The sequence below is a fragment of the Sorex araneus genome, chromosome X (assembly GCF_027595985.1).
Source record: "Sorex araneus isolate mSorAra2 chromosome X, mSorAra2.pri, whole genome shotgun sequence".
In the NCBI taxonomy this organism is placed as follows: Eukaryota; Metazoa; Chordata; class Mammalia; order Eulipotyphla; family Soricidae; genus Sorex; species Sorex araneus.
The window spans coordinates 42,064,886-42,272,236 of NC_073313.1; the positions used below are offsets into that span (position 1 = coordinate 42,064,886).

Consider the following 207,351-nt stretch of genomic DNA (forward strand, 5'->3'; position numbering starts at 1 on the left):
ACCTCAACTCACCGTTTCAGCCTTCCCCTAAAGTGGAATTCTCAACCAATAGGAAAGTTTCCTGGTCTACATTTGTAAGGTGACCTGCATGGTAGACTCTCCACCATACACACACCTGTATCCCCCTGAGGGAGAGTCTTTTCCTCAAATAATTAAGCTTCTATTTTCTGCAATCATTTTAGCTCCTTTCTGCCTCATAGCTACTCCCAGCCCTATGTTCTGTGGAGGGTCCCTCTTGGTGGTGCTCAGTGGATCATTTGGTGCTAGGGATTGAATCCAGGGCCTCCCATACGCAAAGTGCTGTGGAATGTACTACTTGGAGCACAGCTGTAGGCAGGTACAATGGACTCTCAGAACATCTTGTTTCTTTGGACAAGGGGGAGCCCCACCTACCTTGGAGAAACTGAATGTGGAAAACAAGGTGCAGAATCTCACAACCATGCTACAAAATGATTAGAAAACCACCTGCAAGCCAGATACAGCTGCCCTCCCGTTCAAGGTTGGACGATGCCATCAGCTCCCAGCCTCGGCCTGCTTACGCTCTTCCCTCTCGCCCACTGCCTTCTCCCGGTGGACCCAGTGAGTCTTCAGCTCAAGTTTCCTCAATCGTAGGATCCCCGTTGTTCCCCAGAATATTCCAGGAGGGCAGCAGATGAAAATCCTGTCAGGACTAAGGTGGCAACTAATGGGGAGCCCAGGAAATAAACCAAGTTGGAAGGGGTCACAGTCAGAAAAAGGTTGAGAAACTGTTCTAGACTTTGGCCAATTCTTTTACTGAGAGAGATTGTCCAGACTCTCTACCCACTGCCCAAAATCTGTGTTCCAGCCCTTTGAATCATCTCCCTGTCTAGAATTTTTTTGTTTTATTTTGGGGACACCCTCCCAGTCATACTCAGGGGTTACTCCTGGCTCTGCATTCAGGAATTACTCCTGATGATGCTCATGGGTGTTCATATGGAATGCCAGGGATTAAACCTGGGTCAGCTCCATGCAAGGCAAGTGCCCTACCCATGTACTACCTCTCCAGTCCGTGTTATGTATATATATTTTTCTTTTTGGGTCACACCTGATGATGCTCAGGGGTTTTGCACTCAGGAATCACTCCTGGCGGTGCTCAGGGGACCATATGGGATGCTGGGAATTGAACCCGGGTCGGCCGCGTGCAAGGCAAACGCCCTACCCTCTGTGCTATCGCTCCAGCCCCTTGTGTTATATTTTAAACAACAGCACAACTTTCCATTTTACCCTGAGCAATTTTAGTTCTGATTACATGTCAGACCAAAGTCTGATCAGTAGGCGACCCTTGGCAATACTGGGGGACTATCTGCAAGTGCCAAGCCAGAATTGACCCAGGATCAGCCTCATGCAGGGTCAAACTAACCCCTATGCTCTTTCCCCTGGCCCCCTGAATAAGCTTATAAACAAGAGCCAGCAAGCTTTTAACAAGCAACTTCTCTTGCCTTGTAAACAAATTAAAATTCCAACTAAGGCGGGCACCATGCTGTATAAGATAAAGATAAATACTCTCGGGGCTCAGCATTGCGCAGACAGAACTTATTTTGTACTGAATAGGGACCTGGGAGAAGAGCTGTGTGGCATTTAAAACCCTGAATAAATCTGCAGGAAGGGAAATCACCGATTCATTCATTTAGAGAAAAACCAAATTATGTTGAACGATGTCTAGAATATACATTAGAGAGGCGGGTGGGCTGTTATGCCAACAAAAGCCAAAACCAAAGCCCTCTGCTTACTTAACGCCACCCCATGAACATGGCATCTTAACAGTCTGCTTGGCTGTGAATGTAAATTTGGGCCCTCCAAAAGAAATTACAGACATAATACAAAATCTGACCCGGTTCTGAGGAACACAGACTATAAAACATTGCAATGAAAGCAAGAACCCACTTCAAAATCTCTATTGTCTCAGAAGATGGGATTTAAAAGAGTTCTTTCCTATTCTGCGGCCAGCGGGTAAATTAGAATACCACTCTTCCTGCCATGGTTTTGAATAGATGATACTGCTTCTGGGCAAAGGTCTCAGTTTTGCTTTCGGGTTGGTGAGTGAAAGGTGAGTGTAATGCAGTTACGGAAGCAAATTTCACCCACAAACAGCCTGCAGACATCAGAGCTTTCCACCCTGCACTCGATGCTCTGAATTATTAATTAGGACATTAAATATATTGTTCCACGCGTGAGGTTATATTTAACACCATCCACTGATGATCTGTGATTTGCACCTTCCTAGGTTTGAAGATTCAGTTTGTACCCACCGGATTTCTCATGTTTGCTCTGGAAATCATACCCATATCAAGAAGCAGAGTTATTTTCTTTTATTTTTATATTTGAGGTGTCACACCTGGCTGTGCTCAGGGCTTACTCCTGACTCTGTGCTCTGAGATCACTCCTCACATGGCTTAGGGGACCCTATGTGGTGCCAGGAATCGAATTTGGGTCAGCCATGTGCAAGGCAAGTGCCCTACCCACTGTGCTATCACTCCAGTCCGGAGTCGGAGTTATTTTCAAGGAGGCCCGGGGAGGTGAAAAGTCAACAGAGGTCTGGGCGGGATCCCCAAATAAGAACTCAGGAATGAGAAGTCATGAATGAACATTATTAAATGTCATCAAATATTGTGAACAACTTTATAAAAATAAAACACAAATAAAAAAAATGTATTGTTGTGGGAACCACACCCAGAGGTGCTTGCGGCAGGTGCAGGGCAAAGTCTGCAGTGCCTAGAATGAAACCCAGGGCCTTGCACACACCAGCCTTGCACACTAGCGCTTGGAAACATGTTCTATGTTGTTTGAAACTGGGGCTGGAGAGCTAATACAGTGGGTAAGGTGCTTGCTTTGCATGCGCCCGACCCAGAGTTCGATAACCTGCATCCCATTCTTTCTTTTGTTTGGGGGCCACACCTGGCTGTGCTCAGGGCTTAGTCCTGGCTCTGAGCTCAGAGTTCACTTCTGGCAGGCTGAGGGGCCACGTGAGGTGCTGGAGATCAAACTCAGGTCCGTCGTATTCAAGGCAATTGCCCTAGCTACTGCACTATCACTTGGCCCCAGAGTCAGGCATTTCATGAGACTTTCTGGATGGTACCATTTATCTCACGCCCTTCTCCAATTGCTTCTAGGTTACAATAATAGGTCTCAGACCCAGCTCAGCTGATTTTTTTAATAAGTTAACCCATATTCTGTCTTAATTTCAGTTTTGGTTTTGCGGCCTTACCCGGCGGTGCTCAGGACTCTGGGCTCAGGAATCACTCTTGGCAGGACTTGGGGGACCATACAGGGTGCCAGGGATTGAACCTAGGTCAGCTGTGTGGAAGACACATACTCTATCTGCTGTACTATGGCTCCGGCCCCGTCACTCATATTTTATTTTGTTCATTTATTTCATTGGGGGGACTCACTTGGCAGTGCTTGGTGCTTGCTACTAGTGCTCAGGGGTCCATGTGATGCCAGGGCTAGGTTTTTACACATACTCCAGCAACTTTCAGGCCCCTAAATCCTAGAAGGAATTCTTTGGTGGAGGGGTGTGGCTGGGCCACACTTGGCAGCACTCAGGGCTTACTCCTGACTGTGCTCAGGGCTCACTCCTGATGGTGTTCCAGGGACCATATGTGGTGCCAGAGATCAAACTACTATTTGTCAATATTGTTTTTCCCAAAGGATGGACCAGTTGACATTCCCACCAGCAGTGGACGAGGGTCCTTCCTTCCCCACATCTACATCAACAGTGGTTGTCTTGGGTTTTTGTGATGTTTGACATTCTCACTAGTGTGAGATGGTATCTCACTATATACATATATGTATATATATATATATATATTGGTTTTCATTGTTGTCATTGTTTTGGCTCTGCACTCAGGAGTGCCTGATGGGCTCAGAGGACCATAGGAGATGCTGGGGATTGAGCCTGGGTCTGCTGTGTGCAAGGCAAGCACCCTATCCACTGTACTATTGCTCCAGCCATCTCACTGTTGTTAGGATTTGCATTTTCCTGAAGATGAATGATGCAGAGCATTTTGTTCCTATGTCTTTGGCTATCTGCATGTCTTCTGGTGTATGTCTTTGGCTATCTGCATGTCTTCTGGTGTATGTCTTTGGCTATCTGCATGTCTTCTGGTGTTTTTTAGGTTTTTGAGTCACACCCACCGGTGCTCAGGACTTACTCCTGGCTCTGCACTCAGGGATCACTCCTGGAGGTGCTCAGGGAACTAGATGAGATGACAGAGATCAAACCCAGGTTGACTGCATGCAAGGCAAGCGTCTTACCCACCGGACTATCACTCCAGCCCCTGTATGCCTTCTTTGAGCAAGTTTCTGTTCATTTTTCTCCTCGTATTTTGTGAGGCAAGCCACACGCAGTGGTGCTCAGGGGTTACTCCTAGCTCTACACTCAGGAATCACTCCTGACAGGGCTTGGGGGACCATATAGAATGGCGGGGGTTGGAACCCAGGTTGGTGGCATGCAAGGCAAGCACCCGACCCCCTGAATTATTTCTCCAGCCCCTCTTCCCCCCATTTTTTGGATGGGGGTTGGGTGGTTTTTTTTTGAAAAAAGTTCATATAGAGTTTTTATAGAATCTTTTATATATCTCAGATATCAACCCTTTATCTGATGAGTGGTGGACAAATAATTCTCTCCTAGTCTGCGGGGTGTCTTTTTATTCTGGTCATCATTTCCTTTGTGGTACAGAAGTCTCATTCCTCTTTAATAAAACGTCTCGACTTTGCTATTTGTCTTCTCCTGAAACTCATTTCTTTGAGACAGAAAAATGAACCTAGAAAATCTGGGAGGCGCTTGGGACTGATTTTCTTTTTTTCTGTTGTCAAAGCTTTTTGCAACATCACCCCTTCTCCCCCGCCCCCCCCCCCCCCGCCCGCCCGCTCCGGCCTGAAAATATAGGACTCTCTGGGGCTAGGATAAGCTGGAACAGACCGGTCTGAGGCTTGTGGTTGAAGGGTGCAACCACTTCTCCCTGGGACAAGCTGTCCGGGTTCAGTCTTGCTCTGATGGGGCCAAAGCAGAAATCCAGGAGCTCTTGCACTAATGAGGCCGGGAGGCCCCTGGCCGAACGGGACCGGCCCCTGGAGACTGCACAATAGAGCCTCGTCCACCTTGCGCTTCATGATCATACTAAACACACCCCCAAGCTGTGCCTCTGCCATTTTCTGGGCATGCCATGTATGTGCCTTGTATGTTTCTGGCTTGCATCTGCTCTCTGTTTTCCTCATGAATATGCACGAATTTCCTGGAAAACGACTAGAATACGTATCAGCTCTTATGTCACTCTAGCTCTGTGGGAGTCAAATCAGACGCCCTCAGCCCCTGTCTCTGTCTTTTTATTGTTGTTTTTGCAAGAGGCCACACTCGGCGATGCTCTACGGTTACTCCTGGCTCTGCACTCGGGAATTATTCCTGGCGGTGCCCAGGAGACCACACGGGATGCCGGGGATCGAACCCGGGTGAGCCTCATACAAAGCAAGCGCCCTGTTCACTGTCCTATCGCTCCTGTCTTTGAAACTGTTCTCCAGCCCCAGCTGCTGGGCATCCTTCCCAGATGAAGTGCTTTTCATGCCAGTGACATCCCTCTCTTCCTGGCTTTTTCCAGGACACCACCATGAAGAGCATAACTTCACCTCATCCTGAGAACCCTGGCACCCAGAAGGTTCCAGAGAGAAGGATTCGCTTTCACTCTGTGTTCATCAGCTGGGAGCCGTGAGGGCGCTGCGGCAGCTTGGGAAGGTGGATGAACTTCGCCATCCTGACCTCCCCTTGCTGCCGGCTGTTCCCGCAGTGTCTTTGTAGCCCAGGTCTGGGAGAGGAAACTCTCTCTTGGGGGCTACTTCTCCTGCTCTCGGGCTCCCTTCACGCTCACTAACTGCTCCTTGAACCGGGGGCAGACTTTCCCTTGACCAAGCATGCAAGTGATGTGATGAGCCAGGGAGCACAGAAGTGATAGAGTGGGGGGGGGGCAGTGAGGCTGGAGCGATAGCACAGCGGGTAGGGCATTTGCCTTGCACACGGCTGATCCAGGTTCGATTCCCAGCATCCCATATGGTCCCCTGAGCACTGCCAGGAGTGATTTCTGAGTGCATGAGCCAGGAGGAACCCCTGTGCATCACCAGGTATGACCCAAAAAGAAAAAAAAAAAAAAGAAGTGTTAGAGTGGGAGTGGAGCACCAGAAAATCTAGTTCATGAAAGGGTTAATCTAATGGGTCATTTTCATGTCACCCACCCCAAAGGGTACCCAATGAACAATAGATAAAGGAATGCTGGGCATGGGAAATAACAGTGAATAAAGGGAAGTCCCTGGCCAGGAGGGGAAGAAGAGAAGAAGAATGGACAAAGAAAGGACAAGAGGGAAGGAGGGGGAGAGAAGTGGAGGAGGGGAGGAGAGGAGAGAGGAAGAGGAAAGGAGGGGATGGAGATGGTTGCTCAGGCCTAACCAAACCCAAGCCAATTCAGAATCTCCAAAGGGCCAGAAAGATAGTACAGTGGGTAGGGCACTGTAGACCCCATAGGATCCCCTGAGTTCGCCAGGTGTGATCCTGAGTACGGAATGTCTCAGATGTGGCAGAGGTGCTGTGTGAAGTCAGTGGCAGCACCAAGCCAACCCTCTGAGGTCTCAGCAATCTTTTTGGATTGGGGAGTGGGACACACCCCATCATACTCAGGGTTTACCCTGGCTCTCTGCATAAAGATCACTCTGGCGTGGGGCTGGAGCCATAGTACAGCAGGTAGGCATTTGCCTTTCACGCGGCCGACATGGGTTCTATTCCCAGCATCCCATATGATCCCCTGAACACCACCAGGAGTGATTTCTGAGTGCAGAGCCAAGAGTCAGCCTTGAGCATTGCCGGGTGTGACCCAAAAAGCCAAAAAAAATCACTCTGGCAGGGCTCTGGGAACCCTGTGCAGTGATTGATTGACATTCTAGCCAGGCTCAGCTTGTGGCAAGGCAAGGGCTAAGGAATCTTACTGACAGCCAAGAATAGTCAGTGGAAGACACCCACACCCACAGGCTGCGGTGTGGACGGATCCTGGTGTGTCATTCTCCCAAGGGTGGAGGCTGGGGTAGCTCAAGACTAGAGCTTTTCATTCATAAGTCATCACATTCATAAAGAAGGGGAAGTAGCTACCAGTGGAGATGAGCAAAGCACCGGTTGCTTTCCTGAGGCTAGTAATGGATCCTTAATGAACAATTTACCTCGTGGCTCTGCACTCTTTCCCCTGACGGTCAGCAGGAGGTCACAAGGACGGATGTTGGGCCTGCGGTCTCACAAGGCTGGAGGTGGGGGCAGGGGGGGCTTGAAGGCATTGATGGAAGCTTTAAATAGCTGTAGGGCAGGGTGGGGCAGAAGAAAGGAAGGAAGGAAGAAGGAAGGAAGGAAGGAAGGAAGGAAGGAAGGAAGGAAGGAAGGAAGGAAGGAAGGAAGGAAGGAAGGAAGGAAGGAAGGAAGGGAGGAAGGGAGGGAGGGAGGGAGGGAGGGAGGGAGGGAGGGAGGGAGGGAGGGAGGGAGGAAAGAGGTTATAGCTGTAGAGGGACAAAGGGACAAAAGATGATCAGGTAGGTTCTTGGGTACAGCTGGGAGCCAGCCCCAGGGCTAGTGGTGTTGCCATGAAGCAATGAGTAACCCACTGTAGAAACTTGAGTGGGCAGAAAGCCTTCAGGGTTTCAGGATTAGACTTTGGTCTTTCCCAGGGAAATCTTGAGATGAAAGAGAATCTGGGTCTGGTTAAGAGAAAGAATGATTTATTTGTGGAGTATGGAATAACATAACATGAGGCTGACACCCAAGGACAGTAGATACAAGGGCCAGGAGGATTGCCCCATAGCTGGAAGCCTGCTTCATGAGCGGAGGGGAGAAGGCAGATGGAATAGAGAAGGGATCACTAAGAAAGTGATGGCTGGAGGAACCAGTTGGGATGGGAGTGTGTGCTGTAAGTAGATAATGGACCAAACTGATGACCTCTCAGTGTCTGTGTTGCAAGACATAATGCCCAAAAGTAGAGAGAGAGTATGGGGAATGTTGTCTGCCATGGAGGCAGGGGGAGGGTTTGGAAAGGGGGGTTATACCCGGGATATTGGTGGTGGGGAATGTGCACTGGTGGAGGGATGGGTGTTTGATCATTGTGTGATTTTAACCCAAACATGAAAGCTTGTAACTATCTCACAGTGATTCAATAAAAAAAAAATTTAAGAGAGAGAAAGAATGATGGGGCTGGGGAGAAGATTCAAAGGCTTGAGTGCAGACTTTGCCTGCTAGACACCTGGATTCCATCCCTGGCACTGCATGGTTCCCCAAGTAGTACCAGGAGTGACCCATGAGCACAAAGCCAGGAGCAGCTCCACCCGACATAAAAGAAGAAAGGGAAGGAAGGGAAATGGAGAGAAGGAGGGAGGAAGCGGGGAAAGATGAGGGAAGGAGGAAAGGACAGGAAGGGCGTTGAGGCAGGAAACAGCAGGCTAAGGGCTGCTCAGGTGATCGGCATCCGAACAGCTTCTGTTGACAACACTGATTTGGTCTTGAAAGCAGTTGTTGCCAAGGCATGGTCTCGCCTTTGTGATTATCTGGAAGCTGGACTGGCTGTGATCATCTCACTGGCAGAAGATTCCCTCCATTTCATTATTTCTGCAGAAATAGAAGCCATCATTTATGAATTTCCTCATTTGTTCATTTCTGTATCCAACGTTGAATGTTTACACTGTGCTCTGTGAACATACACAGGTCCCTGCTACCCTGGAGCTGAACCATATGAAAAGAAGCTTTTCTCCCAATCCCCCTTCAAATAAGACATAAATCCTCAGCTTATTTCCCCAAGGTTCAGCCCCTGCTATGGGCCCAGTGTTCCCAGAGCACATTGTAAACATGCAACCTTGGATTCATGTGTGAGTGAAAACTGAAGCCGAAAAATGTCTTTTAATCATGTTGAAATAAGTTCATTCATTATTAAAGATGGTTAGGAGTAAATGATGGACAGTAAAATGCAAAAACATTAAGTGAAGCACATACTGTGTTTTCATCTGTGCATCTCACCCACAGAGCACCCCATCCAGATCAAGATTCCGAACCTTTCCAGCACCCCGGAAAGTTCCCCTATGCTTCCCCCAAGTCTACCTTCCCAGCCTCAGACACAATAAAAATCCTGACTTCTATCATCATAGATTAAGAGGACGCAATGCTCTTGATTAGGTTTCTCAGGGGGTTGCTAGAGTTCTAAAGTCACTGGATCTGGTATCTAGTCACTCAAAGAAGGAAAGGGCCCAGTAAAACTTGGGAGACAAGCTTGCCCTATGTCTTGATCAGGAAAACAACATATTTCAAGCAGAACAAATTCTGTAGCAAAAGTTAAGGTATTTTAAAATCATTGCAAGAACCAGCAAGGCCAAAGTCACAGGACGGCCCGAGAAATAGTACAGGGGTTATGGTTCTTGTTTGCATGCAGCTGAGCTGGGTTTGATCCCCAACATCACATATCATGCCCTGAGTGAGCGTAGCCAGAAGTGATCCCTGAAAGTGGAGCTCCTGAGCACTGCCAGGTGTGGTCCCCAAACAAACAAGCAAACAAAAGTCACAGGAATGTCCCTGGGTTATTGGTTTCAAAATTATGGCCACAGCAAGGGAAGCCCCCCAAAGGAAAGAACCTTGAGATAAGCTCAATAGATCTGAAATCTGAATGTGCTAAAGAAGGGGCTGGGAGGGAAGGAACTTTGGGACAATGATGGAGGGACCCTGGTATTCTGGTGGGCACAGTATAGCAACACTACACACATACACACACATATTTTATTGGAACATTAGTGGAGGGTCTTGGGCACTTTGATGGCAATGAAGGTGTTACAGATGAAATAAGGAGCGAAAAGCCAATCAAAGTGAAAGTGAGAGAGGAGTTCATTTACATATTTGATCCTATTGGTTGATCCTGCAAACCTTCCTCTGGAAAGGCCTTCAAAACCTGATTGGTGTGTAACCAATTAGCAAGCAGAAACAATTTAAGGAGCGGGAATATCAGGTCACTGTACAGTAGGTGTGCCTGTTACCATGGTTGGTTTCCAGTTGGTCTCCCACATACATATACAATATGATTAAAATTGGTGCACAAAGGAATCACACAGCAAAAACAGCTGATGGGCAGGAATCTGAAATTATTCCGTGTATAGAAGACAAAAAGGAAGTGTGCTGGTCTGGGTTGCTGTCTCAGATGCTTGCTGGTACTACTGCTACTAAAGATTACATCAAAGTCAGTCAGCAGAGCTGTACCTCTGCAAAAAAAAAGAGGTGTAACACTGAAGACATCTGGTGGGCAGCATACTAATCTTACAAGCAATCCACAAGAACCCTAAGGTTAGTCCACTGTAACAATGGTGCAGTACGTCAGAGCTGGAGAGATATTACAGTGGGTAGTGCACTTGCTTTTGCATGCGGCTGACCCGGGTTCAATCCCTGGCACTGCATATAATCCCCTGACACACCCAGCACTGTTTCCTGTGCACAAAACCAGGAGTAAGTCCTGAGTGTTGCTGAATGGGTTCCCCCGAAAAAAACTTTGTATGTTAAAAAAAAACATAAATGTTAACACTATGAAGCCATGTTACTTGAAAGAAAGAAAGAAAGAAAGAAAGAAAGAAAGAAAGAAAGAAAGAAAGAAAGAAAGAAAGAAAGAAAGAAAGGAAGGAAGGAAGGAAGGAAGGAAGGAAGGAAGGAAGGAAGGAAGGAAGGAAGGAAGGAAGGAAGGAAGGAAGAGAATTTTTTTTTTAAATTTATTTATTTTTAATTAGAGAATCACCGTGAGGGTACAGTTACAGATTTATACACTTTTGTGCTTATATTTCCCTCATACAAAGTTCGGGAACCCATCCCTTCACCAGTGCCCATTCTCCACCACCCGTAAACCCAGTGTCCCTCCCACCCTCCCCAATCCCATCTCCCCCCCACCCCACCCTGCCACTGTGGCAAGGCATTCCCTTCTGTTTTCTCTCTCTAATTAGCTGTTGTGGTTTGCAATAAAGGTGTTGAGTGGCCGCTGTGCTCAGTCTCTAGCCCTCATTCAGCCCGCAACTCTCTTCCCCCACATGGCCTTCGACTACAATGTAGTTGGTGATCGCTTCTCTGAGTTGACCTTTCCCCGGAACGTGAGGCCAGCCTCGAAGCCATGGAGTCAACCTCCTGGTACTTATTTCTACAGTTCTTGGGTGTTAGTCTCCCACTCTGTTATTCTATATACCATAGATGAGTGCAATCTTTCTATGTCTGTCTCTCTCTTTCTGACTCATTTCATTCAGCATGAAACTTTTCATGCCCATCCACTTAACTACAAAATTCTTGACCTCCTTTTTTCTAACAGCTGCATAGTATTCCATTGTATAGATGTACCAAATTTTCCTCAACCAGTCATCCGTTCTGGGGCATTCGGGTTTTTTCCAGATTCTGGCTATTGTAAACAGTGCTGCGATGAACATACATGTGCAGATGTTGTTTCGATTGTACTTTTTTGCCTCTCTGGGATATATTCCCAGCAGTGGTATTGCTGGGTCAAATGGGAATTCAATATCTAATTTTTTGAGAGTCGTCCAAATTGTTTTCCAGAAGGGCTGAACCAGTCGGCATTCCCACCAGCAGTGAAGAAGGGTCCCTTTCTCCCCACATCCTCTCCAACAGCGGTTGCTTTTGTTCTTTTGGACGTGTGCTAGTCTCTGTGGTGTGAGGTGGTATCTCATGGTTGTTTTGATCTGCATCTCTCTGATGATTAGTGATGTAAAGCACTTTTTCATGTGCCTTTTGGCCATTCGTATTTCTTCCTTGGTAAAGTTTCTGTTCATTTCTTTGCCCCATTTTTTGATGGGGTTGGATGTTTTCTTCTTGTAGAGCTCAACCAGTGCTTTATATACCATTGATATCAACCCCTTATCTGATGGGTATTGTGTAAATATCCTTTCCCATTCTGTGGATAGTCTTTGTATTCTGGTCACTGTATCTCTTGCGGTGCAGAAGCTTTTTAGTTTAATGTAGTCCCATTTGTTGATCTCTGTTTTTACTAGATTGCTTAGTTCCGTGTCACCTTTGAAGATACCTTTATCTTCAATATCGTGGAGGGTTTCGCCGACCTTGTCTTCAATGTACCTTATGGTTTGTGGTCTAATGTTGAGGTCTTTAATCCATTTTGATCTGACTTTTGTGCATGGTGTCAGGTCAAGGTCTAAACCCATTTTTTTGCATGTGGTTGTCCAGTTGTGCCAGCACCATTTGTTAAAGAGGCTTTCCTTGCTCCACTTCACATCTCTTGCTCCAGAAGGAAGAGAATTTTAAATCATGCCATCATAGCTGCAGCCCAGAGACTAGGAAACTGCTCCATGCCCCAACTGTCTCACCAGCAAGCTGGACACTGCATTCTGTGAGAAGTCTGGCCCCCTCAAACATGCACAGGTGTTGATCATGTTGGTCATGACTCTAGGAACAGGAAATCAACTTCTGTCTTTCTTCTACTTTCCAAACTATCACTCATATGTGTCTGATGGTGAAATCCTAATTGTATCCAGAAAACCCTAGTTGCAAGGAGAGTGATCTCTGAAGCCCTGAGATACAGAAAGAGCCACAGAAGGACGTGGTAATGAATGGTGAGTTTCTGGCACATCTTCTAAGTGTGCATGACATGACTTAGCTAAGAGACTAATCACCTCCAACATATAGAATAGCTTCTGATGCATCGGATTTTACTTCTCTTAGATCAAAATATTATTATTACTATTATCATTACTATTATTATTATTTTGTTTTAGGGGCCATACCTGGCAATGTTCAGCCATTACTCTTGGCTCTGCACTCAGGAATCACTCCTGGCAGTGCTTGGGGGACAAAATGGGATGCTGGTAATCGAACCCCAGATCGGCTGTATGTGAAGCAAGAGCCCTACCTACTATACTATCTCTCCAGCCCCAGATGAAAAGTATTCTATTCTCAAGAAACAGAGGGATTTGTCAGCAGGCAAATGGACACACACGAGCCTGCCAGAGGGGCTAAAGAGATTGGAAGGAGTCATGGTGTTTGTTTTGCACTGCAGCCAACCCAGGTTTGATCCCAAGCACTGCATGGTCCTCCAAGTACTGGCAGGAAGCATGTTCCCTGGGCACCATTAAGAGTGATCCTCAAGAACAGAGGCAGGAGGATCTCTAAGCACCACCAGGTGTTGCCCAACCCTCCCAAAATGGAGCCTGAGAGTAGGGGTCCCCAAGCAGTATCCAGTGGAGAACATGCTCACCATAGTATAGGTCTTTGTCACTGTTGTTTTCTGTTTTGGTTTTTGGCCACACCTGGCAGTGCACAGAGGATTGTCCTGGCACTGCTCAGGGGATCAGTGCTAGGAATTGAACTGGGGTCAGTAGCCAGCAAAGCAAGTGGCTTAACCCTTGAGCTGTGTCCCTGGCCCTAGTCTGTGTTCTTTTGGCCACAAGCCCCAATATGTGATCAATGAACCAATGCAAAAGAAGAGGTTGCCAAGAAGAATTCGGGCGTTTCGGTAAGCCACGCAGGCCGGAGAATGCTCTGGACCCCAGACTGGGCCAGCAACACCGGGGAGCCAGACGGAGGAGTACAGCCGGTACGCCTTCTCCAGATGGAGCCCCAGCGACACTGAACAGCTACTAACACGGCTCTGGGATGCGGGACTGGGACATCTCCAAATCGCGACACGGCCGCGCGACCTTTTCTGAAAAATAGAAACATACAATCTATTGATGCCATCCAGCATGTCTGACTGTTGGAGGAAAACCTCCAAATAATCATTGTGAGATTCCTGTTGAAAAATTGAATGTAATCAAAGTAAGGAAAGAGTAAAGTGAAAAATGTCTGCCACACAGGCAGAGGGGGAGTGGGAGGGGGGGTATGCAGGGGTTTGGTGGTGGATCAAATATGAAACCTTTGTAACTGTATTTCACAGTGATTCAATAAAAAATAATTTAAAAAAAAAGAAGAAGAGGTTGCCCTCACATCCATTAAGAGAGTTGCTATTGGGGCTGGAGTGATAGCACAGCAAGTAGGGCGTTTGTCTTGCACGTGACCGACCCAGGTTCGATTCCCAGCATCCCATATGGTCCCCTGAGCACGGCCAGGAGTAATTCCTGAGTGCAGAGCCAGGAGCAACCTCTGAGCATCGCTGGGTGTGACCCAAAAAGCAAAAAAAAAAAAAAAACGAGAGAGAGAGAGAGAGAGAGAGAGAGAGAGAGAGAGAGAGAGAGAGAGAGAGAGAGAGTTGCTATCAAGCCAGGGAGATAGCTTCAGAGCCAGAATACAGGTTTAGCATGTAGAAGCAAAAAATTTAATCCCAGGGGCTGGAGAGATAGCACAGCGGGTAGGGCATTTGCCTTGCACGCGGCCGACCCGGGTTCAAATCCCAGCATCCCATATGGTCCCCTGAGCACGGCCAGGAGTGATTCCTGAGTGCAGAGCCAGGAGTAACCCCTGTGCATCACCAGGTGTGACCCAAAAAAGCAAAAAAAAAAAAAAAAAATTTAATCCCAGATTAGCATGGTCCCACATGCACTGTCAGGAGTGACCCCCACGCATCAATCTGGGAGTAACCCTAAGCACCATTGGATGTGCCCCCCCAAAAAACAAACAAACAAAAACAGCATAAACAAAAGATGGCTATTATCAAACTCCCTGAAAACAGCAAGTGTTGATGAAGAGATAGGAAATTTAGAGACTAGCGAAACAGTACAGTGGGCAGGGCATTTTTGATCCTTGGCATCCCATAAGGTTCCCTGAGCACCACCAGGAGTGATTCCTGAATACAGAGCCAGGAGCAACCTCTGAGCATCGCTGGGTGTGGTCCAAAAATAAAAATATATATAAAAAGTCAGTTATCTTGATACAAAAATGTATTCATCATTTAATAAAAAGAAGAAAAGAAAAATGTAACTTTTTTGCTCTGTTACTAAGAATATAGTTGCTATGAAAATCAGTATAGGACAGGGGAGAAGGTGCTTGCCTTGCATGTGGCCAACTCCAGTTCCATCCCTGACACAGCATATGGTCCCCGGAGCACTGCCAGGAGTGATACCTAAGCAGAGTCAGGAGGAAGCACTGGGCACTGCCAGGAGTGACCCCTCTGAAGAAAAGAAACTGGTAGTTCTTCAGAAAACTAAAACCAGAAATACCATGTGATCTAGCAATTCTACCTCAGGGTGTACAGTCCAAAGAACAGATTTGAAGGCAGATTTAAAGAGATACTTACACAGGCATGTTCATAGCAACATTACTCACACCAACATTCACAAGAGCCCAATGTCCACCAACAGATGAACAAAATCAAGAAAATTCTTTCACAAACTAGATTATTTCATTAGTAACTATTATTTGACTTAGAGGCCACACCCAGTGCCAGTTGGGAGTCACTCTTGCTGCTGCTTGGGGGACCATGCAGTGCTGGGGATCAAACCCGGGTTTCCCACATGCAACATGCACTCCAGACCTTTGAGCTATCTCGCCGATTCTAGGTTTCCATTCATAATTATGAAATAACAAATTTTCATTCCAATCAAAGGGTGCCCTCCTCTACCACTGTCTTTATGTCATCTCTAATCAGTCCCTTCACCCCCCCCCGCCCCCACAAACACCTTCCCACACTGCCTGCTAATCTCATTTTTGTGATTCAAGGCCAAGGTTTGTCATTGTTGGATACTGACTATTCTCTTGTTTTGTTTCTCTATATGCCACAGGTAAGTGACATCAGCCAGTGTTTGTTCTTCTCCCTCTGTCTAATTTTGCTTGACATAATGACCTCCAGTTCCATCCAAGTTGCAGTAGTGTGCATGATATCATCTATTCTTCCAGCTGCGTAGTGTTCCATTCCATACTATTCTTTCTGGGCTGGAGCTATAGCCCAGCAGGTAGTATGTTTGCCTTGCATGCAGCCAACCCGGGTTCGATTCCTCCGCCCCTCTCGGAGAGCCTGGCAAGCTACCAAGAATATCTCGCCTGCATGGCAAAGCCTGGCAAGCTACCCGTGGCGTATTCGATATGCCAAAAACAGTAACATCTCACAATGGAGACGTTACTGGTGCCCGATCGAGCAAATCAATGAGGAACGAGATGACAGTGATACAGTGATACTATTCTTCCTACTGCATAATATTCCATTGCATACTATTCTTCCAGCTGCATAGCATTCCATTCCAGCTGCCTAAGAATTCCATCTATTCTTACAGCTGCATTGTGTTCCAGAAGTTGTGGTTCTTCAAGAGCACAACTTCTTTTTTTTTTTTTTTAATTTTTTAAATTTTATTGAATCACCATGAGATACTTACAAGCTTTCATGTTTGGGTTACAATCTTACAATGATCAAACACCCATCCCTCCACCAGTGCACATTCCCCACCACCAATATCCCGGGTATACTCCCCCTTTCCCACCCTCCCCCTGCCTCTGTGGCAGACAATATTCCCCATACTCTCTCTCTACTTTTGGGAATTATGGCTTGCAACACAGACACTGAGAGGTCATCATGCTTGGTCCATTATCTACTTTCGGCATGCATCTCCCATCCCAACTGGTTCCTCCAGCCATCATTTTCTTAGTGATCCCTTCTCTATTCCATCTGCCTTCTCCCCTCTGCTCATGAAGCAGTCTTCCAGCTATGGGTCAATCCCCCTGGCCCATATCTACTGTCCTTGGGTGTCAGCCTAATGTGATGCTACACTCCACAAATGAGTGCAGTCCCTCTATATCTGTCCCTCGCTTTCTGACTCATTTCACTTAGCATGATACTCTCCATGTTTATCCATTTATAAGCAAATTTCATTACTTCATCTCTCCTAACAGCTGCATAGTATTCCATTGTGTAGATGTACCAAAGTTTCTTTAATCACTCATCTGTTTTAGGGCACTCGGGTTGTTTCCATATTTTGGCTATTGTGAACAGTGCTGCAATAAATATATAAGTACAGATGTCATTTCTACTGTGCTCTTTTGCATCTTTGGGACATATTCCCAGAAGTGGTATTGTGGGGTCTTATGGAAGCTCAATTTCTAGTTTTTGAAGAATTGTCCATATTGTTTTCCAGAAAGGCTGGACCAGTCGGCATTCCCACCAACAGTGAATGAGCGTCCCTTTTTCCCCACATCCATGCCAGCACTGGTTGCTTTTGTTCTTTTGAATGTGTGCCAGTCTCTGTGGTGTGAGATGATATCTCATTGTTGTTTTGATTTGCATCTCCCTGATGACTAGTGATGTGGAGCATTTTTTCATGTGCCTTTTGGCCATTTGTATTTCTTTTTTGAGGAAACTTCTGTTCATTTCTTCTCCCCATTTTTTGATGGGGTTGGAGGTTTTCTTCTTATACAATTCTACAAGTGTCTTGTATATCCTGGATATTAATCCCTTATCAGATGGGTATTGGGTAAGAGCACAACTTCTTGATATAAGGATAACTCTTTTTTCTATCTTTTGGAGTGGGGTACACCTGGCAGGGCTCAGAGCTTACTCCTGGCTTAGAAATCTGTTATCACTCCTGGCAGGGCCCAGGGACCTCTGGGGTTCTGGGGATCAAACCCAGGTCAGACACATACAAGGTAAGTGCCCTACCTGCTGTACTATTACTCCAGCCCCAGGAGGATGATTCTTATAGGAATTCTGCTGACTGAAATAAGTCAGTCACCAAAAGACAGTGTTTCTTGGGGCCAGAGCAATAGCACAGCTGATAGGGCATTTGCCTTGCACGTGGCCGACCCGGGTTCGATTCCCAGCATCCCATATGGTCCCCTGAGCACTGCCAGGAGTAATTCCTGAGTGCAGAGCCAGGAGTGACCCCTGTGCATCACTGGGTGTGACCCAAAAAGCAAAAACAAAAACAAACCAAAAAACCAAACAGTGTTTCTTGCCCAGCAAGATATATCTAAAGGAGTCAGATTTATGGAGTCAGAAAGTATAATGGTGGCTGGAGGGACAGGGGCAGAAGAGATGTTGCCTTATAGTCTGAAAGTGGTTGTATTTCAGCTCAGAGGCAGATGGTGGTGAAGGCTACTCAACACTGTGAATACACTTAATACTACGGAACTGTACACATAAAATGGTAAAATTCTTTCCTGATTTTTGGGCCACACTCGGCGGTGTTTCAGGCTAATTGCTTAGGAATCACTCCTGATGGGGCTTAGGTGACCATATGCAGTGCCGGGGATTGAACCCGGGCCAGCCATTTCAAGGCAAGTGCCCTATCTACTATATCATCTCTCCAGACCCTACAATGTTTATTTTTTATTTTGGGGTCACACCGGCAGTGCTCAGGGGGTTACTCCTGGTTCTGCACTAAGGAATCACTCCTGGCAGTCTCGGGGACCAAATGGGATGCCAGAGATCGAATCTGGATCCGGAGACTACAAAACAAACACCTTACCTGCTGTACTATCTGGCCCCTCTAAAATAAATTTTTTAAAGAGGAAGTTGCCTTTTGAGAATTTGTGGGTATCACACATTCCTAAGTTTGGGAATGTATTTGAGCCTCTGGGAGCTAAGATCTCAGAATTTCCAAGCTGTGAGGCATTGTGGACAAATCTGCTCTTTTCTGTCTCCTTGGCTCTGGATGTTTGTTTTTCTTTCTGTCGTCCACTTTGTTGTTACTGTTTGATTTTTATTAGGCCACATTTGGCTGTGCTCAGGACTTAATCCGGGATCATTTTTGCTAGGGCTTGGGGGACCGTTCTGTTTCCCAGTGTCTCTGGCCTTCTGATGACATGGCCCAGAAGAACTCAGTAACTTACAGGAGGTCAACTATTAAAAAAGAATCCTTATCATCCCTTGGCCCTATCCACAGAATTCTAGGACAGAGGAACAGATGGGTCGAGGCTAGGCTGTGTAACTGTGCTTCCGTTGGAACTCAGAGAGTGCAAACCGAAGTGGCAGTCAGAAAGTGTTCTGTGGAGGAACATTCTCACGGATGGAGAGCTATGGTCTGGACAACCACTTCCCAAAGACAGCTTCTTAAAGTGTCCTGTCAGTCTGACACAAATGCCCATTCCTCGATCCTATGGAGATGGGCTGCAACACAGCCCGACACATTATGTATTTGCTGTGAATATATACTCGCCAAGTTGATCTTGAGTCGAGAGTTCCTTGTCACTTGCACTGCTGGAGAGAATAAACCAACCAGGTTGACATAAATATGCAGATAAGACTACCGTGTACTTATCTAGCGCATCATAACTGAAACAGATTCTGGAGGCCCGAGAGATAGTACAGAGGGGAAGGTGCTTGCCTTGCACGCAGTCAAGCTGAGTTCAATCCCCAGCATCCCATCGGGTCCCCTGAGCACTGCCAGGAGTAATTTCTAGATGCAGAGCCAGGAGTAACCCCTGAGCACTACCAGATATGATCCAAAAAGCCAAAATAATAAATAAATAAATAAACAGGATTCTATTTGCAACATAAAGCTCTTTGGCACTGATTCTCTGGGGTCAGTGTCGCAGAGTCCAATTCACTGGGGTCCTGGGCTGGAGGGGTGAGGGCTGAATTCTGTCCTGGAGTGAATTGCCACAGTGCAGAGCGTCACTCCATTCAGTCTGGAGAAGGCAGTGAACATGCCAACCACAACTCTGGTCTTACTTTGGAAACATTCACACCCACTGGAGACATGTTTGGTAAACATCAAATTCTCCCAACATAAACTGAAATCACAGGCAAATAATTTCAACCAAGTCAAAGGAAGCTATGCCTTTTAAAATTCAAAAATGCAAACTTAGAGAAAGCCAGCAAGGGAACCACAAATGGCCCAAAGCATCAGAACTGAAGATTTTTGTCTACAGATTTGAGCTTACCTGGGGCTGTTAGATTAGAGTTATATAAACATTATATAAACATTTTAGGTTTAACATTGGTTTGTCATTTCTCCTCGACCTTTCTCCTCCACTGCAAGGAGCTTAGGTTTACTGAGTAATAACCATCACAATGCCCCCAAAGCACTCCCATTACCTCGGTATTCATCTTTAACTTCTCCTTTGTGTTCCGCTTCCCCTATCTGTTAATCACTCACTTCCCCTAACCAGAGCCTGTGACTTGTAAAGTCAAATTCTTCAGACATCTCTGGATTTTGTATTTGTAAGTGAAATATATAGATGGATCCATGAAAGAGTCATGAAAGACTATTTATAAGGACTGGAGCGATAGCAGAGCATGCAGCCGATCCGGGTTCTATTCCTCCGTCCCTCTCGGAAAGCCTGGCAAGCTACCGAGAGTATCCTGCCCACAAGGCAGAGCCTGGCAAGCTACCCGTGGCATATTTGATATGCCAAAAACAGTAACAAGTCTCACAATGAAGACGTTACTGGTGCCCGCTCGAGCAAATCGATGACCAACGGGATGACAGTGCTACAGTGCAGTGCTAAGTGAAATACTGCTTTTCTCTTTTCCTTATGTCCTTTGCATCGTTTACTTTAGAGCAATGTCTTTTTTTGTATAGAAATAAAAAGACAGTTAATGCTATGCTTTTATAACTTGGGAATTGACCCCAAATATTTACTTTTGGGCATGTCATATTTATTCAACTTAAGCCCCAGTTGCCCTTAGTTTCTAGTACTCCAGAAGCAGGGTCCGATGAAGGGACTGGATAGACTCAGGGCAAGCAGTAAGCTACCCTGTCATCAAAACAGGACAGGCTAAGTGCCATAAAACTTATAATAAGCTAAGAACATGGTCGTGGACGAATTCTGTCCTGACCCAAAGAGAAGTGACTGGACAAGGACCCTGCTAGGGTTAGGAATGTCTAATCCAGCCTGAGGACTGTAGTCTGAGATCTATAGCCAGATGTTCCCAGGAGAGCCTCCCTCTAAGCTTTTACTGTGTCCATACAAAATGACTAGAAAGATTATTAAAAAGTAATTTAAGGTGACTGTTTAAATGGCTATGGACTAAGGAAAGGAGAAACACGGTCTTAGATGAAATTCCACCCTTGAGCAGATGTCCAAGCAGGATGAGATCTTGGTCTTAGAAGAGCTTCTTCGGAAGGAAGGGCTGTCATATATTGATGATGCTACCTCACCTATGTGTGATTGCTACTCCCAACCCTTGGAGATTGTTCTCTATGACTAGGCTGTGGGAGTGGGCTGGAAGAGGAGGAATATGGGCAGTGAGACTGAAAGGAGGCAGAGGAAGAATCAACGGCAAGTGATCACCAACCAGCCTGACCCCAATTTTCTCCTTATTTGTCCATTGCCATTGGCCATCCGGGGTGGGAAAGTGGCTTGGCCACCAAACACATGTGGAGAGAGAGAGAGGACACCTTTACTTTGTGATTACACAGGGGGTGAAGGTGGAAGGTGGATGGGAAGGGTCCTTGGGACTTTGGTGGAGGGAAGCCTGTACCTTGGTGCTAGGTGTGGTGTTGGAACAATATGTGCATGAAAAGTATCATTAACTGCATTGTAAAATCACTGGGCCTCAATAAAAATGGGAAAGATAAAAGAAGCATACTAGATTTGTAAAACCTTTTACTGTCAAATGCAGCACACAGGTGAACAGGCCACATCAGCTGTCTGCATATAGATGATTATGATGATTATGAAATGAACTCTAGTAGAACTGAAGAGATTGTACAGCCCCACAGTTTTTCTTCTTTAAAAAAGTTTTTATTCTACTAAAGAGCCATGATTTACAAAGCTATTGATAGTTGAGTTTTAGACATATAATGTTCTAGCACCAATCCCACTACCAGCGTCAATTTCCCTCCACCAGAGTCCCCAAAGATCCCCCACACCACACCACACCACACCACCCCCAACCACTGCCTGCCACCTTGACAAGCACTTTTCATGGCTTTATTTTATTTTTATAAAGTTGTTCACAATAATTTATTATATTAAATAGGGGCTGGAGCAATAATACAGCGGGTAGGGTGTTTGCCTTGCACATGGCTGACTCGGGTTCAATTCCCAGCATCCCATATGGTCCTCTAAGCACCGCCAGGGGTGATTCCTAAGTGCAGAGCCAGGAGTAACCCCTGTGCATCACCAGGTGTGACCCAAAAAGCAAAAAAAAAAATTATTATATTCAATATTCCAACACCAATTCCACCACCATTATACCTTCCCACCACCATTATTTTGAATTTTCCCAACCATCACTCAAGCCTGCCCCAATAGCAGGCCCTAATTTATTTTGTATTGCTTGCTAGGAATAACCTGCTAAAAATGATGCAAAAAAGTTTCCTCAGAAGAAAGTGTGTGAAGATTATTGTATCTCACCCTGGAGCCATTAAGCCCTTGGATAAGAGATTACTAACATGTTGTTACAGGTTGAGTGTGCTAATACATATATATTTTTTTAATTGAGATTGGTTGCCTTCTACTTTATACACCATCCAATGTTGGTGTGCTATTCCTGGTACATCAGTGGTATAAAGTATGAGTTGTCAAATTCTTAGGAATTCTAAGATTTTAAATAAGGTGATATAGCTGGGGTTAAATTTTTAACTGGGTGATGACTTTGGGGTCTGGAGACATCTCTGCAGCTTGTTGATCTCTTCTGAAATTTATTTGTGAGTCTCTGGACCACGGCTGTTAATGAGCTTATATGGCACCAGAGGCAGTTTAGTGAGCATGACTGCCAGGCTCCCAGACAAGAACAGAGAGATGGGGGTAGGTTGCCCATTCCTGATTCCCTGAGATCCTAGAGATTTTGGTCACAAAACCCGCATACCTGTGTTTTTCACCAGATTCACTCATGGATGAGGCTCATCCAAGCCTATGGAGGTCAGTCATGAGCATGGCAGTGATTAGGTTTTGGAGGTTTTCGGCCGCCAGGGCTCTCTCTGTTTGGGCGGATGGTGGGCTCACCTGCCACCCTCCGGGGACAGGCACATTTTAAAATTTGGTGGTTATCATGTTTTTAGTGCTGTTGACACTGTGGTTTGGATATATGGCTATACCACTATATATTACCAATGTATAAGCCCATGACTTCTGCTCCCCTGTTACTTCCCTTTCTCATCTTCTTCCTTCCTCCTCAATTTCTTTCCTTCTCTGTCCTTCTAGTCCCTGTTCTTTGGGATTAACAATCTTTCCAAGAGAAGAAATTCCTCATTTTAATGAAGTAGGAGCTGCATGCTCAGGGGAATGGCACGATCTTAGCTACCAAGATGGGTGGGGACCAGGCATCTGATATCATTCAACATTGAGTTCTGGAATAATGGGGGGGGGCAGAATTAAGTAAGGAATGGAAATATGCGGTGCCCTGGATTCATTCCCCAGGGCCTCACACATGCAGAACCAGTGCTCTGTCACTAGCCTGTATGCCTGGTCCCGAGTAGCAACTAAATTGTGTCTCCTTTCAAATCTCTCTAAATCTCTACCTTTGAAAAGCAGGCGCCAGGCATCTGACATTGTGGGTTCTTCCTCCTCCTGGTGAGGCATGGCAGGACTTTCAACTCTTTGGCTTGAGAAGACAGACATGGTAGTGGGGGGGTGGGGGAGGGAGGAGGGCTTCTCTTAGGCTAACAGATGAATCATTTGCTCAACTATTATCCTGCCACAAACTTGCCCCCTCCATGCTTCAGTGGAAAAGTTCCCCCACTCAGCCCTGCTTGTTTACAGTGAATCAGAAGGATGACTTTCCTTCCTAAAGCAGAAGTTCCTATGCTCAAGAATGTGACCTTGAATCTATCTGCCCTTCCCAGGTTTCCTCGAGCATTTATTTTGCTGAATTCCAAGGCAAGACACAACAGCCAAGGCCCTTTGAGACCCCAGATGAAAAGGGCCTTTTGATTTAAAAAATATAAGAGATAAACTATTTACCCTGCCCTCCAAAAGGGATGCTATTTTTTTTTTCAGGACAGAATATGAAAAGATTGTGAGATTCTGAGATTTACTTGGGGAGAAGAAGAGGAAGGGAGGAAATTATTTTACATTCCAATCTATTTGAATGCATTCAGATGAAAAGAAATAAGAATGTCCTAGAACTCTTTCAAGAACAGAAACATTCAGTCCAATTCCCTTCCTTCATGGTGGATGAAATTGCAGGAGCTCTGTTCCACTTTAGCTGACTATATACAAAGTAAACCGAAAATAAAGTTTACTTTGTATTTTTGTTTGGTTTTGTTTTGTTGCTTTCGAGGTCAGTGCTCAGGGGTTACTCCTGACTCTGCACTCAGAAATTACTCCTGGTGGTGCACAGGGGACCTTATGGGATGCTGGGTATTGAACCCAGGTCGGCTGCGTGCAAGGCAAATGCCCTCCCCGCTGTACTATCACTCCAGCCCCACTAAAGTTTATTTTGACAATCTCTTTTTTAAAAAAAAAATTTTTTTAATTAGTGAATCACCATGAGGTACAGTTACAGACTTATAAACTTCCATGCTTGCATTTCAGTCATACAATGGCCGAGTATCCATCCCTCCACCAGTGCCCATTTTCCACCACCAATGGTCCCAGCATCCCTCCCATCATCCCCACCCCACCCCCCCTTCCCCCACCCCGCCTCTGTGGCAGGGCATTCCCTTTTGCTCTCTCTCTCTCTCTCTCCTTTTGGGTGTTGTGGGTTTTTGACAAGCTCTTTTAGGGCTGGTGGTCTGGACCCTATTCTTGGATTGACAACAAGATGGACAATTAATGACATTTTAGTTGACATGAAAAGAAAATTGGAGCTGGAGAGGTGACACAGGAGTTAAGGCCTTGCGTGCAGCTGAGCCCAGTTCAATCCCTGGTACTGAATATTGTTCCTGAGCACCAACAATAGCAATTCCTGAGCACAGATAGTACAGCTCAGTGTGGCCCAACACCCACTCACCCCCTCACAAATATAAATCATGGAAGAAATGTCTTCATTGTGTTTAAAATTGAATTTGGGAGGGGGGCCAAAGAGAGTACATTTCCAGGTTTGACCCAAACAACAACAACAACAAAAATATTTAAGGCTAGAGACATAGTTCAATGGGCTCATCACATGCTTTGCATGGCAGAGGACTGGATTTTTTTAAAAATTATTTTATTTTATTGAATCACCGTGTGGAAAATTACAATGCTTTCAGGTTTAAGTCTCAGTTATACAATGCTGAAACAACCATCCCACAACCATCCCTTCACCAATGCCCGTAGTCCACCACCAAAAAAAAAAAAAAAACCACGAAAAACCCAGTATACCTCCCATCCCGCTTCCACCCCCACCCCGCCTCCCCGAACTGATAAATTTCACTTTACTTTCTCTTTACTTTGCTTACATTCAATACTTCAACAAAAATCTCACTATTATTGTTAGGAGTGCCCCACTAGAGTCAGACTTGTTGTGAAGAGATATGAGGTCTTCATATCTCAAACCGCTATTGCGGCCGCGCGATTTTGGATTTCTGTAATTTAGCAACTAAGTCCAGGGAAATTTCTTCCAGATATTGGACCATTGCAAGCTTGAAACTCTCATCTGTGGTCCTCATAATATGGCGGTCGCCACGCCCTTCACCCTCGGGCAAGGAAAAGGACAAGAAATACCTTTCCCCTCCTGGGCAGGCATGGGGCCTCGACTTAGTTCTCAGTCTGGAGACATTCTGCAAGGAGCTGCCCATGCCAAAAGTAGTTTAGCTGGCCTCTGGAGTCATGCTCATGCAGCTGTGGAGAGGCCGCACACGTGAGGCCCCCAGGATCACATCTCGGCGGCGAGCAGGGCCAGTGCCGCCCACTTTCCCGAGAGCACAGCAGAGGACTGGATTTGATCCCCAGTACCACATGGTCCCCTGAGCACCACTCGGAGCACTGAGCCTGCAGTATCTGCTGAACACTGCTTAGTGTGGCCTCCAAATAAAAACATATATAAATCAAATTAAAATGCAAATTTCTTTTTCTTTTTGGGTCACACCTGGCGATGCACAGGGGTTATTCCTGGCTCTGCACTCAGGAATTACTCCTGGTGGTGCTCAGGGGACCCTATGGGATGCTGGGAATCAAACCCGGGTTGGCCGAGTGCAAGGCAAATGCCCTACCCGCTGTGCTATCGCTCCAGCCCCCCAAAATGCAATTTTTTAATTATTACAATTCTTGTCATCTATTTTCTTCAGGTCAGTCATCTTAAAGCTGCTTTAGACATTTTTTTTATAATCTCTAATTTTACATTACTGGTGGAAAATAATAGTCTCTCCTCTTTAAAGCCACATTTATGCAAATTCTCCTCTGGAAGAGTGCAAAGTTGAGTGTCAATAATTTCCTGTCACTGTCACTGTCGTCCCGTCTCTCATTGATTTGCTCAAGCAGGCACCAGCAATGTCTCCCTTGTGAGACTTGTTACTGTTTTTGGCATATCGAATACGCCACGGAGAGCTTGCCAGGCTCTGCCATGTGAGCGAGATACACTCGGTAGCTTGCTGGGCTCTCTGAGAGGGACAGAGGAATCGAAGCCGGGTTGGCTGCATGCAAGGCAAACGCCCTACCCACTGTGCTATCGCTCCAGCCCCCTTAAAACAATAATTTCCTACAAGTGAGAAAAACCAAGATTTCATTACCCAATCTGAGAGTGGATATGGTAAAACTTAAAGGTTCTAGGATGTTGCAATTTGAGTATTTGTTGCAATGTGAGTATTCTCCTCGCTACATTTGCTCCCGGGAGGACCACTGGGAGTGAACCCTGTGCATGAAGCCGGGAATAGGCCCTAGTGAATGCCAGGTATGGCCCCCAAACCACACAAACAGTTGTGAAAGGGCCATGGATGCAGTTCAGTGATTTGGGAGTGTTCTGACTTTGGTTTTTAGTTGGCCAAATTTCACTTGGCTAGGTCAGCTCCCTGCTCCCTGAGGTCACTCCTTTCACCCCCTCTCCTGTGCCTTCTCCAGCATTATTTTCAGTTGCTCTTAAGAAGAAAATAGGCCAGAGCAATATAGTACAACAGGTAAGGCATTTGCCTTGCACACGGCTGGCTTAGGTTTGATCCCTGGCATCCCATTTGGTCCCCTGAGCTGCACCAGGAGTGATCCCCTGCACAGAGCCAGGAATAAGCCCTGAGCATCACTGGATGTGGCCTCCCCCCCAAAAAAGAAGAAAATGGAGACTGGGAACTGAGAAGGCTGGAATGATAGCACAGCCATCTTGTATGCGGCTGACCTGGGTTTGATTCCTCCACCCCTCTCAGAGAGCCCGGCAAGCTATCGAGAGTATCCCACCTGCATGGCAGAGCCTGGCAAGCTACCCATGGGGTATTCGATATGCCAAAAACAGTAACAAAGACGTTACTGGTGCCCGCTCGAGCAAATCGATGAACAACGGGATGACAGTGCTACAGTGCTATATGCAATTTCCATTTTATTTTTTTCCCAGAGGACAAGTTAGTCTTCAGTCCTTAAGGATTTTGCTCTTTGGGGTGAGGTGGGGGGCTGCAGTATTTGCTTACTCCTGGCATTCCTGGTTCTGTGCTTAGAGATCACTCCTTGCAGTCCTGTGGGAAGGGGTGAACCGTATATGGTGCCGGGGATGGAACCTGGGTCAGCTGTGTACAAGGCAAGCACTGTACCCACTGTGCTACCTCTCCAGCCTATGAAGCAGCTGCCCCATATCTGGAAGGGTCCGAGTTGGGTTCTTCGGGGTTTCACGAGCACTGTTCTACTCCCTTACTGTGAATGACACCAGAAGCTATAAATTTCAGTGCAATAAATCCTCCAAACTGGAAACAGCCCTGAAGACTCTCACCCCAACTCTTTTTTTTCCAGTGAAGGAGGTTAATAGCCTTGTCCTTAGATACACAGTGGGGCACCATTGGTGCAGTAAATAAAAAGGTGTCTGTGGCTGTACCCCTTTTTGGCAGAACTATATTGCTTCCTTTTTCGGTTATGTTGGAAGCAAGGACCACAGAGTTTATTTGTTTAATCAATACTAAAGTCCTAGAGGGCATTTACCTTGCACATGGCCAATCTGGGCCAATCCCCGGCATCCCATATGGTCTCTCGAGCCCGCCAGGAGTGATTCCTGAGCACAGAGCCAGGAGTAACCCTAGCATCACTGGGTGTGACCCAAAACCCTTTTAAAAAAAGTAATAGGTATCTATCTTTTCATTCTATCAATGAAACCTGTGTTTCTCAGTCTTTTTCCAACTGCACCCCCATTAAAACTTGTCCTATCGATATCTCCTTAACCTCAGGCTGTTTATGCAATTTTCACCTATAGCCCCTTTAGAATATCCTGAGAAATGCTGAATTGTACCACATCTCTTATAGGCTAGATCCCAGTATGGTTGTCATAGTATACAATGTATCGATGCAGCGCAGTATGACATTGTATCCAGGGCTAATACCTTACTCTTCTTCCTGGGGCGATGTGTCAGTTAATGATTTTATAGAGAAGGGGGAAAAAGCCTTTCTCTGCCCACCTGATAGAGAAAGAAGCTGGTGTTTCTCTAAGTAAAAGAGTTGTGTTGGGGGCTGGAGCAATAGCACAGTGGGTAGGGCGTTTGCCTTGCACGTAGCTGACCCGGGTTCGAATCCCAGCATCCCATATGGTCCCCTGAGCACTGCCAGGAGTGATTCCTGAGCATCGCCGGGTGTGACCCAAAAAGAAAAAAAAAGAAAAAAAAGAGTTGTGTTATCTGGGAATGTCTCTAAACAACAGAGTACTCGCCTTGCATGTATGAGCTGCCAGGTTTTATCCCTGGCACCACACACAAAAAGCAACGCCCCACAGTTGATGTTTGGTCCTTGTAAATTAGACTGATAAAACATTCACATGAAGGGGCCACAGTGATAGTATAGCAGGTAGGACACTTGCCTTGCATGCAGTGGACCTAGGGTCGATCCGCAGCACCACATATGGTGCCCTGAGCCTGCCAGGAGTGATCCCTGAGTGCAGGGCAGGAGTAAATCCCCACCAAGCACCACTGGGTGTGGCTCCCAAACCAAAGCAAACAAAAACATTCACATGAGAGTTCAGAGAGATAGGACAGGGGTTAAGGCAGTTGTGCCTTGCATGCAGCTGACCCTGGTTTCTCCTCTCTACATCTGCTCCCAGGAGGACCACTGGGAGTGAGCCCTGTGTATGGAGCTGGGAATAGGCCCTAATGAATGCCAGGTATGGCCCCCCAAACACACAAACAGTTGTGGGAGGGCCAAGGGCGTGGTTCAGTGATAAAGTGCTTGCATTACATACAAGATACCTGGGTCCGAACCCAGATATCAAACACAATCAAGAAAAATGGTGAAAAGCCAGGTTATTAACAAGTGCATCACACACATGTGAAACCACCCCAAAATGAGTAACTCGGGCCAAAGAGGAAGTACAGCCGATAAGGCGCTTGCCTTACACATGGCTGACCAGGGTTCGATGCAAAACACCCCCTACGGTCCTCTGAGAACCACCAGGAGTGATTCCTGCGTGCAGAACCAGGAGTAACCCCTGAACACCACCAGGTGTGACAGAAAAACAACAAAACGAGTAACTCAAAGTGGTGAGTTACTGGGTCTTATATATAATTTTAACCAAAGAATTATTAAAATTAGAGAAAATGAGAAGACAAAGGAAAGGGACTTAGTTTCTAGGGGAAGCAAGTTGTTAGAAGGGTCATAGATCATATATTCACGTACATAAATCCTGTACACAGAAAAACTAACCAAGTGTAAGGACTACTTAATAAGGTTTGCCATGCATCTTCCTCTGAGGTTGGATGAACTGAATTTGTAGCGTATCTGTTTTATGTAACATTCCATATGCTCAACAAACATGTCCCTGACTGGAAAATTTTAGTTTCACGGGTCTCCCGTGCACTTCCTTCCCCCATCTCTTCTTGGGCGAAACGGTTGATGTTCCGCTTTGACAAGGCTTTCTCCCTGCCACACCGTACAATTTGTACCCCCTACTCTCTGCACCTCTTATCCTTGCAGATTGAAACCCGAGGTCAGGAGTTGGGGGATCCTTGTCTGACCATAGATGCTACACGGAGTCACTTCTGGTCTAGTCTCAAACCGTCGCGGAAACTCTTCACTGCGGCAAGGAGGACTCTTGACATGTCTAGCCCTCACGTGATCCTAAGAGACTGGATAAAGGAAGTCATTGAGTAATATTCTCGCCGAGGAGCGGCAGGGTGGCCAGATTTCGTAAACCAAACTACTGAGCACCCATCATATTTGAATTTCAGCTAGACAACGAATAGGTTTTTCCAGTTTGTATAAATCCGTCCCAGGAAAAATTGACGGCAGGCTGATCGCTAAAAATGAGCAGTAGCGGCAACTGCTCTGAAATTCAAATTTCACACCTTGGGTTTTGTCTGACGCTTAACTTAGGAGGGCAAAGACTGTCGGGGCGCCGGGCTTCTTCCTAGCCAGTGCTCAACGTCCATGCAATTGTTAGAGCGAAACCCACACCAGCCTGGCAGTTCCCAGAGCTGCAGCCTGAGCGGGGCAGAGCCCCACGACGGGAAAAAAAAAATAGACACCCCGGTGGCAGGCCGTCGCTCGAGAACGTCCCAGGGGTCCTCACACTGGATGCAACCCCACGCCGCGGACCCGCGGGACCCGGCGATCAGCTCTGTCATTCCCCGGATCCTCACCGCTCGCCCTACCCTCCATCTCGTGACCGGTCGTCACGGGCCGGGGGGCGGAACTGCCCGGCGCCTCGATTGCTGCTCACGATTGGTAGCATCACCCATCCATCAAGTCAGGCTTCGCCTATCGGTGGACGCAACCGAATTACGTCCGTCTCGTAGAACACGGCGTCGCCGGCGATTGGTGGAGAAGGCGGCAGCTTCCCGGAGGAGGCAACGACGGGGCGGGCTCCTGGAGTCTGGAAGAGCCGGAGCGCGTCACCCCCTCGCGCTGCGGTGGTCGCTCGCGTCCCGCCGGCCTGTTTCGGGTTGCCCCGCGCCGCTGCCGCCGCCGTGGAACCATGATCGGGCTCGTTGTGCTCCTGTCCTTGTTGGTGGCGGGTGAGGACCCGGGGGGCGGGCGGGCGGCGCGTGCTCCGGGAGGGACTGAGGCTCGGGGGTCGGGGGCGGCCACGGGTGGGGGACAGCGGGGCCGGTGCCGCAGTGCGGGCAGTCGGCGGCGCCCTCGCCCCAGCTCCCTCCCTCCCTCCCTCCCTCCCGACCTTTCCTCTGGACCCGTCCGCGGCGGCGCGGCCTCACGGGTCGCCCGGGCCGGGTTGCGTGGGGGGCACCTGAGCCGGCCTCCACCTTCCGCCTCTTCGTGGAAGGTGCGGCCGCCAGTCGTGCCACCTGCCCCCGGGCCTCCCTGCCTCTTCCGGCTCGGGAGGCGCTTTGGAGAATGGGGATCGCATTTCGGAATTGATTGATGGCTGATGATGAGCCCTCCTGGGCTGACCACAGCGGCGGCGGCGGCGTCTCTGTGCAGTTCCTGGTGTCATCCTTCTCAGCGGTTGTCATTCGTCATTTGTGAAAATCGCCGTCCCTCCCTCGAACATGTTACACGAGACAAAAGTTGTATGGTTCATTTTCAAGGCAAATTCCAAGTACCTCCGGATACTTTTTTTTTTTTTTTGGTCCCAGTTCTCAATTTTAAAGGATTTGGAAACTAAGGTGTGAGTCATGTTCTTTGGGTCACGTGGCCCATAAATGGGAGCTCTCCGAAGGGAAGCGGGGTTCCCTAGCATTCAGGAATACAGGTCAAGCTAATGTTTCACCTGTTCCTGCGGGAGCATGTAATGTGTGTCATTTTGTATCAGTCCTTTTCGCGTGATAGAGCTCAGGGCCTGAATGTCGCTCGGCGGTAGAACCCTTGCCTGGTGTGGGGCCCTGGGTTCCATCACCCAGCACCGCAGCAAAAACTTACCCCCCCCAAAAAACAACAACAACAAAATGCCCCCGGGGAATGCTCAGTGGGCTGGAATGTGTGCTTGGTATGCGAGAGGATGGTGTTCAATCTCTGGTGCCCCTGGCCCTGAAACACCACTTGGGGCCATCTGGAAGCACCTTTGGGTCTGTCCCCACCTCCCAGAATTCAGAATGATCACTGTCATCCCGTTGCTCATCGATTTGTTCGAGCGGGCACCAGTAACGTCTCTCATTGAGAGACTTATTGTTACTGTTTTTGGCATATCCAATACGCACGGGTAGCTTGCCAGGCTCTGCCATGAGGGGCGGAGGAATCGAACACCAGTTGGCCTCGTGAAAGGCGAAAGCCCAACTGCTGTACTATCGCTCCAGCCCTCAGAATGATCAAGCTTAAGTAAATCACTCAGTACCACATAGGTAGTAAAGCTGGAACTGATCCAGACCATCTGGCTGCAGAACCCAGGGCCTGTCTGGGTCTACAGGTACTGGCAGGGGAATCTATTATGCTCAGGTCGTGGAGATGCTATTTCTGAAGTGATGGGGCGGACTTCGGGGTACACCTAGGGGCTGTTCCTGGCTCAGCGCTTGCGGATCACTCCCGAGGTGTTCAGAGGGTCATGTGATGCTAGCAGTGGCACCCAGGCCTCCTATATGCAAAGCCTGATCCCAAACCATTGAGCCATCTCCCCGACCCTCCTTTCCTCCTAGCTTTGAAAAGATTATTCTGATTTAGAAAGTGACTTGGGGGCGGGGGGGGGGGGAAGCTTTTTCTTTTCCTTTTTATTTATTTCCTTTTTTTTTTTTTTTTTGCTTTTTGGGTCACACCCAGCGATGTTCAGGGGTTACTCCTGGCTTTGCACTCAAGAATTACTCCTGGTGGTGCTTGGGGGACCATATGGGATGCCGCGCATCGAACCCGGGTCAGTTGAGTGCAAGGCAAACACCTTACCCTCTGTGCTGTCGCTCCGGCCCCCTTATTTCCATTTTTGACATTGGAAAACTTGATCCTGTGATTTAACTGTGAGAGAAGAAAGAGCCCTTAAAAGTTTTTACTGTTAGGATTGATACTTGGATACCATGTAGCTTCGGGTTTGGGGATTTGTGTTTTGGTGGGGGAGGGCACCCCCTTCCATGCTCGGGGGCTACTCCTTCCTGGCTCTGCACTCGGGAATGACTCCTGGCGGTGCTCAGGGGACCATATATGGGATGCTGGGGATTGAACCCAGGTTGGCCATGTGCAGGGCAAGCACCCTGCCCACTGTACTATCGCTCTGGCCCCAGGGGGGTTGCTTTTGGTCTGAGGCAGAATAATTGCTTCTCTACAGGGTTTGAGCGTGCTTCCCAAGAATCTGATCCTGTCAGTTTCCACATTGCCTGATCTTGTCAGGTGAAGTTAAGTTACTGTTTTCTGCAATGATTAGATGTGGCTTCATGGAAAACATCTTTGAGAACTCTGACTTCGGGCCAGCGGTAGACTCCTTACCTGTGTGGGCTCCTGGGGTCCACACCTGGCAATCCGTCTAGGAGTTGTCCCCACTGATGCTTCAGGGGACTGTGCTTCCTGATAGGAGCACCCCTACCCTGGCCGGAGAGACCATGGTTTTGTGTCTTGCATGGACTCTAACAGCCCCCAGTCCCCTTAATCAGCCCTTGGTACCACACGTGGGCCTCTAAGCACCGTCAGGGTTCATGGCTGAGCACAGAGACAGGGTTAGCCCCTGAGCCCTGCTGGCATGCCCAGAAACCAAAAAGGAAAGGAAAGAAAAAGAATAAGAGCACCCCAGTGATTTTGATGCTGAAGTGAAAGAGCCTGTGGAGAGGGAGAAATGGGTAAGGCACTCCGCATTGCACTCCATTCAGTGAGTGTGTATGCATCAGGCGCTATTCTCAGGCTGGGGGTAGTATAGGGATAAGACCAACTGAAACCCCCGCACTTGTGAAATGTGTAGTCTACCAGGAACCACTTGGGTGCCTGTGACCACACTTGTACACCCCAGAATAGTGGGTTAGTAGAAGTGATCGTCATAGCTGAGTGAAAGAAGATCCCCGCCAGCTCCCCGAGTAGAGGGAGAAATGATAAGGGCAGATGAATTTGTGGTGGAAAGGCCACAGGTAGTTGGAGGAAATCCTTTGCTTTCTCTCAAAATTGGACATGAGATGATCTAGTGAGACGGAGTGATAGAGTAAGAAGATGAAAGCCCTTGGGAGGTTCATTTCAGTTCAGCACAAAGAAAGACTTTGCAAAGGGCTAGACTATTGGGACCATGGGAACGGTTGCTGGCAAATGCACCCACCTTGATGTCGGAGTGGCGATCTTCGTTTTCACTGTCATGTTCAGTTAGAGGATGGGGATTTGGTCCGGTACCCCCAAGGGGTCTGGGCTGGTGCCCTATCTCAGAATAGGAATCCTTGACCCAGGTTTTCCAGAATTCCAGGCTCATGGGAGGGCAGTGGGTACCAGCAGGGCAGCAGAGTCTCACCTGCAGGATTGAGGCCAAGTCTAGCTTTGCTGGGTTGTGAGTCAGGCCACATCTCAAATCTGGCCTCCTCTCTCGGCCCACACGTGGCCCTTTAAACGTATAAGGGTGCTGGGAACATACAGGTCTCTTGCCGCTCCAGTTTCTCAGAGATTGCATTAACTTCTGCTTTAGTGAACCAAGGTACCTATCAGTTCGGGACTACTCTTCTGTGAAGTTTCTTGGTCCGCCTTGGGCGAGAATAGTTTGGAAATTCCTTGCTCTGGCAGCTGCACCGAATTGAACCTCATAACTCTCCGGGTTGTCTCCGCACCATCCTGGGGCCTTTTATTTACTATCAATACTGCAGCACCAAAACAGTTGCTGTTGCTTCCAACTTTATTCCCCTACCCTGCACCCTAGGTCAAGCGTCTAATAACAGTGAGGCTTTATTAAAGGCTTATTTCATGGCCAGCTTTGGTTTGGACTGGGCGTTAATATTTTCATAGGTGGGGCTGGAGCATTAGCACAGCGGGTAGGGCATTTGCCTTGCATCGGCCAACCCGGGTTCGATTCTCAGCATCCCATATGGTCCCCTGAGCATTGCCGGGAGTAATTCCTGAGTGCAGAGCCAGGAGTAACCCCTGTGCATCGCCGGATGTGACCCAAAAAGAAAAAAAATTTTAATAGGAGGCCCAAAATTTACATTGGCTCCTTGTCTTCCTTTGTGTAAACTAGACTTAATTGGGTTAATACATACTGGAATAAGAGGCCAAATAGTTCATCCTTTGACTGGGGTGAGGGGCACAGAAAAATGGTCCTTTTCTTTTCCATTTCTTAATTCCAACCCTCAACACCCCTAGGCTAGGTTGTCTTTATTATTACTGTGACTTAAAAGACTTAAGATCTTTTGGGGCTAGAGCAAAGGTGGGGTACTTGCCTTGCACACAGCAAGTTAGATCCCCAGCATCCCATATGGTCCCCTGAGCATTGACAGAAATGATTCCTGAACACCACCGGGTGCAGCACCAAAACAAGGGCTTTGTGGCATATCTGAGCATTAGAAATCAGTGGTTTATTTTAAGAATTTTTTTAAAAAGTCAAAACCCTGGCACAGAAACCTGAAACCTCTCACTTCTATCATTGACCCCCATTTCCAAAATGCAGACTCGATATTCTGAGAATTTCCTCCTCCAACTTGAGCAGGCTAGTGTACCTTAGGCTACAGCTTAACTTTCCTTAGATCTCACAGGCAAATGGTAGGCAGGAAGGGGGCACAGGTTACCAATCAGAAGACCAAATGTTCTAAACTTGAGACTGGAGAAACAGTCTAGGAAATGGTTTTTCCAATGCACGTATCAAGAGGGTGATTCATTCATTTGTTCTTTGCTTTTCTTTTGGGGGGGAGGGGTTGTTTTTGTTGTTGTTTTTTGCTTTTAGGGTCCAGCCCCAAGCAAGGTTGTTTTTAACAAATGAAACTTGATTAGAAGTGAGGGGCTGGAGCGATAGCACAGCGGGTAGGGCGTTTGCCTTGCACGAGGCTGACCCGGGTTTGATTCCCAGCATCCCATATGGTCTTCTGAGCACTGCCAGGAGTAACTCCTGAGTGCAGAGCCAGGAGTAATCCCTGCATTGATGGGTGTGACCCCCAAAAGAAAATAATAATAATAATAATAAAGATGTGAAAGATGGAGTCAGAGTGATATTACAGTGGTTGCCTTGCACTCAGCCGACCAGGGTTTGGTCCCTGGTACCCCATATGGTCCCTAAGTACAGCCAGGAGTGGTCCCTGATACTGGTAATGGGATTGGTGTTGGAAAATCATATACTTGGAACTTGATATACAGTTATACAGTATGAACAGTATATCAATATACAAGGAATAACTTTGTGAATCTCGGCACTTTGTAAATCAAAGTACTTCAGTTTTAAAAATCTTAACAAGAGAAAGATGTGAAAGGAGAGAAAGAGGAGAAATGTGTTCAAGAAAACACAGGCTTCCCCAGAGTGGAAAGCAAGCAAAGGAACACAGAGACATAGAGTCGAGCAAGAGTTGAGCATGTTCAAGGGAGAAGATGGGCTTGAAGAGCAAACCTTGCTTTGCTTTGGGGGGCGGGGGACCCACATCCCAAGGGACTCGGGGGCTGCTCCCAGCTCTGTGCTGGGGAGGGGGAGGGGGATTACCACATGCAGTCCCATGGATGAAATGGGGTCAGCCACATACAAGGCAAGGGCCTCGCCCACTCCTATCTCTCCAGCTGATTCATTCACTCTGTAAAGTGTTCCGACATGCAATTTCCAATATGTGGAGCAACTCTGGGGACACCAGCCAGCAGCGTGTCTGAGAATTCACCCCGATTTCGACACCGGGAACCCAGAGAGCAGCAAATTCCATTGGTCAAGAATTCAGTTCTTCCAGATCCTCCTCCCTGCCCCGCCCCCACACCAGTCACAAGTTGTCGCTGATGCTTCTGACTAACGAGCTAGAGACACTGGAGGGTCCCAGGACCCCCTCCTTCCTTGAGGTCAGTGAATTTCCTAGAGCCACAGAACTCAGGCAACACTGAGTGCGCTTAGATCACTGGATTATCATAAGAGGCTGTGACTCAGGAAGAGCCACCAGATGGCAGAGACACACAGGGCAGAGTGTAAGGAAAGGGCTTGATGGTTCTTTAGTTTGTGGTTGTTTTTGCTTTTGTGTCACACCCAGCAATGCTCAGGGGTTACTCCTGGCTTCGCACTCAGGAATCACTCCTGGTGGTGCTCAGAGGACCATCTGGGATGCCGGGGATTGAACCCAGGTCAGCCGCGTGCAAGGCAAGTGCCTTGCCCACTGTACTATTGCTCCAGCCCCGGGGCTTGGTGGTTCTTGACTCCCTCCAGGCCCACCGTGTTCCCTGCACTGGCATGGTCACCAACCCTGAAGCTCTCCAAATCCTTTTTTTTTAAATTTTATTTTTAATTTTTTTGCTTTTTGTGTCACACCTGGTGATGCACAGGGGTTACTCCTGGCTCTGCACTCAGGAATTACTCCTGGCGGTGCTCAGGGGACCATATGGGATGCTGGGAATCGAACCCCGGGTCGGCCGCATGCAAGGCAAACGCCCTACCCGCTGTGCTATTGCTCCAGTTCTTCCAAATCCTTTTTGAGTGGGGCTTTATGAAAGCTTCATTACATTTATATGATGATTCACTGGCAACTGGCTTTGATTCAAGCTACAGCCTTCCTCCATACCCCACAAAAATCAGGGGGAGCACTTAAGACTTCCAAGCTTCCTACAGCCTCCCCCTTCCACTCCCCCCCCCGGGTTTTGGGCCATACCCAGCAAGCTCAAAGGTTTTTCCTGGCGGTGCTGGGGATCAAACCCACGTTGGCTGCATGCAAGGCAAGCATCCTGTCCACTGTGCTGTCACTCCAGCTCAAACCTTCCAACCTTTGATTGGGGTTTGATTCCCCAGCAGCCAGCCCCCACATTTAGATGCAGCCCCAAAATTCACTGCAGGGGCAGGGGGAAAAGGCTGGCTGAGAAGGCAAATGCTTTACCCACTGTACTAGCCCTCCGGCCCTGAAAGCTATTTGTTTTTTAATTTTTGTCAGAGTCTCCTTTATTATGGGTGTCAGCAGCCCATTTCACCCTGGTTGCTCTGAAACAGAGGACAAGAGACAAATACTGTAACGGAAGATGCTTGCCTTCTTCTGGGGCCAGAGAGTCAGTACTGGACATTCGGTACTTGCCTTACAGCCAACTCGCCCCCTGTACCTAATTGTTCTCAGAGCACCAAGCTGGGAGTAGCCCAGAGCACCAAGCTGGGAGTAGCCCCCAAGCATTTCCAACACCCCCCAATGTTCTAATTGCATTACAAACTTTAAGCATTTTGGGAAACATGCTTAATGTATTTGAGAAATAGGGCTGGAGCAATAGCACAGTGGGTAGGGCGTTTGCCTTGCATGCAGCCGGCCTGGGTTCGAATCCCAACATCCCATATGGTCCCCTGAGCACCGCCAGGAGTAACCCCTGTGCATCGCCGGGTGTGACCCAAAAACAAAACAAACAAAATATATATGTGTATGTATGTGAGAAATAGATTTCTTGAGTCATTTGAAAGATCATATATCTTTTTTGTTTGTTTGACTCAGTCCAGGCTCTGTACTCAGGGATCACTCCTGATGGGCTCAGGGGACCATATGGGGTGTCAGGAAATGAACCCAGGTTATTTGGTTTTTGTTTTATTTTTTGGCTTTTGGGTCACACCTGTGCAAGGCAAGCATCTTAGCCACTGCACTCTGGCCACACAAAGCCCCTGTTTAAAGAAACTTTTTTCCAGTGGTGGAGAGGGGAGGGGTTTGAGGCCACACCTGACAGTGTTTGCAGAATTCTCCCAACTCTGGTGCTCCAAGGTTGCTTCCGGCCAAGCTTAGGGGACCATGTGTGGTGCTGGGGATCAAACTGGTGCTGGTGGATATAAGGCAAGAAAGAGCCTTAACCCTGTACTCTCTCTCTAGCTAAGGGCCGTTGTAGGAAGGCCCTATATCCGTGCTTTCCCACACTGCACTGAGGATTGGTCTGCAGGCATCCCGAATTTGGAAATGATTGAAAATAGATCTAGATCATTCAAAAAAAGGATTTGTTACTGTTTAGGATTTAGCATTTTGTCCTGTGAGTTGCATGACAGCACTATAGCACTGTCATCCCGTTGGTCAGCGATTTGCTCGAGCGGGCACCAGTAACATCTCCATTGTGAGGCTTGTTACTGTTTTTGGCATATGGAGTACGCCACGGGTAGCTTGCCAGGCTCTGCCGTGTCCTGTGAGTTAGTATGCTAATTCAGTGAAGAGTGGAGAAAAATGTGTTTCATCTTCTATGGAGGTGCCAAAGACTTAGGACATTGACCATGGATTTTTTTAATCTGTTCTCTTTACAGGTGTTTGGGGGAACGAATTTAGTATATTACGATCACCAGGATCTGTTGTTTTCCGAGATGGAAATTGGCCTATCCCAGGAGACCGGATTCCAGATGTGGCTGCATTGTCCATGGGCTTCTCTGTGAAAGAAGTATGTATACTTAAAAAAAAATTTGCAGGGGCTGGAGCAATAGCATAGGGGGTAGGGCGTTTTGCCTTGCACCCGGCCAACCCGGGTTCGATTCCCAGCATCCTATATGGTCCCCTGAGCACTGCCAGGAGTAGTTCCTAAGTGCAAAGCCAGGAGTAACCCCTGTGCATCGCCGGGTATGACCCCAAAAGCAAAAAAAAAAAAATAGATCTGCTTTTTTTTTTTTTTTTTTTTTTTTCTTTTTGGGTCACACCTGGCGATGCACAGGGGTTACTCCTGGTTCTACACTCAGGAATTACTCCTGGCGGTGCTCAGGGGACCATATGGGATGCTGGGATTCGAACCCGGGTCGGCCGCGTGCAAGGCAAACGCCCTACCCGCTGTGCTATCGCTCCAGCCCAGATCTGCTTTTTTTTTTCTTTTTGGGTTTTTGCCTTTTTGCGTCATACCCAGCAATGCTCAGGAGTTACTCCTGACTCTGCACTGGGATGCCAGGGATCGAACCCAGGTTGGTCGTGTGCAAGGCAAATGCCCTGCCCACTGTACTATCACTCCGGCCCTGAAAGCTCTTTATAATTTAATTCTTGCCAAATTCTGCTTTATTAAAATAAGAATATTTTTAATGTGTTTCAAATCATAAAATTCTGGCAATTACATATTTGCCTTATTTGTGTAAGAAAAATCTAACAACCATGGAAACCATTCTTTTAAACCATTCTTTATTAAGTCATTAGTTTAGTTACAGACATTCAATATTCCAACACCAATTGCACCACCATTGTGCCTTCCCACCATCATTATTTCTAATTTTCTCAACCACTATTGAGCCTGTCCCCATGTCAGGCCTTCAATAATTTATTTTACATTCTTGTTGTAAATAATTTGCTAAAAGGATGATCAAAAAATGTTTCCTTAGAAGAAAGTAGTGAAGATTGTCGTATCTCACTATGGAGCCCGCAAACCATTGTATAAGAGATTACTAACATGTTACAGGTTAAACCTTGTTGATCGAGATTGGTTGCCTTCTACATTACATCCCATCCAATCTGCTGTGCTACTCCTGGTTTATCAGTATTACAGAGTTTGAGGGATCTTTTTTTTTTCCTTTTTGGGTCACACCCAGTGATGCTCAGGGGTCACTCCTGGCCTACACTCAAGAGTTACTCCTGGCAGTGCTGGGGGACCGTATGGGATGCCGGGGATTGTACCTGGGTCGGCCGCTTGCAAGGCAAACGCTCTACCCGCTGTACTATTGCTCCGGCCCCCAGAGTTTGAGATGTCACGTGGCCAAGTGTTGCAGTAAGGTTTGGTTAGACAGTCTGAAGCATTAAGATATGCACGCAAAAGAAATCCTTTTTGGAGGATCACATAACTGTCTCTGAAGTTGTGCTGTGCCATGCCGGAGAGCAGCCTGTTCAGCCCCCTTTTATTAACTAGCTTGATGTTTTAACCAGTGATACTCAGCCCCATAGGCAGAATATGCAAATTAACTTAGTTAAGGGAAACAGTATCAAAGTCAGTTACATAACTGGAAGTATAGTCAGTTAAAGTAACAGTAACAGAAAAACAATGTTTACATCCAGGCCTAGCTAGGCCTGAGATTATGGGATGTTGTACACCAACACCAAGATCACAGATGCATGCTCCAGGTTGTCCAAAATTTCTAACAAGTTGAAACAGCTGGAATTAAATTCTAAAGAAAAAAATCTTAACTGACTGGTGGCTTTGGGGCATGTGCATTACTGCCGGGATTCTGGAAGTACAGGGAAATGACTGTGGGGGGGGTAGCCCATCTCCCAACCCCATGAAAGCTGGAGATTCAGTCACAAAACCCTTATACCTGAGTGCTTCAACAAATTAATTTCTGGATGAGGCTCGTACAAGCAGTGAGGCTCGTGTAAGCAATGGGGTCTGGCTGGGAGCATGGTGGCAATTGTGGAATGTGGAAGTTTTTGGCTGCCAGGGCTCTGTTTGGGCAGGTGCTGGGGCTCACCTACCCCCCTCTCAGTAGCCTCGGGACAACTCAGCCTTGGGTAGGATCCGGGAAAAATTCTGCCACTTGTAGATCTCCTCAGAGATTTATTTCTGAGTCTCTGGATCATGGCTTGTGAGAGAGTTTATGTGGTACTAGAGGTGATTCATGGGCGTGGTTGTCGAGTTTCCAAAGTCCAGGGAGATGCCTGAAAGGTCTTTTTAATCAATTTTTGCTAACAGCTCAAGAAAGCAAATGTAGGTCTATTTGGCACACATTTTAGAAGTCAAACTAGTTGGGGACATTTTCGCTAAGTGCTTTAATATTTAACCTTGGCTTATGGAAACAAAATTGTTATTTAAGCTTGGCTTATGAAATGAAATGTTGCAAAGTATTAGTCGTGTAATTATTTACTCACATAGTAAAGTCTTCATAGAGAAGAGAATGTATCTGTCATCCTGATAGGATGTATAATTTTGGTGGGTTTTGTTTTCCCAGGACTTGTGATAAAGATATATGTCTAAGTTCAGGCTGCTGTTCCAAGCACCATAGTCTGAGTGGCTAATAGATAAGCAACAAAAGTTTATTTTTCCTGATTCTGGGGCATTGGGAATCTGGAGTCACAGTGTCTTCATGATTGGGTTCCACTGAGGACCCTCTCCTAGGCCACAGACTGCTGACTTCTTGTAATCTCACCAGATTACAAGATAAGTGCTTGTGACCAGGTACTCTCTGGCCCCTTCTTTTCTTTTTTCTTTTAATTTTTTTTTCTTTTTGGGTGACACCTGGCAATACACAGGGGTTACTCCTGGCTCATGCATTCAGGAATTACTCCTGAGGTGCTCAGGGGACCATATGGGATGCTGGGAATCGAACCCGGGTTGGCCGCATGCAAGGCAACCGCCCTACCCCCTGTGCTATCATATGCTATCACATATGCCTCTCTTTTCTTTTTTTAAATTAAATCCCTGTGAGATACAGTTACAGAGTTGTTCATGATTGGGTTTCAGTCATACAATGTTCCATGTTCCAACACCCATCCCTTTGCCAGTGTATATTTCCCACCACCAATGTTCCCAGTTTCCCCTTCCACCACTACCCGCAGTCTGCCTCTATGGCAGGCTCGCTCTCTCTCTCATTCTCTCTCTCTTATTCTCCTCCTCCCTCCTTCCCTCCCCCCCATTTTGGGCATTGTGGTTTGAGATACTGAGATACAGGTACTGAAAGGTTATCATGTTTGTCCCTTTACCTCCTTTCATCACTCAATTATTTTCCAGAGTGATCATTTCCAACTATCATTGTCGTAAGTGGTCCCTTCTCTGTCCTAACTGCCCTTCCCCTATCACCACTTGTAGCAAACTTCCAGTGGACTAGTCCTCCTGGCCCTTGTTTCTACTGTCCCTAAGTAATCGTCTCATACTATGTTTTTTACATCCCACAAATGAGTGCAATCATTCTATGTCTGTCCCTCTCCCTCTGACTCATTTTACTCAGCATGATGCTCTCCATGTTCATTTATAAGCAGATTTCATGACTTCATTTTTTTCCTAGCAGCTGTGTAGTATCCCATTGTGCAGATATACCATAGTTTCTTTATCCACTCACCTGTTCTTGTGGCCCCTTATTTTCATAAGCAGCCAAACCCCATTCCTGCGGGCTCGACTCACGCAGCCTAATCACCTCGTCATCCCAGCACATTGCGGTTTGGAGCATCAGAAATTTGGCGTGGGGTTGGGGTGACACAAATGCTGCATCCATCGCAGTTTATTATTATTATTATTATTTTAAATTTTATTAAAGCACCGTGATTTACAAAGCTATTGATAGTTGAGTTTTAGACATACAGTGGTCCAGCATCCATCCCACCACCAGTGTCAACTTCCTTCTACCAGTGTCCTTAGGTTCCCTCTCATCCCCGCAGCCTGCCACCTTGAGGGGACATTTTTCAGTCTGACTCTTGAGTTTGGATCTTACGATCTCACTGTTGTTGACTCCAGTTTCAGTGTTGTTGACTCCATAGTTTGGCTGTGTCCATGCTAAACTGTCCGCTTGTGGCCTGGGTTTTGGGGATGGGCATGGTCCGGAAGCTGTGAGATAGTCTGACTTTGGGTTCCTAGAGGGAAACTGAGCGCTGTAACTGATTGCTTAACCTGGCTGCAGCATGGGACCAGGCACCCGTCCCAGTCTCTGTGAGGACAGGTGAGGTTTGCTCTGTTCACTTATCCCCACCCCTCCCAACTCTATAAGCTAGGCACTCTTTTTATTGTTGTTTGTTTAGTTTGGGTTTGGGGCCACACCTGGTGATGCGCAGGGGTTACTCCTGGCTCTGTGCTCAGGAATTACTCCTGGTGGGCTCAGGGTATCATGTGGAATGGCGGGGATCAAACCCATGTCAGCAGTGTGCAAGACCAGCACCCTACCCGCTGTGCTATCTCTCCAGCCCCTTGCCACCTTTGGCAGGGTCTCTAAGTGTCACTTAAAGACACTTGCCCCTTAAATCACCCCCTAAGTTGTCCCCCAAAACCCAAAAGAAACCTCGTGGGGAGCTGACTCTGCAGGCCAGCAGGGGTGCCGGTCTCGATCTCCTTGCGTGAACATTTCATTAGGGACAACATTTGTGCCTTGTGGTCTTAAATTTGACAGCAAATGGCTGTTGAAATAACCTTTAATAGCCATGATCAGTAAAGTAATAGTTGTTGCTTCCAGCAGGAATTTTGTTTTATTCATAGCATCTTGGTGGTCACTGTGACAGAGAAGCAGTGCTGTGTTGTTCAGGACGGAAGAGGATCCAACGGAAGGAAATGTCTCATTTCTTCTTGGAAGAAACTAGTTTGTAATCTGCAATAGGAACCGGCCCTGTTTGGATTACTGGCCGACTTTCCCCACACACAGCGTTTTTTGGTTTTTTAATATATTTTTTTTCTTTTTGAGTCACACCCAGTGATGCTCAGGAGTTACTCCTGGCAGTACTTGGGGGGACCATATGGGATGCCAGGGACCAAACCCAGGTCAGCTGCATGCAAGGCAAACGCCCTACCCACTGTACTATCACTCCGGCCCCATCAGATTTTTAATGTAATTTTTTAAAAAATCATCTTACAAAGTTATTCATTATTAAGTTTCAGTCATACATTGTTCCAACACCCACCCCTTCACCAATGTCCATTTCTCTCCACCAAAGTTCCCAGTTTCCCTCCCGCCCATCCCCACCCCCCAGCCTGCTACTGTGGCACTTCCCCTCCCCCTCTCTCTCCCCCAGTATCCTAGTGTTCCCTTCCCTAACTCATCTCCCTCACCTGTGCCCCAGTGGCAAGCTTCCTACAAAAGACCGGTTCTCTTTTCCAACGAAGTGTTTTTGGGTGAAACTTGCTCTTAAATTTGGCCGTTTCCAGTCTGTGGGAGTTTAAAGAAAACAAGGAAGGGGGCTGGAGTGATAGCACAGATGGGAGGACATTTGTCTTGCACGCAGCCGACCCGGGTTCCGTCCCCCGTATTCCCATAGAGTCCTTCGAGTACCACCAGGAGTGATTCCTGAGTGCAGAGTCAGAAGTAACCCCTGGGTATCACCATGAATGGCCAAAACAAGACAAAGAAAAAGAGAAAGGAAACAGCCTCCCGGGTCAGATGACAGCTGCTGACGTAGCTAAGACGCCCACCCTCCCCATGATGTCCGTGTCCCTGTGGCAGCCCGGAGCCTGTGGGCTCCATGAACTAGATGGTACAGATGGTGTGGCCTGGGGAGACCGTTCTGCTTCCCAGGTGCATGACTGCTCCATTCTGTGCTTTTCCCATGTCTAGGACCTTTCTTGGCCCGGACTGGCAGTGGGGAACCTCTTCCATCGTCCCCGGGCCACTGTGATGGTGATGGTGAAGGGAGTGGACAGACTCGCTCTACCCCCCAGCAGCGTCATTTCCTATCCGCTGGAGAATGTGAGTATTTAACAAGTGAAAGGCAAGTAGTCAACAGTTTTGCCTTGTTGGCCACTGCTAGGAATTGTGTTCTAAACATACTTATTCTTTTTTTTTTCTTTTTGGGTCACACCTGGTGATGCACACGGATTACTCCTGGCTGTGCACTCAGGAACCACCCCTGGCAGTGCTCAGGGGACCATATGGGATGTGGGGATTCGAACCCGGGTCGGCGGCATGCAAGGCAAACGCCCTACCAGCTGTGCTATCATCCAGCCCCATGGACACTTATTCTTTTTTAAAAAATGCACTTATTGATGAGTGAGACCATTTCTATTTTGTGAAAAAGAAAAAATAAGGAGTGATAGTATACAGCTGATGGGGCATTTGCTTGGCATGCGGCTGACCCAGGTTCAATCCCCAGCACCGCATATGGTGCCCCAGGCCCTGCCAGGAGTAATCCCTAAGTGCAGAGCCAGGAGTAAGCCTTGAGCACTCCACTGGGTATGGCCCCAAAACAACTAACAAACAACAGCAACAAAAGTGACATGTTGGGGTGACGGAACTAGTACATCAGGCAAAGCCCTGACCTTGTACGCTGCCAACCTGCGTTCCATCCCCAGCACCCCATAGGGTCCCCTGAGCACCTCCAGGAGTGATCCCTGAGTGCAGAGCCCTGCGCACCGCCAGGTATGGCACAGACACAGACACAGACACAAATGACATGGTGGTCGGGCTCAAAAAAAAGTCCCAAATTGAGGGTATCTCCTGATGGCATTTATTGGGGGGGGGGTGCGGCATAACTGGGGGTGCTCAGGGCTCACTCCTGGCTCTGCACTCAGAGATGACTCCTCAAGGGGCTGCAGGGCCCCTATGGGGTGCTGGTCATTCAACCAGGGTTGGCTGTGTGCAAGGCAGGCGCCCCGCCCAGTGTACTTTCGCTCCGGCCCATCCTGATGACATTTTCTTGGACATCCTTGAATCACCTTTCTAGAGTTGACCTCATTGTTGGGGCTGGCGGGGGTCGCATTTTGCTTGCTTCTTCATTCCTTGGCCTGTCAGGCAGTTGCTCACGGAACTGTCAGGCGCGCCCCTTCTTCCCGCACGGAACGTTACCAAAACATTCTTACATGTACCACTCAACCTGCCTCACTTGGGAGACAGAGTGAGGACTGGAAACCCCCAGAGTCCCAGTGGGGAGCAGCAGGGGTTCAGAAATCTTGTCTTGTTTGCTTGTTTTGGAGCCACTCCTGGCTCTGCCCTCAGGGATCACTCCTGGCAGGGCTCTGGGGGACCCTATGGGGTGCCAGGGATCAAATCTAGGTTGACTGCATGCAAGACCCTACTTGCTGTACTTTCACTGTTGTCTTGTTCTTGGAAAAAAAGGACCGGTGAGGTTTTCGGGGGGCCATGCAGTGCTGGAGATCAAGCCTGGCGCCCCAGCATGCAAAACATGCACAGTAGTTCTTTGATCATCTCCCCAACTCCTGTTGCTGATTTCTGTAACCCATGAGTAAATTAGAAATGTCTGATGTGGCGGTTCTTTTCAAAGAAACTTTCCAAAGCAGCGGCAGGGCCAAGGGATGTACAGAGACAGAGTGGGCCTTGCATGCGTGAGGTGCCAGCACTGCCCCCCGATTTCCCCCTCGAAAAAGAAAAAAACGCAACAGCCAGAGAATAACTAGAAAAAGAATGCCAGTTGCTACGATCCTGGCACAGGGAGACTACTGGAGGGTATGATGACTGGAGGGGTAGGACTTTCAGCCTTTCTAGTAAAGATTATTCTCAAGTACCTCATGATAGGCTTTTGGAAGCACTACTTCTGTGCTTACAAAGGAGGCCATGGTGGGGAGTGGGGGAAATCTCAACAAATAATGGGTATCATATAAACCGTGCTCTCTGACCACAATGCTGTTAAGTTAGAAAATAACAAAATGAGCCCTTAAAAATGTATTTGGAGATGTGAAAAACAGTCAAGGATAATGCATGAGTCATCCGGTCTAAAGCACACTGAGCACTCAGTCAGTAGGCCAATGCCAAATGAACACTTACAGAGGAAAATTGAAAGCCTTTGTGGACACAGAAAAAAAAAATCTCCAAAGCTCTCAGGGAGAGAAAACACCACACTGCAGCACGAGAACGAGCCGGGGGGGATGGGAGGGGAGCGGCCTCTCCTCTCTGCCACAAGATCAAGGACGGACTGGCAGTAATTGCATGCTAGATGGCTCAGGCGGGGGAAGATTGTTTACATGGCCGTAATCGAGAAATGATATTGATCCAGTGAAAATGACGGTTGAGCTATTGGGGTGGAGAGAAGTCATGCGGTGGGGAGGGGGTGGCAGGGGCTGCGGGTGGTGGGTGATGGGGGAACGCTAAATTCTCATCTGCTCTACCTCAATAGATGATGCTTCAAGTAAACGAGCTAAGGGGTTCAAGCACCTCCCTACCTACCTTGCAACGAGGCTTGCCCTGCTTTGATTCCTGTGTGGTTCCCTGAGCACCGAGGCAGGAGTCAGCCCTGAACACTGCTGGGTGTGACCCACAACCCCCAAGAAGGGAAAAGAAAAGCCAGGGATGGGGTAGCAGGGGCATGTCACTTACAGAGGGTGGCATAAAGGAACCTATACGGGGCTGGAGCCATAGCACAGCAGGTAGGGCGTTTGCCTTGCATGCGGCCGACCCGGGTTCGATTCCCAGCATCCCATATGGTCCCCTGAGCACCACCAGGGGTGATTCCTGAGTGCAGAGCCAGGAGTAACCCCTGTGCATTGCCAGGTGTGAACCCAAAAAATTAAAAAAAAAAAAAGAACCTATACATTGGACAGGGTCAGACAAAAACGGGAAATTCAGAGACGGGGCAAGCTGATTTTTTTTGTTCCGTCTTTTAGAATTCTTTTTATGGAAACTGTGTATGTAGGACTCTTATTTTGTTTTGAAATCTGGGCCACACCTGGCTGTGCTCAGGTATTGTTCCTGGCAGGAGGCGGGTTGGGGGCCAGGGGCCCTACTGCAGCCGTACTGTCTCTCCAGCTCTGCACTTGGGGATCACTCCTGGTGGGCTCGGGGGACCCTCTGGGGTGCTGGGGATCAAACCTGGGTCGGCCACATGCAAAGCAACCACCTTGCCCCGTCTACTATCACTCCAGGCCCCCAACCCTCTTCTTTTCAAAGTCAAAGGCTGGGGGTGTGGCACAGTAGCGGGTCACATGCCTTGCACGTAGAAAGCTTGGGATTGAGCCTTGGTACTGAAAAAAAAATACACAAAGTGAGGAGAAAAATCATAGTGGAAGTCGTGAAATTACCTGAAACTGAGTATCCATGAATGTGCCACTTTAGAAAGATTGAGATGTAGCTGAAGTGGTCAGAAGAGGACAATTTATTACTCTTCAATGTGGATATAATTTATTACCTTTAAACGCACATGTTCATGCAATTTGCAGATTTACGTTCTGCTTTCTTTAGCACATTAATTTCCAGAGTGGATGGAAGGAAGGGAACAATAAAAATCAACAGGCAGATTTAAAAAGGTTTTGTCTTTACAAGGAGTATTTATTACATAATTTTCAGAAACTCACTGTGGGAGGTCTCTTTAAAATATGGAAAAAATCAAAATGTTGGGACAGGGACACAAGTCAAGAGGCTGGAGCATGTCCTTTGCATGCAGGAGGCCCGGGTTCAATCACTGCCACCACATGGTCCCCTGGGGACCACCAGAAGTGACCCACAACCCCAGTACCACCCCAGGAGAAAACCGCTGAGCACTGCCACATATGGCCCCCAAACAAAAGCACCAAACAAAAATTGCAAAGTAGGGGCCAGAGAGATAGTACAGTGTTTAAAGGGCTTGCCTTGCATGTGGCTAACCCGGGTTCAATCCCCAGCACCAGGTAGGGTCCCTTGAGCCCTAGCATGGATGATCCCGTAGCACAGAGCCAGGAGTAAGCCCTGAGCATGGCCCCCAGAGCAGCAGCCGTGCAAAGCAAAATGTTGAGCAGCAGAAGTGACCATTCAAAGGGCTAGCGCCGGGAATAGGGCGCTCTCCACATCTCAAGAGTCATTGATTTTCTTTAGTTGGGCATGTGGACGCCCGAATTCCATCCCCGCACTCCAAAGCAGCACACTGGGAACAGTTCCTGAGCAGCTCTCCAAAGCCGCCCTCCAAATTTCAAGAGGTCGTTGATTTTCTTTAGCACATAATTGCTAACATATCCAAAGCCTCTTGGCTGCCTTTTACCTGACCAGCAGCTGTGAGAGGAGTGGGGGCTAGTGCTGGACTCGGCGCAGCAGCTCCCAGATGGCTGACCCCAGCAAGAACACCGCCGGTGGTGGCCCCAGCCCCCTCCTCCTCCCCCTCCGAAGAGTAATTGCAGGTCCTGCAGGTGCAGCGATGCCATTTTTCTCCAGGACCAATGTGCTTAGCCTTATAATTCAGCGGCAGGAAACGGTCCTGGGATCTTGGGTTGCTGTTATTTGTTTGGGTTTTTATTTTTGTTTTGGGGGCCACATCCGGCGGTGCTCAGGGGTTACTCCTGGCTCTGCGCTCCGGAATCACTCCTGGTGGTGCTCAGAGGAAAGACCACATGGGAGGCTGGGGCTTGAACCCAGTTCGGCCGCATGCAAGGCTGTAATACCCGCCGTACTGTCGCTCTGCTCCGGTCACTGGATCTTACGCAACCGCACTCAGCTCTCCAGCCCTTCAGTCTGGAGCTTCCCTCGAACCCAGTAGCTTTTGCAGTCTGATTGTTGAGGAGTGCTCCTCCTCATCTCCAGCTCTCTAGCCACGGGGCCATCGCTGAGGGCGGCGAGGTGGGAGCGTTCCTGTGACGTGTTCTTCTATTCATTCCATCCAAAGCCTGAGGAATTGAACTGTCCCACTGTAGAAGGTGGCGGCCACTTGGCGCTGGGCCAATTCACGTTGCTGGTAACGGAGGCATTTTTTGACGATTTGAACACATGTTCCCTGGCTTCACTTACTCAGGACCTCATTTGAAGAGAATTTGGGGATGAAAGGGTTCACACACCTATGGAGTAAGAGCGAAAAATTAAATAAATAAAACGGATTTCATTTCCCAGATCATGAAACTGAGCAACTGAATTTTGATGCTCGAATTTCATCCGGCTTTACATATCATTTCTGCCCGTGCCACATTCGCAAGTCGTTTGCTCCAAACAGGAACCTTTTACGATGAGCTAGAAAGGGGGATTACTCGTGAAAGACAAATCCTTAAATTGCCACTGAAGCAAAGCCATTACTGCTGCCACGTGTGATTTACTACAGCGCTTGATGGCTGTGGGCAGATCTAGATGGAGGGGCCAGAGCGACAGTACAGTGGGCAAGGTGCTGGCCTTGCACACAGCTGACCGGGGTCCAATCCCTGGCCTCCCGTTATGGTCCCCTCCAAACGCTGCCAAAAGTGATTCCTGAGTGCAGAGCCAGGTGTAACCCCTGAGCATTGTCAGGTGTGGTCCAAAATCCAGATCGAGATGGAAATATTTTTTGAAGGGAAAAAGCATAATTTCTTTTATAAAAAAGAATGTAGGGCAAGAATAGATCTAGAGGGCTGGAAGACATGTAGGTGTGGAGGGACAGGTGGGGTGGGGGTGGGAATAATACCTTCAAAGTTCTTTGAAATTTTTTTTATAGTTTGGAATTTTTGTTCCTGGACCAGCTCAGAGATCACTCCTAGCAGGGCTCAGGGGACCCAGTGGGGTGCCAGGAATCAAATCCTGGTCAGCCATGTGCAAGACAAGTGCCTTCCCTGCTGTGCTAGCTCTCGGGGCCCCAGTTTCAGAATTCTTGTGACATGCCCCATGCCTTGTGAAAGAGTCTTCAATTGACCTGAAGACAAATACTAAATCTTATTCAACTTTTTTTTTTCACATTTTGACATGAAAAATGAGGTTCGTTCTCTTTCAGTTAAATTCTGTTCAAATCCCTGTGACCTTGGGAACACACCTTAATAGACTGTAGAATACTTTATTGCCACCTGCTTCATTAGTATTGAACCAAAATGTTTTGCCGCTTAAGTATATGAATGGAATGGCCACCAGGAAAATAATAGTTTATACTGGCTCCTGTCCTTCTCGGTTCATGTTAGCCAGTAGCCAGTTCTTTCTCATGCAGGCCCACTGGGAGATGGAAACTCATTGGCCCACTGGGTGGGCTATTCAGTCTTCTGTGACCTCCAAAGGGCTCTTTGTCTTTGGGTATGGTTTGGGTCCTTTGAAAATGCCGGTATTTTGGGGGGGAAGAAAGGGAGTCCTTTTGTGAGTACCATCTGAATGACATTTTTTTCTTATTTTGCTTCAGATGATTAAAGTCTGGCTTTTGCATTTCAGGCAGTTCCTTTCAGTCTTGACAGCGTTGCAAATGCCATTCACTCCTTATTTTCTGAAGATACACCAGTGGTCTTGCAGTTGGCACCCAGCGAGGAAGTAAGTGATACCATTTTGCAGGGTTGGGGGGGGGGTTTGTTGTTGTTAAGATCCTTTCAACAGTGCGCTTTTGTGTAATGAAAATGTAAAGCTTATGTCATGGAAAATAGCTGTCAGACTTCTGTACATTGGGATTAGTCTGTAGGAATGTCACTTAACATTTGGAATTCTTCTTGCAGAGAGTGTATATGGTGGGGAAGGCGAACTCAGTCTTTGAAGACCTCTCTGTGACGTTGCGACAGCTCCATAGTCGCCTGTTTCAAGAAAACTCTGTTCTCAATTCCCTCCCCGTCAACTCTCTGAGTAGGAACAATGAAGTAAGGAGGACTGTTGTTGAATGACTGAACAAGTGTCCTGGGCAGTTTCCCACTTCTTGGGCTTCTCATTTACAGGCAAACTCCGAGCTGAAATGTTTTGCATGCTTCCTGCTGTCACAGGTTCTTCCTCGGTGTAATTTCCATGCGACTCGCCCAGATAAACGGACTCCTTTGTGAGTTCAGCTATCATAAATAGTGTGGTCGAGAACAAGGGTCGCCACCAATTAATCCTGACAAGGCAGAAGTCTCGGTATCCGCTGGGTGGGTGGTGGAGCTGTGTCGAAGTGGCAACGTGGGAGCCATTATTCACTGCCAGTTCCGATGTGTTGCCTCGTTTTTCTAATTCATTCCTGACAGTGCAGTGGAGGGAGCGCCCTTCCCTTTGCCTCCCGTCTGTCAGCCTGTGTCAGCCTCACCACCCGCTCCTGCACCCGCTTAACCACATGGCGTGCCATCGCTGTCACACAGCACCCCCTTGACCGACGCTAGATGACCAGTTGCACACTGGTTTTGAGTCTGATGTGGGGAGCAAGGTAGGGAAAGAGCCAGCTGGGCACCGCAGTGGACCAGAACATATGGAAGGCCGGGCATTGAACCCCGTCAGCCGCATAAAGACAACTGCCCTACTTGGCATACTATTGCTCACACTCCCCCCCCCCCTCACCTTTTATTTTCTTGGCCGACCCGGGTTCAGTCCCCAGCTCTGCCAGGGGTGACTCCTGAGCACAGAGTCAGGAAGAGCCCCTGGGCACCACCTACTGGGACGCCTAAAAGCTAATGAATAGATGAAGTGTACAGTTCAGGAGAGAGTGGCCAGGGCTTGAGGCGCATGCCTGGCAGGCAGCTGTTGTAGTGGCTCGGTATCGTGGGGAGCAAGGGAGGTGGACTTGAGGGAAGTGTTCCTTCCTCTCTGCTCGACACGCCTCGGCCCCCAGCACTGATGGAAAGGCCCAGACCAGGTTAGTCCTAACCTCGATTCGATCAGGTCAGTTGTAACAGGTAGTGTGGGTTTGTTGCCTTTCTCTCACAAAAAAAAGAAAAAGAATTTTATAGGGCCGGTGCAATAGCACAGTGGGTAAGGTGCTGGCCTTGCACACAGCCAACCTGGGTTTGATCCCCAGCATCCTGTATGATCCCCTGAGCACCTCCAGGCCCCCCCAAAAAAAATTTGAAAAGAATTTCAAGAGGAGAAATAGTGAAGCAAGGGGGCCAGAGCAATAGTACAGTAGGGAGGGCGTTAGCTTTGCACGCGGCTGGCCTGGCTTCAATCCCCAGCATCCCATAAGGTTCCCTGTGCACCACCAGGAGTAGCCCCTGAACATTGCCAGGTATGACCCCCCTGCCAAAAAAAAAGCAAAAAAAAATAGTGAAACAAGGTAGTTGTGTGTTTGTTTTAATTGAAACTTAGCTGTGAGAGGAAAGAAAGGAGGGGAAGAGTGGATGTGGGCAGCAGGCAGTGGAGATACGTGTTCAAGGGGGAACATGGGCCTGAAGAGTGAGCATCCAGCCCCCGTGTTCCAGCCTTGTCTGAAGTCCAGGTGTTGCACCAGGGAGAGGGCGCTCGAAGGGCCAAGTGGGCAGTCCAGGGTATATCCCTGCCTGTGCATGGTCCCTAAAACACCAACAAGTGTGACCCCTAAACTGAAAAAGAAAAGAAATGCCACTGTTGAGTGGTCATCACCATGCTGAGAAATGACGATGACCTGTCCGATGAAACGTCATTAAGAAAGAATGTGGTTTTTTTGGTGTATTTTCTTTTTTTTTTTTTGGTTTCTGGGCCACATCCAACGGTGCTCAGGGCTTACTCCTGGCTCTGCGCTCAAGATTATTTTTTGGCAGGGCTCAAGGGACCATTTTACACACATTTGCAATGAAAGCGAACCTACCAGATGGAGGGTGGGTGTTGTGGCATCCATTCACTTGGGTGCGTACTTTTTGTAAGGGCCTGCGCATGCCCTGATAAACGGCAGAAAGCTGTGTCCCCGACTAGTGACGTGCGTGTCTCTGCGCCTCTCTCCAGGTGGATCTGCTCTTTCTCTCGGAACTGCAAGTGCTGCATGATATTTCCAGCTTGGTAAGTAGGCTGTGCTATTTTGGCTCCAGGGAGATTATTGCAAGAAGATCCTTGAATGATAGTGAAGCCAATTGAAATGGTGGCTAAGTCTGTCCTCAATTGGTGGTCCTGTGAAAGTGGAAAATGGATGAAGATTGGCCTGGGGGCCAGGGCACACTGAATGCACTCCTAGCTGTGAATTTCTTTTTTGGGTGGTGATGGGAGCACGGCCACACTCGGCGGTGCTCAGGGCCTGCTCTGAGGTCTGCACTCGGGGATCACTCCTGCCCATATTGTTTTAAACTGAGGCCTTCTTAAAAGATATTTTTAGCACATACTCACAGAGTCTTATAACTACTTCCCCAAAGTGAGATTTGTCTAGAGATTTGTGGCATCAGGAATTCCAATTTAAACCAGGCCACCATTTTTTAGACTATCCACTGTGGCTCCTGGTTCTGCTCAACTTGGCTTGGCGTTCGTGGTCCAGCTGCCACGGGCTCTGTCTGACATGGCTCCCTCCCCCCGCTGCTTTCCTTTGTTTCTTCCCTGAAGTTGTCTCGGCACAAGCATCTAGCCAAGGATCATTCTCCTGACTTATATTCGCTGGAGCTGGCGGGCCTGGATGAAATTAGGAAGCACTATGGAGAAGAGTCTCCGCAATTCCAAGATGCCTCGAAGATCCTTGCGGATGTTCTGCAAAAAGTAAGAGACTGGCGGGATCTGAGAAGTTTGAGGAGGGCTGTTTCGCTGCCAGCCTCTCGGTGGAGGCGCGTGTGTATGACACAGTGCTGGCGATGGCAGGGTCTTGGCCCTCTGTGGGGGATTGCTGCTCTCGGTCACCTCCGAAGTACTGACCTAATTAATGCTGGAAGGGCCTTCTAGGGACTGAGCGGTCTCCATCGGAATACCGCCAGCACCCAGCTTCTCCCTTCGAATCCTGGCAAAGTAGACAGGACACGGAAGTGACCGGATTGCCCCGTTTTAAGGGTGCAGTTCTGCGTGATGGAGTTTGCTCACATTGGGCCGCAGCTGCCTTTCATGGTCTCCAGCTGTGACCCTGCCCATTCACCGCTGACCGAACCCAAAGAGAACACTTGGCCCACCACCGGGTGTCGAGTGGATCTGCAGTAAATGTTCTTAAGTTCCTTTCCCTGAACTCGCCCTCCTGCATCTCTTCAGTGAGGCTCCAGGGTTAAATCTTAGCAGATGTTCGGGCTTACCCAGAGACCACCTAGGAAGATTGCATTTTCCCTTTGCTACCTTGCACCCCCCCCAACACACTCGGTCTCTTACATTCATTCAGAACAGTTGAAAATTAATGCAGTTGTAGATTAATACTGGTGACTGCATTACCAGTCACCAACCCTTAAGATTTGCCTCTTTGAAGACTAATGAGCTAAGAGATAAATAGAAGCTTTTGGAGCAGCACAAAAGCTTCTCAGTAATATTTTTCAGGCTTAGGGTCCGAGGATGCGACACTGGACCCTGCGTTGCCCAGGGCCTCTGGGGCTCCCCTCGGTGATTCTTGGAGCAACCACAATGGTGGTGGAGATTGAACTTGGTTCTTGCGCTTGCAAGGCACGCGCCTGAGCCCTGGGCCCGGCTTTCACACTCCTTTTGATATGCGAGTCTGCAATTCATAGTAACTCTGAAAACTTCAGTTTGCAGATGACATGTACAACCTGTATGGTGGCAACGCAGTGGTTGAATTGGTGACTGTCAGAGCCTTTGACACGTCCTCTGTGAGGAAGGCGAGGACTATTCTTCAGCTGAAGGATGAGGTAAGTGCCTCCTTTCAGACCTTGCTTTGCAGTCGAAGAATTAAGTGAATGAACTTGTCCAAAGCGAAGTTCTACAAAGAACAGTGACACATGGTGCTGTTGCGAAAGGTGACAGGAAGGCGCTGGTCAGGACGGCTGGAGACAGCCCGGGCCTCTTATTTGCGGAGGGGCAGGGGGCTGGGGAGACTCAGTTCTTTGGGGTTGCATGCAGGCCATTCAGGCACCTGAGTCAAGGATACAAGTCAGTCTGTCAAAGCAGTGAGGATAATTCAGCTGTTGGTGTTCCGGGGGGGCATCAGGAGGTACTGTGATGAAGCGAGGTTGAGTGGTTGCTTCCATGGCTTGGAGCCTGCCTTTCTGGGAGGTGCATTCTTAATGTGTCACAGCCAGGGCCTTCATTACTGGGATATGGGGTCCTGGGGCAGTAGTACAAAAGGTAAGATGCTTGCCTTAACATAATGCCCAAAAGGAAGGAGGGGGGAAGAAGGGGGAGAGAGAGAGAGAAGAGAGAGAGAGAGAGAGAGAGAGAGAGAGAGAGAGAGAGAGAGAGAGAGAGAAGTGCCTGACATAGGGGCAGGAGTGTGGGGAGGGAAGCAGGTCATTGGTGATGGGAAATGTTTGTAACTATGTATCTCACAGATTAAAAATAAATAATAAAAAGATGTTTGCCTTGTGTGCAGCCAGCCCAGGTTTGATCCTGTAATCCCAGGTGGTCCCCCAAGCCTCAACAGGACTGATCCCTGAGTACAGCTGCAGTAACCCAAAAGCCAAAAAAGGGAAAAAGGAAAGAGGATTCTTTATAAAAGTATTGGTATCTCGATTTTAAAATAACGGTCATGTGAAATGAATACCCAGGTGGGCTTCATTAAGTGGCAGTGGCCCTTTTAGTGCATCAGCGCAATGTTTCTGTGGTCTGGAGACCACCACTGGAAAACCACCGCCTTGGACATTATAGCTGTTGGGCTTCATCTCTAGGGGCAGCCCGAGTCCCAGCCGGTCTAGAGTGAGAGAGTTGAGGGTCGTACCTGGTCAGGAAAGCCCCCGTCTGGCCAACTTGAGGTGTTTTCAGTCTGAGTTCCAGTGGAGGGGCTCTTGTTTCTGAAGCAGAGAGCATGCGCATCACATGGCTTCAGTAGGAGGAGCAGGGCTTTGCCTCTCTGGGCCATGAGTTAACTCACCTCGCTTCCAGCTCCTTACATCCTGCAGTGCTCAGGGGTTCCTCCTGGCTCTGCACTCAGGAATCACTCCTGGTGGTGCTGGGCGGACCGAATGGGATGCTGGGGATTGAACCCGGGTCGGCCGCGTGTCAAGGCAAACTCCCTACCCGCTGTGCTATCGCTCTGGCCCAGCTTCCCTTACCTTGAAGCACATGGTGAAGGACCTGTCCTTAAGGCAGCATGGCAAGCTAGAGATCCCGCGTCTTGTCCACCCAGCCATGAGGGCTGCAAAGCACAGGCTCTTCTGAAGGCAGGCTGTAGCTCTCAGAAGAGAAGGAGGGCAGTGGAGCCAGACATAGGCAGGCAGGGCACTTGCCATGCACGCAGCCGACCTGGGCTTAGTTCCCGGCATCCCATATGGTCCCCTGACCCCAGCAAAAGTAATTCCTTAGTGCAGAGCCAGGAGTAACCCCTGAGTATCACCCTACCCTCTGGAATATCACTCCAGCCCCCAACATAACATATTGTGAAGGCTGATAGCCCTTTCACGTCCTCACTCCGTCCCCGCCCACATCACACCTGCCAGCTTGCCAGGCAGTGGCTCTGGAGAGAAGTAAACCCATCTGGGAAAGGCGCCCCCATTCCCAGTGGGACAGGCCATGCTGGTGGAGCTGAATTGTGTAGTGGGGCATCCGGTGGCCTTTGCTAGCCAGCTCAGCTTCAGTGGAGAAACTGGGTTTCTGTCGGGGAATAGTTTCTCAGGCTCATGCATATTGTGGCAAGGAGCAGGTGATGTTCCAACTTCCGGTTTCCTTCACATCCTACATAGCAAGTGAACATTTCCTCACAGAACCTAAGTCTAAGGCTGAGTTGTCTTTTTTTATTTTGGGGGGTGGGCGGGGAGGCACACCCAGCTTTGCTCAGGGCTTACTCCTGGTAGGGTTTGGAGACCATGTGGGGTTCCAGGGATTGAACCAGGGTAAGCTGCATGCAAGGCAAGCACCCCACCAGCTATACTAGCTCTCCAGCCCCACAGAGGTTTTGTTAACCGTTAGTAGAAAGATGGAAGGGTCAAGGGCTGGGGCGATAGTGCAGCAGCCGACCCAGGTTCAATTCCCTGACCTTGTATGCCACCAACCCATATTCCATCCCCAGCACCCCATAGGGTCCTCTGAGCACCTCTAGAGTGATTCCTTAATGCAGAGCCAGGAGTAACCCCTGAGCATCGCTGTGTGTGGCCCAAGAGCAAAAAATTCAGAAGAGAAAGATGAGAGCACCAGGACCAGGTGTTCCAGGACTAGCCTTTGGCCTGTGCCCCTTCAGCTTCTGGTGCCTCTCCCAGGTGCCCCTGGCCAGTGTCTGCCCTCCGCACTCATACTGGGCTGGCCCGCTTCAGCTGCCACTTCCTTTGTAGGGCGAGGAAATGCTCTAAAATTAGGTTGCACTGGTGACTGCAACTTGAGAAATGTGCTGAGATGTGTAGTGGCCTACACTTTGAATGAGCGGAGAAAGAATGAGTTGGCCAGGAAGAACAAAACTAGCCCTAACTTCCTGCCTGAAACTGCCAATGGCATCTCATAGCTCAGATGCCTCAGATTCTGCACAGCCTCCCTCCCTGCTTCTCACTTCACCTTGTCGGGGTTTGGGAGTGGGGTTTTTTTTAGTGTTTTTGTTTGTTTGTTTGTTTTCTTTTTGGGTCTCACCCAGCGATGCTCAGGGGTTACTCCTGGCTCTGCACTCAGGAATTACTCCTGGCGGTGCTTGGGGGACCATATGGGATGCCGGGGATCGAACCCGGGTCGGCCGCATGCAAGGCAAACGCCCTACCCGCTGTGCTATCGCTCCGGCCCTGTTTTTGGGTTGTTTTTTGTTGTTGTTGTTGTTTTTTGCTTTTTGGGTCACACCCAGCGATGCTCAGGGGTTACTCCTGGCTTTGCACTCAGGAATTACTCCTGGCAGTGCTTGGGGGACCATATGGGATGCCGGGGATCGAACCCAGGTCGGCCGCGTGCAAGGCAGACGCCCTACCCGCTGTGCTATCGCTCCGGCCCCCTTTGTTTTTGTTTTTGCTTGTTTGTTTTTGCAGTGCTAGGGATCAAACCCAGGGCCTCACACATCTTCATCTCTTACTTTCATCTCTTACTTTCTTTTCCAGTGTCTAGCCAGAATGAGCTAAATTTCCCTAACGCTGCCTTTGCCAGGAGGAATTAAGTACCTCTTGGACGGCTTTTAGCTGTGTATATAATATGCAATTATATGATTCATTTAAAGAAGAAAATTGCCATTTCAGCGCCACATAACTGAAAGGATTGCTTGTTTCGCTCACATTTCCCCTAGCGTAAGCGCTCTCCTCCCCGCTAGAGGTAATTGCTACCCAGAACGTTATATTAGTTATTTGCCGACCTCTGTTGAGTTTGACTACTTGCTTCTCTTCAAACATTGTGGTTGCTTGTCTGAATTTCATATGAAGTCATACAAGATGTACTTTTGTGTTAGATAAATGAATCAGGGCTACAGAATTGGCATAATGTTCTATCTTCAAAAAGTTTTCACTCCTTTTTTTTTCATTCGCTGTAGAACGACGAAGCTCCTTACAACCTTGCATATAAGTATAACCTTGAGTATTCGGTGATTTTCAACATGGTCCTTTGGATATCAATCGGCCTGGCCTTGGCCGTGATTATCACCTCTTACAATATTTGGAACATGGATCCTGGATATGAGAGCATCATTTATAGGATGACAAACCAGAAGATTCGGATGGATTGAACTGTCCTCATACCAAGCTAAGAAAAGGGGTTTGGAATTTGCTATTTTGTTAAAAATTAATCTCTCGTGTAGTTTAAAGTAGTAACATACTTTAAATTTATATATAAAAAAGGAAGCAAATTTTGTTCTCTATTTTGTGTGTGCCTGTGCTGTTTTTTTAGAGTGGATTATAGTATTGATGTGAACTGGTTTATGTGATAATAGATTCCATAATATGCTTGAATCTTATGATAACCATTTCATTCCATTTAATATTTGAATGCACTGAAATAAATATAAGACATTTAGAATAGCTTGTGTTATTTATGTTGGGGAAATGCACTGAATATGTTGGAGAAACTTGTGAATGCTCACTTCCTTACACAAGCTAGGTGAAAATATTTCAGCAGTTACCTTCTCAAAACCATTTACATTTGTCATAATTTGATGTAAATATCTCTGAAAAAGAACGGGTTTTTAACTTGGAGTAGCCCCAAACTAGGAAAATTTATTGTTGCTTATATTGTCGCTTAGATTTGGAATTGCCAACTTGAATTTCTAAGTTATTTGGATTTCTTATCGACAGAGAAGAGAGCTGTTTGGTTTTTTTTACCTCTTCTGGATGTTTGATGATCCTCATGGTGTGGTATAGAGATGAAAAATACCACATCTGAAAAGGAACTGGCTTTGTGAAACTATACACAGATGCTTGTAATTATACATGCAAAAACAAGCATAGGGTACATATCGGGGCGTGACTCTAAAATCATTTTCTTTCAGCAGCTTTTCCTCTGTGTCAGTTATGCTGGTTTGTGGTACAACCTCGCTCTTTAGGATATTAAGTGGAAGTCAATGCTCCCTATTTTTCATGTGGAATTGGACCAATGTCTATCAGGAGTGACAAATAAAGTTAATAGTGATTCCAATTTGTGTCCTTTCCTATAGGCAGTTTCATTTCATCAGAATTACCTATTCACTGTGGATGCATTCATGGTTTTTCTTTAAAAAAAACCACATATTTGTTTCTTCTCACTGCCTCTGAGATTTGGTGTTACCCTAAGAAACACACTTCCACTACCTGTATTGTTACTGAGTGTATCTGATCTGTTTTCTGTTGGTCAGAAAGGCTTAAATTTCCCTAACATTGTAAAAGATGGGTAAGCAACTAATTGGTTGGACTATAAGGGACTATCTAACATAACAGCTCAAAGGTTATCATTTTTTAAGAAATATATCTATGCAGGCTGGAATGATAGCACAGTGGGTAAGGTGTTTGCCTTGCATGCGGTCGACCCGGGTTCATTTCCCAGCATCCCGTATGGTCCCCTGAGCACCGCCAGGGGTGATTCCTGAGTGCAGAGCCAGGAGTAACCCCTGTGCATTGCCAGGTGTGACCCAAAAAGAAAAAAGAAAAAAAAAAATATATATATATATGCACACATACCTATGAGAGGGCTAGAAAGATAGTACAGTGGGTAGGGCACTTTCCTTGCACACAGCCAACCAATCACAGGTTTGATCCCTGGCATCCCATATGGTACCCCACATACTGCCAGGAGTAATTCCTGAGTGCGGTGCTAGGAGTAACTCCTGAGCATTGCCAGGTGTAGCCACAAAACAAGAGAAAACAAAACCGAGAATTTCACTGTTTCATGATTATGTACCAAAATGATTATAGTATGAGCATTACATTGCCCTGACCCCTGGCAACCATCACTGTATCACTGTATCTGCTTGAGCAGGCACCAGTAACGTCTCTGTTGTGAGACTTGTTACTGTTTTGGGCATATTGAATATGCCATGGGTAGCTTGCCAGGCTCTGCCACGCAGGCAGGATATTTTCAGTAGCTTGCTGGGCTCTCCGGGAGGGACGGAGGAATTGAACCCGGGTCGACCATGTGCAAGGCAAACGCCCTACCCACTGTGTTATCGCTCCAGTCCGCTGGCAACCGTACTTGGTTTAATACTAGTTTCTGCCTCTTTCCTGGAAAGACCATCCAGTTGTTTCTAAGGAACTCTGGAGTTTGCAGGGTTGAGCACTTTTGCCAATGACAGTGTTAAATTGAATCCTCCATAGAAATGAAATCAATTGTGGGTTGTTGTTTTTTTTGTTTTGTTTTGTTTTGTTTTGTCTCAGTGAAGTCTAAGTAATCAGAAGCTGATAATCCACTCTGCCTCTGCAGGGAGGAACAGCTACGTTATTTTCCAATAACTTTCCTGATCTCCACTGCTCCCTCCTGCCAAGTTTATGGGGATAAGGGCTTATCAGCTTCCTTGTCCTAAAAACAGATTCCCTTGAAACCCAGCAGGCCATGAGTTTGGGAGCAAAATCTATAATACTGCAGAGGAGTTCAATCTGTTTTTCTTTTATATGTTTCTTATATAAACATTACCATAGCAGTTAGGTGGTTATGATTAAATACAAAATAAACTGATGCCTTTGTAATTTAAAACTGATGAGACTTTAACTTCTAGGGAAAAGGGAAAAAAAAGTTAATTACATGACAGCACTAATCCTTATAGGGTAAATGGCATCAGTCCCCTTCTAGCTGTGTTAGCCAGAAAGCAATTAATTAAAATAAATGTTCTGCCAAGATTATTATACCTGTTGCTGATGATTTGCTCTTAAATGAAGTCTAATTTGTTCAGGAACATAAATCACAATGTCGAGATTTGCGTGAGAAGCAAAAAAGCTAGCCTTGTGGCAGGCTAGTTTACTGACATTGAGGGATAGACCTCAGTCACTTTATATGTCATTGGTGGAATATTCAAGGTTTGTTAAATAGCCCAGATTCTACCCATGGTAGATCTTATGAAACAAGCTCACGATTTCTAGGAATAATGGAATATCAATTTATACTTCCTTTGGCTTTCTTATTTGATAGAAGAGATTGTTCTTTTTTTTTTCTTTTGTTTTTGGGCCACACCTGGCAATTCTTAAGGAATACTCCAGGGTTCATTTTTGGAAGCATTTGCAGGAGCACGCAGTGTTGGGGGTCAGACCCAGGACTCCCACATGCAGTTTGCGGGCAGCCCATTGAGCTGTCTCGGGACCTGGGAACGACATTTTGAAACTGTTTGCATTGGTGCCAAATAACATGGGTGCCACAGGGGAAATGTGGGTACTGGGGATCAGTGGCAGGCAGCACACACTCCAGGCATGTGCTCTATACCAAACCCAACTTGGGGGGAGGCCAGGGGGAGTGTTGGGCCACATCCCAGCTGTACTCAGGGCTGACTCTGCTCTCGGGTCACTCCTGGCTGGGTTTGGGGGACCATAAGGGGTGCCAAGCATCAAACCTGGAATGGCCGTGTGCCAGGCAGTACATTACTGACTCTGGCCCAGCCCTTACTTTTTTTTTGGGGGGGGGTCACACCCAGCAATATAAAGGGGTTACTCCTGGCTCATGCGCTCAGGAATTACTCCTGATGATGCTCGGGGGACCCTATGGAATGCTGGGAATTGAACCTGGGTCGGCCGCGTGCAAAGCAAAAGCCCTACCCGCTGTGCTATTGCTCCAGCCCCCATTATGGTAATCTTAAGACATCTCACTATTTTTTTTTTTTGGCTTTGGGGTCACATCCATTGGTGCTCAGGCCTTACTTGTGTTTCTGCACTCAGGAATCACTCCTGGCGGGGTTTGGGGGTGTGGGGCATTGGATGTCAGGGATTGAAGCCAGATTGGCCGTGTGCACAGCAAATACCCTACCCAGTGTAGTATCTCTATGGTCCCAATATGTCTCACTTTTGGTGATCTTAATTCCTGTTAGGAGCTGTCAGCTACGTTTCTCCTCTATGCAAGTTCCTACTTTTTCCTTTAGACACTTTAAGATTGTCCCATTTTGAGGGGGAGCTGTATGTGTTAGTTAACTGTGCCCTTGTGCCACCAGAAAATTATGGGAGTCCAGGAGGGCTGATCACTTGTTTCTGGGAGTAGATAAAATCCTTGTCTTCAGTTAAAAAAAAAAAAAAAAGACTGTCCTATTTTCCATCTCACTCTCACCCATTCATTTTAGTATCCATTGATGATTCTTGACTGAAATAGTTACTAATGTGGTGGTTGTCAAATGATGGTCTTTTATTTCCATCATTCATTTTTTTTCAGTAATTAGAATTCTATAAAGAAAAGCTCGCACTCCACTGTTATATCTGCATGAGCTCGTGGATATTTTCGTCTCGATGCGGTAATCCATTGCTCACAGTGATTTTCTTCCATGATCCCAGATTTGGCCTTTGGTGGTGGCTTTAGTTGGCTCCTGTGTCCTTGAGACACGTCCCCATCGTGTTTTGAACACTCACTGCCTTGCAAGACCACCTGCTGTTTATGGACTATAACATGTCAAGTGAAACACCAACAAGATGCGGGAGAAAGATCAGCCAGAGCAGGCTGGAGCAATGCAAGGAAAGGCGGTTCGTTGGTGGAAAGACCCCCAACAGAACAAAAGGAGGAAGGAATTCGGGGTAGATGTGTCAGCGGCTTCTAAAGATGAGGTTAGAGTTGGGGCCTTGTTGGCGGGCTGTGCTCCTTTACCTTCAGCTAGTGCCAAAGAACGAAGGAATCTTCCAGTCACTGCCCAGGGGACCAAGCGGGCTGTTGAAAGTGGTCCCTGGTCCGGTGCCACTCTGTGGGCTGTTCCCGGTGTATAACGGGAGACATACCCAAACTGAGATCACTGCGGACCTTTTTTTATAGCAGTTTGACATTCTGGGAGAGCCAGACACGTGCTCAGTCGGGCACATCTCGCCGAGCCCGTGTGGCTGCTGTCGAGCCTGGGGGGGTGAGTCAGTTGTCTTCGAGCAGGCTGCGTCCGTCTCAGGCGCGGCAGGAGATATTTTTAGTTTGACCAACTGTTACCCAAAAGTATACAAAACTCAGAATTTTTATGTAACTCAACTTTTACAGCATAAATGACTGGAACTGGGGCCGCAGAGATAGTACAAGCGGGTACGGCGTTTGCCTTGCATGTGGCTGACCTGGGTTCGATCCTCAGCATCGCACGTGGTCCTCCAGCGCTGCCACGAGAGATTCCTGAATGCACAGTCAGGTGTAACCCCTGAGCATCCCCAGGTATGATCCCAAATCAACGACAACCAATTATTATTTAATTCAGGAGATTTGGGAGTGTGCTGGAGAGCTGGCAGTGTGCAGGGGCTATTCCTGACTCTGGGCTCAGAGCTCACTGCTGGCGGGGCTCAGGGGACCATACAGCACCAGGAATCAAACCCTGGTGTCCTTCAGGCAAAGCTGGTGCCCATTGAGCTCTCTCCCAGACCCTAGTTCTAGACTTTCAAGACAGAAGCTCTTCAGGGCTTCCAAGTCAAGTTTCATGAATACCATTTGTCTGGCAGCTGACTTCACAAGGCTAATCCAAGCTGTTGCTGGAATGGAAGTTCAGTTTCAAGAAATCCAAAGGTAGGGGGCCGGGGTGATAGTACAGTGGTAGGACGCTTGCCTTGCATGTGGCCAACCTGGGTTTGATCCTCCACATCCCATAGGGTGCCCCAAGCACCGCTGGGAATAATTCCTGAGTTCAGAGCCAGGAATAATCCCAGAGCATCGCCAGGTGTGACCTAAAAACAAAAAGATGAAATCCAAAGGCCAGAGAAGCCAAGAATTTTCTATCTAGTCTGACTGCCCTTTAAGAAACACATACTAGAAAATTAGTTTTCATTGTAACATACTAAAAGACATTTAAAAAATTCAACTTCGGGGCTGGATTGATAGCACAGTGGGTAGGGTGTTTGCCTTGCACACAGCTGACCTGGGTTCAATTTCTAGCATCCCATACGGTCACCTGAGCACCGCCAGGAGTGATTCCTGAATGTAAAGCCAGGAGTAACCCCTGACCACCGCCAGGCGTGACTCAAAAAGAAAAAAAGAATTCAACTTCACAAATTAGAAGACTTTTTAAATAGGAAAATGTGTATGCGTCAGTGAACGAATATGCACACCAAGGAGATGGCTTAAGGAATTGGCTCGTGACTGTGGAGGCAGGCTGAGGAGTCAGGCAGAATTTATTTCTTCTTGGAAGAACAATAGCCACAGGGCTGAAGACTCACCACTACCACATCATCCTAATGACATCTGCAGTCCTGTGCTTTCCAAATCAGGTCATGTCCCGCTGCACTGGGGATCAAACATCAGTGGAACTTTTTGGTGGATAGAAGCTCCCATACCACAATGACATTAGCAAAATGTCACTTCTCCCTAATGAGCAAAGTAAAGGTGACCCCCGTCAAAAGAAAAGTGCATTTATGGAGCTAAATTAGTTGATTTTAAAGTGTATAGCTGGAAAATGAAATAAAGTCAGAAAAGGAAAAATTGCAAGAAAGAGCCCTAGCAGATAGGAAAACAGAAGACTCCCTTGGAGCCGGAGCAGTAGTACAGTGGGTACGGTGCTGGCCTTGCATGAGGCCAACCCAGCTTTTGTCCCTGACACCTTATGTGACCCCTTGCCAGGTGTGATCCCTGAATGCAGAGCCAGGAGTAAGCCCTGAGAACTGCTGGTGTGTCCCCCAAATAAAAAATAAATGGGGGCATTTGTCTTGCATGTGGCCAACCTGGGTTCAATCCCTGGCATTCATTATAGTCAAAAGGAATTCCTGAGTGCAGAGCCAGGAGTAACCCCTGAGCATAGCCAGGTGTAAGAAAAGGGTCAGAGACATAGAAGGACTGAGCTTAGGTAGGAGGCCCAGGTTTCATCCCTGACACCAAAAGGGGGGGTGGACGCTGGGGCGATAGTATAGCAAGTAGGGCATTTGCCAACCTGGGTTTGATCTCTGGGATCCTATATGGTCTGCTAAGCACCACCATGGTTAATTCCTGAGCTCAGCACTCTCGTCCTGTTCATCGATTTGCTCGAGCAGGCACCAGTAACGTCTCCATTGTGAGACTTGTTACTGTTTTTGGCATATCGAATGCACCACGGGTAGCTTGCCAGGCTCTGCTGTGCGGGCCAGATACTCTCGGTAGCTTGCCGGGCTCTCCGAGAGGGAAGGAGGAATCGAACCTGGGTCAGCCGCGTGCAAGGCAAACAAACACCCTACCCGCTGTGCTATCGCTCCGGTCCTGAACTCAGAGTCAGAAGTCATCCCTGAACACCACCGGATGTGGTCCCAAAAGGAAAACAAAAGTTATATCTATTTGCACTTCCATTATCTACAAGCATTATTCTAAATATATTACTAATGACAATACAGAGATACATCCATCATATCCATACAGGCACACACATTCACTTACATATCTATAAAAAGTGCTAAAACACTCGTGGGCACTTTTCAAATTGTTTGCAGAGCTTTGCATTGCGTCAGCCTGGGGCAGCTTGCCCATAGGATTCCAGGCCAGAGATGCTTGGACATGAGAGATTCGGCATCTGCAAACAAAAGCTGACCCCAGCGCTGGAGCACTGGGCTGGGGAGAGAGCTCGGGGATCAGGGCATGTGCTAGCCTTGGACACGTGAGAAACCAAGTTTGATCCCCAGCACCACATGGTCCTGGAGCCCGGCCGGGGATGACCCTGTAGCCCCCAACACCACCACCCTGCACCCTGCTGGTCTCCGGTGCCGGTGGGTAGAGGATGGGCAGCAAAGGGGGGAAAGGCGCCGGGGGTGGGAGCGAGGCGTTATGTAAGCTTAGAGCCAGGGAATGGTGCCACTGCTGCCAGGTGGCTTCGTAAAGGTGCCCCAGCAGCGTTCCGGTGTGGGTAGGCAGCGCTTCCTCCCTCATCCCCAAAGTAGCAACATGTTCTGAGAGCACCGTGCGCCTACGTTCAGCCAGTCCGCACACTGCGCTGCAAGTAGTACTTTGATTTTGGGGTCACACCCAGTGGTGCTCACGGTTTACTCCTGAGGGCTCGGGGGATCATACAGGATGCCGGGGATTGAATCCGGGTTGGCCACATGCAAGGCAAGCACCTTACCCACTAGACTATCCCCCTGGCCACACTGCAAGTAGTATCTTGGAGCCCAGTTTGCAGCCCATGACATCTGGCTTGGTTGACCAAGTCTCCGGCAGTGGCCCAGGCGCCCCTTCGACGAGGCTCCCCTCCCCTGCAATAAGAAAATGCAGCAGAGCACAGATAGAGAAGTGCTGGCAGGTTCTAGTGACTTCTTTCTGATCCCAGCCAGATTCCTGATGGTTGGGCTTCTCGACCCCAAACCACCCTCATGCCTGTCCCAGAGCCACCACCTCTGCCAGTCCCCCTCCTGTGAATCCTAACCCGCCACTCGACTAAACTCGGGCCTGGACAAGACAGCAACCCAAGGGCTGGAGTGATAGCACAGCAGGTAGGATGTTTGCCTTGCATGAGGCCGGCCCGGGTTCGATTCCCAGCATCCCATATGGGTCCCGAGCACCGCCAGGAGTAATTCCTGAGTGCGTGAACCAGGAGTAACCCCTGGGCAATGCCGGGTGTGACCCAAAAAGAAAAAAAAAAGACTGCAACACAAGGGATGCTTTTATTTGTGCTACATCAGCAATGCTGGGGGAAGCATGTGGTGCCAGGGAGCAGACCCAGGGCTCCTCCATGTGAAGTCTGTACTCGCTACTCTCGGCCCATTGAACTCTCTCAGGTCCCTGCAAGGGGCATTTGAATTAAGGTGTGCTCGTGTGTGCCTCTGTGGGGGGTGTGTGTGTGTGTGTGTGTGTGTGGTGTGGTGCCTGGGCCCTGGGCCCTCAGGTCTTTCCCGTTGTGGCATATCCTTTATCCTCTTTTATTTTGGAGGGTTCTTGGGGATTGAACCCAGGGCACTATGCATGTAAGGCGACTTGTCTCTAGCCAAGTTTGGTACCCTAGAGAAACTGAAGTACAATACACTTCAACTGACGTTTTTGCAGCTCCTGAAAGACAGTGGGAAACTAGATAGTCACGCGAGAAAATGAGTAAAATCACAGTGAAACCGAAACTAGCGTAAGGAGCCAGGGATGTGGCTCAAGCGGTCAAGGACGAGGGTGAGACCCTGAGTCCAGTCCCTGCCACTGCAAGGCTCCCAAGCACCACTAGATGTGACTGCTAGAAAAACAAAGAAAAGAGGGGCTTGAGGAGCTGGAGTGATAGTACAGCAGGTATAGCTTTTGCCTTGCACGCGGCCGACCTGGGTTCGATTCCCGGCATCCCATATGGGCCCCCCAAGCACCGTCAAGAGTAATTCCTGAGTGCAGAGCCAGGAGTAACCCTTGAGCATCGCTGGGTATGACCCCCCCCCCAAAAAAAAGAGAGGCTTGAGAGGGACTGGAGAGAGAACAGCAGAGAGGGTGCTTCCCTTGTACATGGCTGACCTGGGTTTGATCCTCGGCATCCCATGTGATTCCCCCAAGCAGTGCCAGGAGTGATACCTGAGTGTAGAGTGAGAAGTAAGTGCTAGAGTCCGGTGTCGAGAATATCCCCATCTCCGAACCCGCACAAAGAGTTCAGCCAGTAATGTAATACTCAAGTGAGTTTATTAAGCCAGCTAGCTGGGGTTAAGCTTCTAGGCACAGAGGCACAAGCAAGAAAGACCCCGAACGAGGGAAAAGCTGCAAATTTTATAGTCAGTGCTTACGTCATAGCCTGCACTTATGAATTTTAAGAAAAACATAAGTGAAAATGCAAGTTTTGTAATTCAGAAGAAAACATACTTTCAAATGGTACAAACAAGCAGTTACAGATAGGTGATCTGGACATGTTTTCAGAACATTCAGCTCCCCACCCGGCTTGTGTCTGGGTGGCTTCTATAGACAGTGAGTAGCGGTTATGAAACTATTTGCCAGGGCTGAGTTTCCAGTCCAGTTGTCCTTCCCTCACAGATGGCCGGGGGGGAGAAGCAGGGTTTTAAGAAAAACAAAAAGGTTTAAGTCAAACAAAACATGAAGCAGGAACCAGGCATGATGGAGTCGCTCCGTGTCCAACAGTAAGCCCCACGCATCGCTGGTTGTGCCATCCCCCCAAAAAGAGAGAGACTGGAAAGACAGTACAGGGGTTTAAGGTGCTTACCTTGCATGTGGCCCACCCTGGTTCAAATCCTGTCACCACAGGTGATTCCCCAAGTACCACCAAGAGTGCCCCCCCACCCCGCCAGCACAGAGCCAGGAGTAAGCCCTGAACACAGCTGGGTGTGGCCCAAAACAACAAAACAAAACAAAACAAAACAAAACAAAAAACCCAAAAGATGGGGCTGGAGCGATAGCACAGTGGATAGGGTGTTTGCCTTGCACGCGGCCAACTTGGGTTCGAGTCCTAGCATCCCATATGGTCTCCTAAGCACCGCCAGCAGTAATTCCTGAGTGCAGAGCCAGGAGTAACCCCTGTGCATTACCAGGTGTGACCCCAAAAGCTAAAAAAGAAAAAAAGGGAGAGAACCAGAGAGCTGGAACAGCAGGGAAGGCACAAGCCTTGCACACGGCCAACCTACATTGGATCTAGGTTGGCTCATGCCATCCCAGGGAGTGCCCTGAGCATCTAAGTGCAGAGCCAGGAGTAACCCCTGAGAATCTCCGGGTGTGGCCTAAAAAGAAAAAATCCCTCTAAAAAGGTGCCAGAACGGGCTGAGGCAGGCTTGACGTGCTGGAGACGGAAATTCAATCCCTGGGTCCTCAGACACAATCAGGTGCAATCCCTGAGCACCATCAGGTGTGGCCCAAACACCAACAAACAAGAGAAAGAAAAGAAAAAAACAGCCGAGGAACTCGAAAGATTCCAATCAGAGCCCCAGATGGCTTTAAAATTACTTTCGGTAGTTACTGAAAAGAGCTGAGCCATGTATCTGTCGTCTGTTTTATTCATCTCGCTTCTCTTGAGGCACTATGCTATTTATTCCCTTTGGTAGAAGTTATGAACAATATTCCAAGGACACCGGCAGAAGATGTGGCATAAAATCCCCCCATCCTGACTGTTCAGCCTGCATAGCCCCAAGTCAGGAACAGACGTGTTTTGTAAATGCTAGCCCACATTCTGGGACAACGTCAGTGACAGAGATTTCTGATTTTTTTTTTTATATTTTGGTTTTGTTTTCTTTGGGGGCTAAACGGTTTTATACTTAGGGTTTATTTTTGACTCTGCACTCAGGGGTCACTCAGGGGACCATACTGCGTGCTGAGGATCGAACCCGGCTTGGTTGCATATAAGACAAGCACCTTACCTGCTGATCGGCAGGTTACCTTATCGCTCGGCTTCTTGATTGTTTGTTTGAAACCATGAGATAGAAAATCCTTTGACAAATAAAATGTTGCCCTCATCAGAGTAATAGTAATACTTGATCTAGACAAGACTCACCCATGGATGCTAAGACTTGTAGGTAAAATAGGTGATGACACAGGATATTTTGAGTGTCTCAAACTTTCTCCCTACAAATGACCAAGGGGAGAGTTCTTGCTTCCCAGAGGAGAAACTGAGTGAACAGGCCCTTCATACTACAAATCAGCAGACATGCAGTAATCAGGAGGTTCCTACTGTGGTGTTTCATTTCTATGGGGTTCCTGCACAAAATGGCCTCCCGAAAGGCAGTCGTAGAGAAATAGCAAATGCGGGGCAGAGAGATGGAATGCCAAGTAGGGCTCTTGCCCTGCAAGTGGTGGGCTCCATACCAGGCACCCCCTATAGTCCCCCCAGCCCTGCCAGGAGTGATCCCTGAGTGCAGAGCCAGGAGTAAGCCCTGAGCACAGGCACAAAACCAAAACCAAACACAACCACCAAAAAAATAGCAAATGAATTCAAACTGAGGGACATTCTATTAAATAGCTGGTCTGTTCCCTTCTTTTGAAATCACATGAGCCATGGAAACTTGGGTCGAGCAATCAGACACAGAAAATCTGAGATTGAAACATAAAGGGGAGTTTATTTTTTGGGGGGGCACGCCTGGCAGAGCTCAGGGCTTCTCCTGGTTTTGTGCTCATGGACACAAGTGTCTTAAGCTCTGTACTATGTCTCCAGCGCACATTACTACTAAGGTATGGGTGAGATCTGGTTTATAGATAAAGCATGAGATCCTTTCACCTCCAATACTTTTTTTGGGGGGATGCACACCCAGTAGTGCTCAGGGCTTACTCCTGGTTATGTGCTGAAGGATCACTCCTGGCAGTACTCAGGGGACCCTATGGGATGTGCCAGGGATGAAACCCTAGAGGGCCATGTGTAAGACCCTATCGATTGGACTATCTCCCTGGCCCCTCAATTTCTATAGTTTGGTGACCACGTCATAGACATGGGATTTTCCAAAGATGGCCATGGTATTTCCCATCTCACATGCTTTCAAACTGTGGCTTTGACATACATCCCTGCCTTTCTTTTCAAACCTGCCCCATAGGCAGATGCTAGATAATTTGTTTTGTATTGCTTTTTTTTTTCTTTTTGGGGGTCACACCCAGCGATACTCAGCGGTTACTCCTGGCTCTGCACTCAGGAATTACTCCTGGCGGTGCTCGGGGGACCATATGGGATGCTGGGAATCGAACCTGGGTCGGCCGCGTGCAAGGCAAATGCCCTACCTGCTGTGCTATCGCTCCAGCCCCTGTATTGCTTTTTATGAATAATCTAAGAAGTCTGTAAGGGTCTCTCTCACAGTGATTCAACAAAAAGCAAAATAAAAAAATTTTCGTATGAGATATCGTGAAGCCACTTGCGTAGCCGCACACTTCTGGAATTCTAAAAATTAAAATAACGGGTCCAGAGGCATCTCCGCAGTGAGCTGCTCAGTTCTGAGATTCATTTGTGAGTCTCTGGATCATGGCCTTTAATGCCCTTAAATGGAAGCTGGAGGCAGTTTGTGGGCGTGACAGCCAGAACACACAAGGGCGGGGAGATGGGAAGGAGCAGCCTGTCCCCAGTCCCTTGAGGCCTGGAGTTTGCAGTCGCTGGTCCCGCATACCTGGGTTTTTCATTGGGTTCTGGAAGTTTACGGCCGCTGCACCCCTGCCTTTGACAAGTGGGTCTGTGTTCTCTCATTCCTGTGGGTGAATTTGTACCTGGCAAAAGAAATGTCTGGTGTCCTCAGGTGAGATGAGAAAGGCCAAAGAGGCCACTGTTACTTTTTCTGGTTATGCCACATGCCAACCAAAGCAGAGGCTTGAGGTCGGGAGCCCAGATTCTGGGCCCAGAGTGGCTGGAATCTTTGCTTGGGGTTTTGAAGTTGTTGGGTGACTTCTGTGAGGTGGGGAAGACAGAGAGACAGTCACTTTCTCCCCATCTGCCTCTGCCAGCCCGGGACCCAGGGTTTTGGGGTTCTTTTTTTTTTCTTTGCTTTTTGTGTCACACCCAGCGATGCACAGGGTGTACTCCTGGCTCTGCACTCGGGAATTACTCCTGGTGGTGCTCAGGGGACCATATGGGATGCTGGGAATCGAACCCGGGTCAGCCGTGTGCAAGGCAAACGCCCTACCCGCTGTGCTTTGGCTACAGCCCCTGAAACTCCTTTTTTTTTTTGGGGGGGAGGGGTCACACCAGCGATGCTCAGGGGTTACTCCTGGCTCTGCACTCAGGAATTACTCCTGGCAGTGCTTGGGGGACCATATGGGATGCCGGGGATCGAACCCGGGTCGGCCGCGTGCAAGGCAAACACCCTACCCGCTGTGCTATCGCTCCGGCCCCAAAACTCCTTTTCTTGACCTTTGTTTCTGCTGGATCTTCTCTCAGAGGGTGGGTCCAGCCTTCTCTGGTCTGGGCTAGCTGAGGGTCAATCAGATTAAAGGTAGGAATTGAGGGTTCTCGAGTAATTTCCTTCAGGCCCTTTCTGTAGGGAGGGGTTGAGTCTCCTCAGGGTAGGCTGCTTATCAGATCTGAGCAGGTCTTGCTTTCTGTATCCACAAGGTGGGTCAGATTTAGGTTTGGTGGCTTTATTACTTCCCATGGGCTGGATAGCACAGTGGGTAGGACATTTGCCTTGCACCCGGCCAACACAGGTTCGATTCCTCCCCCCTTCTAGGAGAGCCTGGCAAGCTACCGAGAATATCTTGCCCACACGGCTGAGCCTGGCAAGCTACCCGTGGCGTATTCGATATGCCAAAAACAGTAACAATAAGTCTCACAATGGAGACGTTACTGGTGTCTGCTCGAACAAATCAATGAGCAAGGGGATGACAGTGACAGTGATAGTGATTACTTCCCAGAAATGTCATTACCATGATGTGTGTGTGTGTGTGGGGGGGCTCCTTCCCTAATCTACCTGCCTACATCACAACTATCATTGCCATAGGGGTCCCATATTGGGCCACACAGCAGTGTTCAGGGATTACTCTTGGCTCTGTGCTCAAACTTAAGTCAACTGCATGCCAATCAATAGTCTAACCATCTCCTTTTCCCCTTAAGTTCTGAAATAAATCGTTGTCTAATATGAAGATTTCTACGAAAACATCGAGGGAGATTTGCCTCCACCACTATGATTCCCTGAGTAGAAAGGACCATTTTAGGCTGGCCTTTGAACATTTTCTTGGTTGCATTTCAGTGAGAGGTGACAAGACACAGCAGTGCTGAGCCAGTAGGCTTCTAAATGAACCTGGCAAAGAAATATTTCTTGGTGATTTCTTATCATTTCAGTGTAATTCAGCGGGTAAGATGATTAGAGAAAATATGGTGACACTCCCTCTCACACTGGCCAACTCAGAGCTCGTTCCTTGTATACCCACCCCAATACGAGAGCTGACCCTTTGTTGCCTAGGATACCAGTGTTTAAAGTCATTCTGGTGATGAATACTTTAATAAAAAAACGAACCTTTCAAATCATGAGGATAACAATCATTTCATAATCTTCCCAAACTCTCCAATGTAATCTTGCGGGCCTGGACCATTTCAGCTGTGCACAGCTCTGCGACTGCTTTATGAAGCCAATAACGTTTTCTGAATCATCAGAGCTCTTTTTTTTTTCCCAGAAGTTTTTTGTACTCACCCACTTTTCTTATTTCCCGGAATTTGTGCTTTATGGTGAGGGTAATGAGTGATGCTTCCTCCAAGAGCTTCTCCGGGCTTCCCAGAAAAGTGGAGGCTATCATCTAAGGAAGTACAGATATCTTTCTTTGCAACTCTACCGCTAAATCCAGTTTTATTCTTTCTTTTTGGGTTTGGGCCACACCTGGTAGTCGGCAGTTCCGTTTTGTTCTTTGTTACTTTGGGCTACAGCTCTGGGATTACTTCTGGCTCTGTGCTCAGGGATCCCTCCGGATAGGCTCAGGGGACCTTACGGGGTGCTGGGGAGCAAACCCTGTTCACCCGTGTGCAAGACAAGTGGCCGCCTTACCCACTGTACTAGCTCTCCAAGCCTCGGGGGAATTAACCCGAACTTTCTGCATACAAAGAATGAGCCTCAGCACCTCAGTCTTTTGAGCTATCTCCCAGGAAGGTCCATTTTCCTTCTCTAATTCTTTTAAACCACTGTCATCCTGTTGCTCAATGATTTGCTCGAGTAGGCACCAGGGACGGAGGAATTGAACCCGGGTCGGCCGCGTGCAAGGCAAACGCCCTACCTGCTGTGCTATCTCGATTTGGGTTCAATTCCTCCTTCCCTCTCGGAGCGCCCGGCAAGCTACCGAGAGTATCCTGCCCGCACAGCAGAGCCCAGCAAGCTACCCGTGGTTTATTCGATGTGCCAAAAACAGTAACAAGTCTCACAATGGAGACGTTACTGGTGCCCGCTCGAGCAAATCGATGAACAATGGGACGACAGTACTACAGTGCTACAATTCTTTCAAAACGGTGCGTCATATACTGTGTGAAGGTTTCCAAACCGGGTTCCACCCCTGAGCCCACCAGGAGTGACTCCTGATTGCAGAGCCCGAAGTAAATGTTATGTATGAAGACCAAACTGTAACAAGGGCTCACCAGCGCCCCCATACCTCTCTGGTGCAACTTGATTACTTGAAAACAAAAATTGGGGTGGTTTGGAAAATGGGGACAGGAATGAAGTCACTTTTAATTTTTTTTTTTGGTGAGGGAGCACACCCGGCAGTGCTCCTGGCTCTGCACTCAGGAATCATTCCTGGCACGCTGGAGGTGGGGGGGGGGCATGGGAGGATGGATGTGCGGGGTAGTATTCAGGTCTGCCGCATGCGATGCAAGTGCACTACCCACTTACCTATCCTCCGGCCCCCAGAAGGTCACTTTGGTGGTGGGATTAGTGTTTGAACACTAAAAGCCCTTAACAACTGTATTATGAACAACTTTGTAAACCCCGGTGTTTATTTTTTATTTATTTGCTTTCTGGGTCACACCTGGTGATGCACAGGGGTTACTCCTGGCTCTACACTCAGGAATTAACTCCTGGCAGTGCTCAGGGGACCATATGGGATGCTGAGGATCGAACCCGGGTCGGCTACGTGCAAGGCAAACGCCCTACCCACTGTGCTATTGCTCCAGCCCCCCAAGAGCTTTGAAGGCAGGCACTTTGCCTGCTGAGCTCTGTTCAACATTCTGCTTGGTTTTCTGTGTCTGCCTGGGTTGGGCCACACCCTGCAGTGCTCAGGGGCCATTTCAAGTTCTGTGCTCAGATGTGGTACTTGGATGACCCTTCGTAAATCTGCATACAAGGCAATCCCCAGTACTCTCTCTTTCCAACCCCACTTTCTTTCTTGTTTGTAGATCTGAGTTCACTTCCTACTGGCTTCATCACGGCGTTATCTCACGTTACCTCACTCCACGGGGGCATGGCCTGGTGACTCAGCAGCGGGGGCAGGACGGCCTTATTTGGGGGCACGGGGGCCTTCTACAGTGATGTTGAGGGGGGAGGTGACGGGTGTTCTTTCTTCTCTCACTTCCTTTGTTTGAAGTCCACACCCAGCAGTGCTTGGGGCTACTCCTAGTGTGGCGCTTGTCCCTGGTGGGGACCATAGGGTGTTGGGGATTGAACCCGGGATCCTGCATGCATGCCATGTGCTCCGTCCTTAGAGCCACCGCCCCGGCCCTTATGTTTGATTGAAAGTCCTTTCTCTCTTTCAATTTTGATGTGATTAAGTGTTGCCAGCTTAATGTTTTCTGAACACCAGCCTTCATTTATCAGAGGAGATACCAAATAAATCCGGTAAGATGACAGCTCATCTACCATCATCCGCACCTTACAAATCCTCATATTTCAGTCCCTGGCACATGGCTGACACTTGATAAATGCTGGTAGGGGTGATAAGGAAAAACTAACTAGATACAAGAGGTACAAAATGAAAATGTTCATTATTCAAACTTCCCAGAGGAGCCGGGTCTCACAGTGGTTAGGGAATCAAGATTTCATTTGATCCTAAGTTTCATAAGGTGGTATGTAGAAGCTATCCGATATCAAGTTGCTTAGTTGTGGGGAGGGTTTGGAGATGAGTGAGGATTTTTTTGTTTGTTTGATTTTTGTCTTGGGGCCACAGCTGGTGGTGCTCCAGGCTCAATCTTGGCTCTGCCCTAAGGGATCAGCTGTGGGGGGCGGAGGGGAGGGGGTGGCAGGGACCTTATGTGGTGCTGGGGATGAAACACAGGCCAGCCATGTGCACGGCAACCCCCCTACCCCTGTACTCTCTCAGCAACCCCACAAAGGAAAATTTTTTTTTTTTTTTTTTTGCTTTTTGGGTCACACCCAGCGATGCACAGGGGTTACTCCTGGCTCTGCACTCAGGAATTACTCCTGGCGGTGCTCAGGGGACCATATGGGATGCTGGGAATCGAACCCGGGTTGGCCTCGTGCAAGGCAAACGCCCTACCCGCTGTGCTATCGTTCCAGCCCCCACAAAGGAAAATTTTTTTTTACTTTTTCTTTTTGGGTCACACCCAGCGATGCTCAGGGATTACTTCTGGCTCTGCGCTCAGGAATTACTCCTGGCGGTGCTTGGGGACCACATGGGATGCCGGGGATTGAACCCAGGTCAGCCTCATGGAAGGCAAACGTCCTACCCACTGCACTATTGCTCAGGCCCCCACAAATGAAAATTCTTTAGCACTGGGGTCTTCTCAAGGAATTCCATGGAAAGAAGGGAGGCGTAGCAGGGCGGGGCGGGGGCGGGGGAGACAAATCAGGAGGCAGGAGTCAATGTCTTGCACATGCCCAGGCTTCAGCTGGATCCCTGGCACTGACACTTCTGGGGTCTGGGAGACCCTCCACGGTGCCTGGATCCCACTGGGGTCAGCAGCAGGCAAGGCCGGAGCCTTACAGACTGGCCTCTGGCGCTGCAAGCCACCTATTTCTTGCCTCGTTCCCCAATGGGAAGGATTTCCGTCTCAACTGACATAGCCACCCTAGGGCATGGCTGGGGAGTGTGCTTGAAACTTTCAGCGAGGGTGGGGGAGGCTGGTCCGCGCAGGGGGCAGGGACGTGGGACTGTGGGAGCTGAGGGCTGAGGCTGAGGACAGGAAAGGGGCTCCTTTCAGATGACGATGATAAGGACCCTGGTTGAGAGCAAGTTTGGTGGTTTTTTTTTTTTCTCTTTGGGTCACACCCGGCGATGCTCAGGGCTTATTTCTGGCTCTGCACTCCACTCAGGAATTACTCCTGGTGGTGCTCAGGGGTCCATATGGGATGCCAGGGATGGAACCCAGGTCGCTGTGTGCAAGGCAACTGCCCTACCCGCGGGCTGGAGGGATAGCACAGCGGGTAGGGCATTTGCCTTGCAGGTGGCCAACCCAGGTTCGATTCCTAGCATCCCATATGGTCCCCCAAGCACTTCCAGGAGTAATTCCTGAGTGCATGAGCCAGGAGTAACCGCTATGCAACGCTGGGTGTGACCCAAAAAGCAAAAAAGAAAACAAAAAAACCCCCAAACAACCCCAAAACCCAAAAACCAAATGCCCTATCCGCTGTACTATTGCTCTGGCCCCATGAGAGCAAGTTTGGGTACAAGTATCAAGTCACCCTGTGGCCATAGAGATCACACAGCACCAAGGTTATGATTATATTAGAAAAACAGACCCAAAGGATCTGAGGAAAGGGTCTAGGAACACTCAAGAAAAATTCCGCTATTTGGGTTCGGGGGCCAGAGCCGGTAGTGCCGGAGGGGGCGGGAATCGCTCGAGGTGGTGCAGGTGCCTGGGCAATGTCCGACTTCCAGCCCTTGGAGCTGTCGCCCAAATTCCTGTCTGCTCAGGTGAGGCACTCTGGTGAGTTCTTCATGGCGTGCAGAAGAGGAGGGCTGAGGCGGTGGGGTGCGGCGTCCTCAGATGCCAGGCCTGGCTGCTGCCAAAGGGCCCCCTGAAAGAAATGATTTCATGTTCTTTATCAGAGGAAAAACAGTCGAAGAACTGGAGGCCAAGACGTATTTGAACAAGTTTTTTTTTGGGGGGGGTCACACCCGGCGATGCACAGGGGTTACTCCTGGCTCTGCACTCAGGAATTAACCCCCTGGTGGTGCTCAGGGGACCCTATGGGATGCTGGGAATTGAACCCGGGTTGGCTGCGTGCAAGGCAAATGCCCTACCCGCTGTGCCATCGTTCCAGCCCCTGAACAAGTGTATCTTTGGGTACTTAACGAGCTGGCCGTGATGTTCCATCGAGAACTGGGTGGGGTGCTGCCTGAATCCTCAAATGGCCTTTGCCTTTCTTGGTAGGGGCCCCTCCTTACTGTGCTAGGGTCCAGTGGAACTGGGGGTGCGGTGGGCTGTGGCACGGGGGTTCAGACTCAAGGCCTGGCACATGCGCCAGAACACAGGGCCTGTGTTCTACCGTTTGAAATCTCTCACCAGGCCTAAAACACTTTTCTTTTTCTTACCCGGCGATTGCTCAGGGCTCACTCCTGGCAGTGCTCGGGGAACCACAGGGGAGGCTGGGGATTGAACCTGAGTTGATTGCACGCGAGGCAAATATCCTACCCACTGTACTGTCGCTCTGGCCTATTTTTTTGTCTTTTTGAAGCTTGGGGGCCACATATGGGGTTGCTCGTGGCAGTGCTCGGGGAGCAAACCAGGGCCGGACGCATGCCAGGCAAACATCCCACTCACATTCCCCGCCCTGGGGCTGTCTTTCTGGCCAAAATGATTTTGCTTGTGGTATCAAGTGGATTCACTCAGGATGAGGTCAGTGGCAGAGGGAGTCCGCTGATGGAGAGGCACGATGAGTAAAGTGCACGGAGCAGGGGCTACAGCGATAGCACAGTGGGTAGGGCGTTTGCCTTGCACGCGGCCGACCCGGGTTCGATTCCCAGCATCCCATATGGTCCCCTAGCACCAGCGCCAGGAGTGATTGCTGAGTCAAGAGACAGGAGTAACCCCTGAGCATCGCTGGGTGTGACCCAAAAAGAAAAAAAAAAGCACGGAGCTGCAGGGTGGGGGTGGGTGGGCAGGGGGCTTTGGTCTAACAGGAAGGTCGCAGGCACTTGGCTGAGCGCTGGGGCTCTAGGCCACAACTCACCGCAAACTTTCTCCTCACGCGGGACACCCTGAAAGGCCTCTGAGGCAGGCCCGCACAAGTCGACCAGCTTCTGCAGTTCTTCCTCAAGACCCCGGCTCAGATCCTCGTTGTTTCTCAGAAATTCTCTCAACCCTTCCAGGCGGTGTGAGATCTGGAAGACAGCACAGCGTGTAGAGCTGAGACCCTTTGTGAGCAAACGTGGGAATTCCCAGGAAAAAAGGAGTGGCCGACTGGCGCCTGCTCCTCTGTCCAGGCCAGGGGCCGTGTGGTTGCTTGTCCCCTCAGATGAACATTGTCATTGCAGAACAGCTCCTCACACTTCATATGACCGGGCGAGTGCTCTAACCTACATGTGTGTATCTGCCCAAACAGTAACCAAGGCACATGAAATGCATGTGTGGATTGACACACACATCACATGTCTCTAGGTCTTTCTTTCTTCCTCCCTCCCTCCCTCCCTTCCTGCCTCCCTCCCTCCCTCCCTTCCCTTTCTCTTTCTTTCTTTCTTTCTTTCTTTCTTTCTTTCTTTCTTTCTTTCTTTCTTTCTTTCTTTCTTTTCTTTTTCTTTCCTTTCTTTCTTTCTTTCTTTCTTTCTTTCTTTCTTTCTTTCTTTCTTTCTTTCTTTCTTTCTTTCTTTCTTTCTTCTCTCTCTTTTTTTTTTTGGTTTTTGGGCCACACCCGGTAGTGCTCAGGACTTACTCCTGGCTCGGTGCTCAGGGATCACCTATGGCAGTGTTTGGGGAACCATCTGAGGTGGAAGGGATTGAACCCAGGTTGGCCATGTGCAAGACAAGTGCCCTACCCATTGTACTATCGCTCCAGTCACTGTATTCACATTTATGCAAAGAATATGCATCCTTTTTTATTTTTATTTTTTGGCTTTTTGAGTCACACCCGGCCTTGCACAGGGGTTACTCCTGGCTCTGCACTCAGGAATTACTCCTGGAAGTGCTCGGGGAACCATATGGGATGCTGGGAATCGAACCCGGGTCAGCTGCATGCAAGGAAAATGCCCTCCCCGCTGTGCTATTGCTCCAGCCCCAGAATATGCATGCTCGAGGCTTATCCATTGGACAGAGAAGCATGGAAAGGACCATGTGTCTGCTGCACATGTGCTCCCCGGCTCACCCCCACCCTCTGGAACACAACCTACTAAAAGATCCCCATTGGCCGTTTTTTTCTCGACTGGAGTTTTGAAGTGTGTCCACACAACACCCTCCCAGCGCTGTCATTCAGTGACTGAAGCATCCCAGGGTCCTAACGGAATTTCTCTGGTTCTTGATTCTGGACACATGCAGCATTGAACCATCTCCCGTGAGTGCCCATCCTACCACTCACAGCATGTTGTTTTCTTTTGAGGAACCCTATGGGGTAGCACTGTAGCACTGTCATCCCGTTGTCCATCAACTTGCTCAAGCAGGCACCAGTAACGTCTCCATTGTGAGACTTGTTATTATTGTTTTTGGCATGTCGAATACGCCACAGATCCTGGGTGCTGAGGATTAAACCCAGGGTGACCACGTGCAAGGCAAATGCCCGACCCACCGTACTATGGCACCGGCCCCACACTGACAGCGCCTTAAGGCCAACTGCTATGTGGCGCTTCCGAGAAGCACCTCACTTAGAGGCACATCTTACAGCTGAAGGCATTGCCGATGCGGTCTCCATAATCTGGCATCTCCGATGCTCTGATGGTGGGGGGAGGACCCGCCCCAGCGATGACAGAGCATCTGAAGCGCTGCTGAACTTTCTGAGGAAGCCCGAGAGGCCCAGGGCAGGCGCGGCGGAAAGCCCACCTTCGTGCCACGCAACCCTTACCCTTAGATCCATAGCCGCGGTGCAGAAATGTTACGGTCCGCTGAACAGATAGCGGTGCCAAAATGAGGATTTATCAAGCCTCTCTAAAAGACTCCGGGGCCCAGAGGACAAGCCAATTAACCCCGATTTCCTTTCTATAAAGCAGAGGATAATGAGGGCGCACGATTTACCGTGGCAAGCTCTTCAGGCCTACAAGATGCACAGCGTGGCATGTGGGAGGCACAGGGTCGGGAGCGAGAACCCTTCAGGGCTCCTCCTGACACCCCAGTGCGACCTCAGTTGCTGCTGGCAGGGGGGGTTGTGTGCCTGTAGGGGGCGGGGGAAGTCCTGCCTTGCCTGTAACGGGGAGCCATGAGGGATGACTGCCAGGGTGTCCCCCTCAGCCTGGGCCTTGGGAATAGAGCCACAGATACATTTTCCTCTGGGGTACACAAACAGGCGAAGAACTGTGGCCCCCCACAAAGACACAGCTCCTGGTGCCTTGGGGCTGGGAGTGCCAGGCCCTGGCTGTCTCCTCTGCTTCCACCAGCTTCTAGAAAGCCACAGTGGCAAGCGAGCTGAGCTGGGTTCTCATCACATTTTTTTTCTTTTCGGGTCACACCGGGCGATGCACAGGGGTTACTCCTGGCTCTGCACTCAGGAATTACTCCTGGTGGTGCTGGGGGACCCTATGGGATGCTGGGAATTGAACCTGGGTCGGCCTCGTGCAAGGCAAACGCCCTCCCCGCTGTGCTATCGCTCCAGCCCCTCTCCTGACATTTTCTAATAAAGCAAGAGAAGCAGGGACAGTGCGCACCCCGAGCCTGCAGAACAGATTTCATGCCCAAGCTAAAGAGCTTCCCCACACTGCAGAAGTGCCCCAGTGGGGGCCAAACGAAACATGCTCTTCCTGGCTGCAATGACACCGCCGGCAAAACGACTCCTTGGAAAAGGTGGATCACAGGGGTGAAATGATTTGCCAAAGAGCTCTGGGTGACTTCGAATTTTTTCCTTTCCTCTATTACTTTTGATTTGGGGGCCACACCCAGTGATGCTCAGGGCTCCCTCCTGGCTCTGTGCTCAGGGGTCCCTCCTGGTGGTGCCGGGGAGGGTCCTTCTGCGGTGCACAGGAGAGCACTGGGGTCAGTGGGATGCAAGGCAAGTGCCTGATCCCCACTGCTATTTCTCCAGCCTGGGACTTAGAATTCTAAGCCAGTGAGGGCCACAGTGGTAGTACAGCAGATAGGGCGTTTGTGACCTTGCTTGTGACTGACCCGGGTTCGATCCCTGGCATCCCATATGGGTCCCTGAGCAATGCCAGGAGTAATAATTCCTGAATGTAGACCCAGGAGTAACCCCTGAGCATCACCGGGTGTAACCCAAAGAGAAAAAAAAATCTAAGCCAGCGAGTGCTGGAATGGGCTTCTGGTGCCCAGCTAGTTCCTTTGATCCCTGGCATGATGGAACACGGGGACTTGCTTCTCCTGGACTCCCTGTCAGGACTGGAGGCCACCACTGGGCCCCAGTGTCCTTGTAGAGGGAATTAGGGATGTGGCCCCTGAGGAAATCACTTCAGGGACTGGTCTGAACGGCTTATTAATCATTTGTATCAATGTCGTAAGAACCAGATTGCGCCAGGTTGTGAGAAGAGACATAAACTGGCTATGAGCCCTGTAACGGGGACCGGAGTGATACAGCACAGCAGGAAGGGCATTTGCCTTGCACAAAGCCAATGCAGGTTCGATTCCCAGCACCCCTGAGCACAGAGCCAGGGCCAGATGTCAGCCCTTAGCACCACCAGGTGTGGGACAAAACCAACAACTAACCAAACAACCAAAAACCAACATGGTATTGTCATAAAAATGTAGAACAGGGGCCGGAGCGATAGCACAGCGGGCAGGGCGTTTGCCTTGCATGCGGCTGACCTGGGTTCAATCCCTGGCATCCCATATGGTCTCCCCAGCACTGCCAGGAGTCATTCCTGAGTGCATGAGCCAGGAGTAACCCCTGAGCATCGCTGGGTGCGACCCAAAAAGCAAAAAAAAAGTAGAACAGCAGATAGGGCACTTGCCTGGCATGTAGTTCGACCCCAGCATTCCATTTGGTCCACCAACCCCCCATCCCGGAGTAACTCCTGACTGCAGAGCTAGGAATAACCCTTGAGCACCTCTGGGTGTGGCCCCCCAAACCCAGCCCAACCTCAAACCCTGTAACAGACTGTTCCAGCCTCAGACTGCCTTAATTGTAGGAACCATCAAGCCAAGAGCACATATATAAAAATCTTGTATGCTCCAAGCTTGACTCTTGAGACCAGCCAGGTCAAGTCCACCTGTGTCAGTAAACGGGGTGCCTCTTTCAGTCTTCTGAGTGCCAGCTGTTTCTTTTTTGCTTTTTGGCTCACACCTGGCGATGCTCAGGGGTTCCTCCTGGCTCTGCACTCAGGAATCACTCCTGGCGGTGCTCGGGGGACCATATGGGATGTCGGCCCAGGTCGGCCGCGTGCAAGGCAAATGCCCTCCCCGCTGAACTATCGCTCCAGTCCTCCATCTGTTTCTCGGTCAGAGTTCTCAACGTCATCAGCTACAAGCCGTGCCACTCCTTTAAGCTCGGCCTTCCCTGTTTCCTTCCAGCTCCACAGGCGCTTCCCTCGAGACTCCACTCAAGCAAAGCCGGGGCCCGCTCCCTCCCACACCCCTGGCTTGGCCCAGGGCTCACAGCCCCAAAGGCCTCATTCAAGCTCAGAGACACAGGCAGGGAGGTAAGCTCCACGGCCCTTGGTGTGGCACAGAAAAACCTTCTGAAATGTGGCTGCGGCCTGCCTTCACATCTGACCGTGCCTCCTGGCCCCGATGAATCCTTCAGCCTTGTCACTGCTGGGCTTTCTCCTGAGCGCCTGGCTTCTCTAGCCAACTGGCCCAACTCACTTGCTTCTATTAGTCCCACCAAAGCCTTTTCCATAACCCTCCCCAGCCCTCACCCTCCACCATACTCCTGGCCTACACAGAACGCCCAGAAGCCTCGGCACAGCATTTGTGAGCCCCCTGCCACTGTTGTGGTGCTTTGTGGCACAGACCAGATGCGCAAATATGTGTCAAATCCACATGTTTAAAGGCAACAGTGAGGCTGGAGGGAGGTAAGACACTGGCCTTGAACCTGCCCATCCCAGCACTTATATGGTCCCCTGAGCACAGCCAGAAACAGTTTCTGATCATCGCTGGGTGTGGCCCCAATACCATCTCGCATAAATATAGAATAAGTAACAGTAATCTGTGCCCAACATATATTCATTTCTTTTCTTCCCAGACATTCAGTTTTGTTGTTGTTGTGGGGCCATAGCTGATAGGGCTCAGGGCTGGCTTCTAGCTCTGTGCTCTGTGCTCAGGGGTTCACTCCTGGTGGACTCAGGGCACCATATTGGATGTCTGGGACTGAATCAAGTCAGACATGTGGAAGGCAAGCACCGTACTACCCACCGTACTATTGCTCTGGTCCCCTGAATCTCTTTCTTTGTCTTAGTTTTTGGGCCACATCTGTAGATGCTCAAAGGCTGCTCCTGGCTCTGCACTCAGGAATCACTCCTGCTGGAGACTGGCAACTGCCTTACGGCTGTTCTATCTCCCCAGCCCCACGCAACATTCTTTTTTTTTTTTTTTGCTTTTTGGGTCACACCCGGCGATGCACAGGGGTTACTCCTGGCTCGGCACTCAGGAATTACTTCTGGCCGTGCTCAGGGGACCATGTGGGATGCTGGGATTTGAACCCGGGTCGGCTGCGTGCAAGGCAAACGCCCTCCCCGCTGTGCTATTGCTCCAGCCCCAACATTCATTTTTTAATGCCCTTTCTCACAAGTTTGCTGTAAGTAGTTAAGAAACCAATAGCACTTGTCATGTACAAATTACTTAATAAATATTAATTCCTTCATTAGAAAATATTCATTTCTGGAGGTTATTTGACTTGTAGATCAGAAATGTAACCAGCAACCTGTTCAATCGTGTTCTGCTTCCTCTAGGCATGTCTCTGCTTACTGACAGAGGAGGCAGAATGCTCTGTGTGTGTGTGTGTGTGTGTGTGCGCGCGCGCGTGCGCGAGTGTCTGTCTCTGTGCATATCTGTTTTTACCTCTTCCGGCAACACCTCTTGTTCTTTGGCTTGAAGATAGAGCTCTTGGAGTTTTTCCTGCAGTAATTCCATTTCTATTTCGTTCACTTGGCTCGAACTCAGGCAAATTCCAGTTTCACTGGCACACCCATCTCGCTGATCCTCCCCCGGCACAAAAACAGCCCAGTCAGATGTCAACAACTGTTGAACAGCAAACAAGGATGAGAGCGGAATGAAAGGAAAAGATACTCTAAAGGATCACTAAAAAAAAGAGAAAACCTTATAATTCAATAGAAAATAAATTATCTAGCACCTGCCTGTGGCAGCCAGGCTTGAGTGGTGGTGGGAAAATCTGAAATAATGGTGGTGGGAAGGTATAATGATGGTGAGATTGGTGTTGAAATACTGAATGTAATCAATTAATGTGAACAACCTTATGAAAATTACTGTCACTGTCATCCTGTTGCCCACTGATTTGCTCAAGCGGGCACCAGTAACGTCTCCATTGTGAGAATTGTTGTTACTGTTTTTGGTATATCAAATAGGCCACGGGGAGCTTGCCAGGCTCCACCGTGCGGGTGGGATACTCTTGGTAGCTTGCCGGTGCCAGAGATTGGGAGCTGGAGCGATAGCACAGTGGGTAGGGCGTTTGCCTTGCACGAGGCCAACCCGGGTTTGATTCCCAGCATCCCAGCATGCCCATCCCATTACTACGCCAAGAGTAATTCCTGAGTGCATGAGCAAGGAATAACCTCTGAGCATCGCCAGGTGTGGCCCAAAAAGGAAAAAATAAATAAATAAAAATTAAAAAAATAAGGTGCCGGAGATTGATTCTGGGTCAGCCACATGTAAGACAAGCGCCTTACTGGCTATACTATTGCCCCGGCCCTCTCAGGGTTCATTTAAACACCATCCTGCGACCACAGAGAAGACAGGAAACCCAGTACAATTCCCGATTTCCAATTAACATTTTAATTCTTTTGGGTCACACCCAGCGATGCACAGGGGTTCTTCCTGGCTCATGCACTCAGGAATTACTCCTGACGGTGCTCAGGGGACCATCTGGGATGCTGGGAATTGAACCCGGGTCGGCCATGTGCAAGGCAAACACCCTCCCCACTGTGCTATTGCTGCAGCCCCTCCAATGAACTTTTAAATTTTTTTTAGTTTGGGGGCCATACCTGGCAGTGTCCAAAGGCTAATCCCAGCTCGGTGCTTGAGAGTGAGTCCTGGCACTGCTCAGGGGATCAGGTGGTATCGGGGATTAAGCCCGGGGCTCTGACCTGCAATGTGTGCACTCACTCCTTTGAGCCACCTCCCCAGCCCAATTCCTGATCAACAGCCTCCCCCTCCCTCCCATTCATATTCTAAAATTTGGTTTAAACCCTAGAAATGTTAAATTCTTTTTTTTTGGGGGGGGGGGTTGAGCCACGCCCAGGCTTATTCCTAGTTTTGCACTCAGGGATTACTCCTGCTGGGCTCAGAGGACCCTATGGGATTCTGGGGATTGAACGTGGGTTGGCTATGTACAAGTTACCCACTGCACTATTGCTGCAGCCCCAAGAAATGTCCAATTCTACATGAGTGGCTATACTGGTTCCCCCCCGGCCCCCCCCCACTCCTTGGTTCTTTAGGGGAGGTGTGTTAGCCAGTATTGGGAGGTACGTTAGCCAGTAGTGGGAGGTATGTTTTCCAACCTGTTCGATTCTGGAGTATACTGCCACAATCTCTGGGATATTTTTGAATTCATTAAGAAAATTTTGGATCTTCATCTGAAATTCTCGAAGCCACGCAGATGATACTTTCATTTCTGAAGAGTGCATAATCTCATTACGACACTTAATTACCTATAGAAAGATGAGATAAATAAGTGAAAGGCTCAAAAAAAAAAAGCACGATGGGCTAAAGTGTTATTTATTTATTTTGTCATTCCAAAGGCAAATTGCAGAAGGCCTTTGTTAATTATAAAATTCAAGTGTGGCTTGTTAAATTAGCAAGGTTTCAGGAAATACTCAATGCCTGCCAACTGAATAATAAATTAATGGGACAAGAAATATAAAAGAGAGAGATGCCTCCAGACCCCGCTCCAGGCTGAGTCTCACCTCGGGCACCCCAGAGGGGGGTGAGTGGGCCCACCACATGCCCAAACAGAGTCTCAGCAGCCAAAAACCTCCAGAACCCAGTCACCGCCGTGCTCACGGCCGATCCCACAGGCTCAGGACGAGCCTCATCCATGAGTGAATCTGGTGAAAGACTCAGGTATGTATGTAGATTTTGTGACCAAACTCTCCAGTTTCTAATGGAGTTTGGAATGGGCGACTTCCCCCCATTTTCTCATTCTTCCAGGAGCCTGGCAGTCATGGCCACGAACTGCCTCTGGTGCCATATAAGCTCAATAATGGCCATGATCCAGAGACTCACAAATAAAGCTCAGAAGAGATCAATAAGCTTCATCGATGCCTCTGGACCCCAAAGTCACCATCCAGTTAAAAGTTTAATTCCAGCTGTATTGCCCTATTTAAAATTTTAGAATTCCTGAAGCATGTGGCCATGACATCTCATATTCTATACCACTGATGTACCAGGAGTAGCACAGCACATTGGACTGCGTGTAAAGTAGAAGGCAACCAATCTGGATTAAAAGAAAATTGGCACACACAAGGCTTAACCTGTAACAACATGTTACTAATCTCTTATACAGGGGCTTAATGGCTCCAAGGTGAGATAAAACAATCTTCGCACACTTCTAAGGAAACTGTTTTGGATCATTTTTAGCAAACTATTCATAACAAGCAATACAAAATAAATTATTTAAGGCCTGTTATTGGGGCAGGCTTGGGTGGTAGTTGGGAAAATTCAAAATAATGGTGATGGGAAGGCATAATGGTGGTGGGATTGGTGTTGGAATATTGAATGCAATAAATTGTTGTGAACAACTTTATAAAAATAAAACAAAATTAAAAATAGGTTTTTTTTTAAAAAAAAGAAATATAAAAGAGGGTAGGCGAGATAGTGCAAAGGATTGGGGCACTTTTGCATGCAGGAGGTCCAGGTTCAATCTCTGGCACTGCTCTGAGCACCACTATGTGTGACCCCCAAACCCATATATCTCCGTATACATACATATATACACATTTATAGATACATAAGACTAGAATTAAGTTTTGCTTTATTTTTGGGTCACACCCAGCAGTGCTCAGGGCTCACTCCTGGCTGGCTCTGCACTCAGGCATTGCTCCTGGTGGTATTCAGGGGACCAAATGTGGGGCTGAGGACTGAACCTATGTTGACTGTATTCAAAGCAGGCACTGTACCCTCTGTACTATCTCTCCATCCACTGAGCCTAGAACTATTGTTAGCCCTCATGATCTTGCAACTTGGGTCAGATTTGGGGCTCAGGGGATACTCCCACTTGATGCTCACGGGATCATGTGGGGCTAGGGATGGAACCTGGGGCCCCTGCATGCAAAGTGCATGGTCCAGCCTATTGAGGCATCTTCCTGACCCCATACTGTGATGGTGTTTGCTTGACGTCATAAAGGATTCTCAGTCCTTTCAGCTTGGTAGCAAAATATAGGTGTGCCAGAGTGTTGTCTAGTGAAACTGAGAAAAATCTCAGCCTATCAACCAGTCTGCTGAGCACCGAGATTTCTTCTCATATTGTTCACCCTTCAGGGCCTAGACTGCCTTCAGGACTATGGAACTGGGTCTTGGAACTGCTTAGCCAATGAGACTCAGAAGGGCAAGTTTCATGCCGGTATATAAGGAAAAGAGAGATAAGTACGGGCTGGAGCGATAGCACAGCGGGTAGGGCATTTGCCTTGCTTGCGGGGTAATCGACCTGGGTTCGATTCCCAGCATCCCATATGGTCCCCCGAGCACCGCCAGGAAAAATTCCTGAGTGCATGAGCCAGGAATAACCCCTGTGAATCACCAGGTGTGACCCAAAAAGAAAAAAAAAAGAGAGAGATAAGTTCTGGGGTGTTTCCTTTTTGTGTTTTTTTTTTTTTTGGTGAAGGTTGGGGTGCACCTGCTGAGCTTGGGTGCTCTTCCTGACTCTGTGCTCAGACGTGACCCCTGGCAGAGCACAGGGGACTGTACATGGTGGCAAGGCATTGGACCAGGGGTATTGTGACACAGGGGTCACAATACCTTACCCCCTGTATTGTCTCTCCAGCCCCTGCGGTTCTCATAGGAGCCACACTAGCAGTGCTCAGCAGCCTGGGGCCATTCCTTGCAGAACTCAGCCAGTGAGGCCAGTAGTGCTTGGAGAAGTGGGGGGTGCACTAGGGTCACAACCAGGGGTGCTGGGTGGGTCTGTGGTGTCAGGGATTCAAGTCAATAGTTGACTGCTACGCATGCTAAGCCGGGTGACACCCACCTGAGGTAGTTATCTACCTAGTCTGCCTGGTCCCTTTTTTGGGCCACGCCTGGGAGTGCTCAGGGTCTACTCCTGGCTCTGCACTCAGGAATTACTCCTGGCAGGGTTTGGGGGACCATATGGGGTCTGGGGATCGAGCCCAGGTCAGCCGAATGCAAGGTAAGTGCCTTCACTGCTGTACTATTGCTCCAGCCACTCCATGTTCTTAAATTTTATACAATTTTTTTTCTCTAGGGCTGGAGAGGTAGTGCAGAGGTTATGGTTATTGATCCATCTACGTCCCGTCCTATTTCCCCATGTATCTGCCATGGCAGGGTTAACACGCCCTCTTGCAAGGCACATCCTCAGATGTGCTTTGCTTTTTTTTTTTTCCTTGCTTTCTGGGTCACACCCAGTGATGCACAGGGGTTACTCCTGGCTCATGTACTCAGGAATTACTCCTGGCAGTGCTCGGGGGACCCTATGGGATGGGGGAAATCGAACACGGGTCAGCCACGTGCAAGGCAAATGCCCTACCCACTGTGTTATCGCTCCAGCCCCTGTGCTTTGCTTTGAATGTGGGAAATCACCTTTGCTGCTGTTTATGGCAGAAGAGGGATGAGAAATTTGTAGGTCATCTAGCAGCAAGCAGCACATTTCGAGCAGTTGAGAAGCTGCCTTTGGGGGCAAACAAAATAGCCAGTCAGTGCCTGTGCTCATAAGTGGCTGCAGGATGTCCCAGGAGGTGCCTGGGAGGCGCCCCACCCCAAGTGGAACAGTCCCCCCCTCTTGCATACTCAGTCTGGGACAGAGACTGGTGCAGGCTGCTTCGCTCATGGTGAGGGGCGTATGGCTTTAGGTTAGGGTGCTCTTACCTCGGTGACTTTCTTTCGATCAACCACGAAGTGATCACAGGAGTTGATGAGACTTAAAAGAGCCACTGCGTCACACTCCTCGGGCCCTGTTTTGTCTGTCAGTCCTCGGGGCATGAAGGCCTGGCGGGGGAGGCAGGAGGGACACCTGAGTCTCCCCGGGGCCAGAAACTGGCAGGGCAAATGTTCTGGCCTATTTCCCCAACGAGGGCTGGGTCTTCAAGCCAGATGCTCAGGAATCCCAATGTGAGATGGGAAGTAGTGGTGAGAGCCAAGGACCCCATGTCTGTCCCACTGCAATTAGACACACACACACACACACACACACACACACACACACACACACACACGAGATGGAACTGGTTTTCTGTCCTCTCAAAAGGGTGCAGGAAGCACTTGGTTTTTTTCCTGCTTTTTTGGGGTCACACCTGGCTATGCACGGGGGTTACTCCTGGCTCTGCACTCAGGAATTACTCCTGGCGGTGCTCAGGGGACCCTATGGGATGCTGGGAATCGAACCCAGGTCAACCGCATGCAAGGCAAACGCCCTACCCGCTGTGCTATAGCTCCGGCCCCTCACTTGTTTTCTTTTTCTAAAGCTCTTTTTCTTCAGAGCTTTGATTGTTGAGAGGATTTTTAAATAATAGTAGCTCTAACAGGAATGCCCTTTGGGGGGGAGTGAGGAATGCAGGGGTTCTGGCTGTGCTCAGGTCTTAACCCTGACTTTGTGTGTTCAGGGATCACACCGGGTGGTGCTCACTGACCACAGGGGGTGCCAGAGATTGAACCCAGGTCAGCTGTGTACAACACAAGTGTCCTACCCAATGCAAAATGGCTCCAGCCCCACAAGAAAAATGAAAAACAATGTAACAATGTTTGTAATGGAATCACCATGAGACAGACCCTTACAAAGATATTCGTGATTGGGTTTCAGTCATACAGTGTCCCAACACCCATCCCTCCACCAGTGTCCCCAGGTTCCCTCCCCCCATCTCCCCCTGCAGACTCTGGAGACTGACTCTATGGCGGGCGCTTCTCTCTCTCTCTCTCTCTCTCTCTCTCTCTCTCTCTCTCTCTCTCTCTCTCTCTCTCTCTCTCTCTCTTTTCTCTTTTCTCTCTCTCTTCTCTCTCTCCTTTTGGGTACTGTGGTTTGCAATACAGATGCTGGAAGTTTATCACGTATGTCCCTTTATGTCATTTCAAGTGACTCAGGAGTGCTATGGCGCTTCGGAAGAGCTCGGAGGAGCATACAGGACTAAGAATGGGCTTTGCATGCTGAAGACCCTGGCTTGATCCCTGGCATGGCAGGGTCCCCTGAGCCCCACCAGGAGTGACCCTTGAATAACTCCAGGTGAGGGCTCCAATTTTCAAATCAACCAAGCCATCCTAGAGTCTCAGTGCTGGATTTGGACAGGACTGGGATCAAATCCCAGCTCTCTGCCACCTGTCAACAGACTTTGGGCAAGTTACTTATTCCCAGAGTCCTCATCAGTAAACGGGGGTTGTGTGTGTGTGTGTGTGTGTGTGTGTGTGTGTGTGTGTGTGTGTGTAGAACTCCTTGCCTCCCTTCCCTCGAGGGCCACATGTGCATCAGATGATTAATGCAGGCCAAGCCTGGGTGAGGTGCCGGATGTTAATGGGCTGTGCTGGTGGCAATTACTAAGTTGATGGTGCAAGGTGAGCAGCCAGCAATCACGGGCCCAATCCCAGGGCTGTGATACCATGATACACCAGACGTGTCCTGCTCTGGCTCCATCTCGCCCTTCTGTAGGATTTTAGGGGATGACTTGCCCAAAGCATGTGAGAGGAAGATTGGGGTATGCTTTTTTGTGTTTTCCCCTTGAAATATTTTCAAATTTACATCTGAATGCAACAACTTCCCTAACCTGAGAGGCTAATGACTACATTCCTGCCAAGAAAAGATGACATGAAAAATGACTTGCACTGGGCCGCGGAGATAGCTCTAACAGGCTGAAGCGGATCCTTGCACTTGGAAGCCCTGCTTGGGTCTCTGGCACTGCAGGGTCTTCAGAGCACTCCTGGGAGCCACTCCCCAGAGCCAGGAGCGGCTCCCAGCATGGCTGGACATGCAGCCCCTTCCCAAAGAAGAAAAACTCTTTGCCTTTGCACTCTAAATAAATAAGGGGCTGGAGATGTGGGCGAGTGCCTGTTTTGTCAGTGGGAAGCCCTGCCTTCGATCCCTAGCACTGCCCCCTCCAAAAGACTAACTGTAGCAACTTACAATGCTGCCCACTTGTATTGCTTATAAGGGCTGGAGCGATAGCACAGTGGGTAGGGCATTTGCCTTGCATGTGGCCGACCCGGGTTTGATTTCTCCATCCTCCATTCCTCTTGGGGAGCCTGGCAAGTTACTGAGAATATCCCGCCCACACAGCAGAGCCTGGCAAGCTCCCCGTGGCATGTTCGATATGCCAAAAACAGTAACAACAAGTCTCACAATGGAGATGTTACTGGTGCCTGCTCGAGCAAATCGATGAACAATGGGATAACAGTGCTACAGTGCTACAGGTGTTCCATGGAGAGCTGAGCTTATGTGTCTGATGTGGGGGGCTCACACATCTGCACCTCCCATAATCAAGAAGAATTCTGTGGGCTACAGAAATATAGTAAGGCACTTGCCTTGCATGTGGCTGACCCCGGCCCAAGTCCCGGCACCCTGGCATCGCCAAGAGTGACCTCAAGCAGAGTCAGGAGTAAGCCCTGACTAGGTATGGGCCCCATACCAAAAAATAAATAAAATTAAAGAGTTTTGTATGTACTCAAAGGTCCCTATTAAAAGATACACCGGGAGGACGGGCCGGGGGGAGGGGGCGGGGCCCAGGGAGAGCTCCCAGAAGGCCGCGCGCATGACCAGAGGGAGCACACGGCTCTTCTCAGGATCGAAGGCGTCTATGCCCGAGATAAAACCGAGTTCTACCTGGTCAAGAGGTGTGCTTACGTCTACACGGCGAAGAACAACACAGTGACCCCCTGGCGGCAAACTTAACAAAACCAGAGTGATCTGGGGAAAGGTGACCCGCGCCTGTGGAAACAGTGGCATGGTTCGAGCTAAGTTCCGAAGTAACCTTCTTGCTAAGGCAATTGGTCATATAATCCATGTGATGCTGTACCCCTCAAGGATATAAACTTACTGAAAAGTAAATAAAATCTAGATACTAAAAAAAAAAAAAGATACACTGGGAACATAAGAGAGTGGCATGCTGAGTGGAGTGGGTCAGAGGAAGAGGGACAGACATTGAATGATCACACTCATTTCGGGGATATTAAAAAAAATAGCATGAGAATAATACCCAAAGACAGAAGAAATGAGGGCCAGGAAGGCGGGTCTGTGGTAGTAAGCTTGGCACGAGTCAGCGGTGAGGGGGTGGAGGGCAGTTAGGACGGAGAAGGGACCACTATGACAATGAGAGTTGGAAATGACAAATGGACAAGAACTGAGTGCTAAAAGTGGGTAAAGGGATATGCATAACCTTTCAGTAACAGTACTGCAAACCATAGTGCCCAAAAGGAGAGGGGTGGGGGAAGGGAAGTGGGGAGGGCCAGTCTGGGAAGGGGTGGTATCGGGTGAGAAACTGGGGACTTTAGTGGTGGGAAAGTACTCTAGTGAGGGGACAGGTGTTGAAACATTGTATGACTAAACTCCTATCATGAACAAAGTTACAAAGTTTCTTTGTAACTGTGTGTCTCAGTGATTCAAAGTTTCAAAAAGAAAAAGATACACCACAAGGAAGTTGGAGAGAGTACAGTGGCCTACGGTGACCCTGATTTGACCCCCAGCATTGCTAGGTCCCCTGAGTTCCACAGGGGTGGTCCCAAGTGGCTCTCCCCCATTAAAATGAAAGATACAGTGTAGCTTTCCATCAGTGTCTGTTATCCAGCTGAGTGGCTAGTTTAGTTGTTACAAATGTTAAAAAGAAATTGATTAAATGTATCCCAGGCAAACTCATGTAAGGAAGGAAAGAAACTTGAGCTGCTGTAGGGAGAAAGCACCGAGCTCACAGGGGCTGCTCAAAATCAGGCAGTTTGTCTTATCTGTCACCAGGTATATCCTGTGTGTAGCAAATTTTTCTTTTTCCTTGTTTTTGGTGTTTTAGGCCATACCTGGTGGTGCTCAGGCCTTATCCGTAACTCTGCATTCAGGGATCACTCCTGGTGGGCTCAGGTGACTGATGGGATGCCAGGACTGATCCTGGCCTGGGTCTGCTGCGTGAAGGCCAAGCAAGCGCCCTACCCACTCTGTCTCCCCTGCCCCATCTGTGAGCATATTCTCCAGTGTCAGCCTGTTTCTTCCATGAGTGTTTTTTTTTTTTTTTTTGCATTTTTGGGTCACACCTGGTGATGCACAGTGCTTACTCCTGGCTCGTGCACTCAGAAATTACTCCTGGTGGTGCTCAGGGGACCATATGGGATGCTGGGAATCGAATCTGGGTCGGCCGCATGCAAGGCAAACGCCCTACCTACTGTGCTATCATTCCAGGCCCCCGTGTGAGTTTTGTTCAAACAATTCTTCCCTTCTATCAGTACCTGGAGCCACAGGGAGGCCCCGCCTGGCCATAGCACGCAGGGTCTTCTATGGGGCGGGGGTTAAGTCACGCCCAGACGTGCTCAAACTTCTGGCACAGTGTTCGGGGGGACCATGTGGTGCCAAGCATGTATCGAGGCGGGGGATCTCATGTGCTCCAGCCCTTGAAACTAACTCCCTGAACCCTAAAAGTAGGTTCTTTTCCATTTGGGGATGGGGCACACCCAGCAGTGCTCAGGGGCACAGTGTGCAGTGCTGGGGATCAAACAGGGGTCGGCTGCGTGCTAGGTTACCCACTGTGCTAGCTCGCTGGCCCTGAAAGCAGGTTCTGATGCTGCTGTGTTTGGTCTGGTAAATGCAGAGTGGTGAGGAACGGCCATTACAGCCTGTTACCCAGCTGTGCTGTCTCTGTACTGAGCACTGGGAGAGGAGATGGAAGGAACTGGGGCCAGATCACGTGGGCCTCCATGGCTCTGCAGAGGCCCTGACAGCTGGTTCGAAGGCCATCAGGAGGGGCTGGAGAGCTAGAACAGGGGTAAAGTGCTTGCTTGGCATGCAGCTGGCCCTGGCTTGATCCTTGGCACAACACAGGGTTCTCTGAGCCCCTCCAGGAGTGACCCTTGAGCCCAGAACCGGGAATAAAATCTGAGCACTACTAGGTGTGGCCTCAACACACACAAACACGCAATCAAACAAAGGCCATCCGGATGCCATCCAAGGGTTCTGGCAGGGAAAGGAAATGAACACATTTCCACTTGCAGGTCCTTCTGTGTCTATTGATCAGAGGAGGTCAGATGGAGGCATGCCGAGCTGGAGATCACACAGAAGATTTTTATTTTGCTTTTTTTTTTGGGAGGGGGTCACACCCGGCAATGCTCAGGGGTTACTCTCGGCTCTGCACTCACGAATTACTCCTGGCCGTGCTCAGGGGACCATAAGGGATGCTGGGAATTGAACCTCTATCAGCCATGTGCAAGGCAAATGCCCTACCCACTGTGCTATTACTCCAGCCTGAGATTTTTTTTTTGGGGGGGTTCACACCCAGTAATGTTCAGGGGTTACTCCTGGCTCTGCACTCAGGAATTATTCCTGGCGATGCTTGGGGGATCATACGGGATGCCGGGGATCAAACCTGGGTTGGCCGCTATGCAAGGCAAATGCCCTCCCTGCTGTGCTATTGCTCCAGCCCCGAGATCGCACAGGGGGGGAACCCGAGCTGCGCCATGGAGCTGGAGAATACAAGTGGGGGTGTTGGGGCGAGGGAGGCGGCAGGTGCAACTGGCAGTATCACGCAAAGGGACCTGTGAGAAAGGGTGACCGACAACTGGAATGCTGTAGGCAGCTGGTGAGAACATGGAGGAGGTGGGGGAGCAGAGGTCTGGAGTCGGCCTGCGAGCAGTTACAGCAGGCTCGGGGATGGGGTGAGGGGCCGAGTGTGCCGGGCTAGAGCTACCAATCTGGGAGCCATCAGCAGAAAGGCGGCCTCCGATGCTTTGGGCCGTGGGCCTGGTCAGTGCCACCAGAGGAGGGGAAAGAAGAGCCGTATGGGGGCCAGAGTGACAGCACAGTGGGGAGGGCATTTGCCTTGCACATGGCTAACCTGGGTTCAATCCCTGACATCCCATGGCCCTCCGAGTACCACCAGGAGTGATTCCTGAGTGCAGAGCCAGGAGTACCCCCGGGCATCACTGGGTGTGCCCTGCCTCTCCAGAAAAAAAAATTAAGAAAAAGAAGAGGAGGCCCATGGCAGGTCAAGGACAGAGGTGGTGGCTGAGAAGCCAGGGATGGGAGGAGGCCCAGGAGAGAATGTCATTACAGAAGCAGGGGACTTCAAAAGTGGCTGGTGGCACTGCAGGCAGGAGACGTCTTAAGACGCTGCTGGAGGGCTGCAGCAGAGGCGTCGCATTAAGAGGCCTGGTTCCACCCTTGGCACCGCATGGGCCCCTCCCCACACAGTCCAGGGAGCGACTTGACCCTCAAGCACCAGCTCAGGAGTGCCCCTGCACACTCAGGCCGTGTGCAGGCCAGTTCCATCTGACTTCAATCTCTGGCTCCTCGTGGCCCTTGGGCATTGCTGAGTGTACCCCTGGTGGTCTGTGAGCAGAACCCCTGAGTAATGCCAGGGTGAAATATAAATGATGAAGCATATTGTTTTTGGCAGCATGGTCCGACCTTAGGGGGCATTATACTACACAAAAGAAGTCAGAGAAAGACTAGCACTGACCAATCTTTTTTTTTTTTTTTTGGCTTTTTGGGTCACACCCGGTGATGCACAGGGGTTACTCCTGGGTTTGCACTAAGGAATTATTCCTGGCTATGCTCAGGGGACCATATGGGATGCTGGGAATCGAACCTGGGTCGGCCACGTGCAAGGCAAATGCCCTACCCGCTGTGCTAGCGTTCCACCCCCCACTGCCCAATCTTTTTGCCTGTCTGTTTTTGGGTCACAGTGACAGTGCTCAGGGCTTACTCCTGGCTCTAAGAGCTCAGGGGACCATATGGAGTGCCAGGGATTGAACTCGGGTCAGCCGCATACAAGGCGAGTGCCCTATCCCTACCTCTCTGGCCTGCACTGCTCTTATAAGTGGAATGTAAAGAACCAAACTCAGGGGGGAATTCTTTGGGGGGACGTGTAGAGAGATAGTACAGCAGGTCAGGCACTGGCCTTGCACATGGCTGAACTGACCCAAGTTCGATCCTTGGCACCACCACTGGTCCCCTGAGGCTGCCAGGAGTGATCCCTGAGAACAGAGCCAGAAGGAAGCCCTGAGCACCGCCAGGTGTGCCCTCCCCGTAACACAGAGCCAAATACCGAGAACAGACTGGGGGCTGGAAGCCGCTGGTAAGGGGTGTGCATGGGGTGGCTGAAAGGGGTGGAAAGGTATAAACTTCCAGTAAGCAATGTTCAGCACTCAGCTGGTGATTACAACCTCCTAATATATTGCTAGTGTATCAGAAGGTGGCTAAGAGTAATCTTTTAAGTGAAACAAAGTTTTAACAATAAAAAAAACAATGAAGCAAGATAGTTTTTATTGAAAGACATTTTACTTAGAAAGATGTGAGAGTAGAGAAAAAGAAGAGTAAATGTCCAAGAGAGAACATGGGCTCCTCAGAATGGGGAAAAACTGTAATTTTTCTGGGGGGCAAGGGTTGGGGTTTGAGTCCGGTGGTGTTTAGGGTTTACTCTCGTCTCTATGCTCACTGATCACTCTTGGAAGGTCAGGAGGCCGCATGTGGTGCTGGGGATTGAAGCCAGGGCAGCCCTGTGCAAGGAAGGTATCCTACCCACTGGATTAATACTCTGGTCCTCCAGAGTGATTTTTTGTTGTTGTTGTTTTTTTGGGTCACACCCGGTGATGCTCAGGGGGTTACTCCTGGCTTTGCACTCAGGAATTACTCCTGGCGGTGCTCGGGAGACCATATGGGATGCTGGGAATCGAACCTGGGTAGGCCGCGTGCAAGGCAAACGCCCTACCCACCCTGCTACGGCTCCAGCACCTGCAAAGAGTGATCTTAATAGTTCAGTTTCTCAGCTTATGGCCAGGGGGGAAAAAATCTCTAAGAGCTGAACACAAGCTTTGTATGCTAATTTGATGCCCCTGGGTTTGATTCCCAGTTCCACACTGGGGAGGGAGGGGCTCTGAGTACTGAATTGAGAGAGCCCCTGAGCCCCACCATCAGTGGCCCCCCCAAACAAAAGAGAATTAAATGTCAATTATGTCAAAACGATTCAGTGATTTTCAGTATAGTCACAGAGTTGTACAAATATCATCCCACTCAATTACAGAATATTCCCACAACCCCCACCCAAAGCTCTCCAAGTTCTAGCGAGCATGGCGCACACTCTCTCCTCTCTCTCTTCTCTCTCTGTCTCTCTATCTCTCTCTGTCTCTCTCTGTCTCTCTGTCTCTGTCTCTGTCTCTCTCTCTCTCTCTCTCTCTCTCTCTCTCTCTCTCTCTCTCTCTCTCTCTCAAAATAGAAAGGTTTATTGGAAAGTAGAAGGGAAAAAAAACCAAAAATCCCCAGCCAAGGAAGAACTTAGCATGGGACTAAATTGCCTCTCCTGCACCTACTTTCTGTCTTTGTAGATCTGCCTATTCTGGACATCTCATGCCCACGGAATAACAGATGACTGCTTTCTTGGCCTGAGCACGATGCTTTCAAGATTCGTCTACCGCTGGGGCGTATGTCAGGACCTCATTGCTGTTTTCTGGCTCAAACACAGTCCATGGTATGAAGCGCTCCTCTTTGGCTTAGCCGTAAATGGTTATTTGTCTTGTTCCCGCCCTCTGGCTATTGCGTCTAGAGCCTCTATGCCCATTCATTTGGGCACAGTATAGAGGAAGTCTGTTTTTACTTCAGTGCGTAAGAAACAGAGGCCTGGAACTGCAGGGTCGTGATGTTACTTTCATCTTTTTTCTTTAAAAAAATAATAATAAGGGGGCACTGGAGCTACAGCAGAACAGGCAAGGCACCTGCTGTGCATACAGTTAAACCGGGTTCGATCCCCAGCACTGCCTGGAGTGATCCCTGAGTGCAGAGCCAGAGACAAGCCCTGAGCATTGCCGGGTGTGCTCCACTCCGCTCCCCTGCCCCCCCAAAAGAGAACAGGACCAGGGAGAGAGGTCGCAGGGTTGGAGCACATGTCTTGCATGCCAGAGGCAAAGCTGGATGCCCACCACCCCATGGTCCCCTGAACAATGTGCCAAAAATAGACTCTGAGCACCAGGGGCAATCCCTGAGTCACAACTGGACGAAAATAAACCAATAGATGAAGGCCACAGAAAAGCTATTTGGTTGGTGATGGGATACACTGGGAGGAAGAATGGAGTTCCATCGTGGGGCAGGTGGGACCTGCCATTAAGAGGTGGGGACAGAGCGGAAAGAGACCTGTATGGCAGCAGAAAGAGGTGCACCTAGAGTAGGTTGGTAAAAAGATGAGGAAGCATGGGGTTTGTCTGGGGGGGGAGCATAGTTCCCGGAAGCAGGAGCAAAGCCAGCAGTTGGGAGGGAGGCGGAAGGGGTGTGGGCACAGGGTGACCCATTCGGTGAGCTTCTCCTGGAGCAGGGGTTCCCCTAGCGCCTCTGCCAGACTCAAAAGTGAGAGCAGTCAGCTCCCTCCGGGTCCCCTGAGTAGGAACAAAGTGTCAGGAGGCAAGTTCAGGGAAAAGAGAAAAAAAGGGAGGCCATGGTTGGAGGGAAGATCAACGTGGGGTGTGACGAGACTGGCAGGGGATGGCAGCGGAAAGTGGGAAGGGCTTCAAAATTGTGGGGGAGGGGCTGGAGCGATAGCACAGCGGGGAGGGCGTTTGCCTTGCACATGGCCAACCCAGGTTCGATTCCCAGCATCCCATAGGGTCCCCTGAGCACCGCCAGGAGAAATTCCTGAGTGCAGAGCCAGGAGTAACTCCTGTGCATTGCCGGGTGTGATGGAAAAAAAAAAAGTGTGTGGGACCAGCAATAAAGAATGCCATGGTGGATGGCGGCGGGGAGGTGGGGAAGATTTTGGTCTCCACTTGGAGGAAGGTGTTATTTAGGCCAGAAAGCGGTGCTCAGGGCTTCCTCCTTTTGGGGGACCATATGAGGTGTTGGGGGTGTCCATCACAAGGCAAGCACCCAACCACCACAATGCCCATATCCTCCAAGTGGGCAAGATGGGTAATGAGGGTCAACTGTGATGACAGACAGTAACTCGCCTTCGGTGATGACCACGACATACGGGGTGGTGCTTGGGGCTCCCTCCTTGCTCAGGGCTTGGCTCTGCATATAGGGGTCACTCTTGGTGGGGCTCAGGGGACCAGGGATCGAACCTGGGTCAGCTCCGTGCAAGGCAAGTGCTCTCGGCACAGTCATATGGCTCTGGCCCTCAGATCTCCAACTGTAACACCACACACCTGAAACTGACCTGACGCCAGCCACCGTCATACAAACGTATGAAAAACAAAAGGATGATGCGTCCATGTGGCTCACACTGTCGGTGCTTTGGAGTGGAGTTCGCGCACCCTCTCGTCCGACCCGGCACCCTGAGCTTCGCGACATTCTCAGGGCCAGCCAGGCCTTCACCAGCGGGGCTGGGTGCGGGGCAGGCGAAGGGTCCTGAGTGGCCCAGCCGCCGGCCCCCTGGCCTCCACGTGCTGAGGGGGCCCAGGCTTGCACATGCGACCGCCAGGTGCTCTGGGCTCCCGGGGAGTGCGTCGCCCCGGAGGGCCACCTCCTTCTCCCCTCGCAAGCGCAGGGGCTTACCTTGGCCACCTCCCAGGCGTCGACAGGCCAGCGGCCCGGCCGGCAGTTTCCCCAGTGGACGTCTCCATTTCTGTTGGTGTGGTGTTTCAAAATCTCCCGTTTCCACTCGGCGCACACCTGACACTGAGGCTGAAACTACGGGGGCGGGGGGCGGTGAGGAGGGGCCGGGCAGGGAGGGGCGAGCCCCAGGCCTGGCGGGGAGGGCCCGGGACCCGAAACGGGGGGAGGGGGGCGGGGCTCGGACGGGGACGGGGGCGGTGGCCGGGGCCCCGAGCCAGGGGGCTCACCTGGCGGGCGCGCGGGCTGCAGCGCGCGCCGCTGAGGCAGGTGGCGCGGGGTCCCAGGCCCGGGGCAGCGGCGAGCAGGCCCTGGTGGAAGGCGAGCACCTCGCGGCCGACGAAGCCCTGCAGGCAGCCGCGCAGCAGCAGCAGGCAGTGGCCCGCCTTCACCCAGTTCTTGTACTCGGCGCAGTTGAGGCGCGCCGCCAGCTCCGGCAGCACCATGACGCGCCCGCGCTCCGGCGCTCCGGAGGGGCGCGCGGCCGAGGGGCGGGTCGGGCGCCAGTGCGCAGGCGCGGAAGCCTGGGAAGCGCCGACGTCAGCGGCAGCGTCGGGGCCGTGGCCCCGCCCACGGACCGCCCCCAAGTACGGGCGGGGCCGGCTGAGCGCGCCCGCGGCGGCCGATTCCCGGCCGGGCGTTCCCGGTTTCCCACTCACACCCCCGCCCCGAGCTGGCAGTGCCTTCTCCGTTCGGCCCCGGACCAGCTCCTCGCTTCCGTGCTGCTGTTCTTTGTTTACTAGAGAGACGTGCGAAGGGCACGCGTCTTGGATTACGTTAGGTTGCTTGCGTGATACAGTTCGTGCAGAAGTTGAAACTGGGTCCCAAACGCAGATGGGCGGTAGCCAACCAGGCTGTTCCTGAAATGTGACTGCGGGCTTTCTTGGACCAGACCCCTTATGGGCGCCTGGCAGGTCGAGGTGACATATCCACCAAGGGTCAACCAGCACGGGCGGACAGGAATGGCCTCATCAGGCGTCCTGGAGGGCGGCCCGGCACAGTGCCAGGAAGGGCCTGCTGCTTGGTCCGGGGCCATGGAGCTTAAGAGGATTATTTAGCACTCTTGATTATGTGATAATTAGTGCTTTCCTGCAGAAGGTACTCTAAGTTCTAAATAAGTGTCATGTGGGTCAAGTCCGAATGACAACGGAAATCCGTTTCAGTTGCTTTCAGTGGGCACGGGGGCTTGGAGAGCATGCGAAGTGTGTAGTCAGGGCTCGAGGGAAGACAAAGCCGTCCGGACTTGTGAATCACAGCCAGGCTGCACTTAGGACTGCTAGATCTGACTCAAACTTCCCCCTATTCACTTTTGGTTCTTAATTCCATCTCAGCAAATTCATTTACTTGGGCCTCCGTTAACGCATCTATAAAAGGAGGTTATCAATTTTCCACCCCCATCGAGTTCTGAGGATTGAACACACGTTGAAATATTTCCAACAGTGCCCAGCAATAGTATAAACTCGCGGGAATATAAGCAATTATGTGATACTGCCTAACCGGGCCTGCCATCAGTCATACCTCTGTTATTTTCATAAATCACCTGTCATTTGGAAACAAATTTATAGAAAAATTGCAAGCAGATCACGTGCAGCACAAAGGCTGCACTTTTCTTTTTTCTTTGTCTGGTTTTTTAGGTCACACCTTACAATGCTCAGAGGTTATTCCCTACTCTGCACTCAGGAATTACTCCTGGCAGTGCTTGAGGGGACCATAAGGGATGCTGGAGACTGAAGCCCGGTCAGCCGCATGCAAGGCAAATGCCCTCCCCGCTGTACTATCACTCCTGCCCCTACTAATCTTTTCTGTCCCCAAGTTCCCTGAATGTAAGTCCCCCTCCTTTTGCCTTTTTTTACGGGTGGGGGTCACACTGGGTGATGCTCAGGAGTTACTCCTGGGGGTGCTGTGGTGGTGGGGAATGCTATAGGATGCTGAGGATCGAACTTGGGTCAACCGCATGCAAGGCAGATGCCTTCCCTGTTGTACTATTGCTCCGGCCCCTATAAGTTCTCTTTTTTAAAATATTGGTATACTGATTTTATATAAAAGGAATAGATAAACACTAAAGTAGAATGCGATGTGTATTTCTTTGAGGCAAAGTTATACAATGTACTAGTAACTTTTATGTTGAAAATTGGGTCCTTAGTTGGTTTTCATGTTTGCTGTCGGGGAGCAGGCCCAATGCCTCACACGTGCAAGAGATATGCTTTACTTGCTTGAGGCCCATCACCAGTTTCTGAGTACAAATTCTGATTGGCAGAATTGTTTCCTGAAGCAATGGAATGAATCTCGGTCCTATAAGAATGGCTAATGCATCTTTAGTACCCTACAGTTGAACATGTTACTACATGAAGGGCAACATCGTGGAGTTATTAGTGGGAAATTCAAAATCATATATATTTTAGTTTCTGCTTCTTTACTGAGTTTACCCAATAGTTAATTTTCAAGCATAAGGCTCAGCTATTTTTAAATAACTCGGTATATGCTGCTGACATTTTCACTTTCTTCCCTGATTCTGAACCTATTTCTATACATTCTAAATGGCATTTCGACAGATGGAAAAAAGAAGTTGGTACATCAGGACCAATTTCTTCTTTCAAGTTTAGGCTAATGCTAAACAAAACTATCCAAAACATCTTCATGAAAATTAGAGAGTTGGTAGTTCTCTGAAACACATATGAATTTTATTTGACTCAACTTACTAAAATCACATTGAAAATCCCTTAATGTTTAGACCCACCCTCCATTAGGGAAAATCACTATGGGCATTTCAGATATTTTGAACCTGGGTAACAAAAGAGGCAAAAGACATTGTTTGGGATGAAATCTAAGACTTGAATACTAGTGTTTTCAAGCTTTAATAAAATATATACCAATTCCAAGTATCAAACATGAAATTAAAATTCAAATCCATGGGTTTACTCTTCATAAGCACCAAAATTAAATTCTGTTCACGGAATCCTATGTAAGTTACTTTTGATTTGGACAATGCATTCAGAGATGAGTTGCAATTAGGAGGACAGTGTTCATTGAATGCATCGAATTTAAAAAATCATCTAACATTTCAAAACCACACATAAAGAAACCTGAAAAGTTTACTATTACTAAAGTTATTCGGGACAACATTATCCTGCAGATAAAAATACATTTCTTATATGTACATGTAGATTCCTACATGAAAGAAAGGATTCAGTTTCAAATAGAAAAGGACTGCCCCTTGAATTCAACGAGGTCTCAGACTGCCAAACTGATGTAATTACCAGGGCAAGGAGAACTGAAACTGGAAGAATACAAGTTAAAGTGAGGATACAAGTTCAGTCACCTGCTCCTGAATAGTGGTAGAATTGAGTGAGGAGTAAGCAGGAGACCAAGTAGAAGGAAGACTTAGAAGAAGGGCAAAGAATGCCTCAACTTTGACCAGAAAGGATCCGAGAACCAAGCAAAGCTGAGATCAGATGATACAGCTGCCGTGAGATGCTTGAAACTAAAATTTGATAGCTGACAGTTACAGAAACTCATTAAAATCATCTTAAAATGAAATTAGACAAGGCATCGAAAATTGCATCAAGAACCAATATTACATGACCAGATAGCTCAACATGGCATTGGCATTTTAAAAAACTTCCCCAGATAACAATCAAGTCACCAGAAGACCTCGGTTTCGGATCACAGTCTTTGAAGCTTACGCAAGTCCCTGACTGTCTAGGAGAGACAGCACAACGCTCCGCAGAGAAGCTCTGCCGAGCTGTGAGTACCAGAAACTCCTGGACAGGCCCTGGATCCTGGATTCTTCAAAGTGAGGGAACTGCACCAGGCTTCTTCCAAGCAAAAACACTTGATCGTTTTGTTGACCATGAATTAAATTGGGGTTGTCAAAAACAACCCCAACTTCGGCGGGGAAGGCGAAGGGTTGAAGTTAAGCAAGATAAAGGAAAATCACAGAAATTTCATGCAAGGGTAGAACATTCAAGTTCTTTGTTTTCTAATTAATACTGCATGTCAAAGTAGCATGTAAACCAAATTTGCCAAACAAAAAAAAGTTTTCTCATCCTCAACAGATGAGAATGACTGCAGCACTTGTGATCTTTGATCACCATGAACTACTCACACTAAAAGACTTAGAAATGTTCGAAGAAAATAAATTAACCTTGAAACAAAGAAGCAGATGTTTTGGTCAAACTTCAAACATGAATTATCAGAAATTAATTACTGGCCCCCAACAGGTTAAAGATAAAAGGAGGCCCTAAAGGGTCTCTATAGGAGCTGATATACACACAAGTGAGTGTCACTTTTATCCTAGTTTATTAAATATTGCTTCTTTGGGATGTGTTTATAACAACTCCCAGAACATTTTTCATGTAAGGTTTCAAAGCGATCATATTAAAATACAGCTTCAATATAAAGTTTATCACAGTTTTACAGTATTCAAAAATGACAGACCTGCCTTAAAAAAACAAAATAAAAACCAAAAAAAGGACTGTTACACCCAAAACATAAGAAAACAATTAAATAAACAAGTTTGGCATTTCCATAACTTTATAGTATAAAACAGAATATTAAACCTACTACTGGCAAGCGGACACTGGTGTATTTCCTAATTTGAAATGGAAATGTGCCGCCATTTCAACACGCTATACAAGTTCACTATACAAAAGATGATATTTTTGATGGAAGAAGTGCACCCTGAAATTTTTTGCCAGCTTAGATTATTTAATTCTTAAAAGTCAAAAAAAGTCCTTTTTCTTTTTAAAATTGAAGGCTGAATTCAATTTTTTTTTGTTTTGTTTTTTGTTTGTTTTTGTTGTTTTGTCACATTTGTCAACCTTCCTGGTTAAAAAAACAATATTGTCTATGGACGCCCACCAGGGGGCAGTGTAAGATTAGCCATTAAATCACGAACAGCTGCAAATATTGTGCATTCACCTGCAACAGAGAAAAATGGTCATTAGCTATTCGCAATACAGGAAAGATGATGTTAATATACCGGTGAGAGCAGGGGAAATTAAACCTAAAATTAGCAAGAACTCTAGAAATCAAATTGAAAGACTAAATTTTAATTGCACAGGTTATAGGGGATTAAAGTTTTGGGGTTAAATATCAGAGATTGTCTGTTTTGGATTTTGTTTTTCCCTTGTGAGGAAATTTGGGGACTGTCCCACTTTGGTTTGGGTTTTAAAAGATATGCCTAGAGTTTCTCTACAGAAACACTGAAGCATTGGATAAGCTTTTGAAGTTGGGCTTCAAAGGCCATAGACAACTTGCGCGGGAGTTTTTAATCTAGAGAAAAGGTCTAACAAATTTATATCTATGCATTAGTTAAGGCATCAGTGGTATCCTTATGTTGCCTTAAAGACTAGATGAAAAAGTCTATCGACAGCACTGTCCAACAGAACTTTCTGAAAAATAGTCTACATATGTGTGGCGACTACTGGGTTCTTGTAGTTAGTGTGACCAAAAAACCAATTTTCAGCTTTTATTTAATTTCAATGCCCTAAATTTCTATCACCGTAGGTGGCTAATGGCAGTTCTATTAGACAGTGCAGTACTATGACTTCCACTGACATCTTCTCTGAAATCTCAAGGCCAACTTCTTGAGTTCTGTATTAAAATCAATTCACATAAAAAGCTGTGATTTTCAGCTTAAAAGCATTTCACTGAGTGGTGGTGGGGGCGGGAAGGGCTAGTGATGGGTTTGGGTGAAGAAGGGGGGAGGCTGAAGGATGGCACAGACATCCTCCAAAAACAAGACTTATTTGGGGTCGCGGGGGCTGACTAATGAGTCACATCCTCTCAGCTTCCCCTTTGCTCAAAGAAACAAAACATCCTGCCTCTTCTTGCAAATGTCATAAATATTTCAGTATGAGAAACCAAAATGATCACCCCAAATCTGGATCCTGTCCCTAGAGCAAGGCCTAACACTGCGGTGGCTACAAGTGAGCTGAAGATCTGGACCGAGGAAATGCCTACTGGCAAAGGGCAGGACACGCACTGACCCCGTGCCGGGGGGTGGGGGGGGGGGGCGGCTGCAGCCTTCTTTCCGACCACTAAAAAATTCATTCACAGGAAGAAAATCAAACCCAAGGTTTAATCAGTCTAGATAGGTATAATAATAATAATAATAATAATAATAATATCCACTCCCCAAATACCTCAACAATCTCTTCAATGTAAGAAATTGTAGCTTTCTTGCCCCATTTTGAAAAAATCACATTTGCATCATACTGGGAGGTAGAAAAACCTCCATGAGTCCAATAGGACCAAAACATTCTTTCCTTTTTGTTTCAAAGTCCCAAGACACAATCATATCATGCTAGTCATCTGCGTGTGAAGGACTGGTGTGTGCCCTCCAAGTTCTATGGGAGAGCTACTTTGACAACTCTGATAATTTTCAGCTGATTCTTAAGCACCTATTTGTAGCTGGCAGAAGGGATAAGTCAAAGGATGGAAGGAGAAAACTGTTACGAAGCAGAAGAAAGTATTACAACAAAAGAAGCACACCCTTCTCTACTGCCCAGCGCACTGCTTCTACTCTACCCTGAGGGAGAACTTGAGGATGTTGACCGTATCCAGTCTGGGGGAGCCAATAGCTAAAAACAGAATTTCTTGGAATGCTGACACTTTGGTACCTCAGAATGTTTCAGAGAACAACTTTCCCTCATTTAAGAAGGTGATTCTACCAATGTGCTGGTTACAGAGAGGACTTCCTTCGTATTAGAAATAAGCAAAGTTGTTATTTAAATTCCATAGTCTTGATATTAGAAATGAACAAAGTGAAAGACAAGTTCTTGGCTGAGCTTTGTCTTACAACCAAAAATTTAGCACTGCCTGGAGTTATGTGTTAAGCGTAGCCTGCTTCACTATTGAAGGGACCTCATTGTCTGCCAGAAACAGTCTGGTTTCCTTGAATACATTCAGTTCGAGAGCTTCAAGAAGGTTCACTTGCACCCGCCTGACACTTACATAAGAAGCCCAAAAAGCAGTGATGCCATTGTATCAGCTTTTATTCTTCACAAAACATTTCGAAGATACAGAACTTTGAATGATATTATTCTGTTCATGATTGAACCACGAAATATGAGAAACCAACATGCATTTCCACTGGGTGAGACGTACAGAGTGGCAGGTTATCAACGGGGGGGTAGGAATTCACAGCCATGGGAAATTCTACAATCCTAACCTAGGCTTGGTGGCGATGTGTGCTATAAATACAAGCTTCTGGCATCAGCAACTGGGTCAGTCCAACAGTAAATCACTAACAAAAATAAAAGTCCAGGCAGCAGAGACGTGGACAAAAAATGAAGAGCCAGTGTGAGAAAGGAAGGAAAGTGACAGGCAAACATTAAGAGGGCGACAGCCAACCAGCGCTCTATTACTAAGAGTGGGGGAACAAAGTGGGGAAGGAGGGAGAAGAGGGAGAAACAGGGCAATCTCTCAAAAGAACTTTGAAAACACATATTCGATAGAACACTATCTACTGGTCAAGTACCTTGTCGCGGTGGGTTCATCTCTGCAAACCTCTTCAGAATGTTGCTGACCATCATGGGAGCAGCAACAGAAGAGTTCTGCTGTCTGGGAATGTCTGCCTGCTGGGTGGTACCTGAAGCCATGTCATAAATGATGGGAACTATAATACTAACAGGTTCTTGGGGAGGGACCGACGTTTTCTGAGTTAGCTGCAGCTGTAGACACACAAAGAGAAGAGAAACAGTAAGAACAGGAAAACATCGGTCTATGTTTATCAAAAGTGCTATTATTTACTCTCAGATTAAGATGCTGCAAGGGGAAAGGAAAGAAACATGACGAGAAATGTAATCAACAGGGGACCATCAGGATCCAGATACAATGCCACACGGTTCTGTTGGTCGATCCTTCTGTCTGGACACCTCTTCGCACTGCCACTGCTGTGCACTACGGTGATTCGAATGGCAGGCTCCCCAGCCCCGCACTTCGCCATGGGTGTGACACTCACCACTCCTGCCAAGGTTTCAGCGCCACCCCACCACCACGCGGCCCCCTCCACTCACACATTTCTGTCTCTAACGGGCCAGGGAGTGCCCGGAGTCGGATGTGACAAATCAGGAATGCGGGCCTCTAGAGTGGGGCACCAAGATATCATTGCTGCAGTTACCGAAGAGTTGCTCTGGTCTCCTCACGTGGCTGTTTTCTTCGGAAGCTTCTGGGCGTGTGACACCCACAGACACGCACATGCGCATGCACACAGGCACGCACACACATGCACAGCACTGGGTGGTACTTACAAAGAATAACATTTTGGATTTCAGCACCACAGCAGGCGTCCCAGGAGGTGCAATGGGCGGCGCACTGGGAGGGATTGTCAGGCAAAACTGAACATTCCATTTTAGTTGTGTTGCCTGGTCAGGGAACTATTGTGGGGGCAAAAAAACAAACAAAACAAAAAAAACACACAAAAACCCATGATGAAGTCATATCACCACTTGAAATGATACTCTAATTAGTACGGGGGTCTGAAAGATTAGGCAGCATTTTAGTACAGAGAACTGACATGCTGTATTTTTTCCCCAAAGGAAACGTGCAGGTGACGTGCCTAACTGGCAAAGTGCTGCTCATTGCGTGTGCCTCCCTCTTCAGTCATAAATTCCCGCAGCCAGTGGATGCTGCCCCTCAGTATCTCTGACGGCGAGTCTTCCCGCTGCTTTCATGGATGCTGCTGAGCTAAAGGCTTCACCACTTCTCCTGTGGCTTCCTGAGGGTCCCTTCCAGGGAACGTCTCTCCCAGTCAACCAGACAAAGCTGGCTGATAGCTGTTCAGTGACACATGTTGGCCCTCCTCTGCTCCTGCTCCCCCCACCCCACCCCACACTCTGGGCCCAACACCTGATCTGCAGAAGCCTTGGAACAGTGCCTAGCTACACCTCCCAGCCCCATTTCCAACTCCTCTAAAACTAACTAGGCAAACGGTGCCAATAACTCTAAGTTACAGCCACTGGTGCTTTTTTCAGCCACATATTTACTCCTTCAGAAGCTTGAATTGAGGTCCTTTTGACATAAATGCTCCCAGTGGTCCGCCACAGAGGAAGTCAAGTGTTGAGGCTATTAGCCAAGGAATACTGCTCTACCAATATTAGTAGGAAAACACCAGCTAAAGAAAGGAGTGGTGGATTTGGAATTACTTCAAAGAACATTAGAAACATGAAAGTGAAGGGACTATCGGGCCAGAGCGATAGTGCCGCAGGTAGGGTGCTTGCTTTGCACATGGCTGACCTTGGTTCAATCCCCAGCATTGTCAGGAGTGATCCCGGAGCACAGAGCCAGGAGTAATCCCTGAGCACAGCCGGGTGTGAATAAAATGTAAGGACTACTGGAAGAGCCAAAAAGTACAACCAGCTGCCAACTGCATCTCATCTAAATGAACTATAATATAAAGAAAGGCTTAAAATAATCTTCCCATGGAATGCCATTTTCTAAAATACATTCTTCAAGGAAAATGGAGGTGTCTGAAAAAATCGGATCCATACCTCAGAGCCAACACCATGATATATATGCATATTGATATTTATCTGTGGTGCTGGAAATCGAACCCAGGGTCAAAATATACATGCAAGGCAAGTGCTCCCTACCACTAAGCCACATGCATGGCCCTTCAGGATATATTTTAAATGGATTAATTAAGAAAATGAATTAATAACAGTATTAGAAGAAATCCTGGGCGGATTCATTTTCTAAGAATGGGGAAGTATATGGTATATGATCTGTGTATGCTTTTCTAAGAGCAAGCCACGGGTTAACTCCTGCTGTCGGAGGGTGGAGCAGATGGTTAGACGGGCCATTTCCCACTAAATTCAAAAGGTACAAGGGGACCGTAAAACTTATTCAAGACGAAGCGAATTTTAGCAAGAAATGGAAATGTATCCATCCAGGGGTAAAAATGAGTTGGCACTGCTCTCATCAACTCCAACCTCCTCCAGGAGACCTTTGCCCTAATTTTGTGGCTCTGCAACTTACCAGCTCTAGTTTCATAATATGCACACAGTCCCGGAGGATGTGTGTGGGAGCTCCTAGCAGCTTGGTGAAGGCTATTAACGTATTGGCTTTGAATGGGGGTCCTGCAACCTACAAGGATAAACAAAGTAAGTTATTCTTCACCTATGCTGGCTCTTCTGCTTCCCTGATTACATTAAAAGGAAGAACTTAGAAATACATACCCTTGTTTCAAAGAACTTCTCCAAAACTTGCAGCTCATCAGGTTTCCACTGCCCGGCATTCTCAGGGGTCACTTTGAGCTGAAGCGTTTGGTTGGTTTTGGGACTGAGGGCTACTCTGCATTTCAGTGCATCTGTCTTGAACATGATCACTCCGGGTTCATTGGAATTTATCAGCTGTAGCTGTAAAACAAGAAGGATGCATCAAATCAATAATGTGAGACAACCTGCAAGCCATGCAGAGAAGACAAAATTGTTTCCTAGAGAACAATTTTTGAAGGAAAACAACCAAGTTGGTAACTGTTCTAAGTCAAAGGAATCTTTGGCACTGAGCTAACAGCATGGCAGAAGAAAGGCAATAGGAAGTTTTATGTCTCTTGATGGAAGAACCTCACATTGCCTAGGAATAGTCTTGCAAAACAACAACAATCCTCAATCTGCATTCAATGCCAAGTCAGAATTAAATAATACTTTGCAAACATGGGTGAGGAGCCTGCAGATTCCCGAGGGATGCGACCAGACAATCCAGACAGTAGAAAACAAACGACTTGGTTTATCCAACAAATGGTGAAAGGACAAGTGGAGAGATAAGCAATTGTGCATAGGAGCCAAAAAACAGTTGTGGTGGGGAAGGCAGTGCCTTCCTAACCCCCCCCCCCCCCCCCGCACCACTGCATGCAGCCTTGTACGGCCTGGCCTGGGTGATGAACTGTCAGGCTGGCATCACCAGGCTGAGCAAAACAAAACAAAATAAGCCCAGGGGAACAGAGCGTTAGTTAGCACAGTGGGCAGGGTGCTGCCCCTGCACACAGTCTACCTGGGTTTCATCCCAAGCACCACAAATGGCCTGGAGATGCCAGGCATTATCCCTGAGCACAGCTGGATGTGGACCCCAAACCAAAGCACTCCTTCCCGCCCCCTACCCCCTAAATCAAATAGTAGCTGACCAGGGACTGTGCTCAGGGGCAGAACAAATGCTTTGCACGTATAAGGCCCCCAGGTTTAATCCCAGGCATCCCTTCCACTGCAGAGGAAAAATGCTCATTTGGGTTTTCACTGATTGCAAAAGCTGTGACAAAACCGGTAAATTTCACTCAGTATCTGATGATAAAGATAATGCAGCGACAAATGAAAAGCCTCAGATTTGCTGCCAAACAATCTAAGTGGCTACAAATGAAACAATAGCCGTATGAGTTCCTGATTGAAAGGAGGAGGGGGAGGAGAGTATTTTTTCTACTTCTGTGTATGTTTAAAATTTTCCACAGGAAGTGATTAAAAAAAAGGAGAGAGTGACACACACACACACACACACACACACACACACACACAGAGACAGAGAGAGGACAATTATAAACTGCTCCATCTGGACTGAAACCGTAGAGCAACCCAGGTACTGGCAAGCTCTCTGTGAAGGAACAGAGAATGGCATTTTAGGCTACCTGGTGGTGCCGCTGATGCCACTGGAATGAAGATGGGGTGGGGGGTGTGGACTGGGCCCCTCTGGCCCATTGTTTAATGGACTCTGCTCTAGCCAAATATGCACAGGAAAGGATGAAGCTGAAAGCCTACCCAGCATGTAAGTGGCAAAGGTGAGGCAAGATTATAGGTGTGATGGCTATCGCTCTAAATGCTAATTGAGTCTATTTATGCTAGATTCATTTCTTTTGAATCTGGACATAAAAGCTGCCCAAAGGGCTTGATGGAGCAAATATTTTAAATACTCCCTATTCTGACGACCTCATTAGCACACACATGTATCAACAACAACAATAATTATTGACAGCCATGGAACTGAAGAGCAAGACGCACTAAGGACTTGACAGAAAATACCTCCCTGCTCCCCCCACTGTGGATGGAGACAGGTGGTTATTAATTCTTATGAGCATCAAAATAAAGGTGAAGAAATTAGGCCAAGCTGTACTAGTGTTCTCAACAGCAAACTGGCTCCTCAGGATATCACCACAGGGTAGGTCACAGTTCTTTCTGGAAAGGTTTTAAATCAACTCAGTCGTCATGGCATTGAAAATCAGCTTTCATCCTTGCGGGAATAAATAATCTCTCAGTGGAGGCACCCGTTCCACGCCAGCCGGCCTGCTAGGGCACTGCAGACGGCCAACCGTTCCAGAGGCCACGACTCGCCGCCACGTCACAGACCGGGCCTAGGGGGAGACCCAGGCCCAGGCCCACACTAGCCACAGCACCACAAGGCAAGCGAAGCTGGAATATGTTCACAGAAGAGTGGAAAAGAAAAGGGTGGAGTCCCTTGTTTTCAATGCTAGACCAGGGGGGAAAGCAGCCTTTTAACAACCTGGTTAAAAAAAGAGAGGGAAATTTCACTACCGTCCAGATCCTGCTTTGTGGGGCCAAATGTAAGTGACCCCCGTTGACCATGGGCACTTACATATCTCCTAGGTAACACATACCGTTTCCTGCTGAATAATCCTTTGAAGGTGTCGCCTCATGATGACGGATCCCAGGAATCTCTCAAGTGGAGAACACAGGTAACTGCCAGCCAGGCCAGGCACGAGGCCTGGAGTTGGAGAGGGCAGCAGTAAAATGTTCAAGGCACTGTGAGTGAGGATGGTGGGAATGGAAGCTGCCCAGGAACGCTGAGGTAGTTTGCGAGGCGGAGGCATGTTGGTTGGCATTCCCTGGGAACCTTAGAGGGGAAGGAACGAACATGTGTCAATTCGCTCACATTTACATTCATTAGACACCTTTGACAGCCAAGGCAATCTGTGCTGTCTGAGGGACTCCTTGTGGGAGTCCTTTCAGCAAAACAAATGCTAGATGTAGGGGCTGGAGAAACAGCACAGCAGGTAAGCTGTGCACCTTTCCTGGAGCCCATCCCCGAGTGATCCCTGAGCACAGAGCCTGAAGTTAGCCCCGGACACCACCGGGAGTGGCCCCCAAATGCAAAGCAAACAAGAGAAAGAACAGCTGTTCTCCTCCCGGCAGCCAGGCCCCGTGCCACGTGACCCTGCAGTGATTCCTTCAAGGACTGAAGTCTAGGCTACAGCCTGGAATCTTGGCTGGCTGTGTGACCTGCAGCAATATTGCGGAAGGCAGTGGCAGTAGTGCGGTGGCACTGTAAGCCTAGACTTTCATGGTCTGGGAACCCTGTCCACTGACCCAGTAAGCAAGCGCCCCCCCCCCCCCCCCCATCATGTGTGAGACCACACGGATCCATGCCAGCTGGGGCAAACACAGAGCAGCCAGGCCCCAGGCAACACAGGAACAGATGACAGCAGCACAAGAGCCCGCCAGCCCTGGAAGGATCACCCACTGGGGGTTCATCTACACTGCTAAGATGCAGAAGGGTGAGATAATGCCTGATTATTGTTTCAAGGCACTAAGAGCCACAGAGTGAGGCTGGGAGACAGCTCCAGTGGCAAAGCACATGCCTGACACGCATGAAGCCTTGAGTCTGATCCCTGACTCCACACTGCTGAGCACTGCTGGAGGTGGCTGCATGCTTCCAACACCCTATAACATATACACACAGGGCTGGGGAGATAGCTCAGGGCCAGACTTGGATCCCCGCTCCACATGGTCCCCTCAAGAACTACTGAGTGCAGCGGGGGAAGGGTGATGCGTGCTGAAAGTAGACTAGAGACTTAACACGATGGCCACTCAACACCCCAATTGCAAACCACAACACCCAGTTGGAGAGAAAGAACAAAAGGGAATACCCTGCCACAGAGGCAGGGTGGGGTGGGGGGAGATGGGATTGGGGGGGTGGGAGGGATGCTGGGTTTATTGGTGGTGGAGAATGGGCACTGGTGAAGGGATGGGTTCTCGAACATTGTATGAGGGAAACACGAGCACAAAAATGTATAAATCTATAACTGTACCCTCACGGTGATTCACTAATTAAAAAATAAATTAATTAAAAAAAAAAGAACTACTGAGTGTAGGGCCAGAGCAATAGTACAGCGGGTAGGGCGTTTGCCTTGCACGCGGCTGACCCGGGTTCCATCCCCGGCATCCTATATGGTTCCCCAAGCACCGCCAGGAGTAATTCCTGAGTGCAGAGCCAGGAGTAACTCCTGATCATTGCTGGGTGGGACCCAAAAAGAAAAAAAAAAAAAAAAAGAACTACTGAGTGTACTGAGTGTAGCCCTGGTGGCCCCCACCACCGCTGGGCCTGAACAGTACTACATCTTCAGCTTCTAGCATCCAATCAGTATCTTTAGGCATGTTCTCTGGGTCCCTAACAGTGCACAGGAGGCTCTCCCCCCACACACACACAAGCACACGTTATATAATAAAGCTAACATGTTTGTACAACTTGTTTTCTTCTATTTGCATGACCTTGCTAGTTAACCGTTAACTTTATGTAACCTTTTTTTTGGGGGGGGGGGCAGGAGGAATGCCATGTTGGAGGGCCCTTGGGCGTTCACCAGGTACCAGGGGCCTTGCACATGCTTGGCATGTACTCTACCGCTCAGGCTACATCCCTGGCTCCTTACTTTTAGGTGTCTTTTATGTCAGAAGTCATAACAGAGACTGGCACTTAGAAGGCAATGCTTTTCCCAAATTTGGCCTGCCTTTGCAAATTAATGACTACTATCTGATTTACTAAATGGAGAAAAGTTTAAGTTATAAGTATCCCTGTTCAACAAGTATGCTGTCTATCAAATGTGAGGCTGGAAAGAAAAGGGTCATTTGTTATATAACAAATGATCCTAAAACTGTTGATAATACTCACTGGTTCCAGCTCTGGGGGAATGGGAAGCATCTGGAACTGGAGAGTGTAGTGAAGGATTGGCTGGTGACATTCCAGGCATGCGTGTTGCTGATGATGGGCCAGACACTTGAGGAGACCCTGGCCAGTTCCCTGCTCGTCCACTAGGTGACACCATTGTGTATGGAGAACTGGGGTCTAGGGTTCCTGTAAAGAATAAAACACATGGTTTTCAAAACCTGTGTTTTTGGAAACCAAAAAGTATTTGACAACATTTGCATCCTCCGAGGGATAAAATTTTATTTTTCTCTTATTAAGATCATGCACTGAAGCATGATGCTCCTTGCCATCACACATACAAATCTCTATTTTGTACAGTGTATATGGGCTTTTGTAAACATGCTACAAAAATCAAGAAAATGACTGAGAAAAGAGCAAATTTACCTTCAGACAGGCTCCAATGTTTGAAATCTATGAAATGTTTGAAAATAAGCAAAGTAATCTCAAGAGCAGAAATCACATTATTTTACAACTAATCCTGACAGACTTCTTTCATTCTACTGAGAGAAAGTTGAGAGGAGAGGAAGTTTTCCACTTTCTCTGTTTGGTGAAGGCTACAATGACTAAGAAATGAACCAAGAATTGGGTTTTGAAAGCGGCAACTTCCTGAGGAATTTGCTATTTCAATTTCCTCCTGCACATATATTTTGAAAAAGGATTCCGTTTTACTAATCCAAAAGTGCACATTACACAATCAGGTATAGGTTTTTTTTTCCCACTTCTCAAAATGACCAAGATCTTCTTCAAGTCATAGTACCCCATGGTGGTAATGATGAAGGAAAACACATTTTTTGAATGATGTCAGAGGAAATTGAATTGGCCTCTCAAGGTGAGCAGTTAGAAATGTGAAAGTTTTAAAACTCCTTATGCTTTTGAAACAATCATTTCACTTCAAGGAACTTACCTAAGGAACTAATCATGGACGTGATCAGAGATGACACCATTCATTGTGAGAAAAACGGAAACACTCTAAGCACACAGTAATTGGGGAGTGGTCAAACAATGGTCTGGCCCAAATACGGGAATGCTAAGTCATTTAGTAGAATGGCATAGTGTTATTGACAAAAAAAAATGTTTCTGCAAATATGAATAGGAAATCACAGATGCTGCACAGCTATAAAAATCATTCTTTTCTCTCCCAATTCAATGCTGCAAGGCAAGTGCTCTACAGCTGAGCTCCATCCCTGGCCCCAGGAGCTCTTTAGATTCGGATCTGGCATGAGCTTTATGAGACATCATGGGAGAGTGGGGGTGGGGGGAAGGAAGGCAAGGCACAAAACACCATGTGCAGTATGTGCTGTTTCCATATGCTGCCATGTGTGTGCAGAGGGGAAAGCACACTGACACGTATTTGCGGGTATATGTATCAAACACTTCTGCAAGAACATGAGAACTTAACAGCCTAGATGCCTCTGCCGAGTCATTAGGTGGGTGGTGGCATAAAGGACCCATTTCACTGGCTAACTCTTCTATTATTTAGCTACTGGAACCAACTCAAAATAGGACCTGTGAGTGAAAACGTGGAAAATTCAAGTCTCCAAACAATGAGAGGGCAATGTTATGGGAGGGTCCACATCTCTTTTGGAAGTGGGGAGAAGAGTTTGAACAGGAAAGCCAGTGGACAGGGCAGAGCACAGAAGCAATAGCGATGCAATCAGACAGGCCAGCAGGGGGCGCATGACAGGAAGAGCAAGGCAGAGTGGGGGGAAGCAAGCATCCAAAGCAGACAACCCCCTGACACTCTTGAGTGGGGTGGATGAGAAAAATGATTTTCTTTAGCTATTTCCCTTCTATCCAAGTGCTCATTTTGCACGGAGAAAATGTTTTGAGAAAAAGTATTTCCATATTTGGATGCTTTCACGAATTCCATGTGTGGACTCACCATGTGGACTAGCAAAACTGGCCCCTGGTCCTATTGAGAGTCCATGCGAGGATGGGGGAGGAGTTGGAACAAATGACGCTGGTGATGGGGCTCTCAAAGCCCCACTGGGGGAGCTGGCGGCATGCAGATTTCCTAATAAAGGAAAATAATTATAGATGACCCTCAGGACACATACTATGTCCTGAACCCCAAAGGACCCCAAGTTATGACTCTACAGACTAAAGAAACAAATTAGTAAAGCTCCCATAAATAGCACAAGGGAAAAACTGGAACAATTTTATTGCCAAAAAAGAGATCAATTCCATGGGACCCCAATTCTAGCTCTTATAGTAATCTGACTGGGGCGGGAGGGGGGGGTTGATTTAGTTTGGGTTTGGGCACACTGTGGTGCTCAGGGCTTACACCTGGCCAGCTCAAGGGAACATAGGTAAGTGCCAGGCATTGTATCCATGTAGTGGCACTGTACTATCTCTCTGGCCCCTGATTTGTTGGTTTTAGGGTCACACCGAATGGTGTTCAGGGGACCACAAGTGGTGCCATGGTTGAAACTGGGGACAGCTGTGTGCATCGGAAGCATTTTAATCCCACACCATCTCTCTGCCCAACGGTCTGCATTAAAAAAAAAATTACCCAGCGATTTTGCTCATTCAACTGCTAGACATAAAATGTTGAACTCATGCCAAGCGCTGGGGATGCAGCAGCTAACAAAAGAGACAAAAATTTCTGTTCTTGGAGAGCTTTTACTCTGGCACAATGAGAGAGACGAACAGTTATGTCAATGATCTGGAGAAAAAGAGGGCGAGGGAATGGGTTGGAAATTGTGGAGTGGTGGTGGAGAGTGTGGTTCTTTGTAAAACAGCAATTGAGAAGGCCTCCCTAAGAAGGGGCTGTGCAGCTGAAACATGGAGACTCTGAAGGCTAAAACATTAAGCTATTTCAGGCATACAGAAGATATTTCCAGGTTAATGCAGAGACCTTGACGCTGCAGCAGTAACAAGGTACAGCTGGGACTACATGAGCAAGGGGTTGGTTGGGGGAGTGGGTGATGGGGAGGGGGCTTGGGGGGGGGTTGCCAGATCACACAGGACTTAAAGGTCACTCGAAGGACTTAGGGCTTCCCTTGAATGACATTGCAGGGTTTCAAGTGGAGGACTCGGGACTTGTCTTCTGAAAAAGAAAGCACCCTAGCTGCTGTGTAATCAACTTCGACTTTACTATTGGGCAGGAGGCACAGACAGGACGGCCAGTTAGAGGCAGCAGCGATGATCCAGGTGAGAGATGGCAGTGACCTGGGCAAGGGTAAAGGCTGAGACGGTGGGAAGTGGTTCAATTCTGGATACGTTCTGAAGATGGAGCTGAAAATATCAGGTAACTGAATGAACATGGGTGCAAAAAAAGAATCTAGCATGATTTATTCTAACGTTTTGGCGCAAGTTGCAGGGAGGAAGGGCCATTTACTGCGAGGGGGTATTCATGTGGGAGAAGCAGCAGCCAGGAGGGGAGGTTCGGTTAGGGGAGTTCATACTTTCAGCCATGCGGAGATTCTGATATTGACTAGACAGCTACGTGGATATGCTGAATAGAGAGCTGGAAAATACAGGACTTGAGTTCAGAGAAGAGGCCTAGATGGGAGACATAAAAAACTGAAGACATGAGCTTAAAGCTGGTTATTTAGTCACAGGATATTAGTTTTATTTTAGGATTCTTGATGAGGAAGCTACGGCCACCAACACTATATATAAAAGGAACATTTAAAATACTTGCTATATTACGAGAACTATTTTCTTCTGCATGTTTTATTTAAAATTCTCTACTACCTACTATGTAAGAGGGTTTAACATTTTTTTAAGTCTTTAATTAAATTTTATTTGGTTTTCTATATAATATAGGCATTCAGTTTTATTCTTTTTTAAATTTTTTTTAATGAATCACAGTGGGGTACAGTTACAGAATTACAAACTTTCGTGCTTACATTTCAGTCATGCAATGATCAAGAGTACCCAGAGGATTTAACATTTTTTATGTTCTATAATACATAATGCAGTGCCTTACACTCAATAAATATGTCCAATGACTTAACCATTTTTACTTATTTAGCTGTGTTACCTGGGCAAGTGATGCAACTTCTCCAGGTTGTAGTTTTTCTGCTATAAAATGGGAATAATAATAAGATCTGAGGCCATGGGATTGATGTGGGAATTAAATAGGTAAAATGGTAAAATGCTTAAAACAGGATTTGGCACACTGCCAGCACTCATTCTTATCTACTAGCACACAAGCTACAACAACTGGTGTGGTTGTGTTCTACACAAACTTCTTTGCAAAAATAGCTGGTGGGTTGGACTCAACCCACAGTCCTCCGACACAGATCATGCTGTCATTAGCATGACAGCTGGAGTTGTCATTTATTCTTTCTCTAATGCTGAGTGACCACGCTGCCACTTAACTCAGGCCCTTTAGAGTGCTCCTGAACCAACCAGTACCAATTTCACAACCCTGCCAATAATGAATGAGTGACAGGTATGGGAATGGCAAGTATCTAGCACCCAGACCAGAAAAGGAATTTCTTCTGAAGTTTAAGGTGATGGGCATTGGGCTTCTCTGTGTGCATGTCTCTGCATGTTTGTACACATAGTGTTTGGGATCTGACAGTTAAGACCGATCAGAAATAGTAGTATCTTACCTGGAGACTGCGTGTGCATCATAGAGGGAGACTGGTTAACTGCACTATGATAAGATGTAGGAGGCGAAGTAAGTGGATAAGCGCCTGAAGATCCAGGTTGCTTGGGGTATGGCTGAGAAGAAAATGAAGTGTTGGTAAACATGGCCAACCAAGTGTAGCGGGAGTGTGGCTTTCCGCAATAAAGAGCTCGAGTGCTAACTTTTATACACTTGCTATTTAGCAAACAGGAACTGTAACATGTAAGAATGGCCAAAACACATGTGCTCAGGGATCACTCCTGGAGAGGCTTGGCGGACTTCAGGTAAGGCAAAACACAGAAATTTGACAAGTTAGATTTAGAAACTCCTTGATGTCCAGAATGTTTTTAAAATAGCAATCACCCCGTTCCTGGCCTTTCAGCACCAATGCTTATTATCCCCTCAAGATGTTCTCTGCCCATTTTAGTGACTTTATCTACATCATTTACCTAACACTCCAGTGATTTGAAGACATTTCTTCCACATATTAACAGCTCTAAAAAGACAATGTGTCTTTTCCCACTCACTTCATGGCATGTCATAGTTTAACAACAGGAAGTAGATGTTTGCTTTCTCAGCAGATGTAAACAATGGCTTTCATATTTAGGAGAATTTTAGTTGATTAAATATGGCAGGTCAACCAACTCACCTTTCCTACTTTTATCTCCAGTTATGAAAAACCTAAAGCAACATTATTCTTTCTAGTCTATTTTTATTGGGGAGAGGGGTGGGGGTGGGGGAGTGGTTTGGGCTACACCTGGCAGTGCTCAGAGCTGACTCCTGGCTCTGTGGTCAGGGTCACCCCTGGTGGGATTCAGCAGACCCTATGTGCTACTGGGATCAAACTCAGGCAGGCTGCTTGCACCTTACCTGCTATACTAACTCAAACCCCCATCTAGTCTTTTTTTTTAATCAAGGCACAAATCACAGGGAGTAAAACAAGCCTTACACAGTTTAATGAAATTCCACCAAACATAAAGATGCTGAAGAACATTACCAGAGACCTTCCTCACACAACCTCCAAGTCTTGATCACTTCTACATAGATAGGAACCATCGAGTCTCCATCACTCACTCAAGCTTGATTTGGCCTGTTTTTACATTTCATAGAAATACTGACAGTATCATCACCTTTTGTCTGGTTTCTTTACTATGCCTGTCAAATTGATCACGATGCATTTTTTTTCTTTTTGGGTCACACCCGGCAATGCTCAGGGTAACTCCTGGCTCTGCACTCAGGGGACAATATGGGAAGTTGGGGATTGAACCCGGGTCGGCCACGTGCAAGGCAAACGCCCTACCTCCTGTATGATCACTTCGGCAACTAATAGTCTGGTTTTTCATTTCTGTGAAGTATTCCATCATACTCATTCTACTGCTGTTATACATTTGAGTTGTTTACAATTTGAGGTACATAATGTTGCCTTAAAAATCCTTGTTGGTTTTGATGGCACTTCTGATGCACTGAGACGTAAGAGTAGTACTATGCAATCTTAGGCGCATACATTAGCATTCTGGAACACTGCAGACCACTACCACAAAGTACTAAGACCATTTTCCATAACCACCAATAGAAAATGAGTCTTTGTTGTTCCTGATACCAAACGCTGTCAAATATTATTCCTTTTTCTCTCTTTTAATGGTGCTGGGGATCGAACCCAGAGCCTTGGGAAGCCTGTGCTCTACCAGGGATACATCCTCTGCCTTCAATGTTTCCCTGTCAGGTTTGTGGGTTGGTAAAATGATATCACCATGGTTTCAGTTTGTGTTTCTGTGATGCCAACTGATGCTCAACGCTCTTTCTGTGGCTTCTGGCCATCAGCGGCTATCCTCCTTCAAGAGCACCTGGGTGACTGCCCACCAGCACTTTATTTATTTATTTTTGGGAAGGTGGCGAGGGCACACCCAACTGTGCTCAGGGGTTCTTTCCTGGCTCTGCACTCACAGGTCACTCCTGGCAGGGCTTGGGGGACCATATGGTGTGCTGGGAACCGAAGCCGGCTTGGCCACATACAGGTAAGCTCCTTACCTGCTGTACTATTGCTCTGGCCCCACCAAGAGCACAAGTTTCTCATGCACTCAAGGCAATATTTTTTCCAGTACTACTTACTCACTCTCCATCATTGAAAGCCTCCTCTCTCTGTCACTATTCTTTCATAAGGATTCCTGAAAGCTTCTGTCCATCAAAGACCTCCTCACCTTTCAATAAAGAAGCCCAGACACCCACAGACTCCTATGTTCCACAAACGTGGGACCGCTGGAATCTTTAGCGAGACATCACCTGTTGCTGCGGTGGTTGGAGCTGGGAGATTAAAGAATCCATCATATCCCCTCCGATGGGAGAAGGGGGATTATCGTCTTCATTGACAGACCGTCTTCGAGCATCCTGATTGCTGTCAACAAACATATTCAGGAATGTCTACGAACAGAAACGGATACAACCAAAATGACTTTATCTAGCTTCCAGAAGAGACTCTTAAGCACTCAAAACATTTTAACAGAAAAAAAAAAAAAACCAACACACCGTGTTCATCTCTGAAATAAGAGTTTGATACATGGTTTCTAGTGTTCAGAGAACCTGGAAGAGAGCCAGGGAGGCTTGGAAGAAAAAATTCAGGAGAATCGAATAGAAACATTAAAGTCTTTAAATTTGTATCAACCAGATTAGCATGTAACCAAAACAAGAAGAAACATATTCTGACTTTTAGGTTAAAATCTACATACTTTTTATTTACCTCTGACCTGATTTGAGGTGAGGTGGGAATTACCTTATAATATTGTATGTTGGTTATATAAGTAACCAGTGACTTGAAAATTTGCTGATTTAGTGAGAGTTCTATATTGTTGCTTTTTTTTTTTTTTTTTGCTGGTGCCTAAGATCAAACCTAAATACCACCAGGAATGGTACGAAAAAGAAAAGGGGGGATGTACACAAGAGGGAATCGTGACTGAACTGCATCGATGATAAACCTCCAATCAGTCAATGATAAATAAAGACTATTTTAAAAGTTTCTTCGGATTGGGAGATAGTACGGGAGTTATAGTGCATGCCTGGCCTGTTTCCTCATCTGGGTTTAAATCCAGACACGTGGTCCCTTGGCACTGTTGGGTGTGGCCCTAAGAAGCATCACATCCTCAGGCCCTTGAGCTGAGCAGACAACACAGAGAATCGCTGGTGGGGCCCCAAGACCTCCTAAGCATTGCTTGAGAGCCAACCCCCCACCCCCCAAAAAAGTCCCAAATAGCAAACATTACTCTTCAGTATCTTCCACTATGCTCATCCTAGTGTAAGGAAACAAAAAAACGTTTTTTCCCATATTATACGCATAAGCACAATACTTCTGGTGGGGGTGGGGCCACAACTAGGAATGCTCAGGGTTATGTGCTCAGGAGTGACCCCAGGTGGCACTCAGGGGACCATATGCAGGGCTGGGAGTTAAAACAGGGCCAGTGGGATATAAAGCAAGCACTTTAACCCCTGCACTATCTCTTCAGCCCAGGTACAACACTTCATCAGAACTTCCAGCTCTGGGACCAGAGCACTTCCCTTGCACCCCACTGGCTCCAGTTTCAACCCCCAGCACTTAAGGTCCCCTGAGCACTACCAGGAGTCACTCCTAAACACAGAGCCAAGAAGAGCCCTAAGAACTACTAACTAGAGTCTCCAAACACCCCATCCCCCCAAAAAAAGAGAACTTCTAGCTCCTTCAGAATGAAGCTGCGGGGATGATGCATTAACACTGAAACTTACTGAGCAAAATTTGGTTGCCGTTCCTCATCATTTCCACCTCAAAGGAACTATCATATATATCTTTTTTACCCATGGCTTATAACACTAAAGTCTGTTTACCTTTAGTCCTGGTGCAGGATAAAAACCTTCAACTAATTTGCTATTATCAAAAAGACTATAAGCACCGTCCCGTATTGCCACAACTCCTCGACTACGGCAGTAAATATCAATGCAATACATGTTCCTAAAAGCCAGTCTGATGTGGGTGGAGGACTGTGGCAGAATGGAGAAGCACTGGTACGCAGTGTTGGTTCTATGGGTTAAGCCCAACATCGGCACAGTGGGAAGTTTGTTGATGGCATTTAACGGAGCCTGAGTATCAAATAGTACCTGTAAGGAACAAACACAGCGAGAGCAATTGGTGTCTGTACAATGCTTCAACTTCAGAATTTTTGACATCTGTTACATGGAAATTGTCACAAATATGTCCTTCTGGCACATCCCCAACAACTTTTCTTTGAAGGGAATACAGAGTAGGGTACACTTGGAAACAAAGAAATTTCTCCAAGAAGAGTGCAACATAAAAAGAGACAACGGCATCCAATACATTAAAAACAAGTTAAAGCCACATGATGCATGATGCCTTGAGTTTCACATAAGGACCAAGGTGTTTGTTTTTTAAAGGAGAGAATAAACTTACCTGTAGCAACTGAACCACATTTGGTGTTTTATTGAACATTTCTTGGAGCTGGTGGAGAATGGTATTGTGACAATTACTGCAACCTGAGTTTGGGCCAACAGTTCCCAAAGAAATGTGAAATTTCTGATGAATGGAATTCCACTGGATAGTAATCTAAAGTTTTAAAAAAATGACATTTTTTTTTCAGAAGCAGAGAAAGAAAAGGCTCAAGTACAGAACAGAAAATGTTTACACATTAAATGCCAGCTATGGATCTGTTCTGAAAGCCACTCGTAAGACTGGACTCCCTGTGCAGGTACTATGGGTGGTCATACCCACTGATATACCCTCTTCATGTGTGTGACAGATAGCCCACTTCTACAAAAGACAACAGAGGAGGTCCTGAAGAAGACTTTTTTTTATGGTGTTAAGGACTGAACTCTATTGCTAAGTTATATCTCTGGCTTCCTAATGAAGAATTTTGAAATTAATCATTAGAAAAATCATCATTTGTGTCTATTTTCCATTTTTCTTTTAAGTTGAAGAACACTTGTCTTCTTACTGAACACAGACATAAAGAGAAAGGTCCCCAGCAGATACCTTTAGCTTACGGATTTAAAAAATACTTGAGTCAGGAGGCCAGAGAGACAGGACAGCGGTAGGGGAAAAGTTCAAGAGCAACAATGTTAACAGTCATGTGCCCAAAAAACATAGACAAACCGTATTTGAAATCATTCATAATCTTCATTACAGTTATCATGTTTCTAAGACAGGAAATATATGAAATATGGAAAGTTTCTTACTTTGCCCCCAAACCCTTCTAGCTTACATACCCCTTCAAAGAGGGTATACATTTGTTTTTAATTTTAAAGAGTTAAGCATGGGGCCGGAGAGATAGTACCACAGGTATGTGTTTGCCTTGCACTCGGCAGACCTGGGTTCGATTCCCAGCATCCCATAATGGTCTCCTGAGCACTGCCAGGAGTGATTCCTCAGTAACCCCTAAGCATTGCCAGGTGTGACCCAAAATAAAAAAAAAATTAAAGTTAAGGCATATTATACTTTCCAGTGAAGTATTTATCCTTTTCTTTCATTCTTTTAAAAAGAAAAATTAATTGAATCATTGTGAGATACACAGTTCTAAAGTTGTTCGTGTTTGGGTTTCAATCCTACCATATCCCAACACCCACCCCTTCACCAACGTGCATTTCCTGCCACCAACACCCCCAGTTTCCCAGCCGCCAACCTTCCCCCAGTCTGCCTCTATGGCATACATTTTCTCGCTCCCTTTCCTTTCAGATAAGCAAAGAATTTAAAATTTACCATATTTTCTCTCATTTTTACTTGAGCCTTCAATCATTTCAAGGAAATTTTCATAATTTAAATTATTGATATTTTAAATGATTTATTTGAGCAACTTCATCTTCAAATTAACTGATAGACTTACTGAGCTTCCTTTGGTGGTTCCATAACACAAGATAAGTTTCCGGTAATTGTATATACGAACTTCTGAGAAAATATTCAGGTGAGCTGGTATGTCTATACAAACAAATGGAAAAGGAGATAAAGTTTATACACACAAAATGTTAAAATAGATATTTGGAAAAAAAGCCATCTTGGTATTATATGCCTAAATAAAAAGGTAATTTAATTCAACCTGGGTTCGAATCCCAGCATCCTATATGGTCCCCTGCGTACCACCAGGAGTAATTCCTGAGTGTAGAACCAGGAGTAACCCCTGTGCATCGCCGGGTGTGACCCAAAAAGAAATATATATATATATATATATATATATATATATAAATCCAGATATTTAGTGAAGTGACCCAGGTTCAGTCCGTGACTCCACAGAGGGTCCCCTGAGCCCTGTCAGGAATGATCCCTCAGTGCAGAGCCAGGAGTAAGCCCTGAACACTGCCAGGTGTGACCCCAAACCCGAAAAGAAATGCATGAATAAATGAATAAGAACTCTAAAAGTATATGTGATGAAAAGTAAGTTTCCCTTATACCTTAGACTTCAGTTTCCTTTTTCCAGAATCAACCTCTATTAGCCCTATTAAATTTCTTAGGTATCGGTTTTGCTGTGGGATGACAGTGATACAGTGATGGGTTTTGCTGCAGTGGGGTAGGGGGTGTGGAACTTGGACCATACCCTGCGGTGCGTGGGGCTTACTCCTGGCTCTGTGCTGAGGAATCACTCCCAGCAGTGCTTGGGGGTGCCAAGGATTGAACCTGAATCAGTCGGGTGCAAGGCAACCATTTTCACCCCTGTACTATCTCTCGCTCCCAGATATGCCATATATATTAAAAATAATATTTAACTGAGTTTGTTATGTGATATACAGTGTAATGGTTTGTGTTGACTCGTTTAATCATCATAATCAACCTGTGCAGTAGGTATTTTCTCATTTGTCAAATCAAAATGAAGTCCCAGCGACCAAGAAATCTGCTGAAGGTTATATAGCTAGTAAATGGCAGGGCTGGGAATGGAGCTCCTTCAGTAGAACGCTAGCCCTGGCTTGGATTATAGAAAGAATGGAACTGGAAGCCTAAGAATGCTTTTGCTTTCCTTTGTTTTTATCTGGGCAGGGACCACACTTGGTAGTGCTCAGGCAAACGCCCTACCCGCTGTGCTATCGTTCCAGCCCCCTGGATTTTATATTTTTAAGAGGCCTCATCCAGAGCAGCTGGGGGGCCCATGGTCATAGTGGTGCTACAGAGGAGAGGGCTGTGTTTGCTGGGGATAAACTTAGGGCCTCAGACATGTAAGGCATGTGCTCGAGCTACATCCTTGTCGCTACTTTGTTTTCTGAGCCATACTCAGCAGTGCTTACTCTTGGCTCTGTACTCAGGGATCACTCCTGGTAGGCTCACAGGAACTATATGGGATGCTGGGCATCAAACAGGGTCAGCTGCACACAAGACAAATGCTCTACCAGCTGCACTATCACTCTGGTCCCTATTATTATTTTAGTTTTTGATCCACGCCTGATCGTGCTCAGGGCTTACTCCTGGCTCTGTACTTAGGAATTGATCCTGGCAGGCTCAGGGGACCATGTGGGATATTAGGGATCTAACCCAGGTCAGCTGTGTGCAAGGCAAAGACACTACCCACTGTATTATCACTCCAGGCCCTAGCCCCACTTTTCAGTTCAATTTTTTTTTCTTATTTATTTAATTACTCATTCCTTTTTTGGTCACACCAGGTGATGTTCAGGGTTTACTCCTGGCTCTGCACTCAGGAATTATTCCTGGCAGTGCTTGGGGGAGCATATGCTATAGGGGATCGAACCCAGGTAGGCTGCATGCAAGGCAAACACCCTATCCACTGAACTACTGTTCTGGCTCTCCCTGCCCGCCCCCGCTTTTTTTTTTTTTTTAATAATGTGGTTTTCTTTAGTTGAAAAAGGGGGAGGGAACACTTTTTTTTTTCCCTAAAAGGAATAGTATCACATATACCTGGTAGAGAACGTGCAAATTCTAACACACATTCATATAACCGTGCAATGCTACTCCAGTCATTAAGGAACATTTCAACCACTTTTCGACCACCAACTGGTTCAGACAGCAGGTTTTCATATGTCAGATAAACATGTCGGGAAGATCCTATGGAATTAAAAGAAAAGATGAAATAGCAAACCACAAAAATTGCAACAAAACACAGAAAGCCCATGTGGAAGTCAGCTCACCTTGCTCCCTGGTAGAAGTGCCGTTAAGTGGACAGTTTGCAAACACTAACTCTACCACCCAGGTCCGGTTATTCCGACCTTGTAATCGGAAAGTGCAATCGAGCAGAGAGCGGTCCAGAGCCTTCTGGGTTTCCTCACTGACACCTTTACAGGCAGGAATTCTGAAGATGAAAGAAAGCTTATGGAGTGTGCTTCACGGTACAGGAAGTCAAAAAAGCACAATATACACAAGGACAGGCAGGGGTATATTAGAAATGCAGTTCAAACTTTCACGACTAGGCACCTTCTGCAAAGGAGTTTGGCATTTCACAGCAAATTGTAACATCTGACCCATTTCCAATCCCGTCAACAGAGATTTGGACTCTTTTAATAAAGTGGTTTGTTCTCATCTTTGATCCTTTTACTAGAAAAGACTAGAATGACTTGGCTGCTTGCACTCTCAGGACAGCTCCCTCCAATGCCCCAGGAGTGTGGATTTTTTTCCTTCCACTTTTCCTATGTGTTCCTATAAGCATACTTTTTTTTTTTCACAGAATTTCTGTCACTATGCTGGAAAAAAAACAAAAAAACAAAAAACAAAAAACCAAGACTACAGTTTCTTCAGAACAGAAAGGAAGGGTTTTCTATGAAATCAACCTAAGGATGTTCTCAGGAAAAGCTACAGGAAACAATTCTTTGAAGGTGGCCTGAAACAATGGCAAGAACAAGAGTTTTAGAAGAGGGGATCTGTATTCTAACTCTGACAAGTAACATTTAACATCTCCAAATTTCAGTTCCCAACTATAAAATGGAAAAGATTACCTTAAGGGTCATTGATTTAAAAGAGATATGACAAAAGACATGTAAAGCACTTAAGGTGGTTGATAAAGCAGGTTGATATGTTAGGTCCCCCGGGCAGTAAAACCAAGTCTTGATCGCTGAATGTCACGACAAGATTCTGGTTCATTATCCCGCCTCCACTGCAGAGGTAATAAATACTCATTATGATGGAACTTAACGTATGTCAACTCATGTAACACACACATTATTTCTTATGTTAATTTAACACATACACATGAAGAATGTGTTTATTAGCTTTGATGTCTCAAAAGATCATTTAATCAACCACTGGTCCGCCTGTGACCAGATACCAGTCCATATGAAAGGACTGAAGAAGACTGTATGAAGATACCGACCCATCTTCCATTTATAGCTATCTGGACTAGCTGATTTGCCACACATAGAATGAGGTGATATGTTTTAAGCATTGACTGAGTTACAGCGGCAATGGATGAAATCATGAGAAAAATATTGGATTACATGCCATACTTTTCACAGGGGAGATGGATAGTTCAACTTGATAAAATTATTATTAATATCTTGGACCAAACACATCGACAAATTAGAAACATGGAAATGTAGTTCAGTCCACTTTTTCATTCTTTTACTGACACAACACTGGCTTACAAGACGATGTTTGCTCAAAGCATACAATTTCACAAGAATGTAGCACCTAGAATGGGGTTTCTTTCTCTTGACAATACTGACATTTGAGGCTGAAAATTTCTTTGCTGTGGGGGCTGTCCTCTTGATACTAGCTGCCAGCAGCACCTCCCAGCCCCATTCTCAGTTAATGATAATCAAAAATATCTTCAAATGTTGGCAAATGTTCCCAGAGGGCAAAATCCTCCGGGGGTTGAGAACCACCTAACCTAGAATAAACAACGTTAAGTAAGCAAAAAGGAGGCAGGATTGCAGATGGCAAAAACTAAAATCTGTAGGGAGGGAGGCTACAATAGGGTATAGGTAGAATTTAGCACAGTACTGAATTTTCTCAATTAATTAAATATCCCACCACACAGAACACCAGCCCTGTACATAGGAGGCCACAAACTGGATCCTTGCAATCCCCAGACACTGTGATAGAGAGGGGAAGGGAAAAAAAATCCATCCTAGTTCCTCTTAGAGTACAGGTTCTTATGGTTTTCAAAGGTTAATTGTTTCTCCTACGTATTTCTTTTCACTACCAGCGTCTGGTGGTTAATTAAGAGAAGTAACACACACTGCAAGCTTGCTTTTCAACATCCTGGCTATACAGAGTCTTGCCTGCCCTTACCCCTTAAAACATAATCCTACCCCACAGGAGCTAGAAAGTAGCCAATTAGGCTCGATTTTAAAATTGTGATTTTGAAAATACAAATGCAGTGCTCACTATCTTCCTTTCACATATAAAAGAGGCGTCTCATGAAATCCGTGCAGTCAGAAAATGAACACACAGCCAGCAGGCTTTGAGGAACAAAAGCACCCTGTCCATCCACTCTTCAGTGCCACTGCACTGCTGTCTTCATCTGCGCCAGCCATACCCTGGGCTCTGCTTCGAGAAATGTATCAAATCTCTACTTGCTTTTATGTTTCTAAATGTAGCAGAGAAAAATACTGTAGCACTAGGTTAAATCTCCTCCTGCACCACCATGGGGGGGGAGGGAGCAAAAAAAAAAAAAAAAAAGGTTCCCCTACAGGAAACCTGACATCATTGTTACAAACTCAACACACTGTATCAGTATTAGAGTTACCCCGATTAAGAACTGAGAGAAATATTTCCCAAAGAACGGGGAAAGGCATACTGAAAACTAGCCACTCAAAATGTTCTGTCAAACTGAATAGCCACTCTGGATTGACCAGCCTACAAGCCCGAGAACGGAGCAAACTCTAACTTGACCTTCGAGGGCTGGTGTGTCGGAGGTATTACCCACACCATGCTCCCCGGGGGGCAACAGTGCAGGGAGATCACCCAAAGGCTGGTAAAAGGACTGCAGCTGTGCCTACAACGCAAGTGAAGAGGGTTTCATAAAGGCTCTAAGTACTTACACAGGCAGGACTGACTCACACAACTGAACAAGCCGAGCCACTTAACTTGCAGGCGGGGTGGAGGGGGGGTTGGCGGGGAGGAAGTAGTGCTTATGTGTTATTTGTATAAATTATGAGAGTCCAAGAGACACAATGGACAAGATGAAAAAGCACTGTGGGTGTCCTGTGGGGGTGAGAAGAGGAGCGGCTGGCTGCGTGCTGTGGGATGGAGACCACTGATTTCGCGCACAGCAACAGGCCCCCTGCTGCCCAGCCATCCAGCGCGGTGCCCCTGATCCTGTCAGGCATGTCGAGAGGATCTGCTCAGCAGATTTTTAAGGAGCTAGGTTGCATAAGAACAGAAGGTATTTTTAGCAAAGAGGAGGAAAATGTGCTCCATTTTATAGCACTTGAAGTCTCAACTCCAATTCCCACTGAATATTAATATCCAGAAACTACAAGATTAAGAGTTCCTGAAGATAACTGCATTAGAGCAATTACATACTAATTAGATCTACACTGGATTTTAATTTAATAAAACTGTGTTTAGACATTTATTGTCTGCTTTTTCCTTCTTCGTTTCTTTTCCTTTTTAGGGTTTTTGGGCCACATCCAGTAGTGCTCAGGGCTTATCCCTGGCTCTGAGCTCAGGGGACCATATGGGGTGCCAGGGAGCCAACCCATGTGGGCTGCATGCAAGGCAAGCGCCTTACCCGCTGAACTCTCTCTCCACTCCCTCCAGCTTCATGACTTTAACGCTACCTCATAGTGAATGTGTTCCACACAAACCTATCTTTAATTTATCCATGAAAATATCTCTTCCTTCCAAGTTTTAAATAAAGCAAACAACAAGCAGGATATAGAACTTTGGGGGGTGGGGGCGGGGTGCGGGGAGGTGTGAGGATCAACCCAGGGCCTCACACATGCAGGAGGTGTGTTCTACTACCGAGCTGCATCTCCAAACCACGGTAAGGACTTCAAAAAAAAAAAAAAAAAAAGGAAGGAAGGGAAGGGGGGAGGGGAGGGAAAATATTGTATCACACACACACACACACACACACACACACACACACACACAAAATCATCGCAGAATGAAACTAAAAAACAAATGCACATCATTCCTATGTAGACCTATTCAGAAAGCCCAGAATGATGGCTTACTTAGTGGCTAAAGCTCCTGCCTTACTAAGTGTGATGAACGTGACGTGGCTAATTCCACTCACCGTGCCACTATGCATGTACCAAGTGGGCCTGGCAGCTCTGCTGGCCGTGATCCCTGGCCCTCTGAGTGATTCCCAGTGCACCTTGCTAAGTGTGTAAGCATGAGCCCTGCAACTAAAAGATGTACAAGGGTCCAGAGCGGTAGTATAGCAGGGAGGGTGTTTGCCTTGCACACAGCTGACCTGGGTTCAATCCCTGGCATCCCATATGGTCCCCTGAGCACTGCCAGGAGTAATTCCTGAGTGTAGAGCCAGGAGTAACCCTTGAGCATTGCCGGGTGTGACACAAAAAGAAAAAAGAAAAAAATAGATGTACAAGCGCAGCAGCCATGAGTACCCCTGCCTGCACAAGCATCAGAGCTAAAGGAGGCAGGGAGTGACACCCCTGGCAAAGCAGCACACAACTCAGAGCTGGAGAGAGAGCACAGGGAATTAAAGTATTTGCCTTGCACGCAGCCAACTCTGTTCAATTCCCGGCACCACATATGGTCCCCTGAACATCACCACTAGGAGTCCAAGAGAGACTCCTGAGCACTGCTAGATGTGCCCCAACACACCTCATGGGATCGTAGCTGAGGGTGTGACCTCCCCCTCCCCTGTGGTCACCACAACATCAACTGGGAAGGGAGAGGTGGGGAAGGGAGAGGAAATGCAGAAGGAAAGTTAGATATTTCCAAACTCTTGCAAAACTCAGCAAATACAACTAAAAGATTAACAATCAGATGGGAATATTATCTACTAATCTCAAGCCAAAGTGAAAGAAAAAAAGCAACCGGTACTTTAGGCAGGAATAAGTAACAACCTAAGGCAATCTGATATTATTACATTCTCCTACTGATATCCAATGTTAGACCAGCTCTCCTGTTCCTGAAAACTTCTGCGGAGATGCCATTAAGATAGCTAAGAAAGCAAGCCATTCTAGTTCTTCAACTTTTTATCTAAAGCGAGTATCATAATGGTGGAGCACATGCTGTTTGCTAGTCTTCCATCTTCTCCAGAAACAAACTGCTTCCAAAGGAACAAAAACTATAGCATGGCTGGATCAAAATGCAGCACTTCCATGCCGCGGCAGACAGAGAACGGAAATAAAACCAAGTCACCTTTGCAACCATCTCCTTACCTCCAACATCAATCTTACCCCAAACCCTTGAAAACCCTAAGAACCTGTGGCACTTTCCGTAGTCCAGAATGACCACCTCAGCTGGTGTGAACCACCATGTCTGAACCTGGTTTCCAGACTGTAGTCCTGTTTCCCTCTCATTTGTTCTCCATGCTGCCATCAGGGTAAGCTTTCAAAAGGACCTACTTAATGACATGCGCTCCTGCTTAAGATCACCCAATGGCTCCTACATGCGCATGCGATGCAGATAAAGCCTCAATTCCTTAGGAACACTTCCTCCTACCTAGCTCGCCTTTTCTCCTCTAATTCTCCTGTTTCCTTCAGCCTAAGTACAACAAGCACTTCCCCCAAAGCTAGCCTTCTTGGGGGCCAGAGCAATAGTACAGCAGGTAAGCTGCTTGCTTTGCACTCAGCTGACAGGAAGCTGATCCCCAACACCACATATGGTCCAAACCCACCAGGAGATTTTGAGTGCAGAGGCAGGAATAAGCCCTGATCACCTCTAGGTGTGACCTCCAAACCAAACAAACAAATCAAAAGGCAAGCCTTCTTGATTTGGGGAAATAGCCTGGACACTCAGGCCCCCGTCCCCGTGTGAATTCACAGCATAATGTAAATTCCAACCCGAAGCTAACTGACGTCTGCTGGATGGAAAATATCAAGAGGAAAGATCCTAAAACCCCAGTGGTGCTGGATCTCTACTGGGTCCCGCTGAAAGGCAATCCTGCACTGAAGTCACTGCAGAGAACTGACCCACGCAGCATCTGCCTCACGAAGGAGAGGGGCAGCTCTGGCAGTGTGGCTGGCTCGTGTGTGACCCAATGAGATACATGACAGGGGACTCACTTCAACAAGCGGATTGCATGGCTGAAGCCATCGCCTTCCATTTGCACACCTTGATGTGGAATCTCCAAATTGGACAGCTGGAAAGAGAAAAGCACAGTGGTGTCAGACTTCCGATTTCACAAAAGGTACTTTTTCTCGGTAAGAGTAACTCTGTTTGGGGCTGGAGCGACATCACAGCAGGTAGGTGCTTCCTTTGCATGCGGCAGAGCCGGGTTCGATTCCCAGTAACCCATATGGTGCCCCAAAGCACTGCCAGGAGTGAGTCCTGCGTGCAGAGCCAGGAGTAACCCCTGAGCATCACCACATGTGGTCCCAAAGCCAAAACAAACAAAAATACTAGTAACTGCTCAGCACAAAAGCCTAAGGATGTGTTGCTGCTCAGATCCTGCAGTGCTGGGGATCCCCAGAGCACCCCGGAGGTGCTGGGAGACTCTAGGATCACACCAGGCAAGGTGATGCCAGAAATTAAACCTGGGTTGGGCTCAAATTAGGCATGCACCCTAGAAACTATACTCTCTTCCAATGCCCACTGCCTGCTTTTTATAAATAAAGCTTTACTGCAACACAGCTATGCTCATTTCCTTAAGTATCAACTATGGCTGGTGCATACAACAGCAAATTTGATTCTTCTAAGACTTCCACTAAGAGAGACCCTGTGACTGGCAACACGGACAACACCCGCTATCTTTACCAAAAGAAGTTTGCTGATCTCCAGTCTAAAGCATTAAAGTACTTTTTTCTGTTTGGTTTTAGGTACAAATGAGGTGCTCAGGGGCTACTCCCAGCAGTGCTTGAGAGACCACATGGTGCCAAGGACCATACCTGGGCAAAGCATGCTCACTATCCCGCTGAACTATCTCTTAAGTCTCAAAGCATACGTGTTTTTAACAAGACTTTCCAAAATCACTACCATCAGATCAATGGAAATAATACAGTGTCAGGTCTCTTCTTCATTCACAGTAATTTACAGAGGGAAGAGTCTCATGACAAATAAAACCTTACACTAGGGGGCTGGAGAGATAGCACAGCAGGTAGGGCGTTTGCCTTGCACGCGGCCGACCCGGGTTCAAATCCCAGCATCCCATATGGTCCCCTGAGCACGGCCAGGGGTAATTCCTGAGTGCAGAGCCAGGAGTAACCCCTGTGCATCGCCAGGTGTGGCCCAAAAAGCAAAAAAAAAAAAATAAACCTTACACTAGAAAGTAAGGTTTGGTGTATCATTTTTAAGGGTCAACAATCCATGGCTAAAGTCCCCTTGGGAAACATAAAAATACAGGTCCTGGGGCCAGGGAGATGACCCAAACATGCTTTGCATGCAGAAACCCCAGGTTTGATCGCCAGCACCAGGTAGACCCTGATCTCTTCCGGACCCCACTCCCTGGCCCACAAACCTAACTTCTATTAGTACCTGAGTGCTCCCATTTGGGTACCATAACATATTCTTGAAAGAGAATGATTCTGCCCATTTCTGCTTCATATGCCAAAAGCAAATTTGATACTTTCTGGTCTGCTTCTCAGAAAGGAACTCACTTTTATTAGTGTGCAAGGAACACGTATGGTTTCACCAATTCCAAGTCAGCCATTGCATTAGCAAATAATCAGAATATGAGAGTCAAATAATGCTTATCCAAGAGGTAATTAACATCATAACAAGGTGTTAATTCTCAAAAGCTATTCTGTTTGGCCCACAATTTGTAGAGAGCCAAAATAATTCAACTCATGATTTAAAAGTATCCGTACTGACGTCAATATTATACTTCCCCAACTGAAAAAGATCATAAGCATTCTAGTTCTCTTAATAGAATTCATATAGCTTTAGCAAGGCATTTGAAAGATTACCCCATCTTGCCCACCAATTACCTCCAACCGAAGTCCTATAAATGGCATATTTGTATCACACATAGCAACAAAGTGAGCGAGAACTTTATTGAAGGCACTCGTTTCTACTGTTCGTTTGGTTTTCTTGAGTTCTACTGGACAGAGATCATCAGACAACTAGAATTTAAGAAAAGAATACATGCGAATAAAAAAGCACAAATGATACAACTAGTTAAGGCAGTAAGATCACACACAATAATAAAGCTTAAGGCTACCCAAGACAAAGGCTATCCATTCAAATATTTATGGAGCAAATATTGACGTAAACCCTACTCAGTCATCAGTAGGATCTACTTTACAAATACCATGCCCTGCTATTTAATAAAACCAGTATAGGGGCCGGAGCGATAGCACAGCGGGTAGGGCGTTTGCCTTGCACGCGGCCGACCCGGGTTCGATCCCCGGCATCCCATATGGTCTCCCAAGCACTGCCAGGAGTAATTCCTGAGCGCAAAAGCCAGGAGTGACCCCTGAGCATCGCTGGGTGTGACCCCAAAAAGCAAAAACAAAAACAAAAAACAAACAAACAAAAATAAAACCAGTATAAAATAGTATATAACTAATTATTAACCACAAGGAACATTTTTAAGAAAATGTAGGTAGTGAAACCTTACTGCCACCCAGTTTGTAAAACTGCACCAAAGGGGCCAGGGAGATAGTACAGTGGGTTGGGTGCTTGCATTGCACAAGGCTGACCCAGATTCGATCCCGAGCCCCTGGGAGTGATTACTAAGTGCACCTGAGCAATACTAGATATGGCCCCTAACCAAAAACAAATAACCCCCCCACCACCCAAAAAGAAACTGCACCTAAACCTTTCCCCATGTTAAAGTGGTTAAAGAGCAAAACAAAGTTAACACACATAATCTAGATGCTCCCTTTCATACAGGATCATACCTTGCGCTTGTTACCAGTTTGGGGAGGTTTCCCATTTTTTGTACGGAAGACAAAATCTTGGATGTTTTCTTTGAACTGCTGAAGCAGGAGTGCTGTGACAGGGCTGTCTTCACGATCGGAGGCATTCACAGACATGAAGTAGTACTTGTATGTCAGCTGGGTGGGTTTATTAGGAACTTCTAACATTTCCACCACCTAAGAAGGTCCAAACCAAAACTGAAACTTGGAGAAATGTGTTAAGCATTTTCCTTCCTCTACCAAACAGGACTCAGAGTTAGAAATTTAACGTAGGTATCTTTAAGAGCAAGAACAAATCATGATATCGAAAAAGGTTTCCCAATAAAAGATAGTTTTCTTTTAAAAATCCAGATTAAGGGCCGGAGTGATAGCACAGCGGGTAGGGCATTTGCCTTGCACGCGGCCAACCCGGGTTCGATCCCCGGCATCCCATATGGTCCCCCAAGCACTGCCAGGAGTAATTCCTGAGTGCAGAGCCAGGAGTAACCCCTGAGCATTGCCGGGTGTGACCCAAAAAGCAAAAAAAAAAAAAATCCAGATTAAAATAGAGCAATCATTATCTATAGCAAATGGAACAGATGATCAACATTAGGCGATGTTGATAGTTTTTGTATCTTAGCTTGTGAGTTGAAAAAAGTTTATGCTAGGTTTTCTAGGACAGTGCTAATTTTATCATTTGGGAGGGCATATTGGTGGTGCTCAAAGCTCACTCTTGGCTCTATACTAAAGTATCACCCTTTGCAGACTCAGTGGACCATATGTGGTGGCAGGGGCTTGAACCTGGGTTGGCGGAGTACAAGGTAAGAACCCTAGCCGCTTTACTATCAAACCAGCCCCGAATAGTACCAATTTTATTTATTCTTTTTTTCTTTTGGGGTCACACCTGGCGATGCACAGGGGTTACTCCTGGCTCTGCACTCAGGAATTACTCCTGGCGGTGCTCAGGGGACCATATGGGAGGTTGGAAATCAAACCCGGGTTGGCCGTGTGCAAGGCAAACACCCTACCCGTTGTGCTATCGCTCCAGCCCCAAGTGCCAATTTTAAATCGTTTAGTTGAGGCAGGTCAGAGATAGGACAGGGGTTAAGGCGCTTGCCTTACACACTCTAAACCCCACATGGTGTGATCCCTGAGCAATACCAAGTGTGACCCAAGCCCCTCACAAAGAGAAAGATATTCAATGCCACTGGTGATAGTGGGAAGCCCTACCCACTGTGCTATCGCTCCAGCCCCCATGGGTGAATTTCTAAGGTATTAATGCTGAGTGAAAGAAACTAGAGACAGTTATTTAGTCAACCATCACCACTGAGAGTGCAAGGAGTGCACAGTCCTTGAAATGAAGTCAATGGTCACTACTGAGAGTGCAAGTGCGTAAGCAAAGTGATTATACAGGGGCAGTACGAGGGAACTGTGAATGGTAATGGATCTGTTCTGCCTTGACAGTAAAAGAAGGTTTCACAAAATTGTACATCTACTATCAAAAACCATATAGCAGAAAGTCTAAATTTTCACTACACATAAATGATATCTTAACAAAGCTCACAAAATAAAATGCTGTTTATTTATTTATTTATAGTTACAAGGTTGTTCATGATTGGGTTTCAGTAATATAATGTTCCAACACCTGTCCCTTCACCTGTGTGCATTTCCCATCACCAATGTCCCCAGTTTCCCTTCCCCTCCTACCTCTGCCTCCCTCCCTCCCTCCCCCCCTCCCCCTTCCTTTTGGGTATTACTGTTTGCAAAACAGATATTGAAAGGTTATCATGCATATCCCTTTAACTACTTTAAACACTCAGTTCTTGTTCAGATTGAGCATTTACAACCTTTTTTCTTTGGGGGGAGGGGCCATTTTGGGTTAGACCTGGTGATGCTCAGGATTATTCCTGGCAGGCACTACACTCAGGAATCATTCCTGGCAGTGCTCAGAGGGCCATATGAGATGCTGGGGATCGAACCGGGTTAGCTGTGTGCAAGGCAAACACCTTCCCAGCTGTACTATCTCTCCAATCCCCATTTCCAACTATTAATTGTCATACTTATTACTTCTCTATCCTAACGGCGCTTTGCACCCCACACTCTTGTGGCAAGCTTCCAACCACTGACCAGTCCTCATGGCCCCTGTTAAATGACATTTAAATGGAGATGAACTATAGCAAGCTTTCCTAATGTCCTTAAATGCCAGGGTAGAAGTTCTTCCCCCTCCTGTCTCCTCCATTTTTAAGTGACAAATATGGAGGAAGAAGAGTAACATGTTCATCTCTGGTCTAAGCCACTGAAACAAACTGCTTTATATTAATCATTCGTCACTGATACTAAAGCTTAGCTTTATGCTGATACGAATTAAGGTCAGAAAATAATATAACTATTTTACTTTATCTTATGTGGCCAAGTATAAGAGATCCTTCTGTGTTCGAAGGTTCGATTATTCGATGCCTATTGTGCATATCATCTCATATCTAGGCCAGGCAACTCACCAAGAACTGAAACAACCATCTTTTGTTACCTGTCAAATGTAGTTCCACAGCTGATGCTTTGAAAATTCAGAAAAGTGAAATTCACATAAATGACAGAGGTTTGTGAGTCTACAGTAAGTGCCTTTCAAAGACTAGCTTCTGAAAGCACAGCTCAGAACCTTAAATATCATCCCCAATAGCACTAACCAACAATCCTGAATGAGGTTTTTCAAGTGATTTAAATTCTAAGCTGAAAGTATCTACGTGGTGCACAAAGAAATTTGTACCAAGCGGGGAATTATATTTAGGGCAAGTCCCTCCTTCAAATTCTTAAAAATTTTAAACAGTTCAAGGATCTCAAAAAAGACTAAATAGAAAATAGGGGCCCAAGTGATAGTATAGAGGGTAGGGTGTTTGCCTTGCATGTGGCTAACCCAGGTTCAATGCCTGGCATTCCATATGGCCCCCAAAGCAGCGCCAAGAGTAATTCCTGAGTGAAGAGCCAGGAGCATTACCGAGCGTGATTCCCCCCCACCCAAAAAAAGACTAAACAGAAAACATCCGAAATAGTTTTTAAAAAGTTATTCCTAATAATAGGAATATAAAATAGTATTTTTTTATTTTTATTTATTTATTTATTTATTTGGTTTTTGGGTCACACCTGGGTTATTCCTGGCTCTGCACTCAGGAGTCACCCCTGGCGGTGTTCAGGGGACCATATGGGATGCTGGGAATTGAACCCAAGTCGGCCGCGTGCAAGGCAAACGCCCTACCCGCTGTGCTATTGCTCCAGCCCCAAAATAGTATTTTTTAAAAAGATCTTATTGTTCACTGAAAGGAACATGTACCACCAAAGTGGATATATGTTTCCAACCAATTAAGAGTTAGAAAACAAAGCAACTTTACCTAGCCTGTATTTAAAAAGCTTGCACTATGTAAGTTAACGTCCCTTACAACCAAGCTTATGTGACACTACAGTATCTCCAAACCTTGATAGTAGCCCTCTCGATATTTTCCTTCTTAAACAGAAGAGATACCATCTTTCAAACGGAAACTAGGCCTCACTTTGAAATACCTTATATTCCCCAGGCCTACCTGATATATGATTTCTTGAAGCCATCACTTTACTCTCACCTCCTTACCGTTCTGAATTGAAAATCACTATTCAAAAGTCAAATACTAAATAAAAGGTATTTACAAATGAAACAACGCATCATTCAAGATGCAATTATGGGACGTGATCACCCAAATCACCCCTTTCCATACTTACAATGTAGTACTGTGGAAGACGTGTGAGTTTAATGTAGAGCTTATTCTTAGAAAGACTTCCAATAGGATGGGTTGCATAATTGGACAGCTGCAACGTTTCAGTGGTTATTGTAGGCAGATGTTTTATAGATTGTTTGCAGCGCTGCTGTCCAAGCCAAAACCTTGATTTAAAAGACAATCATATAATAAAACCACAGACCTTCCCAATTAACGGTGTGCTATTGATTTATAGATTATTAGAGGTTACTAAAAAAAAAACTAATTAGAAATTGAACTAAAAAGATATACAATCATGGTTATGATGATGAATTATTCCTCTAATTCTGTATTGGATTGTTCTAGTTCCAGTTTAGGAGTCTAAACTGCAATGTCAGTGATTTTCATTAGTTATAAGGCCTAATTAGCTAGTATCAAGACTGAAACATCAGATTCTTACATGAAGTATCAGCTTATCATAGGCAATGTCACATTTCCTAAGGCTTATAAGCCAGTGCAAGCTAATTTTAACATACTTTATAAAATGCCTGAAATGCTTATAAAACAAAATAAAGAGAGAGAGATAGTAAAGCGGGTAAGGTGCATGCCTTGAACACGGCTGACCCAAGTTCGATCCCTGGCACCTCATATGGTTACCCAAGCCTACCAGGAGTAATCTCTGAGCATAGAACCAAACCTAAACAAATTACACCAAAATAAAGGAGAGGCCAGAGAAATAGCACAGTGGGTAGGACATTTGCCTTGCATGCAGCTGACCCAAGTTTGATCCCTGGCACAAGGAGTCCCCCAAGTCCCACCAAGGAGTGATCCCTGAGCAGAGTCAGGAGCAAGCCCTGAGCACTGCCAGGTGTGGCCAAAAAGCAAAGGAAAAAAGTAAAATAATTACCCCATTTTCCCGTTTTCACTAGCAATACAGAGCACCAATTTTTATACAGTAAGGTTACAGTGTGCCTCACAAGTGGCATCCTCCCTCTTAGCTAAACCATCAGGCTTACTCATAAGCCTGTACTATATAGTACTCTCATTCTTTTTATCTGACTATCCTTGAGGGTAGGGTACCATGTAGTAGGTGAATAAAAGATCAAATGACTGGTTCACATATTTCCACTGATCGACAGTGAGATAACTACAGAAAATACCAGAGCAGAACATCCAGTTCATGATGAGTAGTTTGCTTTAGCTAAGTGGGGTGTGAAGCAATTCAGATGCCATTGCATTTGTGTGGCATGCAGCATGTGGTAGAAACTTGACGAGTCGTGCACAGCAGAACCATGTTGTACTATATGATACTTCCAAGGTAACAATTCAGCTATTATCCCCAAATGAACAAAATCTAAAAATCACTTTTTTCGTGGAAAAAAAGTGTTTTAATGGGGGTTTCTGGCCACACCCAGCTGTACTCAGGGTTTCTTCCTGGCTCTATATTTAGGGCTCACTCCTCGTAGTGTCTGGGGGACCATATGTGGTGCAGGGGTCCAACTCTGGTTAACTGTGTCCAAGGCATGCACCTTCCCTGCTAGACTATCTCTCAAGCCCAATGGAAAAAACAATTTAAGTTTAGCTGCAACTCCACTGAATCAATGGCTCAAATTGGCTATTAAGAAGATAAGATTTTTGTTTGTTGTTTGGGGGCTACACCTAGCAGTGCTCAGGGCTACTCCCGGCATAATTTTAATACTGGGGTCCATGCGGTACTGGTGCTGGGGATGAAAACCCAGGCCTCCGAAACATAAAGCACGATGAGCATAGAACTTTGAGCTATCCCCCGAGTACCGAAAGATCTATTTTGAAAATACACCATTATTTACTTCGTTTTAGGTCAGAATATCCTAAGCTATAAACAGTTAAGGTATGCTGCAAATAGAATCACCATTAACCTCAATTATAATTAGGTAAGTTACAACAAGCATGAAGCAAATCTATTTGACATATTAATTCTAACCATTGATACAGAAAATATTCTCAAAGTGAACGTCAACTGTTCATTTTACTTTTTGTTTTGTTATGATTTTGTGAAACGAAAATTTAAGCCTAAGACTGATTTTCTTTAGCGCAATTGTCTGTACACTAAAACAGGCTTTGAATGTTCTTTTTTTTTTCCGTGTTTGTTCCTGCTGTAATTACTGAAACATAATCTTATGTCTGTTAACTGATAATAAGGTTGAGGATTCAATTTTGTATGTTTTTTTCATTTACTTTTTCTAGAACAGGTCTTTATTGTGTAGTACCCAAAGTAATTGCATGAACAGATGCTCCACATCATTCATTAACAGGAAAGTGGAAGTTCAAAACACAATGCAGGATCTCATTAGACTCACTACGATGGCTCTAGTCAAAGACAAATGCTGGATGTAGAGAAATGGAAACCCTCAAAAATTGCTGATGAGATCATGATATGGCACAGCCACTTTGGAGACAAAAGGAGTTTGCAACTCCTTTTTGAAAAAGGTAAGCACAGGGCATGGCCCTGCTGCCCCCCAATACCCCTAAGCCTGAATACCTCTCCGCTCCAGCAGTGCTAGGCCAAGTATCCAAGTATCCACAGGGTAGCCCACAGGTTTCTGGGCTCAGCTGGAAGGCTACTCCGCCCCTCCACCCCCCAAAAGGGAAAAAAAAACAACAGTTAAAAATGTAACCTTATCGTATGGCCCAACAATCATACCCTGGGTATATCAACCTGAAAAGAAATGAAAATACAGGGCCCGAGAGAAAGATACATAAGAGTACAGCGCGTCGAGTGCTCGCCTTGCACGTGGCCCACCTGGGTTCAATCCCTGGCACCCATATGGTTCCCTGAGCCCCACCAGGAGTGATCCCTGAGTGCAGAGCCAGGAGTAAGCCCTGAATATCGCCGGGTGTGGCCCCAAAACCAAAACCAACAAAAACAAACAAAAAAGAAATGAAAATATAAATCCACAGACTTGCAAATGTACATTCAAATGGAAACACATCATGTATCTGCCGATTAATGAATAGACAAAGAAAATGTGGCATCATCATTCATACAATGTGGCAAGTTCATAAAATGCTTAGTCATAAAAATGAAGTATGGGGGGTACAAAGGGAGCGCTCAGGAGTCAAGGAGCCTTTTATAAGCATAAGGACCCAAGTCTGTTCCCTGCCACCACATCCGACACCTTAGGGGTGGTCCTGGTGGCTTCCAGCTTGCCAGGCTGAACCACCCACTGTATCGGGGAAGGACCACCCCGATCCCTACAAAAAAAAACCAAAGAAGCACCAAAACATGGGCAAATGCCGAAACACTTTGCTAATAAATCAAACAATTCACACACACCCTCCCCCGCCCAAAATAAAAACACTCATTTTATGATCCTGTGTATCTGAAATGTACAGAAAAGAAAAATCTGCAAACACAAAAAGTAGATTCATAGTTGCCCGGTCTGGAGCTGGAATGGGGTTAAGTAAAAATGAGCACCTTTCTGAGGTTACAGAAATGTTCTAAAGCTGGACTGTGGTTATTATGATTGCAAAACTTAGCAGATTTACTGCGAGTCACTGGTACTCACAGTTACCATTTCAAAAAAATTCATCATCAGTTTTCCCAGAGATCATCTGCCAAGCACTATTGTAAGAGACATTTAAGGGATCTGTGAAAGACACATCTGATGAGTTTAAGGCTTTGGGGGCAGAGCTTTGTGGCTTTAGGCTATGTTTGTGCTAGCTGACACTGTCAAATAAACAAGCTTTCAGGTTTTCTTGCTGGCACTACATATCCCCATTTTTCAGTTTTAGTTTTACTTTCTGAAAATTATTTTTATCCCTTGAAATTTTGTTTAATTTGAAAAGACAGTTTGTTGGATCAGTTATAAATGGTATCTGTGTATGGGGTGGTAATAAAAATCTCACAGCTCTACTAATCTCTAGCTCCATTTTCAACTTTATTTAGTTCAACTGTATAAAGCATTCAAAGAATTTTGAGACAAAATGAATGACAGTATTAGAGAAGCAGAAACGACTATTCTGGAAGTGTCAGCTGGTAAATTCATACCAGGAAGATTATCCTGGATAGGAACAAAAGATTCTCTTACAGAGAATACTAAATACAATAAAAGTAGCCAAGTAAATAGTTTGCCTGGTACTTGGACAGGAGAAAATGTAGCAAGGGATATAGGATAAAGTGTCATGCTACTGTATTTGCTCTATAGGGGATTTGGATAAAAGCTCTGCCATTTGGAACCCATTCCAAGAATATTTAGATTCTAAGTACTAGAGGGGGCTCAAGTTTCATCTCCTGAACTAATGTTCAGGACAGTAATTGATCAAAAGTAATGACAGGAGAGAAAATATATCTTGTCAAAATAAGTTTCCATTTTTAGTCGAGCTAAATAAGCTTACTTAAGTTGTTGAATCCAAGGAATGATACGTTTCATATCGTCGTTCACAGATTTTTCCATGTCATCCAGTGTGGACTGGTCTATAGAATAGAGTGCTCATTCATTAACTGCTCATATAGGACACAATATTTTTTAACAAGGTAGCACAAAACATACATGAAAACTGCATTAGGCAGAAAGTAGTATCCTGAAGTCAGAGAAACACTGAAGAAAGACATCATCAGATATAAACATAATTTGTTTTCCCTCCATTAACATTTAGGAAGAGTAGTTAAAACTATTAATAGCAAATGTAGAATAGCAGAACAAGTAACAAGCATATGAGCTAATTTTTGCCTATATTTTAATTCCCGAAACTTTGTCTAGTTCCTATTTTTTAACCAGGGTATTTTTAACCAGAGTATGACTGGCTGATCTAAAAAAACACCAGCTACCTATTGATTTCACTTTTTAACATAGGAGAAGCTACATAAATGCACTTCACAGTGTGAAGTTTAACACCTAGTATAAGAAAAGCCAAAGTTAAAATGGGGCCCCAAGGAATAGACACCAGTAAGAATTATTTATTTCTTCCATATCTGTTTTCTACCACTCCTTCCAATACTTTATGGCAGAAAAAGCTTATTTTGTTTGTTAAAAGATACTTTTCTTACCAGTGACTATATACTTTAGTAACTTACCAAGTCCATAAAGCATCAATTGGAACATTCCAGAATGCAAATCTACAAAAATGTGTAGACACTCCGAATTACCACAGGGCTCCAAGATAGGAACAACAAGAGCTGGAAGTGTAGTCTGTATGGAAGCTGAATAATTGAGAATTAAATATTATATTTCTATCTGGATTTTAAAAATTTCTCAGTGAGTATAAATAAATCAACTACCGAACTATTCTAAATGTTAAAGAAAAAAACATGATTCTGAAAAAAAAATTGAATAGAACTATGTCAATTAGCTCCAAAGAACGAATCTTCAAGGTGATTTGAAACAAACGTATCTGTCTCAAATAAAACCCCCCAAAAACCCCAAAAACCCCTTTAAAAGGGTAAAATAACTAGTAAAAACCTCAACAAGTGAGCAGGGTTCTAGTTTTTTTTTTTTTTATTTTCACTTAGTAATTACCAACAAGCTAATTTTTAAGGCATCATGTAAGAAAATGGGAGAATACAAGTTGTTTTTTTTTTTTTATAAATTCCATGTATGGCCTAAATGCTATTCTTCAAAAGGTGAGAGGTTTTCTGGCAGGTAGGATCCATTGTCCTCCATCCCCCAAAACTCTTGAAAAGTATCAAACATCATTGATTACATAGGGGGGAAAATGTTTTTCCAGTCATTTGTGTCTTTCATTTTCAAGTCAAAAATAAATAATGTAGGCAATTGCTAATACCCAAAGCTGCCAATATACTTCCTCAAGTTTCATACTATTTCCACCAGGCCCAATTAACTTTTCTCTTAATCCCAAAAGCAGGCATAACAAAATCCAGTCGGGAAGTGAAGCACCGAGAGCACGCCTCGTGCTGATCAACCGGAGAGCTGTAAAAGGAAGCCGCTGCTTTAGTTACAGGTTTTGCTAAGCTAAGCACAGAAAGGCAGGCTGAGGAGACAGCAGTAATGAGTCACCAGGTGTGACTTCTCTGAGCTCCCGTGTTCAACCAGAATAACACGTTCCCATCTTCGCCAGGGGTCATTAGGAGGAAAAAGTGGAAAGTTTGTAAAGGTGCTTTTAAAAGGTCAAGTGCTCCAAAGTGTAGGTTATCTGCATTCCTTTTTTTTTTTTAATGACTCAAAGGAACAAAACCTTATTATGAACTTGTAAAAATGAAAATGAGTAATGCTACTATTAGAACTGTCTATACAATTATCAAAAATTTAATAAAACATAAAAGATTACAGGAAACAGGGGTCGGAGCAATAGTACAGTTGTTATGGCACTTTTCTTGCACAAAGACAACCTGCAATTCCCAGCATCACACATGGTCCCCCAGCTCCATCCAGGTGTGATCCCTGAATGCAGAACCAGGAATCAGCCCCCAACAGTGTAGGTATGGCCCCCAAACAAAGCAAAAACAAAAAAAGATTACAGGAAACATTGATGATAATGAATTGCTTTCAGTAAATCTATTTTCATACAAATGTTTAACATGGAGACCCAGCAGATATCTCATCTAAAACCAAAAAGAGCACAATTATTTCCTTTACAATAACTATTTTACAATTCAGACCAGTATAACAAATGAGCTACATTAATATCGGTTTTTTAAAAAAAAAAAAAAGTGCCCTTGGGACATTGGTGGAGGGAAACAAACACTCAGGTGAAGGGTGTGGTGTCAGAACACTGTACAATGATACTATCAGGACAGTATTATACATCACAGTACCTCAACAAAACTGGAGGAAAAAGGATTTTTAAGAAGTGCTTACAGATTTGAAGCAAGGTCACAAAATTTTTTTTTTTGCTTTCTTTTTTGGGTCACACCTGGCAATGCTCAGGGGTTACTCCTGGCTTTGCACTCAGGAATCACTCCTGGCGGCGCTGGGGGACTGACCATATGGAATGCTGGGAATCAAACCTGGGCCAGCCACGTGCAAGGCAGTAAGGCAAACGCCCTACCGGCTATGCTATCGCTCCAGCCCCGCAAGGTCACAATTTTAAAACATCTGGCTACATTAGTCTCTCCCGCCCCCAGACTCAGTTCCAGAGACCGAACCAGTGTTTTACCACTGAGCTACATCCCTAGCCCCAATGGCTTTCTTTCTTGGCAGTGGCAGAAATAGAACCCAGTACCTCACCCATGCAAGGTAAGAGCTCCACCAATGAATTACATGCCCATGGGGGCCGGAGCGATAGCACAGCGGATAGGGCGTTTGCCTTGCACACGGCCGACGCGGGTTCAATCCCCGGCATCCCATATGGTCCCCCAAGCACTGCCAGGAGCAATTCCTGAGTGCAAAGCCAGGAGTAACCCCTGAGCATTGCTGGGTGTGACCCAAAAAGCTAAATAAAATAAAATAAAATAAAATAAATGAATTACATGCCCAGCTCTTAAGACATCTTGGGGCAGGGGGAGACAGATCAAAGGGCGGCAGCACATGCTCTGCATCTGGGAATCCTGACTTAATCCCTGGTGCCACAAGCCCCCTCAGCACCTCAGGCACCAAACTTCCAAGGACCTAGCCAGTGTGGTCCCAAAAAAAATATGTAAAATATACCTGTACTATTTTATTAGCAACCCTAATGGGGTAGCAATGGATTCTTTTTGAAGATACACCTGGGGATACACAGGGCTTATCCCTAGCTCTAGACTCAGGGATCATTACTGGAGGTGCTCAGTGGTGCTGGGGATTCAAACCGGGTCAGTGTATGTAATGCAAGTGCCTTAACCTCCACACTATCTCCGGTCCAAGACCCTGGGTTTCCAGGCACCCCCCAAACAAGAAACAATACAAAAGGGAGAAATAAAGGCAGAAGTGGAAGATGACAAATCTCGACATTATGTTCTCCTGCGGTAGCAATATATACTTTATCTCTGCTCTTATTTCTCAATCGGCTTTGGGTTCGATTTGGGCCTTGGGGTCACACCTGGTGCGTGTGACCTACTCCTGGCTCTGTGCTGGGGGAAGGGGGAAGCGTTGCTCTGCCAGGTGGTGCTGGGGATTGAAGCCAGGCCTCCCTCCTGCCCCGCAGAGCCCAGCTCAGCCTGCTGAACTCACTCTCCTGCCCTCTCCCCATCCATTTACTGAGGTCACGATGAAGAGTCAATAGCTGGGTGATGTATTGGAGGAGAAGCAACTAAAGCCCGAACAGGAATGACTGTGTAGGTCACAATTTTCCCCACTGACCGCACCACCCTGCTCCTGGGGTTGGTAGAGCCAAGTCCAAGGGAGGGTGTCCTGGCTGTCCGGGGTCCAGCAAGCTGCATGGAAGCAGGACACACGTCAAGTTCCTGTTGGCGCCCTGCACTACCTCCTGAGAACTTCTCAACAGAGTTCTGCCTCTGGTCCCCTTAACCGTTTCCATCCCCACTGTCCACCCTCAAGAACACCACTCGCATGGGGCAGAGGCTGAGCTCAGTGGCGGGGTTCTCAGCTGCTTTACCTATGTGCAGCTCCAGAATGGGGAAGGAGAAGAACATGGGAGGAAAGAGGAAAGAACTCACCTGGCTGGCTCCAAACAGTGGTGGTGCACCACCCCATAGCCCGACCCTGCCTGGGGCCCTCTCCCAACCTTGATTTCCGCCTGTGGCTCCCCTGTCTTATAGGTGGTCCCCCTAACCTGGTGCCAGTGGAATGAATATCCTGAGGGCTCACAGGGGGTCATGTTGCCCCCAACTGAGAAATGCCGCCCTTGTCCTCCTGTGGAAACCTCCATTCTCTGAGCTCTTCGTTTCCTTGTGCTACTCCAGTGAGGAGTTGGGAGCAAAGACAGCTAGTTCGCAGTGATGAGGCCATGAAGGGATTCCAAGAAACAACTGCCCCTGCTGCAATAACAGATGTGTCTGAAGCCCACTTTTTTTGGTTTGTTTTGGGTCCACATCCAGCCCTGCGCAGGGGTCGCTCCTGGCAGTGCTTGGGGGACCTTATATGGTGCCAGTGATTGAATCCAAGATCGGTGGAGGCCTCTGAAGCAGGCTTTTCTATCACAAAAGCCATCAAGTAAGACTTCGTGAAGAGTGTACATGCACGCACATGAAGAGAAAAAGTGAAAGGGGCAGGAGTAAGAGTCCAGGGGTTACAGAGCTTGTCTTGCACACAGCCACCCTGGGTTAAATTCCCAGCACTCGGCGTGAGTTCCCCAAGCATTGCCAGGAGTAAGCCTTGAGCGCAGCAGGATGTGGGCCAAAAAAGAATAAAGAGCAAAAGAAATGAAAAAAGAAGAGGAAGCACCCTCTCTAGCATGGGGTGTGAGCAGACGCTTTTGAGCAGCAGCCCTCATTTCCAGGTCTCAGTGAAGCAGGATGGAGGAAACCCACCCCACATACAGGCGTGCTGTCTCCTCCAAAAGAACAGGCTCTGGAGCACCTTCTTCACGCCACCCCCCGGTCCAGCTCCACTGCAGTTAGCCATCCAGAGTGCTCGTGCCAAGATCAGTTACAGATGCCATCAGGACCCAGCGTGGAAATGAGTTGATCCGAAGCAAGCAGGTGAACCCACTTTCTGGTGACACAGGTAGAGCCATAGCTACGAAATGCTGCTGAAGAGAAATTTTGGCATCTCCCATGGACAGCACACAAACCACTCCTATGTAAACACATGCTCAGGAGTCTATTTTTCACGGCGATTGAAAGATCCCCAAAGCAAGCTGGGGTTCTTCGCTGACTAAGCTTTATTGACAGACGATACTAAAGTAAACCAGAGGGCGGGCGATGCAGCTTAAGCTGTTGGAGCACAAGGTCCCTCTGAGCACAGCCGGGCTTGTGCCCCACCCCCCAACACCCAACAACCAAATACCTGAACCAGAGACAGTCTAGCAAACTAACTCCTATTTCCTGCAATTCCAACCAATAAGCGTGCAATATTTTAACATTTTGAAAAAGTTAGAAATAAGAAAAATTAAGAGGTCAGGAGTGCAACTCAGTGATAGAACACAGGCTTCACATGCTGAAGGCCCAGGGTTCAACCACCAGCAATCCCCTAAAAAGAAAGAAAGAAGAGAGAAACTAAGATTGTAAGCATACTTAAATACAGAGGGACAGGGTAAGAGATATAGTACAGTGGCTAGGGCGTCTGCCTTGCACGTGGCCAACCCAGGTTCAATCCCCGGCATCCCATACACTCCCCTGAGCCCCACCAGGAGTGATCCCTGAATGCAGAACCAGGAGTAACCCTTGAGCATCACTGGGTGGGGCCCAAACACTGAAAAATGAAAAACAGAGAGGGATTTCAGCAAGGGTGCAAAATCATAAACTGGAGAAAAGTCATCTTTTCAACATATGTTACTGGCAGAACTGCATATCTTCCTACAAGATACAGGTATGGCTGGGGCAATAATGTTCTCATTTCAGAAGATGTCTGCTAAGAAAAGAAAAAAAAAAGCACAAGATTGAAGCAATGGTACAGAAGGTAGGGCATCTGCCTTGCACATGGCCGATGTGGGTTTTATCCCTGGTACCCCATATGGTCCCCCAAGCCCCACCAGAAGTGATACCTGAGCACAGAGCCAGGAATAAGCCCTGAGCACTGTCAGGTGTGACCCAAAAAACAAAGAAGAAAAAAAGTAACCTAAATGCAAGGGCTCAAACTATATATGTCTCGAACAAAGACATCCATGTTTGTGACTTTGGGTTAAGGAAATGAAGTTTTAGCTATGACATTAAAAGTGAGGGCAACAAAAGGGCAACTTGGACATGATCAAAATGTATATAATTTGGGGCTGGAGCAATAGCACAGTGGGTAGGGCATTTGCCTTGCACACAGCTGACCTGGGTTCGATTCCCAGCATCCCATATGGTCCCCTCAGCACTGCAAGGAGTAATTCCTGAGCGCAGAGTCAGGAGTAACCCCTGTGCATCGCCGGGTGTGACCCAAAAAGAAAAAAAAAATATATAATTTTTGCACTGTACACAAAGTGAAAAGGCAACCCACAGGATGAGAAGAAATTCTTACAGATCATGAATGTATAACAATGAACTTGTACTAGAACATATGAAGAAGTGTTATAACTCAAAAACAAATACAAATGATTGAATTACAAAATGGGTAAGGGACCTCCAAAGACGTAATATGGAAAGATGCTTGATGAATGATTACTAGAGAAATGCAAACCAAAATAGACACTGAGCTGGTGCTTCATATCCACGACAATGGCTAGAAACAGACAATAACACCAATAACACGTGTTGGTGAGGAAGTGAACAGAAACCCTACACACTATGGGTGGGATTAGTGTTGGCACATATGTCAAAATGCTAAAGATGTGGTTGCCACAGACCCAGTCATTCCATATACAGAGATAAAACAAACATGAAACCATGTGCCCACGCGGAAACCTGTGTGAGAATGTTCAGAACAGCATTATTCATGTTACGGGGAAAAAAATAAACCCAAAACCAAAAAACCCCAAAACCCAAAATTCCTAACTAATAATAAAAGCAATCTTGAGTAGATGGCTAAAATGTGGTATACAATCCATACCATGGATTCGCTGACTAAAGGAATGAAGTATCGGGGCTGGAGGGAGTGATGGTTGGGCCGAGGGCATTCTCTGCATTCGGGGAGCACAGGTTGGATCCCCTGCACCAGCACCAAAGCACATCCCGGGGCCAGCCCCTAGCACTGAGGCAGGAGTAGCCCTGAACACACTGGTACGACCCCCAAACCAGAACCACACAGTATCGAGACATGCTATAACACGGACAAACATAAAAAGCATTATGCAAAAAAAAAAACATGCTCAAAACAATACGCACACACACACACACACATAACATAGCTTTGGTTTTCTAGAGCACTCAGAATAGGTAAATGTACAGAGAAAACAGGAGACGGCTCGAAGGGCTAGAGTGCATGCTGAGCCTGCGAAGGGGGCCAGGCACTCATACCCAGCACTGCGTGGTGCTCCTAACACCCACCAGCCAGGAGTAGACCCCAAGCAGGAGAGACAGAGAAAGGGGGGTGGGGGAGAAAGGGAAGAAGAGATGGAGTGAGGGAGAGAGGTGGGAGGGGAAGGGGGAGAGGGCAAGAGAGTCAGGAGTGATCACTGGGTACCTGGGTGTGTGGGGCGAAGGAAGGAGTGGAGGGAGGGAGGGGAGACAGGAGTTTGGTAAGGGTTGTGGAGAAGACTGAACCCAGGATATTGACTGTTTAGTACGAAGTTTCTTTCATGTTCTAAAAACCAAGTCTCATAACGGAGTACTACTGAAAATCACTGAACAGGCTGATTGTGAATTATAATTTAATAAAGCTATTAAAGAAAGAGACGTATGCCCATAGGCGTTTAGACCCTAATGAGAGTCTCTGTACTTACCAATCACAAGCTCAGGTCATTATTTGACATCTTTACTGAGAGATTAAAAGAGGGAGGGGTTGATTTCATCATTGAAGGAGGGAGGGTTGATGTCAAACATCTCTTTTGTTTGTTTACTTTAGGGCCACACCCAGCAGTGCTCAAGGGCTGACTTCTGGCACAGTGTTCAAAGATCACTCCTGACAGGCTCAGGGGACCACGCGGGATGCCAGGAATTGAACCTGGGTTGGCCACATGCAAGGCCAAGTGTCCTACCCTCTGTACTATCTCTCCGGTCCCTGCGATGCCATTTCATCTTCATAGTGAGACTTGTTCAACTCAATAAGGTTCATGGACCTGGCCAACCCAAGAGCCACTCATTCACCTAATTTCTAGTACAGCGGTTAAGGTGCTATAGGAGTAAGCCCTGAGCACTGCCAGGTATGGCCCCCAAATCAAAAACAATTGTTTTTGTAATACTAATACTGTCCATGACTACATTGTTTTCTTAAATTAAGCTGCCCTTCCCCTTAGTCTTTGGCTTGTCTCAGATCCTCTCTCCTTTTTACCTCTATCCGTTTTCTTTCCTTGAATAAATGCTGTATTCTAAATGCCAATTAATTTTTCTGGCTTTCCATGGTGGTTTTTTCCAGCAGCATTTTATCTTATTCAAAATGGCTTCAATTCAATGTTACCAGCCTGCACCTAAGAAGTTGCTGCTTTTATTTTTTTTCTTCTCTTAGCAGCGCCAGGGCTCAGACCAAGGGACTCACAAACAGGAGGCCTGAGAGTTCTACCAAAGCCATGTCCCCACGCTGGAAGCTGCTTTGTGAAGTACAACAGACAGGGCTGGGCTCTATGATGATGAAAGGCAGTATTTGTGCAACTAAGGCTTCATACCTATCTGGCATTTTGCCCATGTCATTTCACTTAATTAAAAGACTGTTGACTGTGGGCAGTAGATAATCACAGTCCCAAATAAATGGGTCAGGAGTAGTAAGTACACTCATTAAGACACTACAAAACTTTATTCCTAGAATCACTGCATTTCCTTTCCAAATGACTGAATACCCTTCGAATATACTTACAAGCTAATTAAATGAGCAAGAATATACACCATGTATGACCTAATAGTTTTTATTTGTATCCTATTAATATCCTAACAACTCAAAAGCTTTTTTTTTGGGGGGGGGGCTGTGGATTTGGCTTTTGGGCCAGACCATCAATACTCAGAGCTTATTCCTGGCTCTGCACTCAAGGACCACTCCTGGCTGGGCTCAGAGGATCATACAGGGTGCTGAGGATTGAACCAAGTTTAGCTGTGTGTAAGGCAAGTGCCCTACCCACTAAATCACGGGACTCCAGCCCCTCAAAAGCTTTTTAGGTGATCAATTATAGGGTGGGAATTTGGCTCAGATGATAGGACACATGTCTTCCTCCTAAACACTGCCAGGTGTGGCCTCTGAGAATGGCTGGACCCAAGCACCGCCAGTATGCCCCCTAAAAGTAAATACATGAAAGGGATAAATTCTGTTTCGCTGAATTATAAGTATTTGCCAAATTATTTTGTCCTTTGAAGAAAAATTCAATTTTCATGTTCACGCAGCTTCCGTTTCTATTCTATAGGGGAAAAAATATTAAGGAGTGTCAATATGAGCACATTTCAAAATAAAGCCAACACCCTGGATTAAAGAAATGGGGGGATGTATGAAAGACTTGAAATAACCTAAGGGCACTGGCCAAGACTTGAAATAACCTAACAGACTTGAAATAACCTAAGGGCACTGGCCAAGATTGGACACTTTGGTGGTGTAGAGGTAGTTATGAACATCAAAACCATAAAAGTCAACACTAGTGTAAGCATATAACCCAAACTATAATATGGAAAAAATTTTTGAATGTTTGCTAAGGAGGCAGGATGAGAGGGAGGGAATCTTGGGTGATTAGCTGACACTGCTAGTGGGTTTGGAGCTGGAACACTGAATGCCAGAAACTTACTAACTTTGGAAATCACAGCATCTAAAAAATAAATAAATAAAATAAATAAAAACAACAAATAAAGCCAAGCTAAGTCAGGAGAAAATAAGCGATAAAGCAAGACAAAAACGATAGCTCATAAGATCAAATGCAGAAGTGCCCAACCTCCACAATAAAACTGGCATAGCAGGGGAGGAAAAAAATCATATTGAGAGGGACCCCCCCAACCATTAAAAAAAATGGATACTTATTTAAAGAGACAGAAATACTATTTAAAAGAACCTACAGTTCTCGTTGGCATTGAAGCCTTTGAGAATGGTTTTAAGTTCCTGGAGCTTCTGATGGGCTCTTGCATGTACGCTGTCAATCAGGAGTTTCTCTATCGATAAGTGATCAATCTGCACAGAGAAGAACAGATGGTATGTGCAATTTAAACATTTTTACTCACAAGTCAGAGTAAATTATTGTGCGTCAAGATATTTCCTTTTAGAATTACACTTAGTATAAACCAATAAAAAACAAATATAAAGTTAATTAAATGAGCACATAAGATATTAGTAGCTTAAAGATCACAATTTATATTCTGGCAAGCACAGATCGAGATATATCTATCAGCCATCATACTGGTCAAATAACAGACCTTTGAAAAATGGTGATTTGATCTGAATGACAAAATTTGAAAGAACGTGTTAAAAATTATACCGTCAGATGGAAATCTTTGGAAATCTTTTACCTTCATGGCTCTTTCTACTAATTTAGAATCAGAACTTGGCAGAGGAGGATCATGAAAAATTTGTAAAGGCTTGGAAACATCGGTCTCATCGATTTTAATTGTAACTTTATGAACAGATGCCGGTCCTATTTTTCTTCCAAGAACTTGTTGACTAAAAAGAAAAGAGAACTGTTAAATTTTTTATTAACATGACCTGTCAACTTTTTTAATTAAAAAAAAGTCTACTGTGTACCTTGAACAGAACCGGGAACATGGAACACTGTGCAGAGACTAAATTAATATTGGGAAGATAGCTATTCTGTGATCTAACACAATATTAAATTTATTGCACTTAGAACATTTATACAGGGGGCCGGAGCGATAGCACAGTGGGTAGGGCGTTTGACTTGCACGCGGCCGACCTGGGTTCGATCCCCGGCATCCCATATGGTCCCCCAAGCACCACCAGGAGTAATTCCTGAGTGCAAAGCCAGGAGTAACCCCTGAGCATCGCTGGATGTGACCCAAAAAAAAAAAAAGAACATTTATACAGGGCTGGGCAGACAGCTTGAAGGGTTATGCTCGTGCCTCAGGTTCAATCCCTGGCACCACATGCCCCCTTAACCCCGCAACACCAGTTTTGAGCACAAAGCCAGAAAGAGCTCATGAGCACCACCAGGTAATGGCCCCAATCAGAATAAAAAAATAAGTCATAGTATAAACAGATCAATGTCTACATATTTAAAACATGTCATGTTCTAAGAAAGGAGTCAATTATGGACTTTTTTTTTTTGGTTTTTTGCTTTTTGGGTCACATCCGGCTATGCACAGGGGTTACTCCTGGCTCATACACTCAGGACTTATTCCTGGCATTGCTTAGGGGACAATATGGGATTCTAGGAATCAAACCCGGGTCGGTCAAAATCATGTCACTAGACACACAGCTATTGCTCTAGAGTAAAACAGATGGGAGAGGGAGAGGGAGGGGGAGGGGAGGGGGAGGGGAAGGGGGAGGGGAGGGGCAGGGAGAGGGGGAGGGGCAGGGAGAGGGGGAGGGGCAGGGAGAGGGAGAGGGAGAGGGAGAGGGAGAGGGAGAGGGAGAGGGAGAGGGAGAATAGTGGAGCATTTAGAGTCAGAGCACAAACCCCCAGAAGGAACTGTACTTACTTCCAAACTGAGAGCGTGAGGCACTTTCCAGCATGATACCTTTCCACCTGCACCAGGTCTCCCCAGCGCTCTCGGATTAACAACAGGGTTTGGGAATGCAGCACTTCTAACTGAAGTGATAAGCAGAAAGAATCTGATGGATACTGTTAAGTGACTCTAAGGGATTACCACAATAGTCAGTAAAATCATTCAAACTCCATTTTAACAAAAGCTCTATTCCCCCAAAAGCTGGCAGTGAGGGAAATTCAATTTCTCCAATGACACTCTGAAAAGGGTTTAAATCGGTGGCAAATTTTAGCAAAAAGTTTTCTACTTCATCTTGAACCACTATAAACAAAATCCAGGTTACCCCTTAATTTGTCAAGTTTAGAAACTGGATACACACGATAGTACTTGCTCTAATTTATGGGGGTTTTTTTTGGGGGGGGGGGTTCTTGAGCCATACCCGGCAGTGCTCAGGGGTTACTTCTGCTCTGTGCTCAGGGATCACTCCTGGCAGGCTCAGGGTACCATATGCAATACCAGGGATCAAATTCAGGTTGGCCATATGTCACAGCAAATGCCCTGCCCACCTGTTATATTATCACTCCAGCCCCTCTATCACTTTTTGTTTCTACCTCCAATGTCAACAGTAAATTCAAAACTCAAGTGTATGGGGCCAGCTGCTATAGTACAGTGGGTAGGGCATTTGCCTTGCATGTGGCAGACCTAAGTTCCATCCCCAAGCACCGCCAGGAGTGATTCCTGAATACAGAGCCAGGAGTAACCCCTGAGCAGTGCTGGGTGTGACCCAAAAAGCTGGGAAAAAAAACCCTTAAGTTTATTATACAAACACGTATTACTATTCTTCACCAGTTTCCAAAGCCCATTTCTAACCAAAAGGAGGAGGGGGAAGTGAAAGAAAATGTGGTAGGGAAAGGGAAATACAAACTTCTTACAAATACAATGCTCAAGTTTTAGAAGGATACGGAGGCAACTGTACATGTCCTGAAGAGGTTTCTCATCAGCAAAAAGTCTAGACTGCACCAGTTGATGGATAAAGTTGATTTGCATACTATGAACTAGTGCTCGTCCATCTTCCATTGGCAGGAGAAAAAAAAGTGGTTAATCAGTTAAGTATACAGACTGTCACCTAAGAGCATTCTGATAATGAATTCTCCAAAAAAATTGAGACAATCTATGGAAACTAGAGAGTATTACGTTGAGGATCAAGGCAACATCTATGGTTAAGAGGTAGTTATAATTATCAAAAATTTGCTTCAAATTTTAGAACAAATTAAAACACATGAATTAGCCTGCAAGAATATTACAGTATTATAATAACAACAAACATGCAAATTAATCTTTTAGTTCATTCTTATCTGTGCATTTCACATCCAGATTCAACTACTGACTATAACCGCACCTGTAATAAGTATGTACAAATGTCTTACAGTCATTACACCCCAAACCAGAGTTTCTGACCATGGCCTCCTTCTGACCTTTTTTCCTACCTTTGGTTCCCCCAACCCTCCAATCCTAAAGGTTGACCCCTGGTTGCATGCTTTGGTCACTCCCTTCTGCAATTTTCACCTGTGGCAACTTTGGAATATCCTGGAAGCACATATGGACCGTGGCTGAGAAAAGGTATCCTAAACAACAGAGCACAACTATTACCTACCATTCACATTATAGGCAATCTAGAAAGAGTTTAAAGCACACTAGAAGATGTAAGTGGGTTATATGCAAACAGTAGGGTCTTGAGCACTTGCAGAGCTTGGCATCACTGGGGGTCCTGGAACCAAATCTCCAGTGGACAGCAAGGGATGACCTGTCCCTGCAACTTAAAATCAGTGCTTATGATTTACCTCCTGTTTCCTTATCCTCCACCAGAATTTCTAGCTTGAGGAGACGCCATGGAACATCAGGGTCATCTCCCATCACGGTCAAAGTAGCTTCAAACTCTCCTTCAACTCGAAACTTCACCCGGCCATTTGCTTTTAGAAAAAGAAGAACGAATCATCTACTTTGAGAAAAAAGCAATCAGCTTCCTGATAACTTTCAGCCGTGCTTTTAAGAAATTTTCAACAAATTGCTTTCAGTCTAGTGATTCCTATGTAAGCAGCAACCAGTTTCCAGGTCATTAAGAAACCAAAGGGGCAGGGGAACAGTTCAAAGGGCTGAACACATGCTTTGAGCTATTGAAGGGGCCGGGTACTACAAAGAACACTGCCAAGAACACTGCCCTCAAGCACCACCAAGAGTGGCCCCCAAACCAAACACTAAGCAAGATACTATTCTAACAAGTCAATCCTTGCAGTACTGTGGATAGAACCCAGGAGTCCACACAAGCACTGCTACTGCTAAGCTACACCCCCAGACCACACAAGTCAATTCTTTTAACAACAACAACAAAACCAGTTTTAGGTACATACCAACTGTAAGATTTGCCAGCTGAGGAGGAAGATCTGTAGTAACCAGTCGGTGTCTAAGAATCTGGTTCAGTTGGTGAAGTGTGGCTTGTTTCTCAAATTTGGTAATTGGGTCTGGAGGAATAATTTTATCCTACAAAAGAGTGTAAGTTATTTTTAGATAACGTCAATGAGGCATCATTTTTATCTGTGCCTTTCTTAACACAGCATTCTCTTACTTCACACAAGGGACATGCATCACTCATTTCTGCAGTGTATGGCCAGTAATACTGACCATTACTACTATGCATTAGAATGCCAATGATTCCATCAGTCACCCAACTAAGACAGTAATCCAACATGATCTGCATGCTCTATTTATAAAACCAACTTAAAGTCACTAAAGTCTTCTACCACTTGAAAGTATAAAATCCAACAGCACCAAGTTAACAACTACCAGAACTACCAGAATTAAAAAAAATAATAACCCACACACTTCAAAACAACCAGCAATCTTTTCAGAACCAAGTTATACGTGCATGTCTGTCCACCTTTCCCAAAAAGAGGGGACTGACCCACCAATTAGTCACATTCTGACTTGGATTCATCTCAAAAATCCTATTTGAGTTACAGAGAAGAAACATCAACTCCACAAAATCTTTGCTTAAAAAAATACTGTGCAGTTTCCCACTGGGCTACTTAATGATAGCAGAATCCAATACCAAAGCCTTCAACTGTTAAAGGGTGGGGTCAGGGATTGAACACACTTACCCTAATGCAGGTGGGCAGTCGTGGATAGGACCCAGTAGTCAGTACATCAATAGCATATGGGATGGCAAAACTAGGCAAGCGAGCATGGACCAGGGCATCTCTAGCTAACGAGGCCAGGCGATCGGCAGTGTCCACAAACAGGATGGCTTGCTGATCTAAAAAGCTTGATATCATCTTTAAAGCAAAGGGCAAACGGATTAAATGACATTACAAACATGAATTTTCTACCACTTTAAAAGGTTATGTAATTTGCTTCTCCATCCTTAACATCTGGAGTAAGGAAAAACATGGAATAAAAGGATTTTGACTCACACAGACTTCTAGAGCTAATTAGTAAAGAAGTTAAAAGCCAGGACTCCCGGACCCAGACTGCATTAGTATGCAGCTCAACTAGCCTTGTTTGACCAAGTTAAACTCTCTATGCCCCAGTTTTTAGAGGACTAAATGTTAATGCACATAAACCCCTTAGAAGATGGTCTAGAACACTTAAAATAGTCAATAAGCTTTGTTCATTCTGAGATCTACTTAGGCCCTCCGGCATAATCCTTCCCATTGACTTCTCTACCCGATGCATTTCATAAAAGTACCACCATGCAACTGACAACTGCTTCCTTGACACTTTCTTCTGGTTCTGGTTCTATTCAAGAGCAATACTAAAAGTCTCCAAGTCCTTAAACAACAACCCTCGCTCTATTATTATCATCATTATCATTATTTGTTTGTTTGTTTGTTTGTTTCTTGTTTTGCTCTTTGGGTCACACCCAACAGTGCACAGGAGTTACTCCTGGCTCTGTGCTCAGGAATTACTCCTGGCGGTGCTGGGGGACCATATGGGATGCTGGGAATCGAACCCGGGTCGGCTGCGTGCAAGGCAAACGCCCTACCTGCTGTGCTATCGCTCCAGCCCCCAATTTGGTTGGGTTTTTTTTGTGTGGGGGGGGGGGCGGCAGGGCACAATCTGTGGTGCTCTGGGGGACCATACGCAGTGCCAGAGAGCAAAACTGGGCCTCCTGTGTGCAAAGCATGTACTCTAGGCCCAACTGTCTCCCCACCTAAACATCCCACTTTATTTTCACATCACCCAATTCCTGACTCACCATCCTGTTCCACTGCCTAGAAATGCTCCACTTATCAGTTGCTAACTTGAAACACAATATCCAGAATGAGTGCCCATATTGAGTACACATTCGCTACATTTTGTTATTCCCACACTCAATTTTGACCTCATTTCCGCAACTCTTGGAACTAGCCAGATAGTTTCTATCACCATAGAGATGAGGAAAAGTAAGGCTGAGGTTAAGACACTTATTCAAAGAAAGGCTGTCAACAAAAAGAGCAGCTGATCTAAAAAAAGCTTGATATCATCTTTAAAGCATCTTTAAATGTTAGAATCAAAAACATTTCTTTCGGCTCTTAGACTGACACAGCCAGTAAAAATGCTACTTTCTTTTTTTGTTTGTTTGCTTGTTCTTGTTCTGGGGCACACCCCCATGGTGCTCAGTACTTACTCCTAAATCTACACTCAGGAATCACTCCTGGAGGTGTTCAGGGATGGAATGGAGTGCTAGGGGTGGAACCTGGGTCGGCCATGTGCAAAGCCAGTACCTACCTTTCTGTATATCGTTGCTCCAATAGCTCCAGCCCCAGGGCTGCTCTCCATGATTAGTAAAATGGATTTCTACCAATGTCACAAAGCTAACTTATTAGTAGCTGTACATCACTGACACACTGCAAGCTGGACATCAACAAAAGACTTGAATCTTTTAATTTCTCTTTTTTTTTTTTTTTTTTGGTTTTTGGGTCACACCTGGCGATGCACAGGGATTACTCCTGGCTCTTCACTCAGGAATTACCCCTGGCGGTGCTGAGGGGACCATATGGGATGCTGGGATTAGAACCCGGGTCAGCCGCCTGCAAGGCAAACGCCCTACCCGCTGTGCTATCGCTCCAGCCCCAAGACTTGAATCTTTTGTACATGAATCTCTATCAATCGGTCTCCCATACTGAACCACAGGACTACAATCTGATTTTAATACATTAAAACCCTTCCAAGGGCCCAGTTATCTCAGATTCTTTTTTAAAACTCAGATTTAGGTCAATTAAAGTCTCTCTTTGGGGAAGACGGGACTGGGGAGGGTGGGAGGGATGCTGGGTTTACTGGTGGTGGAGAATGGGCACTGGTGAAGGGATGGGCTCTCGAAATCTGTATGGGGGAAGCATGAGCACAAAAATGTATAAATCTGTAACTGTACCCTCACACTGACTCACTAAAAATAAATAAAGTATAAAAATAAATAAATAAATAAAATTAAAAATAATAATAATAATAATAATAAAAAAATGAAGTCTCTCTTTGGGCTGGCGTGACAGCACAGTGGGTAGGGCGTTAGCCTTGCATGCAGCCGACCTGGGTTCGATTCCCAGCATCCCATATGGTCCCCCGAGCACGGTCAGGAGCAATGCCTGAGTACATGAGCCAGGAGTAACCCCTGTGCAACACCAGGTGTGACCCAAAAAGATAAAGAAAAAAAAAAGTCTTTCTTCACTCAGGACTCTGTAAAAATGATCATTAGACCGAAGCCAAGACAAAAACTCCCATTGACCTCCTCCAAGAAAACATGCATTAGCCAACCCTAGCAGGTTTTCCAGTGCACATTACTCCACCTTAAACATGGGTAAGGAAATTCTCTAAACAGTCTTTCTCAACCCAAAATACCCTAGCATCAGCTATATTCCCCTGACTTCAAAAATCTCATAAAGGTAAAATTCAGTTCTGAGTTACTTAATGAATCAAGGTAGATCGTTAATAATCATCATGGGTTTTAAGTGTGCATAAACCAGCTTTAACATGGTCAGTAATGATTCTTTGTAGAGGCCAGAGCAATCGTAAGCAGGTAGGATGCTTGCCTTGCTCATGGTTGACCTGAGTTCGATTCCTGGCACCCCTTTTGGTCCCCTGAGGTCCCCCAGGAGCAATGCCTCAGTGCAGAGCCAGGAATAAGCCCTGAGCATCACCAGGTGTGGCCCAAAACCAAATAACAAAATAAAAATTAAATAACATTTAACTGAGCACTACTTTAGATATACAAATGGCCAGAAGTACATGAAAAGATGGTGAACATTAGTCAGCAAGGAAATGCAAATCAAAAACCACAATGACAGAGCACTTCATAGGATGGCTAGAATCATAATGTCTGAGAACAAATGTCCACAGAGACGGGGATGGAGGCTTCCCGTCCCTCCTCCCCCCATGTTGCTAGCAGGAAAGTAAAATGGTGCAGCCATACTGGAAAACAGTCTGGCACGTCCTTAAATGATTAAACTTCGAGCTGATTTCCAGTCAGTCCACTCCTAAGTATATACTCACAAAGGAAAACATTAAAAACATGCCTACACAGAAACTTGAATAAACTGAAGGCGTGAGCAACACGGCCAGTGTGCACTCCCTTCACTGAAACATCAACAGAGAGGGGGCGGGGGCCAGAGGGGAGTTATTTAAAGCAACATTATTCATAATAGCCCCAAACTAGAAGCAACTTAAATGCCCATTAACTGATAAATGCATACACAAAACATATTCTATTCATACAATTTTCAACTGTAAGATGGAACTGCATGCCAATACATGTTACAACATGGATAACCTTTGGCAAAGGACACGCTGAGTGATAGAAGCCAGACCCGAAGATCACAGGTTATGATTCCAATCGCATAAAATGTTGAGAACAAGCAAACCTCAGAGATAAAAGGCTGCTTAGGACAAAGGCTGGGAGATTTCAGGGATGTCACTAAAAGGTACAGATTTTTCTTTTGAGTTGGAAAAAATGCTCTACAATTGGCTGTGGTGATGGGCAAACATATCTGAAATACTAAAAGCCATCGACTCATACACTTTAAAGGGAGAGTACACTTCTAAGGAACCACACAAAAGCTAACCACTTGCACAAAGCCGGCCTGGTTCAATCCTCAGCACCACATAAGGTCCCCGGAGCCCACCAGGAGTGATCCTTGAGCACAGAGCCAGAAATAAGGCCTGAGCACAGCCAGGTGTGGCCCTAAAACATACACACACATATAAAATTACTCACACAATTAAAATGCTTCCCAAACCAAACCAGCAGATAAGTTAAAGCAAAAATTAAAAACTATGTCTAGTGTAAGTTATTTCATACATAAAAAAAAAAAAGGTTTAACTCACCGCACATTTTTCCACTTTGCCAGCATTATTGGCCCATTTTACTAAAGCTAATAATCGAACAAAGAGTTGACGTGTCCGGCTAGCAAACTGCACTATCTCTATTTTCCTAGAAACAGAAATAATTCTTAATGAGCCAACAATTCTTAATAAACCAATATATTTACAAGAAAACTTCAAAACTTATCTTAATTGAGCTAAAATATGACAATCTATTTACAAACATGAAATAAACCACCTAAAGCATTTATCTAAATATGAATATTGTCTCATTTTGCACACTACCTGCATGTTTTGTTTTTCACCTATGAGTAACAATAGAATGTCCTAGCAATAAATCACATTCCGAAAATGTTTAATTGTGGGGCCTGAGCATTACTACAGCAGGTAGAGTGCTTGTCTTGCATGCATTCTACCCACTGGAATCCCATAGGGTCTTCCAAGACCCACCAGGAGTGATCCCTGAATGCAGAGACAGGAGTAATCCCTGAGCACTGCCAGGTGTATGCCCTCCCAACAAAATCCCAACCAAACAAAACACATGCTTAATTGTAATAAAAGCTGTTTACTAAAATTACTAGTTTCAAGGATATATGGCAGAAATTAACTGGGTCACGGAGGAAACCAAAATAGGAATTTTAAATGATGAATTTCATAGTTAAAATGTCAGTTATGAATTAGTAATGTTTTGATAAGGGAAAGGAGCTGAAATCTTAACCAAAGCTGAAGCCATGTTCCTTCTGCAAAAGGACTGCAATCATGCATCCGGGAAGAGCATGATTTAAAAAGCTGAACCACTGAACATTATGCAATTCCTTACCAAACTTTCAATGACAAGCTCGATATTAAATTAAACAAGCAAAGTTAAAGGATGTTGAATACTAAAAATAAAAGCTAGAAGGTCTGTCCATATCTATTTTCACACTATGCCTGAATGTTTTTTCTCCCCAAACTCAGCAATATTTTTATCATCGCATAAAGCTCTAAAACCTTTACTAAGAGCCTGGTTGCCAAGCCATGTGTTAGCTAGACCTGTCAACTTCACGTCAGCTACAAAACCGATCATCATCCTTTTAATGGTTTACCATATGATACTGGAAAAAAAATTCAATAAGTCAGGACTAATGATGGGACCCAGCAGGACACCAGCCTTCCTCCAAATGGACTCTGACCTATAACTCTTGGAGCTGTTCTTCAGTGTCCAACAATTTCCACCCATTATCTCCACATCTCGTCCATAGCAACACCATGATGCAATGCACCAAAAGCTTCTGCTGAAATATAATCCTGACTGAAGACGACAAAGTCTAGTCGCAACTGAAAGCACACACACCACTCACAAATAACCTGAAAGGCTTTTGTAAATATCAGCCAGCAATACAATTATTGAAAGCAGAAAGGAAATGAAGCAGGATAGATAAGTGTCTATGAAGGATCTTAAGAAATAAAACAAGCAGAACATCAGAGACTGGGACACAGCAGAAATGTAAAATGTACTGTAAGATGTGGCAACCACTTATTTGGGTCTAAAAGTCCCAGTCCTATAATGGGATAACAGAAGATGCTAGCCTTTGCTCCTCTCCCCAGTAAATACATTTGTCGATTATTAATTTGGTTTCCCAGATGAGCTCCTGTACTAGGAAGACAATATCCCCCTTTGGAGTCTATTGTTACATGGTTCTGACACCACACGGCCTCGAGAGAGATGGCAGCATGTGTTGCTTTGGCAAAGCCCAATCAGCCTCCAAGCTGAGAGGCCAGAACAAATCCTGGCTTTCATACCCCTTCTTAAAACTGACCAGGCACTCCATGTCACAGGTATGCCTCAATTGTTCCTTCTTCTTTGGGGGAGAAGGGGTGGAATGTAGTCACTAATAAATGCTAAAATCCTCCTGAGTGGCTTGGTGTAAAACACATCCACCAAGAAGACAAAGTATAGACAAGTAGCCTATACTAGAGCTACAACTTAAATTTGCATATCAGTTCTTTGAAGCCTTCTTCCTTTGACCTATGGTTAGTGGCGTCTTACATCCCAAATTCCAACTGAATCAAAGTTCTCTCAAGTACAAAACAGCAACAGCAGTAGGCAAATGTCAATTCTCCCAAGATATCCAATACCACTCTTACTGTTACACCAAGTGAAAAATTAGTAGCCCATTTTCTAAAGCCAGTCTGCTCTGTAGCTTCTTCCATGAAGAGCTGACCTGGCCAATAAAGGTTTCTAGAACATTCAAGGATCAGAGCTCATCTCACATTAAGTATTACTGAGAATGAGAAAATTATATTTTCCAGGGTTCCCCAAACATGAATGGGGGGACTCTTATGCTCTCTGATCATAGATTTCCAATCCACAGCTCTACCACCCCATGTCCATATGTATCTCTCTCATACACACACACACAGAGACATCAGACATACACACACTATTACCTCCACACAGATATAGCAATATAGATATTAAATGTTTTTCATACTCACCTTTCCACATCAGACTTCCTTGGTAGTCTAAAGGGGAGGGGGGGAAAAGAAAGAAATTGACTAAATATACACATACCTTCATCAAAATGACAAATGCTCTGCATTTTTACTCTATTAAGTACATTTAATGTTTCAGTAAAACTGGATAAATACCTATGACAAGGCTTACGCAGCTGCCTATTCATTTTTACTTTTATGGGTTTCCAGCAATATGGCTGTAAAGGAAAAACAAAGGAACGTTTCTCGCCATTTAAAATGCTTCATAAGAGCCAGGGAGATAGCTCACAAGGCTAATGTGCATAGCTTTGCCTGCTGGAGGCCCAGGTTCAATCCCCAAGCACCCCCAGGTGTGGCTGAAAAGCCAAAAATGAAATGAAATGCTTCAAAAGGAGAGAGGGAGGAGGGGTGGAGACAGCTCAGTGGCAAAGCATCTGCCTTGCAAGCAGGAGGCTGAGGGTTTGATCACTGGTGCCACCCACGTGTTCCAGGTGCAGTCACAGTGACTGTGCTGCCAGGGCCCCCCTGAGGCCACAACAATGGGCAGTCTCCAGCCCACTGCAGCCAGGGTTGTACAGATATCACAAGCAAAGATGTTCAAGCACCACTCCCAGGCATAGTATGAGACCCCCAGTCATAGCAACAAGAAAGATCAACAGCAAAGGAAAAGGATTCAGGGGGTGGGGTGGGGGCAGCACTGAGACCCTGGGTTCAATCCCCACACCATAAATAAGCAAATAAAATTAGTCAAAAAGGTTTGCCCGAACCTCAAACATGTAAAAAGCCCCAGTCTTACATGAGCACTCCCGTATCACAATCACTCTGGGGAAAGCAGAACTGTCACAGATGCATGGGACTATTTAGTTGCCAGTCTCCAAGCACACACACCGGCCCTTTTTGTTAGTGGGGAAAATGGATGCTAAGCACACAAAGGGCCAGTGTCAGCTTAGGGTTGTACAGGAATTGCGCTGTTGCATGGCATCCAGATGTAAATGATTTCTACTACTTTTAAACAGTTCAAGTGAGGTCCTGATTTCTCTTTAGCCAGTTCTTCAGCTAACAACCAATGTCACCAGTTTCCCTAGCAAATTATACCATTTAAAAAACTCTTATTGGGGCTGGCGTGATAGTACAGCGGGTAGGGTGCTTGCCTTGTAAGTGGCCAACATGGGTTCAGTCCCTGGCACAGCATGTGGGCCTCTGAGCCCTGCCAAGAGTGATCCCTTGAGCACTGCCGGGTATGGCCCCCAAAAGCAAGCAAAAAACTCTTAATGGGATTGGAAATGAGGCTCAGTGGTAAAGGACCACCTTGCATGTTTGAATCCCTGGGTTTAACCCCCAGCACCACAAAACAAAACAAAACCCTGCAAGATTCAATTGCCTGAACAACCAACCCTAGAGCTAATAACTTTTGAAGAACAAACACTGAACTTAGATCCTCTTCTCCCATCCTTATGGCACAGGAGGAGAAAAACTTCCATGAATTCAAGGTACAAGGAGGGGAAACTTTTAAAACAAGGGGCTGGGGCTGGAGAGATAGCACAGCGGGTAGGGCGTTTGCCTTGCACTCGGCCGACCCGGGTTCAAATCCCAGCATCCCATATGGTCCCCTGAGCACAGCCAGGGGTAATTCCTGAGTGCAGAGCCAGGAGTAACCCCTGTGCATCGCCAGGTGTGACCCAAAAAGCCAAAAAAATAAAAAAATAAAATAAAACAAGGGGCTTGCTTGTGGCAATTCTTAGGCTAGGCAGTGGCTAAAGTTAAGATCTGAGTGCTAAAATAAATTAGCTACGAGCTGAAAGGACCATCAGAGAATGAAGCAGAAATCAAGGCCTATTCCAAAGGACTGCAAGTAACAGCAGATACTGCTCAGTCCCTCTACAAGCAAAAGTTCCTGAGAACACTCCATGAATAGCCACAATGCCGTCAAGAGAGGGAGAGGAGGAACGCCAAGGTTTTGTATGTACAAAAGAGAAAAAAACACCAGGGCAGAGACTTTTCAGGCAGAAAGAATCATTGTTCCAGCTCTTGCCACCAGCCTGAGAAATACTAAAAAAAAAAGCATCTCATGTAGGAGGGGTGCCATTTCAGGGACAAAGGATAGACTTTGCTGCCAGCAAATCCATCCCCTTTTCAATTGCTATAAATCAATTTAAAATGCCTTCGTTGACAACAAAGCTGGTATTTGGGGTAAGAGCCCTAAAATTCAAGAACCGAACAAGGAAGAATTAAGTCACCAAAGCACAATAAAAACAACTTTATATAACCGTGAGAGCCTGGCATTTTCTTATTTCAATTCCAAGAAGTTTAAAAATTAAAAAAAGTAGAACCACAGTTCCTAAAAAGTCAAGGCAGGGGCTATGGCTATGGTTCAGGTCGCTGGAGTGCAAGTTCTAGGTTTTGTTTTTTGTTGTTTTTTTTTTTCTAGTTTCTTGGACTATACTCAGCTGTGCTCAGGGCTCACTCCAAACTCTGTGCTCAAAGATCACTCCTGGTGGTGCCGGGGGACCATATGGGATGCTAGGGATTGAAACGGTCAGGTGCATACAACACAAGCATCTTAACTGCTATACTATCTCTCTAGCCCCAGGAATGCACGTTCTGCAGGCAAAAGCCCCAGGCTCCACATAATTCCTGAGGAGTGCTGTGAATATCCCCAGAGCACTACTGGGTGCTCCCTTGGCCCCCAAGTTTTGTTTTAAAGTCAAAGCACCAGGAAGATAACTTAAAAGGGTGGAATGCATTCCTTGTATGTGCAAGGCCCTGAGTTTAATCCCTTGCACCATATAGCATGGTCCTGACTATAGCACTTCTGGGTATGGCCCCCAGTGGTCCCAGCACCACTAGGCCTGAGCACTGAAGAGCTCTGAACCCTCAGGCCCATACAGCAGGGGCAGAAATGCCAGGAATGGCCGTGAGCTCTGGTGAGCTGCTGGCAAAGCCCAAAAGAATGTGGATGTTAGATGTGAGGGAGAGAAGGAAGTTGATGCACAGAAGAATAAAGCACCAGAAATCTCAAGCCCAAACAAATCAAGTTGTTAAAAATATCCTTTTGACCCTTTAATAGTTCACAGACAAATATAAAATGAAGCAGAAATAAGACTCTCTATGAGTATCCAGGGCCAACAAATTAGCGCAGCAGGTAGGGTGCTCGCCCTCATGCAGCAGACAGGGTTGGATCCTTGGCACTGCAGAGGGTCCCCCCCAGCCCTGCCAGGAATAATCCCTGAGCACCAAGTCAGGAGTAAGCCCTGAGCCTTACAAATGTGGCCCCGCCCAAACAGAAAAAGAATGCTGGATTTACATTAATTCTGATGATTTCCACAAGGAAAAATGCACAATGCTCCCCAGATAAACTAGTTTTGGTTACTAAAATCAAAAGAGAAGCCTTTTATATAATTCTCTATCAAGAACAACTGAATTTTCCCATTAAGTCTTCCACAGTCTGCACAGACAATTCTAGAAATCCATTCATTTGTGAGTTAAATAAGTAAGGATTTAAGCCCTTTCTGCATGCTGGCATTTGTTCTGGGCCCCGGGGAAAGTGGCAAACAAAAATCCCTGTCCTCACCGAACAGTGGCGGTGGTGGGTGAGGCAGAGAGAAAAGAGAAAGAAAGTAATCATGTCTGGTGGTGACAGTGTTGCAAAAACCGGAAGAAAAAAAAAGCAACAAAGGCAACGGCAAAGGATAGAAGGATAGAATGTAGACACAGAGGACCCATGGGGTTATTAGAGAAAGGCTTCCTGATCAGTTTTATGTAACCAAAGACCTAAAGAAAATCTGGGGAAAAAGCAAATGTTCTAAGGTAGGAGTATGCCTGGCACTGCTGAAATAAAGGAGAATATTAGGAAACCAAGCTTCAGAGGGAAGGCAGAGAGCCAAGGAGCCAGTGACAGACTAATGTGCGCAAATTCCATGCAGAGGCCTGAGTTTGATCCCAGGCACTGCCTGAGCACTGCCAGGAACGAAGGAACATACACAGCATTAGGAGCAGCCCAGGAACACAGGCCGGGTGTGGCTCCAAAACCCAAAACCAAACAAAAAGCAGGGGATAAGAGACAGCCCAGACTCTGGGTAAGATGACTGGCCATATGTTCTGGTTTTGCCCAAAACAGTCTCCTGTTTATACCTGTGGCCCAACACTTACTATTAACACCATCTTTCGTCTTAAAAGTGTCCTGATTTGGACCATAAATTTTATGGTCACCATATATATAGGTGACTATTAAAACCTTTTACTCTAAGTGAGATGGGGAACCCTAAAGGGTTGTGAGGAAGGAAGTTTTAAAATGAGCATCCTGGCTCTTTTATGGAGGAAAAACTGCAGGGAAGCAAGAGCTGCAGCAGAGATACCAGTTGGACAAGTGCTGCAGTAACCAGGGTGAATGGGTACCACCAGAAAGCAAGGTTAAAGAGGGGCAGATTTAGAAATCGGAGGTGACGAGGCTGGCTAGCCGTGTGGGACTGGAAGACAGCGGGGCCCAAGTGGCAAGAGGAAGGCTGGAGCTCTATTTTGTGGCGAGAGAAAAAGGTCAGTGTGATGGAGGACAATCAGGAGTTTGCTTCAGGACATTTAAGACCCACCGGGTGTTTAAATGGAAGCATCTGGACAGAACGTGAAATTCAGCTGAGCTCTGTACTGGAGATTTAAGTGTGGGAACTACCATCACATAAAGGGTGTGAAATTCAAACTCTGCAGTAATAAAATAGTTTCTCTTCTCATAACTGAGTCCCAAAAAACAGTACGAACACCACTCTATAATTCAAGGAACTTCTTACAAAACCCCTATGGCAAACCAAATTATACCACTCATAGCAGCAGTTTCAAATTGTTTCCATAGCTAAATTCCAAAAATTTTTCACATAGAACAGGTGGCACCACATACATGAAACTTCTTGGGGCTCGACTCTGGCTATTATGAAATCCAACAGCAAATGGCACAGGAGTTTATTACAGTAACGCCTACAACAATCATGACAGTTGTGGAAGTTTTTCGTTAGACAGGGGTAGCGTCTTTTTGTCCTATTTCATAAAAGTACTTTTTACCAGAACTGAGATTGTTTTACAGAAGTGGAACTTATCGCAATTCCTTTAGCCATCTGCAAATATTCTGAATGTCTAGTAACAAATTTCGGTGACACTTTACAGCTTAAAGTTACATACTCATGCACTTGTACTCCAAATTGAAAACACTGATCTGGAGTCTAGTAAGAGAAAAATGAACTCCTCGTTTCTACATTTTAAAACGCTCAAACAAAATAGTTAAGGTGCCCTTACCCTCCAAAGTTTACAGCGCCCCCCCACCCCGCACCTCCCGCCGCTGCCTCCCCTGCCCCCACCCCGCAAATAGGGAGTGTATGCTAACCGTATTCCAAAGGGATTAACACGCTAATCATGTCCCAAGGCATTTCATGGGTAACTTGGTGATTTATAAAGTCTCTTCGGACTCCAAGAAACAAATAACAGCTGGTCAGTCACACAGTCACAAAACTTTGAACTTACACCAACTGCGGGAGGACTTCAAACACTCATTTCAAACCACCGCTTGGAGATCCAAAAAATTCGCCTTCTTTTCCATCTAATACGGCCCGTAAGTTCAAACTTAGAGCAGTTACAAGCAAACTGCCTTCATGCACCGGCAGGCGACTGTAAAAAGCCGACTTTTGGTTTTGTTTTAATTTTCCTCTCTTAAGTTCGCATGCTAGATATTCCGAAACACACTCCGGGGCTTTCTGAGCTAAAAAAGCTTCCAATCAAGAAAGCCGTGGGGTTTCTGTTCGGCAACTCGGGCAGAAACCCCGCCGATGGAATTTTTCTTTTTTTTTTTTTTCCGGGAAAACCCAAACCCATGCATAATTAAGTCTCGGCAGCTTCACTTCCAGAAAGACCCCCCAAAGGCAAAGCGTCTCCACCTTCGCTAAGCCCCATTAGTTGCGAAACGCCAGACAAGGCAGTTTGCGCCGAGAGCAGAAAACAGCAGCTCCCGGGGAGAGAAGGGAGGCGCACACGTCCCCGCCGCTTAGGCGGGAAAGGAAGCCGGGGAGTGGGCATGGGTTTCGGCGGCACTTACAGGTCGGTCAGAACCATGAGCTCCGAGTAGGCCCGGTGCAGCAGAAATTCGATCAGAGTGCTCAGCCGGTAACCGGGGCTGGCCGCCGCCGCCGCCGCCGCCGCCACCGCGGCTCCAGCGGGTGGTGGCGCCGGGGCTGATGCGGAGCCCCCGCTGCCTCCCCCGCCGCCGCCCGGCGGGACCAGCTGGTGGTTCTCCAGCTGCACGGGGGCCATGGCGGCGCAGAGCCAGGTCTGGTGCAGCGGCAGCCGGTGCGGCCCTCGCTCGTCCGGAGCGCTCGGTCACCGCGCCGGAGCGGGCGCGGACTGAGACACCGCCGCCGCCTAGCGCTGGGCCGGCCCAGAACAGGAAGCCTTGCGCCCGCCGCGGAGGCCCGCCCCCATGAAGGGGACGAGCCCGCGGGCCGCGGGGACGCGGGCAAGGGGCGGGGAAGGAGCGGGGAGGGCGGGGAGCTGGGCGGTCGCCCGAGACAAGCTGCGCCCCCGCCGCCGGTCACTGGCCACTTGGCCGGCCGGCTCCAGCCTCCATGTTGGGAGCCCCAAACGGAAGTCGTTAGACAGAACGGAAGGGGAACTCGTCAGGGGACGTCCTATGCCAAACGGTGCCTTGTCGCCCCCGCTGTCCCGCGCCGGAGCGCATGGGGGCGCGTGGGAGTGAGGCGGGACGGGTGGGGAACTTGGGGGAAAAGAGCGGAAACTGAGGGCGAGCGGCCGAGCCGCGCGCGGCCGGAAGCGGGCGTAAGGGCGGGGCTCGGGGGGGCGGCCGTCGCGGCCCCGCCCCCGCGCGCGCGGCCCGGCGGAGGATTTAAAGGCTCCAGTTTGCCCTGGAGCCGCTGGCTGAGTTCCCCAGAGGGCTGCGAGCGCGGCCGGGGCGACTTCTCCCGCAGCTGCTCGCGGGCCGGGCTCTTGAGTGGCTCCGAGACGGTGGCGGCTGCGCATTGGTGACTTCTCAGCGCTTGGCACCGCCCTCGCTCTGCCCATGCGCTTTCCGTGGGATAGGAAACGTTTCCGTCATTGTTGGCTTTTTTCTTTCTTTCTCCTCTTTAACTGGGGGGGGGGGGGGGAAGGAAGGAAAGAAAAGGCGATCGGGAGCAGAGGTGCGGGCAGAATGATTAAGATTCAGTACACTTGGCTCTATGCTGGGGCTCATTCCCGACCCTTCAGAGCCCAGCCGTTTGGCAGGAGAGACAGCCTCTAGCTCTCGGTTCTTGTCTCCGTTCTTGCAGAAGCCAGCCTGCCCTCCAAGGACCTTCAGACCATCTTGTCTGGTCTGCCGCCAAGTTTCTCCTTCACAAGCCACAGTTAGGGGGCTGGCGAGATGGCAGGGCAAGCGAAGGCGAGGTGGTCCAGCGGCTAGCGCGCTAGCTTTTTTTTGTTTTCACACGTGGCGGACCCGGGTTCGATCCGCAGTATGCCATATGCTCGCCCTGAGCCCCGCCAGGAGTGATTTCTGAATGCAGAGCCATGGGTTACCCCTGAACAATCGCCGGGTGTGGCCCAAGAACCAACATTTCAAAGATAAAATCCACGTTTAGCATTTTGTTTCTTGCTTTTCTTAAATGGCGATCTTCGGCTGGCTGCACGGTGCAGTCGGGGCGCGGGGAGGCTTTAAAGCTGACACTTAAGCCTGTGAGTGCTTATGCCGCTCCTATCGATTTGACTTTGAGTGACCTGATGTGAGAGCTGGGCTTCAGGATTTTAAAAAAGGAGTGTAGGTTCTGATGTGCTGCTAAGGTGAACACTTTTCATCTGCTGAAAAGTGTTCATGGCTCCAGCCCTTGACAAAAAAAAAAATTTTTTTTTTTTTTGCAGGTTCAGATCTTAACACAGGTTAAAATGCTTATTCTTGTCTCCCTCCGCCCCTTTTATGGGAAACGGGGTTGTGTTTGCTGGCTACACCCCGCGGTGCTCGGGGCTTATTTCTGGCTCTGCGCTCAGTAAATTATTTCTGACGGGCTCGGGGGAACTGTATTTGGTGCGGGGAGCTGAATCCCACTTAGCTGTGCGGTAAGTGAGCACTTTACCCTCGGTACTCTCTGGCCGGCTTTCATATTTTGGCGGGGCCTGGGGGAGGAAGCCACACCCAACCGTGCTCTGGCCGCTGCTGGTTCTTTGCCCAAGAATGACCCCTAGCGGTGGTAAGGAGCAAACTGGGATTCGTGGCATGCGAGGCAAGCTTCTTTCTTACCTAGCTCTCTGGGGAGCAGAGGGGGTCCTGAGTCATTCTTGAGGGCCTAGCCACCTGTCTTCTGTAACCTTGAGGTGTAATTACTTGTGCTCTTTGTAACTCTAAACAGTACACTAAGTATCACGATGGCACTTAGCAAAAAAGCATTAAGATTGTATCACATCTACTGGTGTGATTCCTGGAAAGAATGTAACCTTCATCCCTGTGCTAGTTATCTGGGGGGGCAAAGAAAAAAATGGTTAAGAATACCAGAGTTCGAAGCTGTGTTTTGATCAATTTTATTGACGTTGTTTACCTCTCCGTTGAAAATAATATCAACTTAAATTACCAAAAAGATCCTAGAGATATCATATAAGCAAGGATAGGCAATTGTGCAAGATGATTTTAAGGGTTGTTTTTTTTTTTTTTGTAAGGGCCAGAGACTTAGAACAGCAGGTAAGGTGCTTGCCTTGCTCGCTGTCCACCTGGTTCAATTCCTGACACCCCATGTGGTTCCCCAGGAGCGATCCCTGCCAGGACTAACCCCTGAGCATCACTAGGTGTAGTCCCCAAACAAAACAAAAAGTCTTTTCTAATACTTTGATTCTGCTTCATGTTAATAAAATTTTAGCTCTGCCTTTTTGTAAATGTCAAGCACAGTGGCATATCATACCAATGCCTTTTCTAGTCATTCTGTCTGGCAGTCGGGATCTACTTAGGTTTCAAGCAGCTTGCAGATAAATAAGAGGAAAAATTAATTGCTGAAAGAAGGTACTTTAAAGAAAATTTTACCCAGATCTCTCAGTTTAGATTTTACACTGTTTAGTTGAGTTTAGCTTTAGAAATGGAAATAAGCAGTTTGGTGGAGGGTGGGGGGAGAGGGTGGGAACAAGGGTGGACCTTTCCTACCAAAAAAATGGGGGGGGGGCTGGAGCTATAGTACAGCAGGTAGGGCATTTGCCTTGCACGTGGCCGATCCGGGTTCGATTCCCAGCATCCCACATGGTCCTCTGAGCACCACCAGGGGTAATTCCTGAGTGCAAAGCCAGAAGTAACCCCTGTGCATCGCCAGGTGTGACCCAAAAAGCAAAAAAAAAAAAATGGGGGGGAACTGGAGAGATGGTTCAGTGGGTAGGGCATTTGCCTTACACATGGCTGATCTGGGTTCCACTCCTGGCATCCCATATGGTGTCCCCCCCGCCCCCCACCACCAGGAGTAATTCCTGCACACAGAGCTAGGAGTAACCTTTATTGGCCAGTCCCCAGGTTGGCCTGTAACTGGCAAAGGGACTCCAGGAGCGCCTGAGAATAGCTTAGGACCCAGCCCTTGCCCCCCACCTGCCATGAATGGGGAAGGAGAGAAAATGTTAGGGTGTTTGTCTGAGGCACCAAAGGAATGACTCACATTTCAGCCTTTTGGAGAAATAGTTTTCATCACTTTGAAGCATATGGCCAGGTGTTTGGCATATAGGGACCTAGTTTGTGTGTGTGCGTGTGTGTGTGTGTGTGTGTGTGTGTGTGATTGCTATTATTATATCTGATTACCCCTTGTCATCTATCTAGAGTGCCAAAACCCCCCTTTTTAGGGTGGAAATGGAACAAAAGGCTTTCCAAACCCTTTCCCAACACACAGAAAACCGAGCCACGACTTGTAAATCCTAAGGGTTACTTCACCCCAGCTTGCAAGAAGATACCAAACTGAGACCCCCATGTGACCACCTGGGCCTGCCCATCAAGGCAGGAATTTATAAAGGTCACAGTAGGAGCACCCTTTTGAGAATCCTGCCCCAGTTTCTCCCACTGCAATGCATATGCTCGCCCCTGGCTCGGAGAACATGACAGGCTTTTTTCTTCCAAGTCTAGCTCTGTCTTGCTTTTTATCTTCTATTCAGTCAGGTTGTTGTGGGGGGCACACAACAACCACCAGTTGCCCCTGGTGATGCTCAGGGGTAACTCCTCCATTCTGCACGCAGGAATTACTCCTGGCTTGGAAGTATTGTGCTTGGGGCTGGGATGCTGGGGACCAAACCTGGGTCGGTCACATGCAAGGGAAGCCGCCCAGTCCAGTGAACTCTCTCTCCAGCCCCCTCCCTGTTATGTTTTTCACGTTGCAGCACGAGAAGCTGCCAGCCCCAGGAATGTCCCCGCTAACACATTCATTCACATTTTTCAATTGTTCCCCAATTCAGTCAGCCCCTGCGTCTGTCACGCCTCATATCGTTTTAGAACTTGCAGTAGGCTAGTGCCTCAACTCCTAAATTGAGCTAAACACTTAGGGGCTTTCCTGACATCAACTGATTTTAATAAAAAGAATAAACGGCCAAAATACGGAGTAGCAGAGCACATTTCCTTTTGAGCCCGCGGGACGAGATCAATGAAATCCTGATACCTAGGGCTTCATTTTGAAATATACAGCTGTCCCCTCCGACACCAGGATGGGAAAGGAATGAAAAATACTGTGTTCTTTTTCACAAGATTATTACAATCAATACCTCCAAAATGGAGACCCAAAGCATGACAACAGTCATTCAACATGTCATCCATTCAGCTTTCCTCATAGAAGTTGGGAGAAGGAATTCACAGTACTATGAGTATGGTCTGACCAACCTAGTGGGGGAGAAAGAAAACAAAATGTTGTTGGTGGTGTTTTTTTGGGTTTTTTTGTTTTTCTTTGGGGCAGGGGGTGGGGTGGGGGAACTGAGCACGTGGCAGTGCTCAGCGACCATTCCTGGTGTTGCTAGGATTGAATCAGGAGTGCAAGGGAAGTATGTTACCCCTGTACCGTCTCTCCTGCTCCCCAAGAATTTTTTTTAAGCAGTTCATTTTCTTTGGAGGTGGCATTTGGGCCACACCCAGGCTTACTTACTCCTGACTGTTCTCACGGATCACTGCCGGTGGTGCTCAGGGGACCGTATGTGGTGCCAGAAGTGGTGCCAGAAATCAAACCTGGGTCAGCCTTGTGCCAAACGAGCACACCGACAGTATGCCTATTCCTCTGGCCCCAAGTTGAACGTGTTTCTCTTTGTGTAATTTCCAATGGCTGCCATAACAACCAAATCCCCAATTCTCAGAGACTTTCCAGGGTAAGAGTTTTATATTCTCACGGTCACGAAGTATAGCAAAGAGGTACCCCGTAGGGAGGCTGTCCTCTGAGTCAGAGATCCCGGCCCAAGCTCTGTCCATCTCAGAGGCAGCACTGTGACTGTGAGATTCGTTTTAATAGCCACGTCCATTGCCTTTTCCAGAATCAGTCATGTGACCCATTTAAAGGCAGGGAGCCAGGAAATTGTCTTTCTGGGTGTAGGAAGGAAAGGAAATGCTTTGGTGAATAAGGCATTGTTTGTTCCACAATATTCAAGTTGTCTTCTGTCTGTTGTTATGTTTGGGGGTTTTATTGCGGAAGGGGGGGCCACACCCCATGTTGCTCAGGATTTACTCCTGGCTCTCTGCTCAGTGATCACTTCCTGGTGGGGCTGGGGGGGGGGGGGGAACCATATGGTATGCCAGGGATTAAACCTGAGTCAGGATTAAACCTTGCTGCTTGCTAGGGCCTGTTGTGCTGGTTTTTTGTTTTGTTTTGTTTTGGTTTTTTCTTAGCACATAGCTTCTGAAATGAAACCACTTAAAAGCCACTGCTAACTTCACCCCTGAATGAAGTTGAGTGTTCTCCAGCAAATTTCTTTGTTTGTCTGGCCGTTAGTTTCCTCGTCTGTGGTCCTCCTATTTACTCAGAGAACTATTGCAATAAATGAATGAATTCATATTTGCCGAAGACAAGCTCCAGGGATTGGAGAGATAGGACAGAGGGTAGGGCTAGGAGTGAACCCGGAGCACTGCAGAGTGCAGCCCCCAAATAAAACAACAACCAAAAAACAAAACCAACCCCCCCAAAAAATCAATCTAGAAATGAGTCACCTAACCGGATTGACTATTATCAGCATCATCCCTTTGGAGAATTCTTGAACTTTTTTTTTTTTTACACAGGCTTGTCAATTTTAATATAAAACAAAGGAGCCCACCGAAAGACCTCTAAATAGAGAGGCACAATTTGGGAGGATCCTTGGGCCTGCCGATTATTTTTTTAAAGGTTCATTTCATCGTTCTTTTTTTCCCCCTCCATCCTTTCCCTTTGTTATGATTATGGGTGTAAAAACTGGAGTTTGCCCAGACACTGGGCTGTCAGGCTCTCAGAGGTCCTTTTGTGTTCCAGTGAATGACTGAACTGAAAAAAACAAAACAAAACACCCGCGATGTTCTCCCAGGTATTCACAGGCAGCAAACTAGGTCCACGTGCTACCCAACTTCCACCTCCAGCTTAGAAAGAGGGTTTTCGTGTCCCAGTGGAAAGCAGGAAAGAAAAATCATCCGGGGTCCTCCATCTGGTCGTGGAGCTCGCTCACTCTTCTGACTGTGGGCCAGAGAGTTCACCATCTGAAGTTTCAGATGGCACAGTCCCTGCGTCATGCTCTCTGCTTCGGGGTGGTTCTGGGGGTCAAACTCATGACCTCGTGTTTCAAGTAGACACCTTTAGCCTCGGAGCCAACTGCTGGAACCATCCTGGGATTTATTTATTTTTTTAATATTTCAGAAAAAGTTGAGGGGTGGGGCTGGAGCGATAGCACAGCAGGTAGGGCGTTTGCCTTGCATGCAGCCGACACGGGTTCGATTCCCAGCATCCCATATGGTCCCTGAGCACCACCAGGAGTAATTCCTGAGTGCAGAGCCAGGAGTAAGCCCTGTTCATCGCCAGGTGTGACCCAAAAAAGCAAAAACAAAAAGAAAAGTTGAGGGAGGGCGCATATGCTGCCTGAGCCCATGTGCTGCGTGAGCCCACGTGGCTGAGCACACGTGGCGCCCAAGCACGTGTCTCCCGCATCTCTCCTCTTGAGGTGTGTACTTTCATACTTTCCTGTCTAATGCTAGGGTGCGTGTAAGGGTTCTCTCTCGAGCACATTACTCTCCACTCTCTCCCACTTTCTCTTCCTCCTTCTCTTCAAAAACCTCCAAATAAAATCTGCTTTACTTCACATACAAAAAAGTTGAGGGAGGTAGATAAAATAAGATTGGCGGAATGTCAACAGTTGTTAAAGCTGCTGATGGTCACAGAAGAGCTTGGTAAGCTCTTCTTTCTTTTCTGTATTTTTAAGAATGAATCTGATAGAATCGGTGGTCAGCTGAAGGCTCAGATCGTTTTGTTTCTCTAATAAACAGTCTTTAGTATGTATCTGCTCAATCTTTCAGCGCAGTCTTTTGGTTTTATCATATTTGTGTTCTGCGAGCCCTACCAGTGTGTAGGGGCTACTCCCGACTCAGTGCTCCGGGGTCACTCCTGGTGGTACTCAGAAGTGTACCCTGTCATACTTGGAATTGAACCCAGAGCCTCATACATGCAAGGGAAATAACCTACCAATGAGCCACAGTCCTGACCCAGTCTTTCCATTTAAAAAAATAGTTTTATAGGGACTGGAGCAATAGTTCAGTGGGTAGGGTGTCTGCCTTGCACATGGCTAACCCAGGTTTGATCCCTGGCATCCCATGTGGTCCCCCAAGTACCACCAGGAGTAATTCCTGAGTGCAGAGCCAGGAATAATCCCTGACCATCACTAGGTGTAACCAAAAAAATAAATAAATAAAATTTAAAAAATAATAACATAAAGTGCTTAACACTAACATTGTGAAAATGACAAAGCTTCCTTTTCTTTTGGCTTCGGGGCTATATTCGGCTGTGCTCGGGGATCATTCCTGGCAGGACTCAGGGGACCGACCGTATGGGATGCTGAGGATTGAACCCAGGTCAGCTGCATGCTAGGCAAGCACCTAACCTGCTGTATTATCTCTCCAGTGATCCCTGACAAGGTTTTCTAAATAATGCGGAATACAAGGAAAGAAAGCAAGGGATTAAGCAATTCCCAATGCAACTGCCCTGAGATTTGATCAATAGAGCTGTTATGTCAGGGTGCTGGAGGGAGCGGGGAGGAGATGTGGGGATAATAATGGAGTTATCCAGGCACTTGGCGCAGGGCCTGGTGTAGCTAGCACACTCTGGTGGCGGACATGGTGTAGCTGCACTGCATGTATAAAATAATGTCGATTCTATTAACAAAAAAATCAGCAGGCCGGAGAGAGTAAGGCACTTACCATGAGCATGGCAGTCCCTGTTTTGAGCCTTCTCTCTTTCTGTCCCCTAAGCACCAATCAGGATTGATCCCTAAGCAGAGCCAGGAGTGACCCTTGAGCACCCCACCCAAATAAATTAAATCAGTAAAAACTACAAGGTTTCAAAGAGTGACTTTTTGGGGAGGTGTTGTTTTTGAGTCTCATCCAGACTCCCCAAAGTGTGTATATTAAATAGTATTGTTGTATGCATATAAACCATATTTTCCTGACCCCTCCCTGGATAGACCATTGTGAATCAAGCTATTGTGAACGGGAGGATTTAAATTGACTCCTGGTACCAGTTTCATTGTGGGGTGGGCATTCCCCACACATACAACATACAGCAACCAATTCTCAGACACCATTAGGGACTCCTGGAATTCAGTTCAACTGATTTTTTTTGTTTGTTTGTTGTGGAGGGGAGGGCATGCCCAACGTGCTCGGGGCTTACGCTCTGAGCTCAGGGAGCCTTATAGAATACCAGGGATCAAACCCGGCTGCATGCAGAGTAAGTGGCCTAGCTGCTGTACTAGCTCTCTGACCCCAGATTCAATTTAGTTCTGCTCCTGCTTCTCTCGAGAGCACTCGGGGCCTACAGGTGAAGGAGTCAGACCCTCGCACCTTGCCTCCTCCCTCTTCACACCCGTTTCTGACTCCAGCCCCAAGCCCAGGTGGGTTCCTGTGCCTCTGACCAACAGGCCAAGGACGGAGCGTTTCCCTCTCTGCTGTCTGAAGGACACCTGAGTTGCCAGCTCAGGGCCGTACCTGTACTTGGACTAACAGGCTGTACACCTGAGGTTCCCAGAAACTTCTCTTTAGGTTCAAAGAATCTGCTAGAGCAAATTAATCACAGAACTCAGAGATACTCTCCCTCCCCACCCTCCCCCACCTCCCCACCCCCTCCTGAAAAAATATTGGACTAACTTGTTTTTCACGGTGCTTCTCCCTGACCATATGGCCAGGCCATTAGGCACCTCCCAAGAATCTGTAAAATGCCAAACATAGGGGCTTTTTACTACATTTTTTTGTTTGTTGGCTTTTGGGCCACACCTGCCAGTGCTCAGGGCTGACTCCTGACTCTGGGTTCAGGAAGCTCTCCTGGCCAGGCTGGGGTACCATATGGGATGCCAAGGATCAAACCCCAGTGGGCTGCATGTAAGGCAAGTGCTCTACCCACTGTATATCTCTCAAGCTTCAGCTTTTTGCTACTTATCAATGCTTCCATCACAGCTGAGAAAATCTGTCCTTCAGTTCCCTGAGCTGATTTATTTCTACCTTCCTTCACGAGAGTGATGGCCTTCCAAACAAAATATTGTTTGAGGCACAACACCTAATCAGAGAGAGAGAACAAAAGGGAATACCCTGCCATCGTGGCAGTGTGGGGTGGGGGGAGACGGGACTGGGGAGGGGGGGAGGGATGTTGGGTTTACTGGTGATGGAGAATGGGCACTGGTGAAGGGATGGGTTATCAAACTTTGTAAGGGATAAACATGAGCACAAAAATGTATAAATCTGTAACTGTACCCTCACGTTGACTCACTAATTAAAAATAAACTATTAATTTAAAAATATATATATTGTTTGAGGGGCTAGAGTGATAGCACAGCGGGTAGGGCGTTTGCCTTGCACATGGAGTGCAGAGCCAAGAGTGACCCCTATGCATTGCCGGGTGTGACCGAAAAAGCAAAAATAAAAAAACAAAAAACAAAATATTGTTCGAGGTGCCACAGTGATAGTACAGCCGGTAAGGCATTTGCCTTGCCCATGACCAACCCAGGTTTAAAACCCAGTGCTCCATATGGTCCCCTGAGACCGCCAGGAGTGGTCTCTGAGCACAGAGCCAAACTGTTCCTAGCCCAGAGCGCAGCTGGGTGTGGCCCCAAGAGAAAACAAGAAGATATTGTTCATTCAGCTTGGGACTTTTTTTTTTTTTTCAGGAGAATCTCAAACTGTTTACAGGACATAGTCCAAATGACAATAGTGCCCCACAGTAGCGCATGCAGTTCCATAGGCCCAGAGCTGAGGCAGTTCCTTGTATTTCCCTGGCAGTATAATTCCTTATAAGCCATTTCCATTTTATGATGGAACATTCTAGATTCTGCCATTCCCATCAGACTGTGGCTATTTCCGGCTTCAGGATCATTTTCTGTCCTTCATAAAGATAGCTGCAATTCACGACTGAGAGTAACACGATAAATCTTACCCAAATGTAAATTCTCAAGTCCAGAGAATCATTCATCATTGCTGGGACACACAGGCGCTTGCTCTAAGTCCTGTCTATGTACCCCACAGAGTAATACACAGAACTTATGTTCTACACTGTGTGGACTCAGTCTTCCTGATTGCCATTTCACTTGTCTAATTAATATCACCTGAAGGGCAGATTTCCACGCTTTCTGTTTCAAAACATTAGGGAGGAGAAGTATTTCCCAAGGAGATATAGTGACCATTCCCATCATATAATCAGATTAAAAGCAGATGCAATCTTTTCACATAAAGCTTGTTCAAATGTATCAGTTCTAGGGCTGGAGCACACAACCAACCCGGGTTCGATTCCCAGCACCACATTTGGTCCCCTGAGCCAGCCCTGCTAGGAGCAATCCCTAAGCACAGAGCCAGGAGTAAGCCGTAAGCACCACTAATTGTGGCCCCCAAACCAGAATAAAAATATATTAGTTCAGGGGCTGGAGTGATAGCACAGCAGATAGGGTGTTTACTTTACACATGGCCAAGCCGGGTTCGATTCCCGGCATCCCATATGGTCCCCCGCGCACCGCCAGGAGTAACCCCTGAGCATCGCCAGGTGTGACCCAAAAAGCGGAAAAAAAAAAAATTAGTTCTACAAAATTTGCCTTAATTCCACAGAGCCTTACATTCCTAGCTCCAGTTACGATTAGAATAGAACTTCTGCTACAGGCTTTAGATGTACAGTCAGGGAAAATGTGTGTCCCTCAGTCTGATGTCACAGGCATTGACAAAAGGCATTCAGATAAAAAGAGGGGTCTGGGGGGTAGCACAGGAGGTCAGTTGCTTGCCTTGCAAATGACTGAAGCAGCTGAGACCCTGGCTTGAATCTCAAGGGACCATGCAGTGCCAGGGGTCGTGTGTGTGTGTGTGTGTGTGTGTGTGTGTGTGTTTATGTTAGAGAGAGAGAATTCAGATTGGAGATGAGGCCTGTTGTCCCTGTTTAATTTGGACACCTCTTCAAGTATATTTCAGTCTGATTACACAACCTTCTCTTAGTACTCACCTTCTAGTGCTCACGTGTGTGAGCTTTAGTCTTAAATGTTAGCATCACATCAAGGGACTTCTCAGTTCACCTTACAATGAAAAAACCATGAAGAATGGTGCAACCCAACTGTCCAAATAGCTTTTCAATCAATGTAATTTAGGCAGGTGGGCGGAGCTGGAATTCACAAAGTACTACCCTAAGGGCTGCATTTTATAGCTGCTGGGCAAAAAAAAAAAAAAAGGAACTGACAAGGATCATTTATCTCAGAATGAGAAAGTAGAGCACTGTCCGGCCTTTCATTACACTTGAATAATACACAGCTAAAAAGTGCACAAGCTAACAAGAAATCATATTTTCTCCGAAGGGCCTACTACAGCTCTCAACTGGCATGCTGACCGTGGAGACTTCACCGCTCTGTGCACAAAAAAAGCAACTTTGTTCTTTTTTTTTTTTGCAACTTTGTTCTTGAAAGTCACAGTTGCTCAGAAATGTAACTATTTGAAAATGTATCTTAAGCTGAAAACATTTTATTCTTGTCTGGAAGAAGTAAGACACTTTGATGCAGAAATGTAGCCAATTTCTAGTTCTTTGTTTTGTTTTGGGGCTGGCTACAACTGGAGGTGCTCAGGGGTTACTCCTGGCTCTGCCTTCAAGAATCACGTCTGGTGGTGCTTGGGGGCCCATATGAGATGCTGGGGATTGAACCCGGGACCCGGGTCGGCTGTTTACAGGACAAGCACCCTACCCAGCTGTACTATCACTCTGGCCCCTGTAGGTACAATTTCTGTCCTAGAAACAGAGCTTTGGATAGGCCTGCCTGAGTCAATAATCCACATAGAACCTATTTGTAGTAACCCAAGAGTTTGTACATTGCGACTTAGAGATGATATCCACAGTCTTGTTTTTGTTTTTGTTTTTTTGGGTTTTGTTTTTGTTTTTGTTTTGAGAGGGATTGGGCAGCACACTCAGTTATGCTCAAGGGCTTACTACTGGTTCTGCAGCAGTCCAGGTGGGGCTCAGAGGACCATAGGCATGCAAGGAATGGAACCCAGGTAGGACAGCTACCAGCTGTCCTATCTCTCAAACCCCAGCAAGAAAGTCTTTTTTTTGTGGGGCTGGAGCAATAGCACAGTGGGTAGGGCATTTGCCTTGCATGTGGTCGACCCGGGTTCGAATCCCAGCATCCCATATGGTCCCCAGAGCACAGCCAGGAGTAATTTCCTGAGTGCATGAGCCAGGACTAACCCCTGTGCATCACTGTGTGTGACCCCAAAAAAAAAAAGTCTTTTTGTTTGTTTGGGTTTGGGTTTGAGTTTTAGGGCCACACCCAGCTGTGTTCGGGGTTTATTACTGGCTCTGGACGCAGGGATCACTCTTGGAAGGTTTCAGGGGGCCATATGTGGTAACAGGGATCTAACTCAGATTGGCCACATGCAAAGCAAACACTCTACCCACTGTACTAGCTCTCCTATCTTTTGCTTTTGAGTCTACCAAAACCTGCTTCATTTACATTTTACCTATGCACTGGTCCCTACTGTCACTTATTCTATCCTTTCTTTCATTCAGTGAGCTGTTTCATAGTTTCATGGGTATGATTGCCCTCGTTTTATAGGGACAATGAACCTGATTTTGTGATTTCACCAGTTTGTCTATAATAGTCTGGGCTTCACAAAGTAAACCCTCCTTAAAGGCCAAATCAGGAGGCAATGAGTTTCAATAATTCAGAATAAAAGAATTTCCTGCAAGGGCTGAAGTGATGGCTCATTGGGCTGAGCACAGACTTTTGCACACCAGAGGCCTGGGTTTGATCCCTGACTCTACATATGATCTGAGCTCTGCCAGGAGTGATCCCTGAATGCAGAACCAGGAGTAAATCCTGAGCACAGCTAGGTTTGACCCAACAACCTTTCCCTATTCCCAAAATATTTGTTTTGGTCACTTTGGCCACAGTAATTATTCATGTGACAAAATCTTGTCAGCATCAGGGGCATTTAGGCCTTAATAAGTCATGCTGAGCAAGGCCATCCATGGTATGTGAAGCTCTTCGTGGACTTAGCCTCTAAATCACTTGAAAGGTTTAAGATTATTTTTTATTTCCACCAAACACTATCCATTATTTCAAGAGACTCTCTTTTAACCAGACAGAATGAGTCAAAATGGAAACTCAAAGCAAACTTAAGAGCAAAAATAGTGCTCCTTCAGAAAATACAAATTACAGTAGATATTTATAGAGGCTGCCAGTATTATTTCCTCAGAGCGTCATCAAAAGGTTAGGACTGGTCTAAAGAGAGGCAGTGGTATAGCAATCACTGAACAAAAGATTTAAAGTAGGACGCTGAGAGCGGGGAATGTGGCTGAGTGGCAGTGCATTTCCTGTGCAGTGGCAGGGCCCCAGTTCAATCCCCAGCTCTTCAAAAACAAAATAAGACTGCTAAATATTTGTAATTTATTCCAGATATAAGAACTTGATTTATTAAATAAAGTTGCTTTCTGTAATTCAAGTCCATTTTTTTCTTTTGGGTTTTGGGTCACACCCTGTGGTGCTCAGGGGGTACTCCAGGCTCTATGCTCAGGGGGTCCCCTGTGGCAGTGTTTGGGGGGTTCCAGGAGTCAAACCAGGGTCACACACATCATACACAGCATGGTTCCCCCAAACACCACTGTGAGTGAACCTTCCCAAAAGTATGGCATATGAAACAAAAAAAGACTCTTAAGTTATAATAAAAATAGGGGCTGGAGGCATAGCATAGCGGGTTCGATTTCCAGAATCCCATATGGCCCCCTGAACACTGCCAGGGGTAATTCCTGAGTGCAGAGCCAGGAGTAACCCCTGAGCACCACCCAGTGTGACCCAAAAAAGCAAAAATAAAAAAAATTATAATAAAAATAATATTTTAAGGAGAAAATTCTAAAATGTCACCACCCAAAAACATGAATAAAATAGAATCTAGAGACTCAGAATAGAATGTATCAACTGTTCAGGATATAACCTCAAATTATATTAGAACAAGAGTCAACAAAATAAGATTAGGACAAAACCTACTCTCAAAAGGAAATAACGTCGATAGAGATTGATCCTGTTTTGAGCCCAATGTTAAATTGAGCAAGTAATACCGAATTTCTATTATGAATACATCCAGTGGTGGAATGAAAATATGTTAATAATAAATATATATATAACCTCAAAAGAGAAATAAAATCTATTTAAAGAGAGTGAAGCTTCAATTTCAGAACTTAAAAATGCAATATCTAAAAGTTGAAATTCTCTAAACTGAAGATCGCTGACGGCATGTCAGCTTCACAACTAATCTTGGAAGAGAATGCAAACCAAGCTGCTGAAACTCACCACACCTTCACCCGTCTGGGGGCTGAAAACCCTGGGGCTCCCTTGGGAGGGGGGCAGGCCAAGTCCCCGCCCTGCCAAACCTGGCAGCTGCACCCACACTCCACACGGACTAATCTCTGCAGAGACACCAAACCATAGGAAATTCCAGGCACCCGGAATTTCAGGCTGAGAGATCTGGGGTCTTCTCAGAGTGGTGGTGGGGGAGCAGCCTCGCCACACATGGTCCCCAGTACTGAGGGAAACCCCAGCAGCCACACCCACATCCCCCGCAGCTGCTGCAAAGTAAACAACAACCCAGGTAGAGATGCAAGCCAAGTCAAACCTCTGAAAACTCATTGGCCCAGTTCTACAGGTCCTGGAGTTTCTGGGGCACTTGGACGGCTGCGTGAAACCTACAAGGAGCACACCAAATTCGATGGGAAAAGTAGCATAGAAGCCAACTAAGCTCTATAAACAAACAGCTTAGTAAACCCTCAGACAGTGACTTTAATGACTCCGTTGTGGGAAATCAGTTTTCACAAAGTTTCTTTTACGGAAGTATTTTTGATACTTAGTCATTTTGTTGTAACAAGCATTATACAATGTATCATTTTGTGTCTGCTAAAGGCAAGCTTAAAGGGCGGGTAGGGAATTGGAGACAAATCACTGGGGGAAATTTAGGCTGGTGGTGGGATTGGTATTGAAACATTGGATGTCTGAAATCATGGTATTATGCGGAACTTTGTAAATCACGGTGTTTAAATAAAGTTTAAAATGCATAAATCTGAACAGTTTCATTATGAGAACTTAAACACCGGAATTTCTTTAAGACAAATTCACTAATAAATGGCCTTTTAAAGTTAAATCATTCACTATTTTGTATAAAGCACATTTTGTCTATCAGTGTGTGAAATAACTTGGAACATGTCAATAAGCACTGAAAATAAGTTCTAAAATGATATAATTAGTTCGTGAGCTTCCAACTAAATTTCTGCTTATGCAAACTGTAACAGATAAACTAGCATTTATATTTATTCTGAAATAAATTTATTCATTCATTTGAAAACTTCAAAAAAAATTCTCTGAGCAGATTAGAGATAACAAGAAAACACTCAGTGAACACAAAAATACCATTCCCGTGATTATTTTGTTTTTCTCTTTAATTTTTAGGTATCTTACTGCTTCCAAGTGGGGTTTCTTTTCCTTTCACAGAAGTTCTTTTACTATTTCTTGGAAGGGCATTTTACTGAAGAAGTGTTACTTAATTAAAAAGCTTTTCATACCACCTTCAAATCTGACTAATAACCTAGTTGACTAGTATGCTCTTGATAGAGTTTCTGTGAAAAATTTTGCTAATAGTCTTTTTTCTGAGGGGTCACACCCAGCGATTCACAGAGATCACTCCTGTCTCTGCACTCAGGAATTACCCCTGGCAGTGCTCAGAGAACCATATGGGATGCTGGAAATCGAACCCGGGTCGGCTGCATGCAAGGCAAATGCCCTACCCTCTGTGCTATTGCTCCAGCCCCGCTAATAATCTTATGGGTGTTCACTTAGATGTGACTCTGCTTTTTCTCTTCCCTTGTTTTCTCTTTCTTTTTTTGCCATTTTCATTATACTATGTATTGCTGTGTGTCTGTTTGGATTTATTTTGTTTGGAACCCTTAGAGTTTCCAGGATGTTGGTATCACGTTCTTTTCTCAGCCTGTGGGAAGGTCTCTGCTGTGATTTCTTCAACCAAGATTTCTTCCCCTTCCTCTCTTCTCCTAAAAAACTCTATGATTGAATGCACTCTCTTTTTTAAATTTTATTTTATTTTTATAAAATTGGACTAGTGTGATAGCACAGCAGGTAGGGCGTTTGCCTTGCATGCGGCTGACTGGGGTTCAATTCCTCCATCCCTCTCGGAGAGCCCGGCAAGCTACTGAGAGTATCCCACCTGCAGGGCAGAGCCTGGCAAGCTCCCCTTGGCGTATTTGATATTCCAAAGACAGTAACAAGTCTCACAATGGAGATGTTACTGGTGCCTGCTCGAACAAATCAAAGAACAACGGGACGACAGTGCTACAGTGTCTGTTATGAATAAACCGCTGAAAATGCTCCAGAAAGGTTTCCTTAAAGGAAAGTGTATAAAGATTGTTGTATTTCTCCTAGAGGCCATTAAGCCCTTCAATAAGAGATCACTAACATGTTATTAAAGGTTGAGCCTTGTGTGCTGATAGATAGATAGATAGATAGATAGATAGATAGATAGACATAGATATATGTATATATATATATGTAAAAATATATTCTCCTCTAATATTGGTTGCCTTCTACACCACATTTGACTATTGTCCTTCTTGATACTATGCCATAGAGATTTTTTTAGGGGGTGGGGAAGCATATCCAGTGGTGCTTATTGGCTTTGCTCTCGGGGATCACTTCTGGTGGGCTCGGGGGACTATATGAAGTGCTGGGGACCAAAACCAGGTCAGCCACATGCAAGGCAGGCACATTACCCACTGTGCTATCTCTCTGCCCTCCTCATAGATAACTTAAGTCATCATCATTTTTTTTTAAATTATTTATTCTTGGGGCTGGAGTGATAGCACAGCGGGTAGGGCGTTTGCCTTGCACGCGGCCGACCCGGGTTCAAATCCCAGCATCCCATATGGTCCCCTGAGCACTGCCAGGGGTGATTCCTGAGTGCATGAGCTAGGAGTGACCCCTGTGCATTGTGGGGTGTGATCCAAAAAGCAAAAAAATTATTTATTCTTTCTGTTGGTGATTTTTAATGGACTACCTTTGAGCTCCCTTCTTTGATTTTTGTTTTGTTCTGTTTGGGGGCCACACCTGGCACAGTGCTCAGGGGTTACTCCTGGCTCTGTGCTCAGGGATCACTCCTGGCAGAGCTCGGAGACCATATGGGATGCCAGAAATAGAACCCAGGTCAGCTGTGTGCAAGGCAGGTGCATAATTGCTGTACTGTCACTCTGGCCCCTCGCTTATTTAATTTTTGGTAATGAGACCCACAACTGGACTCTTTAGTTCTAAGATTTCTGTTGAGACATTTCTCAAATGTTCTCTCACCCTTTCTCTGTCTTTGTTGAAGCTCTGTTTCACTGATCTCATTTCAATGAGCATCATTTGGATTATTGCTTTGAAGTCTTCTTCATACAGCTCCCATAGCTCCATTATATTAGGTGTTTTTTTCTTTTTCAGGCTATTGTCTTGATCCATTACTAAATGTGAGAGTTTCTCTCTCTCTCTCTCTCTCTCTCTCTCTTTCTCTCTCTCTCTCTCTCTCTCTCTCTCCCCCCCCCTCTCTCTCTCTCAAGATAGATATATAGGTATGTTTTCGGGCTACACTCTGCACTCAGGCATCACTCCTGAGAGGGGTTGGAGGCCACATAGGGTACCTAGGATCAAACCTGGGTGTGCTGTGTGTCATATCCACTGTACAATCTTTGTGACCACCCCCATTGCATTTATTGCTCCATATAGGCCTGGGCAGGGGGCTTGGGGCCTGCGTTTGAGTAGGTTTGTCCAGTGACCCGCTTTTAGAGATAGCAAGTCCTAGGGGGCATTTATGTACCAAGTTCAAGAGCTCTTGGGCAGCCACCAGGTTGCTGAGGTCACGGAGACTTGGGAAATCACTTGGAAACTCATGTGTCAGTGGCTTAAAGAGGAGGCTCAGGCTTCAATCCCAGCTGGTGACTGAGCAGGCACCCAGAACTGGCTCGGAGCAGAGCCTGGCTGGCCATAGGCTAGCAAGGGAGCATAGCAGGCCATGCCCCCCTCCCCCTCCCCTGTAGCTGGGTCGGCTTTGGGAGGCCCTCAAGGTGCTTCCTGGCTCTGGAGGTGCTAGTCAGATGGGGACCGGCAGGGTCATGTCTTGTGTCTCCTGATAATTATCTCTCAGCCCCCAGCTTGCTCAGCTCTTTGCTATGGGGGTTGGAGCTCTCCTCAGGCCTGTGCCCTCAGAGTCTGTTACTATGGACAGCGAGATCCAATCTGGCACCCACCAGTGCTGCTATCAGCAGGGTTGAGAGAGGTCATCAAGATGACTCCTGCCAGGGGTTCCACCCCCACCCTTTATACTCAGTAGGGCCTTGTCTCACGCTCCAGTGTTGTAAGTATGGAATTGTAGGACTGGGGTGCCAGCCCAGCCTCCCCTCTCAAGGGTAAGGTTTTTAAGGTTCTTTTTTTATTGTTGGTTTTTTTTTTTTTCGCTTTTTGGGTCACACCCAGCGATGCACAGGGGTGACTCCTGGCTCTACACTCAGGAATTACTCCTGGCGGTGCTGGGGGACCATATGAGATGCTGGGAATCGAACCCAGGTCGGCCGTGTGCAAGGCAAACGCCCTACCCGCTGTGCTATAGTTCCAGCCCCCAAGGGTAAGGTTTTGCACTTAGAAATCTCTTCCCAGGGCTGGAGAAGTGGGTAAGTCCAGTGGGTAAGCATTTGTCTTTCATGCAACTGACCTGGGTTCAATCCCCGGCATCCCATATCTAACACGGAGCATCACTCGTGTGACCCCAAAACTAAAATAATAAAATAAAGAAAAAATTTTAATAAAGAAAGAAATTACTTCCCAATTGCAGCATTTTTTTTCTTTTTGGGTCACACCCAGCGATCAGGGGTTACTCCTGGATCTGCACTCAGGAATTACTCCTGGTGATGCTCAGGGGACCATATGGGATGCTGGGAATCGAACCCAGGTCTGCCGCGTGCAAGGCAAATGGCCTACCCGCTGTGCTATTGCTCCAGCCCCCCAATTGCTGTGTTTTGCCCTGATGTAGGGTTTCTTTCTTGCTGAGGGCATCGCTCTGACTCCAATTCATGGGCACGCTGTCTTTCGGTCCTTGCTCTAGAAACTTTGTTCTTTGGTGAGTCAGGTAGATTTCTGTGTAAATTGATGCCAGCTTGGGGTATAGATTTGTGGTAATAACAGAAAGAGGTAAACACAAGTCTTCCCTTTGCAGCCCTCTTAGGAGGTTGTCAATTCTTCAGAAATTCCATTGCAATATGTTTTCTTCATTTTTCAGATCTTCATCTTTTTACAGTCACCCCAAAGACTAAAAGTGTGTTTGTTGCATTAGGATTTAGACTATATTGAACGCAAACAATTAGACCCAGAGAACTCTAAAGGTATACAAATCCATGTGGGTGAGCCTATACCCTGAAATTGGATGTTGGGTTAAACATTTATCATCCCGTAGAATCGTTCACATTTTTTTTCCACTGCAGAAAAGTAAGATTACATTGCCTTCTATTTGGCAGTAAAGTAACAGTTCTGTCAGGCTGCATTTCCATACCAGTCAGTAATTTCCTCTTTATGGATGTTGCATCCAATTATTCTGATATTGTAGGTCATTATTTAATGTCAAAGTATTTTCTCTTTGACAACCAAACACTTTTCCAGATAGAACACATAATAAATAGGTTTAAGACACCAAGCAGAAATCTGTGTTGATGGGCAGTGGCACTGAACACTAAACCCATCTGTCTCTGGTATTTTGTTGTCACAGCTCATTTAGACTTTGCCAGTTCTACTCTGACCTCAGCCAAATACTAGATTAAGTTTCAAAATCATTAGGCTGGTGGGTATTGACTTGAAAAAAATAAAATAAAATAAAATAAATGAAACTGCCTTGGTAAAAATGAGTCCTATTTGATTTTTTTGAAAAAAAATTTCAGAACTTCTATATCTCCCATTGCATCAGCTAAGAACAATTTTGGCTACAAGACCAGACAGTGTGGATAATTGTGGACAGGAGCTCATTTTTCTCATGTAATAATATATCTGGAATTTGGTAACTGCTGAGGAATTGGTTCAACGTCTCTATTATGTCAGGAGAAGTTCACTTCCGGGTCACAAAATGGTTGCTGCAACCCCAGACATGGTATGAAGTAGAACAAAAGAAGTGGTCCCTGGTTATTTGTCCTATTCATTAGACAGCAAAGCTCTTATAAAAGCTCTCTAACCGATTTCTGTGTGTAGTTCAAGTATCCAGAGACTATAAAGCAAGGCCACTTCGTATTAAGACAGGAACCTGGGAGTCCTGTTTTTTTGCAAATCCGTCAGGGAGAGACCAGGTAAGAACAAATGAGCCATTGGGCACCACAAGGTTAGCCCAGTGTTTCTCAACATTTCCCCACCACGTCTCTCTTCTGACCTTGTTTTCTTCCTGTGCTGACTTTCCCTCTGCCCTGCCTACTAGTTGCTCCCTCTCATGCCCATGGGTTCCTATTGATGCAGTTTTCACCTGTGGTTTACTTGGAATATCCTGGGGCTCCCCAGTTGAGAACCGCTGGACATACATTGATGGGTAACCATCTTGTGACCCAAAGTGAGCTTCTCCCGACACCAGCAGGGATATTGAACCAATTCCCCGGCAGCTACCCATACAGATCAAACCCTGGTAACCTCTATGCTGTTCAGTAGGACACAGGGGTAGCAACATTAAGGAGGAAATCAGAGAAGAACATCTGTCTGCCAAAACTTATGACCTTGGGGCTGGAGCGATAGCACAGCGGGTAGGGCATTTGCCTTGCACGCAGCCGACCGGGGTTCGATTCCCAGCATCCCATATGGTCCCCCAAGCACTGCCAGGGGTGATTCCTGAGTGTAGAGCCAGGAGTAACCCCTGTGCATTGCCAGGTGTGACCCAAAAAGAAAAAAAACCTTCATGATCTTGTTTTTTTTGTTGTGACAAATTACAAATCAAAGTCATGATTCAACTTGTATTTACTACTATTTAGTGGACTGTGTGACTTGACCTACTTTAATTTCCTGCTTCCGTGCATTTGCTCATGCTGTTAGGTTGGCCCAAATGGATCTCTTTTTCCACTTCTCTGTAGTAAACCTTTTATTTGTTGGGGCCGGAGTGATAGTAAAGCAAGCAGGGCGTTTGCCTTGCATGTGGCCACCCAGGTTTGATCTGTGGCATCCCTGAGCACTGCCAGGGATAATTCTTTTTTTTTTTTTTTTGCTTTTGGGTTTTGGGTCACACCCGGCAATACACAAGGGTTATTCCTGGCTCTACACTCAGGAATTACTCCTGGCGGTGCTCAGGGGACCATATGGGATGCTGGGAATCGAACCTGGGTCGGCCACGTGCAAGGTAAACGCCCTATCCGCTGTGCTATTGCTCAAGCCCCTGCTAGGGATAATTCTTGAGTACAGAGCCAGGAGTAACCCCTGAGCATCTCTAGTTGTGACCCAAAAAGCCAAAAAAAAAAAAAACCCAAAACCCACAAAACCACTTTTATTTTTTACCAACTGACCTCAAATGTCATCTCTTCTACAAAGGGTTCCCTAATCTCTCCAATTTATCTGTAAGTTCCTAATCTTGCCAACTTATCTGTAAATTATCTGTAAGTTCCCAAGATACATGATTATTGCCTAAAATGACAGAAATGCGCTACATAATTTGTATCAGCCTCTATAAATCATCCAGTGTGGTGGGCACTATCGTTCTTCCAATTCTAGGGCTGTTAAAACCAATGCTTTCAGAGATTCATTTGCATATGGGTATAGAAAAAACCTAAATATCCAGCTACATATGATGGATCAAGACGTTGTGGCATAGCTACACAGTGGAATACTATGCAGTTGTAGGGAAAGATGAGATCAATTTCCACATGCCAAGCTATCGTAATAAGCAATATAAAATATAATATTTTGTGCTTGCTAAGGGGTCAGGCTTGGAGGGGGTGGGAACCTGGGAACAATGGTGGAGGTAAGGTGATGTTGGGAATCAAACCCAAGTCAGCCTCGTGCAAGGCAAATGTCCTACCAGCTGGTGTTGAAACATTGGTGTTGAAACATTGAGTACCCGGAACATCTGTATTATGAACAACTTTGTAAACTACGGTGTTTAAACAAAGTTAGGAAAAAAATGTTGCATATTTAGAAAAACCTTTAGGCTAAAATAAAGAAGACAGGAGAGAGAGAGAAGAGAGAGAGAGAGAGAGAGAGAGAGAGAGAGAGAGAGAGAGAGAGAGAGAGAGAGAGAGAAGAAAAAGGGTCCGGTCCTAGCTGAAATGGCATAACACCACAATCTGGAATGAACTGAGTCTCAAATAAATTTTAAGAGAATAATTCTGATTTCCAGGAAATATATTCAAGACAACTAGGATAATTTTCCAGAGAAGAGGGGTAGACCAGACTATATCTTATGAGTCAGGGAGTAAGTTTTCTCATTAAAAATGCATATGGGGGGGGCTGGAGCGATAGCACAGCTGGTAGGACATTTGCCTTGCACGCGGCTGACTTGGGTTTGATTCCCAACATCCCATATGGTCCCCTGAGCACCGCCAGGAGTAATTCCTGAGTGCAGAGCCAGGAGTAACCCCTGTGCATGGCCAGGTGTGACCCCAAAAAGCAAAAAAAAAAAAAGCATCTTGGGGATAGGAGCAATGGTGTAGTGGGTAGAGTGCTTGCCTTGTGTGTGGCCAACCAGGGTTAGATTCCCAGCATGGTCCCCTGAGCCCTCCAGGAGTGAGCCCTGAGCACTGCTGGGTGTGGTCCCAACCCACCCTCCCCGGCCCCCCCCATATACCAGGGAAGAAGTTGATACTGAGGCATGAATAAGAACTAGAAAGCCATTTCAGTTGAAATATGGAGAAGGTTGGATTTAATGAAGTCCCATGATTTAGGACCTTAACTCCAGACAGAAGAGTATAAGGAAATGAGGTGGGGATTTGTTTGTTCAAGACCACACACCTTTAACAATTCAACTCCAGCTCGTTGAATTGGAGCGGGGTTGATGTCCAAATCCACTCTCTTAACACTACCCTTCAGTTCTGCATCTCCCAACTGGCTGCAAGAGGGGTAGCTAAGATAGAAACAGGGTGGGGCTGGAGTGATAGCACATCTGGTAGGGCATTTGCCTTACATGAGGCCGACCTGGGTTCGATTCCCGGCATGCCATATGGTCCCCTGAGCACCACCAGGAGTAATTCCTGAGTGCAGAGCCAGGAGTAACCCCTGTGCATTGCCAGGTGTAACCCAAAAAGCAAAATAAGGGGCTGGAGAGATAGCACAGCGGGTAGGGCATTTGCCTTGCACGTGGCCGACTCGGGTTCAAATCCCAGCATCCCATATGGTCCCCTGAGCATGGCCAGGGGTGATTCCTGAGTGCAGAGCCAGGAGTAACCCCTGTGCATCGCCAGGTGTGACCCAAAAAGCAAAAAAAAAAAAAAAAAAAAAAAGCAAAATAAAAATAAAAACAGGGTCTTATTGACCTTTAACCAGTCTCTCCTGCATTATCCAAATGATTGCCTTAGAATACAAAGGAAAACAACAATTATTAAATAAATAAGTAAAGCTGATGACTGCGATACAGTAGTAAAATGACACACAAAAAAATGATCAGAAACAGAGTAAGTTCAAGTCCCAATTTATCTCAACAAGTTGTTGGGTTGTTGTTGTTGTTTTTTTTTGGTGGGGGGGGTCACACTCAGCAATACTCGGGGGTTAACTCCTGACTCTGCACTCAGGAGTTACTCCTGGCGGTGCTTGGGGGGCCATATGGGATGCTGGGGATTGAACCCCGGTCAACCACGTGCAAGTCAAACGCCCTACCGGCTGTACTATCGCTCCGGCCCCAACAAGTTGTTTTTTTTTTTTAACTTTTAAAAAATTTATCAGGGTTGGAGCAACAGCACAGCAGGTAGGGTATTTTTTGCCTTGTACTCCGCCGACCTGGGTTCGATTCCCAGCGTCTCATATGGTTCCCCGAAGCACTGCAAGGAGTAATTCCTGAATGCATGAGCCAGGAGTAACCCCTGTGCATTGCCGGGTGTGACCCCCCCTGCAAAAAAATTTATCACCAGCATTTCTTTTTTTTTTTTTTTTTTGCTTTTTGGGTCACACCTGGCGATGCACAGGGGTTACTTCTGGCTCTGCACTCAGGAATTACTCCTGGCGGTGCTCAGGGGACCATATGGGATGCTGGGAATTGAACCCGGGTCGGCCGCGTGCAAGGCAAACGCCCTACCCGCTGTGCTATTGCTCCAGCCCCATCACCAGCATTTCTAAGACCAGACCTAGGTGGGTAAAAACTGGGTCTGGACACACATGCATAGTCTTATTATAGCGAACATTTAGCCTGTCCTGATTATTACAAAATCAGAACAGTGAGAGTATTCGCAGAAGGTTTTTCTTTGTTTGTTTGCTTGTCTTAAGCTATCCTGTGCCTCAATTTTCTCACCAGTTAAACAATGGCACCTTCTCAGTCTTTTCTTCCCCCTTCCCTTCCCATGCATGCAAATACTGGGATCACACACTTTGTTGCAGTGGTCACACCCTTGGTTATAGTGTTTGCACATGCAGCCACTGGGCCCTAGAAATAGCACACTTGGTTGTGGCACAGGCAGTCACAAATGACAGGGATGTCAGAGTTGTGCTTAGCATGTGGCGGCTTCTGGGGCTCGAACTAGAAGCCCTGTGCTCGCACTGCCGCTGAGCCTCATCTCCGAACCCTCATTTTCTCTTCCTTGTAGTTGTTTTATTTGGTTTCCATGAAATACCACGTAAAGGATGTAAAAAGAGTGTTTGGCACAAGTTGAACTGCTCCATTAAATTACCCATTAATTTTCCAAATTGTTCTTTCTTCTCTTCTCTAGCTGGGAAGCCCTGGAATTGGGAAGGTGAGAATTGCCTTAGAGCATACTTTACACTGGGGCATGAGCCCTGGGTGCTTCCTCCACCGCTGGGCCGTCATCCGCGGGGCCTTCCTCACTGGGGATTCCTAACAGCAGCATTCTTGTGGTGGTTTCAACCCGTGGGGGCAGTACTGAGGTTGGAACCTGCAGTCTTATGTTTACCAGGTAAGTAGTTAATGCCATTGAGACGTCTTTTTGTTTTTTTTTGGGGGGGGGTCACACCCAGCGATGCACAGGGGGTTACTCCTCACTTTTGTACTCAGGAATTACTCCTAGCGGTGCTCAGGGGACCATATGGGATGCTGGGAATTGAACCCGGGTTGGCCACGTGCAAGGCAAATGCCCTACCCGCTGCGCTATCGCTCCAGCCCCCAATGAGACGTTGTCTTGACCCCATTCCAATAGTCTTATTTATTTATTTATGTATTTATGTATTTATTTATTTTGCTTTTTGGGTCATACCCGGCGATGCACAGGGGTTACTCCTAGCTTTCCACTCAGGAGTTACTCCTGGTAGTGCTCCGGGGACCATATGGGACGCTAGGAATTGAACCCAGGTCGGTCACATGCAAGGCAAAAAGTGCCTTACACGCTATGCTATTGTTCCAGCCCTGATAATTTTTTTTAAAGTTAAAAAAATAAACAACTTGTTGGGGCCGGAGTGATAGTACAGCCTGTAGGGAATTTGACTTGCACGCGGTCGACCCGGGTTCAATCCCCGGCATCCCGTATGGTCCCCCAAGCACCTCCAGGAGTAACCTGAGTGGAGAGCCAGGAGTAACCCCAAAGCATCGCTGGGTGTGACCCCCCACAAAAAAAAACAACAACCTTGTTGAGATAAATTGGGACTTGAACTTACTCTGGTTTCTGATCATTTTCTTGTGTGTTATTTTGCTACTGTATCGCTCCAGCTTTCCCCCCCCACACACCTTTTTTTTCAATGAGATGAGTCATTCTAAGAAAAGGGAACATTTTCAGATGGACCTACTTAACAGGCCATAATATAAATGTCGTGCTACAAATAAATTTGCTGAGTTCATTTCCTATAACTGTTTCGGTGCTTTAAATTTATTTTTTGCACACATGAAGCATTAATACATATTGGTATTTTGTTCTCAAATTCTACACTCTACCCCAGTTACATAGGAACCTTCATTTACGTCCACTTTCCTCTTGTACCCCTTGCCTGTGGACATCACAGTGGGACAATTGTCTTTTCCCCCCTCTACTATCTCCATGGATTTGCTGTCTTTCCTTTCTTGACTCGTTTTTGCCACAACACATCTTCAAATAATGCTTTTGAAAATTGTGGGCACAGCTAGACAATGGGAAATTTGCCATGTGTCCGAGTCTTGGAAAAACAATTGAGAGGTACTGAACAAAAAGATACTTTCCTGTAGTTTTTACAGGCAAACGCTAGGGGGGCTAGCTGTAGTGTTAGAATCACAAAAAATTTTCTGTCAGAATTGGCAAGATATGACATCTCATGTTGCCAATTTGATTCTAATTTTCATTTTTCTTTTTTGGACCACACCTGGAGCTGCTCAGGTTTTACTCTTGGCTCTGCACTCAGGAATTACTCCTGGTGGTGCTAGGGGGACCCTAGGGGTGCCAGGGATCAAATCTGGATCAGTTGCATGCAAGGCAAATGCCCTACCCGTTCCACTAATGCTCTGGCCCTGATTCTAATTGCTTTATTGGTAATCAGTTTACTTTGAATTTTTTAAAGGAGTATCTTTAAATTCTAAGATCTAAAAGAATGAAGAGTGAACTAAGGACAACTTTGGATGGATAAAAAATTCCAAATACAGTGTTTATCAAAGGTAAATGCATCTCAGTGGAGGATTTGGTAAAGTTTATGTCTGACACTTGGTGCATGCTACTGACCTGAACACTGGCAGCTTTCGGGAGTCCTCGTAATATTACACTTATTATTTCTTTGTTCTTTCCCTCTCACTATCTTAGTTATCCAAGCAGAATCACTGCTCTATGAATCGTTACATTTTTGGATCGACCTTTCATATCTCTTGCTGTGTTTCTCATGCTTTTGTTTTTTTCCTTTAATTGGGGAGGATTGGGATACATCCAGTGGTGCTCAGGGCTCACTCCTGGCAGTGTTCAGTGCTTACTCCTGGCTCTGTGCTCAGGGATCACAGAGGGGGTCAGGAAACCATATGTAGTGCCAAGAATCAAACCCAAGTTGGTCACATATAAGGTAAGTGCTTTAACCCCTGTACTATCTCTCCGCCTCTAAAACGTGTACTTTTCCATGGATACCATGAGGGCTAATTACCTGACACATAGGAGAGGTGCTTCCAGTAGGAAGTTTTTTTGTTTGTTTGTTTGTTTTTGCTTTTTGGGTCACACCCGGTGATGCTCAGGGGTTACTCCTGGCTCATGCACTCAGGAATTACCCCTGGCGGTGCTCAGGGGACCAAATGGGATGCTGGTAATCGATCCCAGGTCCGCCCTGTGCAAGGCAAACGCCCTAGAGCTGTGCTATCGCTCCAGCCCTCGGTAGGAAGTTTTGAGAGAAAGGAGTCTCCCTGAAAACTCAAAGACCCAGGGATATGTCTTCTGAGTTCAAATTCCAAATCCACACTAGCTGCATGGTTTTTCTTCGTTTGTGGGCTACACCCAGTAGTGCTCAGGGCTTAGTCCCAACTCTGTACTCAGGGCTCACTCCTGGCGGCCTCAGTGGACTGTTTGTGGTGTTGGAATCCAATTTGGTTTGGCTGCGGGAGAGACAGGTGCCTTACCTGCCTTGCCACCTCTCCCTGCCCCACAAAGTTCTGTCATTTCAAGCTGTTAAAATCAACGTTAAAATGTGTTTCCCCGGACTGGGAAGTAGTTCGGTGGTAGAGCCTTGCATGAGTGAGGCAGTTGGTTCAACACCCCGCACACCCCAAAAGAAAAACAAAACTTGTTCCTGGTCCAGGGGTGACTTGCTCAAGAATCAGCTGTGGGGGCTGGAGCAACAGCACAGCGGGTAGGGCGTTTGCCTTGCACGCGGCTGACCCGGGTTCGATTCCCAGCATCCCATAGGGTCCCCTGAGCACTGCCAGGGGTAATTCCTGAGTGAGAGCCAGGAGTAACCCCTGTGATTGCTGGGTGTGACCCAAAACAGCAAAAAAAAAAAAAAAAATCAGCTGTGGGTGTCAGCGAGCTAGTACAGAGATTAAGACCATGTCTTTTTTTTTTTTTTTTTTTTTTTTTTTGCTTTTTGGGTCACACCTGGCGATGCACAGGGGTTACTCCTGGCTCTGCACTCAGGAATTACCCCTGGCGGTGCTCAGGGGACCATATGGGATGCTGGGATTCAAACCCGGGTTGGCCGCGTGCAAGGCAAACGCCCTACCCGCTGTGCTATCACTCCAGCCCCAAGACCATGTCTTGTTAGTAGCCAGTTTCGGTTCCAGGCCCAGCATTCCATTAAACGCTGAGCATCTCCGGGTGCATCCCTGGCGGCCCTTGATCACCGGGCGGTGGTCTGGGTAATCTGGGTAACCAGAGTCATTGCGCTGGAGAGAAACCCTGGGTGCGGCTTCTGGGGTCGCTTTAAGCACTTCTTGGGAGCCCTCCTCGACCAAAAGAAGAAAAAAGATGCAGCAGAAGATAAGAACGTGGCTCTAAATCCCCCCTGTGTGGGCCTTGCTGAGTGCAGTTGGGCTTTTGTAAACACTTATTATTTATTTTTCATTTTTTTTGCGGGAGCGTGCAATATTCCGTGTGAGCAGGTGAGGGCGCCAGAGGACCGGCGCAGAGCATCCTTAGCCCGACTCGACTTCCTGCTGGCGCCTGTTCCTTTTCCTGCGTCGATGGCGCTCCTGCCAGGGGCCTGCAGAGCCCCGGTGCCCGCCTTCCGGCCGTTTTCGGCGGGACCCCGGCAGGAAGAACCCATCGGAGCCTGGAGACGAGCCCAGCGGGAGGGCTCCCCGGCCCAGATCACTGCCCCCGGCCCAAGCACCCGGCCGAGGTACTCTGATCCCGGCCTCGGCCCACCAGTCGTGGGCGGGGCCTGTCTGTTGCCCCTCCGAGGACTTTTCTACCTTCCACTCCGGGGGGGGGGGGCTGTGACCCACCCCCGTCTGACAGGCCGGGGATACTCAGCGTGGGTGGGAAAGTGCGATTTCGAGTTTTTTCCTTCCGTGCGTCCAGGCTGCTCGCCTCCAACTAGTCCTTTGTTCTTCGGCATAAGCTGGGATCTGATTGGTAATCAACTTGGCTTCATCCTTCTTTGTCTGAATCATGTTCAGATGACGGGGGTGTGTGTGTGGGAAGGGGATGGGGTCTCCGAAAACTCGGTATACAGGGTCAGACTAAATGCAGGGCTCCTTCTTGGCTCCGGACACTGGCCTGCAACTCCTGAGATGTGTATTTCCTTTCTTTGACGTGATGACTCACTCTCCACCCCAGAAGGGTTTCAGCCGCTACAGACTCTCTCTCTCTCTCTCTCTCTCTCTCTCTCTCTCTCTCTCTCTCTCTCTCTCTCTCTCTCTCTCTCTCTCTCTCTCTCTCTCTCTCTCTCTCTCTCTCTCTCTCTCTCTCTCTCTCTCTCTCTCTCTCTCTCTCTCTCTCTCTCTCTCTCTCTCTCTCTCTCTCTCTCTCTCTCTCTCTCTCTCTCTCTCTCTCTCTCTCTCCTTTTTCCCCCTCGGGAGAAGCCTGTGTTCTCTCTTGAACACATCTGTCTCGCTCTCTTTCTCTCCTCTCGCATTTCTCTTAAGTAAATTTCTTTCAGTACAACTGTTTTACTTCACTGGAACAAAGAGCAAAGCTCCGATGCAGGGCGGGGTGGGGGTGGGGGAAGCGGGGAAGCTGGATTCAAGGGCTGGAGTTAGAGGATCAAGCCCCCAGCACTGCCTGATCGGTCAGCCACTGAGTCAGAAGCCCCCCCCCCCACCCCAGCGAACCCAAGTGTGGCCCCCAAACAAATGACCCCCACAAATAAATGTATGCAAAAATATGCGAAGAAAGACACTTCCCACACTGGAGCATTCGCTGTGTATAGAAAAATAAGAACACCTCAGGCCGTTGAGCGTAAAAAAATGACTGACAAAGGAGAGAACACAAATGGTAGAACACACTAGAATGTCTAAGGCCTGAGACCATCCCCTGACACCATGTACTTCCTTGCATTGCCAGGAGAGGCACCCCGAGTACTGTCGTGGTGGCCGTTTGCAAATCAACAAATGAGGGCTTCTAAGATCATAAACCCGGAGAGGAAGCAAACAAGCCCAAGCAGAAATCAGCAGACATAATCACCGTGAGGCTTAGGGCCCCCAGCCCAGCGGTAATAGAAAGAGAACATAAAATCAATAGGCTGCAGATTATTAGAAGCCTAAAAGTCAGACCCACACACGTAGGAATAAGATTCTGTGGATAAAGATTCCAAAAAATAAAAAAAGCACTATAAAGATTTGAAAAATAGTCTCTGGGCCAGAGTGATAGTACAATGGGTTAAGTGCTTGCCTTGTGCAAGGCTGATCTGAGTTTGATCCCCAGCAACCCACAGCGTCCCTGAAGCCCCACCAGAAGTGGTCCTTGAGCACAGAGCCAGGAGTAAGCCTGGGGTGGGCCCAAATAAAAAGAAACAATAAAATACAGTCTCTGGGGCTCAGGAGCAGGTCTGTGGCAGAGTACCCTACCTTGAGCGAACCCAAGTGTGGCCCCCGAACAAATGACCCCCCAAATAAATAAATATATGTCAAATATGTCAAGAAAGACACCTCCCACACTGGAACATTAGCTGTGGATAGAAAAATAAACACCTCAGGCCGTTGAAAAATAAAAAATGACAGATCCAGGAGAGAACACAAGTGGTAGAACACACTAGAATGCATAAGGCCTGAGACCAATCCCTGACGCCATGTACTTCCTAGCATCGCCAGGAGAGGCACCCTGAGCTCATCTTTCTTTGTCTGAGTTAGGAGTTTAACCTTCTTTGTCTGAATTATGTTCAGACACACATAACTTGAGGCATGGCAAGTTTCCCACTTTTGGGGCCGGAGAGATGGAATGGGGGTTAAGGCATTTAGCTTGCATCCCGCTGACCCAGATTCGAATCACTCTTGATCTCAGAGCCGGGAAAGGCAAACCGAGTACTGTTGGGTGTGACCCCCAAACCAGAAGGAAAAATTTCAAAAAAAACATCTACTTGTGTTAGTGTGTCTCTTGAAGAGGAAACCGTAGCTCTGGGAAAGGAAGGGATTGAGACTTTTCTGACTGTCGGCACTTTTTTTTTCTTTTCTTTTTTCCCTTTTTTTTTGCTTTTTGGGTCACACCCGGCGATGCACAGGGGTTACTCCTGGCTCTGCACTCAGTAATTACTCCTGGCAGTGCTTGGGGGACCCTATAGGATGCTGGGAATCGAACCCGGGTCGGTCGCGTGCAAGGCAAACGCCCTCCCCGCTGTGCTATCGCTCCAGCCCCTGACTGTTGGCACTTCATATTGTTTCCAAACCATGTGAATGAGTTCAGATGGTCTGAGAAACGGAAGGCAAAGTGAGATGGAACGTGTGAGAGATGCTTGTGATCACAGAGCTAAGCCTGGGAGCAGAGGGGGTTTGGGAAGGTGGCAGGAAGCTTCAGATCCCAATGCAGGTGGGACCCCTGGGGAGTTAGAGGGACAACTCCTTAAGGAAGTTCCGAGAAAGATTCAACCAGGCTGATGGGCGGGCCTCAGGGTCAAAGTAGTCGGCAGAAGGCACCTCGTATCTGCGTATCTGCCTTGGTCACAGGGCTGTGCTTAGTCATTGGCTGATCACAGCCCGTGGCAAGTGTGGCCTCATGTGGCCTCCATGCTAACAAGGTGCTAGATTCTGCGGGCAGCAGCTGAGGCCATCTGTCAATTACAGTCCCCGCCCAGCCCTGAGATTCCATTTCGTATTCTAGAAGGGCAAAATAAAGACCTTGGCAGACAAAGACTGAAAGGAGTTTTTGGTTCCTCTAGAAAACACTGCAGACTGATTCACTTCGGAATGAAATATTTTGCATCCTTGAGGGCCACGTAGGCTGCAGGAAGTGATGGTGGCCAACAGGGATAAGGAAAAATGTGGGAGAGGATTTATGAAAACTGCAGCAACCTCTAAATAGACACAGACTGTAGGAAACACACACACACACACACACACACACACAAATATGGTGATACTGATTCATGTGGTATATAAAAAAACAAAAAAAAGGGGGGGGAATTAAAATGTTGGCCATGACAGGTTGAATTGGAAGGGACAATTGGAGGTTGAGTATTTTAAGGTTCAGGGGCAGTCGCTGGATGCAATCAAGTTGAGATGACGTCATAATGAGTTATAGGAGGGGAGGGCACCCTAAATCCAATGACTGCATTTGATGAGAGAGGGAAGGGAGGAAGGGAGGAGGAGAGTGCCAGGCAAAGAAACACAGGAGAGAGGAGTTTATGTGATGAAGGCAGAGGGAGACTGTACTAAAGCAGCCATAAGCCAAGGAACATCAAGGATTGCAGTGTTGGGACTGGAGCAATAGCACAGCGGGTAGGGCGTTTACCTTGCGCGTGGCTGACCCGGGTTCAAATCCCCCGAGCACCGCAGGAGTGATTCCTGAGTGCAGAGCCAGGAGTAACCCCTGTGCATCGCCAGGTGTGATCCAAAAAGAAGAAAAAAAATTACGGTGTTGAGAGTGGAAGAAAGATGGGTGGCGGGGCAGGAGTGGAGAGCTTCATGAGCCTGAAGCTGCAAGTACAGGAAGTAGTCTTCAGCAACAGCATGGCACTGCTGTCACCTCCACTTCTG

The 207,351-nt window shown here is 46.8% G+C and overlaps 3 protein-coding genes and 1 non-coding gene across 10 annotated transcripts; 1 reads left to right on the forward strand and 3 right to left on the reverse strand.

The window, feature by feature from the left end:
* The first annotated feature begins 30,695 nt into the window (after window positions 1-30,695).
* Window positions 30,696-60,542, forward strand: ATP6AP2 (ATPase H+ transporting accessory protein 2). Its single transcript, XM_055122543.1, has 9 exons — window positions 30,696-30,870; window positions 39,114-39,244; window positions 45,015-45,146; window positions 51,465-51,560; window positions 51,740-51,877; window positions 53,898-53,951; window positions 54,483-54,632; window positions 55,592-55,711; window positions 59,446-60,542. Exons 1-9 carry the CDS (start codon window positions 30,831-30,833, stop codon window positions 59,635-59,637), a joined length of 1,053 nt encoding a protein of 350 aa, XP_054978518.1. The 5' UTR covers window positions 30,696-30,830; the 3' UTR covers window positions 59,638-60,542.
* A 17,821-nt stretch (window positions 60,543-78,363) lies between these two features.
* On the reverse strand, window positions 78,364-102,355 carry CXHXorf38 (chromosome X CXorf38 homolog). 2 transcript variants are annotated; one of them, XM_055122544.1, is made up of 7 exons: window positions 102,091-102,354; window positions 101,804-101,938; window positions 91,021-91,140; window positions 87,483-87,632; window positions 85,807-85,986; window positions 79,892-80,042; window positions 78,366-78,736 (listed from the first exon to the last, which is right to left on the reverse strand). In XM_055122544.1, the coding sequence occupies exons 1-7, from the start codon at window positions 102,304-102,306 to the stop codon at window positions 78,702-78,704; spliced, it is 987 nt and encodes a 328-aa protein (XP_054978519.1). In that variant the 5' UTR covers window positions 102,307-102,354; the 3' UTR covers window positions 78,366-78,701. The 2 variants fall into 2 exon arrangements, with proteins under 2 accessions (XP_054978520.1, XP_054978519.1); XM_055122545.1 differs by lacking the exon at window positions 91,021-91,140 and having other exon boundaries at window positions 78,364-78,736; window positions 102,091-102,355.
* Window positions 102,356-104,699: 2,344 nt separating this feature from the next.
* Window positions 104,700-174,608, reverse strand: MED14 (mediator complex subunit 14). Of its 6 annotated transcripts, none has more exons than XM_055122538.1 (31): window positions 174,049-174,594; window positions 167,979-168,005; window positions 165,504-165,609; window positions 161,306-161,479; window positions 160,559-160,688; window positions 159,992-160,120; window positions 159,113-159,220; window positions 158,145-158,277; window positions 156,999-157,149; window positions 156,552-156,663; window positions 147,027-147,068; window positions 146,348-146,426; window positions 141,996-142,155; window positions 138,252-138,446; window positions 137,337-137,471; window positions 135,477-135,553; window positions 129,465-129,625; window positions 129,235-129,381; window positions 127,223-127,314; window positions 125,797-125,949; window positions 125,217-125,486; window positions 123,648-123,785; window positions 121,351-121,462; window positions 118,668-118,799; window positions 116,750-116,932; window positions 114,462-114,697; window positions 112,042-112,221; window positions 111,842-111,949; window positions 110,116-110,241; window positions 109,344-109,536; window positions 104,700-106,780 (listed from the first exon to the last, which is right to left on the reverse strand). In XM_055122538.1, the coding sequence occupies exons 1-31, from the start codon at window positions 174,261-174,263 to the stop codon at window positions 106,707-106,709; spliced, it is 4,278 nt and encodes a 1,425-aa protein (XP_054978513.1). In that variant the 5' UTR covers window positions 174,264-174,594; the 3' UTR covers window positions 104,700-106,706. The 6 variants fall into 6 exon arrangements, with proteins under 6 accessions (XP_054978513.1, XP_054978514.1, XP_004613001.2 ...); XM_055122539.1 differs by lacking the exon at window positions 118,668-118,799 and adding an exon at window positions 117,170-117,196 and having other exon boundaries at window positions 147,027-147,152; XM_004612944.2 differs by having other exon boundaries at window positions 147,027-147,152.
* Window positions 174,609-198,938: 24,330 nt separating this feature from the next.
* On the reverse strand, window positions 198,939-199,073 carry LOC129400605 (small nucleolar RNA SNORA72). The gene has a single exon (XR_008627812.1). It is a non-coding gene; the product is annotated as a small nucleolar RNA SNORA72 (small nucleolar RNA).
* Window positions 199,074-207,351: the final 8,278 nt, after the last annotated feature.

Excerpts from the sequence above, each read along its gene's own strand:
- ATP6AP2 (XM_055122543.1), top strand. The coding sequence starts at position 30,831 with ATGATCGGGCTCGTTGTGCTCCTGTCCTTGTTGGTGGCGG. Across the intron at positions 53,952-54,482 it reads TGCATGATATTTCCAGCTTG|TTGTCTCGGCACAAGCATCT; the intron begins GTAAGTAGGCTG and ends TCTTCCCTGAAG. Across the intron at positions 55,712-59,445 it reads TTCTTCAGCTGAAGGATGAG|AACGACGAAGCTCCTTACAA; the intron begins GTAAGTGCCTCC and ends CATTCGCTGTAG.
- MED14 (XM_004612944.2), bottom strand. The coding sequence starts at position 174,263 with ATGGCCCCCGTGCAGCTGGAGAACCACCAGCTGGTCCCGCCGGGCGGC. Across the intron at positions 160,121-160,558 it reads GCTGGCAAATCTTACAGTTG|CAAATGGCCGGGTGAAGTTT; the intron begins GTATGTACCTAA and ends TTTTTCTAAAAG. Across the intron at positions 114,698-116,749 it reads TTCCCCCAGAGCTGGAACCA|GTTCCCAGGGAATGCCAACC; the intron begins GTGAGTATTATC and ends TTCCCCTCTAAG.
- CXHXorf38 (XM_055122544.1), bottom strand. The coding sequence starts at position 102,306 with ATGGTGCTGCCGGAGCTGGCGGCGCGCCTCAACTGCGCCGAGTACAAG. Across the intron at positions 91,141-101,803 it reads ACGCCTGGGAGGTGGCCAAG|GCCTTCATGCCCCGAGGACT; the intron begins GTAAGCCCCTGC and ends CTCCCCCGCCAG. Across the intron at positions 78,737-79,891 it reads GCGTGAGGAGAAAGTTTGCG|GGGGCCCTTTGGCAGCAGCC; the intron begins GTGAGTTGTGGC and ends CATTTCTTTCAG.